At 49.7% G+C, this 279,917-nt stretch overlaps 2 protein-coding genes across 3 annotated transcripts; one reads left to right on the forward strand and one right to left on the reverse strand.

The window, feature by feature from the left end:
- Positions 1-45,911: 45,911 nt before the first annotated feature.
- On the reverse strand, positions 45,912-165,660 carry SGTA (small glutamine rich tetratricopeptide repeat co-chaperone alpha). Its single transcript, XM_078670724.1, has 12 exons — positions 165,522-165,660; positions 138,843-138,951; positions 107,365-107,468; positions 87,196-87,280; positions 86,328-86,427; positions 80,225-80,329; positions 76,450-76,588; positions 75,342-75,404; positions 64,196-64,233; positions 62,592-62,687; positions 61,474-61,597; positions 45,912-47,517 (listed from the first exon to the last, which is right to left on the reverse strand). Exons 2-11 carry the CDS (start codon positions 138,940-138,942, stop codon positions 61,486-61,488), a joined length of 942 nt encoding a protein of 313 aa, XP_078526850.1. The 5' UTR covers positions 138,943-138,951; positions 165,522-165,660; the 3' UTR covers positions 45,912-47,517; positions 61,474-61,485.
- THOP1 (thimet oligopeptidase 1) lies at positions 165,619-239,401 on the forward strand. Of its 2 annotated transcripts, none has more exons than XM_078670723.1 (13): positions 165,619-165,760; positions 172,768-172,971; positions 195,416-195,564; positions 206,033-206,140; positions 213,043-213,145; positions 214,272-214,432; positions 214,754-214,889; positions 219,178-219,544; positions 221,237-221,438; positions 234,744-234,930; positions 235,710-235,838; positions 236,554-236,690; positions 238,508-239,401. In XM_078670723.1, the coding sequence occupies exons 2-13, from the start codon at positions 172,776-172,778 to the stop codon at positions 238,664-238,666; spliced, it is 2,034 nt and encodes a 677-aa protein (XP_078526849.1). In that variant the 5' UTR covers positions 165,619-165,760; positions 172,768-172,775; the 3' UTR covers positions 238,667-239,401. The 2 variants fall into 2 exon arrangements, with proteins under 2 accessions (XP_078526849.1, XP_078526848.1); XM_078670722.1 differs by lacking the exon at positions 165,619-165,760 and adding an exon at positions 166,392-167,690.
- The last annotated feature ends 40,516 nt before the right edge of the window (positions 239,402-279,917 follow it).

A 279,917-nucleotide genomic window follows, 5' to 3' on the forward strand; every position in this document is an offset into this window, starting at 1 on the left:
AAAATCGGTTCAGTCAGAGCCTCAGTGAATGGCAGAGTCGGCTCTATGACCGAAGAAGGCGAATGTAAGACCTCCGTAAGGATATTAGACTTGAACTCCATTGTAGTCAAAGTCAAGTTCAGCACCTCAGCAGCCTTTCTGATTACCATATGGTATGGCACCACATCCTTAGAGGGCGCATCCGAAACCACAGGCAACCCCCATTCTGGAGAAAGTTCAAGACTGCTTGCACTATGCAGATCCTCAAAGCAATCCTCATGCTCCTGAAGCTTGCCTTCCTCCACTTCTAGTTCCCCATACTCCTTCTCTTCCAAGAGACGCTGGGCTCTACGCCTCGACCACTCCAGACGAATTGAAGTCGACGGATCCGGTAACGACTCCGACGGAGTCGGAGCCGGCGTCGAACGAGGAGCTGGAACAACAGGAGGTTGAGAAACAGGAACCGGCGTCGAGCCCCGATCCAAACTTCGAGGCCGCTCCGGAGCCGGCGAAGCCGTGTGCGGAGTCGATGACCTCGGCGGCGCCGTACCAAGCCAAGAAGGATATGGAGTCGGCATAAAAGGTAGAAAGGACGCCGGTGCATAAGCTTGGGGGACACCCAAGTTAAAAGACAAAGGACCCATGGGACCCGCAGGTGCTCCAGTGGGGTACATTGCCCTCGCATATACTCCAAACATAGCATTTAGGAAATGCAAAGGGTCCTGACCAAGAAAGGAAGGGTATGAACCCATTGACGGCTCTGTAGGAGGCTGCTCCGGATTTGGCTCCTCCTGACCCTTAAGACCTTCCAGGTCATCCTCCGGAGTCGGTGACTGTGGAACCTCCACAACCTCCTCATGCTCCGAAGACTAGCCCGAAGCCGGATTCGGAACCAACTCTGGCTCCGGTGTATGCTCTCGAGACCGTATCGGCGTGGCACCACCAGCAGGAGACGGAGACACAAAGTCCTTGTGATGTTTCCAAGAAGACCTCTTCTTCGAGTCCGATGACCCCGAATGATGGTGAGAACTATGCTTCTTCCTCTTATGTTTTCTCCTCGAGGAACCCGAAGCATGCCCAGATGCTGACTTCGACGCCGACTCCGATCTGGCCCTCGACCTCGATCGTGACTTCGATCGCGACCTCGATCGCGACTAAGACCTTGACTTCGGCCTCGATCTGGAGCGTCTTGTTCTTGATCTCGAAGATCTATTGGCTTCTTTACCTTTAATCTTGGCTATCAGAAGTTTAGCCTCCTGCTCTCGCAGAGCCTTCGGATTCATCTTAGAGCAGGATCGACAGCCCTTGACGTCCTGATCCGAACCTAAAAACCACAAGCAATCATTATGTGGATCGGTAATCGACATCAACCGGGCACACGAGCCACACTGCTTGAAACCCGTCTTCTTCGACGACATCCTTGACGAAGAACAGGAACAGTAACAGACAAAAAGCAACAAAGTCACTATCTGTAACAACTGAAGATCCCAGAAACCGTTAGCGTCGATGACGCGGAAAAAAGGGAACTGATGTCATCACGTCGACGTGGGCCTAATAAGGAGTCGGTGATGTCAGACAGAGTCGCGCGCGATGCCGCGTTCCTATGACGTTGTTCATGCCGGCGTGCTACGAAGAATTTTCCGAACGTTGCTGACGCAAGGGGGATATTCACAAGGTGAGGAATCCACAAGGCAGATGTATCTATCAGAACAATGAGATAAGGATGAGAGGATGGGACGGAGGCTGGTGAAGTGAAGGGCATGGAGGGCGGGAGCAGGGTGAGGGAGCGAGCATAGGAAGAAGGAGGGAAAAAGCTTCTGAGGGAATAGTGGAGGGGAGAAGAGAAAGGAGAAGCAGTGGGAAGAGAGAAAACAAGCATTTACAATGCAACGGTTTCGCCTTTGGAAAAGTTAGAGCTATTGGCAATGTAAAGGACAATGCCATTTATTTATCTGTTTTCAAAACCAACACATAAATACAATTTTTTTCATTTACAATGCCAATAGCTCAAACATTTCCAAAGGCGAAACCGTTGCATTGTAAATGCTTGTTTGTTCTTGTAGTTACATCTTAGTACTATTACACAAAGTATATTTCCTGAACGGCTAACATCCTATAATGGAATTTGGTCAAGCACGTTAAATGGGCAGGTGTACGGGAGGAGGGGGCATCTTCGCGGTCTTGTGCTCGGTTTGGAGTTCAGGGATCTCTGTCTTCCAAGAAGGGGGGGAAAAGGGGGGGGCAGATCAATTAACAACTCAAAAGTGAAAGTGAAAGGCGGCAGAAATCTCCAGCTGGAAAGCACTTATCTGAGAGACATTGGGACTCAGGGGAAAAGAGACACTCGGAGACAGGACGGAAAGAGAAGCCCAGGAAGGGGCGGGGCCACGGGGTGGAAGAGACCCCTGTTGTTGTACGAGACAGAGAAACAGACATCCGCCTTAAAGGAAATGCAGTTCAAGTGGGCATAAGACCTGAGAAACAGGAAGGGACAGCCATGCTGGGGATGAGTCGGCCACCAAGGGACTGAGAGATTCATTTTTATGTAGAGACACCGGGGTAGGCAAACAGACACCCCATGAGGCAAGGAGACATGCAGCCAGGGTACAGACAGCAAAGCGGCTTTGAAAACGACCATTAGGGAGAGATACTCACACCCAGAAATTAAGTCCCCCCCAGTGCAGAGACTCACCCGCAGCAGCACTCAGCAGCAGAGACAGTTTGTAGATCGTGGACAGCTGCGCCATCTCGAGAATGCTGAAGAAAGGACGCAGGAGACATGTGATCCTCTGCTTCCAAGTCAAGCTGCCTCCGACGCTTGGCGTGTCAACACTGGCGATGCGTCCTGCGCTGGTGTCTGTCTTCCGTGTGCCCCGACTGTACTGTTGTCGCTGCTGCAGTGCCCGCCCACTCAGGTACGCAAGCACTGCCACGAGGCGTATCTTGTTGCTGTGCAAGTAATGCCGGAGAACTCAAGGCGGCGCATGGTGTGCTGCAGGCTCAGAAACTGCATCATCTAATCTCGATGGCTGATGTGCCTCGAAAGTGGGAAGGAGGCGTGGAAATACCTTGACAGCAACAATTTACTGTGATTGTATTGAAGAGGGTGTGACACTGATGTAATGAAGTTAGCAGTCCAGTAGTTGGGGTGGGCGGAGCTAGGTGGGCAGAGGGGAAGAGGAGGGGACAGTACAGGAAAGGGGCAGTCAGAGTAGGGACAGGGACGAGAGTGGTTGTAAGAGAATAAAGGTCTAGTGATAATACTATATAGCGTCTGTGGTCATTGTGGCAGGATGCTACAGCTGGCGACGAGGGTGGGATCAGCTTAAACCCAACCCACAGAACATTGTAAGAGAGCCCTGTCCCCCGGCAGCGTCGAGGAGAAGAAGACGCTGGCCAGAAAGACGAAACTACGACCGGCCACGAGAGGCCAGCAACCGGTGACCCTGTCCCCCCCCCCAGCAGTTGAGAGGGACCCAGGAGGGAGCCGAAGCGCCGAGCGCTTGGACGCTCAAGGTAAAGGAGACCCTTTGCGCCAAAACGCGACTTGCGCAAGAAGTGCGCAGTGACCAGCCAGCGCTGCAGGAACAGAAGCCAGGAGCCTACCCTGACTCTGTCAGGCCCCAGCAGGGAAGAGAAAGTGCCCCAACGCGGAGGACAGCGCCCCGCGGAAACCGCCTGCTGAGCGGTGCTGAATGTGCGCTGTCCGCGCCAAAAACGGAAGAAAACTCACCCCCGATGCGTGAGCATTCGCCTGCAAGCCCCGCAGTGAACCGGAGTCTGCCCGGATTGCGTCTGAACTGCTCCGGTGCCTGAGGAGCGTCTGAAGAGGTGCGGAGGGTGAGCTGCCTGAAGAAGCCGGCTGCCGGTGAGTGCCGAGTGGAGAATGGAGGCTTGAGTGAGATCTCGTGTGACACGAGATTCCCCTAGCGGCGGCCATCTTTAAGTCAGGCGATTCCTGGGACACCCTCCCTGAGCAAAATAGAGGCGGCCATTTTGGAGTCAGGCATCCAGAAAAGAAGGTGGAAAAGAGACAAACAAGCATTGCTAGCTGTAAGGGACAAACAAGCACTGCTATTCACAAGGGAACAGGCATTGGCCAAAGAAAAGAAAGTGGAAAAAAGACAAACAAGCACTGCCAGCCACAAGAGAACAGACCGTGGAAACGCACGCCAGTCGCTGACGCAAGAAGTGGACGAGGGCACCAAAACACACCGCCAAGATGTCTAACCCTCCCACGCAGAAAGACGTCAAAGGGGGCACCCACCTGCGAGCCCCGGAGCCACTGTCAGTCACAACAGGAAGCAGCATGGGATTAAAGTGGCAAGAATGGCTAGAGGACTTTGAGGATTATATTGAAGGGTCCAAAATTGAACCAGACAAAGACAAGATCATAGCACTTCGCAATTTGGGGGGACGTGAATTAAGCAAAATTATACGAGAGATCCCAGCCACAGATGGTGACACCTATGACAAAGTAAGAACTGTTCTAAATAACCGTTTCCTGCATAAGAGAAACGTTGACTATGAGAGACATAAATTCCACCAGCAGCGCCAAGGAAAAGAAGAACCACTGAGTTCTTTCATACATCGGCTGCGGCGGCAGTCCCAGCATTGCGATTTTACCAACTTCTCGCCGGATGCAGCGATCAAATCTCAAATAATCACGGGGTGTCACTCGGAGTCGCTGAGGCGGCGACTGCTGAGGAAGCCACAGGAACTAGCGGAGATTGAAGAAAACTCCCGACTGTACGACCAAGCCGAGGAAAATGCGGCAGAAATTGAAACAGGACCCAGTACCAGCCACGAACACGCCAACCGCATCATTGAGAGGCGGCAAGGACGTCAGGATCGGCGCGACAGTGGAAGACGTCACCCGCGAGACAGATTGCGGCGCTCCAAGTACTCGCCCAGGCGACGCCCGGACTACAGAAGGAAGGTATCCGGGAGGAGAGATCGCAGACCTGAACGCACGAGGCGCTGTTTTAGGTGCGGATACGACTACCCTCACATCGACTCTTGCCCTGCCATGGGCCAACGGTGCAGAAAATGTGGACGATCCAACCACTTTGAGGCCATGTGTGGGGATTACCACAAGGAAAAACGCAATGATGGTGACAGGCGGGATGAGTCGCAGCGGCCCTCACGAGTAGAAACCAAGCGTCATCACATCAGATCAGTTCAGCAAGAGCCTCCCAGATCTCCCACGTCCTCCCACTCCAGTCACGACTCTCGGCGCTCCCGATGGGACCGTCGTTCCCCCTCAAGGGACTCCAGATCGTCCTCATCCAGGCACTCCTCCTACACCACCGAATATGTCAACTTTGCTGACCATGATCAGTTCCAACGTTATCCACGCCTCGACATCAAAGTGGGCTACCATGCTGCCAAGTTCATGATGGACAGCGGAGCATCGCTCAACTACATTTCTGTTGCCGAACACGACCGCATGGATCCCAAACCACGTTTACATTTCGCGCCTGTCCGCGTCTACACCTGGATGGCGAAGAAACCTCTCCAGTGCTTGGGCAAATTTGACACCACCCTCACGCATGGCAAGCTCTCCATCCCGGCAGTTATCCACGTTATTAAAGGGCCTGAGGCTGACTGTCTGCTGAGCCTCCCCACGGCGGAACGTCTTCAGTTGGTGCACATCCTTTTCAACGTCCATGACATCTCGGACTGCGCTGGGAAATTCCCTTCCCTCTTCCGAGGTTTAGGAAAACTGAAGGGCCGTCAAATCCACCTGCATATCAACGAGCAAATCAGGCCAGTGGCTCAACACCCGCGTAGGGTGCCTTTTCACTTGCAATCCGCGGTTGAATGTGAACTGCAGGAACTTCTGGACGCCGACATCATTGAGCGCACTGCGGGACCCACTCCATGGGTGTCCCCGGTGGTCATCGTCCCCAAGAAAGGATCCCAAAACAAAGTCCGTCTCTGCGTGGACATGCGTCTGCCGAATACAGCTATCGAGAGGGAGAGACACCCAGGCCCACTCCTGAGCGACATGATCACGGCCCTCAATGGGGCAACTGTGTTCTCCAAACTGGACCTGAACAAGGGCTACCACCAGCTCGAGCTAGACGCCAGCTCTCGCCCCATCACGACGTTTGCCACCCATCTTGGCCTCTTCCGCTACAAACGTCTCAGTTTTGGCGTCTCATCGGCCGCCGAGATCTTCCAGGAGGCCATACGTCTTGTCATCCACCACATACCTAACGCCCTTAATTACAGCGATGATATCCTGGTCTACGGTTCAGACACGCAAGAGCATGACACCGCCCTTGATCGTGTCTGCCTCGCTCTGATGGACGCTGGGTTGACCCTCAACAAGGACAAATGTGAATTTCATCAGTCGACCCTGAAATTTTTCGGGCACATCTTCTCAGCGAGTGGCATGAAACCAGACCCGGACAAAATCGCCACGCTCAACAACACCAAGAGCCCGGCTGATGTCAACGACCTGCGTTCCTTTCTTGGGATGGCAAGCTACTGCGCCCGCTACATTCGTGACTACGCCACCGTGAGTCACCCTCTGCGGCTCCTCACGAAAGCTGGCGCGCAATTTGTATGGACTCCAGAGTGTGAGCGTGCCTTCAAAGACATTAAACACGCCGTGGAATCAGCCAAGTGCCTCTCCTATTTCAATCCCAAGAGGAAAACGGAAATCACCGTGGACGCAAGCCCCGTGGGCTTAGGGGCCATCCTGGCACAATACGACCACGAGTCGGATCAAAGGAGAATCATCGCTTATGCCAGTCGGAGCCTAACGGACCCTGAGAAACGATATTCCCAGCCGGAGAAGGAGAGCCTGGCTGTCGTGTGGGCGTGCGAACACTTCCACATCTTCATATTCGGGAAACACTTCACGCTCATAACTGACCATCAGGCACTTGTCACGATCTATGGGAATCCCAAGTGCAAGATGCCCCCCAGGATCGAGAGATGGGGCTTGCGGCTGCAAGAGTACACGTTCTCGATTATTCACAAACCGGGGAAGGATGAGAATCCAGCTGATTATATGTCTCGCCACCCCCGAGACTCATCAGAGACTGCACCCTCCATTGCGGAGGAATACATTCACTTCGTGACTAATCATGCTCGTCCACCAGCCATCCCCATGCATGCCATTCGGGAAGCGACCAACCAAGACAGCATCCTACAAGAAGTGATAAAGCGCACCCGAACCAACAGATGGAGATACCACCCACAGGAGGAAGAAGAAAACCCTGCTGTCAAGAAAGAACTACAAGCCTTCCGGCATGTCTCCGACGAACTCTCTGTAACCAGTGACGACCTCCTCCTCAGAGATCACAGACTAGTTATACCAGCGACACTGAGACAAGGAGTGATCGATTTGGCCCACGAAGGTCATCGAGGAGTCGTCTCCACCAAAAGAGCACTGAGAGAACGTGTTTGGTTCCCAGCTCTCGACCAGATGGTCGAGGACACATTGAAAGAATGCCACCCATGTCAACTGACCAGCCACAGTAATCCACCTGCTCCTCTACAGATGACCCCGTTGCCTGATGGGGTATGGCAAGAAGTTGCCATGGACTTTTATGGCCCCTTGCAGTCCGGGAAGTATGTAGTCGTCATCCTGGATGAATACTCCAGGTTCCCCGTGGCCCAGTTCATATCGTCCACCAGTGCCGCCTGCACCCTCAAGGTGCTTGAGGAAGTCTTCGCTACTTGGGGTGTCCCCAGGGTCATCAAGACGGACAACGGGCCCCCATTCAATAGTCATGAGTTCAGCGACTTCGCGAAACACATGGACTTCCAACATCGCAAAGTCACGCCCCTCTGGCCTCAGGCCAACGGCACTGTAGAAAGATTCATGTCCACCATTAAGAGAACATTCCAGCAAGCCATGGCCGAAAAGATAGATCTTCAATCAGCACTGAACGAGGTCCTCAGTGCCTACAGGACCACTCCTCACTCTACGACGGGCCAATGCCCTGCGACTCTCATGCTTGGGAGGACAATGAGGAATCGGATCCCCACATGGGACGAAGCCCTGAAAAGACCTCCGTCGGATCAACAACACAGAGACATGGCCATCACAGATCGGCACCGCAAGGACAAGATGAAAGAGTATGCGGACCGCAAGCGAAGGGCCCGGTCCCCTTCCCTGAAAGAAGGCGACAGAGTCGTTGTCAAGCAGGAACAACGCCAAAAGACTGATTGTCGTTTCAAAGATGAGCCCCTGACGATCACCCAACAAAAGGGCACCATGGTGACAGCAGAATCAGAGACACGAAGAGTCACCCGCAACGCCTCTCACTTTAAGAAGTGCTCTCCTGAAGTCCATGCCAGTGCACCCATGGTCCCCACACCTGTGTGCAGGGACAGCCCTGAGACTGTTGCACCCGAGATCGGACCCTCACCTACAGAAGAGCCCTCACCTGAAGATGTCGTGTCTATACCGGCGAGACCCCGCCGTCAAGTGCGGCCTCCAAAGAGACTGATCACAGAGATGGACTGATCTCTATTTCTTTCAGTTGTTACTTTATTAAGAAAGGGGGAGATGTAATGAAGTTAGCAGTCCAGTAGTTGGGGTGGGCGGAGCTAGGTGGGCAGAGGGGAAGAGGAGGGGACAGTACAGGAAAGGGGCAGTCAGAGTAGGGACAGGGACGAGAGTGGTTGTAAGAGAATAAAGGTCTAGTGATAATACTATATAGCGTCTGTGGTCATTGTAGCAGGATGCTACAACTGACTGCAGCCCTCATTTACTGAAGTTAGTCTTCTGGCCAGCGCCATCTGAGAGGACACGGACGGCGGGAGGGGGCGGGAGAGGACACGGACGGCGGGAGGGGGCGGGAGAGGACACGGACGGCGGGAGGGGGCGGGAGAGGACACGGACGGCGGGAGGGGGCGGGAGAGGACACGGACGGCGGGAAACGTGCACAGGACAGCGAGGGGGGGGCGGAAAGGCACACGGAGGGGGCGGGAATGGACAGACTTTCAGTGAAAGGGAAGGGAACGGGAAAAAACGTAACTCCGCCCTGGGAAAAAATCTCGGGAACGCCCCCGAATCTGGTCCGGCCTTGACGGACAGATCTCTGTTCCAATGGCTAGCCTCCATTTATGGAGCTAGCCAATGGGACAGGGGGGCGTATTCCAGAGTCCTTACTGAAATCAAGAGATTTCTCTGGAGGCGGAGCTAAGAGCTCCGCCCTCCAGCGAAACCTAAAAATGAAATGTGGATGCGTAAGAAGGGAAGGAAAGAAAGAGTGATGGATGAGGACTCGGGTGGAATATTGTAAGAAATGGGAGGCAAAGAGAAGTGATGTGAAGAAAGTGGATGAGAGAACATTATAAAAGAGAGTACTGCTCTAGAGGGTACACGAGGAGAGGGAGGGCAGGGCATGAAAAGGGTGTGTGGACACTTGAGAGTGCACCTGAAGATGCTTAAAGGTGGTGAGAGGGAGCAAAGGGAGGGCTGGGGAAGTAATGATGTTGAAGAAGTGAGACGTAGCCAGAGATGGGGGCGGGGGGTAGAGGAGTAGGTGCAATGGAATGGTATAGTGAGGGGGAGTGGCGTAGCAGAAGGAGAGAAGGAGCACGAGAGACTGCGCAGAGAGGTCAAGAGAGTGACGTGTGTGGTGGTGTGCATCAGGAGACACTGGGACAAAGGCAGTCAGAAAACGAGTGAAAAGAGACAGGCCGCGTGGAGTAAGAGACAGCGAAGTGGAGAGGGTGGTTACAGGATTAGAGACGGCCCAGGTAGAAATGTGGGGAAAGAAGTGAGCCGCGGAAGGACTGCATGGTGCACGCAGGAAGGAGGGGAGGAACAAGGGAGGGGAAGGACACCTTCGGGTAATGTTTGCGCTATATAAAAGCGCATTAAATAAATAAGTAAATAAATGGAAGAACACGAGGTGGGAAGGGGGCAGGAGATATAACGAAAAAATGGAGGAACAAGAACGGAGGTTGGAGGGGCCAAGGATGGCGTAGCGGAAGTGGAGAAGGAGCACAAGAGACTGCGCAGAGAGGTCAAGAGAGTGACGTGTGTGGTGGTGTGCATCAGGAGGCACTGGGACAAAGGCAGTCAGAGAACAAGTGAAAAGAGACAGGCCACGTGGAGTAAGAGACAGCGAAGTGGAGAGGGTGGTTACAGGATTCATGGTGCACGCGGGAAGGAGGGGAGGAACAAGGGAGGGGAAGGAAACCTTCGGGTAATGTTCGCGCTATATAAAAGAGCATTAAATAAATAAGTAAATAAATGCAAGAACACGAGGTGGAAAGGGGGCAGGTGATATAACGAAAAAGGAGGAACAAGAACGGAGGTTGGAGGGGCAAAGGAAGAAAAAAGAGAATCAAAAACTGGAAGAAATAAAACTGAAAAGGAGGAAACTGGAGGAAACAAGCTCTCGGCATTGCTGTGGCGGGGGTTAGGGCAGGGGAGCGGCAGCCTTTGAAGTCTGATGCGAGGCACAGACAAATGGGGCAGAGCATGTCGGGGAAAGCACTCCGACGTGAACTCGAGCGACCATATGGAGAGGGAGGGGGTGTGCTGCCTGGTGAGTTTAATGCGTGTGGCAACAGAGGGAGAGCGTGGCACGCGCGCACGAAGTGTCTGGGAGCAAATGGAAGCTCTTAAAAAAATGCACGTGGTTGTGGCAGCTGTTGACAATGCGCGTGATTGCGTCCACATGAACTGTACATGATCCGCAGTTGGTAGAGATTTTGAACTGCCTACTATATACTCGCCTATCTATCCCTGCGGGATAGAATAGTCGAGACCTAAACAGTCTACCCAACAACTCCCACTCCGCTTTCCACTCCAACCACAGCACTGAGATCGCACTGATAGCCACAACCAACATCTGATCCCTTCTCGACCCGGGTGAAACAGCAGTGCTCATCCTCCTACACCTCTAAGCAGCCTTCAATACCGTATCCCACCACACCCTTATCACCTGACTCCACCACACCCGTATCTGGGGAAACAAGTGAATTACCTCCTTCCTCACAGGATGCGTGCAGAGAATCCACCTACTGCCCTTCACCTCTGAGCCCAAGAGCATCATCTGCAGCGTTCTAGTCTCCTCCCTTAGACCCACTATCTTAAATGCCTTTATGATTCAGTTGCCCGACATCGTGTGTACCCATGGACTCAATGCACAAGTTACTTACCTTGGGTAACGATATATCTGTAAGAAACAGTAGTTAGTGTTAGATTCCTTACCGTAGAATATCCCCAGGCGTCAGGCTGGATCCGGAAAGTTTTCGTCAGCAGTACCCTTGCCCGTCGGTAGGCGTCGTCTACGGCTCCGCGTCCGTCGTCGTCGTCATGATCGCCAGGAAGACGTCGGAGTACTTAGACGCCGCCCTCGCGTGCTGACGTCAATTCTATACATAGCTTTCCGCGCCAGGAACGCAGAGCCATGATAGAAACATACATTGGTGCCATGAAACTAGGGCCCGGAAAGGGATGTCCTTAATCCTAGATATCGGTTCGCAGAACAGGGAGGATGGGTGGGGCGGTAAGGGATCGAACACTAACTACTGTTTCTTACAGATATATCATTACCGAAGGTTGGTTTTAAAGAAAATTCTAGAACGAAAGACGGGTCACTCTAAGGTGAGGGCATTATAACAAATGATTACATCAACCACTAAAACAAATATATGTTATGGAAGTGTGAGTTAAAAGAACAGAGTTTTGGTTTTAATAGTAAGAGTGGGAGGAGAAAATGGAACAATTGTATGAATGAAGACTGTGCCATATATACACAGGGGGTAGTTATGAGGATAGGGAATCCTAGGGAGCATGGCCCTATTGTAATGTTGCCGATGCATGTAATTGTTTTTTTTAAAAAAAAGGTTTTGTTAAAAAGTACTCAGGCAACTAAGGTAGCTTTTTCCAATTATGTTATAATGAGACAAGATCTATAGGAAACCCAGGCCATGATTACTGGGAGTTTTATATATCATGTATTGCATTTAGGCCATTAGTAGGTAGATGCAAATAGCGATTTGGAGTAATACCTTGAGAAACGCACAAAAAGATACTGTGAAAACCGAATCTTAGTTACCTACTACACATTATATGTAATAGAGTACTGTTTTTAACTTTGTCAAGATTAGTTTTAACAGTGTTTGTTTTTTTTTTTTTTTTAATCTTTTTATTGAAAACAAACAAATTCAAACAGTGACCGAAATGCAGAGATAGATCAGAAAGTACAACAATGACTTTTGACGTGCAGCGATACATTGCAGATTATAGAAAAACGGGCCTAAGAACTCTCAAGATCCGCAGGTATCGACTCCAAGGTAGGTGGTTCACAGATGTCTCCACGATAGGCATTCCAGGCACTCCATATCTTGACCCATTTACGGGGCCGCCCTCTGGACACATAGACAAACTTCTCGCGAAACATACACCAGTCAAGATCTTCCATCCACTTCTCAACCCTGGGAGCACGGGCCGCCCCCCAAAGCTGCGCGATGTTACGCTTGGCAATCGCACACGCCAGGGTCACCCACACCCTGCCATGAACCGGCAGGTCCGTGGGTTCCCACACATTTAACAAACATCGCCGTGCCTCAGGATCAACTCGCATCTCCCACACGTCACTCATCTCCGTATGTATTCTGTCCCAGAACTTGCGCACCTCAGGGCACTCCCAAAGAATATGCATGAACGATCCCGGCAACCCACATCCCCTGCGACAGTCAGGCGAATCAGCCAATCCCATTCTATGCAAGCCCAGGCCCGTCACATAGGAGCGGTGAAGGATCCGGAGTTGAATCAAGCGCAGTCTCATTGGGACCGCCACCTCCCTAGGCGACGCCACCGCCTCCCTGCAATCTTCGTCATCTAAAACTAGACCATCAGCGACCCACTGATCACGAATGCGCGCCAGCGGGTCCTCCGAGTGGTTAACCAGTTTACTATATGTGAGGGAAATCGCTTTTGTAGGTAAAAGGCCATCGAGCAGGCGATCCTCCAAGGGGGAGGACTCCGGTAACTCCTCATCGCCAGACACCGCTGCGTGCAGTGCATGTCTGATCTGTAGATAACGAAACCGCTCGGTGTCGTTCAGCTGGTACTGGGCCTGCAACTCCTCAAATGTCAAGATTCTACCCTTGCCCCAAATATCTCGAATCCGCGAGATGCCGATTAGGTCCCACCGATCAAACCCCTTCGATCTCCAGAGCATCCCCAATCTCTCAGAGCTCCAAAGCGGAGTAGACAAAGTCAGGCGTCCTGCCCAGTGAAGGGCGCTGTTGGCCTCGTGCCAAACCCTAGTGGAGCACAGGGTAGGCCCCGTCAACGGAAACCGCCCCCGGCGAGCATACAGGACACGGGTGAAATCACCCCCCGGCAACTGGCTACGATCCATCTCGTAACCAGGATCATTCGGAGTGCCATAGATCGCCTGGTTGACAGGGGCCAACTGCGAAGCCCAGTAGTATTTACGGACATTTGGCAATCCAATCCCGCTATCATACCAGGGTAACATCAGCTTAGAAAGAGCGATGCGCGGACGTCCCTCCCACAGCAGGCCGCGCTGAAGGGACTCCACCTCGCGGAAATACGAAGGGGGAATCGGATCAAAGGATTCTGGAGAGCATATAAAAAGCGCGGGAGCGCCATCATCTTGAATAGGGTGGCGCGACCCAGCAAGGAGAGAGGCAGCGCCTTCCACCGCACCGTGTCCGCACGTAATCTAACCAAAGGGGGCAACACGTTCAATCTGTGGCGCACCGCTGGGTCCAGGGAGACATGGATCCCTAAATAACGGAAACTAATCGGCTCCACCCTCACGGGACAATTTGCAGGAATACTGGGGGGATCCCCACTCAATACAAACAACACCGACTTAGTCCAGTTTATCAAGAATCCTGAATACCTACTGAAAATGGCGAGGACGTCCATAAAAACAATCAAGGAGGACCGGGGGGAGGACAGATACAAAAGAATGTCGTCCGCATAAAGCGAGATCTTATCTTCCCATTCCGGGGTCCAGCGCAACCCCTTGATGGAGCGATCCCAGCGCACCCAGGCCGCCAGGGGCTCCAGAGCAAGAGCGAACAGCAACGGTGAAAGGGGGCAGCCCTGACGAGTGCCACGGCCGAGGGAAAAGTCGCTCGACCTGTGGTTGTTGACAACGACTCGGGACAAAGGTGCAGAGTATAGGAGACGGACCCAGCCGATAAAGCCGGGGCCGAAGCCGAGTTTGGTTAGCACTGCGAAAAGATAGGGCCATTCCACCCGGTCGAACGCCATGGTGGCATCCAGAGATAGTAAAATGGCGGGCTCATAGATATAGGCAGCATTGGCCAGAACACCGTGGAGGCGCCTGAGGTTTAGAGCAGTGTTCCGCCGAGGCATATAGCCAGACTGAATGGGGTGCACCAGGGTTGATATAACTTTAACAAGACGCGTGGCGAGTAGTTTCGCCAAGACCTTAGGTTCCACGTTTAAGAGCGAAATAGGGCGATACGACGAGCATTCCAGACGCGGTTTGCCGTCCTTGTGAATGACAACGATGTTGGCCACACGCTGGTCATACGGCAGTTGACCATACTCCAGGCTCTCAAGAAACATGCCCCTCATATAGGGGGCCAACCGATCAGCGTAAGGCTTTAACAATTCAATTGGAAGGCCGTTGGGACCGGAGGCCTTACCAGAGCGTACCCCCTAATCGCCATCGCCACTTCGTCATTGGTGAGAGCAGAGTCCATGTATTCCCTATCGTCGTCTGACAAAACTGGCAATGCGATGTCTCGTATCATGTCCGAGTTATCCGCCTCCGTGAACACGCCAGCGGAGGTATAAATCTCGGAGTAATAGCGAGCAAACTCCTCTGCAATTAACAGGGGGTCCGACGTGACCCCAGAGTCCGCAGTCAGCAGCTCCGGGACCAGTCTAGACCCCCAGTCACCTTTCTCCAACCATGCGATCAGTTTGCCAGCCTTATCTCCATGTTCGTATATTCTGTCTTGAGTGGTATCAAGTTGCGCCCTAGCTGTGTCACGCGTCAGAGACTTGTATTCGTCCCTGAGCAGCCCCAGGCGATGATCCGCCCACGGGTCGCCCCCAGAGGAAACAGCATTCTCAAGAGTCAATAGCTCCGCCTCCACCCTATCCAGCTCAGCCCTTCTCTTCTGTTTCTGGTCAGCAACAAGTGATAAGACCTCCCCCCGGACAACCGGCTTGTAGGCCTCCCAAAGAGAGCAGCTAGAGGCGACCGAACCCACGTTTTCACCAAAATAACTCTCAGTCACACGTCCCACTTCCCTCCTCACCAACGGTTCGCGCAAGCGCCAGGCGGGGATGGGAGCAATCCTACCCACATCATCCCGACCCACACACACACGCAACCACACTGGCGAGTGATCGGAAACTCCCCTCACCAAGTGCTTCACTTCACCAACCGCGGCCGCGTGGGCCGTGGGCAACAGGATGTAGTCTATTCTAGAGAGGGAATAGTGCGCCGCGGATGCATGCGTATATTCCGTCGCCCCCGGGTGGCGCGTACGCCAGCCATCTATCAAGCCCGAAACCGAGAGGAAGTCGGGCAACCACTTCTGAGAGGGCAACAATGCACGAGCAGGGAGCCTATCAAGTCCACCATCTGCCACTGTGTTAAAATCACCCCCGATCACCATGAGTCCCATAGGCAAAGCTAGAAACACCCGACCCAGGTCACAAAAGGTATCATTCTGCAGCGAGGGGGGCACATACACAGACATAAACGACACAGTTCTACCCTCCCAGGCACTGGAGATGGCAACATACCGTCCACGATTGTCGGACCATGTGGAATGAATGGTGAACGAATTCTTGACAAGAATACCCACACCCCTGGATCCCGAAGTGAAACCAGCATGCGCCACTAGCATGTAACCACCCCTGTGCAGGGCCATACAACGCTTCCCCAACAAATGGGTCTCCTGTAACAGGACAACGTCCGGAGACCTCCGTCTAATGAATTGACTAACAGCTGTACGCTTAATCTTATCACCCAAGCCATTAACGTTCCAACTGAGGACCGAGAATCCCAGGCCCCGTCTAGATGTTGTCATTGGTACAAAATAATCGAGCACATTTCAAAGGATTCCCCAGCATACATCGGTCACGAACTGCAAACACAACAACCCCCCAACCCCCCAGCCCATAATACGAACTCCCCCCACCCTGCACCCCTGCATGTAACGTGTACACATCCCCAACTCGCAGTGTGCCTGTCGCCCCCAAAAACTAAGATCTAAACGTAGAATGGAGGAGGACCTTACAACAGGTCACCGGCCCCCACCACCCCAGACCGCCCAGATTCCTCCCTAATACCTAAAGTAACAATAATGATACCATTAACAATTACAGAGGGAAGGAGTTAAGGTTCGATAAATCCCCGTTAGGCCCCGTAAAGTGAATAAGGCACAAATGTGAAGTCATTGTCAAGCGGGGTATCATTCCTCGTCACCAACTTGGAAATTGTCCTCGGGACCCGGGTCCCCAAGGTGGTCAAGCCAGTCCGCCGCCATCTCAGGAGAGTCAAAAAACCAAGACTTGCCAGCATGTTCGATCCGTAGGCGGGCTGGGTACATCATCGAGTACTTCATGTCCCGATCCCGAAGCCTCCGTTTGATTGGCACGAAACCCTGCCGTTGCCTCTGCACCATCCAGATTAAGTCTGGAAAGAACAGCAGGGAAGCATTTTCGTAGGCCAGCGGGCCCGATGATCTCACCGATTGCAAAATGGCATCCCTGTCCCGAAAATTCAGGACACGGGCGATGATGGGTCGGGGAAGTGTCCCAGTTTTCGGGCGACCACCGGGCACTCGATGGGCCCTCTCCACCGTAAAAAAGTTACTCAACCCCTTGGGTTTCAGGTGTTGAAGGATAAGTGTCTCTACAAAGAGGTCCGGGGAAGCCCCCTCCGCTCGCTCCGGGACCCCAAGGATGCGGACGTTATTCCGTCGTGCCCGACCTTCGTACTCATCGAGCTTGCGATCGAACTGATTACGGGCCATCTTAAGGTCCGACACCACTCTCTGCAGTTCAGACACATCTTCAATAAGGCTCCCCGTTTTAATCTCCAAGTCCTTCACCTTCTCCGAAGTTTTGTTGAGGTCAGCCCTGACAAGTCCCACCTCAACAGTAACAGCGTCCAGTTTTGAATCGATTGTCCCCAAGGAGGATTGAATCCCCTTAATGGCTGCCATCATTTCCTTCATTGTCGGTTCCTCACCAGTCGGTCCCTTCTCAGGGCCCCGGATCGGGGAACTCTTCAACTCCAACGAGGTGTCCTTGGAGACGGCATATTTGTCAATCCGGTTCGACTGGACCAGACGATTCGGTCGCTGAGTCTTCGGCTTGTCAGGGTCGCGAGCTGCCATCGCGATCGCGAAAGAAGGCGAAACCCACCACTCCTCAATCGTGCAGAAAAGGGTTTTACGAGAGAATACTGCAGAGTGTCTCAGAGAGGACGGGGGCACCTCAATCCTCGCCCGGGTACAATGTAAGATGGTCCGACCGGCCACTTCCGGTCTCGGCGACCGATGTTGTCGCACTGTGCCCCGGGCAATGGCACACTCAGGGTCCCGGTCTCCAACTACAAAGGCCCCAATACTTCCGACGACGATAATCGGGCGCTGAAGCCGGCATTCGATCCCAAATTTCACCTAGTGACTCAGGTGACGGTCCCCCACCGAACTGCGGGGACGGGGTGCAGGATATTATGCCAAAAAGGGCAGTCAGGATGTGGCGGCCGGCGGAGCCGATGCTCAAGCGGCCATCTTGGTCGCAGGCGCGGCTCCTCCCTCCGTGTTTATGTTTTTTAGGTGTTGGCTTGCAAATAATTTTCACATCAAATAGAGAGGTTTATGATATGGTCTTGAAAAAGATGGAAACATTTTAAAGAACCATCGAAACGCGTCGACGCTCTATGAACTGACACAATCTACGAACTCAACACTGTGGGAATATTGCGCATAAAGGAGTTTATCCCTCAGTGCGAGTACATTTGTATTATTGTAGAGGTGTCACTGGTTAAAGACTGAATATATTAGTCTGTTTGTATAACTCTCTATGAGCGATATTTTTTATCTTTCTGATTTATGTGCACTGTATGATGTCCCCTCCCCACTTTTGTTTTTAACTTTTGACAACAGACTTGACGTGTTGGGTACTTGTATTTGCATATGAAATACTTTTTACTATGTGTAACAAATAAACTTGTTAAATTTTTAGATTTTATGGTAATTTTTCTAACATATATGGCACATTCTACTGGGATGTATGATAAGTGAGTTGGTTGAGTGGAGTGAAAGTGGAGGCATATTGATGCTTAGCACCTAGTGTGCTTTTGAAGTTTACCCTCTGGGATTTTCTACATTTCACTGTGTAAGTGCCCTAGTCCCACGGGGTTAGTAAGGGGCCCCTCTTACCTTTGAACACCATGATAGAAACATACATTGGTGCCATGAAACTAGGGCCCGGAAAGGGATGTCCTTAATCCTAGATATCGGTTCGCAGAACAGGGAGGATGGGTGGGGCGGTAAGGAATCGAATACTAACTACTGTTTCTTACAGATATATCATTACCGAAGGTTTATTTTATTTATTTGCAAAGTTTTATATAGCGCTGGCTAGACCCGGAGGTATCAGAGCTCTTTACAAGAAGATCAGCGAGTTACAGGTTACATAGTTATATCAGTTGGATCAGCGAGTTACCTGTTACAAAGTTACAACAGTTTGAATCAAAGAAACAGAGGGAGGGGGAGGGAAGGAGACACAAACGGGGAGACGAGGAAGACAATGCCAGATGACCGGCTGGGTAGGTGGCAGCCAAGGGGCCAGACTCCTCTATAGCTGCATGGGACAGCTCCACAGGGCATCGGCCAAGGTTGCTCAGGCTCTGCAGTAGGTATCTAACATCAGTTCAATCAGTGAGTTACAGGATACATAGATACATCAGTTAGAATCCAAACAATCGCAGAGGAGGGAGGAGGGGGAGGGAAGGAGACACAAACGGGGAGACGCGGAAAACAATGTCAAATGTCCGACTGGGTAGGTGCCGGCCGAGGGGCCAGACTCCTCTATAGCTGCATAGGACAGCTCCATCGGGCATCCGCCAAGGTTGTTCAGGCTCCGCAGAAGGTATCCACATCCGTTAAATCCGCAGGTAAGTACAAAACAGTATACCTTTCTTCCCATGGGGCATCGTCAAAGATCAGACTCATTAGATGACACAAGGAGAGATCGAAGGGGGAGGAAAAGGAAATAGCTACCTGGAGGAGGGTGATGTAGAATTGTCTTGCTCAGGGGGGGTTATGTGCAACCACAAGGCACCAGGCACACAGGAGGCAGATGGGACGCTGTGCAAGCTGTATGGGATCCTGCTGACACATTGCATCAAATGCTGCTAGAGAAGGTAAATAACTTGTGCATCTGAAAGAAACAGGTTAGTGTTAGATTCCTTACCTTAGAATAGATACCCCAGCAATACCAACCCCGGAGGTGGGTCTGCGAACCAAGATCACACAAGAAAGTCTTGGAGAACGGAACGGCCAAAGAAGCCATGTCTTCGGACTTGGCTGTCCAGGCAGTAGTGCCTAGCAAACATGTGCAGCGAAGCCCATGCAGTTGCCTGACAGATGTCCTGCAAGGGGACTCCCCGACCCAGGGCAGTAGTAGCCGCCGTGGCCCGAGTGGAATGGGCGCACAGCCCCACAGGAGGCTCCTTCTTCGCCAAGGAGTAGCAAACCTTGATGCATAAGACGACCCATCGAGAGATGGTCCACTTGTGCACAGCCCGCCCCTTCTTAGCGCCCACGTAACCAGCGAAGAGCTGGTCGTCCACCCGGATCTGGCGTGTGCAGTCTAGATAGGAGAGCCCACGTTTTGGGTCCAGATGGTGGAGCCTCGCTTCCTCTTTCGAGGGATGCGGAGGTGGAAAGAAGGTGGGCAAGGTGATGGACTGCCCGATGTGAAAGGCTGTAACCACCTTGGGCAGGAAAGAAGGACGAGTCCTCAAAACAACTTTGTCCGGATGGACAGAGAGAAAAGGAGGTTTAGAAGATTGAGCTTGGAGCTCACTCACTCTCCTGGCAGAGGTGATGGCAACCAAGAATGCAGTTTAAAGAGTCAGAAGACGAAGAGGACAGTTATGAGTGGCTCAAAGGGAGCGCACATCAGATTAGTCAGTACAAGGTTCAAGTCCCACTGAGCCATCACAAAGGGAACAGGAGGAAACGTGTGTGATGCTTTTCAAGAATCTATTTACAACAGGGGACTTGAAAAGAGAAGGTTGATCAGGAAACCTTAAGATGGCTGAAATTGCCGAGAGGTAGCCTTTGATAGTGCCCAGAGCAGAGCCCTGCTGGGCAAGAGAAAGAAGGAAGAGGAGAACCTCTAAAAGGGGAGCGGAAAGTGGATCCACAGCCTTTGCTGTGCACCATGCCACAAATTTGTTCCACCTGCAGGCGCATACCGATTTTGTGGAGGGACGCCTGGCTGCCAGAATCACATCACAGACTTCAGGGGGCAAGTCAAATGGCCTCAACTGCCGCCGCTCAATCTCCACGCATGTAGGTGGAAACTGGACAGGTTCGGGTGGAGGACCGTCCCCTGCTGCTGCGCCAGAAGGTCCTCCTGTAGAGGCAGATGAATCGGGGGATTGACTGACAAGCTGAGTAGCTCGTGATACCAGTATCTTCGTGCTCAGTCCGGAGCCACAAGGATGACTTGGGCCCGGTCTCGCCTGGTCTTCGTCAGCACTCTGGGCAGAAGTGGTATAGGCGGAAAGGCGTACAACCGACCGCAGCTCCACTCGCGACGAAAAGCGTCTCCAAGCGAGTGCCGCCTTGGAAATTCCAACACGCAGAACTGATGACATTGCACGTTCTCTTCGGTGACGAATAGATCTAACCAAGGCTCTCCCCACTGCCAAAAGAGACCTTGCGCCACGTCAGAGTTCAGACGCCATTCGTGATCCATCATGCACCGGCGGCTGAGTTCGTCCGCCCTGGAGTTTAGGGAACCTGCTAGGTGTTGAACCACCAGGGTGACGCCCTGGTGTTCCAGCCATGTCCAGAGGCACAGAGCCTCCTGACAAAGGGTCCACGACCTCACCCCGCCCTGTTTGTTGCAGTACCACATGGCGGTGGTGTTGTCCGTGAACACCTGCACTACACTTCCCCGGACAGAAGGAAGGAATGCCTTCAGTGCAAGTCGGATCTCCAGAAGGTTGATATGGAGCCGGGACTCCGCCGGAGACCAGAGGCCTCTGATCTCCGCCTCTCCCATGTGGCCTCCCCATCCCAGGAGGGATGCATCCGTCACTACTACGTGGTCCGGTTGGGGTAGGGAGAGGGATCTGCCGCTGATCCAATCGCGGTTTGTGAGCCACCACTGCAACTGACTCGCAGTGCCCTCCGAGATCAGGACGTGGTCGGACAGGTTGCCCTGATGCTGTGCCCACTGAGACTTCAGGTCCCACTGCAGAGCCCGCATCCGCCACCAGGCGTGATGCACCAGAGGGATGCAGGAGGCCATTAGCCCCAGGAGCCGTAGCGTCAACCTCACGAAACCCGGGATAAAGGCTGAAAGATCGGAATCAGAGCCTGAATATCCCGAACCCGCTGTTCGGGAAATGCGCCGAGTCCAGAACCGCTCCGATGAAGAGGAGCTTCTGAGAGGGACTCAGGTGTGACTTCGGCACGTTGATGGAGAACCCCAGCGAGTGCAGGAGGTCGGCCGTAGTCTGGAGGAGGGAGACGACTGTTTGGGGCGAGCCCACCTTTAACAACCAGTCGTCGAGATAGGGGAAGACTGAAACCCCTGATCTGCGCAGATGAGCTGCGACCACCGCCATCACTTTTGTGAACACCCGAGGGGCGCTGGTAAGGCCGAAGGGGAGCACGGTAAACTGAAAGTGCTCGTGGCCTACCGTGAACCGCAGGTAGCGCCGGCAAGACGGGGATGTGGAAATATGCGTCCTGCAAGTCCAACTCTACCATCCAGTCTCCAGGATCCAGGGCAGCTAGGACCTGAGCTAAAGTCAGCATCTTGCTCTTCTCCTTCCGGAGGAAGCCGTTGATGCTCTGGAGGTCCACGATAGGGTGTAGGCCTCCTTTGCCCTTCTTGAGTACCAGAAAGTAGTGGGAATAGCAACCACGTCCTACTTCTGGCCCAGGAATGCGCTCGATGGCCCCCTTGGCCAAGAGGGCCATAACTTCCTCCTGCAGAAGTTGCAAGTGATCCCCCGACATGTCGTGGTACTGCGGTGGCATGGCTGGAGGGGTCGCCTCGAAGGGGAGGGAGTAGCCCCTTCGGGCGATTTGCAGCACCCACCTCTCCGATGTGATGGAGCGCCAGTAGAGGAGGTGATGGCGAACCCTGCCCCCCCCTGGCGTCAAATGGGCCTGAAAGTTCAGACTAGGAAGGCTTTGAGGCAGATGCTGCGGGACCGGATGTGGACTGGCCTTGCCGTTGTCCCCCGGCACCGCCACGGTGGTTACCACGTCTGCGGCCACGTTGAGGCTGGTTCTGCATTCTGTGGCTGGCAGGACGTGTGGGGGAGCCCCTTCCTTGGCCACGAAAGGGGCGAAAAGCTGAAGTTTGCTGGCGCTGGCCAGACAGGCCCAACGACTTGGCCGTAGCCCTGGAGTCCTTGAAACGCTCAAGCGCATTGTCTGCTTTGTCGCCAAAGAGGCGACAGCCATCCTAGGGCATGTCCATGAGCGTGGCCTGGACATCGCCTGAGAAATTGGCGGACCTCAGCCAGGCGTGGCGGCGAACCGCCACCGTCGTGGAAATCACCCTTCCCAGCGAGTCCGTGGTATCCAGTCCACACCTGATAGAGTAACGTGCCGCATCCCGCCACTCCGCAAGGGCTTGGGCAAGCCGGGACCGGGCCTCCTTCGGGCACTGGGGCAGCACATCCGCAACTATGTCCCACAAGGAGTGGGTATAACGGCTCAAAAGGCAAGTAGTGTTGATAGACCGCAACCCCAAACTCAGTGAGGAGAACAGTTTCTTGCCAAACTGATCAAACTTTTTGGATTCCCGATCCGGGGGAGCGGTCGGGAATGCGGTCTGTGACGTAGATGCCTAGATCACCAGGCTCTCGGGGGTGGGGTGTATGGACAGAAAGCTAGGGTCTCCCGGAGCCAGGTGTTGGCATCGCCCCATCTCCCGATCCACAGGGGGCACTGTGGAGGGCTTGGACCAGGTGCCCATCAGAACGTCCGTGAGGGCTTCATTGAACGGCAGCAGAGGCTCCGAGGAGCTTAGTGGCGGCTGAAGCACCTCAGTGAGGAGGTTAGTCCTCACGGCTGCAGCAGGGAGCTCAAGAGCCAAGGCCTTGGCCGCTCTGCGCAACACAACACCCTGGGTAGCAGCCTCCTCCGTAGCCACGGAAGGAGGAGAGATGAATCCAGTGTCGGGTGAAGTGTCCAAACCACTGGCCTCCCCTAGCTCATCTGCCCAGTCCTGGCTCATCCGGCACTGCTGTGCCAGAGGGTCCTCGGACCCCTCCCAGTCCTCCCCTTCATACGTGTCCTGGATTACAGGCTGGAATGACGGAGCCGGGTCGTAGGTAAAGGCCTCACCCATCGACGCCGGAGACGGTGCCGGTCCGATGCCGTATCTGGACTAAAACCGGGGTCGACGTCGTCCGAGGACGGCGCCGGGAGCAACACCAATGGGGTCTGCGCCAGCGGAGGAGTCGTAAGGTCAACTGGCGTCGACCGGGATCCGGGCCCGGATCCCACGGGGGCCGACGGCATCGGGACCGAAGTCGCTGACGGTGCCGGGGCCGAAGCACCCAACAGCGCTGGGGCCGGAGCCACGGGCCAGCCGAGGCACCCAGTCAGGTCAGCGGGGCCCGAAGGCGCACTAGCAGGCCTCAACGGAGGGAAGTGAGTCCTCATGGCAATGAGGAAGTCACGAATCTCCTCCGGGGTCGCTCGCAGGCGAGGGACAGCAGGGTAAGGGCCTGGAGGCGGTGTCGCGCGAGGGGAGTCAGAAGAGCGATGACGCCTCTTCAACTTCTTCTTGGAGTGCCTCGACTTACCGGAGGACTTGGAGCCCTACGAGTGATGAAGATGACTCGTCGAGCGACGACTGCGCCTCCGCGACCAGTCCCTCGATTTCCTCCTCGACCGGGACCTTGAGCGGCGCGGAGCCTACTGCCGGATCTCAAGTAGCTTGCGGGACAGCTCCAGCCTAGCTTTCGACGTCAAGGCCCGGCAGTCGGGGCACAACTTGTCGCCATGGTCGGCCCGAGGCAGTAGAGACACTGAAGGTGGGGGTCGGTCACCGACATCAGGCGGTGATAGGCGTCGCACGGCTTGAAGCCAGGCATCCCTACGGCACCAGGAGTCGAAGTCGACTCGAAGAAAGAGATCCAAAATAGATCAAAAAAGTCCGTCAAAAAATGACTACGAGTACTGCTCTTCCCGGATCTGTGTTTGCTGGCATGGAAAATAGAAGAACTGACGTCAGCGTGCGATGGCTGCGTCTAAGTTCTCCGACGACAGACGCGGAGCCGCAGACGATGCATAGCGACGCGCAAGGGTACTGCTGACGAAAACTTTCCGGATCCAGCCTGATGCCTGGGGATATTCTAAGGTAAGGAATCTAACACTAACGTGTTTCTTTCAGATATCCTCTCATATAGTGACAACACTCAACTCATCCTCTCTCTCACAGAAGACCCCGCCACCACCAGATCCAACTTTCAAAACGCCATGACTAACGTCGCTGACTGGATGAGGTCCAACTGCCTGAAGCTCCACACAGACAAGGCGGAGGCGCTCATCTTTGGATGGAAAACCTCACCATGGAGTGACACGTGGTGGCTCACCACACTCTGACCCTAACCCCCCCCCCCCCCCCCCCACTGACCACACCTGCAACCGTTCCTGATTAACTCAGGCTGTGCCGAATGACTGGTCTATAATGTGATTTGTGGAAATTGATTTCTACACTTCACCCAGTGTTGGGGTTGTGGTTTCAGCTTTTTCCAACACACCATCCATGTGCTAGCAGATGACTGGCAGCACCCACCTGGATACTCTCCCCCAGCATGTAGAGCATCTCTTCAAGACTCCTAAATAAAGTTCTTAGTAACTCCACCCTTGCAGGGGTTACCCGTTGGATCAGTATACTCTGTGGGTTGGAGCCCTCCCTAATCATCCCTATCTGGACATCCATATCAGTGTGGGCGTGAACCAGTGCCTCCTGTGCCACATGCTGGATTCTGAGGCCTTGCCAGACTACTTAAGCAGTGATCACCCAAAGTTGTGTTGTTTATGGTCTGATGATGACCTCCCGTCATGAAGATAATAAACGCCTTTGATTCGCGCAAGCTAAATTTGAATTTTGAATTATATCATGATTTTACAAAAGTATCTCATTATCATATTAATTTGTGTATAATCCGTTTTTTTCCGCTCGTTGATTCCTGTTGAGACATTGTATGTTGCCACAACCGTGGCATTATACTGGACAGCGAACGGTCTATGAAGCGCCAGGTCAACACAGTATCCTCCTTCTGCTTCCGCACCCTTCACATGCTTTGGAAGACCTTCAGAAGGATCCCCATCAACACCAGGAAAACAGGAACTCAAGCCCTCGTCACCAGCTGACTACGGAAGCACACTCTACGCCCCAAACCACAACCCAACTCCAGAAACAACTCCAGCCCATATAGAACACCGCAGCCAGACTCATCCTCAACCTCTCAAAACAGACCAACACCCCACCTCTGAAGCGTTCACAGGCTCCCTGTCCAGGAGAGATGCCAGTTCAAGCTGCTACCCAACCTACAAAGACCTCCACACACCGGACCGTCCTACGTCTTCCAACGCCAGACCTTCCACCAACCTGCCAGACAACTCCGCTCCGCCTCCCTCACCCTGCCGGAACAACAGTGAAGGTCGTTCTTTCTTCTACCTCACCGCCAAGACTTACTCCCCCTTCGAATCTCACCTTCACTCGCTAACTTCAGCAAGGGACTCAAGACCTGCCTCTTCGACAAAGGTCCACAGAACTTCAGAGCCTAGATACCCCACCCTGGGGTGATAAGCTTCACTATACAAATATGGATTGATAATGTGTAGCTGCACATGTATTTGAAGATAAATATGGGATGGCAGTCAGAGCATATTGATCGCTGCATTAAGCTCCCACTGGCTGGACCCATGGCGATCATCATTAATTAACATACCCCATGATGTGACCTGAAGTTTTTTTATTAACTTGCGTCTGTCATGAGTAGTTTACTCTTGTCTGGGAAACGCACCCAGTTGAGCTGATGTGGTTATTTTGGCATATTGCCCGGGAGGCTTCTTTGTCTCAGACTCTGAATTATATTTTCACGTGGTGCAAGCCCAATTTGTTTACTTTTGGAGTCATAAGACCTTCAAGGAGAGAACACTAGAATATAGTAATGGAATAAGAATACATATGCACAGTAGAGAAAATATCATCCACGTGATTACATTTAAGGCGCACATCAGCTATGTAGATCACACACAAAGAAAAGGACAAAAAAAGATATAGCAAAAATCACTCTGAAGTGGCCTAGGAAGGCGCAGCAGCTGTAAAGAATCATTCAACAGGGTTTTGCATTATCATATATCCTCTGAGGAGGGACCAACATGTGTCTGGGCCTAGAAGTGTGTGGTAGGTGAGTGGAGTAAGTGTTTGATGCATTGTTGCAGAATTTCAAATCCTTAACCTATTCCCCTACCTTTAGTAGTAGGCCACTACCAAACATATTGCAAACCTCCGATTGGCCAGTAAAAGAGCCAGGGCAGAAGTCTGTCTCCCATGTTTTGGGATATCCTTTAAAAGCCCCAGGTAATGCCAGTAAAGGGAAGGGGTCAATATTACAAAATGTAATTTTCCTGATCTTAACAAAAATACCACTTAAGAAAGACTGATGATTCTCAGGGCTTTAAAGAGCCAAATTAATAAAAACTGGCTCCATTGTGGGAACATCAAGCACATATAGCCGCCTAAATGCCAGCAGTCTGGCAGGTGTGTAGTAAAATTGATGAATAAACTTTAAGGGCAGAGTTTTGTCATTAGAGACTGATTGTATAAATGCACAGCAAGAGTCCACAGCTCATACCTTAGCATCAGACCCAGATCTCTGTCTCAAGTGTGTCTAGTACTGTGTAGGCAATGAGCAGGTGCAACAAGGCCCCCCCTATATATTCAGAGAGAAAAGCTTTCAAAATTGGAGCGTCAATCACTAATGTTCCCGCAAAGCAAGGATTTTCCGGGTGCAGCTTTTATTTAGAGCACTGGAAATCTTGTAATACACAAACATGTCTACGTGGCTCGAGGCACACCATGTAATCCAGCTATTTGAATACACCTTTTGTAAATATATCTCACTTGCACAGAACTTAATGTATAGACAACTACCAGGACTCTATCACGTCTGAAGACCGGGGAATCCAGCAATTGCTTACACGTGATACTCCAGGGGAATAAGGACGCTTGGGTTGCTGTCAATGGGAACAGCCGGCTCCAGGTGAATGCAATACATTGCACTGGATCCGAACCTCACCCGGGTCTTCTAGTAAGGAGCCGCATTGCCACATTCAGATGGAAGGGAGAAACCGCTCGCCAGCCAGCGGTGAGGTAGCGCCAGGAGACAATATGAGACAATGTAGGGAAAACAAATCCAGTCATTTTATAAATATCACGTGGCTCTTCATCACCAAATTCTACACGTACCTGCAAGATATTTTCATAGATGTTGCTTCCCTCTACTCACAGAATTGTGTAGCAGTAATTGTTTTCTTAAGGGTAAGAAGTTGTGTCCACCTATGGCTATAAACAAGGTGCCAACATCTTAATTTGTTTCCAAATGTGTGGTGGCTTAATACAAATCCCCGTGTAGGATGAAAAACTGTCCACACAGTACCAGCAGTGTTTGGTGCTACCAGCTATCTTCTGGCTCAGCCCAGGCGTCTGTGATACTTCAATCAACCCTGCGGACCACTGGTTGAACCATGCGGTGTCTGGTCCGCAATAATGTACGAGACTGCCAACTTTAACTGATAAAGGAGTAACACAATACCACAGGGAGGTATAGGATCGAGAAGGGAAATATTCAGTATTAAGTCAATGTGGTAATTGTTAGAGCGCCACGGCTGTAAAAAAAGACTTTGGTGCCTCTCTCCTGTTGCCTAGATCGTCCTTTACTGTAAGTGTCCACGGTCCTTATTCACACATTTGGCTGAGTCGACCACAGCTTGTGTCTGTTGAGCAGACCAAAAGCTGATTTAAGGTCCACAAAGTTCATATAACAGGCATGTTTTCTTACTTGAACATATATAGTGCAAGTAATAAACAGTCCCATTGCCTGGTCTTTGGTACAGGTTCGTTGTCTGAAGTTGGCTTGCATGTCTGTGAGTGCTGCTCCTCCATCCACCCATCTCTGAGCAGCCCTCGGTCCTAGATCTTGCCAGTTCCATCAAATAAGGAGACATGTCTGTAATCACCAGGTTTGATTTAACTACCCTTTCTATGTGGTGGAATGATTGCAGCCGACTCCAATGACAATGGGGTTGAACCTGTGCATGAAAACTTCATTTAGCACTTGGCACCATCTTTGTCTTCCACCTGGAGTAAGTCCACCAGGACTGCATGTTAAGCTTTTAGCTCCAGGTTGGATTGTCTACCACTGGTGAAAGAACTGTTAGTATAGAATTCATTTTTTTGAACTACCTCTTATCATTCCAGTCACCAGAAAGGTCCCTTCATTTTAGAGACCATAACAAAACTGGTGTACACCAGTCTTCAAGACCAGTTTGTGGCATAGTGCAGTACCCAACAAAGTTGACGGATTACAAGCCAAGTTGTCTGAAGTTTTGTTTGTTTTGTCCCTGGTCAAGTAAGGACCTACTTTGGAAACTGTTAAGGCTATTTATCGTCTCTTTCAGCTTTTCTAAAGTTGGCGGATCAGAATTCTTTATTTAAATCACCTGTTGCGATGAGGTTTCTGAAAGGTTTGTATTATTTCCACCAAAACCATTTGTGATGCCTCAATGTCCATTGCAACTTTTTACATTGAAAATGTAATCTCTCATTGCCATTGCATCAAGCTAGGTGTGTGACTGAGCTGCAAGCTTTCTGTCAACCAACCGTACACAACATTGTTTCTAGATAAGTTAGTGTTGAGGACCCAAGCTTCCTGCCCACTGGAAGTGTCACTGCATTTTATGTTGCACATTCTCTCTCCGTTCTAGTATTCTTTGTTGCATTTCATCCCTCCAAGGAGGAAGAGAGACTCCATCGTTTGGAACCTAAGAGGGCACTACGCTGGTATACTGATCGCACTAAAGAATACCGGGTGATGATCAACTCTTGAATTCTCCTTGCGGTTCTAAGAATTTGTGTACAACTTTCAGAGAAAAAATTTAATCTGATTTGGGTTCAGCGATTTTGTGTGAATCTGTTAAAGGAGGGTGCCAGGGAGGGGTTTAAAAAAAGTGACCATTGTCATTTCAATTACTGCAGGAATAGTTGCCTTCAAAACAGGAAAAAATGCTGAATGGAATTACACTAAACTTGGCATGAAAGTAGAACTTTACTCAAGGAAGCACCTTTGTTTGGGTTTTCATGAAATTACAAGGTAAAAACTGTTTCAGGTTATGCTTTAAAGAGTTTAACATTTAGAAATATTTGAACAATTAATCATAGGACAATTATTGAACACAGGCCACATTTCAACAGTCTGCAGTCTCGGGATGAGATCGTAGACTATGGTTAACAACTGCAGGTCACCTGTTCTTATCAGGGACCAAGGCCTAGTTATCAAGTCCGCAGACTATGGGAGCCCTTTTAGGTCTGTCGAATTTCTTAAAAAGTAGCACAGTGACTACTGACATGTTTGGAGGTTGTTGAGAACAATTACGTTCTTAAAAATGAAACTTAGGTGTTGACTGCCATCAGACTCAATTTAGAAGGAGTCAAGGGAAACAATTACATTGCACTCAACTTGTGTTTTTTCAAGCCCACGAATTCTATCAAGAGAGCAGAGCCTCAATGGGCCTAGCAACAAGGGCAGGACTTCCTGTCTAGTCCACAGATTATTTTACATTTTAGAAACATTTATAAAGAGCAATTTGAGCTTCTGATTGGTTGAAAATGCAGGTATTCTTTAACCTCATGAAGGTGATTTATTCTCCTTGGCAACAGGAAGTACATTCACAATTTTGTGAGAATCAGGAGCAATAACCCAATACTGTTTCAATTGAGAAAGCCATGGTTGGGCGAGACCAAGATGATGTTCCTGCACTATTCTCTACGTCTCCAGAGTAGGAGGAAGAGGAACTCTAGTGCCTTTGGGAGCAGGAAAAGGTGGAGAAGCAGTCGCCATCTGGGAATTCTTCATCCAGCAGGGGAGAAGACAAAAGCAATAGAGAAAGCCTGGATCTGGTCAGAATGGAAGTCAAGAAATGTGAAAAATTTAAAACCTTAAGGCAAGTCTTCTTCAGCGATGCACAGAGAATTTGGAACCAGATTCTGCTTCCCGTAATGAGTATCAGAAAGTTTCACAACCATTTTTTCTAGAATCAGCTGATCCATAAGACGCTTCCTTAACTCCTACTGTCGGACACACTGATTGAATGACTTGGCTTTTATGAGCCAATCATCTAGATAAGGGAAAACATATATTTGTTGTCTTCTGAGATGTGCTGCTACTACTGCTAGGCACTTTGTGAACACTCTTGGTGCTGTTGTAACTCCGAATGGAAGGACTTTAAATTGATAATGCTGTCCTTATACTACAAACCTTAGATACTTTCTGTGAGCAGGATGTATAGGAATGTGAAAGTAGGTGTCCTTTAGGTCTAGTGTTGTAAGGAAATCTCCTTGTTGCAGCAGTGGGAGCACTTGTTGTACAGTGATAATATGAAAATGATCTGATTGTATGTAATGATTTAGGGGCCTGAGGTCGAGAATTGGTCCTAGTGTCCCGTCCTTCTTGGGAATTGGAAAGTACAGCGCGTAAACCCCTGTTCCTTGTTCTTGTAAAGGAACGATTTGCATTGCGTCCCTTTGTAGAAGTGACGGAACTTCTTGTTTAAGCAGAGTAAGGTGTTCTGTAGACATTGGATGCTGTCTGGGTGGTATGTGTGGAGGGGTTGCTGTAAATTCTAGGCAGTAGCCTTGCTGGATAATCTGTCTTACCCACCTGTCTGTTGTGATGGAGTTCCAGACAGGCAGGAATTGCGTTAATCTGCCCTCCACAGGAGTGGAATGCTGTTGGGGGAGCAGAGGGAAGTCACTGTTTTGTGGTGGAAGAGGTTTTATTATTGTTGTTACCCCGACCTCTTCCTTTGTTGTTATTCCCTCTATATCCTCCTCTAAAATATCCCTTGTTAGAAGATGTTTGTGTGTTAGATTTGAAGGATGTTGTATTGTCTGCACCAGTTTGTTTGGAGCCCCCTCTATAGAAGGAGCGACGAAAGGAACCTCTAGTTTGTGTGGACTGTAAAGCCCCCATAGATGTGGCGGTGTCTGTATCCTTCTTCATTTTTTCAAGTGCTGTGTCTACTTCTGGTCCAAACAATTGGTTTTGATTAAATGGTTGATTTAAAATGGTAGTTTGCACTCCTGTTTAAACCCTGAAATGCGTAACCACGCATGTCTTCTAAGTACGACACTAGTATTTACAGCTCTAGAAGCAGTGTCTGCTACATCTAGTGCGCACTTGAGGCATTAGAAATAAGCTTGCCTTCTTGTATAAGATCATTTGCCTGCGCCTTATATTGGTCAGGTAGATGTTCTAGCAGTTTCTCTAACTGATCAGAATGAGCCCTATCATCTCTGGAAAGGAGGGCTTGTGTATTAGCTATACACCATATGTTGGTAGCTTGCGCAGCTATTCATTTGCCTGAGGCATCTATGACCTTGGATTCTTTGTCAGGTGGGGGTGCCTCACCTGAAGTTTGTGAGTTTGCTCTCTTTCTAGCATTTGACACAACTAGTGAATCTAATGGTAGTTGTCCTTTAATGTAGACTGGATCTGCAGGTGCAGGCCTATATTTTTTCTCAATTCTAGGGTTTAAAATACTAGTACGTACAGGGTCTTTAAAAATTTCTGGAGCATGTTTGATGACCCCTTTGCTCATAGGAAGAATTTGAATAGATCTTTGCGATTGTTCAAATGTGTCTAATGAACAAGTTACTTACCTTCGGTAACGCTTTTTCTGGTAGATACAATATCTGCCTGTGGATTCCTCACTTTGTGAATATCCCCTTGCGTCAGCAACATTCGGAAATTCTTTTTGTAGCTTCGCGCCGACGTGGACTTGGACGTCACAGAGGCACGGCATCGCTCGCGACTCCGCTGACGTCACAGACGCCTATAATAGGCCCACGCCGGCGTGATGACATCAGTTCCGCCCTTTTTTACGTGCCTTCGAGGCACACGGAGGGACCAATGACAGTAGACATATACGCAGTACAAATATCAAGGCAAAACACACACAGTGTGAAACAAATGCAATAAAACATTTGAAATAAACAACCCCTTGACAACAAAATAAATACATTACAGAAACTCTGGTATAGAAGAGTGGACAACGGGGAAGCGGGTGGGTCAGTGAGGAATCCACAGGCAGATATTGTATCTACCAGAAAAAGCGTTACCGAAGGTAAGTAACTTGTTCTTCTGATAGATACATCTGCCGTGTGGATTCCTCACCTTGTGAATAGAGTCCCACAGTAGTCCCCACTCCCGGAGGAGGGTGTCCACACTTCTAAACCAGGAAATCCTGGAGGACAGAGCGCGCAAAGTGACCGTCCCTCCTCACTTCGGAATCCAAGCAGTAATGCTTCGCGAAAGTGTGGAGGGAAGACCAAGTCGCAGCTCTACAAATATCCTCTACAGGCACACCTCTAGCCAATGCAGAGGTCGAAGACTTAGCCCTTGTAGAATGAGCCCTTATACCCTCTGGTGGTTCCTTACCGGCCAAAGAGTAGCAGATCTTTATACAGAGGACGATCCATCTTGATAAAGTTCTTTTTTGGACCGCTCTTCCTTTCTTGCAACCAGCGAACCCAATGAAGAGCTGGTCTTCCAAACGAAAGTCCTTCGATCTGTCCAAGTAAAAAGACACTGCCCTTTTGGGGTCCAGACGGTGCAGTCTCTCTTCCTCCTTAGAAGGGTGAGGGGGAGGATAAAAGGTAGGAAAGGTAATGGATTGACCAAGGTGGAAAGGAGTCACCACCTTAGGCAGAAAAGCAGCCCTGGTCCTAAGAACCATTCGATCAGCATGAATGGTCAAGAAAGGGGGCTTGTAACTAAGAGCTTGAAGCTCACTTACCCTCCTTGCCGAGGTTATTGCAACGAGGAAGACTTGTCTTAAGAGTCAGAAGCCTCAAGGGACATTTGTGAAGAGGCTCGAAGGGAGCACCCATCAAAAAGGTCAATACAAGATTTAAGTCCCACTGAGGCACAATAAAAGGAGTAGGAGGGAACTTATTTGTGAGACCCTTTAAAAACCATAAAACTACAAGAGATTTGAAAAGAGATGGCTGGTCAGGCAAACAGAGAAATGCCGACAGCGCTGAAAGATAACCCTTCACTGTGGCAACAGCAAGCCCTTGCTGCGCCAGAGAGAGGGCAAACTGGAGAACATCAGACAAATGGGCTCTCAAAGGGTCAATAGACTTATCCCCACACCACGTGACTAATTTTGACCATCTATATGAATAAATGGACTTAGTGGAGTCACGCCTGGCTGACAAGATGACATCCACAACGTCAGGCGGGAGGGAAAAGGAATTCAGGTTGCCCCGTTCAATCTCCAGGCATGAAGGTGTAATGTCTGGAGGTGGGGGTGTAGAACCTGCCCCTCCATCTGAGAGAGGAGGTCTGCCCTGAGAGGGAGACGGAGCGGCGGAGGAGAGGTGGAGAAGATCTGTATACCACACCCTTCTTGGCCAGTCCGGGGCGACCAATATGACTTGGGCCCGGTCCTGGCGAATCTTCCTCAGAACCAGAGGAATCAAAGGTATGGGAGGAAACGCGTAAAGGAGTTGATTGCCCCAACTCAACTGAAACGCGTCCCCCAAAGCTCCTTGCATCGGATACTGGAGACTGCAGAATGACAGGCAGTGAGCATTCTCGCGAGTGGCGAACAGGTCCACCCGAGGAGTCCCCCACATCTGAAAGATGTCGTGAACCACCTCCGGGTGAAGCCTCCACTCGTGGTCGGCAGAGAACTGCCGACTGAGACTGCACGAACGTTCAGAACTCCGGCTAGATGATTTGCCATCAGACAAATCTGATGGTCCTGAACCCAGGACCAGAGACGCAGAGCCTCTCTGCAGAGACACTGAGACCCCACTCCTCCCCGTTTGTTGATGTACCACATCGCGGTCGTGTTGTCCGTCAGGACCTGGACCGAACGATCGCGAAGGGAAGGAACGGAAAGCCTCGAGCGCCAAACGTATCGCCCGCAATTCTAGAAGGTTGATGTGAAGCAACCTTTCCTCTGGAGACCTTTGACCTCCAGATCCCCCAGATGAGCACCCCACCCTAGAGTGGATGCATCCGTTATCACTGTGGCCACCGGAGGCAACTGAAAAGGCTTCCCCCGAGACAGGTTGCCTTCCACGCCCCACCAAGACAGATCTGCCGCAGCTTCTCTGGAGATCCTCACTGACTCCCTGAGATCTCCGTTGTGCTGATACCACTGCCTGTGGAGGCACCACTGGAGTGCCCTCATGTGCCAGCGTGCATGGTTGACCAACAGAATGCATGAAGCCATGTAAATGTAGTTGAGCTTATATAGCGCACAGCTACCCGCAGTGGGTTTCCCGGCGCTTGCTTAGGGAACCCTTCCTGGTATTCCCCTGTGAGATAGCAGGGTATCCACAAGGTGAAAGTCAGGCATCCCGCCGCGAGGGGCCGTTGTGGAGATTAAGCAAGCTATTGCCCAGAGTCGCAGAGTGTGAACCCGTGAGTCGAGGAGGCACCGGGGCGAGAATTATCGAGTCCGTGGAATTTTTAGCCCAAGACCCGCCGAGGCGGGGAATTGAATCCTGGTCCAGGACCGATCTCAGCTTCCGGGTCTGCTGCCTCTAACCCCTGAGCCACACTTCTCCTGAGCCATCAGACCGAGCAGGCGAAGGACTTTCAGGACTGGAACGACCGCTCCATTGTAAAATAAAGGAATCATTTCCTGTATGTCGCGAATCCTTTGAGGAGGAGGGAATGCACGACATACAGTTGTGTCCAGTACAGCACCTATGAACAGGTTGCGCTGGGAGGGCACCAGGTTAGACTTGGGTACATTTATCGAAAATCCCAACCTGTACAACAACTGGGTTGTCTCTCGCAGATGATGGAGCACTCTCTCTGACGACTCTGCTTTGATCAGCCAGTCGTCCAAATAAGGGAATACAGGAATCCCTGACCTTCTGAGATGGACCTTTGCCTTCGATCTGGGTGCTCTGTGTGGTGCAGGGGCAGTATTTCTCAAGCGCTGAACCGATGGTATGGAGTCATCTGAGTCGTCTGCCTCTGATACGATTTAGAGATCATCGGAATCTTCTTCGGGAACAAGCGGAACCTCCTCGTCGAAGATATCCACCGGTTCCGTAGCTGATCTCTGCATGTCGTGTTGACGGGCCCTCCGATCTCTGATGGTTTTCTAGGATCGAAAGGACGCGCAGGCTGTACAGCTGGATTCGTCGTGTTCTGGTGATAAGCACAGGTTGCAGAGCTTGTGGGGGTCACTGCGTGGAAACTTTGCTCCACACCCGGGGCATCTCTTGAATGGTGTCCTTTCCATGAGGTGTAGGCCTCACGGCGTGGATAGGCCTAACGGCCCGCATCGACGACCGGAATCGAGCTGATGGAGTCGAAACGATGTTAGTAAGTATCGAAATTAGTTTGGAGAGTTTTGGGAAGTTTTTTGCGTTTTGAAGTGCTTGAAAAGTCTATTTCTAGCCGGAGCGGAAAACTTTCATCCGAACCCAGTGGTGGAAAAAATAATCTACGGATGGAGCCGATGCCCATGTGCACTATCGTCCAAGGGAGGAGTCACCTATCTCGTGACTACAAAGACTTCTTCCAAGACGACAACAACAAGCAATCATCTGAGCCCAACACCAGGTGGCGATCTAATGCTAAGTGTACAATCTGCAGCTCATATGCCTCAAACAGTTTGTTTTTGCTTTGTTGTTTACAGTTTATAAAATATTCACTTGTTTAGCCACTTCTCCCAGGCGGTAATTGGCATTTACTTTCGGTGTGAATAGGTGTGAAATGCCTCCCAGGAGCAAACAATAGACGGACCTCAATGGGCAAAGATGACCCCTCTAAACATGAAAGAATGTCGCGTGGGACCGTCAGCATCCTTTGCCATTACAGTGTCAAATCCTGTTTCAATGTCAAGTCCTGCTTGCGAGATCGGATATGGTATTCCAAATAACACTTGGGGCGCACCTCAAAGAGGCCACCCCTGTCACAGGCAAATGTTAGATGACGAATGGGCTGGCCCTTCCTGTGTCCCACCCAGCCTGGCAGGCTCCAATCACAGTGTGCCTCTTTTTACCTTACAGTGTCAAATAAACTGGAGTTTTACATATGACACTTAGGGTGCAATTCAAAGGGCGAAGACAGGATTCCAAAACAATTCTTGCATATATACTGTCTGGTTGTTGAAAACCCCTGGTTTTATTCTACCAAACTTCTGTCTGTGGGTCGATTGGGGGTACCGTGGTTGCTTCAAATTGGATATTAGTGTTAGATGGAGGATGCAATGATTACCACAGAACATTCCCCCACACCCTCCCAGCCCTTAGAGCCCAAGTTTAGTGTGGGCGAAGACTTCGGTCATCGTGAAAATGCCTAAAGTGGGTATGGTTGGCCCCAGGAACATTTATCCCATCGGTGTGGGCATGTCCAGGACTCCTTCCCATCCACTATCTCCAGGCACCTACTTTATAACTCTCCTGGACCTGAGGAAGATCAGAATAGGACTGGTCCTGCTGTGTGTGACCTGGGAGTGGTCCCCGAAACAAAGAAGTGGACACATTAGCTGAACTCCTGTTCAAGCTACAGCAACATATCAAGCTACAAGAGAACTTTCCTGCAGCTGATCAGTGGAAACTGGACTTCGACTGCCCCTGCTGTTGGCCTTTGCCGGGACACCCTGTGAGTCTCTAAGTGCCCCTCCCTCCCACAAAGACTTAAAGGATATAACCACTAATTCGCCTAGTCCATGTGGCTTGTGACCACTGATTTATATATCCTCCTTAAGTGGGTCTCTATGTAGGGGAACACAGACCACCAAGTAAAACATACCCCAAAATATCAAAAAACTTATCACTATCAGGGACTGAGAGGTCTGAAGTGCCAGATGTCTGTTCACCGTAGGAAGTTATTGCACCTTTTCAGAGTTTGCATCTGCCTGCAACAATTTCAGAATTTTAGAAGTCTGAACATAGACTGTGGAGCCTACGAGAGAAAGGAGTTAAATGATCCTGTTCACGTTGTTCTGGCATTGCTTAAGCATTTTCTCTTTCACCAAAAAATCATGCAAGTTTGGCCACACAAGTATATCTTCAAGCCGTAAATAGCTGCCACCATCAACATACATTTTGTGGACACTTGTGGTGTTCACTTTTGCCCAAACGGTAGTTCTAAAAACAGGCTATTTTCTAGCCTGCCCAAAGTTGAAGGTATTTCTTGCAGTGTTTGAAAATGTAGGGAAAGGTATCTTAGAGGTCTAACATTGTCAGTCACCTTAGAGCAGAAGCACACAGTCCTGCAGGGTGCATCACCTTAAATCTAGATGTGGGTATAATACAGTTTAATGAACGCTAATCAAAAATTGATCCATACATCGTGTCCTGTGTTTCATTTGATAAAGTACACTCCTGGCTGTCTCTCCTGTACGAGGACTTAGATGAACAACTTCAACAAGCATCTGAACCTCCAGCAAGTGCCTGATGTGGACTGGTCATGCCATAGTTTGACATGGTGGGTTAGTCTTGGTTTTTCTGGTGAGCTTGATGCAGCAAACAACTGAACCACATAAAGCACCTGTAGGTATGGGGTTACGTTGCAGCACTGGACATTAAAGGATTGGTTGGGAAAGCAAATGGAATATGCTACTTACCAGTATGCATTTGTTCTTGGCATGTAGGGCTGCTGATATTCACATCTTATGCATAGATCGCCGCCTAGTGTTGGGTCCGGATGATTGCACATTGTTGTCCTGGAAGAGTCTTCGAAGTATCACGAGATAGGTGGCTCCTCCCCTGGACTACAGTGCGCATGGGCATCCTTTCCATCCTCAGATTGTTTTTCGCCATTGTGGCAGGGATGGAGTATGATACAGTAAGTGATGTCCGTGCTGGAGATTAATTCTGAGTGCTACAGCTGCGACAGGCACCGGGGAGGAGGGAGGGCGATGTGAATATCAGCAGCCCTACATGCCAAGAACAGATGCATACTGGTAAGTAGCATATTCCGTTTGAGGCATGTGGGCTGCTGAATTCACATCTTATGCATAGAATGTATAGCAGTTTCCTCCTAGCGGTGGTTGCTCGTGCCAGCTGCAGCTGTCTGAAAAAGAGTTTTGAGTACAGCCTGCCCTACAGCTGCTTGGAGTGTACATCTACGCAGTAGTGTTTGGTAAATGTATGTATGGTAGTCCATGTGGCTGCCTTACATATGTCTTCTAGAGGAATGTTTCCTAGGAAAGCCATGGATGCCCCTAACTTGCGTGTTGAATGTGCTCTTGGGGAAACTGTTAATATGCGTTTAGCCTTCTGATAACAGATTTGTATGCACTTAACAATCCATCTGGCTTTACCTGATTTAGAAATGGGGTTGCCTTTGTGCTGTGGTGAAAAGGCAACAAACAGTTGCTTAGTTTTTCTGAAAACTTTTGTTCTGTCTATATAGTACAGGAGAGCTCTTTTAACGTCTAGGGTATGTAGAGCTCTTTCTGCCACAGAATCTGGATTAGGGAAGAATACTGGGAGTTCTATAGCTTGTTTGATGTGAAACTGGGACACCACCTTTGGCATAAATTTAGGGTTAGTTCGCAGCACTACCCTATTAGCGTGAATTTGTATGAATGGCTCCTGAATAGTTAGGGCTTGCAGCTCACTAACTCTTCTGAGTGATGTAATAGCCACTAGAAAAGCCACCTTCCACGTTAGGAATTGTATCTCACAGGAATGTAGAGGTTCAAAAGGTGGTCCCATTAGTCTGGTTAGAACCACGTTGAGGTTCCAGACAGGTGAAGGTGGGTGTCTTGGAAGAATGATTCGTTTAAGTCCCTCCAGGAAAGCTTTAATAGCAGGCACTCTGAAGAGTGAAAGGTGCTGCCTGTTCTGAAGATAAGCTGCCACCGCAGCAAAATGTATCCGTATGGAACTGTAAGTTATATTGCATCTGTGTAAATGTAAGAGGTAACATATGATGATTTGAGTAGATGCATCCAGCGGATTTATGTCATTATTGTTACAATACATGAAAAATCGTTTGCACTTCGCCGCATAGCATGCTCTGGTTGTAGGCCTCCTTGCCAATATTCATACAGTCGGGAGGCAAGTTTAGGTAACCAAACTCTATGACCTCAGGAGCCAGATCGCAAGGTTCAACTGTTGCGGATCTGGGTGCTGAATGTCGCCATGGCTCTGCGTTAAAAGACTGGGTGTTAATCGCAGCCTTTGATGAGGAACCACGGAAAGTGCTAGGAACGTGGTGTACCATGGTTGTCGCGCCCATGTTGGAGCAACTAGGATCAGTGTCATTGAGTGTTGTCACAGTTTGCGTGCCACTAGTGGTATGAGCGGGGCTGGGGGAAAAGCGTACGCAAACTTGCCTGACCAGTTCATCCATATCGCATTGCCCTGAGACTGCGGATGTGGAAACCTGGCGGCGAAGCTTTGGCATTTTGCGTTTTCCCTTGTGGCGGACAGGTCTATTTCTGGGTGACCCCACCGCTGGACGTACGGTTGCAGCACTGAGGGATGTATCTCCCACTCGTGCATTTGGTGGCTGTGTCTGCTGAGCAGGTCCGCCATCTGGTTGTCCTTGCCTGGGAGGTGTTCCGCCATGAGGAAGAGGTTTCTCTGAATGGCCCACTTCCGCATGCTTTGCGCTAGATGGGACAACTGTGGAGAGTGTGTCCCCCCCTGCTTCTGTATGTAGTACATGGCAGTCATGTTGTCCGTCCGGATTAACACGACTTTGTTGCACAAATGTACCTTGAACGCCTTCATTGCCATAAAGGTTGCCATCATTTCCAGCAGGTTGATGTGCATCCTTTTTTGCTGTGTCGTCCATAGTCCTTGCACTGTGTAATGGAGGACATGCGCTCCCCATCCTAGGAGAGATGCGTCCGTCGTTAGCACTATTTGTGGTACAGGCTCCTGGAACGGTCGTCCCCTGCAAAGGTTTTGTGGTATCCACCAATGCAGAGAGCTGTATGCGCGACCGGTCACCAACACTAGGTCTTTCAAATGTCCCTGAGCCTGGTTCCACTGCCGTGCTAAGCACTCCTGAAGCGGATGCATGTGTAGTCTTGCGTGAGGGACTATGAAGATGCAGGAGGCCATCATGCCTATCAACTGCATAAACACTCTTGCTGGGAGCGAGTGTTGGGGTCTGAATTTTTGAATGAGTAACAGAATGCTGTTGATGCTTGCTGAGTTTGGCTGCACCTTTGCCGCCAAAGTGTCTATTGTTACTCCCAGGTACTGTTGTACATGGGCGGGCTGAAGATGAGACTTTGGGTAGTTTAATGAGAATCCGAGGCTGTGTAGGAGGTGAATAGTGCGGGACACGTGACTGGCACATTGCTGGGTTGACTTCGCTTGGATGAGTCAGTCGTCCAGATAGGGGTAGACGTGAACATGGTTTCTCCGTATGTGCGCAGCTACTGTCGCTAAGCACTTGGTAAACACCCTGGGGGCTGTTGTCACCCCGAAAGGCAGTACCTTGAACTGGTAGTGCTGATTTTGGATGGTAAACCTGAGATACTTCCTGTGTGCTGGATGTATTGGTATGTGGAAATACGCATCCTTTAGGTCTAGTGTTGCGAGGAAATCTCCCTGACTGAGTAATGGTAGAACTTGCTGTAAAGTAAGCATGGGAAAGTGTTCTGACAAGATGTATTGGTTTAGGGGCCTGAGGTCTAGTATTGGCCTGAGAGACCCGTCCTTTTTGGGGATTAAGAAGTACAGAGAGTACACCCCTGTACCCTGTTCCTGTATAGGGACGAGTTCTATGGCCCCTTTTTGCAGCATGCTGATAACTTCTTGCTGCAATAAGTCTATGTGCTCTGCGGACATAGGACGGTGTTTTGGGGGTATGTTGGGTGGAGTTGAGGTTAGCTCTAGACAATAACCGTACTGAATAAGTTGTCTCACCCACCTGTCTGTGGTAATGCCTTCCCAGACTGGCAGGAACTATTGTAATCTGCCCCCGACCGGTGTTACATGTTCCGGGGGCAGAAACAAGGCGTCGCTGTTTAGTATTGGTGGAGGATCTGGTGGTGTTATTCCCTCGTCCTCTGCCTTTCCTGCTGTTGCCACGGTATCCACCTCTGCTTGTTTTATTATAGGTGGTTTGCTTGTTCCCTTTATTGTATTGAGTTTGCTGGGACGCCTGGCCTCTTGTAGCCCCTCTGTTACTGGAGCGACGAAAGGAACCTCCTCTGAATTGTTGGGACTGCAAGGCCCCCATAGATTTGGCTGTCTCAGTGTCTTTTTTAATCTTTTCTAAGATTGTGTCCACATCAGGACCAAATAAAAAAATCAGGGTTTACAGGCTGATTTAATAATGTGGTTTGAATCTCTTGTTTGAACCCGGAGATGCGCAACCAAGCATGCCTTCTGAGCATGACACTTGTGATGATGGCCCTGGCTGTAGTGTCTGCTACATCTAGCGCACATTTAATGGATGCGTTGGATATTAGTTTCCCTTCTTGTATTAGTGTTTCTGCTCCTTCCTTGTAGACATCAGGCAAATGTTGTAGCAGTTGCTCTAATGTGTCATAATGTGCCCTATCGTATCTGGCTAATAGGGCCTGTGTGTTGGAAATTCTCCAGAAGTTTGCTGCTTGAGCAGCCACCCTTTTTCCAGAAGCTTCTAATACTTTAGACTCTTTGTCTGGAGGAGGAGCATCACCAGTAGTTTGGGAGTTGGCACGTTTACGAGCATTGGATACCACCAAAGAGTCCAACGGCAACTGTCCCCGAATGTATGTAGGGTCCACAGGCGCCGGTCTGTATTTTCTTTCAATTCTAGGGTTAACAACCCTTGCTCTTGTGGTTTCCTTAAAAATGTCTCCTGCGTGTTTTAGGACACCCTTTAACATTGGCAATGTTTTAACTGATTTCTCTGAAGTGGAGAAAGTGTCAAACAAGAAATCCTCCTCAATTGGGTCAGCATGCATGCCCACATCATGATTATGTGCTGCCCTTTCTATTAATGCGTTAAACGCTGCTGTATCCTCTGTTGGCGAAGTTTTTACAGGATAAGGAGTATCAGGGATAGTTTGTGACTCCCCCTGGTCGATAGTGTCTGTCCAGGCTTGAGTCTGGTCATCTTGATCATCTCCTGCAGGGTAACTATATTGTTCATCATAGTCATACCCTATATCATCATTAGAGCGTGTGCGTGAGCCTGCAGAAGTGTCCTGGCCATGGTACCTTACAGGTTCAAAATGGACAGGCGATGTTGAAGAATCCCTTTTCTTCTTTAGAGGGATTTTATAGGATTCCAGAGGATTTTCTGACCTGACCTTTCTGTGATAAACAGTAAGTTTGCCTGTGTTGGTGTCGATGTGGAGCTTTGACTGATCATCATAGGAGGGCTCCTGGTACATAACGTCCTCTTCTAGAGGATGACTCCTTTTTCTAAGTGACACAGTTTTGGGTGGTTCGATCCTTGTTGTTGGATCGATTGCCTTAGGCCGTGCAGTCGGGGGCAGCCCGAATTTTATCGGCGGCTTTGGGGTCGGCATCGATATCGGACCGACGGACTTCGCCCTGTCGTCGTGCTTTTGGCCTTGCGTCGACTTCGGTGCTTGTTGCGGTGGAGGCGCGCTCTTTTTGTTCGACTTGACTTGCTCCTTCGAGGCGCCTTTTGGTTTTGGCTCGAGGGCTTTGACGAGCTGTTTTTTGACTAGGTGCCTCGGTTCGAGGGCCTTCCGAGACTCGAGTCCTTTGTTTGTGTCTTTGTCCGTCGACGCCGACCTCGTCGGTTCGACGTACTTGGCTTTAGCTATGGCCTTTAGCGCACCAATATTTGGCTCGACCCCTTTGTGGTCGACCCCGCAGGGTCGTCGACACTTTTCTTCGACGTCGAATCGGATGTGGTCGCACTCTTCGATCCGAGGACTGTCTTCAGCAGTTTCGGTTTCGTTTTTGCCTCGATAGCTTTCGGTTTCGCTCTCTGTATGGCGACCGATGGCTCGTGTGATGTATTCTTAGCCGGGCCGAGACGCGGGGCTATAGAATGTTTGTTAAGATCTTGGCTAAGGCCTTTTGGCGATGCCTCGACCTGAGCCTTTGAAAGTTTTTGAGTGTCTTTTTGGGGCCCAGTACCCACTTTTGGGCCTGGTTCATCACTCGAGTCGTCATCGACGGCTCCGATGGGGGACACGTCGTCCCTTACCTCTTTGACGTTTTCTTCTTCTTCGACGCGTTCTTCGTCGTCTTCATAGTAGTTGGAGTCGTGCTCCGAACCTGGATCCGACGTCTGTTCCGGATCCTCAGTCTCGACGACCTCATCGTAGTCTTCATCGAAGTTAATCACCGGGTCGGGCACTGGCTTCGTCATTGTTTGTCTTGCTGCATGTCGGAGCCTAAGCGTCTTCTTCGACCGGAATCTAGCACAAGCTAGACAGTTGTCCTCGTTGTGGTCTGGTGATAAGCACTTGTTGCACACCGGGTGTACATCGATGTGCGGGTATTTAGAGTTACAAAGGGGGTATCGCTTGAACGGGCTCCGTTCCATCGACGATCGGGCCTCTGGTGTCGAAAAGGCCACGCGGCTCTCTTCGACGTCCTGCTTCGAAAAGAACTGGAACAAGAACTCGGCACCGATCGAAATAACAATACAGACGACCCCGAAGGCCTTTTGGCCTTGTAGAAAAGTTTCCGAACTTGAGTAAAGAAAAGTACATCCGAACCCAATGGCGGAAAAAAACAATCTGAGGATGGAAAGGATGCCCATGAGCACTGTAGTCCAGGGGAGGAGCCACCTATCTCGTGATACTTCGAAGACTCTTCCAGGACAACAATGTGCAATCATTCGGACCCAACACTAGGTGGCGATCTATGCATAAGATGTGAATTCAGCAGCCCACATGCCTCGAACAGATTGTTACTTAGACTACCATGGTGCTGAAGGCTGTGGCTCCCACACAACGAGATATCTGCCGATAGCCGTGATTGGCAAGTGCTCATCGACCTTGGGGCTTGTGCTGACCTATCTATGAAAAGGTGAATTTTACTACAGGGCCTCCATAGGCTCGTGCAGTGACCTCATCTTTTTGTGTGCCCTGGTGCTTTATCTACAAACCAGGCAAAAATGGTGCTCCTGTCAAATAACAAGTTAAGTGACTTAGACTGGGAAGGCAGAATTGTGCAGTCATCAATGGAAAATCAGGATGAGTCCAGAAGGGATCTGTCATCAATCATGGAATGGAATAGAGGGAGTCCAAAAACTTTCTTGCAACCAGCTTTTCCCCATGACTGATAACTGTTTCAGGCTTTTTATATAAATGCTGTGAGAGTTTTTCAGTATCTTTCCACAGTTGAGGGGTGACACTGTTCAAGAGGTCTGTGGTGTTTGCTATACGCCGTTCAGAACCACAAAGGATTCCACAGCATTTAGCTTTTTGCTATCCCTAACAGCGCAGGGCCAACCATCAGATCTGGATGAACTCATCTTGAGCGCGCTGTGGATGCAGAAAGTGACTTCAGAACATCATTCAATGTCCTGTTGGGTCCTGTGGCGCAGGACAAAACTATCTCTTTACTAGATAAGTAGAACTTAGTGGCTGGACTGCACTTGGCAAAACCAGAGGGTTTCACCAGAATGTTTCCAACTGCTCTGGAAAATGTCTGAGGTAAATGTTGCAGAATCTGCAAGATTGTGTGGAAACAGACTCTGTATTTCCAGGTCAGTCGCGATTCCCCAATCCAGGGTCATTCAAATGATGACATCAGGAGTTGGGAGTGGACATATCAGCAGTGCGAGCTATCTCTGATGCCAGTATCCCCAGCTATTAATTTTGAGCATCTAAGACAGATGGCCTCAGTGTCGGTCATGGGAAACATTCAAATGACGCCCAAGGTGAGAATCCACCCATCGTTACCTACAATATGGAGACAGAAATTATACAAGCCCTGTCAGTAAATGAAGCGAAAAACACAAGGCGGATGCAATCTTTGAAGTCATTCTATATGAATTTCTAATTGCATTGATTATTTGAAGATCAGATATACAGCACACGGAAGTTACAGATAGTATAGAATTACACAACACAGTTTTCCTGCTTGGATGACCTGTAGGCAAGTGTCAGTGAGCATCAGCGTCCTCTTCTTCAGTCTAGTTCCCAAGGAGCTTTTACTGCATGTAAATACAGCACTTTCTATCACTTGATTACTCCGTCTGCACATTTGCTCATGAACTCAATGGTGGAAACTATAAACTGATGATCGCGTCAACATTGACTTGCAACTGGCCCAATGCCTTCATGCGTCATATTAGCTCCAACTACTTTCTAGCCCCAAAACACCTTGTGCATGTAAAGAAGACGCACTTCCAAATCAAAATGCCAGATGGGGGATGAGATGGCGGGATGATGGAAGACATATGAATCTAGAACAGGATCATGTTGCAAAATTACTATCAAGAAAAGACCAATGTATCCAGCAGAAACTGATCAAAGCTTGGCATTTATAGACATTTATTACGTTTTTATTTTATATTTGTAACAAATTATATCAGAAAGAACAACCGCAGGTCGTCTATTTGTCAGTGCCTTAAATCACCCGGGCTCTCAACTGGCTTCAGTATCATGTCCGAGCGATGTCTTCCTCTTCATCAGAGTTACATTAGGACCAGGAGGAAACAGACTGTTGAATTTCATACTCCGTGATCCAGAGGGCTCTACAGACAAGAGACAAATCAAAGGGTGCAAAGTCGCGCTCTTTCCTAGGCTGAAATAGATTTAGCCTTAATGGGATTTATGTCTCTGACCATCAGACTGCAAGTTTCATGTACCTGGTACAGTACAGCCTTCTCCACAACACAGTACATTTACTCAGACAGAGAGGTGTGTGCAGCCACAGAAAGACTGGTGTTACCTCATGATTAGAAAAGTGCACAATGAAGATGGTTTTCAGCTGAGTGCATAAAGGGATGTCCGATACTTTAGTCCTTCAAAATCCTTCGCATCTCAGCAAACTCAGTTTTACAACTTACAAGAAGCTTTGGCCTCAATGACTTCATCAATATCATGGTTCAGAAGTTAGCACCACCTCCCATACTACCTCTGCATTTCATCACCCCCCCTACCCACAAAACAATGTACCTTTGTGTAAGGTATCTCATCTCAGTTTGTTCTACAACCCTTCAGGGGCATCAAGGGCATGATTTGGAAATGAGACTACACAGAGAGCCAAATGTGCTGTGCCCCTGGTTGAAGGACTGGCAGGTCATGATCTTTACTTAGAAGAATGATCCTGCAGCATTGTCTTCAATCTGTATCACTGACTGATGCTCCAGAGCTGTTCTATGTGCAGTTCAGTAAAAGACAGTGTGTCCAGACTTGACATACTCACCAGAAAAGACTGTCAGACAATTGCGAGCAAGCATATCAACCAGTCGATGCATTACTAGAGCGGCAAACTGCCCATCAAATAACAGCACAGCACAAGATGTCTGTAACCCCCCAAAAACATTTATTTGAACCACGCCGCTTGCACACAGCTGTAGCTCATTCCAAGACTGCTGACAGCAATGATGATAGGTCAATGTCGAAGATTTGAAGGCATAAGATATCTGGGTGCAGACTCCTCGCACACAGTGCCTCACACTGCAAAAACAGCATGCTGAGACCGTTGGCAAGCTTGGTTTATAAGTCAAGGCTAAACACAGCGGGGTGCAGATTCTGTGCAGCGTCTGTCAATGGCGAGACATCATAATCTTGCGTGTGGAACACTTTCAATTGCCAAATGGTTTATCTGAGCAGAAGGAGCTCAGTGCGTGGACTTTAAAAACAGGGTGAGGTAAGGAGAGGAAGAGAGGTGATCGTAGAAAATAATCGACATTACCCTCAAAAACTTAGTCGAAAGAGAATGAGCTGCTGGTTTGTACAGTTTGCTGGCTCTTCAAAAAAGGAGTGACTGTTGAGGGCTGGGAAGAACAGTCTTCAACATGCGGCTCCTGGCGATAGAATGTCCTTTCCCTCGCTTGGACGTCCGGCAGGGGCAATGGCAACAGAAATGGCTTCCAGTTCACATCATGAGGACGCCTCCCACGAATATCGCTGTTGAACAGAAACAATAGGAATGTAAATACTTGACAGTTTTTATCCACAAGATATTTCAAGCAGTCAAGGCCCAGAGTCCTTCCCATTCCTTCGATCAAGCCCAGTCCTTCCCTCTGACGCTCAACACGTTTCTTACAACACTCACATCTTGACAGATGGCTCCAACAGACACGGCAGAAGAACAGAAACATTGTGAATGCAAGCAATTGCGTGTTCTTCCCCAGTGGCTGTATGAACCAATCAAGGTTCAGTCATACGAGTCGCTGCGCCCCTGGCTAGACTCTTCTTCAGAATCTAAATAAATGCCCTCCCTATGGCACCCACAGCAAGAGGATCACTTGAATGGCAGCACTTTGTACAGATTTAGACCATTTCCTTTCAAATGCTTCAAGGGCCTGCTCTGCTGCAGTAGAAGACCCGGGGCCCCAACACGAGCTGCCTAGAGTGGTTCTACACAGGTGGTGTATACGGCAGCAGCAAACTCCATGGAATCGGGCAAAACCAGTATACAGGCTTTACAACAGCCATTACTATGCACATAAGTATCACAAGTCATTACAACACAGCCAAATACCACCGTTTTTTGGTAGGTTTACAATACAAATCTTTATCACAGAAATTCTGAATTATTTAAAATGGGCATAAAGTTTTTTTTTAGGGCGTTGGGATGGGTAATTTTAAGGCGGAGTAAGTGAATTTAAGAAGTAATAAGAAAAATGCTATTTACGAGTATGCATCTGTTCTTGGCATGTAGAGCTGCAGACCCACACACTGTGCATAGATCGCCATCTGGTGTTGGTCCCTGATGTTTGCACTTGTTTTTGTCTTGGAAAAGTCTTTGGAAGTCACAAGATAGGGGACTTCTCTTCTGGACAATAGTGCGCATGGGCATCGGCTCCTTCTTCAGATTGTTTTTCGCCAGCAGGGAAATTATGGAGTTTTGTGAGAAACAGAAAAGATGCCCATATAAGCTGTATCTAAATAACATAATACTGGAACAGGTAAAGGCAGCCAGGGAGGCGGGTGGGCGTGTGTGAATCTGCAGCTCTACATGCCAAGAACAGATGCATACTGGTAAGTAGCATTTTCTGTTCGAGGCATATGAGCTGCAGATCACACACAATGCATAGATTGCATAGCAGTACTGTCCCTTTAGCAGCGACCACCAGTATCTGTTGCAGTAGTTTGAAATAGTGTTTTGAGTACAGCTTGGCCCACAGTACCTTGTTGTTTTGCGTGCACGTCTACACAATAGTTCTTTGTGAATGTGTGCGGTGTAGACCATGTAGCTGCCTTGCAGATGTCATCTAAGGGAATGTTCCCTAAAAAGGCCATTGAAACCCATATTTTTCTTGTAGAGTGGGCTGTAGGATGAACTGATATGGTACGTTTTGCTTTGTGATACCACATTTGTATACATTTAACAATCTACCTCGCTATCCCAGATTTTGATATGGGGTCGCCTTTATGTGGTGATGAGAAAGTTACAAAAATGGTTTGGTCTTGCGAAACGGTTGTGTTCTCTCAATGTAATAATGTAATGCTCTTTTCACATCTAAAGTATGAAGAGTTCTTTCTAAGACTGTCTGTGGCTGCGAGAAGAACACTGGCAACTCCACAGACTGATTGAGGTGGAAAGGGGAAATAAATTTAGGGAGGAATTTAGGATTAGTTTGGAGAACAACCTTATTATGATGCATTTGTAAGAAAGGTTCCTGAATAGTTAGTGCTTGTAGCTCACTAACTCTTCTAAGAGAAGTGATGACCACCAGGAAAGCAACCTTCCATGTTAAAAACTGTAGCTCACATTTATGTAAAGGTTCAAAGGGAGGACCCATTAGTCTTGTGAGAACTATGTTTAAATTCCACACAGGTGAGGGTGGTACTCTGGGAGGAATTATTCTTTTGAGGCCTTCCATAAATGCTTTGATGACAGGGACTCTGAAAAGTAATAAGTGTTGTCTGTTTTGTAAATAGGCTGCCATAGAAGCGAGGTGTAATCTAATAGAAGTATAGGCTAAGTTACACCTTTGGAGATGTAGTAGGTAACCTATGATGTGTTGGATAGACACATCTAGGGGATTGATGGTGGTGTTATGACAATATATGACAAATCTTTTCCACTTAGCTCCATAGCAGGCTCTGGTGGTGGGCCATCTAGCCTCCTTAATAATGTTCATACAGTCATGGGGCAAGGTAAACAAATTCCAGGACCTCAGGAGCCAGATCGCAAGGTTGAGCTGAGCTGGGTCCGGGTGTCTGATGTCTCCACGGTTCTGGGCTAAGAGGCGTGGGGAGAGGTGCAGTTTTTGGTGCGGAACTACTGACAGTTCCAGTAATGTGGTGTACCACGGTGTCTGGCAATAGTTGGAGTAACTAGAATGAGAGAGTGTTGCTGTAGTCTGCGCACCACTAGTGGGAGAGGTCAAAAAGCATATGCAAATTTGCCTTTCCAATTCATCCATATTGCATTGCCTTTGGACAATGGGTGTGGATATCTGGCGGCAAAGCTTGGGCATTTGGCGTTTTCGTGTGTGGTCAAGAGATCTATGTGTGGTTGGCCCCACATTTGAAAAAATGGTTGAAGGACTTGGGGATGAAGTTCCCACTGGTGAATCTGTTGTGCTTCATGGCTTAACAGATTGGCTATGTTGTTCTGGACTCCCGGGACTTGTTGGGCTACGAGAAAAATGTTGCGTGGTATAGCCCATCTCCATATGCTTTATGCTAGTTGAGAGAGCTGCAGAGAATGTGTCCCGCCTTGTTTTTGTATGTAGTACCTGGCTGTCATGTTGTCTGTGCGGACTAGGACAGCCTTGCCTGATATATGCTTCTGGAATGCCTCTGGAGTGCATAGACTTTGCACGGTTTGTTATGTTTGTGGCGGCTGGGTGGAAGATGAACGTTGGTTGTTGAATATATGTGAAAGCACCTTCTGTCCTACTTGTGCTTTCTTGTTCATTTGTATATCCACATAGTAGTGCTTAGTGAACGTGTGCACTGAAACCCATGTTGCCGCAGGCATATGTCTTGTATGGGTGTGTTAGCCAGGAAGGCTATTGTTGCTCCCTTTTACCTAGTAGAGTGGGCTTGTGCCCCCTCTGTTAGTTCTTGACCTGCCTGCTTGTGGCAGAATTGTATTGTTTGTGCGATCCATCGTGCAATGGTGCCCTTTGTTACTGGTCTACCCAGGAAACTGCTTGTGAAGGACACAAAGAATTGTGTTGTTTTCCTGTGTTCTTTAGTTCTTTCCATGTAATGCATTACTGCTCTTCTAGCGTCCAGAGTGTGCAGTGCTTTCTCCGCGCTTGTGGATGGTTTCTGAAAGAAGCTTGGTATTTGTATTGTTTAGTTCATGTGGAACCTTGACACCACCTTTGGCATAAAGTGTGGGTCCGTTCTCATTACCACCCTGTCACTGAGTATTTGGATGTAGGGTTCTTGTAGTGTTAGCGCTTGCAGCTCGCTTACCCTGCGTAGCGAGGTGATTGCCAGTAGAAAGGCTGTCTTCATTGTGAGCATTTGTAGTGAGGTCTTATGGATGGGTTCGAAAGGCGCCTTCATAAGTTCTGTTAGGACTACATTTAGGTTCCATGCCGGTGGCGGCATCCTCTTTGGTGGGGCGATACTTTTAGCCCCTTCCATGAATTTCTTTACTACTTGTGATGTAAAGAAGCTCTTTCCCGTCTCTCCTCTTGTGTAGGCTAATATCGCTGCTATGTGCACCCTCAGCAAGGTAGAGGTTAGGCCCGCTTTTAGCAGGTGTGTTAAATATTTTAGCACCGTTGATTCCTTGGTCATTTTCTTGAGTAGCTTTTTCCTGATGCACCATTGTGTGAATCTTTTCCATTTCGCCACATAGCACCTCCGTGTGGTAGGTCTACTTGCCTCCCGTAGCACCAGCAGCGTGCTCTCTGGGAGTTTCAGGTGTCAAAACTCTACGTCTTCAGGAGCCATGCCACCAGGCAGAGGCTCTCTGGCTCTGGGTGGAGTACCTCCCCGTTTTGTATGGTGAGCAAGTCTTTTCTTTTTGCGAACATGTGAGGTGGTTCCTGCGCCATCTCCACTATTTGTGAGAGCCAGGACTGTCTGGCCCACTGTGGTGCCACCAGAATCAGTGTGATGTTGCTGGTTCTGCATTTGCTGAGTACCCTGTGTATCAGTGGTATCGGGGGAAAAGCGTAGGCAAATGTTTTCGACCAGCTTATCCATAGGGCATTCCCCTTGGACTGTTTCCCTGGTAGCCTGGATGCGAAGTATTGGCATTTTGCATTCTGGTGTGTTGCAAATAGGTCTATTTTCGGTGTTCCCCACTTTTTGAATAGCTTTTGCACTTCCTGTGGATTGAGCTCCCACTCGTGGGATGCTGATGTCTGTCTGCTGAGTCTGTCTGCCTCCACGTTGTACTTTCCTGGTAGGTGTATAGCCAAGAGGTTTATTTCTAGTGGGATGGACCATCTCCAGATCTCCTGCGCTAGGTTGGATAGTGCAACTGATTTGTTGATGTAGACATTGTTGTCGGTTTGTATCAACACTCTCTGGTTGTACAGTTGTTTCTGGAAGGCTTTTAGGACAAGGAACACGGTCTTTAGTTCCAGGTAGTTGATGTGCTTGATCGCATCTGTTGGAGTCCACAGACCCCGCACCTTGAGCTGGATCATGTGCGTTCCCCATCCCCTCTGAGATGCGTCTGTGGTGATGGTCACTGTTGAGTTTGGTGGTGTTAAAGGCTCCCCCTTGGTTACGTTCTCCTTGTTCCACCACGCTATCTCCTCTTGCACTGCGGGCGTTACAACCACTAGATCTTCCCAACTCCCTATAGCTTGTGACCATTGCTGTTGGAGCCATTTCTGGAATGGTCTCATGTGGAGTCGTATATTGGGAATTAGGTGTATGAAGACGCCATCATCCCCATGATCTTGCTCGCTGTCCTCACTGTCAGAGCTCGCCCCTTCAGGTATAGACGTGTCTCCTTCAGCAGGGCAAGTGTTCTCTTGTCGCTGGGGAACACCTTGCTCTGTATGGTGTTGATCTGTGTGCCTAGGAAGATCTTCACTTGTTCTGGTTGCATTGACGATTTGAGGATTGAGGTGTATAGAGAATACTAGTTGTCAGCGTCTGTGTGACCCACAGTGCATGTCTTTAGCATTGTTTGTAGGAACTTGCTTTCATTAGCCAGTCGTCGAGGTAGGGGTATACATGAATCCCTTCCCTTTGTAGGTGCGCTCCTACTGCTGCGAGGCACTTGAAGACCCCTGGTGCGGATTTCAGTCCGAAGGCCAGAGATGTGGAGTGGTAGTGCGCTTCGTCTATGGCAAATCTCAGTAGATGTTTGTGTTGTCTGTTCATGGGTATGTGTAGGTAGACATCTTCGAGGTCTACGGTGGACATAAAGTCTCCGTCCCTTATCTGAGGGATGACTTCTTGTAGGGATGTCATTTTTAAGTTTTGAGTTTTTATGTATTGGTTTAGGAACCATAAATCCAGGATGGGTCTTAATATTTCGTCCACTTTTGGCACGAGGAAGTAGTTGGAGTACACTCCCTTGTTTCTTTCTTTGAATGGTACTGTTTCTATTGCATCCTTGTGGAGAAATTCTTGCGCTACTTTCTTTTTAGTTTCCTGTTTGGAGGCCTCTTTTCCAGTTCTATGCAATTTCCGAACTGTATGATGTTCAGTATCCATTTGTCTGTTATTTTCTTACACTCCTGGAAGACGTGTTTTAGTCTGCCTCCTACTGGTGTTACATGTTGGTTGATCCCTGATTTTTGTACGTGTAAGGCTTTTTTGCTTATTTTGTTGTGCGCACCCCCCCCCCCCCCTTCGAGATGTTTTGTGGGTGGGCACGTTTGGTGGAGCTGAGTCACTTTGAGGTGGGTTGCTGGCCCCCTCTTCTTGTTTGTCCTCGTACATACGCTCTCCCGCGAAAGGACTGGCCCCAGGACTGGTAGTGCCTGTTTTGCTGCTGCTGGCCCTGCTGCGCTTGGGTGTTACGCTGGTAGTTCTGCTGGAATGTCTGATGTCATGTTCCTGGCTGGTTTCCCCCCTTCCATTTGGTCTCCATGTCGGGGTGCCCCTCCTCATTCCTCTGAATTAAAAGGCCCCCATGGACCTTGCAGTTTCTTTTTCCTTTTTAAGTGGCATCAGTTTCTCATCCACTGGTGCGCCGAACAGGGTTTCTCCATTGAAGGGGGTGTTCAGAATGTTGTTCTGGACTTCCGGCTTGAAGCCTGAGATTCTCAGCCAGGCATGTCTTCTTTCTGTGACCCCAATCATCATGAGTCTGCTGGATGTGTCTGCTGCATCCAGGGCTGATTTTAGGCATGAGTTTGCTATGTTCTTGCCTTCCTCGACCAGGTGTGTTGCTCTCAGTTGGTATTGCTCAGGGAGGTGTTTGAGTAGCTGTCCGACCTCCTCCCAATGCTGGCACGTATGCCTGTTGAGTAGGGCATTAGAGTTGGCAATGCGCCAGTGGACTGTTGCATTCCTCTCTATCTTCCTCCCAGTGGGGTCTATCCTCTTACTCTCCTTGTCTGGTGGTGGGCCAGAGTTTGTGGGAACGTTGGCCCGCTTTCTGGCTGTTGCTGCAATGATGGAGTCAGTTGTGACGGATCCCTGTATGTATGGTGGATCCTTAGAGGAGTGTTTGTTCTTCTCTGCCCTAGGTGTGGCAGACCTGCAGATTGAGGGCTCCTTGAATGCTTCCCTTCCCTGGTCCAGGACACTTGGGAGCATGGGGAGGAATGGACTCCTAGTTTGTGTTGGGAGCAGTCTCTCTAAGAGGAAGCAGGCTTTTGGTTTTTCCTCCAGTTTCACCCCATATGCTGTTGCCGCGTTTCTGAGGACCATATTGTAGATGCCAATGTCATCTGGCGGCGAAGGCCTTGAAGGATATGTATCTACGGCCTCATCCGGGCTATGGACGTCGAGGTCCTGCCAAACCAGGTCCTGCGCCACCGAGGATGCCGAGCCCAAACTTGTTTGCCGGTCGTCCTCGCCTTCTCCCTCGTAATAATACAGGCCCTCTTCCTCTTGGTGTTCTTGGGGCTCCGGAGTTTTCGGCGGCTCTTCAGCGTTGAACTCCTCCTTGTCCTGGACCTCGACAATTGTCGTCGGCTTCGATGGGATGGTGAATCTTTTCATCCGTTCGTCTAACTCCTTTTTCCTTAGCAGGATGTTGCCCATTTCGGCCTCCAGCCTTCTCTTCTTCTTCTCCATCTCGGCGGCCTGTTCGGCGTCAAGGGTTTCGGAAGATTTCTTCGATGTGGACGTCACCTTCAGGTCTTTTTTCTTCGGCGTTGAGCACGCCTTTTCAGGGACGTGCTTTGACGACCTAGGTTTGTCTTGGGTTTTCGCCAACTGGGAGTCCTTTTCGAAGGATCCGCTGGGCTGTTTATCCCTGGATGCAGCTGCGTCCGTCGAATGTTTCGGCGCCAGTGCTCCTTTCGAGGGCTTACGACTCTGTTTTTCGAGAGTCTGACGGGGTCTTAGGGGTCGGCGTCTCTCTTACCTCCTTTGTTGTTTTCGCATCGGTCTCTACGACCGTGTAGTCATCTGGTCCCTCTGCAATGTTGTCCTCTTCCCCACTGGAAAGGCCCGTCCCAGAGAAACGGAGGTTGACCGTGGCCTTGCAATGTTGTAGTTGGCTTTCCTCTGTCTCTCTCTTACCCTGAGTGTCTTCGGGGTAAAAACTGAGCAGGCATTGCAATCTTTGCTCTCGTGGTCGACCGGCAGGCAGAGCTTGCAAACGGGATGCTGGTCCTTCTGCGCGTACTTGTGGTGGCAAATGCTGCAGAATTAGAAAGGTGTTTTGTCCATTCCTGCGCTCAGGGGGGCACCCTGCCTGCGCATTCTCCGTTGGACGTCGAAGTGTTCGATGTTCTCCTTCCTCTTCGTAGTCCCGGTTCAGTGGTCTTGCTTGGAGAAGTATTCTCCAATCCTTTTTGTGGTATTCGTCTTTTTCCTCTTCTTTCTCCCAAACACTCTGGAACCTCATGGTGATGATCCAGACCCAACGGCGAAAAAAAGAATCTGAAGATGGCACCCAAGGGTGGGAGCTTCCGCAGTAAGCGTGCCTTCACAGGAAGGACACCAAATGGTGGGACGTTGACGCCCACCTGGGCTACGAAAAAAAAAAAAAAGAGAAAATACTACGATTCCAGACCCAAGCACTAGACGCGGAATAATGCACAGCATAGTGAATCCAGAAAGAATCACGCTGCAAAACTAGTTCTATTGCACTCTTTTGTAGGAGGGAGATGACTTCCTGCTGAGCAGTGATAAATGTTCTAACGGCATTGGGCGCTGTTTGGGTGGTATGTTTGGGGGGGTTGAGGTAAGTTCCAGACAGTAACCTGATTGAGCGATTTGTCTCACCCACCGGTCTCTGGTGATGTTGCTCCAGACAGGAAGGAAATGTTGTATTCTTCCCCCGACCAGAGTGGAATGGTCCGGGGGAAGCGGAGGGAAGTTATTGGGATGGGGTGGAGGCAGATCGGGTATTTGGTCTTGCCTCTACCTTTGTTATTTTTGCTTCTGTCATCTCCTATTTGATAACCTCTGGTAAATGTGGTCTGGATGGGAGCCTTGTAAGAGGTGTAAGGGTTGTCAGAGGAGTAGCCTCTTGAGGTGCCCTTGTAAGAGAGACGACGAAAAGAATGTCTGGGAACTTGCGATTGGAAGTCTCCCATTGATTTAGCTGTGTCCATGTCTTTCTTCATATTTTCAAGGAATGAATCTAAATAAGTGTTCCTGATTGAATGGCTGGTTTAAGATGGAACTTTGTACTTAAGGTTTAAAACCTGAAATGCGCAGCTAAGCATGTCTACGCAGGAGAACACTTGTGTTGACGGCTCTAGAGGCAGTATCTGCTATTTCCAGAGCGCAACAAATGGAGGTGTTAGTGAAGGGTTTTCCCTCCTGTATGTGGACATTGGCCTCGTTTTTCAATTTGTCTGGGAGGTGTTGCAATAGGGTCTCTAGTTCGTCTTAATATCCCTGTTGGACTTGGCCCTTCTGGCAGGTTCACCCCTAAACTTTTTGCTTTGGTATGTGACTTGGTGTTAGTTATTTCTGGCTTTTGCACACTTTAACACTGTGTCCCAGTGTAAAGTGCGTGCGTGTGGTGAGATTGGCCTGCCCTCCCATAGGAATGCATGGGGAATGGGTGTGTCCATGGTAGTTCTTGATGCGTGGGGAGTGCAGGGTCGAGTGTGGTATGTGCGAACTCGTGAGAGTAAATGGTGCGCGATGATGTGTGCGGCGTTAATGTGTCTAGTGTGGAAGTGCCACTTCTAGAAGTTGGCATGTCTGTGTAATAAAGGTGAAATTACTGTCTGGCTTGTGATTGGCTGGAGCTGGCTGGTGTGCCTGGTTCCAGGAGTCAGGATAGGTCTGCCCCGGTGGTGAATAGAGATTGACAGCCAGATGGGTGGAAGGAGTGCACCTGGGACCTGAATAGGGCTGGGCTTTCCCCCCACAATGCTGGCTCCGCCCCCTGTGGTGCGTCTGATCTCCCTAGCCTGTCCTGTGAATGGGGAGAGGGGCTGAGCACAACAGAGTTCTCCAAAACCAGTTGCGACTAGTCTTCCCCCACCCTACACCCTAGACAAAAGATTTATGTGTATAAAAAGGGGCTGTGACCCCTTGCAAAATGTTCTCTTGCTGATCCTAACTTGGAGGGGGCCTGCTGCTGCTGGGGGCCAGGAGCAACTGCCACTGGGGACTGCCTCTCTGCCTGAAGGACCCCGTGAGCTGGCCCCTGAGCCCATCCTTTGCCCCCCCCCCCCACCCCCCTGCCATCATTCCCTTTTAGAACTTTGTCCCTGGACCATTGGGACTTTGGTGGCCTCCCCCTTCTGAGAATAGCGCATTTGCGCCGCTGGAGCAGTGATCCCGGCCCTGAGGGATTCCCCAGCATGGGGATCCCCCTTTGCTGATTTCCGGCGCGGGAGCCTACCCTGATTTTTTGCCGATTTATTATGTCCCGAGCGGGTGCCCACCCCGCCAGGAACCTTGCCGTGTTATTATTCATCACGGGTGGCCACTCCGCGTGATATCACAATTTCTGAGGGTGCCTACCCCTCGGTTGCCCCAAGAAATTCACCGCCGCGGCTCGGGTGCCGGAGAGTGCCGAAACCGGAAGTCAGGCTGAGTATTGCCTGAGGTGGGGCGGGACTTCGGTTTGTCCAAAGGAAGCCCCGCGCCCAAGTGACGACCCGGAAACAAAGAGGAGTGAGCCGCCGTCTATCCACGGGGCTCCGGAGAGCGAGAGAGAGCCCCGGGTGCTGCCCACGCCGCAAAACCCACAGAGGAGTACTGCGGTGGCTGGCGGGGCCCCGTGTGGTGGGAGAGCCCGCCGATGCCGCACAACAGCCGCCGCCACCGCGTGACGAGGCAAGAGGAGATATCCGACGACAGGAAGCTGGTGAGTGAACGCTGGCTAGGGGAAGTGCGAGGTGGCGCACCCCGCCGGTGCCCCTACTCGAGCGGCCCCACTTGGCAGCGGGCCGCTCCAACAGTGGGCATTGTTGTTGTTTAGAGCATGAGAGGCTACACCTGCACGGGGACATTTTGTTTATTTAGAGCCTGTCGAGGCTCCACCAACCCCGGGGGCATTTCTATTGGTAGAGCAGCCTGTCGAGGCTCCAACAACCCCGGGGGCATTTCTATTGGCAGAGCGGCCCCAGCTGGCAGCGGGCCGCTCCCAAAGTGGTGGCAGCCTTTTCTTGGCAATACAGAGCCCAGAGGCTCCAATCTGTGGGCATTTGTTTATTTAGAGTCTGCGAGGCTCCCACGTGTTTGCGGCACTATTGTTTGTTGAGAGCCCCTGAGGAGAGCCAGGAGGCACGCTGGTGCCAGGCTCAGTTTCCCAGCTGCCCAGCACTTAGTGGGCAGCTGCTACGTTTAGGCCTGTTCCCCTTGCGCATCTCCTTCCTTGGCTGCCTGCGCAGCCTGCCCTGACATTGTGGACACAGGGCGTTCCAGCCCCCGAGAGGCCAAGTTGGCCTGGGACAGTTTCATGTGTTGTGCCTTTGCGAGGGGTACATGTTTTTGACTCAGGTGATTTTTGCGCAAATGTGATACTTACCTACTGTGATTTATGCATAATCTGCAAATGCCTTTATGCTTTTGATGCCTCTAAATGTGTCCTACACTTGAGATTGTTTTACCTAGTATAGTTATACTAGTGAGTTCATGGTGCCCTGCGCGATATATGCCTAAGGTCTTTAGGATTGTGTAGGGTGTACTTACCTTTTACCAGTAGTTACTGGTTGTGTGCTACATTTGCTATTTGGTGCTACAATTATTCTATGTGCTAAGTGTTATTCCTACAAAGTGTTATTTCTACCAAGTGCTATTCCTGACAGTGGCCCCTGTCCCATGTACATAATCCCCTGTAAATTCCGCCCGTGCCTGTGGCACAGTGTAAATTGTGTGTCTATTATCTAATGTGGCTGGCATAATACAAAGGCTATTTTTTATATATAACCTTGTGTGGAGTTCCTTTTGTGGGGGGCCTGGGATGTTGTTGCTGGTGGGTGCGTGCGCAAATACTTAACTTACATTGCCTCAGGGATAAGCCTTACTGCTCGTGTCACGTTACCTAGAGGGTGAGCAGTGGTAATCTTTGGCGTGTAACTCTCTTGCCCGGACTAGAGTGGTGGTTTCTGCCTGGCTTTGGCGCAAGCCTTAGCCAACCGGAAATCCCCATTTCTAACAGTGCCCTATCATACCTAGTTAACAGAGCTTGAGTGTTGGCGATACGCCATAAGTTAGCTGCTTGTGACGTGGTTCCTTTGCCAGACGCGCCTAAGAGTTTGGACTCTTTATCGGGGGTGGAGCTTCCCCTGATGTCTGAGAGTTGGCCCTTTTCCTAGCATTGAAGACTACTAGGGAATCTAATGGTACAGGGCCCTTAATGTAAGCTGGGTCCGCAGGGGCAGCTTTGTACTTTTTCTCATTTTTGGGGTTAATAACTCTAGCCCTCAAAGGTTCTTTAAACACTTCAGGTGCATGCTTGGTGACCCTTTTTAGCATAGGTAAGATAGATTTGGTCCTTTGTGAGGTATCAAAAGTGTCCATTAGGAAATCCTCTTCCACAGGGTCTGTATGTAAGTAAACCCCGTGGTATTGGGCAGCTCTATGGTGTAGTGGATTAAACCCCATTGTGTCCTCTGGAGGGGAAGGCCTATATGTCATCCTGTGGGACCTTAGGGACATCTGGCGTGTTGTAATCGTCCCATGGATCAGGAGAAGGTGGACTAGGATTCCCCTAGTGGCTCATGGTCTGCACCCCCGTGTCATCAGAGGTGTCCTCATCGTCCATAGGTGGAGGAGATGGTGTAGGAGAATGATGTGGTAGGGGAGGTGGTGGAGGAGGTGGTGGTGGAGAAGGGACCCTGAGGGGAGATGTGGCAATGTTCCTCTTTTTAGGTGGTTGAGCCGGTGCAGGCGTATCCAATGGTCTCTTCTTTGTACTTAGAATGAGTTGACCAGTTTAAGTGTATTTCAGAAGTGTTTTTTGTCTAGGGTCTGCTTTAAAGAAATCTTCTGATGGAGGCTGGTATTTCGGCGCCGACTGTTTTGGTTCGGTAGACTTGCGTGGCACCGATTCCGGAACGGTTATGTGGTCTTTTGGCTTGGAGCCATGATGTTTTACAGTATCTGTGGCTGCCTGTGGAACCAGTTGTTTTTTCCGTTTTCTTCTGCTCTGAAGGGTGTGAATCAGAACCTTTAGGAAGCGGCTTTTTGCTCAGTTCCGAGTGTTTTTTCGGAGTCAATGGGTCAGTGCTTGTAGGTTTCAGTGCAGAGTTTTTGGATGTGGAGGCAGCAATCGGCACAGAGGAGGAGGGCGGTTTCTTTTTTGGTGCCGGTGACCGGGTGTCGGTACCAATGGCTGACTCGAGCCCAAGTCGCCTGAAGTCTTAATAGGCTTCTCTGCCTAGCCCGAGGACGGGGCATGGGAAGCAGTCTCTCGGTGTGCACCTGAGCCCGAAGGTGTGACCGAAGCCTTTTTCGATGGTGTATAGAGGGGGTCAGGGTCGACGTCTTTACGTATGACAAGCTGCGCCGGAGTGAGTTCTTCGATGTCAGAGTCCTCGACTTCGGAGGCGCTGTGTTCTTCGACCCGCTCTTGTTCTGGTATGTCGACGCCCTCTTGGAAGATATCATCAGGAATGGATGTCGATGATCGAGCCATTGTTCTTAGAGCTCGACGATCCCGAAAGTCTTTTTGCAGCGGAAGGAGGCACAAGCTGCACAGTCTCTGGCCTCGTGCTCTGGTGAAAGGCAGAGGTTACACACCTCATGCAGAGCATTGTGGGGAAACTTCGACTCACATTGAGGACAATTCTTGAATGGAGTCCTTGCCAAGGCAGGCCCGAAGGTCCTCATCGACAATCGAGGACTTAGAAGTTGGAGAGCTGTGCGATGACTAGGGTTTGCGATCAAAACAATACAGTTGAAACAGGTGAAGGATAGCGTGTCAAAAGTGGAATCAGTGACGGTTCCGAACTGGAGCGCGAGAAAAACATCCGAGCCCGATGGCGGAAAAAAAACAATCTGAAGATGGGGCCGATGCCCATGCGCACTATAGTCCAAATGAGGAGTCACCTATCTCGTGACTTCCAAAGACTTCATCAAGACAAAAACAACTGCAAACATCGGGGCCCAACACCAGATGGCGATCTATGCATAGTGTGTGATCTGCAGCTCATATGCCTCGAACAGAACAGTTATTCCTTTCACATCATGTTATTACCTGTTATCATGAGTGTAACTAGATATTTCCATTAACCAATGGAGAGATGCAGGTCAGAACCATTATTCGATTCCTGGTATCTACCCAATTAAGTTATTGAGAAACTTAAATTGGGGCCTCAAATGTCTTCCTCGGAGCCCTCCACTGGAGCTCAGCAGAGTTGTAAAGTGTGGCCCAAGGTGGGAACTCACCGGGCATCTGCACTACTGCTGCTCCTCATTGCTTGCGCTGGGCGTGCGACTCCGCATCTGGCTCCGCAGTTGTTCAATCAATTCTGGATTTTGCTGCTGCATCTGCTGAGCAAACTGCTGACCCCTAAAAAGGATGACCAAACACATCTTCACAGGAGTCAAACAGAGCCAGGAGTTCAAGCTTTAAACCGTCGGGATACCACCCAGCACAGATTGTGTGTGTGTTCATAGCAGCAGAAGAAGCTTGAACTAAGGAAGACCCAACACACAGTAGTTCACTCCCACCAGTTCAGACCGTAACAATAACTTGTATAAGACACGAGTGCGTGAGGATCTCAAAGAAATTCTCTGGGACAAAATAAAAGATGTCCAAATACTTGCAATAATCGATGTGGTGATGAGTGATGCACTACAAATGGTGTATACCAATTGAAAGTGGACTTGACAGTTGGTAGGTGCACTAGTGGGTAGTGTTTCCGTCAAAACACAAAGTAAAATGAGACTCAGTCGTGTACGCATAAACTATGCTGATACATCCCCACATAAGGCACTCAGAGTGAAACAAAGGGTTTTCAAATTGTAAATCCAATGCGTTTATTATTGATTCAATAAAGTTGTAGTTCAAATCAGGTTTGATATTCAATTCATATCAAAGCAATCCTTAGATTTTTAAATGAGGAACGAACAAATTAGAAACTCCAATGCATTTCGGGCGGAGCCCTTTCTCAAGGAGTTTTCAAGGTCCAATGTAACGCGTCGCGTCACAAAACAGGTTCGAGGGCATTCGAAGGAACGCTGCAGCGTCGCGTTACATTGGACCTTGAAAACTCCTTGAGAAAGGGCTCCGCCCGAAATGCATTGGAGTTTCTAATTTGTTCGTTCCTCATTTAAAAATCTAAGGATTGCTTTGATATGAATTGAATATCAAACCTGATTTGAACTACAACTTTATTGAATCAATAATAAACGCATTGGATTTACAATTTGAAAACCCTTTGTTTCACTCTGAGTGCCTTATGTGGGGATGTATCAGCATAGTTTATGCGTACACGACTGAGTCTCAAATACTTGCAATACTCACACTGCAGGCACACTACAATGTAAAGGTCAACACTCACGCTTGGATGAGGCTGGAGAGGTCATTGGAGGATGGGTTAGCACCTGCCGCAGCTCCACCTAAGGGATTCTGGTTTCCCGAGATCATGCCCGTCATCCTGCAAAGACCAACATTCACAATTTAAAAAACCACAAAAAAAAACACAAAAAAAACCTCCTTTTATTTCAACCACCAACTAAATATGAGTGAGACCTAACAAACAGACTTCTACAGCTACATTTGAGCACGGCACGCTTGTAGATTACATCAACAAGAGTATTAAACACAAGGAAGCTTGGATAAAGCTGTGCCTGCTGAGATGAAGAAACAGACCCGTCTTTCCAAACAACTCTTCGGTTTAGTGATGCTGTGAGTGGTTTTCATCTGGCCTGCTTGTGCTGGTATCCTGAACGATAATGTGTCAAATGAGGAGAAAGCGTGAAAGGCTGCGGTACTGAGGAGGAAAGACGCACTACAGGAGGTGAGAGGATGCGGCGGAGAGGGCAATGTTTTTGGAGGAAGACCAGGCAATAAATGTTGTTCCTAGTTTAATCTCAGACACCTAATGGAAGAAAATCCATTTGTACGATTGATTTCTCTGCAGAAACCAGGCTCTGGGTACTTTAGTCAACATAACAAGGACTTTTTTAAATGATTTTGATCCTTCTGGAAACACCCTGATCACTAGCACCTTGAACAATAATCAACTATTCTGTTTCCGTGTAGGCTAAGACAGTAAAAGGCATCACTGTGAGGTTTAACGCGGCCTCCTGTCAGCCCAATAAAGCAGACACTACAGCACTGCTCCTGCTTTTCTCTCCTATGGTGACAGACATCTATGTAAAGGCGGTAGGACACATTTCTACTACTTTTTCTTATAAGATAACATACTCATGCAGCGGCTAATTACAAATGACTAAGCAATATGTTTGGACACCATTCTGATGAGGTGAGGAATCTAGATCAGCACAGATGGTCAGGAGTTCAATTGTAAACTTTTGGGTGTAAACTCGATCTCTTGTAAGGAACCCTGAAATTGTTGCACAAAGCGACCACCATCTCCGAGGAAAAAGTAATACCACAACAGTCTATCCTGTGAGGGCGCCTTCAGTAGTTGTGTTGCTGTTAATTTCCTCATCACCTGTTTAGCAGTGGACTGGAAGAAACGGGTACGCTAATGTGCTGCTCCGCTAAATCCACAGGCTTTGCCACAAGGCCACTACACTTGGGAGTCTACGGTTGAAACAAGGGTGTTCGTCACCCAACAACATCTCTGCCACCGACTTCTTCTCTGTATCTCATTCATATACCCTTTGTTTTGAGCATCCATGTGTTCCTAACATCTTTTTATACTTTTGGCCTATATTCTGTTAGTGGGATGCAGAGACAGATGGTGCCTTGTGTGTTGGACTTCTTTGATACCTGGAGAGACGATGACCCTCTGTGTTTCCGTATGCAACATTATTTGGTCTGTTTCATTAACGTCAGAGACTTTTCAATGTAGACACACTCATGGCAGAGCTATTACAGAAAAACAACTGAATTTTCCAGATACAATCACCCGAGTTCAGAATCATGAAGATAATGTGAATCTACAGCAGTTGTAAAAGGCAAGACACAACTTACAGTTGCTGAACTTGAGGATTGTTCATTAAGTTGGAGGCCTGCAAAGAAAAGTAGGTTCAATGATCACTAATATCTGTCATTTTCCACACCACATTCATGGTAAATAGAAGTTACACCTTAGTGCAAAACACACAGTAAAGAGCACGCACGTAAGCACATATATTCCCGACTAAACACACACCAGGAACTGATAGTAAAAAGAAAAGTGTAGAAACAACAAAGCTTTACACACACAAATCCTTAAATGGAAGCTATCAAAACACACTGAGACAGCAAACAGCAGAAGGCATCCAGAGTAGAATAAATAACCACACCAGCACACTCTAAAGAACCTCCTCGAGTAATGACTGATGCAATCTGTATCCGCCACAGGACCATGCAGTACGGCCTTTTAAAAGAACCAACAAGTTCAATTTACAAATAAACATGCACACCAGAGAGACATTAGCCACTAGGAAACACATATAAAGTAATATTAACAAACCAAAAAGCAACAACAGCAGTAAACATTCTTCAGAACTAATAGAACTATCAGGACTACAAACGCTTCAAATACTCTGCAAAAAATAATCACAACAAATGAAGAACATAAAATAAGCCATAGAAATAGCTTGACACAATGGAACCGAGACGATGTGCAAGGCACTGCACTCAGAGAGCTGAAAAGTGTTACACCAGACATTCAGGGAAGAGCACAGTGCCACAAAGAACAGCAACATGTTACATGCAAGCAGTTACATAGAAGAGCATACTGTTATGAAATACACCCAGGGAACCAGCAGGCATGTATTAACCAATGCACCCAAAGAAAAGCAAACTGTTACGCAACACGCCCATGGAGTCAACAATGTCCCGAGGAACAGAAAACTCTCGCATGATGCACTCAGAGGGGGAGCAAACTTACAGAAGGAACCCACGAACAATGGACCAGAGGAACAGCAAACTCTTGCATGATGCACTCAGAGGGGAGCAAACTTACAGAAGGAACCCACGAACACTGGACCAGAGGAACAGCAAACTCTTGCACGATGCACTCAGAGGGGAGCAAACTTACAGAAGGAACCCACGAACAATGGACCAGAGGAACAGCAAACTCTCGCATGATGCACTCAGAGGGGGAGCAAACTTACAGAAGGAACCCACGAACAATGGACCAGAGGAACAGCAAACTCTCGCATGATGCACTCAGAGGGGAGCAAACTTACAGAAGGAACCCACGAACAATGGACGAGAGGAACAGCAAACTCTCGCATGATGCACTCCGAGGGGAGCAAACTTACAGAAGGAACCCACGAACAATGGACCAGAGGAACAGCAAACTCTTGCATGATGCACTCAGAGGGGGAGCAAACTTACAGAAGGAACCCACAAACAAAGGACCGGAGGAACGGCAAACTCTCGCTTGATGCACTCAGAAGGAGCAAACTTACAGAAGGAACCCACGAACAATGGACGAGAGGAACAGCAAACTCTTGCATGATGCACTCAGAGGGGAGCAAACTTACAGAAGGAACCCACGAACAATGGACGAGAGGAACAGCAAACTCTCGCATGATGCACTCAGAGGGGAGCAAACTTATAGAAGGAACCCACGAACAATGGACCAGAGGAACAGCAAACTCTCGCATGATGGACTCAGAGGGGAGCAAACTTATAGAAGGAACCCACGAACAATGGACGAGAGGAACAGCAAACTCTCGCATGATGCACTCAGAGGGGAGCAAACTTACAGAAGGAACCCACGAACAATGGACCAGAGGAACAGCAAACTCTTGCATGATGCACTCAGAGGGGAGCAAACTTACAGAAGGAACCCACGAACAATGGACCAGAGGAACAGCAAACTCTCGCATGATGCACTCAGAGGGGAGCAAACTTACAGAAGGAACCCACGAACAATGGACCAGAGGAACAGCAAACTCTCGCATGATGGACTCAGAGGGGAGCAAACTTACAGAAGGAACCCACGAACAATGGACGAGAGGAACAGCAAACTCTCGCATGATGCACTCAGAGGGGAGCAAACTTACAGAAGGAACCCACGAACAATGGAGCAGAGGAACAGCAAACTCTTGCATGATGCACTCAGAGGGGAGCAAACTTACAGAAGGAACCCACGAACAATGGACCAGAGGAACAGCAAACTCTCGCATGATGCACTCAGAGGGGAGCAAACTTACAGAAGGAACCCACGAACAATGGACCAGAGGAACAGCAAACTCTCGCATGATGCACTCCGAGGGGAGCAAACTTACAGAAGGAACCCACGAACAATGGACGAGAGGAACAGCAAACTCTCGCATGATGCACTCAGAGGGGAGCAAACTTATAGAAGGAACCCACGAACAATGGACCAGAGGAACAGCAAACTCTCGCATGATGCACTCCGAGGGGAGCAAACTTACAGAAGGAACCCACGAACAATGGACGAGAGGAACAGCAAACTCTCGCATGATGCACTCAGAGGGGAGCAAACTTATAGAAGGAACCCACGAACAATGGACCAGAGGAACAGCAAACTCTCGCATGATGGACTCAGAGGGGAGCAAACTTATAGAAGGAACCCACGAACAATGGCCCGAGGAACAGCAAACTCTAGCACGATGCACTCAGAGGGGGAGCAATCTTACAGATGGAACCCACGAACAATGGACCAGAGGAACAGCAAACTCTTGCATGATGCACTCCGAGGGGAGCAAACTTACAGAAGGAACTCACGAACAATGGACCAGAGGAACAGCAAACTCTCGCATGATGCACTCCGAGGGGAGCAAACTTATAGAAGGAACCCACGAACAATGGCCCGAGGAACGGCAAACTCTTGCATGATGTACTCAGAGGGGAGCAAACTTACAGAAGGAACCCGCGAACAAAGGACCGGAGGAACAGCAAACTCTAGCATGATGGACTCAGAGGGGAGCAATCTTACAGATGGAACCCACGAACAATGGACCAGAGGAACAGCAAACTCTTGCATGATGCACTCAGAGGGGGAGCAATCTTACAGATGGAACCCACGAACAATGGAGCAGAGGAACAGCAAACTCTCGCATGATGCACTCCGAGGGGAGCAAACTTACAGAAGGAACCCACGAACAACGGACCAGAGGAACAGCAAACTCTTGCATGATGCACTCAGAGGGGGAGCAATCTTACAGATGGAACCCACGAACAATGGAGCAGAGGAACAGCAAACTCTCGCTTGATGTACTCCGAGGGGAACAAACTTACAGAAGGAACCCACGAACAATGGAGCAGAGGAACAGCAAACTCTAGCATGATGCACTCCGAGGGGAGCAAACTTACAGCAGCAACCCACGAACAATGGACCAGAGGAACAGCAAACTCTAGCATGATGCACTCAGAGGGGAGCAAACTCACAGAAGGAACCCACGAACAATGGACCAGAGGAACAGCAAACTCTCGCATGATGCACTCAGAGGGGAGCAAACTCACAGAAAGAACCCACGAACAAAGGACCGGAGGAACGGCAAACTCTTGCATGATGCACTCCGAGGGGAGCAAACTTACACGAACATTGGACCAGAGGAACAGCAAACTCTAGCATGATGCACTCAGAGGGGAGCAAACTTACAGATGGAACCCCGAACAATGGACTTGAGGAACAGCAAACTCTAGCACGATGCACTCAGAGGGGAGCAAACTTACAGAAGGAACCCACGAACAATGGACCAGAGGAACAGCAAACTCTAGCACGATGCACTCAGAGGGGAGCAAACTTACAGAAGGAACCCACGAACAATGGACCAGAGGAACAGCAAACTCTAGCACGATGCACTCAGAGGGGAGCAAACTTACAGAAGGAACCCACGAACAATGGACCAGAGGAACAGCAAACTCTTGCATGATGCACTCAGAGGGGAGCAAACTTACAGAAGGAACCCACAAACATTGGACCGAGGAACAGCAAACTCTCGCATGATGCACTCAGAGGGGGAGCAAACTTACAGAAGGAACCCACGAACAATGGACTTGAGGAACAGAAAACTCCAGCATGATGCACTCAGAGGGGATAAATATGCTACTTACCAGTATGCATCTGTTCTTGGCATGTAGGGCTGCTGACATTCATATCTATAGCATAGATCGCCGCCTAGTGTTGGGTCCGGATGATTGCACATTGTTGTCCTGGAAGAGTCTTCGAAGTATCACGAGATAGGTGGCTCCTCCCCTGGACTACAGTGCGCATGGGCATCGACTCCATCCCCAGATTGTTTTTAGCCATTGTGGCAAAGATGGAGTGTAATAGTGTAAGCGATGGCCATGCTAAGAGTAAGTGTTAAAAAGTCTGCAGCTGCTACAGGTGCCGGGGAGGAGGGCGGGCTATATGAATGTCAGCAGCCCTACATGCCAAGAACAGATGCATATTGGTAAGTAGCATATTCAGTTCATGGCATGTGGGCTGCTGAATTCATATCTATAGCATAGAATACATAGCAGTCCCTCCATTAACGGCGGCCGCCTGTGCCAGCTGCAGAAGTCTGAAAAAGTGTTTTAAGAACAGCCTGCCCTACAGCTGCCTGCTGCTTGGAGTGCACATCTACACAGTAATGTTTAGTAAATGTGTGTGGTGTAGACCATGTGGCTGCTCTACAAATATCTTCCAAAGGGATATTACCAAGGAAAGCCATAGAGGCCCCCAACTTGCGGGTGGAGTGGGCTCTAGGGGGGACCGTTAAAGTGCGCTTAGCCTTGTGATAGCAAATCTGAATACACTAAACGATCCACCTGGCTATACCTGCTTTGGAAATGGGGTTGCCTTTGTGCTGGGCTGAGAAGGCAACAAAGAGTTGTTGTGTCTTCCTAAAGTCTTTGGTCCTATCGATGTAGTACATCAAGGCTCGTTTGACATCAAGAGTGTTGAGCATTCTTTCGGCTACCGTTTCTGGGTTTTGAAAGAATGCGGGCAGTTCAATGGTCTGATTGACATGGAACTGCGAAACCACTTTAGGAAGAAATTTAGGGTTAGTGCGCAGCACCACCCTGTTGGAGTGAATTTGAATGAATGGCTCTTGTACAGTGAGCGCCTGTAGCTCACTAACACGTCGCAGAGACGTAATGGCAATGAGAAAAGCCACTTTCCATGTTAAGAACTGAATCTCACATGAATGTAGAGACTCAAAAGGTGGGCCCATCAACCTGGTGAGGACCACATTGAGGTTCCATACAGGAGCTGGCGGGGTCCTGGGAGGAATGACCCGCTTCAGGCCTTCTAGGAAGGCTTTAATGGCAGGCACTCTGAAAACGGAGAGATGCTGCCTGTTCTGGAGATAAGCCGCTATGGCGGATAAGTGTATCCTGATGGAAGCGTATGCTAGATTGCATCTGTAAAGATGTAACAAATAGCAGATGATGTTGGGAGTGGATGCATCTAGCGGGTTGATGTTGTGTTTAGCACAGTAAATGACAAACCGCTTCCATTTTGCTGCATAGCAAGCTCTGGTAGTGGGCTTCTTTGCCTCCCGTATGATATCCATGCATTCAGGAGGCAAGTTAAGGTAGCCAAACTCGAAGACTTCAGGAGCCAGATCGCTGGGTTGAGCTGTTGCGGATCTGGATGCTGAATGTCGCCATGGCTCTGCGTCAAAAGCGTGAGGTGTAGCCTTTGATGCGGTACCACGGAGAGTTCTAGAAACGTGGTGTACCATGGCTGGCGTGCCCACGTTGGAGCAACCAGGATGAGTGTCATCGAGTGTTGCATTAGCTTTCTTGCCACCAGCGGTATGAGAGGTGCTGGGGGAAAAGCGTACGCAAATCTGCCTGACCAGTTCATCCATATCGCACTGCCTTGCGACTGTGGGTGAGGGAACCTGGCGGCAAAGCTTTGGCATTTTGCGTTTTCCCTTGTGGCGAACAGGTCTATCTGTGGATGACCCCACTGCTGGAAGTACGGGCGGAGTACTGATGGATGTATCTCCCACTCGTGCATTTGGTGGCTGTACCTGCTGAGCAGGTTCGCCATCTGATTGTCCTTGCCCGGGAGGTGTTCCGCCATGAGGAAGATGTTCCTCTGAATGGCCCACTTCCACATGCTCTGAGCCAGATGAGACAACTGTGGAGAGTGTGTACCTCCCTGCTTCTGGATGTAGTACATGGCCGTCATGTTGTCCGTCCGGATCAACACGACCTTGTTGCATAGATGTACTTTGAAGGACTTGAGCGCCATGAAGATCGCCATCAACTCCAGGTAGTTGATGTGCATCTTTTGTTGCTGCGTTGACCACAGTCCCTGCACCGTGTACTGGAGCACATGAGCTCCCCATCCCTGGAGAGATGCGTCCGTTGTTAGGATAATCTGTGGCACAGGCTCTTGGAACGGTCGGCCCTTGCAAAGGTTGTGTGGATTCCACCAATGCAGAGAGTTGTATGCCCGACCGGTCACCAACACTAGGTCTTTCAACTGCCCCTGAGCCTGATTCCACTGATGCGCCAAGCATTCCTGGAGCGGACGCATATGTAACCTCGCGTGCGGGACTATGAAGATGCAGGAGGCCATCATGCCTATCAACTGCATGAACACTCTCGCAGGAAGCGAGTGTTGCGGTCTGAACTGTTGGATTAGCGACTGGATGTTGTTGATCCGCGCCGAAGTTGGCTGAGCCGTGGCTGCCAGAGTATTGATTGTAGCACCTAGATATTGACGCACATGGGCTGGCTGAAGGTGCGACTTTGGATAGTTTAGGGAGAAGCCCAGACCGTGAAGAAGGTGAATGGTGTGGGACATGTCGGCGGCGCACTGCTGGGTCGACTTTGCCTGAACCAGCCAGTCGTCCAGATAAGGGTAGACATGTATGTTTTGTCTCCTGAGGTGCGCCGCCACTGTCGCTAGACATTTGGTGAACACTCTGGGGGCCGTGGTCACTCCGAAAGGAAGGACCTTGAATTGATAATGCCGATTTTGAATGGTGAATCTGAGGTATTTTTTGTGTGATGGATGGAGTGGAATGTGGAAGTAAGCATCCTTGAGGTCCAAGGTTGCGAGGAAGTCCCCCTGAGTGAGTAACGGAAGAACTTGCTGCAGCGTTAGCATGTGGAAGTGTTCTGAGAGAATGTATTGGTTTAGGGGCCGGAGGTCGAGAATAGGCCTGAGGGACCCGTCCTTCTTCGGGATTAAGAAGTACAGGGAGTACACTCCTGTGCCTTCTTCCTCCACCGGCACGAGCTCTATAGCGCCCTTTTGCAGCATGACAAGAACCTCCTGCTGCAATAAGTGAAAATGCTCTGTGGACATAGGACGGTGTTTTGGTGGTATGTTGGGTGGAGTGGATGTGAGCTCCAAACAATAACCGAACTGGATACGTTTCCTGACCCACCTGTCTGTGGTGATGGATTTCCAGACTGGCAGGAACTGCTGGAGTCTCCCCCCGACAGGTGTGGAATGGTCGGGGGGCAGTGACAGGGCGTCACTGTTTGTTGGAGGCGGAGGAACGGGAGTTGTTGTTGCCCCTGCCTCTGCCCCTGCCGTTGTTGCCTCGATAACATCCTCTATTTTGTTTGGGGTAAGAGGATTGCGCCCCACCTTTATTGAATTGTGTTTGCTGGGACATTTGGCCTCTGGAAACACCCCTATTGCCTGAGCGACGAAAAGTGCTCCCCCGAAACTGTTGGGATTGGAGAGCTCCCATGGACTTCGCAGTCTCGGTATCCTTTTTTATTTTTTCCAAGGTGGTATCCACCTCAGGACCAAATAATCTGTCAGGGTTAACTGGCTGGTTGAGGATGGTAGTTTGGATCTCAGGCTTAAATCCGGAGATTCTGAGCCATACCGGACGTCTTAACATCACACTGGTGTTAATCGCCCTGGCTGCAGTGTCCGCAACGTCTAGTGCACACTTAATTGAAGCGTTGGAGATGAGCTTCCCTTCCTGGATAAGCATCTCCGCAGCCTCCTTATATTGGTCTGGGAGATGTTGCAACAGGGTCTCTAGTATGTTGTAGTGTGCCCTGTCGTACCGAGCCAAGAGTGCCTGCGTATTAGAGATACGCCAGATATTGGCCGCCTGAGCTGCTACTCTCTTTCCCGATGCTTCCAGCACTTTGGACTCTTTGTCCGGGGGAGGAGCTTCACCAGTGGTCTGTGAATTCGCCCTTTTGCGGGCATTAGAAACAACCAGGGAGTCCAATGGCAACTGGCCCTTGATGTAGGTGGGATCGCCAGGTGCCGGTCGGTATTTTTTCTCAATTCTAGGGTTGACCACCCTTCCCCGTGTGGGCTCTTTGAAGATGTCCGCAGCATGTTTGAGGACCCCTTTTAGCATTGGGAGGGTTTTCACAGTCTTTTCAGCTGTTGAAAAAGTGTCAAAGAGGAAGTCCACCTCCACAGGGTCAGCATGCAGTTCAACGTCGTGGTTCTTTGCCGCCCTCTCAATCAAGGCATTGAATGCCGCAGAATCCTCAGTGGGAGAGGTCTTGACATTGTATATCTGAGGATCAAGGGCGGGTTGCTGATCCCCCTGGTCTCCTGTGTCCACCCATGCGTCCTGTTGTTCATCAGGATATGTGTGGGCCGGGAAGCTGTATTCCTCGTCCTGATCCCCAGCATCCTCGGCATCCGAATAAGTTGGCGAGGGCGTGGCAACTCTCTGAGTCCGAGGAGCCAGTGGTTCGACCAAGACCGGTGAATCCGAAGCAGGCTTTTTGCGCTTTAGAGGAATGGTGTATGACTCCAAAGGCGTCGTCGCAGTAATTTTCCGTTTGTAAAGCGTAAGCTTCCCTGTGTCGGCATCGATGAAACGCTCCGACTGTTCCTCCATCAATGGTGGTCGATGCTTCAAGCCCCCAGCCGGGAGAGTAGGCTTCGACCCTGCAGCACTCTGCAAGTTCGCTTTGGGCGCCGCCCGTGGTGCGAAGGCCTTCGGTGCCACCTTCGGCGGCAACGTGAAGAGGATTGGCGTCGATGACTTGGAGGTGGGGACCGACTGCTTCGGTGCGGATGGTGCTTTGGGGTCTTCCGCTGAAGCCTTGTCCCTGATACGCTTCAGGGAGTCCGAGACCTGCTTCGTGAAGGAAGCGGACGGCTTCGTCGACACGACAGACGATCTTGGTCCACCACCGTGTGAAGACTCGAGCGTCGATGACTTGGGCTGTTCGGGCTGAGGCTTGATCGTGTCGGCGTCCTGGGTAACTGCTTTTGGAGCACCAGTCTTTGGCTCGATGCCCTTGCTGGTCTTCGGTTCGACGCCTTTTGTGGCCCTCGGCTCTACGCCTTTGCCTGGCTCCGGCTCGACGCCTGTTCTGGACTTCGCCTCGACGCCCTTGCTCGACTGTGGCTCGACGCCCTTCTTGGACTTCTGCTCGACGCCCTTGGTCTGCTTTGGCTGGACGGATTTCACCGGGTCGACAGGCTTCTTCGGCCTGGGTTGTTCCGACACCTCGGAAGACGAGGGTGTCGACGGTGGAGCAGAAGGTTTCGGTTTCGAAGGCGCTTGAACCACTTTTGGTAGTGTGGACACCGAAGGTTTCACTTTCGGTTTTGTTTTTGGTAATGGCGGCTCCGTCTAAGTGTCCGTAGCCGGGCCGGGAGGCGGGGCCGTGGATTTTGGTAGAAGGTCTTGGGTAAGGCCGATAGGCGATCCCTCGACCTGAGCCTTCGTAAGTGTTCGAACAGGGCATAGCGCTTCCTCTGAGCTATCTTCCATGGCCCCATGGGCCTCATCGTCGTCTCCTACCTCGTCGACGACTTCTTGTACGGGTAGGCCTTCGACATCCACATGATAGTCGTAGTCGATTTCTTCCGCTGGAGGTGAAATCTGCAGCTGAACATCGTGTTCGTCTGCTTCTCCGCTGTCGAAGATGTCCACTGGTGCCGGGGCGACTGCCGGGCCTCCATGCGCGCCACGCGCTGAAGCCGAATCGTCTTCTTCGAACGAAACCGTGAACAAGCCATACAGTTGGCTTTATCGTGGTCCGACGACAGGCACTTGTTGCACACCGGGTGGACGTCGATGTGTGGGTACTTCGATCCGCACACGGGACACTTCTTGAACGGGCTCCGTTCCATGTCGCGTCGTCGAGGGTCTTGCTGCGCCGACTGGGCCTCGAGCACCAAAGAGTCACGCGACTCCCTGGATGTCAAACTCGGGAGGCGAGTCTGAACAGAACCGGGCACCGAACGCAAACAATACCGTCGATACGAGAAAAAGGCCTTTTGGCCTCGAGAAAGTGTATTGTCGATTCCGAACTGGAGAGAACGAAAGTACATCCGAACCCAATGGCGGAAAATAACAATCTGGGGATGGAGTTGATGCCCATGCGCACTGTAGTCCAGGGGAGGAGCCACCTATCTCGTGATACTTCGAAGACTCTTCCAGGACAACAATGTGCAATCATCCGGACCCAACACTAGGCGGCGATCTATGCTATAGATATGAATTCAGCAGCCCACATGCTTCGAACGCAAACTTACAGAAGGAACCCACGAACAATGGACCAGAGGAACAGCAAACTCTAGCATGATGCACTCAGAGGGGAGCAAACTTACAGAAGGAACCCTCGAACAATGGACCAGAGGAACGGCAAACTCTAGCATGATGCACTCCGAGGGGAGCAAACTTACAGAAGGAACCCACGAACAATGGACTTGAGGAACAGCAAACTCTAGCACGATGCACTCAGAGGGGAGCAAACTTACAGAAGCAACCCACGAACAATGGACTTGAGGAACAGCAAACTCTAGCATGGCGCACTATGAGGGGAGCAAACTTTCAGAAGGAACCCACGAACAATGGACTCAAGGAACAGCAAACTCTAGCACGATGCACTCAGTGGGAGGAAACTTACAGAAGGATCCCAATAGACAGCTGCAAGAGCTGGCTCAACTTTTATACAGTGCCCTCAAGGAAACACCGGACAGCAAGATTTACCCTAACATAACAAACCTTCTAAAAAATTATATGGTTGCAAAAGAAGCAGCAGCAATAGAAGCAGGGATAATTCTTGGGAGCTCAAGTCAGAGAAGGCATTCCACAAAAATTTCCTAGATGTATATTGTGTCATAGACCTGAGTTTTATATCTCGGACAATGGAACGTATGTCACACCATCAGCACCATCATTGTAAGGGTGGAACACGTTTAACAACAGAGCAAGTAAGTGTAAAAGGGGGGTGGGGTGACAAACACACTCACCATACTCATAAAACCGGGGTTATTCAGCCAGCTGGCCAGGTCGAAGCTTGGTGGGGCAGCACCCTATGACAACAAAAGTCGCAAAACTCCATGAGACTGATAGAAAGTGCATGTGAAATAACTAGGGTAGAGGCAATGGTTAGTCACTGAAAATTAGTGTAGCTAGAAGAGTAAGGACAGAAAACAGAGAACAAAAGCTTGAAAAGAGAATGCAAAAGTCTCAAGTTCATGAGAGAGGACAGATACTTCAATGCATAGAGCTCAGAGGCAGGATGTGTGCATCAGAGAGACATAAAAGAGCAGAAAGAGAAAAGGGGAGAGAATGTAAGCACACACATAACGGAGGAAGTAGATAGTAATGTGACCAGAAGAAAGCTCACCGACAAAGGAAGTAAAGCCAGGGTAAATGGCCTAGATCTGCAAAGATGGAGTTTTGGGCAAAACCCAAGACAGAAAAAGAGGTCTGAATCAGACACAGCAAAGTGGTGGCACAGATACAGGCAGAAGGAAGAGCCCTAGAGCAGGTATAAGAGACAGGAATAGGGCTCAGACACTGGGCAGAGAAACGGAGACAAGGGGTCGCTTGCAGAGGGGGGCAGAGAGCAGAGCGGCCTGTAAAAGTTACAGGACCCTGCAGCAGTGCATAATTTGAGCCAGTTGTTTCTGGTGCTCGACAACCGCACTTAAATGTCAACACCGGTGCTTATGACAGTCTGCAACATGGTAACGCTGTCTGTCTAATTTAGAGATAAGCACAAAACAGTTGTTTATTAATTCAGTGTACATTAAAAATGACGACTACCTGCTTCCCAAGCCTTTCTAATAGGTTTAGGAGCGTGGAATAGTCTGATTGTCCCACTTGTCGGAGTGTGATGGTTAGTCGTCGTGCTGGTACTGTCACTGGCAGTGAATGCAGGGGCCTTGGGTGGAGCAAGCCGCAGAGGCCTCCACAACTAGGGCCCGGGTACTTCTTTAGTTACAAATTAAGCACTGCCCTGCAGGAAAGCTCAGAAGCAGATCACAGTAAATATGGAGTGGAATTTATGGGGATGCAGACGGATCCAGGACAGAGGAATGGTAGGAATTTACAAAGGCAAAGACCACTTACGGGGCTTGGCAGCTCTTTCATCTTCATCTCCGCTATCTTCAAGTTGGACTTATAGGTGTCATTGTCGGGATCCAACTCCAGGGCTCGTGTATAATAAGTCACCGCCTCTGTGTATTTATTCAAACTAGACAGAGCCAACCTGAATGAAAACAAATACAGGCAAAGGCTTAGAGGCCGCTACAGTCTAACAGATGCAGAAGAGCAACCAAAACTAGATAAATACAACCATGTGATAGTGACCAGGGTGAGTAAATATGAGGGTCTGACTGGCTATGAGCAGGGAAACACACAGGGAAACTCAGGACATGCACCAGTGACCAGACTGAGCAACCATGAGGGTCTGACTGGCTATGAGCAGCAACAGGGCACGGAAACACACCGGGAAACTCAGGACATTCACCAGTGACCAGACTGAGCAACCATGAGGGTCTGACTGGCTATGTGCAGCAACAGGGCACAGAACCCTACAGGGAAACTCAGGACATGCACCAGTGATCAGACTGAGCAACCATGAGGGTTTGACTGGCTATGAGCAGCAACAGGGCACGGAAACACACCGGGAAACTCAGGACATGCACCAGTGACCAGACTGAGCAACCATGAGGGTCTGACTGGCTATGAGCAGCAACAGGGCACGGAAACACACATGGAAACTCAGGACATGCACCAGTGACCAGACTGAGCAACCATGAGGGTCAGGGAGGTTACACACACATATTATACGCAGAAGCAGTCTGTGTAGGACATACAACTATGCAAGGCCACACAGCTGTCAGGGTGAAAAAGGTTAATAGACCCCACCAGAAGGATTAAGGGGAGGAGCGGCATGAATCAGGGAGGGGACTGCCCACCAGTAGGACAACTAAATCTAGGGCCCACCAAAATGATGTCTTGGAAGTTTAAGTTTGGGTTGCATGCAGTTGTTGGGTAGTAGTAATTGTTTTAAGTGTGTTCTGCCAACATCCAGCTCTAGCTGGTCAGCTGTGCGTTAGAATGCACTCTCATTACTGCTGTGTTCACTGTTTCAGAAGCTGAAGAGGGCTGCGCTGGTGCGTATGAGAACCATGCACATGAGGATTCGCAGGTACACGATACATCGATTTATCCTGACCGTCAGGGCACCATGTAAGTTTATTAAGATAAGGGAAGGCTGAAAAGGTGACCTAGTGATGTACACTTGGAGTTGTTGTGAACAGGATTGAGTGTTTCAAGGGTGGCTTTGGGTGTGATGACAGAGGCTTTTAGCCTGTAACAGTTCCTTGTCTCTAAATATTAGTTTTTGCTGAGGTGCTGTGGCTTCCTCCTGACAGGGAGAGGAAATTAAAGTGCAACGTTCTGTATGCATTCCAAGAAAAAGAATAGCCGACACTGAGTTTCTTGCATATTACGTTGGCTGCCCTGACTCTATATTTGTAACATGTAGTGTGTGTTTCCGCCATTGTAAGTGCCAGACTTTCATTTTAACCCGTCTTTTCACAACTTATTGAGATTTAAGGTGTAAAACACGCTCCAGATTGTATTGCTGCCCCTGGCTCTCCCCGCATGAAGCTTTAAAGCGCTTAGAAGAGATTAGTGCCAGTGCAAATGATTGTGAACGCTCTCCTCTGTGTGATGCTTTGGAAGAGAGAGACAGCTCTGAAATGAAGACAGCGCAAGGCAGACTGCATGAGAGGGCGCAAGGCAGACTGCATGAGAGGGCGCAAGGCAGACTGCATGAGAGGGCGCAAGGCAGACTGCATGAGAGGGCCCAAGGCAGACTGCATGAGAGGGCGCAAGGCAGACTGCATGAGAGGGCGCAAGGCAGACTGCATGAGAGGGCCCGAGGCAGACTGCATGAGAGGGCCCGAGGCAGACTGCATGAGAGGGCGCGAGGCAGACTGCATGAGAGGGCCCGAGGCAGACTGCATGAGAGGGCCCGAGGCAGACTGCATGAGAGGGCGCAAGGCAGACTGCATGAGAGGGCGCAAGGCAGACTGCATGAGAGGGCGCAAGGCAGACTGCATGAGAGGGCGCAAGGCAGACTGCATGAGAGGGCCCGAGGCAGACTGCATGAGAGGGGGCGAGGCAGACTGCATGAGAGGGGGCGAGGCAGACTGCATGAGAGGGCGCGAGGCAGACTGCATGAGAGGGCGCGAGGCAGACTGCATGAGAGGGCCCGAGGCAGACTGCATGAGAGGGGGCGAGGCAGACTGCATGAGAGGGGGCGAGGCAGACTGCATGAGAGGGGGCGAGGCAGACTGCATGAGAGGGGGCGAGGCAGACTGCATGAGAGGGGGCGAGGCAGACTGCATGAGAGGGGGCGAGGCAGACTGCATGAGAGGGGGCGAGGCAGACTGCATGAGAGGGGGCGAGGCAGACTGCATGAGAGGGGGCGAGGCAGACTGCATGAGAGGGCGCAAGGCAGACTGCATGAGAGGGCGCAAGGCAGACTGCATGAGAGGGCCCAAGGCAGACTGCATGAGAGGGCCCAAGGCAGACTGCATGAGAGGGCCCAAGGCAGACTGCATGAGAGGGCCCAAGGCAGACTGCATGAGAGGGCGCAAGGCAGACTGCATGAGAGGGCGCAAGGCAGACTGCATGAGAGGGCGCAAGGCAGACTGCATGAGAGGGCGCAAGGCAGACTGCATGAGAGGGCGCAAGGCAGACTGCATGAGAGGGCGCAAGGCAGACTGCATGAGAGGGCGCAAGGCAGACTGCATGAGAGGGCCCAAGGCAGACTGCATGAGAGGGCCCAAGGCAGACTGCATGAGAGGGCGCAAGGCAGACTGCATGAGAGGGCCCAAGGCAGACTGCATGAGAGGGCCCAAGGCAGACTGCATGAGAGGGCCCAAGGCAGACTGCATGAGAGGGCCCAAGGCAGACTGCATGAGAGGGCCCAAGGCAGACTGCATGAGAGGGCCCAAGGCAGACTGCATGAGAGGGCGCAAGGCAGACTGCATGAGAGGGCGCAAGGCAGACTGCATGAGAGGGCGCAAGGCAGACTGCATGAGAGGGCCCAAGGCAGACTGCATGAGAGGTGAGAGGTCGCAAGGCAGACTGCATGAGAGGGCGCAAGGCAGACTGCATGAGAGGGCGCAAGGCAGACTGCATGAGAGGGCCCAAGGCAGACTGCATGAGAGGGCCCAAGGCAGACTGCATGAGAGGGCCCAAGGCAGACTGCATGAGAGGTGAGAGGGCGCAAGGCAGACTGCATGAGAGGGCGCAAGGCAGACTGCATGAGAGGGCGCAAGGCAGACTGCATGAGAGGGCGCAAGGCAGACTGCATGAGAGGGCGCAAGGCAGACTTCATGAGAGGGCGCAAGGCAGACTGCATGAGAGGGCGCAAGGCAGACTGCATGAGAGGGCGCAAGGCAGACTGCATGAGAGGGCGCAAGGCAGACTGCATGAGAGGGCGCAAGGCAGACTGCATGAGAGGTGAGAGGGCGCAAGGCAGACTGCATGAGAGGGCGCAAGGCAGACTGCATGAGAGGGCGCAGGTTATACATTCAGTGTTACAAGTATGTCCACAGACTCAGTGGATGGTCACTGTAGAATATTCAGAATCTATGGATTGTGGGGCAAGAATGCATACATGTATCTAGATTGATAAGGCTATGCACCAATGCCCGGTGTTAGAAAGGTGCCCACGCACATGGGGGCATCTATCCCAATTGTAGGTGTGGGTGCGCAGTGTTGATTGTGTGTGCGCCATGGAGACCTGTGCTTGGTCTTTACGTGCAATGTACATGTATGTATGCATGTGTATTTGGGCACGAACATCACACCGCAGACTTACCCCATCCTTCCGTAGGCTTTGCTGTACCCAGGGTCGATTGCAATGGCTCGCTCACAGTCCCGCACTGCCCCCACATAGTTGCCCAGCTTGCTGTAGGCCGCGGCCCTGTTGAAAGAGATTCAAGGCTTTGAAAAGCAGTCCAGATAGGTGGAGGGAAACACCGGGTTTGTTCTGTGTTGCAATTATGGGAGAATGCTGGAAGTGCACAGCTGGGCATGGGGTCTGAGTAGGAACAGCAGACTGTCCTGGAAGAGTGGGATAAAGAATCAAAGTTGCAGGAAGTGGTGAGAGCTGGGTTTGTGGCAAGAGGGCTGCAGTGAACAATTAAAGACAGGACCCTAGGCAGTAGCTGACCGAGTGAGAGTGAATGACCTCAGTTTCACGCGTCATGGGCTTACATGCTAAGGAAGGAGTGTGGGATGGAAAGATCAGCCCTGCGGGGTGGTTTAGGAACACACAAACCAGCTTCAGAACGCTAATGCTTGACTGAGTCATTACAGACGGTCACTCGCTCCTAAACATTCTGCTTCCACAGAGCCCAGCAGCAACCAGAGTCCCACAATGGCCTCTCAGTGGCCATCGTCTCAGCAACGTACAGGGTAAAAATACAAGTTTCATAAGAGACATAGCAAACAACACGTTTTCAGCAGAAATAGGTCCTTCAGTGACCAGGGTTGCGGCAATAACCAGCATAAACAGGTCTAACCTGTAAGCTGTGAAATGACTGGGCCTCCAAGTACCATCCTTCTCAGACGCAATCAACATCAAGGGACAAAATAAATCAGCTGACAGCAATACAAGGAACACGAGCACAGCAGACAATGAACTCCGTCTCTGGCGACGGAATACACATCATCAAGATACACACCGCCAATCGACCCTCATAACCCAGCTAGAGAGACTTCTTATAAAGGGACAATCTGAAGGGACACCTGGGCCTAATGGCCTCCACAGGCTCTGTTTAAACAGGACACCTCATTCAGGGCAGAGCGGTTTGCTACACTGTTTGAATATTGCCAGACCACGTCACTGATTCCACATTCATGGCGAGAATCCAATCTCCAAAGGTGGCTCAAGATCAAAACCAAAAAACTGCAGGTTCATAGCCCTCCTTGACATCGATGCCAAATATCACGCCAGGTCGCTACTGGAAGACCTCAAGGCATGGGCAGAACAAAAGCAGCTACTACCGTTTAATCAAGCAGGGTTTGTGGCTAAATCTGGGACGTTTACCAACTTAAATGCAATATTAGTATTGATGGACAAAGCAGCAGTCTCAAAGTCTTTAATCCACTGCTGTTTGTAGACTCGAAAGCAGCGTTTGAACGAGTTCCAAGGAACCTATTGTGGGCCAAGATGCAGAAATGGGCTGTGCCGCGGCCTCTGTGGGATGCCAGTATTCAGCTCCACACCGATACATGGATCAACCTTAAATTGGGGGAAGGAGCGCGTATCTCCAGGAAAATAATGACACCACGAGGAGTAAAACAGGGCTGCGTGCTGCCCCCTTGCTTTTTTAACTTATTTATCACAGTCAATGGAAGCCATCAACAGACACCCACTAAAATCGGTAGTACCCGGAACAGTAACCTGCTATAGGCAGATGACTTGGCGCTATTTAGTAACACAGGGGTTGGTCTTCAACGACTACCCCACCAACTATGCATCTATACCACGGCTAACAACTTGGAGGTGAATTTAGCCAAAACCAAAATCATAACCTATGGGCCAAGAAAGTATCAAGGAGGAGGCAGGACTTACGGTGGAACAAGCATCTCATGACCCAAAGTACGATAATTAAAACAGACCACAATACCTCGAGGGTTCTTAAAGGCACCTCGCAAACAGCAGCATTTTATTTGGTTGCACCCTTTAAATGTGCTTGGATGCACTAGTAAGGCCTTTAACGTGGAGGACAGGCACGCAATGAAAGCAGAATACTATTAAACGCATCTTTATTCTGACCCTCTGTGTTCTCCCAACATTGTAATGTACATGCAGTACTTATAACGGGGGCACATTTCAAAGCTGCCATGGCTATTAATGTCAGTCCTCCTGGTCTTTTCTATACATTTCTCAGGACGCCTGGTATAGTTCGCTTTTTTCTTATGCGTAGCAGGTATTGAGAACACTCCTGACATGGATATGCCAGTGTTTCTTGCTCCTCCTATAATTGACATGATCAATACATCGTATTATTTGTGCATAAATCAGGAAGGATTCCGATACTCTGTGCGAAAACATTCACAAACCATTTATTATGTTCAATCTACCAAAACACGTTAATACAGGGAAGGCTACAGTGAAAGAAATGCAGAAGATCAGGCTAGCTCAAGCTTTGAGAACACAGCAGTTTTACTCCCCATCTAAATGTTCCACTCCCTTGTAAATTGATACAGACCACTAAGCCACTAGAAAGGAATGTGTGCCGGTTACGTAAGCTCATCACAACAAGACGGAGGTCATTGCTGTGGGGAGGAAGGAGGAGAAATGCGACACGGCCGCAGCAGGGGGCAGAGTGGGGAGAGCGGCGATGAGGGAGGGACGTGAATAGTGTGAAGCAGCAGGGGCCTTTGAAGTGAAGCTAAGCTTCACTTCAAAGGTGTGGGAGGAGTGCAGCTGAGGCAGAGCGCACGCTGGGGGAAGCTTATGGGGCGGAGCGGGAAGAGCTGCTGGGGAACAGATGGCTGGCGATTTGATGCTGTGCACGCACATTTTAACTCATTGCGCTTGCGCATTGAGCTAAAAGCGCACATGCACTTCATCAAATCGCCAGACTGGTTAAACTCTGTGTAAGCCCCTATAGTCTCGCTCCGCTCAATGCGCATGCGCATTGACAGGCGAGACCTAAAAAGGGGGACTGAACAGGGGTGGAAAGGGAATGGGGGATAGGGGGATAGGTGGATGAGGGGAGAGGACACTGAAAAGAAGGGCGAGGGGAGAGGAAAGAGAGGACAGAGTGAAAGGAAGGACGAGCGGAGGGGACTGACCGTGAAAGGAATGACTAAGGGGGATGAGCAGAGAGGAAAGACAGTGAAAGGCAGGACGGGGGGAGAGGAACGAGTGATAGGAAGGACAAGGGGAGAGGAAAGAGTGAAAGGCAGGACGAAGGAAGAGGAAAGAGTGATAGGAAGCAGTGGCGGCTGGTGACATTTGAAAGTGGTAGGGCCTAAAAGTTTGGGATGAGTGCCCTGTGGTGAGCGAGCGAGGCCAACTGTAACAAGGAGGGCACGTGGGGGGTTCCCCCCGGGAAATTTTGAAAAAACAGTGTGTGTGTGTGTATACAAAGCAATCTTCAAACCTCCACACCGACAGTGTGGCGAAAGAAGGAAACGGACCCCACGACTTCAGGCAAGATGTTAAATTTTATTCAGGACCTTTCACTTTCAGACGACGCGTTTCGAGTACCATGTACTCTTGTTCACACACCGGTTCGTAAGTCAGCCTATTATTTTTAAATGCTCAGTTTCCCTGACCCATCCTATGGGCCACACCTCCTAACGTGCGTCACATGACAGTGAACATAGACATAGAAAAGGTGCAAATTTTGTAAATGGGAAAGACAGACGACTTTTCATATTATAATTAACTGGTCAAAAACTCAGCCTGAAAAATATATATATATATATATATGTGCAGCCTGTAACGACAACACAACACACAATCAACATTATATTATTCTAAGTTTGTGTTCACGCCTTTACTAGAAGAATTCACCCATGACTGTAGCAGTGCCAGCACAATATTCTGTTCTGCGCTATGGTATGCACAATACAGTCCTGCACCCACGCACTTCCAATCTACCTTACATTATTTCACTTTATCACAATAATTGGTTTTCATGTAAAAACCAAACAATCCCACCGAACATTTGATTTCAGGTGATAACAATGTGGGGTAAAGTGATAGTGTAGTATGGAGTGAAATAGTACGCAAAAATATATTTGAAGTTGTACACTTCAACTCCACTGGCTTATAGCTTACTTGTAGTGCGTAACTTGCAGTATAAATAAAACGTTTCTCGTTTCAGGAGCAAGACCACTGCTAAATATTTTCCTGACAGGCCTGGCTTCAGCCTGGATTTCTGACGGGCCGGCATCACTCAGAAGGAGCTGCCAGCCCTCAAGTTCACAGCACATTGCTAAGGGGAGGGACGGGGAGCCCTGCTCTCTCCCATAGGCCCTGTATGTAAACATACAGGCTCTGTGTACTCCAGCTCGCTGCTGCTGCGTGAGGGGATTATTCAGGGGAATGTTAGAGCACAGCACTACAGTGACTTCAGGGTTTTTAGAACCCCGAAGTGGGTAGAACACATCCCTGATCCTCACAGCCCGCCAATGACATGCAGATTGCAGAATATGATTTAAGACCCAGTCACGGACATGTCACTTACCAGTGTGGAGTGTAACACTGCAGCCTTTGCTGGGTGCTGCAAAGACGAGCCGCCTCCTCTCCCAAGTTGCGACCTCACTGCTGGCAACGCTGCATGTCCCCTGCTGCCTCAGCTCAGTGAGTGCCATCCTTAGTTAGTAATTCTCCTCAACTCTCCTCTGGCCCGTCCCACCAGCCCGGTTCTCCTATTCTGGTCCGAGCTCCACTCTTCTTTCAAACTCTCCCGCTCGCAGCCCGCCTCTCTCCTTCCCACTGCCTCGGGCACTGTGCAGAGGTCGGCGGGCTCTTTCGCAATCCACAGCCCACCCCCTCACCTCCCACTGTCCAATCCAGAAGTCTGGGACTAGCGCAAAGGCAAGGGGGTGCTCCGGTTGTTGCCACCCACTGCCCTGCCCCTTGCCACTGATTTCAGTGGTGCTCTGCTGAAGTCGCCTGGGGCGCAGCTTAGGCGCCCCATTCGAAACCAGTCATTCTGCGCTTTCTCTGGCCACTCCCTTCAGGATGACCTCACTCCTCTCGCATGTACTTCGAGGGCGAGCAATAGTCCTCGCCCCTGCCAGCACCTGCGGAGGAGGCGTCTCTGAGCGGCTGTGACCTCATCCCGACTCTCTTCCTAGGAAAAAAAACCCCACAAGAAAACAGAATAATGTTGATTTGTGTTCGGAATCGAGACTCGAGTCCGACAAGGGGGAGTGAGCAGTGAGCACTTCATTAGAGGCTGCTCCCTCGTCCCGAGACTAGTGGGGCAACGCCCCTTTCGCCCCTATGCACCAGCCGCCACTGATAGGAAGGATGAGGGGGGATGAGCAGAGAGGACAGACAGTGAAAGGAAAGATGAGGGGAGAGGAAAGAGAGTGATAAGAAGGATGATGGGAGAGGACACTAGCTGAAACTTAGCTGACTAGAGAGGAAATTAAGTAAGATGGGTCTGAAAGGAAGGGATGAGAAAGGAACCACGCTAAGCAGAGGAGAGGACAGAGTGCAGACAAGGAGGGCTGATAAGAGCGTGAGAAGGCAAACAACTGGCTGGAAGACTACATTAAAGAAAAAACAAAGGTTGAGACTGGATTATGGAGCAGGACGGGGCAGTTCAGAGAACAATGGGTGAGAAAGGGACAAATGGTGAAACCAAAAATGAATGATAGAGGCTTCGATAAGAAAGAGCTGAGGGTAATTGCCTCTTGTTCTACCCAGTGCTTTAAATGGGCAGGTACTGTCCGGTACGGAGTACCTGCACTTCTTTCATCTGAAACAGAGTACCTGCACTTCACGTCACTGCTGCAATATATGAGTACCAGCACTTCTCAGGAGCAAACAGGTACTCTGAATATTTCCACTTAAAGGCTGGTTATACCTAAAGAAGTGCCAACTCGCTGTTGTTTCATGTGCAGTGCCAAGAGACATTACAGGCATATAAACATCTAAACAATTATATTGACACCGAAAAATGAGAGGAGAGCACAGAAAATGGAGGAGAAAGGACAGATGTGCAGACGGACGAGGGCATGAGACAGAAGGCAATGCGAGGGCTGAAAGGACAGTTTGAGACGGGCTGGATTAGTTGTGACAGAGGGTGAAGTGTGGCTCAGGAGATGGGAAAGAGGGAGAGTCCGAACTAAAAGATGCAAGAGGATGAGATGCAGGTCAAAGAGATTGGTTAAAGGTGGACTGAAAAGGAGGGGAGAGGCTCATAGGAAGGAAGCAGCAGTACCTGTTACAGAAGTACACTGCGTTGATGGGATTCACTTCCAACGCTTTTGTGTAGCACGAAACAGCAGCTTCAAAATTTTCAGTTTTCATATGTTCATTTCCTAAAGAGAAAATAAGAAAATATCTGAAATTACACCATTAAGAGTGAAAAAAGATGAATGACAATGCATGGTTAAAAGAAAAGGCACCAAGTGGGGAGATGCTGCTCACATTTGTTGAATGAGCTCACAGGAACCACTGTGAGGCAAGGCAGAAGAAAAGCTTGGCAATGACGAGTGGGTGAGGCACGGACCACCATGCCGTGTGTGGTACACAACCACGCACAGAGGGGTTCCTCGGCAACACTCGAACAAAGGGGCCAAAGCTGAACTGGAAGGGAAGCTCACTGTCACTTTAACAGGGGCAACCACCAACAAAAGCCAAATAGGGCTGAGGCAGGGGTGGACTCCCCGTTGACACTGGAACAGAGCAGGACTCTGCAGACTTCTAACCAGAGAGCGCCCAGAGCCACCATTTACAGGCGGCAAGGCACTCTCCCATCTTCAGAGGGACAGGCACCAAATGAGGAACAGAGGTAGGAAGCTAAAAGGCAGCGGTGAAATCCGTTAACCCTTAACTCACAGGTTCAGCAACAGAGCAAGAGTCCACTCCATGTGACATGGTTTGGGGACAACAACCAGCATGTCCCTGCAAACGTCTCGGAAACGGTCTCAAAAACAGGAGTCTACTGCAGAAATCTCACATATAACCACAGAGCATTGTTTGATCTGATGCACATTAAGATCTACCAGCTGTAAGTCTCTTATCTCATACCAGTGCAGCAACGCACTGCGCAACACTCCAGAGAATTGTGTGCATTTGTCTCCTACCTTCTGATTTTAATCGCTCGGCTTCAACTGCATCGTCTTCTGAAGGTGAAGCGGGCTCTGAAGAGACTTGGACAAAAGGTGCTTCCTGAAAGAAGAGATTTGCATGAAAACAAAGAACAATGTTCAAAAGATAGTTATATCAATGTTTTGGGTTTCTGTGGTGCAGGAATGTTGGATCTATCGGTGAGGTGTTGGTAAAATGACTGGTCTTCTTTGCCTTGGACAGTGCCTGAGCATACCAAACTATGAGGAGCACTCCTTACGTATACATTGAATATACTGGACTCACGGGCACTCGATCCATGAGGAGCACTCCTTACGTATGTATAGAATACACTGGACTCACGGGTACTCGATCCATGAGGAGCACTCCTTACGTATGTATAGAATACACTGGACTCACGGGTACTCGATCTATGAGGAGCAATGCTTACGTATACATGGAATATACTGGACTCACAGTCACTCGATCTATGAGGAGCACTCCTTACGTATACATGGAACATACTGGACTCACAGGCACTCGATCCATGAGGAGCACTCCTTACGTATACATGGAACATACTGGACTCCCGAGCACTCGATCCATGAGGAGCACTCCTTACGTATACTTGGAACATACTGGACTCAAGGGCACTTGATCCATGAGGAGCACCGCTTACGTATACATGGAACATACTGAACTCACGGCAACTCTATCTATGAGGAGCACCACTTACGTATTGAATATGCTACTTACCAGTATGCATCTGTTCTTGGCATGTAGGGCTGCTGACATTCATATCTATGATTCAGAAAAGGGGGTGGTGATGAACAGTCGGCTTGCTTATATATATATATATCTATACTCACGGATGCCCGAAACGCGTCAGATTTGGTAACTCAACTTAAATTTCTGCTATCGTGTCGACGGTGTGGTGGGAGACTGCAGCTGGTGTGAGTGTGTGTGTGTATATTATATATATATATATATATATATATATATATATATATATATATATATATATATTCGAGGCATGTGGGCTGCTGAATTCATATCTATAGCATAGATCGCCGCCTAGTGTTGGGTCCGGATGATTGCACATTGTTGTCCTGGAAGAGTCTTCGAAGTATCACGAGGTAGGTGGCTCCTCCCCAGGACTACAGTGCGCATGGGCATCGACTCCATCCCCAGATTGTTTTTAGCCATTGTGGCGAAGATGGAGTGTAACAGTGTGAGCGATGACCATGCTAAGAATAAGTGTAAATTCGGCAGCCGCTACAGGCGCCGGGGAGGAGGGCGGGCAATATGAATGTCAGCAGCCCTACATGCCAAGAACAGATGCATACTGGTAAGTAGCATATTCAGTTCGAGGCATGTGGGCTGCTGAATTCATATCTATAGCAGAGAATAAATAGCAGTCCCTCCATTAACGGCGGCCGCCTGTGCCAGCTGCAGATGTCTGAAAAAATGTCTTTAGAACAGCCTGCCCTACAGCTGCTTGGAGTGCACATCTACACAGTAGTGTTTAGTAAATGTGTGTGGGGTAGACCATGTGGCTGCTCTACAAATGTCTTCCAAAGGGATATTACCAAGGAAAGCCATGAAGGCCCCCAACTTGCAGGTGGAGTGGGCTCTAGGGGGGACCGTTAAAGTGCGCTTAGCCTTGTGATAGCAAATCTGAATACACTTAACGATCCACCTGGCTATACCTGCTTTGGAAATGGGGTTGCCTTTGTGCTGGGCTGAAAAGGCAACAAAGAGTTGTTGTGTCTTCCTAAAATCATTTGTCCTATCGATGTAGTACATCAAAGCTCGTTTGACATCAAGAGTGTGGAGCATTCTTTCTGCCACTGTCTCTGGGTTTTGAAAGAACGCGTCAGCTCAATGGTCTGATTGACATGGAACTGCGAAACCACTTTAGGAAGAAATCTAGGGTTAGTGCGCAGCACCACCCTGTTGGAGTGAATTTGTATGAATGGCTCTTGTACAGTGAGCGCCTGTAGCTCACTAACACGTCACAGAGACGTAATGGCAATGAGAAACGCCACTTTCCATGTTAAGAACTGAATCTCACAGGAATGTAGAGGCTCAAAAGGTGGGCCCATCAACCTGGTGAGGACCACATTGAGGTTCCATACAGGAGCTGAAGGAGTTGTGGGAGGGATGACCCGTTTAAGTCCTTCCAGGAAGGCTTTAATGGCAGGCACTCTGAAAACGGAGAGATGCTGCCTGTTTTGGAGATAAGCCGCTATGGCGGATAAGTGTATCCTGATGGAAGCGTACGCTAGATTGCATTTGTAAAGATGTAACAAATAGCAGATGATGTTGGGAGTGGATGCATCTAGCGGGTTGATGTTGTGTTCAGTACAGTAAATGACAAACCGCTTCCATTTCGCTGCATAGCAGGCCCTGGTGGTGGGCTTTCTAGCCTCCCGTATGATATCCATGCATTCAGGAGGCAAGTCAAGGTAGCCAAACTCTAAGACTTCAGGAGCCAGATCGCCAGGTTGAGCTGTTGCGGGTCTGGATGCTGAATATCGCCACGGCTCTGCGTCAAAAGCCTGGGTGTGAGGTGCAGCCTTTGATGCGGTACCACGGAGAGTTCTAGAAACGTGGTGTACCATGGTTGGGATGCCCACGTTGGAGCAACCAGGATGAGTGGCATCGAGTGTTGCTTTAGCTTTCGTGCCACCAGCGGTATGAGAGGTGCTGGGGGAAAAGCGTACGCAAATCTGCCTGACCAGTTCATCCATATCGCATTGCCCTGCGACTGTGGGTGAGGGAACCTGGCGGCAAAGCTTTGGCATTTTGCGTTTTCCCTTGTGGCAAACAGGTCTATCTCTGGAGGACCCCACTGCTGGAAGTACGGGTGGAGTACTGATGGATGTATCTCCCACTCGTGCATCTGGTGGCTGTACCTGCTGAGCAGATCCGCCATCTGATTGTCCTTGCCCGGGAGGTGTTCCGCCATGAGGAAGACGTTCCTCTGAATGGCCCACTTCCACATGCTCTGAGCCAGATGAGACAACTGCGGAGAGTGTGTACCTCCCTGCTTTTGAATGTAGTACATGGCCGTCATGTTGTCCGTCCGGATGAACACGACTTTGTTGCACAGATGTACTTTGAATGCCTTCAATGCCATGAAGATTGCCATCAGTTCTAGGTAGTTGATGTGCATCTTCTTCTGCTGCGTTTGGTCCCTGCACCGTGTAGTGGAGTACATGAGCTCCCCATCCCTGGAGAGATGCGTCTGTCGTCAGGATAATCTGTGGCACAGGCTCCTGGAAGGGTCGGCCCTTGCAAAGGTTGTGTGGATTCCACCAATGCAGAGAGCTGTATGCCCGACCGGTCACCAACACTAGGTCGTTACACTGTCCCTGAGCCTGAGTCCACTGATGAGCCAAGCATTCTTGGAGCGGACGCATATGTAGCCTAGCGTGTGGGATTATGAAGATGAAGGAGGCCATCATGCCTATCAACTGCATGAACACTCTTGCAGGAAGCGAGTGTTGCGGTCTGAACTTTTGGATCAGTGACTGAATGCTGTCGATCCTCACAGAATTCGGCTGAGCTGTGGCTGCCAGAGTATCGATCGTCGCACCCAGATATTGCCGCACATGGGCCGGCTGACTTGGGATAATTCAGTGAGAATCCCAGATCGTGAAGGAGGTGAATTGTGTGGGACATGTTGGCGGCGCACTGCTGGGACGACTTTGCCTGGACAAGCCAGTCATCCAGATAAGGGTAAACATGAACGTTCTGCCTCCTGAGGTGCGCAGCTACTGTCGCCAGACATTTTGTGAACACCCTGGGCGCTGTGGTCACCCCGAAAGGCAGGACCTTGAACTGATAATGCCGACCCTGAATAGTGAACCTGAGGTATTTCCTGTGTGATGGATGCAGTGGAATGTGGAAATAGGCATCCTTGAGATCCAAGGTTGCGAGGAAGTCTCCCTGATTGAGCAACGGGAGAACCTGCTGCAGTGTGAGCATATGAAAGTGTTCTGATAGAATGTACTGATTTAGGGGTCTGAGGTCCAGTATGGGTCTGAGGGATCCGTCCTTTTTTGGGATTAAGAAGTACAGGGAGTACACCCCCGTGCCTTCTTCCTCCACCGGCACGAGCTCGATTGCCCCTTTTTGCAGCATGACTAGTACCTCCTGCTGCAATAAGTGCAAATGCTCTGTGGACATAGGACGGTGTTTTGGTGGCATGTTGGGTGGAGTGGATGTTAACTCCAGACAATAACCGAACTGGATACGTTTCCTGACCCACCTGTCCGTGGTGATGGATTTCCAGACGGGCAGGAACTGCTGGAGTCTCCCCCCGACAGGTGTAGTATGGTCGGGGGACAGTGGCAGGGCGTCACTGTTTACTGGTGGCGGAGGAGCGGGAGTTGTTGTTTCCACGACCTCTGCCCTTGGTGCTGTTGCCCCGATAGCCGCCTCTACTTTGCTTGGTGTAAGAGGACTGCGCCCCACCTTTATTGTATTGCGTTTGCTGGGACATCTGGCCTCTGGAAACACCTCTATTGCTTGAGCGACGAAAAAAACTTCCCCGAAACTGCTGGGACTGGAGAGCCTCCATGGTTTTTGCAGTTTCTGTATCCTTTTTTATCTTTTCCAAGGTGGTATCCACCTCAGGACCAAATAACCTGTCTGGGTTTACTGGCTGATTGAGGATGGTAGTTTGTATCTCCGGCTTGAAACCGGAGATTCTGAGCCAGGCCTGACGTCTCAACATGACACTGGTGTTAATGGCTCTGGCTGCGGTGTCCGCCACGTCCAGTGCACACTTAATTGAAGCGTTGGAGATAAGCTTCCCTTCCTGAATAAGCATCTCAGCTGCCTCTTTATACTGATCTGGTAGATGTTGTAACAGGGTCTCTAGTGTGTCATAGTGCGCCCTGTGATATCTGGCCAGGAGCGCCTGAGTGTTAGAGATGCGCCAGATATTGGCCGCTTGAGCCGCCACCCTCTTCTCGATGCCTCCAGCACTTTAGATTCCTTGTCTGGGGGAGGAGCATCACCAGTGGTTTGCGAGTTCGCCCTCTTCCTGCATTAGAAACAACCAGAGAGTCCAATGGCAACTGGCCTCTGATGTAGGTGGGGTCGCCAGGCGCCGGCCTATATTTTTTCTCAATCCTAGGGTTGACCACCCTGGCCGTGTGGGTTCCTTAAAATTGTCTGCAGCATGTTTGAGAACCCCTTTCAGCATGGGGAAAGTCTTGACAGTCTTTTCTGCAGTGGAAAAGGTATCAAAAAGGAAGTCCACTTCGATAGGGTCAGTGTGGAGGTCCACGTCGTGGTTTTTAGCCGCCCTCTCAATTAGAGCATTAAATGCAGCGAATCCCCAGTAGGAGAGGTCTTGACAGCGTAAACCGGAGGGTCCTGGGCAGTTTGCTGATCCCCTGGGTCACCTGCATCTGCCCATGAGTCGTGGCGATCCTCAGGATCAGTGTTGGCAGGAAAGCCATACTCCTCGTAATCACCATCTCCACCCTCCACATCCGAATAAGTGGGTGAGGGTGTAGCCACTCGTGGAGTCCGTGGAGCAAGAGGCTCCACCAGAACTGGGGATTCCGCAGCAGGCTTCTTGCGCTTCAAAGGAATCGTGTAGGACTCCAAAGGCTGGGTTGCCGTGATCTTCCTCTTGTAGAGAGTGAGTTTCCCCGGGGTCGGCGTCGATATAGTGTTCCGACTGCTCCTCCACCGAGGGTTGTCGAGGTTTCAAGCTCCCAAGCGGCTGAGAAGGCTTCGGCGCCGTAGACACAGGTACGGGCGCTTCGGTGACCGACCGTGGTGCGAAGGCCTTTGGTGCTACCTTCGGCGGCAACGTAAACAGGAGTGGCGTCGAAGACTTTGGCGTTGTGGCAGCTGGCTTCGCGGTGGAAGCACCCTTCGGTGCGGACGCGGAAGCCTTGTTCTTGATGCGTTGAAGAGAATCCGACACCTGCTTCGTAAAGGAAGCGGACGGTTTTGCCGATCCGACAGACGTCTTCGGTCCACCAGCGAGTGAAGACTCGAGCGTCAATGCCTTAGTTTTATCCGGTACAGGATCAGCTTTTTTCGGCGCGCTGTGTCCTCCTTCCGTGCCGACGGCCTTCTGCGTCGACGGTTTCGTGCCGGTGGCCTTGACTACGGGGTGCGGGGCCCCAGTCTTCGGTTCGACGCCCTTTGCCGATTTTGGGTCGACGGCCTTGACCGACATTGACTCGGCGCCCTTGACCGACTTTGGATCGGCGCCCTTTATCGACTTCCCCGGGTCGACAGCCTTCTTCGGCTGCCCCGACGTGTCCGAAGACGAGGAGGCGGCCGGAGGGACAGACGTCTTCTGTTTCGACGGCGTCTCAATTACTTTCACTTTCGTCGACACCGAAGGTTTTGGTTTCGTTTTGACTAACGTCGGCTCCGCAGAAGTGTCTGTAGCCGGGCCCGTAGGCGAGGCCATGGATCTGGGTGGAAGGTCTTGGGTAAGGCCGCGTGGCGATCCCTCGACATGAGCCGTAGTAATTGTTCGTTCGGGGCTTAGCTCTTCACACGAGCTATCTTCCGTGGCCCCGTAGGCCTCATTGTCGTCTCCTACCTCGTCGACGACTTCTCCTGCCTCGACCACCTCGACGTCCGCGTCGTATCCGTAGTCGATCTCCTCCGCCGGAGGGGAAACTTGCAGATGAACTTCTTGCTCGCCTGCTTCTTCTCTGTCGAAGATGTCCACCGGTGCCGAGGCCGACTGCCGGGCCTCCTGGCGCGCCACGCGCCGAAGTCGAATCGTCTTCTTCGATCAAAACCTGGAACAAGCCATACAGTTGGCTTCATCGTGGTCCGGCGGCAGGCACTTGTTGCACACAGGGTGGACGTCGATGTGTGGGTACTTAGATCCGCACACGGGACATTTCTTGAACGGACTCCATTCCATGATGTCGTCGAATGTTTTGCTGCGTCGACTGGGCCCCGAGTACCGAAGAGCCACACGACTCCTCTGGACGTCAGACTCGGGAACTGAGCTGGGACCGAACGCAAACAATACCGACGGTATAGGATAAGGCCTTCGGGCCTCAAGAAAAGTCTATATTGATTCCGAACTGGAGATGTTGAATATACATCCGAACCCAATGGCGGAAAAAAACAATCTGGGGATGGAGTCGATGCCCATGCGCACTGTAGTCCAGGGGAGGAGCCACCTATCTCGTGATACTTCGAAGACTCTTCCAGGACAACAATGTGCAATCATCCGGACCCAACACTAGGCGGCGATCTATGCTATAGATATGAATTCAGCAGCCCACATGCCTCGAACACATGGAATATACTGGACTCACGGGCACTCCATCTAGGAGGAGCACCGCTTACGTATACATGGAATATACTGGACTCACAGGCACTCCATCTAGGAGGAGCACTACTTACGTATACATGGAATATACTGGACTCACAGACACTCCATCTTTGAGGAGCACTGCTTATGTATACATGGAATATACTGGACTCACGGGCTCTCAATCTATGAGGAGCACTGCTAACGTATACATGGAATATACTGGACTCACGGGCACTCTGAGGAGCACTGCTTACGTTTACATGGAATATACTGGACTCACGGGCACTTGATCTATGAGGAGCACTCCTTACGCATACATGGAATATTCTGGACTCACTGGCACTCGATCAATGTTATGTTATGTTAAAATCATTTATATAGCGCACTTACACCAAGTAGTTTCATGGAAGTGTGCACGGGGTGCAGCAGTGGAATAGTGACAAAAGCTTACTCATATGCCTGGGAGAACAGATGGGTTTTTAGAAGAGTTCTGAACTGGGTGTAGGAAGTTGCTGATCTGAATTCCATAGGGAGGGATGCCAAAATTGAGGAGCCAGAAAAGAGAATCTCAGACTGCCACGCTTCTTTCTTTTGACAAAGGGGATGATAGGCAAGTTCAAATGAGTGTATCAAGGAAGAAATAAATGCCAGTCCATGGCCGGCCAGGGCTTTGACGATGGTACATACCAATTTGAATACACAACGTTTAGCCACCGGGAGCCAGTGAAGGCTCTTCATCAAAGGGCGAACATGTTGACGTCTGGGTTGATGGAGAATGAGCCTGGCTGCTTGGTTTTGAACCACTTGTAAGCGGTGGAGCCGATAGGCAGGAATGCCAACATAAAGTGAGTTGGCATAATCAATGTGGGAGATGACCAGAGCAAGAAGGACCAGAGTTAAAGCTTCAGTGGTTAAAAATCTACAGATTTTCCGCACTCGCCGTAGATAAAAAAAGCAGGATGATACTACTGCGCCAATCTGGGATTTCATAGAGAGATATTTGCTTATTATAACCCCGAGACTTTTTACAGATTCAGTTGGGCGAGGGAGGTTACCTAAACGAGGAGGCCAAAAGTTTGAGTTCCAAGGATTGGAAGTTGTAGGAGAGTAGGGTCTGCAATCCTATGATCACCCAGATTTTTGCTTTTTGCTGCACTGGTTTACGACTTTCCCTGGCTGTGGGCCTGCTAATCAGACCCACAGCCTAGCTGTTCTCTCTATCCAAATTGTACTCAGGTACTGAATTGGCACTGGGCCCTCTCCAAGTCCCTGTACCCAGGGCTGAGGTGTACCCAGAAGTCTCCCAGGGGCTGAAGCATGTATTATGCCACCCCTGGGCTGGCTAACTAAACTGACACAACTGGCTGCACGACAGCTGGGGCAAGGTGGTGTACTCACCCTTTGCTTTAGATATAGTATACCTATATCTAACCCTAAAATGGACACACAGATCTCCTATCAGTCACTCCTATGGCAGGCCTTAACAATCCTGAAGGCAGAGTGCTTGGAATCGTGTGAGATGGTGCTCTGGCATGAGCTGAGCCTGTCTGCGGCTTTCGGGATCCATCCCTTAGCCGTTTCCATGATATCGCATACCATATACTCTTAAGTGCATTATAATCCTCGCGGTTATATGCCAACTCTGGTATCGCTTTATCAAAACATGTCGAGTAAGGTGTCATACGAATTGGAATACTAACCCCTCGCCAATTCTGGCGACGGGGTTAGCATTCCACCCTTCTAGAGGGACACGACATGTATGTAACCCCTAACCCCGGTTAAAGTCAAACAGAGCCTCAGCTCCACAAAATGGATGCTGCCACCGAGACACAAGTCTGCCCTCCTGCTGCTGGGAGTCCTCCCAGAGCAGGAGATAAGGACAAAGGGTTTCCTGCCAGGGGCGGTGCCAGCACCGTCCCAGACAGGGTTTTGTGTATTGTAGGTAGGCAGGGCTTTAGAGGAAGGTGACTGCACGTGGCACCCCGGTGCTCACTGTGCATAGGCTGGCTGGAACCAGTTCCAGGGTCACTCCAGACCCTGTGCTGGGGAAAAGCCCGCCAAGGAAGTGGGTGTAACCACCCCCCTCCTAGTCCCACCCCTAGGGCAGGACTTAGTCGCGTGCCAGCCCCTTTTTACAGGATAAAGGTAGGAACTGGCCCCCTTCCAAAACAGATCATCTTTGAATCCTGAAACTACTTTCCACGAAAGGAACTCAAGACTTCTTCCTAAGATTTCTCCCTTGTGACTAAGGAGTAGTCACCCTGCATCCGCAGGCACCATCTTAAGAACACTGCGGTCTGCTGCAAGTCTCTCCTCCGGATCAAGACTGCCCAGCTCGACGAGAACCGGCTTCCCTGGCACCTCTGACCTCTACCTGCATCATCAGTCACGCTGAGATTCGTGGGTGTGACGAGACCTCGAGGGACCGGCCATCTTCAAGACTGCACGACTTCTTTCCAGCAAGCCCGCCGAGTAATTTCCTGGTGAGTGCTTTGGGGTCCGAGAAGCCCCGACCCTGAGCAGCTCCAGCACCGAAGTGCAGCCTCCCAGCATCTCCACGATCTGCGTGGGGCCCTTCTGCTTTTTGCTGCTCACCGCGTTGTTTGGCTACTAGCCCGCTGGCTTGTGGCCTTCTGAACGACGCCCGACGACATTTCTGCTGCTGGTCTGGTTGCTCCAGGCTGGCCCTTGCTCCCTTCCAAAAGAGGAGCACCCCGGACCCTCCTGGTCCACTCAAGACGCCATTTTGAGTCCACCGCGTGGGCTTGAATTAGCCAAGGCTTGTTGCCCAATCCTGGGTAACTTCGACGCCGACAGCGTCATCCATCGTGGGACAGCTCGCCTCTCCATCCTGGTCGCCGACAACGCCTCCTGGTCCGTGAGATCTGCAGAGCCAGCGTCGCCCACTCACCTAGTCGAGGTGACTTCGCCCGGTGCCATCCTGGTGCCCACTTAATCACTGGCTAGTGATTCAAGAACTTGGTCCCCTCTGCTTTCAGGTTTCTTCTTCCTCGATCCAGGCTTGGATCCAACGAACTTTCCTTCACTGGTCGCCTGCCAGCAACTTCCTTCTTCCAGGCTCCTGGTCCGGCAACGAGATCCCTGACGTCTTTTCAGACCTATGCAGCTGCAGCCCCTGGGCTAGGTAACTTCGGCACTTCGGTGTCCCAGCATAGCCTCACTATCCTAGGGTCAGGATCCACTGTCGTTTTCTTCCTACCAGGTCGGGTTCGCCCGTGAACACTAACTTTGCCTTTACTAGCTTCCATAGACTTTGTCCCGCATCCCGCGTGAGAGTGCACACTCTGCACCCGAGTCCCCTAGGCCTCCTAGAAGTAATCTAACGATTCTATAGTCAAGTCCTAGCGAGTCCAAAGCCTATTAGTACTGTACTTACCTGCTAGTAATTTCGCATTCCACTTTTAAAGTATATGGTTTTTCGTGCCCCTCGGGCATTTGTGTATAACGTGCTAACTTAAGTATTTTCGTAAGAGTTTTGTTGTGTGCCTAGCACCCTGTCCTCATAAAGAGTACAGGGTTGTTGTGATTCTAATAAATACACTGTTTATTTTCATAACACTTGTGTGGTGTCCTTTCACTGGGTGTTCAAGGGGTAATGTGATGGTGAAACAGCTGGCTTAACACGCCCTCTAGAGTCTTAGCCTTAGACTGCTCGTATCCATGCTACTAGGATAGCTGGTCTATAAGGTTGACTTACAACCAATCATCAATAAGGGTTGTTTGGACTGATATATAGTGATCACTAGAATAGTGAACACTGCACATCAGGCCAACTTCTCACAGAAGTGCTTCCGGTCAGAATCAGCTCAGTCTTATCAGAGTTGAGCTTAAGTTGGCAGGCATACATCCAGTCACTAATGAGGTTCATGGTGGATTGAAAGTTAGGCACTGAAGTGGTTGAAGAATCAATATCAAACACCAACTGAAGATCATCAGCATAGTTGAAGGTGGCAACTTTACTGATGCGAAGAGACCGGTTCAGAGGTGGCATATACAAATTAAAAAGGAGGGGTGAAAGAGAAGACCCCTGGGGAACTCCGCATGTCAACCTAACCTTCTCAGCCGAAAAATTGCCAAGACGAACTGCCTGAAAACAATTGTCCAAGAAGGAGAACCACCTCAGGGCCAGTCCCTGGATGCCAGCATTATTGACTCGGTCGATCAGGAGATCACGATCGACCGTGTCAAAGGCGGCAGACAAATCCAGGAGTACCAGTGCCTGGGTGGTGTTTTGATCAGCCCACTTCCCAAGTTCATCCATGACTGCTAGGATGACCAGTTCCTTAGAATATGCTGGTCTAAATCCTGCTTGCTGAGATTCAAGGAATTGTGAATGTTCAATAAAAGAGCTGAGGCAGTTGGCTACATGGGCTTCTAAGATCTTACTGAGGTAGGGAAGTAACGAAATGGGGCGAAAGTTGCTCAATATCAGAGGATCGGCGTTAGGTTTCTTCAAGATGGGAACGATTTCAGCGAGTTTGAAGATATCAGAGACAATGCTTTGTCTAAGAGAATTATTGAGAAGTGCAAGAGGGGGGTCTGGGCAAGTGGAGAAAACTTCTCGTAAAATATGGACTAGGAACTCCTCTCTGGAGATCAAAGGTATTTGATCCAGCATCTGAGAATTTTTAAACAAAGAGGGAGAGGTTGTTGGCAAGACCGGGGAAGAGCTCTCATTACGTATACATGGAATATACTGGACTCGCGGGCACTCGTTCTATGAGGAACTCTCATTACGTATACATGGAATATACTGGACACGAGGGCACTCGATCTATGAGGAGCACTGCTTACGTATACATGGAATTATACTGGACTCGTGGGCACTCGATCTATGAGGAGCACTGCTTATGTATCCATGGAATATACTGGACTCATGGGCTCTTGATCTATGAGGAGCACTGCTTATGTATCCATGGAATACACTGGACTCACGGGTACTCGATCTAAAAGGAGCACTGCTTACGTACACATGGGATATACTGGACTCATGGGCTCTCGATCTAAAAGGAGCACTGCTTACGTACACATGGAATATACTGGACTCATGGGCTTTCAATCTATGAGGAGCACTGCTTACGTATACATGGAATATACTGCACTCACGGGCTTTCAATCTATGAGGAGCACTGCTTACGTATACATGGAATATACTGGACTCACGGGCACTCGATCTAAAAGTAACAAGCATTTGCAATGCAATAGGTCTCGCATTAGGAAAGTTTGAGCTATTGGTATTGTAAATGGCAAAGTTTTTATTTATGTTTTTTTTTAAATAGCTAACTTAATAGGTATGTCATTTACAATGCTAATAGTTATAACTTTCGCAAATGTGATACCTATATCATTTGTAATGCAATATGTTTTGCATTTAAATGACTTAGATGTATTGATATTACAAATAATGGGAGCAGATTTGTCCCCGGGATTGGAATTTGTAACCTGAAATTCCAGGGACAAAAACTCATAGTTGCACAGGGCAGAGGCGTAAGTAGCAACTGCATTAGTGACCGCAGACGCTGTAAATTTGGTACCTCTGCACCAAGCAATTCGCAATCGGGGCCAAAGCGCATATCAGCATTGTGAAACCTCAGCGAGCATGTGCTACATTAACAATTCCTTATTTGGGTTTTGAGAAATGGGGCCATTGGTCTGTGCAGAGGGGTTGCTCCCATGCTGGACGAATGCCAATAGAATTTTTCTGCAGCATTCAAGGTCAGCACAACCCAATAAGGTCCCAGGAACAGCTTCCATAGCAAGGAAACATCATTATGCCAAAAAAGTACTCTTGTGAACATAACAATTCGAATGAAAGTAGATTACCTCATTGAAAATTGGTCAGTATTTTACAGTTAAATGAAGATTGAAAATGAAATGGAAGATGCAAGTACTACATCTACCATTATGCAATAAGGACTTCTTGAATGCAAAAACCTGGAAAAAGTAAAGGCAAATATAGCATGCAGCACCACCACGAGACTGGTGAGTTCATAAATTGATCACCAAGTAATAATATATCAACATAACATGTATTTGTGAAGCGCATGTTCACCCCCAAAGGTACTTATTTTGTCGACCTCAGAAAGGATGAGAGGCTGAGTGGACATGCCGGGATTTGAACCTGTGACCACAGTTCTTAGCCTTCACCTCACAGTTGCTTGCTGCAGGAAGTTGTAGCAGGTTGTTGCTCAATGAGATATGGGCAATAGCTTTGTGAATTCAGTGAATTTCAGAAATCATGAAGAACGAAGCGTACTGCATTTGCCTCGAGTGGAGTAGTTAATATTCACCCATTTCTCCTCATCAGATGTCCCTTGTAACATAGACGGGACATCCAGCAGCAGGATTTTGATGTAGTTCCGATAGATATCTTCTCTGTTTCAAGATCCTGAAGTGCCAGTACAGGGCACTTGGAATGCAGCCGTGGTTAACTGTAACAGTTTTTGTATCACAAAATATCACCATCGGCTGCAGGACGAGACAAGGATGCCCACTGTCAACACAACTCTTTATATTGGCCCTGGAACCACTCGAGATTGCAATACGCTGCTCAGACAAAATACAAGGCATTGACATTCCAGCCCGCAACCTCAAGATAATACTTTATTCAAATGACATACTTCTTACAATAGTCTCATCATGGAGCTCCATGCATCCGCCTTCTCTGGGGCTTCTGGTTACAAAATTAACGCGAGAGCTGCAGTCCGTCGAAAGCTCGCGCCGCCGGCCTGCGACCAGGAAGTCAGGCAGGCCGGCCGGGACAACCGGAAACAGGAAGTAGGAGGGCGGGAGCCTACCCCGCCTCCCACGGAAGAGCCGCGATTGTTTGGAGCATCGGAGCAGGCAGGAGCCTACCCTGCGCCCCGGTGCCGAAGAAGGGAGGAAGAGTCCTGCTGCTGGTGAGAGCCGCTGCACCAAGGAAGCCGGTGAGTGGGGCTTCGCCTTGTTAGGTTGGGCTGCGAGGGCGGGGGGCATGTGTGTGTGTGCGTGCGCGAGGCGGCGGGCTGTGTATGTGTGTGAGCGTGCGTGTGTGTATGTGTCTTGGAGTCTCTGTGTATGCGTGTGTGTGTGTGACTGTGGGGGGTTGCCTGTCTGGGTGCCTGCGTGTCTGTGTAAGTGTAAGTGCGTGTGCGCGCGTGTGTGTGTCTGTGTGCAGCTGACTTGCTGGGAGTATGGGAGGGAAGTGCACGGCGCGGCGCAGGACGGAACGTGCGCGTTTGCGCACACAAATCCAGGGAAAAAGCTCGTAACACCCTCTTGTCCTCCTTTCCTCGTGACAGGCAACATTAGGTCTCCAGCTGGACACCTGCATCCTTCGGATGCAGTTTACCAGCTCGACCTAAAAACTAAAGAAGTACTGCACTGGTCCAAAGAGAAGTGCAGCAAGATGTTTTGCCGGTAAAACCTGAAAAGGCAGGGAGGTAATAATGCCAGCATTCCAATAAAGGTCCATCTCCTTATGAAAGCGACCAGGTGGCTGAAAGGTCCCCCTGGAAGCCTGCACACAAAAGAAACTTTACATGTCGTCCTTTTTAAGAAGGGGTCACAGAGCATCAGAGGGCTTTGAGAACGGTAGAAGATGCTAGGGCTGGTAACTTGTTCTTAGGGTTCTGAGAACAATCCTGAGCAGCAAGCTAAGGAGACTGCACACGGGTATGCCTCGTCCAGTGCCCCACTGTACTGGTCTCTTCGGCATATGCACAACACTGCTGGTTTAATCATGAATCCCATTTATATGGCGCTAGCTTGTGAGAAACGACAACCTTTTTCATGTCGCAGCTGGAGTGCATGTATAAAGTATATAAAAAGCTTATTTTCCTTCTGTCACACAGCCTTTATGTACGAAATTTAAAACTACAATTATAACATAAAACATACGAACGAATATGAACACTGTTCAATTACTGCCACACACAAAGTGTGAGAGAACTGCAACTAATGCGCTTTCTGTTGGGTGAGGGGTGGCAAATGGAATCACAGCATGGCGGTGAGGACATTTTAGGTAGAGGTGCTTTGGGTAAGGGATGAAACATCGGGTGGTGACGGCAACCAACACGTCTCATTTTCCTCCCCTTCCTTTTCCAATATTCATGGCCCGCGTTTTTACTGTTGCCTGTGTGTCGCTGCTCTTTCACTGGCAGATGCGCCTGTTTTCTTGTTTCACCATATTCTTTAGATAGACTCTGATCGCTTTCATAAGAGGTGTTCTCTTCACTACACCAATAGTACGACAAGGACTCTGGCAGGGGAGTTTGTGGCTCGCTCTGTAAGAGTTTAGTTCAAATAGTCTTCTACTAACGAACATAAATACATTCAACAATAAACATAAAGACAAAAGACATGTGTATAGGCCAAAGCTTGAAATTTATCAACATTTTTTTTCCCTAAGGGTTATAAAATACAAATATATATATATAAACAGGTATACAGGAAAAATATAATAAATTAGAATTGATTCCTCTGTGAAACCTGTAGACACCTATCCAAAGAATCAATATTATAAATTATTGTTGGATAAGGATAACTGTCGACGTTTCAGTTTCTTATGGGTGACTCCTTGAGACCATCATCAGGACTGGTCAATGGATATTTGCAATACCCTATTGTAAAATGAAATAAAAATATTTACTATGCAATTGAGACTAAATCATTAGTAGTTTCTTGGAACATTATACACAAAAGAATTTTCAATAAGCCTAACTAGACTTATTTACACAAGACATAAGAAAAATATTGACGATAAAGAAAACAATACGAAACAGTTGTATCTTGAAAATAGACATCGCATGTACTAGTAAAGTAGGCCATACGTAGAAATCTAATGCAATAGTTGCTTTTAAACTAACCGGAAGTACACAGTTGTATTCATGTCCTCAAATCGATGTTTTTAGTAACAGAAGTTGAATTATTATTTATAGATATCACCATTTATCAAAAGGACAAAGCGTATTATCTGTAACAACAAGGTCTGTATGTCTGTTTATTTTGACAATTCAAATAAAGAATTTTAGGATCTACAATCATTCGAGGAGGCAATGGTGATTGCTACTGAACGGGTTTTAGAACATTTAAAAAAAATAATAAAATAATAATAGTTGAGACTGTCCTGTGACGGCCCTATATACTAGTGTATCTTTAGATACATTACTACCTTATTGTGTTGGTCCGCCAAAAGATGAGCAAATTGTCGAGTGGTAGATGACTCGATTGAAACGAAACAGTCTGTAAAGATAGAATAGTAGCTAAGTCTCTAACATAAGAGTCAGATTGAAACTAATTATTGAAAAATATAAAAGGTAAAATACCTATATATAAATTTGAATCTCGCAGAGGATGAGGTAGATTGTACAGTTTGCTCCACAACTCTAACTGTTAAGAACTGTGACGTTAACGGCATAACATTTACTGCAAAAAGCTTTTCCAACTGTAACACCACGAACGTTATATATTGCATTGAATGTCCTTGCTTATTACACTATATTGGCAAAACAATTCAACCTGTCAAAAAAAGAATCTTACAGCACCAATCATGAATTAGGTGTAAAAAAGAGAATGCTCCATTAGTAGAACATTATCTACACATGGGACATAAAGAAACAGAAATGACATGGTGGGTTTTAGAAGTTGTCAAACCGAGTAAAAGACAGAACAATCTGGATAAAATTCTGTCCCTCAGGGAAGAGAAACTTATCTGCCTAACAGATACAGTCAACCGAGGATTAAATTCCTCTACTGAATGGCATGCGTTGGCCTGCCTGACATAAAATCCTGATGATGTTACTCCATTGCTGTTCCTTATCTATTTAGATATACATTATCAATAAACATTAAGTTTGGAAGTTCTGCATAAATTAGAGATCTTTATGTTACCACTGTAAGATATTTCTTAAAGCTGTTGATCATAATGTTTATGTTAAAAGACAATCTACCTGACTAAAATGTTAATGTATATTTTGATGTCTGAATTATTTGGTACTGATGTTGTGTACAATTGGAAATAGTTTTGTATATAGGCAGGATTCAAAGTGTCTTTTTGTTTTTTGTTTTCTGATTTGTGATGACACTGGCTAATAACATTTCATAATTCTTTATGTACAATTCGATTTGTAGTAATTAGAGATTACCAGTTACCCCTAACTTAAATGCATTAAAATATGAGTAAATAAAATCTTTGGATTAATTAACTTCTGTTTAACTCATAACGCTAAATTTCTCAATAGAATTTGGCCTTTGACATTTTGTCCTAATGCATCGTTAATGATTTAGAAACTCATACATTTTCAAAACGTGTGCACTTTAGGCAGTATACATCCGGGCTTCTAAGATTTCTACTTGCATTCTAATGCATATCGGTAACCGTTCCAATATGGCGCCCATTCACTTGTAAACTCAGTCCTCTTTTGATATCCAAACAACCCCCATTTAGACACTCGCGATTGCTCGGCACTTCCTCTCCCCGCTTTGCAGTGGTGTGTGGTTTCTGAATCGAGCAAGTCCTTTCAGCAGGTAAGAAACCCGTCGCCTACTAGTAGTCTGATACAGAGCGTTTACTTAATTTAACTGGCTCTGCATTGACTCTCTGATGCCTACTCCCCAGATCGATCTACAGACGATCCTGACAGCCAAAGATTACGTATATTGCCGCGTGCCCTTATCTCTGATTATACTTGTATAGCGAGTTTTCCATATATCGTCAGTGCTTTGGATCTAATCAAGGTAACTTTTACCACAAGCTCCCTTATTTGTATTAAAATTTGCCGTCTATATTTGGAAAATATACTAATAAAATAATTGATAACCTATGTTTACAGATTCCTGTTTAAACTCTCGAGAGAAGTTTTAATCTACCTCATCCTCTGCGATATTCAAATTTATATATAGGTATTTTACCTTTTATATTTTTCAATAATTTGTTTCAATCTGACTCTTATGTTAGAGACTTAGCTACTATTCTATCTTTACAGACTGTTTCGTTTCAATCGAGTCATCTACCACTCAACAATTTGCTCATCTTTTGGCGGACCAACACAATAAGGTAGTAATGTATCTAAAGATACACTAGTATATAGGGCCGTCACAGGACAGTCTCAACTATTATTATTATTTTTTTTTTTTTAAATGTTCTAAAACCCGTTCAGTAGCAATCACCATTGCCTCCTCGAATGATTGTAGATCCTAAAATTCTTTATTTGAATTGTCAAAATAAACAGACATACAGACCTTGTTGTTACAGATAATACGCTTTGTCCTTTTGATAAATGGTGATATCTATAAATAATAATTCAACTTCTGTTACTAAAAACATCGATTTGAGGACATGAATACAACTGTGTACTTCCGGTTAGTTTAAAAGCAACTATTGCATTAGATTTCTACGTATGGCCTACTTTACTAGTACATGCGATGTCTATTTTCAAGATACAACTGTTTCGTATTGTTTTCTTTATCGTCAATATGTTTCTTATGTCTTGTGTAAATAAGTCTAGTTAGGCTTATTGAAAATTATTTTGTGTATAATGTTCCAAGAAACTACTAATGATTTAGTCTCAATTGTATAGTAAATATTTTTATTTCATTTTACAATAGGGTATTGCAAATATCCATTGACCAGTCCTGATGATGGTCTCAAGGAGTCACCCATAAGAGACCGAAACGTCAACAGTTATCCTTATCCAACAATAATTTATAATATTGATTCTTTGGATAGGTGTCTACAGGTTTCACAGAGGAATCAATTCAAATTTATTATATTTTCCTGTATACCTGTTTATATATATATTTGTATTTTATAACCCTTTGGAAAAAATTTGTTTGATAAAATTCAAGCTTTGGCCTATACACGTCTTTTGTCTTTATGTTTATTGTTGAATGTATTTATGTTCGTTAGTAGAAGACTATTTGAACTAAACTCAATTTAGGATTATTAAGTACCCTACCAAATTAACATTCCAATAACCAAACACTTTTGTTTAAAAAACTCCCTTGGAGGCATTTTCTACCCATTTTTTTACGTTACACCCAAGCCCCCAAGGGTATATTGGGTTGCTCACTGTTTTGAATATATCGCTCTGTAAGAGCCATCACTTTTCCTTATCCTTTTCAGAGAGGACTGGTCCATGCCCTGCACCCCAAGCTCGCACTCGGAGTGTTATGCTGTAGAGTTACAAGGATACTGTTCTGCTACTTGTTGGTCACAGAGTGTATCTTAACTTTACATTACTCCAGAGTGAGTTGGCTCGGAGGTAACATGGGTCATTGTGCCTTTACATTACTGCTGAGAGAGGTCTCGAGTTTCAGCAGAATGCTTACTAGAGCATGAGTGGTCTCTTGGTTCAAGAGCCCTTCCCACCTCAACAATAATGTATACTGGAAGTCCTCAGGGGTCACAGGACTATCACACATCTACATCAGTGCCATCAAAGTGCTCAGACGTCATCAAACCCTTTTATTCCTGCAGATTGAGGGGGCTCAGGAGTTACATTGGGGCGTCACACCTTTACAATGCTATGGAGTGGGAGGTCACTGGGTTCAGTACCATGTCCACTATAGATAGAGTGGTCTCCGGAGTCTAAGAGCCATCATTCTTTCTCATCACTGCGGCGAGTTAATACTGAGAGCATCATACCTTTATATTACGGTAGACCGAGTGGTCTCAGAGCTCAGATGGCACCTCATCTTAATACTGCTGCAGACTGAAAGCTCACATGGGCCACCATACCTTAATATTACAGCAGCCCATGCAGTCTCAGGGGTCACATAGAGACTTCACATCATTCTATCACTGCAGCAGTCTCGGGAATCGCATAAACTTTTTACATAAGCGCTGAGCACAGACTCCTCGTACCGTCAATGTCGCTGCAGCAAATATCTCTGGCAGTGTCTGTGCGACCGCTAGTTCTTTTTCCTCCATGGAGACGCCAAAAGCCGTTTCTAAACACTGGATCGCAACTGTGGAAAGAGAGAAAGTGTGTGGTGAATAAAGTATTTTATAAATAGGTGACAGTTCTTCCAATAACATAAAAAAGACTTTCAGCTAAAGTCCCTGCATGCTTCTCTTTTATAAATCCCATCAATGCAAATAACCAGGAGGGCTTGTCCACATTATGCAGTTGCTGGTCAGGAACACAGGGCCATGTCTGGTACTGTGAATCCCTGCTGCTACCTCCGTGACTGCAGGAACGCCCAGGACATGTGCAATAACAGAGTACTGTCTGCTAAGGCTAAACGGTTGCTGCTAGATTTGAGATATGTATACAACAAACGTCACAGCAGTCTCTGGGCTCACAGTACCGAGCAGTGCATTTCTACATCTATTGTTAAGTCCAACTGGAGGCCATGATCATGTGAGGCATTACGAGGCAACCCTCCCCAGAGACTGTGAACTCTACCTGTGAGGGGGAAGAAGATTACAATGAATCAAGTGTAATTTTCAACAAGGATGCCCAAATTGGCACACAGCAGTTTGCATACGGGAAATGCTACAGTTCTACATATCCACAACCACTACGGCAAAATCATGATCTGTCTTTAGAACTCCATTTGACCTCCCCATTGAATGTTTTAGTTTGTGGTACTTCTGCACAACTAAGGGAAAAATGCATGGCTCTTACAAGATAGTAAAGACTGGTGCAGGAAATTACTTGACGCTTCATGTGTTACCTCTATGGGTGCTGATCAAACCAGTGATTAAGCAGAAACACTTTGCTCTGTCACTTCTAAAGAACAGATTGTGCATGCATATTAACTGCATGCATCACCAATGCAGACAAGCAGAGCCGACTGATCATCTTTGGGATGCAGGCCCCAAAAAAGATGACTGTTTGCTGAACAGTTCTGAAAGCTGAGTGACTTAGTCCTGAAAACATTTTATAGGACAAGGTCTAGATGGGCAAGAATATACTAAAACCTTAATAATGATGAAAATAAACGACAAGTCAAAAACCATAAAGTGTAAGCACTTTTATGCATTACAGAACAAGATACTTAACTTCGGAAACGATACATCTTCAAGAGACATATATTAGTTATAGAATCCTTACCTTAAAATAACCCCCAGGCATGAGACTGGAACCGTAGAATTTTCTTTTAGCAGTACCCCTGCACATCAGTAGGTGGTGTCGGTTTACTCCGCTTTCGTCGCCGGCGTCGTGATCGCCGCGATGATGTCGCTGTATCTACTTAGATGCCACCCCTGCGCACTGACGTAAATTCTTTACACGACATTCCACGCCAGAAGTGCAGAGCCATTCAAGACACTGACCACTGGTGCACAAAACTAGGGCCCTGAAAGGGAGTCCTTTACACCAGAAGTCAATTCGCAGAACGGTGAGGATGGGTGGGACGGTAAGGAATCTACAACTAATAGGTATCTCTTACAGATATATCGTTACAGAAGGTAAGTAACTTGTTTATCTGGAAGAGACTATTAGTTATAGATTCCTTGCCTTATGATATATACCCCAGCAATAACAACCACGGAGGTGGGTCTGTGAACTGAGTTAACACCAGAAAACCCCGGAGAATAGAACGGCTAAAGAAGCCGTCTCTCCAGACTTGGCTGTCCAGGCAGCAATGCTTAGTGAATGTGTGCAGTGATGCCCACGTGGCTACCTGGCAGATGTCACCGAAGGAGACGCCACGTCCCAAAGCAGTAGTGGCTGCTGTCTCCCTGGTGGAACGGGTGTGCAGTCCTACCAGAGGCTCCTTTTTCGCCAAGGAGTAGCAGCTCTTAATGCACAGGACGACCCTCCTGGAGATGATCGTTTTTTGCAGGGCTCTACCTTCCTTGGCACCCACATAGCCAACAAAGAGTTAATCGTCCACCCTGAACTGTTTTGTGTGATCTAAATAAAAGGATACCACATGTTTTGGATCCAGACGGTGGAGTCTCTCCTCCTCTTTGGACGGGTGCAGGGCGGGAAGAAGGTGGGCAAAGTGATGGTCTGCCCTATGTGGAAAGAGGTAACCACTTTGGAAAGAAAAGAAGGTTGAGTTCGAAGGACACATCAAATGGCGAACTTTGCTGTGTCTCTACCCGCTGCGACCGCACGGCAGAGTAAGGCCCGGGCCTCCTCCGGTCACTGTGGCAACACTTACACAAACCGTGTCCCACACAGAGTGGGTGTAACGGCCCAAGAGACGTTCAGTGTTCACCAACCGCAGTAGTAAGCTGGTGGAAGAAATGAATATGCTACTTACAAGTATGCATCTGTTCTTGGCATGTAGGGCTGCTAACATTCATATCTTTTGCATTAGATCGCCGCCTAGTGTTGGGTCCGGATGATCGCACATTGTTGTCCTGGAAGAGTCTTCGAAGTATCCTGAGATAGGTGGCTCCTCCCCTGGACTACAGTGCGCATGGGCATCGGCTCCATCCCCAGATTGTTTTTAGCCATTGTGGCAGAGATGGAGTGTAAAGTGTAAAGGATGTCCATGCTAATGATTGAATGCAAGAGTATGTCTGCAGCTGCGACAGGCACCGGGGAGGAGGGTGGGCGATATGAATGTTAGCAGCCCTACATGCCAAGAACAGATGCATACTGGTAAGTAGCATATTCAGTTCGAGGCATGTGGGCTGCTAAATTCATATCTTTTGCATAGAATATATAGCAGTCCCTCCATTAGCGGCGGTTGCCCGTGCCAGCTGCAGAAACCTGAAAAAGTGTTTTGAGAACAGCCTGCCCAACAGCTGCCTGCTGTTTGGAATGCACATCAACACAGTAGTGTTTTGTAAAGGTATGTGGTGTAACCCATGTGGCTGCTCTACAAATGTCCTCTAAAGGAATGTTCCCCAGGAAAGCCATGGATGCCCCCAATTTGCGTGTGGAGTGCGCCCTTGGGGGTATTGTTAAGGTGCGTTTAGCCTTTTGATAGCAGATCTGGATGCACTTAACAATCCATCTGGCTATTCCTGCTTTGGAAATAGGGTTGCCCTTGTGCTGTGGCGAGAAGGCAACAAAAAGTTGTTTTGTCTTCCTAAAGTGTTGTGTCCTGTCAATATAGTACATCAACGCCCTCCTAACATCCAAAGTATGAAGCATTCATTCCGCCACCGTTTGTGGGTTTTGGAAGAATGCAGGCAAGTCAATAGTTTGGTTGAGATGAAACTGTGACACCACCTTCGGAAGGAATTTGGGGTTAGTACGTAGTACCACCCTATTTGGATGAATTTGTATGAATGGCTCTTGGATTGTGAGCGCTTGCAGCTCACTGACACGTCTCAGTGACGTAATAGCAATAAGGAAAGCTACTTTCCACGTTAGGAACTGGAGTTCACACGAGTGTAGTGGCTCAAAAGGTGGTCCCATCAGCCTGGTGAGGACCACATTGAGGTTCCACACCGGAGCTGGCGGTGTTCTTGGGGGAATGACTCGTTTCAGACCTTCAAGGAAGGCCTTAATGGCAGGCACTCTGAAGACAGAGAGATGTTGCCTGTTCTGAAGATAAGCTGCTATGGCGGATAGATGTATCCGAATGGAAGTGTAGGCTAGATTGCACTTGTAAAGATGTAACAGATAGCAAATGATGTTAGGGATAGATGCATCTAGCGGGTTTATGTTATTGGCTGTACAGTGAAGGACGAAACGCTTCCATTTAGCAGCATAGCATGCTCTGGTAGTCGGCTTTCTTGCCTCCTTGATGATGTCCATGCATTCTGGAGGTAGGTGAAGGTAGCCAAACTCTAGGACTTCAGGAGCCAGATCGCCAGGTTGAGCTGTTGCGGATCTGGATGCTGAATGTCTCCATGGTTCTGCGTCAAAAGCCTGGGCGTGAGGCGCAGCCTTTGATGCGGCACCACCGAGAGTTCCAGAAACGTGGTGTACCATGCTTGGCGTGCCCACGTTGGAGCAACTAGGATGAGTGTCATCGAATGCTGCCTTAGTTTTCTTGCCACTAGCGGTATCAGAGGTGCTGGTGGAAAAGCGTACGCAAATTTGCCTGACCAGTTCATCCATATCGCATTCCCCTGCGACTGTGGGTGAGGGAACCTGGCGGCAAAGTGTTGGCATTTTGCGTTTTCGTTTGTGGCAAACAGGTCTATCTCCGGATGACTCCACTGCTGGAAGTACGGGCGGAGTACTGATGGGTGTAACTCCCACTCGTGCATTTGATGGCTGTATCTGCTGAGGAGATCCGCCATCTGATTGTCCTTGCCCGGGAGGTGTTCTGCCATGAGGAAAATGTTCCTCTGAATGGCCCACTTCCACATGCTCTGAGCCAGATGAGACAGCTGTGGCGAGTGGGTGCCTCCCTGCTTTTGAATGTAGTACATCGCTGTCATGTTGTCCGTCCGGACTAACACTACCCTGTTGCACAGATGTACATTGAAGGACTTGAGCGCCATGAAGATTGCCATCAGTTCCAGATAGTTGATGTGCATCTTCTGTTGCTGCGTCGTCCATAGTCCCTGCACTGTGTAAGTGAGCAGATGAGCTCCCCATCCCTGGAGAGATGCGTCCGTTGTCAGGATAATCTGTGGCACTGGCTCTTGGAACAGTCGGCCCTTGCAAAGGTTGTGTGGATTCCACCAATGCAGAGAGTTGTACGCCCGACTGGTAACCAACACTAGGTCTGTCAATTGTCCCTGAGCCTGTGTCCACTGATTTGCTAAGCACTCCTGGAGCGGACGCATATGTAAACGTGCGTGAGGGACTATGAAGATGCAGGAGGCCATCATGCCAATCAACTGCATGAACACTCTCGCTGGAAGCGAGTGTTGTGGTCTGAACCTTTGGATTAGAGACTGCATGCTGTCTATCCTGACCTGGTTTGGCTGAGCCATGGCCGTCAGGGTATTGATCGTCGCGCCCAGAAACTGCCGGACATGTGCCGGCTGAAGGTGCGACTTTGGGTAGTTCAGCGAGAAGCCCAGATTGTGAAGGAGGTGAATGGTAGTTGACATGTCCGCGGCGCACTGTTGTTCCGACTTGGCTTGAACGAGCCAGTCGTCTAGGTAGGGGTAGACATGTATGTTCTGCCTCCTGAGGTGCGCCGCTACCGTCGCCAGACACTTGGTAAACACTCTTGGGGCTGTGGTCACTCCGAAGGGTAGGACTTTGAACTGATAATGCCTGCCTTGGATAGTGAACCTGAGGTATTTTCTGTGGGACGGGTGTAGTGGTATGTGGAAATAAGCATCCTTGAGGTCTAAGGTTGCTAAGAAGTCCCCTTGGTTTAACAAGGGAAGAATCTGTTGCAGTGTAAGCATATGGAAATGTTCTGACAGTATATACAGGTTGAGGGGACGCAGATCCAGAATGGGTCTGAGAGATCCGTCCTTCTTTGGAATAAGGAAGTACAGGGAATATACCCCTGTGCCTTCCTCCTCCACTGGCACGAGCTCGATTGCGCCTTTTTGCAGCATCACCCCTACTTCTTGCTGCAATAAGTGCAAGTTCTCTGCGGACATAGGCCGTTGCCTTGGTGGAATGTTGGGTGGAGTGGACTTTAACTCTAGACAATAACCGTACTGGACAAGTTGTCGTACCCACCTGTCTGTGGTGATGTTTGTCCAGACTGGCAGGAACTGCTGAAGTCTCCCCCCGAAAGGTGTTAAATGGTCGGGGGGCAGTGACAGAGAGTCACTGTTTGTTTGGGGCAGAGGAACGGGAGTTGTTGTTTCCTCTGCCACGTCCTCTGGTGCGGTTTCCTCGATAACCCCCCTTATTCTGCTTGGGGTACGAGGACTGTGCTCCACCTCTAGAGAACTGTGACTGTTGACCCATCTGTCCTCTGGTGACTCCACGTGCACCTGAGCGACGAAAAGTGTTGCCCCGAAATTGTTGGGATTGAAGAGCCCCCATAGACTTAGCTGTTTCGTTGTCTTTCTTAATTTTTTCGAGGGTGGTGTCAACATCAGGACCAAACAGTCTATCAGGATTGACGGGCTGATTGAGTATGGTTGTTTGAATGTCTGGTTTAAACCCTGATATGCGTAGCCACGCTTGTCGTCTCAGCATGACGCTAGTGTTAATAGCCCTAGCTGCTGTGTCTGCGGCATCAAGTGCACACTTTATGGCTGCGTTGGAGATGAGTTTGCCCTCCTCTATAAGCAGTTTGGTACCCTCTTGAAACTGCGAAGGCAGGTGTTGTAAAACTTGCTCTAGGGTGTCGTAATGCGCCCTATCATAACGTGCCAAGAGCGCCTGTGTATTCGTAATACGCCAGAAATTGGCAGCCTGCGCAGCTACCCTTTTGCCTTTAGACTCTTTGTCTGGGGGAGGAGCTTCACCCGTCGTCTGGGAGTTTGCCCTTTTGCGGGCATTTGCGACCACAAGAGAGTCTAGTGGCAACTGTCCCCGAATGTATGCAGGGTCCGCAGGTGCTGGTCTGTATTTCTTCTCGATGCGTGGATTGACCACCCTCGCCCTGGTAGGCTCTTTAAAGATGTCCGCAGCATGCTTAAGGACACCTTTGAGCATAGGCAGTGTCTTTACTGTCTTTTCAGAGACTGAAAAAGTGTCAAATAGAAAGTCTTCCTCCACTGGGTCAGCATGCATGTCCACATCATGATTAGCAGCTGCCCGTTCAATGAGTGCATGAAAACCTGCAGAGTCTTCTGTTGGGGATGCACGTGCACTGAAAGGCTGTGGGTCCTGCCCCACATTCTGGGTGCCTTGGTCACCTATGTCGTCATAGGAATCTTGCTGTGCATCGGGTTCATTGATGGGGAAAGTGTACTGGTCATCTTCTCCATAGTCCTCTCCCTCAGAGTGTTCTGGGGAAGGTGTTGGGCTCCTTCTAGGAGGAGGCTGGATAGGTTCAATCAGGGCTGGAGCGTCCTGGGCAAGCCTTTTCTTCTTGCGTGGGATAACATAGGAGTCCACTGGTTGGGAAGTGATCTTCCTCTTGTAAAGGGTCAATTTGCCCGTGTCTGCGTCGATAAAACGCTCAGAATCTTCTCCTGAGTCGAGTTGTTGACCTGAAAGTGCTGCAGACGTGGACGATTCCGATGTCTTTGGCGCCGTCTTTGGCGCAAAGGCCTTTGGTACCTCCTTTGGCGGCAGAAGGAAGAGAAGTTTACCAGCAGGCTTTGCCGGCATGTCCATCGGCTTCTGGTGCGACGGCGCCGGAGCCGACGTCGCAGAGGCCTGATCCCGAATTCTCTGGAGTGAAGAGACGATGAGAGATGCGTCACTCGCAGCGGCATTTGGCGCCGACGAGGAGGCCTTCACCTTGCCTTCGGATCCGACGTCTTGTGGGCCCTTCGGAGTCTTAGACGTCGATGCTGCAGCCGTAGACACAGAGTCCTTGGACCGATGTGTTGAGCTTCCGCCCTTCGATCCGTGTGATTTTGCAGGCTCCATCTCAACCACGCGTCCGACTAACGACGTCCCAGTCGGTACCGGAGTTTTGCCGCTGGCTTTGGCGGACTTTGACGGCGTCGTACCGGTCGACCCGTGCCGGACGACCTTCTTAGAGGACGCCTCTTCTGCTGACGACTTCGGCACTGTCGAATCGACAGTTTTCTTCGACTTCTGTGGACCGGAGGCCGACGGAGTCGATGAGGTAGCAGGTTTTGGTGTTTTAGTTGGAACGGCCGCCATCTTAGGTACGCTCGAATCCGTTAGTTTCGGTTCGGCCATTTTAGGTGTAGTCGATACCGTTGGTTTCAGTTTCGGTTTCGATACGGGCTGCGTAGCAAGTATGTCCGTGGCCGGGCCTGAAGGCGGGGCCGTGGCTTGCGGTACGGGGTCTTGGGTAAGGCCGAGTGGCGATCCCGTGACCCGAGCCTGATCCGCGTAACCTTCGGGGCATAGCTCATCCCCTGAGCTATCTTCCGCGGCCCCATAAACTTCTTCGACGTCCCCTACCTCGTCGACGTATTCAAGGCCTTGACCCACGACTCCGTCGTCGTCTTCCGGATCCGCCTCGACCTCCGTCGCGGGCGGTGAGATTTGAAGATGATGGCTTAGGCCCTCTTCTTCTTGGTCGCCGAAGATGTTCTCTGGATCTGGGGCCGCTTGTCTGGCCTCAAGGCGCACCGCGCGCCGAAGCTTGAGCGTCTTCTTCGACCTGAATCTGGAGCAGGCCATGCAGCTGTCCTCGTTATGGTCTGGCGAGAGGCATTTGTTACAGACCGGGTGCACGTCGATGTGTGGGTATTTGGACCCACAGACGGGACAGTATTTAAACGGGCTCCGTTCCATGTTGAAAAGTCGTGGTCTTGCTGCGATGAGAAGGCCTCGACGTCCGAAGAGTGATACGACTCCGTAGATTCCGACTCAAAGAGAAGGAAGAACTCGAGACCGTACGCAAACAATACCGACGTAATGAAAGTAAGGCCTTTTGGCCGTAAAAAAGCTAGTTTTCTCGGTTCCGACAGAGAGACGTCGAGACCGCATCCGAACCCAATGGCGGAAAAAAACAATCTGGGGATGGAGCCGATGCCCATGCGCACTGTAGTCCAGGGGAGGAGCCACCTATCTCAGGATACTTCGAAGACTCTTCCAGGACAACAATGTGCGATCATCCGGACCCAACACTAGGCGGCGATCTAATGCAAAAGATATGAATTTAGCAGCCCACATGCCTCGAACACATCTTTCCCAAGATGATCCAGCTTCTTGGATTCCCCATCTGGGGGAGCAGTAGTGAAAGCACCTTTGGACGTTGAGGCTTGGACCACCTAGCTCTCGGGGGTAGGGTGTTGGGAGAGGAAAACTGGGTCACCTGGGGCCGGGCGGTGGCATCGGCAATCATCCTATCCACAGGAGCCCCTGTGCTGGGCTTGGACCAAGTGCCCAGAAGGATGTCTGTGAGGGCCTCATTGAAAGGCAGTAGGGGCTCTGAAGAGGCTGCTGCTGGCTGAAGTACCTCAGTCAGGACGTTAGTCCTCACTGCAGGAAGCTCGAGGCCCAGGTCCTCAGTCGCCCTACGCAACACCACAGCACAGGAGGCTCCCTCCCCCTCTGCCACGGTAAGGGGAGAAAGCATACCAAGGTCTGGAGAGGTATCCAGATCACTGGCCTCACTTAACTCCTCTCTCCAGTCCGACTCTTCAAACTGGTCTGCAAGAGGTCCAACAGACCCCTTGTAGTCCTCCTCACCCTCCTCTGGCTGCCACTCAGGGTGATAAGGAACACCAGGTTAGAACAGTGGTACAAAAGTACTGGTCGGCCCCGGTACCGGAGTCGGTCAGCGCTGGTCCGGCTCCGTGTCCAAGTCGAGGGGGAGGCCGGGGTCAACATCGGCTGGGGCAATAACTGGATCCCTGGGGGTCCTTCGGCCAGAGCCGCCGACATCGAAGGCCTAGAGCACCCAGCCCAGTCCGCAGGTCCCGAAGGCGCGTTGGCGGAGTCGGGCTGCTTAAAGATGGATTGGATGGCTTCGTAAAATGCACGAAGCTGGGCAGAGGACGCTTCGGCTCCTGGTAAGGGAGGGAAGCTCGAAGCCATCCCAATAGGCTCTGCGGGCAGAGTCGAAGGACGACTACCTTCCGCGTCCCGTCAGCCGAAGGACCGGGCGAAGGCGAAGATCAAGTTGCTTCTTCTTTTTTTGTACTTCGACTTACCTGATGACTTCGAGCAGGAATGATGGTGGTGACTCTGCGACCGGTCCCGCGACCACCCTCTCGACTGGGACCTCGAGCGGCGCAGAGCTGCCTGCCGGGCCTCCAGTAGCTTTCGAAACTGCTCCCGCAAAGACATCGGGATCGTGGCCTGACAGTCAGGGCACGACTTCGGGTCGTGGTCAGGCTCCAGGCACCAGAGGTACACGAGGTGCAGGTCATCAACGTTTGACAGGAGTCACAAGGCTTGAAACCAGTCCGATGATGTGACATTCCTACGGGCACCAGGAGTCGAAAGACTGGAAAAAAATATATTGCCAAAAGTAAAAAAAGTACTAGTAAAACAAGCATTTACAATGCAATAGGTCTCGCATTATTAAAGTTTGAGCTATTGGTGTTGCATTTTTTAGCAACCAATAGCTCAAACTTTATTAATGCGAGACCCATTGCATTGCAAATGCTTGTTCTTATTTGCTAGGAAATCTGATATTGCATTGTATTTGTACCCTCATTTGCACTACCTAAAATGCGGACTAAAAAGTACATTAACAAAAGTTCCTAAACAGCCACAAGGGCAATAATACAATAATAATATTATTACACCTGATTGTTCAGTTCCAAGCCCACCACCTGCAGTAATTATGCTTTGTGAGAGCTTCAGCTGAAGTTATAGACTGTACTTCCAGCAACGTCATTGTCTGCCTCACTCGCCACATTCCGTTGAGAGTGCTAACATGGGCTCCATCCATGGGAAGACTACCACACGCACAGCAGGAACTCAGTGATGGAAGGATGAGCACTTCCTGACATTTGTGGAACCTTAGCAGCTACAATGGCTCATAAAGGGCACAGACAATGCGGGACTCAATTCGAAGGCATCCATGCTCTCATCACATTGTCAGAAGCACTTAACATCGTGGGTGCAGAAAGATATGGCCAAGCAATTAGCGAATTCTCCGTTCCAGTGAATGCACCTCAGCTTTAATTATGCAATTTCCCATAGGTATGTTTGATGCTAGGGCGAGGGGAGCAGTAGGGGAACGGGAAAGGCATGCATAGTCTAATGGAAATGAGACACATTGCATACACTTCAGAGGGGTAGCTGCTGCTTGGTAATAAGAGAACTTCAATCGTGATCCTCTACCTCTTAACTTTCATTCAACATAATGTTATAATGCGCGACAGCCACCCCCTCACTTCTCCCTCCACACTTAGGCTGATTCAGCAGGTGAGAGGTCATCAGAGAAGATGAACGAGCACTGGCAAAGCCGGTAGGTCACGTCCTTGGGATCAACTGGTTTACCAATGGTTTTTAGCGATGCTGGTCGCAGCCGATCTGGGTCACAGTGCAGAGCTGAGCCAAGGGCTAATGAGACCGTAGCCATCAGCCATCTGCTCAGCAACATTTCATCCAGTCACACCGCGTGCTATATTCACTTGTGGTAGCAAATGCAGCATGAAAACTCGCCAGAGCCAGCCTTCCCGCAGTAGAGGTTTTCTGCGATTCCAGAGAGTAATAACAAGTACATAGCTCTAGAATAGGACTGGGGACGGTGGGGACATTTGAAAAATCAACGGAAAAGAACAGATTGGAGTTGATTCATCGGATTATGTAATCACTTGCACATGCCAGATGGTAACATGCTGAGCCTGAAAGCAATATGGCATTTAAACGCAGAAGAAGAGAATGCCTCAGCGCTGCCACATGGAAGAGGCATAATGACCAGCTACTGAGCCGTCCGCAAATATACACTGATTTGCATCATGGGACCTGAATACTACTGCTGAAGCATCCCCTTTAAACACCAATGTTTTCAATGAAACTGTTCTTATTTGTACCCACAAAATGACTGTGCAAGCAGCGATCCGTGATTCATTGGCGGGATCGGCCTCGCAATCTTGCTTTAGAGTTCGATCAGCACACATCTCAGACGCTGAGCACTGAAAGAGGTCTGTGTCCTGCTTCTTTATTTAGAGTTTAGAAAGGGGTTACTCCGTCAGAAACGTGACGGATTTCCCACCCAAGGCGGACGGGGTATCCGTCACATTTGTCCAAACATCTGCCAAACTCTAAAACAAGCTTTTCGGTTTGGGCTTTGGGTTGGAGCTCAAGCCCCGACCCAATTTCAACTAAGCACACCCCACAGTGTAGCATGCCACCAGTCCAACAATGTGCTTCAGAGCCCCATAAGGAGTATGGGCGCTATACATATACAATCACAATTATAATCACCTAGCAAAACAATTCAACATCTGTGACCACCTTGCAGGCCCAGTTCGACAAAGAAGGAAGAAGCTTTATGGGTGTTTGTTCATTCAGAGATTAATCATATGCAGGTTCAAACAGTTTGAAAAAGACACGAGTCACACGGGTCTACGCTTTGGTTTTCAAAACACACAGCTGATGAACGTACATTCGCCTCTGGCAACAGCTTCTCAGGTGGGTCTGTGAACTGAGTTAACACCAGAAAACCCCGGAGAATAGAACGGCCAAAGAAGCCGTCTCTCCGGACTTGGCTGTCCAGGCAGCAATGCTTAGTGAATGTGTGCAGTGATGCCCACATGGCTGCCTGGCAGATGTCACCGAAAGGGACGCCACGTCCCAAAGCAGTAGTGGCTGCTGTCTCCCTGGTGGAATGGGTGTGCAGCCCTACCAGAGGCTCCTTTTTCGCCAAGGAGTAGCAGCTCTTAATGCACAGGACGACCCTCATGGAGATGATCGTTTTTTGCACGGCTCTACCTTCCTTGGCACCCACATAGCCAACAAAGAGTTAATCGTCCACCCTGAATTGTTTTGTGCGATCTAAATAAAAGGATACCACATGTTTTGAATCCAGACGGTGGAGTCTCTCCTCCTCTTTGGAAGGGTGCAGGGCGGGAAGAAGGTGGGCAAAGTGATGGTCTATCCTATGTGGAAAGAGGTAACCACTTTGGAAAGAAATTAAGGTTGAGTTCGAAGGACAACCTTGTCCGGATGGACAGCAAGGAAAGTAGGTTTAGAAGAAAGAGCCTGAAGCTCAATCACCCTGCGAACAGAGGTGATGGCAACCAGAAGAAGAGTCTTTAAGGTCAAGAGTCTGAGAGGACAATATGTAGTAGCTCGAAGGGAGCACACATAAGTTAAGACCAGATTCAAGACCCACTGGGGCATTACGAAAGGAATAGAAGGAAAGAAGTGAGTAATGCCCCTAGGGAACCAATTTACAATAGGGGACTTGAAAAGAGAACGCTGATCAGGAAGGCGAAGAAAGGTCGAAATATACCCTTTAAGAGTGCCCAAAGCAGAGCCCTGCTAAGCCAAAGAAAGAATGAAGAGGATAACCTCTGAAATGAGACAGAAAGGGGATCCAAAGACTTTGCTGTACACCATGCCACAAATTTGTTCCATCTACAGGCATATACCTTTTTGGTGGAGGGACGCCTGGCTGCCAAGTTTACGTTACAGACTTTGGGGAAAAAGGTCAAAAGTTGTCAACTGTTGCCGCTCGATCTCCAAGCAAGGAGGTGGAGGCTGGACAGATTTGAGTGGAGGACCATCCCCTGCTGCTGCAACAGAAGATCCTCCCGAAGGGGCAGTCTGATTGTAGGATCGATGGCCATGTTCAAGAGCTCGGGATATTAGACTCTTCGTTCCCAGTCTGGAGCCATAAGAATGACTTGGGCCCGGTCGTGCTTGATCTTCTTCAGCACTCTGGGTAGAAGTGGTAGAGGCGGAAAGATATATAGAAGACCGCAATTCCACTCGCAATGAAAAGCATTGCCGAGCGATTGGAGCCTTTGAAGTTCCACCGCACAGAACTGCTGACATTGCGCTTCTCTTTGGTGGCAAACAGATCTAACCAAGGCTCTCCCCACTGCTGAAAGAGACCTTGTACCACCTTTGAGTAAAGACGCCATTCATCATGCACCGGCGGCTGATTTCGTCCGCTCTGGTGTTCAGAGAACCTGCCAGGTGTTGAACCACCAGGGACATGCCCTGATGTTCCAGCCACGTCCAAAGGCGAAGAGCCTCTTGACAAAGGGTCCAGGACCCCACCCCGCCCTGTTTGTTGCAGTACCACATGGCGGTGGTTTTGTCCGTGAACACCTACACTACCCTTCCTTTGACAGAAGGAAGGAATGCCTTTATTGCTAGACGAATCGCCCAGAGCTCAGGAAGATTGATGAGGAGACGGACTCTGCCGGAGCCACCACTGCAGCAGACGTGCAGTCCCCTCAGAGATCTGTATGACATCGGAAAGATTCCCCTGGTGTTGCGCCCACTGGAACTTTAGGTCCCACTGCAGAGCCTGCATATGCCACCTGGCATGATCCGCAAGCAGGATGCAGGAGGCCATGAGGCCTAACAGCCTCAAAGTCAATCTCACTGAAATCCAGGATAGAGGCTGAAACATCAGTATCATAGCCCGAATATCTCAGACTCGCTGCTCGGGAGGATAGGCCTGAAACTGCGCTGTATACAGACTGCTCTGATGAAAAGGAGCTCCTGAGAGGCAGTCAGGTGTGACTTTGGCACGTTGATAGTGAACCCCAGTGAATGCAGGAGGTCCACCGTAGTCTGGAGGTGGGAGACGACAGCCTGGGGCGAGCCCGCCTTCAACACCCAGTTGTCAAGATAAGGGAAGACTGGAATCCCTGATCTTTTCAGATGAGCTACGACCACCACCATCACTTTCGTAAACACCCGAGGGGCACAGGTAAGGCCGAAGGGGAGTACTGTAAACTGAAAATGCTCGTGGCCTACTGTGAACCGTACGTAGCTCCGGTGGGCCGGCAGGACGGGGATGTGAAAATAAACGTCCTGCAAGTCCATCACCAGCATCCAGTCTCTATTGTCAAGGGCAGACGGGACCTGAGCTAATGTCAACGTTTTGAACTTCTCCTTCCAGAGGAAGTGGTTGATGTCCCTGAGTTCCAAGATAGGACGCAGGTCTTGGTCCTTCTTGAGTACCAGGTAGCAGCAACCACAACCTACTTTTGGCTCAGGGGCTCACTCGATAGCACCCTTGGCCAAGAGAGCCGTAACGTCTTGATGGAGAAGGGCCAAATCATACTCCGATAGGCGATGGAGTGTGGGTGGCATGGAAGGTGGGGTAGTCTCCAAGTGGAGGGAGTTGCCCCTTCGGACTATCTAAATAACCCACCTGTCTGACGTGATGTTGGGCCAGTGGGGGAGGTGATGACGGATCCTGCTGCCCACTGGCAATTGGTGGCCCTGAAAGGCCGGACTAGGAAGGTTTGGAGGCTACTGCAGGGGGGCCCGCAGGCCCCCAGACCCACGGTGCTGGGTCTCATGTCCCTGGCTGCGCAGAGGCTGGGAAGCTTGCGCTGGCCGGTGGACCGTAGTGGGGCACCCCTTCCGTAGCCACGAAAGGGGCGAAGGGCAGACTGAACGGGGCGAGAGGTGGCAGCGAGGCCCAAGTATCTGGCCGTAGCTCTAGAGTCCTTGAAACGCTCGATCGCATTGTCCGCCTTGTCACCAAACAGGCAACGGCCATCATAGGGCATGTCCAAAAGGGTCGATTGGATAACCCCGAAAAAAACAGTGGACTTCAGCCAAACATAGCATCTCAAGGCTACTGGCGTAGAAATCGTTCTACCCAGCGAGTTGGAGGTATCCAGCCCACATCAAATGGCGAACTTTGCTGCGTCTCTTCCCGCTGCGACCGCACCGTAGAGTAAGGCCTCCTCCGGGCACTGTGGCAACACTTACGCAAACCGTGTCCCACACAGAGTGGGTGTAATGGCCCAAGAGACATGCAGTGTTCACCAACCGCAGTAGTAAGCTGGTGGGTGGAAGAAAACATCTTCCCCAAGATGATCCAGTTTCTTGGATTCCCCATCTGGGGGAGCAGTAGTGAAAGCACCTTTGGACGTTGAGGCTTGGACCACCAAGCTCTCGGGGGTAGGGTGTTGGGAGAGGAAAACTGGGTCACCTGGGGCCGGGCGGTGGCATCGGCAATCATCCTATCCACAGGAGCCCCTGTGCTGGGCTTGGACCAAGTGCCCAAAAGGATGTCTGTGATGGCCTCATTGAAAGGCAGTAGGGGCTCTGAAGAGGCTGCTGCTGGCTGAAGTACCTCAGTCAGGACGTTAGTCCTCACTGCAGGAATCTCGAGGCCCAGGTCCTCAGTCGCCCTACGCAACACCATAGCATAGGAGGCTCCCTCCCCCTCTGCCACGGTAAGGGGAGAAAGCATTCCAAGGTCTGGAGAGGTATCCAGATCACTGGCCTCACTTAACTCCTCTCTCCAGTCCGACTCTTCAAACTGGTCTGCAAGAGGTTCAACAGACCCCTTGCAGTCCTCCTCACCCTCCTCTGGCTGCCACTCAGGGTGATAAGGATCACCAGGTTAGAACAGTGGTACAAAAGTACTGGTTGGCACCGGTACCGGAGTCGGTCAGCGCTGGTCCGGCTCCGTGTCCAAGTGGAGGGGGAGGCCGGAGTCAACATCGGCTGGGGCAATAACTGGATCCCTGGGGGTCCTTCGGCCAGAGCCGCCGACATCGAAGGCCTAGAGCACCCAGACGAGTCCGCAGGTCCTGAAGGCGCGATGGCGGAGTCGGGCTGCTTACAGATGGATTGGAAGGCTTCGTAAAATGCACGAAGCTAGGCAGAGGACGCTTCGGCTCCAGGTATGGGAGGGAAGCTCGAAGCCATCCCAATAGGCTCTGCAGGCAGAGTCGAAGGACGACTACCTTCCGCGTCCCGTCGGCCGAAGGACCGGGCGAAGGCGAAGATCAAGTTGCTTCTTCTTTTTTTGTACTTCGACTTACCTGATGACTTCGAGCAGGAATGATGGTGGTGACTCTGCGACCGGTCCCGCGACCACCCTCTCGACTGTGACCTCGAGCGGCGCGGAGCTGCCTGCCGGGCCTCCAGTAGCTTTCAAAACTGCTCCCGCAAAGACATCGGGGTCGTGGCCCGACAGTCAGGGCACGACTTCGGGTCGTGGTCAGGCTCCAGGCACCAGAGGTACACGAGGTGGAGGTCATCAACGTTTGACAGGAGTCACAAGGCTTGAAACCAGTCCGATGATGTGACATTCCTACGTGCACCAGGAGTCGAAAAACTGGAAAAAAATATATTGCCAAAAGTAAAAAAAGTACTAGTAAAACAAGCACTTACAATGCAATAGGTCTCGCATTATTAAAGTTTGAGCTATTGGTGTTGCATTTTTTAGCAACCAATAGCTCAAACTTTATTAATGCGAGACCCATTGCATTGCAAATGCTTGTTCTTATTTGCTAGGAAATCTGAGATTGCATTGTATTTGTACCCTCATTTGCACTACCTAAAATGCGGACTAAAAAGTACATTAACAAAAGTTCCTAAACAGCCACAAGGGCAATAATACAATAATAATATTATTACACCTGATTGTTCAGTTCCAAGCCCACCACCTGCAGTAATTATGCTTTGTGAGAGCTTCAGCTGAAGTTATAGACTGTACTTCCAGCAACGTCATTGTCTGCCTCACTCGCCACATTCCGTTGAGAGTGCTAACATGGGCTCCATCCATGGGAAGACTACCACACGCACAGCAGGAACTCAGTGATGGAAGGATGAGCACTTCCTGACATTTGTGGAACCTTAGCAGCTACAATGGCTCATAAAGGGCACAGACAATGCGGGACTCAATTCGAAGGCATCCATGCTCTCATCACATTGTCAGAAGCACTTAACATCGTGGGTGCAGAAAGATATGGCCAAGCAATTAGCGAATTCTCCGTTCCAGTGAATGCACCTCAGCTTTAATTATGCAATTTCCCATAGGTATGTTTGATGCTAGGGCGAGGGGAGCAGTAGGGGAACGGGAAAGGCATGCATAGTCTAATGGAAATGAGACACATTGCATACACTTCAGAGGGGTAGCTGCTGCTTGGTAATAAGAGAACTTCAATCGTGATCCTCTACCTCTTAACTTTCATTCAACATAATGTTATAATGCGCGACAGCCACCCCCTCACTTCTCCCTCCACACTTAGGCTGATTCAGCAGGTGAGAGGTCATCAGAGAAGATGAACGAGCACTGGCAAAGCCGGTAGGTCACGTCCTTGGGATCAACTGGTTTACCAATGGTTTTTAGCGATGCTGGTCGCAGCCGATCTGGGTCACAGTGCAGAGCTGAGCCAAGGGCTAATGAGACCGTAGCCATCAGCCATCTGCTCAGCAACATTTCATCCAGTCACACCGCGTGCTATATTCACTTGTGGTAGCAAATGCAGCATGAAAACTCGCCAGAGCCAGCCTTCCCGCAGTAGAGGTTTTCTGCGTTTCCAGAGAGTAAAAACAAATACATAGCTCTAGAATAGGACTGGGGACAGTGGGGACATTTGAAAAATCAACGGAAAAGAACAGATTGGAGTTGATTCATCGGATTATGTAATCACTTGCACATGCCAGATGGTAACATGCTGAGCCTGAAAGCAATATGGCATTTAAACGCAGAAGAAGAGAATGCCTCAGCGCTGCCACATGGAAGAGGCATAATGACCAGCTACTGAGCCGTCCGCAAATATACACTGATTTGCATCATGGGACCTGAATACTACTGCTGAAGCATCCCCTTTAAACACCAATGTTTTCAATGAAACTGTTCTTATTTGTACCCACAAAATGACTGTGCAAGCAGCGATCCGTGATTCATTGGCGGGATCGGCCTCGCAATCTTGCTTTAGAGTTCGATCAGCACACATCTCAGACGCTGAGCACTGAAAGAGGTCTGTGTCCTGCTTCTTTATTTAGAGTTTGGAAAGGGGTTACTCCGTCAGAAACGTGACGGATTTCCCACCCAAGGCGGACGGGGTATCCGTCACATTTGTCCAAACATCTGCCAAACTCTAAAACAAGCTTTTCGGTTTGGGCTTTGGGTTGGAGCTCAAGCCCCGACCCAATTTCAACTAAGCACACCCCACAGTGTAGCATGCCACCAGTCCAACAATGTGCTTCAGAGCCCCATAAGGAGTATGGGCGCTATACATATACAATCACAATTATAATCACCTAGCAAAACAATTCAACATCTGTGACCACCTTGCAGGCCCAGTTCGACAAAGAAGGAAGAAGCTTTATGGGTGTTTGTTCATTCAGAGATTAATCATATGCAGGTTCAAACAGTTTGAAAAAGACACGAGTCACACGGGTCTAACGCTTTTAAAAACACACAGCTGATGAACGTACATTCGCCTCTGGCAACAGCTTCTTAAATACTTCCAAACTAAAAACCTGGGAACCGGCGCGTTCTCATGAATACAGAGGTCACAAGGCGCCTCAGGACGCCTGTGTTCCCTTTGTTATATGCTCACCCCTTACAAGTGAAGTATGCCGATGCATGCACACTAAAAAACAAGCACGGAATAGAAACCTGTGGTGCGCGCGCACCACAGAGGAGCCGACGCGGGAATCGAAACCAGTGGTGCGCGCGCACCAGAGGAGCGGGGGGCAAGGGAGCGCGAAGACACGCCGAGACGAGGTAGGGGATGTGTGTGTGTAAGCGCCGGGGGTTCTGTGTGTATGTGTGTGTGTGGCAGGGGGGAGGAGGTTCTCTATGTGTGTGTATGCGCGGCAGCGGCGGCGGGGTCTCTGTGTGTGCGTGCGTGTATGCTCGGCGGGGGGGGGGGTTCCTGTATGTGTGTGTGTGTGTGTGAGTGTGCGTATGCACGGCGGGGGGTCTGTATGTGTGTTGTGCATGTGTTGTGAAGAGCCTGCCGGAATCGGAGCGCGTGTTCACGCGCGCGACCTGATCCGATTCCGGCAGGCTGCGTGCCCGTGCCAGTCTCTTGTCTCCAAGTCTCGCTACTCCTTGAAAGCTGAAACGATCGCAATAATCTTGCTTTGCGACAGCAGGGGCGAGACCTAAAATAACGGAGGTTACCGCTCTCTCCAGACCTGCACTGGAGAACCGACATAAAGAACCGACTTAAGATCACGGGGGCGGCGTCTAAGTAGATACCGCAACGTCATTCTGGCGATCACAACACCAACGACGAACGCGGAGTTGACTGACGCCAATTACCGACGAGCAAGGGTACTGCTCCCCAAAAAATTCTCCGGAACCAGTCTGACACCTGGGGGTAATTCTAAAGTAAGGAACCTATAACTAATAGTCTCTTTCAGATAAGTAAGTCTTTTAAATTTAAGTTTTAAAAGTATCTCATCATCAGCAAGAGGTCAGAAGACCATTTGTACAACAGATCGTGGTGACGACTTATGCTGAACTGTATACGGATTGCTATCTGTGCATTGCCTCAACGGACGCGGAGCCTAGTTCATATCTTTTATGCAACAACAAACTGTGCATTTCTTTTCTGCACTTAAAAGGCAAGAAATGTCTGGAGTGCAAAGCTGACGTGCTCCATCACACATTCTCCTTACCCCTCCCCCATTCCTGGTTTTTGCAAAAAATGTAATAGAAACTTGAAGAGCCACAAAGGTAAGGTACATGAAGAGCACAAGCACTGATATCAATGGAATATGATGGATTAACTCCCAGAGATGGAGTGATCTTTCTTAACTTGACTCAGCAACAATGCGTAGTACCTCGCACCCGGCTGCAAAAGGAATATGTTACTTACCCTGTAAGCATCTGTTCATGGCATATACTGCTACAGATTCATGTGCGCTGCATACTCTTGCCATCTAGTGTTGGATCCGAAGTTGTGAAAGTAGTTTTTCTTTGAACAAGTCTTTCGAGTCATGAGGTTGAGTAACTCCTCATTTTGGTGATATTGTGCATGTGCATCAACTCTACTGTCAGACTAATTTCCCGAAGGCGGGTGAGAAAGGAGAGTAAAGTATGTGTAAGAAATGCGATGACCATGCTAAACGTAAATATACAATGTAACTAATGGCCACAGGCATTCAGGGAGGGTGCATGTGAATTGAAAGCATTATATACCGCGAATGGAAAAAGTTACTTACCATTGATAATGCATTATCAGGTAGAGACAATATTTAGCTGCAGATTCCTTACCTTTGAGTTTCCCAGGTGTCAGACCGCATCCGGAAACGTTTGCGTGAGCAGTACCCCTGCGCCCCATTGGGTTGCTCTGTTCGGTTCCGCGTAGCGTTGTCAGTGCCAGATGTGATGTTGCGTGTAGGAGAGTAGGATCAGCTTCTTATAGTTACCCTCACTTTTTGCAGCTGTTTCACTGTTCTAGACTTAGTCTGGCTGGGATGCTGCTATCTAGCTGCTTTCTCCTCTAACTTGATTGCATGCACTTTAGGTACACAACACATTGGATGTGGGGGTACCTTTACAAGTCCCTAGTATATGATATACTATGCACCTAGGGCATAGGTACCCCAGAGGCCTCCCAGGGGCTGCAGCATGTATTGTGCCACCCCCGAGAGACCACTCAAACTGACACCACAGGTCTGCTACTGCAATTTGTGTAAGGTGGTGCATGCACCCCTTACTTAGTTATAGGTTCATTATATCTACCTTATATCACTGCACATATAAACCTATCAGTCACCCCTATGGCAGGCCTTGACAATTCTGAAGGTAGGGTGCTAGAGCAGAGGAAGCATGACAATAGGTTTCCTGTCACACAGAGGTGTAACCACCTCCCATACAGGCTTTAGTGTATTGGAGCTGGGTGGGTGCACTCAGAGTGCTACGATGTCTGCCCCTGCACATTTGGTGTCCCTGTGCATAGTCCAGTTCAAACCGGTTGCAGGAGCCATTAGCTCCTGTCTGGCGCGAAACTTGACAAAGGACATGGGTGTAACCACCCCTCTGTTCTGACCCTCCCATAGGTGGGTCCCCATAGTTTGTCCCACCCCTTCCTTGGGTATAAAGTAGAAACCCCTGACTACAAGACTTTAGATTTACCTGGACAAAACTTTGCTACAGAAACCAAGTACTTCGACTATCCACACTACGCTGGATTACTGAAGAATCTCCCTCGGAGTAAAGGAGTTATTCCCCTGCTAAGCAGGCACCTAAACGCATTTGACCGGTTTGCATCTCCGAAGCTCCTGAGGACTCCGAAGATTTCTGCAACACAGGAGGTGGGTTCTCAAGTGTCCCCGAGGTAGACTAGTGCTCTCAGCAAACCTGAGACCTGCATCCCTCGTGGAGACTGTGCAACCCGTACCCCTGGACATTGTGTCCATTTGCAGCAGCATATGCTTTTCGATCCCGGAGGCTGTGCTTTGGGCTACTTGCAGTCCAAACCCCGAGCAGTGTTTCCACTGACAATTAATCGGCCTACACTTCACGAGTGTTCCGTGGGCTGGTACTTTGTGATTCCTGTCGAGGTCCCTTCGCGATCTCTGGTCCGTAGGCCTGTGGGTCCCTGTAAAGGCACCTTTAACTCCCCGTGGCTGCAGAGTCAAGCATCCTATTTTCACACCTGAAGCACCCGACATCGGTGGGCATTTGTCTACAGAGCCCCTGGTCACCCTGAAGTGACCCAGACTCTGTCCCCTCTGCTTTCAGGTTCTTCTCAGCTCCAATCCAGGCTAGGACCTCCCCGGACACTTTTCATCTTCCCGGCAGCAGCACTTCTTTGCATCACGCCATTGAAATCGATGAGCGTTTCCGACACCACTTGACCCCTATGCACCGGCTCTCCTGGGGTAGGTAACACGGGTACCTCGGTACTCACAAGGGTGCTGGCCTTAGAACCTTCTATGTTCCAAAGGGTTTGCTTGAAGTCCTCTCCGAAGTGTCCGTAATCTTTAATTTTCCAACCACGATGTTCCCGTAGAGTTGTAAGGAGCTCGCAACTGTGTTCTCACACTGCACGCGTCCCCCGTGGGTCTCCTGTGTCACTACCTTGGGTGGTTCCTTGGGGTCCCAGCGATTCTACGTCCTCTAGGCACTGTGTCTAGTCAAGTCGTAGTAGTTATACGACTTTATGGTTTGGTCTCCCCCTGGAGCCCACTGTGTATTGTGCTATTTACTGTTGTTCTAGTGATTTAATATTGTGTACTTTGTGCTCTAATCTCAAAGAGATTAGTAGAGTGTTTAGTGTTAAATACATATTTTTATATTAAAACTTGTGTAGTTCTCCTTTCATTTGGTCATTCAGGAGGTTATAGACTGGAAAAACAAGCTGCTTTACATTCCTTCAAGATTTAGCCTGAAGGCTGCTCTCCATAGCTACCTATAGGATAGCTTTCAATAAAAGGTTGTCTTTAACCTAATCATCAATAAAGGTCGTTTGGAATGGTGTAAGGTGCCCACAATAACTAGTGGACAGCATATACCAGGCCAACTACTCACATTGCAGTCACGTATATAGGCGCCACCCAGACTTGTTACTTTTCACGACTTTCAACGCCAGAAGCACAGAGCCATGAAGGGAACTGACTAATGTGTGTACAAACTAGGGCCCTGAAAGGGGAACAACCCTAGCCATATGAATGTGTCTGTCGAGTGGGGAAGCATGGGTGGGTCTGTTCGGAATCTGCAGCTTGATTTGGTCTCTACCAGATAATAGGTTACCGAAAGATATAGAAATATAGATACCCAAGCCACAACATCTAGGTAGTGGGCTGCGGAGACACAGACTATACTAAGAAGTCCAGCAGGACTGAACGGGAGAAGTGCCCATCCTTGCAGACTTGACTTTTCAGGCAGTAGTGCTTAGCAAACGTTTGCAGGTACGCCAAAGTTACTGACAGGCAGATGCCCAGGACTGGAACACCACAAGCTAACACGGTGGTCTCAGCTTTTCCTCCAGTGGAAAGAACCTATAAGCTCTCAGGAGGCAGCTTTTTAGCCAGGGAATAGCAGATCTTGATACAGAGCTACCAAGCACGAAATGGTCAGTTTCTGAGCCACCCAACCTTTTTTGGCTCTTACAAAGCCCTTGAAGAGTTGGTGGTCCACCCAGAACTCTTATGTGAGGTCAAAGTAGAACGACAATGCTTTTTTTGGCTCCAGACGATGGAGTTGTTCCTCCTCTTTAGAAGGATGTGGAGGAGCATAAAAGGAGAGTAGGGTGATAGATTGTCCCAAATGGAATGGGGACACCACTTTAGGTAGGAAAGAGGACCTGGTGAGAAGAACCACCTTGTCAGGGAATACCATCAGATAGGGAGGCTTGTGTGAAAAAGCCTTCAACTCGCTCACCTTCCTAGCAGATGTCACTTCCACTAGAAGGGCTTTCTTGATGGTTAGCAGCTGGAGGGGACAATTGCGAAGAAGGTCAAAGGGAGCAAACATGAGGCAAGTGAGAACCAGGTTCAGATCCCACTGACTGGAGAAGTACGAAGGTGGAAACGTATGTACAAGTCCTTTCAGAAACCCATTTACAATAGGAGACTTAAATAAAGAGGGTTGGTCAGACAGCCACGGGAAAGCGGACAGAGCTGATAGAAAACCCTTGAGCGTGCCCAGAGCCCTGCTGGACAAGGGTAAGAAAAAAAGAGTAGAATATCAGAAAGAGAGGCAGTAAGAGCATCAATAGACTTTTCTGTAAATACTGTACACATTTTTGCCAATGCAGGCATACATCGTTTTGGGTGGAGGAACGGCGGGCTGCAAAGATAACTTCACAAAGTTCAGGAGGAAGGTCAAAAGCCATCAAATGCCACCGCTCAATCTCCACGCAGGGAAGCAGAGAGTTGACAGGTTCGGGTGGAGGACCCTCCCCTGCAGGTGCGACAGAAGATCCTCCAGAAGGGGCAGCCAGATCGGAGGATCGTTGCTCATTTTCAGAAGCTCTGGATATCAGACTCTCCTTGCCCAGTCTGGAGATACAATTATAACGTAGGCCCGGTTGTTCCTGATCTTCCCGAGACTCTGGGTTGAAGTGGTATGGACAGAAAGGTGCAGAGGTGGCTTGAGCTCCACTCACGCAATACTGCTGACATTGCTCTTTCTGTTCAGGGCGAACAGATCTAACCAAGGCTCTCACCACTGCTGGAAGAGACCTTGCGCCACTTCTGAGTGGAGACGCCATTCGTGATCCGCTAGACATCGACGGCTGAGTTTGTCCGCCTTGGTATGCAGAGAACCTGCCAGGTGTTGAACAATCAGGGTTATGCCCTGCTGTCCTAGCCATATCCAGAGACACAGGGCCTCTTGACAAAGGGTCCAAAACTCCACCAGCCTTGCTTGTTACAGTACCACATGGTGCTGGTGTTGTCTGTGAACCCTTGTATCAACTTCCCCTTTCCAAGGGAAGAAAAGCTTTCAATGCTAGTCGGATTGCTCGGCGCTCCAACAGGTTGCTGTGGAGTTCAGAGTCCTTGATATCCATCTCTCCCAGATGACCGCCCGAACCCAGGAGTGATGCCATCTGTCACTACTGTAAGATGTGGTTGGCTAAGGGAGAGGGGTCTTCCTCTGACTCAATCGCGATTTGTAAGCCACCACTGCAGGTCCTTTCCATTCCCTCCGAGATCTGGGCCACCTAGGAGAGATTCCTCTTATGCTACACCCACGGGAACTTCAGGTCACACTGCAGAGTGCACATATGCCATCTGGCATGATTCACCAAAGGGATGCAGAAGGCCATGAGGCCTAGCAGCCTCAGTGTGCCATCTCACCAAAATCCAACAACGGCTGAAACATCGGTATCATGGCCTGAATATCGTGGACTCGCTGCTCAGGAGGATAGGCCCGAAACTGCACTGTGTCCAGGAGAGCTCAGATGAAAGGGAGCATCTGAGAAGGAGTCAGGTGTGACTTTGGCACATTAAAAGTGAACCTCAGTGAATGCAGGACGTCCGCCGTAGTCTGGAGGAGGGAGACGTCTGCCTGGGGCGAGGGCGCCTTCAACAGCTAGTCGTCGAGGTAGGGGGAGACTGAACTCCCCACCCTGAGCAGATGAGCTGCTACCACCATCTCCTTAATGAAAACCCGAGGGGCGCTGGTAAGGCCAAAGAGCAGTACAGTGAACTGAAAGTGGTTATGGCCTACCTTGAATTGCAGGTAATGCCTTTGGGCTGGCAGGATGCGGATATGAAAATAGGCATCCTGCAAGTCCAACACTACCAGCCAGTCTCCTTAGTCTAAGGCAGACAATATGGTATCAGAAAGTAGCAGGAATAACAACCCCTGCCTACTTCTGATATCGGACCCCTTTCTATAGCCACCTTGGCCAAAAGAGCGGTTACTTTCTCTCGGAGCAAGATAAGATCCGTTATTGAAATGGCAGTAAAGGGGGAGGGAAAGATTGAAAAGGGAGGGACTAACCCCCCCCCCCCCCACCGAATGATCAGCAAGACCCATTAGTCCGATGTTATGGACTGCCAGTGGAGGAGATGGTGTTGGATTCTCCCTCCAACCGGGAACCCATTGTCTTGCAGAACCAAACTAGGAAGGCTTTGAGGATGCAGCTGCCGAGAAGTTTGTGGCAGAAGACTTCTGGCTACCATTTCGATGGCATCGGAATGCACCGCGTCCATATCCTCACACAACTTGGGACGCTTGCGCAGGAGGGTGGCTGAGGTATGGCTGGTGCAGTTGAAAGCCCCTTCCATAGCAATGAAAGGCAGACTGGGAGCGAGGTGTCACTGGGAGGCACAAAGACTTGGCCGTAGCCCGCGAGTCCTTGAAGCACTCCAGTGCTGTTTCTGTCTTCTCTCCGAAGGTACGAGTCCCATCGAATGGCCATGTCCAAGAGGTTGTCCTGAACATCCTCCTAATAGCCAGATGTTCTCAGCCAGACGTGGCGCTTGAAGGCCATTGTCGACGAAAGCGCTCTACCCAGCGAGTCAGTGATATCTAGATCATACCTAATGGTGAACCTAGCAGCATCTCTTCCAACGTTCACAGCTTGGAAGAGGATGGCCTTGGCCTCATCTGGGACCCATGGCAGTGCTTGTGCAACCGTTTCCCAGAGGGTATGGGAGTAACAGCCCAAAAGGCATGTGGTGTTCACCAACTGCAATGCTAGGCTGGTGGAAGAAGACATCATCTTCCCAAGGGTATCCAGACACTTGGATACCCTGTCCGGGGGATCGTCACGGAACGTGACACAGGAAGTAGAGGCTTGGACTACCAAGCTCTCATGCATAGGGTGTTGGCAGTGGGCCCCTGTGCTAGGCTTCAACAAAGTTCCTAGAAGGACATCAGTCAGTGCTTCATTAAAGGGCAAAAGAGGTTCTGATGAGGAAGCCCCAGGCTGAAGCACTTCAGTCAAGAGGTTAGACTTAACCGCCACCAGTTCAAGGTCAAGGACCTCCGCTGCCCTCTTCACCACCACAGCTTAACATGCTCCCTCTTTCGTAGCCACGGTAGGTGGAAAGAGCAAACCAGAGCCTGGAGAGGTGCACAGTCCACTGACCTCTGCTAGTGCCTCATACCATTTCAAATTCTCACCAGGGGTGTATAGCTGGTGCTCTAAAGGGTCCAGAGAGCCCCCCCCACTTGTCCCCCGTGCTTGTCTGCTCATTAAAAGGCTCAGGCAACGACCTAGGACCACCCAGGCCGGTCGGTGGCAGAATCAGCATGGGGCTGGCATCACCAGTGTACTTATGAGACGCGGGGACCATCGACGGCAGGACCGGGGCCGAAGAAGGTAGCTTTGGCATGACGGATGCAGATCTGGAATCAGATTCATGAGACCTCACCAGAGCCATTGGAGCAGAACCGAATGGGGCCTCCTCTGACCCCGCGGGGCCCGAAAGTGCTCCGGAGTGGTCAGCCTGCTCAAATACACGGCGCATGGGCTCATAAAACTCCTTTCTTTGAGCGGGGTCGCTTTGCCTCCCCTAAAGTTGGGGAGGCGCGGAGTCAGACCTGGCAATGGCTTCGCCAAAACATGCCTGGGACATTGATGTTCCCCACTCGTCTCACCAGCCGACAGATGAAGTGAAGTCAAAGTCCATCTAGACTTCGTCTTTTTGTGCTTCTTTCCCGAGTGACCAGAGGACCTCGAGTACAACGAAGATTTGGTGCTCCTGGAGCAGTCCCATGACCTTCTTTGCCTCAATTGGGACCAAGACCTACTAGGAGTCTCGCTAGATGTCGTTGATTGCTGGGCTGCTAGCAGCTTTAGGAACTGCTCCCTCAAAGCCTTCGGAGCCAATGCCTGCCAATCTGAGCACGACTTTGGGTCGGAATCTCACTCAACACCATAAGCACACATGGTGCATTTCGGTGACAGACATGGTGTGGTGATAGGTGCCTAACGGCTTAAAACCTACCTATCTAGATGAAATTCTCAACATAAAAGAAAAATCTTTGACAAAATGACGAAAAAATAGTCTGTCAAAAAGAGACAGAGGAGTAGCTCACTCCGGCTCAGTGCTTACTGGCGCGGAAAGAAAAGAATCGATGTCCGTGCGCCTGGGTGGTACTTGTATAGGTGACTGCATTGTCACATCCAACGCTAACAATGCTGACAACACCGCGCAAAGCCAAACTGAGCCAGCGTGCAGGGGTACTGCTCACACAAAAGTTTCCCGATCAAGTCCGACGCCTGGGAAATTCAAAGGTAAGAAATCTGCAGCTAGAAGTCGCTATCAGAAAGATGCTTATAGGGTAAGTAACATATTCCATTCAATGGCATGTTTGGCTGTAGATACACATGCTCTGCATAGTCTGTAAAGTAGTCCCTCCTTAGAAGCGGTAGCTAGTTTGTGAAATTTGCAGTAGTCTGAATAAGGGTACTAGCACAGTCTGTCCTACACTGGCTTGTTGGCGTGTTATAATATCCACACAGTAGAGCTTGGTGGAGGTGTGTAGCATGCACCATGTAGCTGCCTTACAAATGTCAACTGTGGGGATGTTTTCAAGAAAACCATAGTTGCTCCCTTTTTGCGAGTGGAGTGTGCTTTGGGAGAAACAGGTAAAGGTATTTTTGGTCTTAAGGTAGCAAGACTGAATATATTTGACTATCCATCTGGCTATGCCTGATTTGGATATGGAATTGCCTTCATGAGGTGGAGAAAAGGCAACAAAGAGTTGTTTTGTTTTTCTGAAAGTTTTAGCTCTATGTAGAACATGAGGACCCTTTTGACAAATATGGTATGAAGAGCTCTTTCCACAAAAGAATTTGGTTGAGGGGAAAAAAACTCTGAGCTCAATTGTTTGATTTACGGTTAGTGCAAAGAACCACTTTGTCTTTAATGTATTTAGAAAAAAGGATCTTCTGAGGTAAAGCTTGGAGCTCACTAACACGCATGTGTGAGGTAATGGCAACTAAGAATGCCACGCTGCACAAAAGAAATTGAAGGGGGCTTGAGTGTGGGCGTGAGAAGTATGGGCACAAATAGGGGACCCATAAGTCTAATTAGAACAATGTAAAGGTTCCAGGAGGGAGCTGAAGGAACCCATGGTGGAATAACTCGTTTGAGTCCTTCCATTAATGTTTTGAAGACTGCAATTTTGAAAAGTAAGAAATGCTGTCTATTTTGGAGATATGCAGCCATTGCAGTGAGGTGTAATCGTATGGAAGTTTGGACTAAATTTGCTTTCTATTAGTGAAGCAGGTAGCACAGAATGTCTAGCACTGTGGCTTCCATAGGATTAATTTGTTTGGATTGACAGTAGCAAACAAAGCACTTCCATTTTACTGCATAACAGGCTCCAGTGGTGGGTCCATATGCCTCTGAGAATGTCCATACATTCTGGAGGTAAGTCAAGGTACGAACCTCTATAACCTAAGGAACCAAATTACTAGATTGAGAGTTTTCAGGTCTGGGTGTCTGATTTGTCCTTGATTTTGAGTGAGCAGGTCTGGCCAGTAGGGGGGCTTCTAGCGTGGAACTACATAGAGGTCCAGAAGTGTTGACAACCAAGGTTTATGAGCCGATGTGGGAGTTATCTAGATCACTGTAAGAGAAGTTTGACTGAGCTTCTGAACCAGGAAGGGAAGACGTGGGAGGCGGAAAAGCATTGGCAAACATCCCTCACCAACTCATCCATAGTGCGTTGCCCTTGGATAGTGTGTGGGTGGATACCTGGAGCTGAAGTTTGGGCATTTGGGGTTTTCTGCTCTGGTGAAAAGGTCAATGTAAGGGAACCCCCACTTTTGGAAGGAGGACTTATGGGTGGAGGTCCCATTCATGGACTTGTTGCTGCATCCTGCTGAGCAGGTCTGCAAAGTCGCTGTCTTTGCCCAGAAGGTATACCACCAACAGGGGTATTTTGTGGAAGTTTCTGAGAGTTAAAGATATATACTAAGCTACTGCATAAGTTAAATTACTATTCCTTTTGTAGTAGTGAGTGATACTGTTTCTATTATATGTAATCTGAGTGGCACTGTGACTGTACCATTGTGGGAGTGGATGTCTGAGCGGCTGTATGGGGGAATAAGTGAGTCTGTGAGTAACTGTATGGGTGAGTGACTGTATGGGAGGGTGAGTGTGTGAGAAAGTGCCCTCTTTCTGCATGGTTGACCCCACTTTTTGCTGAATGGATGATGTGATTTGACTGAGTGTGCCCTGGGCTCCTGCCAATCAGGTATCCAGGGCCTATGTTCTTTCCCTAAAACTGCATTGAAGCCTAAAACCAATAGGCATCTCTGGCCACAGGTAAGCCCCTGTTAAATGGTACCCTAGGTACCCAGGGCACTGTGACCAGAGAAGGCCTCTAAGGGCTGCAGCACTTATTGTGCCACCCTTAGAGGTCCTGTGCCCGGACACGCTGCCTTTGCAGGCTGAGTGTCTTGGTGCAGAAAAAAGCCGAGTCGACATGGAACACATCCCTGTGTGCCATGCCCACAAACACACTGACCTGGCATAGATCAGTCACCCATCTAGCTGGGTGCACTATACCAGTGGTGAGAGTACAGGTGCATCAGCCTGTACCCTTATAGTGTCTAAACCAATTCTTAGACATTGTAAGTGCAGTGCTACCATTAAGAGTATATGGTGCTGGGAGTTTGTCATTACGAACTCCACCGTACCCTAATGGCTACACTGATTTGTATCAAACTGTTTGGTATCAAACCTCTCAGCACATTAAACCTACACTGATGCCAGAGTGGGATTTTTATATATATGTTTTTATGAATAGAAGAAAAACAAGAGGAAATAGTACACATATCGGGTATCATACAAAAGAGTACATTACAACGGTGAGTAGGCGATTAAACCAATGTGGTAAAATCAATGCACGGGGTACGAGACGTCAACATTAGCAGGTATGTGAAAGAAGAAAAACAGTACGATCAACAACCCCGTTGAGCTGATGTCTTCAAGGCCTGTCCACCCACGAATCAGGATAATTAAGACCAGAGTAGACACCCAGATATGTGAAAAAGATCGACTCAGGATAAGCAACCCACCCCTCGTATAAAAAGGGAAAGGAAAGAAAAAGGTCATAGAACTAAACAAAGACAAAAAAAACCCCCCAAAAAAAAACCCATTCCCCCCACCCTGCACCCCTGCAATGGCTACGGCCTGACCCCACTAGCAGCGTGCCTGTCGCTCAACAACTAAGACCTAAAAGAAGGAAAAGAGTGGAGGAGGAGATTTCATACAGGCTCCCGGTCTCCCCTACCCCCCGCCAGAAGCAAACCACCCCTAAATATAGTCAAAACATTGTAAAAGCAGCAATTACAAGCCAAACAACCGGGGAAGTTTATAAAAACCGCCCGACTCCGATCTTTCATGCAAGCTCTCTTGGCTCGAACCACCATCTCGACAGGAGAATCAAAACATTTGAGAAAGTCAAAACCAGTACTGTAGAATCGAATCCAAAGTTTTAATACTCGAACTCCACGCCAGAGTGGGATTTAATTAAAAATGCACTCAGAGGTCATCTTAGAGATGCCCCCTGAAAAACGACCTACCACTAATGTCCAGGCTGAGAGGCTGCTGCTTCAGGGGCCTGAACAATGCCAAAAGGGGTAATTTCCTACACAGACAGAGAGAAAAAAAAGATTATTGTACCTACCCTCCAAGCTCTCCTGGGCATCGGAGGAGAGACTACCATTTTGTAGCTGGTCATGGAGAAACTGGATGATGGAATATGCCAGGCGCTTCTTGTCCTCCATGGCTTCGGTCTGACATGAGACGAGAAACAAACGCATCAGCAGCAAGAAAACTACAATTCAGTGTTACTTTAAATCCAAATATGAGTCAGCATCTAACATTCTTCACAATTTAGAAGAAGCAAAAAATTAAGCAAATCAAAAAAAAATGTATGCATCCAACAACTGTTCTCCACCCAAACTTGGAGTTCTCCCTTCCAGTCTGGGAACCCCTGCAGCCTCAATGTATTCCATGCACTGGATGTATAGGACTCTGCTGCTTCCAAGCACCATGTAAGGGGAAGATACACAAGGCATGTAAAGGTTACTTTGGTTTGGTCAGCAGACAGAAGCAGCTACCTGAAGTTCAGATCACATGCCTCTCAGCCGCGATTGTAACTATAGGCCTTCTTTAGATCAGCTATGGGCACCTGTTGACCCAGCATCAACAGCAGGCCCATCAATCTTTCAGGATTCCACCCCCTCTTGTATGTAATAACCCCAGGACACTTGATATCTGCAGCTGGGTCAGAACTCTCTCTTCACTCACAGTAGAGCCACAACCTCCTCCCCATTTGCCACAAATCCTGATTAACTGTCGAATGTTATTCCTTGTTTTGTGTCAGTGAACGAGAGGCAAGTGATCCAAGATGTCCCTGAGCCATTCTTATTCACAGAGGCAGAAGCCTCCGCTTTGGTATCACAGACTGTCGGCAGGCTGCAATTCAGTGCTCTATGTATGCTCTATTCAACTGTTTCCTAATCTGTGGTCCGGGGACCCCTCGCGGCCTGCGAAGCCTTCTCAAGAGGGCTGTGACTACTTAGAAAATTAAATAAATTTAACAGATTAATAAAGTGTATATCAATAAAGAAGCTAAATGTACGACTGAAAGTTTTAAAATGTACTGTAAATGTGAAGGAATTCGAAATTGGAGACTTAAAATTAAATTAGTATCCTACTTTGATTGGTGAGAGCACAACAAGTGCATCAAACAGGATACAGTATGGACCATGCATGGACTCAACTGAATTTAGAAAAGCTCCAACCTTCAGATTAAAATGAAACATTTAGCTTTTTTTTTTTACATTTATGTGCGTTTGCAAATTGAAATTAAATGTGTCATCATTTGTGTATTTGTCAATGGTTCTGCATTTTTTGTATATTGTTTTGCAGTTAAAATCATTGACAATGCTTAGGCTGCGGCCCTTAGCTAGCAGTCATGACTCAGCAGGGGGCCCCAGGATTTTAATAATGATTAATTGGGGGTCCCCAGAAGTCAAAAGGTTAATAACTTCAGCTCTACCGAATACCCAGCGAGACTAGACCCAAGAAAAAGATGTAATTTCCCAAGCACAGTAGAACTGCAGCATCCCGAGCAATTCAAAACCGTTTTCCCCAGAGCGACATTTCACCCAACCACAAATCCCAGGAACACTTTTTGAATCGACTGGTGCTTGCATTCACGGCTGACTTTGATAAGTCACAGAAAGCAATCATGGAGAACTAGGTCTACCATGGTTTCCTCCATCTTTATTCTTGGTTTTTAAAAAACAGCCATCTTAGAGTATAACAGACCCTAGAAAGGCTATGTTGTCCTCTCTAGTTAGGAGGCAAGAAAAGAAGTTCCCAGATTCCTTAGGAAGGGGAAACCCAACACACCATTTGTTGGAGCTCAGTGTGTGGTGATATACCAGGCTTGCACATAGTAGCATCTCAGCCCGCCACATGCACCAGAACCTAGACCACATTAATGACCAGTCAAACAGCATCTACACTTCGTTACGCCTAAAACCAGTTGCACAAACACCACACAGCCTCCATTACACATCTGTAGCCAGTGGCACGTGTACAGTGGACAGACAAGTCACTTGCACCATCTAGAACCTACACCGCAGAGCGGGGGTTACATCGTCTGCCATATCACAACCATACCCAGTGGCACAATTGCCATGCCTACCCTTTGTGGTGCCTAAACCAATGCCCCTTGTATCTTCACAGTGCAAACACGCATGACAGCCTAGACCCAGTGGTAGCTGCGCCATCGATCACTCAAAACACGCTCCTTTACAGAGGCACCTGACTCGGGGAAAGATGCCCAGTCGCCAACATTCAAGGCACCTTTACCAATTGCAAGTGGCACACCACCATCAAGTGGTACCTGCAGCAACTCTCAGCCACAACACACTAGCACACACTATGGTACGGTAAAGTACAGGTAGTTTATCGGACATGGCCTTCTCAGGGGGATTTCCCCAAAACCTTTTTGCTTTTTGTCCTCCTGGTTTTTGCCAACTCTCTTTTCATGACTATACGGCTCAGGCACACTCCCACTGTAATACAGGTGGAAAGGGCACACGCCTATTCTACATATGCCAGAACAGGGTACTTACTTGATTGGGTTAGGTGTTGTAACTGTGAGTGCCCAGTGAAAGGCTAAACCACATACCCAGGGACGACACAGGCTGATGGGTGCGGGAGCGGGGACGCAGCACTGATTGTGCCATCCCCCAGAAGAGCCTATCAAAAATGCCTCATGCTCAGGTTGGCTTGGCTCACTCCTTGGCCAACCATGAGGGGGCTGCTCCCTACCACAATGGGGTATGTGAGATGCAGGGAAGGTACACCTGCATGTGCACTACCCAGGTAGGGACGAAACCCCATGTGGGTTTTCCCTACCTAGGATGCGGCACACCCTATGGGGGACACCTCCAGGGTGTGGCTGATGCCCTTAGTATAGCCACAGGTCCTAGGGCACTTTCTCACTGTCAAGGAAGTGTAAAAGTGCAAGCGCCCTTCCTACTAAGAGGGTTCTGAACCTACAACAGGTCTACCAGTGCAGACCGCTGTTGGTGTGCACTCACAACTAGGGTGGTGGTAACCTGGTGCCCGGCCTGCCAGTGCAAGCCAGTGTGCGCACTGGCACATGTGGTGTTGCAGAACTTGGGTCCAGCCTGTCAACGCAGGCTGAGGGGGCGCAATTGCACCAATGGTGTACCTGATTAGGAGGCCCGCCTGCCAATGTAGGCCGGGGTGTGCACCTGCACTGATGGTGTTGCTAGATGAGCGTCCAGCCTGCTGTTGCAGGCTGATGTGTGCATTTGCACTGCTGGTGTTCCAAACGGATGTGCGACCCGCCACTGCTGGCTGGGGGTGCGCATTAGGACCGATGATGCTTATTGCATGTGTGACAGGCCTGCCATTGCAGACTAGTGCGCACATTGCCCCGCTAGTGTTTTGGCATGTGACCGGGGTGCGTGTTGCATCGCTGGTATTTTCCAAACACGTGACCCGCCTGCCATTGCAGATTGGGGTGCATGGTGCACCGCTGGTATTTTATAAACACGTGACCCGCCTGCCATTGCAGACTGAAGTGTGTGGTGCACCGCTGGTATTTTCCAAACACGTGACCCACCTGCCATTGCAGACTGAGGTGCGTGGTGCACCACTGGTATTTCCCAAATATGTTCCCAGCCTGCCATTGCAGATTGGGGTGCGTGGAGCACAGCTGGTATGTCCAAATAAGTAACCGGCCAGCCAGTGCAGACTTGTGTGAGTGTTACACGGATGGTGTGCCTGAACCTGTGTCCAGCTTGCCATTGGAGCTGGTGGGCGCACTGGCACCAATGGTGTTGCCGAGTATGTGTCCAGCCTGGGAAAACCAAAGGGGATGATGAACGGAGTGTTGAACATTGCAAGCACTCACCCCCAGTCAACAGATCTGGGTTTAATCCATCATCATTCTTTAGCTCACTCCGCCACCCCAGTTCAGACATGGCCATATGCAAATCAGTCTGACCCTGTGCCTCCTGGGAACAGTCCAGCCCGAACTGCCAAGCCATGTCTTCCCTGACCAGAAACGAGCATCCTGGGACCGGTTTCTGGCTAATCAGCTGTCATCTCATTGTGCACCAGACGTTGTGCCTGGATGGTCTACTGCGAACAATATCACTGTGCACCAGACATTGTGCCTCCTTCAAAGCTGATTTTGCAACTCTTCTTTGTGCGACCAAGACGGTCTGGTGTGACTCGTATCATCGCGCTCCAGGCGCTGTGCCCAGATTTCCTCTTGGAGATACTTTAAATGATCCTCCGCCAGCCGTTCCTGACTTGGCAGACACACGATGTTATAGATATCCAGCAGGGAAGATGGTGACAAATTCTCCCACCCACTGGAGTAGTGTGGTCTTGCAGAATCAGCCTAGGAGTGCTTGGAGGCTGTGGCTGCTGGGGCAGTGTGGAAGATGACTTCTGGCCTCCATTCCGAGGATGAAATGTACTGCGTCCACGTCTGTGCACGGCTTGGGTAATCTGAGCAGGACAGTGGCTAGGATAGGGCTGACTCAGCTGGACACCCCTTCCCCGTTGGCATGAAAGGGGCGAAAGGAAGACTGGCCATGAGGTGTGGAGGAGAGGCCCAAGGATCTGGCCGTAGCTCGAGAGTTCTTGAACTTTACCAGGGTAGAGTCTGCTTTTCCCCCAAAAAGGCTGGTTCCATCAAAGTGCATGTCCATCAAATTGGCATGGAGATGCCCCGAGAAGCCAATTGTATGAAGTCAGGCGTGGCGTCGCAAGGTCACCGTCATTGAAATCGACCTGCCCAACGAATCGGTCGTATCTAATCCACACCATATGTTGAATTTTGCTGCATCTCTCCCGTCCTTGACAGCGTGGGAGAGCACAGCCCGGGCCTCCGCCTGGACTTGTAGCAGCACCTGCGCAATCATCTCCCAAAGAGAGTGGGGGAAAAAAACGCCCAATAAGCACGCGGTATTCAGACCACAATGCCAGACTGGAGGAAGCAAACATCTTCTTCCCAAATCAGTCCAGTCTCTTGGATTCCCTATCCGGAGGGGCGGAAGGGAATGCGCCTTGGGACGTAGAAGCCTGCACCACCGAACGTTCTGGGGTGAGGTGTTGGCTGAGGAACTTTGGGTCACCCTGACGATGTGCAAATGTCCTTTTCACAGGAGTCCTTGTGCTAGGCTTAGACCATGTACCTAGAAGGACGTCCGTAAGTGCCTCATTAAAGGGAAAATAGGGTTCAGAAGTGGAAGCCCCAGGCCTAAGCACTTAGGTAAGGAGATTAGTCCTGACCTGCACTGAGGGCAGCTCCAGTCCTATGACCTCAGCTGCCCTCTTATCCACCATGGCATAGGACTTCCCCACCTCCTTAGCCACTGTAGGCGGAGAAAGCATGCCGGTATCTGGGGAAGTATCCAGACCACTGGCTTCCCCAAGTTCCCCATATCAGACCATTGTCTCTTCAGAGACATCCTGGTTCTCAAAAGCATCTCCAGACTCCTCCCATTCCTCTTCAGATCCCAGCACGTCCACAAAGTGCTCTGGCGACAACATAGAACCTCTGGATTCTGTTGGAATCGGCGTTGCTCGATGCCGTTCCAGCTCTGTGTCGTCGGGGATGAGGATGGGGCTTGTGCCACCGACAGGCATTGGAGACGTAAGCACCGACTTCAGATTCAATGCCGGGGAAGGTCGTGTCGGCACGACCAGCATCTGGGATCGGATCTCTGAGGCCCCACCTGCATTGAGGCCGGAGCCGGCAGCGTCGAACCCGATGAGGCCCCATCTGACCCCGCGGGATCAGAGGGCTCACCAAAGGGGTCGTTCCACCCAAAATAGCCTCGTAAAACTTTTTAATTTGAGCGGGAGTCACTCCAGCTCCTGGAAAGGGTGGAAGGCACGAAGTCACCTCAGGCTCCAGCTCTGAAGAACCGTGTCTAGAGCGTTGGTGCTCCTTACCTCTCTCAATGAAAGACGTTAGATGAGGCATAGACGTCAGTTGAGGCATAGACGACATCCGCTTGGCCACCTTCTTCTTCTTGTGCCTCTTTCCCGTGAGTCCAGAAGACCTTGAATAGGAAGGAGAGGTCTTAGGGCTCCACGAGTGGTCCCGCGACCTCCTCATCTTTGAACGGACCTATGACCTCCTCGGAGTCTCGCTTGGCGGTGTTGACTGCCGGGCTGCAAGCAACTTCATCGCTCACTCCCTTAAGGTCTTCGGGGCCATCACCCGACAGTCTGAACACGACTTTGAATCGTGGTCGCGTTGAAGACACCACAGACATTCGCGGTGAGGATCGGTGATCGACATCATGCAGGAACAAGCCCCACATGGTTTGAAACCTGTCTCTCTCTAAATTATCCCTCACACATGAAGTCAAATCCACAAATATCGACAAAAGTCGATGTTAGAAAGGCGACCCCGGGGGAGGCAGAAGATGTCTGACTGACCACCCCTAGGTCCACCTCTCCGTCAAGAAGTAGCCGAGCGTTACTGAGAGGCCTCCTGGGTGAGGGCCCTCTCCTAGGATCGCACAGCAGAGTAACCACACACCACAAATGGACACCACACCAGAAGTCGAGTTCGTAAGCTTTATCAGGAAATAAAGGCTGCTGGTTCTCAGCGATATGTACAAGTAGACCAAGGGGTCTGTAAAGTCTCGCAAGAGGGGATCAGGGTAGCGGGACAGTCTCGGTTGGGGTGTAGGAAGGGATACCCTGCGCACAGCTCTCAATCCTCGAGCCGGGGTTTCCCAGAGGTTGAGCCGCGGCAGCGCCAACAGGCTCTCAAGATGGTTCGGCAAAGGTGGGCCGCGGCAGCGCCAGCAGGCTCTCAGGATGGTTCGGCCAAGGTGGGCCGCGGCAGCGCCAGCAGGCTCTCAAGATGGTTCGGCAACGGTGGGCCGCGGCAGCGCCAGCAGGCTCAAGATGGTTCGGCAAAGGTGGGCCGCGGCAGCGCCAGCAGGCTCTCACGATGGTTCGGCAAAGGTGGGCCGCGGCAGCGCCAGCAGGCTCTCACGATGGTTCGGCAAAGGTGGGCCGCGGCAGCGCCAGCAGGCTCTCACGATGGTTCGGCAAAGGTGGGCCGCGGCAGCGCCAGCAGGCTCTCAAGGTGGTTCGGCAAAGGTGGGCCGCGGCAGCGCCAGCAGGCTCTCAAGTTCTCGTAAGGTTCCAGGAAAATGGGTTCTTCTGGGGTCGGCCGTGACAGCGTCAGCAGGGCTTTCCAGTCCAGGATACAACTGACGTCCTAATCCAGGGCTGGCCAAGATATAGGACTGGAGTCTTTTGATGTCCGGACCCTCGCGCCTGGGGGTCAGAGGGGCCGGGATGATGGTGTCCAGACACCCAGCAGGGGGGTGGAGCCAGCGCTCAGGGAGGCCGGGGGCGATCGAAACCAGGCGTCCGGGGACGGCTGGAGGGCCATCGAAACACCCTTCTCTCCGGGATCTGTCGAGTGGCCACTCGACCACCTGGGTGGATCTTGGTGCCTCGATGTCTGGGCTGTGCTGAGGCCTGGGCCGGGGCCGAGGCCACGTGGTCGTGACGTGGTGGGCCCAAGATGGAGTCGGGCGCAGCCTCGTGCTTAGGTCGTGAGGGGCCCACGCTGGAGCCCGGTCGGTAGTGGGGGTCCGGGATGGTGGCCGGACCAGCAATGTTGGGGCGTGCAGTGTCGGGCAAAAGCGCTGCCCGATGCTGGGTGGAGGGCCGATGTCGTCCTGGGCCCACCATGCGGGAGGGGTAGGACCACGCCATGAGGCCGGGTCCAACACGCGTCCCCCCCAGCTGAAGGCAAGGGAGAGTCACCCATCTTCTTGGGGATTCTCCTCGCCGAGGCGGAAGAATCTGGAGAGGCCGTCAGCATTGGCGTGGTCGTTGCCGGGGCGATGCTCCACAGTGAAGTCCATCCCTTGCAGGGAGATGGACCATCGCAACAGTTTCGGGTTCTCGCCCCGCATCTGCATCAACCACCGCAGTGGCCGGTGGTCGGTCTGGACCCGGAAGTGGGTGCCGAAGAGGTAGGGCCAGAGCTTCTTTAGGGCCCACACGACGGCGAAGGCTTCCCTCTCGATGGTGCTCCAGCGCTGTTCTCTGGCTAGCAGCCGCCGGCTGATGAAGGCAACGGGGAGGTCGATTCCCTCAGAGTTCACTTGGGAGAGGACCGCCCCAATGCCGTGCTCCGAGGCGTCGGTTTGGACCACAAACTCTCGGCTGTAGTCGGGGGCCTGGAGCACAGGGGCGGTGCACATGGCAGTCTTTAGAGTCTCGAAGGCTGCTTGGCACTCTGGGGTCCAGCACACCTTCTGGGGTAGCTTCTTGGAGGTCAGACCTGTGAGGGGCCCCACAATGCTTCCATAGTCTTTGATGAAGCGCCGATAGTATCCGGTGAGCCCCAGGAAGGCTCGGACGGCTGTTTGGGTGATTGGGGGCTCCCAGGCCCGGGTGGCGTCAATCTTTGGCTGGAGGGGAGCCACCCGGCCGCTTCCCACCTGGTGTCCCAGATACGTCACGGACCCTTGGCCGATCTGGCACTTGCTGGCCTTTATTGTTAGTCCGACCCGTCGGAGGGCCGTCAGGACCTCCCGGAGGTGGGTCAGGTGTGTATCCCAGCGGAGGCTGTACACTGCAATGTCGTCTAGGTAGGCGGCGCTGAACTCTTCTAGCCCTGCCAGCACTCTATTCATGAGTCTCTGGAAGGTGGCCGGGGCGTTTTTCATGCCGAAGGGCATCACCTTGAAATGGTAGTGGCCATCCGGGGTCGAAAAGGCTGATCGCTCTTGTGCTCCAGGGGTGAGGCCGATCTGCCAATACCCGGCCGTGAGATCGAAGGTGCTGAGATACGTCGCAGCCCCCAGGCGATCGATCAGTTCATCCGCCCGGGGGATGGGATGGGCGTCGGTCCTGGTGACGGCATTTAGCCCCCGGTAGTCAACACAGAACCGAAGCTCCGGGGGCGTGCCAGGGGCGGCGGCTTTAGGGACCAGGACAACCGGGCTGGCCCACGGACTGTCGGAGGGTTCGACTACCCCCAGCGCTAGCATCTTGGCCACCTCGGACTGGATGCAGGCCCGAACTCGATCGGGCACTCGGAAAGCTCGGTGTCTTACAGGCGGGCTGTCTCCGGTGTCTACATCGTGGACACACCACCGGGTGACTCCAGGGGTGAGGGAAAACAGATCTGCAAACTGCCCCAGCAGCTGCCGGCAGTCATGGTGCTGCTCCGGGGTCAGGGGGGAGGAGAGCATGACCCCTTTGATGGAGCTGTCCTTCTCAGTGGTGCTCAGGAGATCTGGCAGTGGTTCGGAGTCGTCTTCAGCTCCTTCATCGGTCGCTAACAGCAGGCTTAGTTCAGTGCGGGCAAAGTGCGGCTTGAGCCGGTTAGCGTGTAGAACCCGGAGGGGGTTCCTGGGGGACTCCATGTCCACCAAGTAAGTGACGGGGCTCTTGCGCTCCACCACTTTGAAGGGCCCCGTCCACTTGTCCTGGAGGGCACAAGGTTCAACCGGGGACATGACCCAGACCTGCTGGCCCGGTTTGAATTCGATGGACGAGGCGTTCTGGTCATACCAGCGTTTCATCTCCTCCTGACTGGCTTCAAGGTTGGCTTCGGCCAGTTCCCGGAACTTCCGAGTCTGGTTGCGGAGGGTCAGGAGGTACTGGTAGACACCTGGTGGAGCACCTCGGGCAGCCGTCTCCCAGCCTTCTTTGACCAGGCTGAGGGGGCCCCGGACCGGATGCCCATACAATAGTTCGAAGGGGCTGAACCCCAGGGACTTCTGGGGTACTTCGCGGTACGCAAACAGGAGGCAAGGCAGCAGAACATCCCATTTGCGTCGTAGTGGCTCCTCGAGGCCCTTGATCATTCCCTTCAGTGTTCGGTTAAACCGCTCCACAAGTCCATTTCCTTGGGGGTGATACGGGGTGGTGAACTTATATGTGACCCCGCACTGTTGCCACAGGGATCACATATACTTGGAAATAAAGTTTGTGCCCCGATCACTCACGACTTCTCGGGGGAAGCCGACTCTGGAGAAGATCCCCATTAGGGCCCGGCCTACTACTGGGGCCGTGATGGTTCGGAGGGGGATGGCTTCCGGATATCGGGTGGCATTGTCCACCAGCACGAGGATGAAGCGGTGCCCTTGAGGGGTGCGGGGGTCCAGGGGCCCCACGATGTCTATCCCCACTCGCTTGAAGGGGGTGGTGACCACGGGAAACGGCTGGAGCAGGGCTTTGACTTTCCCCCCGCTCTTCCCGCTGGCTTGACAGGTCGGGCAGGATCTGCAGTGATTGTGCACATCGTTGCGCATTTTCGGCCAGTAGAAATGAGTCACCAGGCGGCTGTAAGTTTTGTCCTGCCCCAGGTGCCCGGCGAGGGGCACATCATGTGCTAAGTTCAAGAGGAAGTCTCGAAATCGGAGGGGAACGACCAGCACCCGGCTGGCCCCTAGTTCGGCAATCTTCTGTTCACTGTAGAGAAGGTCGTTGTCCCAATAGACCCAGTGGGACCCCGTAGGGTCTCCAGCGGCTTGAGCGGCGGCTTGTCGTTGAATTCCCTCGAGGGAGGGACAGGTGCTCTGTTCTTGTCGGAATTGTTCGCGGGTGGGGCCACCTTCTTGGCGCCACTGAGCTAGTTCCGGCAGGTGGCCGAGCTCGGTGATTTCCTCATGGCTGGGCCCCGGGGGGCCGGGTTCAGGGTCGGTATCCTCAGGGACAGCGGGCGGTGGAGGTGCGGGCCACTCCGGCTCCTTGATCGGGGCTTCCTCCGTTGGGGGGGGGGGGGGAGGCCCGGGCGGGCATGGAGCGGGTGGTCGCACAAACCCACTCGGGAAGGCCTAGCATCCCCAGATGCTCTCTCCTCTCTACGCCGGCCCAGAGGGAACTTTCCAGGTCGTTCCCGAGGAGGCAGTCCACGGGGGCATCGTCTCGGACAGTCACTTTCAGCATGCCCGACACCCCTCCCCACTCGAAGGGGATGCGGGCCATCTGGCACAAACTTTCAGAGTTGTCAGCCGACCGTACTGGGCACAAGACGTTGGGAAGAATTTGTTCTGGGGTCACCAAGTGGCAGCGGACTGCCGTCACGCTGGCTCCAGTATCCCGGAGGGCTTCGGCCCGGCGTCCATTGATGGTGACCCATTGGCGGTATTTCTGGGTGTTACCTGGGATCGGGTCTCGGGGGATCATGTCTCGATCATCCAGGCATGCTAAGATCATGGCTGCGGGCTCCCACTCGGCCTGCTCGGTGTCGTCGCCCTCTTCTTCGCCTCCCTCGGCACTCAGGGCGGCGGCCGCGATCTGGCGGCTCGGGGGACCGGTGGTGCCGGGTCGCTGGTTCATCGGGCAGAGAGGGTCGTTCGCATAATGGCCCTGTCGCTGGCATCTGTGGCACGTAACATTCGGGCGGGGCCCGGCCTGGCTGGGGGGCCTCCCCTCCAACCCAGGGATGGCGACGGGGAGGTAGGGGATGACCCCGCGGGGGTGTCTCGGCCCCTGCTCTGGCCTCCTCCGCCGCCTCGGGTCGGTGGTTCCCCGGGGATCCCCGGCCGTAGTCTCCCATCGGACTTCGGGGAACTCGGTTGCTCACCCATCTATCCGCCTCGACAGCGAGTTTTCGTGGCTCTGTCAATTTGCTGTCGAGGAGGTGCTGCCGGAGTTCGACGAAGCAATTATTGGAAAGATGCTCCCATAGGATGAGGTCGACCAACTGCTGGTAGGTGGTGACCTGGCAGCCTCTGATCCACCCTTCGAAGGCTCTGCTGTAAAAGTTCACGTACTCCACCCAAGTGGTACCGGGGATTTTCTTACAGTCTCGAAATCGCTGCCGGTACATTTCGGGGGTGAGTCCGTAGCGAGTGAGGAGGGCGGTCTTCATGTGTTCGTACGAGGTCATCTCGGCGTCGGGGAGCTCTAGCAGGGCGTCTCTCCCCTCGTTGATGAACTTCCCCCATAACCCGAAGCCCCAGTCTTTGAGGGGTACTCGATGGGCGGTCATGGCGACCTCGTAGGCCTTGAACCACTGTTGGATGTCGTCGTTCTTATAGTATTCTTTGACGACCTCCTTGGGTATATGCACCTTCGTGTCCCCCGGCGGGGGTGAGGCCTTACCCCCGGCGGTGCCGGTTTCTGTTGTCTTGGCCTTGATTTCCAGTTCTTTGAGGCCGCGCTCATGCTCGAGCACGAGTTTCTTTTCTTCTAGGTCTCGTTGTCTTCGCCTTTCCTCTAGGTCTCCTTCTAGCCGTAGTTGCTCGAGGGCTAATTTCCTTTCTGCCAGCTGTATCTCGCCTTCTTGTCGGAGTCGGGCGAGCTCCAACTCGTGGAGCCGGTTCCTCTCTCGTTCTCGGGCGTCTCCATGGGGGAGGCCCGTGTCCAGGTCTGCGGTTCTTTCCCTCGCTGGGTTCGCGTCGGTCTCCGGGCGTCCATTCGGGCCCGGGTTATCTTCATTCTGGGGCGGCGCGTTATCGGCGTCCGCCCAGGCTTGCAGGGCTGATTTAAAATCCTCTTTGGTGTTGAGGCCCGTGGTAGCGATGCCTAGGTCCTTGCAAAATTGTTTTAACTCCTTGTGGCTGTAATCTTCCATTTTTTCTTTCTGGAATTCCGCGGTCGGTCTGGTTTCCTGAGTAGTCATGGTCGCGGTGTGTTTTTCTCGGTAGTGAGTGAATTACTCTCCTGTACGATCTGTGTCGGCTCGGATCCCGCCGCTTGCCACCAATGTTAGAAAGGCGACCCCGGGGGAGGCAGAAGATGTCTGACTGACCACCCCTAGGTCCACCTCTCCGTCAAGAAGTAGCCGAGCGTTACTGAGAGGCCTCCTGGGTGAGGGCCCTCTCCTAGGATCGCACAGCAGAGTAACCACACACCACAAATGGACACCACACCAGAAGTCGAGTTCGTAAGCTTTATCAGGAAATAAAGGCTGCTGGTTCTCAGCGATATGTACAAGTAGACCGAGGGGTCTGTAAAGTCTCGCAAGAGGGGATCAGGGTAGCGGGACAGTCTCGGTTGGGGTGTAGGAAGGGATACCCTGCGCACAGCTCTCAATCCTCGAGCCGGGGGTTCCGAGAGGTTGAGCCGCGGCAGCGCCAGCAGGCTCTCAAGATGGTTCGGCAAAGGTGGGCTGCGGCAGCGCCAGCAGGCTCTCAGGATGGTTCGGCCAAGGTGGGCCGCAGCAGCGCCAGCAGGCTCTCAAGATGGTTCGGCAAAGGTGGGCCGCGGCAGCGCCAGCAGGCTCTCAAGATGGTTCGGCAAAGGTGGGCCGCGGCAGCGCCAGCAGGCTCTCAAGATGGTTCGGCAAAGGTGGGCCGCGGCAGCGCCAGAAGGCTCTCACGATGGTTCGGCAAAGGTGGGCCGCGGCAGCGCCAGCAGGCTCTCAAGGTGGTTCGGCAAAGGTGGGCCGCGGCAGCGCCAGCAGGCTCTCAAGTTCTCGTAAGGTTCCAGGAAAATGGGTTCTTCTGGGGTCGGCCGTGACAGCGTCAGCAGGGCTTTCCAGTCCAGGATACAACTGACGTCCTAATCCAGGGCTGGCCCAGATATAGGACTGGAGTCCTTTGATGTTCGGACCCTCGCGCCTGGGGGTCAGAGGGGCCGGGATGATGGTGTCCAGACACCCAGCAGGGGGGTGGAGCCAGCGCCCAGGGAGGCCGGGGGCGATCGAAACCAGGCGTCCGGGGACGGCTGGAGGGCCATCGAAACACCCTTCTCTCCGGGATCTGTCGAGTGGCCACTCGACCACCTGGGTGGATCTTGGTGCCTCGATGTCTGGGCTGTGCTGAGGCCTGGGCCGGGGCCGAGGCCACGTGGTCGTGACGTGGTGGGCCCAAGATGGAGTCGGGCGCAGCCTCGTGCTTAGGTCGTGAGGGGCCCACGCTGGAGCCCGGTCGGTAGTGGGGGTCCGGGATGGTGGCCGGACCAGCAATGTTGGGGCGTGCAGTGTCGGGCAAAAGGGCTGCCCGATGCTGGGTGGAGGGCCGATGTCGTCCTGGGCCCACCATGCGGGAGGGGTAGGACCACGCCATGAGGCCGGGTCCAACAGTCGAGAAAAAGCCTGCCAAAAAGTGGGAGAAGTAGCTCTTCCCAGATCAGCACTTAGCTGGTGCGGAAAGAAAATAACTGACATCCGGGCGCCTGGTGGCGCCTATATAGGCACTGCGATGTCATAAACGATGTTACAGACGACGTCTGGCGGAGCCGAATCGAGCCACCTGACGTCGCTCGCAAGGGGTATCGCTCAGCAAAAGTTTCTGGATCCAGCCTGACGCCTGGGGAATTCAAAGGTGAGGAATCTGCAGCTGAAAGTCTCCATCAGATACACCTCCTACAACATACGGCACTCGTTTCATGTCCAGGATCAGGTCCAGAATCACTTTCCCCTCACGGCGTGGCTGGTCCTGAAAAAAGTCCTTGATACCCTCCTGTGAGCCTACCTTCTGTAGGTCATACAACGGATGGGAGTGGGACTCCGCCTGCTCGCATACCCTAAGCTCATATACGTCAAGCCGACTTCCAGAATGAAACTCCGACACCATATGTCGCCATCATTTCCAATACTCAGGGGCACGCGCTAGGGTTGTCCGCTCTCCCCTCTGCTCTTCGCTACGGCGATAGAGCCACTTAAGGAAGGAGAGAGCTGGGGCATCCCAATCGCAGAAACGATCCACACGGTATCATTATAAACAGAGGACGTGCTTATTTACATCCACAACATCACATCGGATCTCACCCCAATACCTAATGCACTTTGGGACTTCGAGGCGGTGGCGGGCTTAAGGGTAAATTGGGCTAAGTCCACAATATATAAACTCTCAGACAATCTCCGCCCCCCCCACCCCCAGAAAATACAATTGGGAGGCTTAGACATACCTCGGAGCGCCCAAGCAGTACGGTACCTAGGAATACGGTTGTGTCGCATGATATGTATGAGGGAAACCACCGCAGGGCACTGGCCAGGATCCGACAATCTGTACATTTCTTGAAGTATCTCCCCCTGGCTCCCACTGGGAAAATCGCAGTGGCCAAGATGATATTGGTGCCGCGATTACTATATTATTTCACTAACCTCCCAGTGGTCCCCCCCAACTCCTTCTGGGAACTAGATACCCTCCTCGGTACCCTTATCTGGGAAACAGGACGCAGGCGTATTGCCATCGTCAAACTGCAGCTACCTGTGGACCGAGGAGGTCTGGGTGCATCCTTCTTTGAGGCATTCTTACTCGTGGCCCAGTTACAATGGCTGTCTCGTTGGGCAGCAGGCCGCGCATTAGGGGATACTCACACGAATGCAGGACCAATTCCAACCCCTACAATACGCTGCATGCTGCTACTGGGAGCTGAACCAATACAGGAGTGCCTGCTCCAGGTGATAGTGGCGCGTGCATGTTTGACAAGGGTGCATAAGATGAAACAGGTGGCCCCCATGTACTCCCCTATACAACCACTGGTGCGCTTCCCTAAAAGCTGTGCTCACTACACAGAGCGCATGCTGCACACATGGACCGAGCACTCCATCATGGAGGCGGGCTCCCTCTATGTGAACGGGCAACTGCAGACATTTGGAGAACTTGCAGCGGACACAGACCTCCCCGGGGCACAATTCCTCTTACACAGACAGCAATTAGAAGATTGCCACCATGTGTGGCACACAACAGACACAGAACCACCCATGCACCCAGTTCAACATGCAATCCTCCAGATGGGCCCCGGACGACACCAAGTGACGTGGCTATACAAGGCGGTGCGAGAACTGGACACATTCACTCTCAAACCACTCCGTGAGAAATGGGAAGCAGAGATCCAAAGACCACTCCATTACAAAGAATGCGAACGAGCACCCAAGTTCCCCAAAAAAGTGTCCCGCAACTACTGCTTCAAAAACATAAAATTTCACTATTGCACCGCGCCTACCTGACACCCGAAAAGCTCCAACACTACTACCCAAACACATGCTTCACCTGCCCCAGAACACAACGCGTCCTTTCTCAACATGTTCTGGGATTGTCCAACCCTACGGGCTTACTGGACCACGATACACGCCACCAGTAACAGGGCTCACAGACATTAATACGTGGGTGGCAGGGGCGCTAGGCATTACCAAGCGTCGAAAACACAAAAAAGTGTAGACTCGCTTCGCATCCCTAGCGGTCCTACTAGCCAAGAGAAGTATAGCGATGCACTGGAGAGCACCGGGGGATCTCCGCTGGCCTCGGAGGAGGAAGCGCTAAAGTCAGAACAAATTAAAGGAATTTGTAAACACCTCATATCCATGCAATGGGCGACAATACTCCACTCCTTTAAGTAGGAAGCGGCAGACAACCCACCGGCGCAAGTCACCCAGCCATCTGCGGGAGAGATACGTCACAGAGAGACCCAGCTTCCCCCCACTTTAGAAATTGACATACAATAAGGTGCAGCCTTAATCCGAGCACGAACAGCAACCAGTACTCTCAGCCACGACCCCCCCCTATCAAGATCCACAGAGGTCTAAGATCAAAGTCGACAAATCAGCCTACTGGTCCCCATCATAATGTGGTACCTCATACACAGTGAATCTCAGTTATAGTTACCCTAGTTGAAGAGTTATGTTCCTCACTAAAAGCACAATAAGAGTACCTCAACACCAGCACCGCAGATCAACACAGAGCCCACGGTACATCATACAGACAATGCCCCGTGTCCTCATGCGTAGTGTTAGCAAGTCCTTCTCTATTAGCAGAGACATCAGGTTAAACAATCTATGTCACCACTGACTACTGAGACAACTGTATATCAAATGAAACGCTGTAAATTTGTACTGTGCTCATTTAATGATCATATGCAATGCCAATAAAAAAGAATTTACAAAATAAATCTTTCACTTGCCTGGGAGAGCACGGCCTGGGCCTCCTCTGGGACCTGTGGCAGCACCTGCACAACCATTTCCAAAAGGGTGTGTGAGAAACATTCCAATAATCTTTTGGTGTTCACCAACCACTACACAAGGCTGGTGGAAGAAAACATCTTCTTCCCAAGTGCATTCAGCCTCTTGGATTCCCTCTCCGGGGGAACGAAAGGGTAAGCGCCACAGACATGGAAGCCTGAACTACCAAGCTCTCAGGAGTGGGGTGTTGGCTGAGGAAACTTGGATTACCCGGAGCCAAGCAACGGCAGCGTGCAATTGTCCTGGTCACAGAAGCCCCTGTGCTTAAATCTTGGACCATGTGTCTAGAAAGACATCTGTCAGTGCTTCATTAAAAGAGGAGGAAGCACCAGGTTGAAGCACTTCGGTCAAGGGATTAGTCTTGACCTGCACTGAGGGAAACTCCAGGTCAAGGTCCTCCGCTGCCCTCCTCACTACTATGGCATAAGTTGCTTCCTCCTCCATAGACACATTAGGTGGAGAGAGCATACCAGTATCTGGAGAGGTGTCCAGTCCACTGGCCTCTCCAATCTCCTCATACCAGTACTATTACTCACAAGGAGCGTCAAACTGGTGTTCTAAAGAATCCACAGACCCCTCCCATTCTTCTTCCATACCGGAACCCTCTATAAAATGAACAGCGAATGACGTAGAACCTCCAGGCTCCATCAGCACAAGAGTCCACGTTGATCAGACTCAGAGTCCTAAGGTATCCGAATGGGGTGGGCACAGGGAGCATTGACTTCAGGGCCAGGGAATGTAGCATTGGCATGATTGGCGCCGACCTGGTTTCATAATCGGATCCATGAGATCCACTGGCGCAGAGGCCAGACCCATCGGTGTGGAGCCTGGTGGGGTCGCCTCAGACCCTGCGGGCCTGAAGGAGCACCGGATCGATCAGCCCGTTCAAATACACAGTGCATGGCCTTGTAAAACTCTTTAATCTGAGCGGGGGGTCACTCCAGCGCCTGAAAATGGAGATTGCGCGGAATCAGACCCGGTAATGATTCTGCTGAACCGTGCCTAGAGCATCGATGTTCTCCACCTGTCTCGTCAGCAGACGAGGAAAAGTCGAAGCCCGTTTGGACTTCTTATTCTAATGCCTCTTCCCCGAGTGTCCCAAGGACCTTGAGTGCAAAGAAGAGGAGTTGGGGCTCCTGGAGCCGTCCAGCGACCTTCTCTTCCTCAACTGGGACCGGAACAACAGAGGAGTCGAGCTCAATGGTGTCAACTGGCAAGGAGCTTCTCCCTCAAGGGCTTCAGCTCCATAGCCCTGCAGTCCGAGCATAACTTTGAGTCATGGTCGCACTCGAGACACCACAAGCAAACAAGATAGGGGACGGTTATTGAAATGGCGCGAGGACAGACGCCACACGCTTGAAACCTACCCGTCTAAAGGTCATTCCTTGGCACAGAAGAAAAAAATATCTCTCGATAAATTGTCAAAAAGAGACAGAGGATAACTCTTCTTGCAGGAATCTGCAGCTAGAAGTCTGTGACGGGGTGGCTGCGCACGGGGTCACGAGAAGCATTGACCCTATGCCTTTCTTCAAACAGCACCCCGAGAACTGGAAGATCGACGACGTGATCACACCCGGACTCGAGTATAGTCTCCCTGAGGAGCACTGTTTCTTTAATTGGGCGTATCCCGGGGCTGGCCTCACCCCCGACAAGCAGGTAAAAGACCACGCACTTCCCACACAGGTGTGTTCATCACCCGGAGGCGAAGGAGGCGTTTGGAGTAGAGAGGAGAGCGAAGGCAAGGAGTGGAGGTTTGGAGACGGCGAGGAGTGGAAGGGCGGAGGACGGAAAGCGGAGAGGACGAGGAGCGGAGAGGAGAACATCGGAGGAGCGGCGGGAGACAAGGCCAGAGGAGAAAGACCGGAGGAAGAGACGAGCAGTGCCAGTAGCGTCAGGAACATCGAGACGAAGGAGGAGAGGAACGGAGGAGAGAACGGAGGGAGAGCAGACGACTGCAGCGACAAGCCAGGAGGCCAACGAGAAGGCGCTTCGCCCAGCCACATTTCAACCAGGGAAGTGTGGCTCTCGCAGGTACGGTCACGCTTTGCGGGCTGGGCGGGACATAAGTGGGCTAAACCTCCGTGAGGGATTCACAAGAGCATCCTCGGCACTACCCAACCCCGTCACGGCATTGCCATCCACGTTATACTACCTGTTTGTTGAGCACGTGTGAATCTCTCACAACTCCCCCCCCCGAGACACTAAGAGAGGAGCAGGACGCCACACTGAGTCTTTTTTATTTCTTTCCCTCATATGTTTCAATCTGGACTCCGACCTGGAAGACGACGTGCCTAGTCTCTGGACTACAAGCCCCAGAAGACACCGGGAGAAACGAACCACCGGAACAGAGGCGGATCGGGAGCTGCCCTTACCGTTCTACCGGAAGTTTATACAGCGGAAAAGAGTGTTAAAAACAATAAAACCCTCCTTACCCACAGTTCCTGCGTCCGTAAGTCTGTTCCCTTCCCCACAAAGTCTCTATCAGATATTGGTTTTACCTGTGCAGCCTCGGCCCGTGCTGCTGCTAAAAAGTGGTATAATTTGGTATATGTAGATAATTTTGATACTGCTGTGATCCGGGTGACTGTCTGGGTGGTGTTGACTTACAATAATTGTTGGGGTGGGCCTGGGGTGGAGAATGTATTACACCTCATAACTTTGCTTCTAATTCAGCATATCCAATGCACTACCCTATTTCTCACCCTGTACCTCTATTAATATATCCTCTACCTCCACTGTCTCATTAATCTCAAACCCCATACCAGTACTATCATCCCCAAAATAACCCTTTCTAGACTCTTCACTCCTCTACACCTTCCATGTATCATCTCATACCTCTTACTATTCAGATCTCCCCAACAGCCTCTCTAAACCATTCTCTCTAACTCTTCCCCCTTCCACCTCCCCTTTACTCACCGCAAAGCCCTTCCAACTTGTATGAACTCCCCCAAAAAACTTTGAGACGCTCCCCACTTTTATCCCTCCACTATTATATTCCTTTTCAATCTAAATAACATACTAGCACGACCACCACTCAAATTGATTGCATATTTCCCTATACTAATTACCACTAATGGTGTTTGGGTTCCGGAGCAGCATGCTACTTATCGAAAAGCGATTCAACACCTCATCAGGGGTAGCAAGCGCTATACAAATAAAAAGGATTTTCCTCTTCTATCCCTCCACTATCCTTTTCAATTCAAATAACAGACTAACATAGCCATGCGGAGGGGCGCAACAGTGTCTGCCCCCCCCCATCGTGCGGGAGGACGCAACAGTGTCTGCCTCCCGCGCAGGAGGGGCGCAACAGTGGCTGCCCCCCCACCGTGCGGGAGGGTGCAACAGTGCCTGCCTCCCGTGCAGGGGGGGGGGCGCTTAACAGTGCCTGACCCACTCCTCCATGCGCGCGCGGAGGGGGGGTGCGCAATAGTGCCTGACCCCCCCCCCCCCAACAGTACCTGACCCTACCCCCCAACAGTACCTGACACCCCCTCCCCCGGCACGGGCGCAACAGTGCCTTATTCCCCCGCACAAGCGCAACATTTCCTTATTCCCCACGTGCAACAGTGCCTGACCCCTGGGAGAGGGCGTAACAATGCCTGACCCTGGGAGGGGACGCAACGTGCCTGACCCTGGGAGGGGACGCAACAGTGCCTGACCCCGCCGGGGGGGACGCAACAGTGCCTGACCCCGCCGGGGGGGGACGCAACAGTGCCTGACCCCGCCGGGGGGGGACGCAACAGTGCCTGACCCCGCCGGGGGGGGACGCAACAGTGCCTGACTCCGCCGGGGGGGGACGCAACAGTGCCTGACCCCGCCGGGGGGGGACGCAACAGTGCCTGACCCCGCCGGGGGGGGACGCAACAGTGCCTGACCCCGCCGGGGGGGGACGCAACAGTGCCTGACCCCGCCGGGGGGGACGCAACAGTGCCTGACCCCGCCGGGGGGGGAACGCAACAGTGCCTGACCCCGCCGGGGGGGGACGCAACAGTGCCTGACCCCGCCGAGGGGGGGGAGGAGACGCAACAGTGCCTGACCCCGCCGGGGGGGGGACGCAACAGTGCCTGACCCCGCCGGGGGGGGGGGGGGACGCAACAGTGCCTGACCCCGCCGGGGGGGGGGGACGCAACAGTGCCTGACCCCGCCGGGGGGGGGGGGGGGACGCAACAGTGCCTGACCCCGCCGGGGGGGGGGACGCAACAGTGCCTGACCCCGCCGGGGGGGGGGGGACGCAACAGTGCCTGACCCCGCCGGGGGGGGGGGACGCAACAGTGCCTGACCCCGCCGGGGGGGGGGGGGGACGCAACAGTGCCTGACCCCGCCGGGGGGGGGGACGCAACAGTGCCTGACCCCGCCGGGGGGGGGGGGGACGCAACAGTGCCTGACCCCGCCGGGGGGGGGGGGACGCAACAGTGCCTGACCCCGCCGGGGGGGGGGCAACAGTGCCTGACCCCGCCGGGGGGGGGGCAACAGTGTCTGACCCCAGCAGGGAGGGAGGGGTTTGGGTGCAACAGTGTCTGACCCGGCCGGAGGGGGGGGGGGGGCAACAGTGTCCGACCCGGGCGGGGTGGGCAAACAGTGTCCGACCCCGCGGGGTGGGCAAACAGTGTCCGAACCCGCGGGGTGGGCAAACAGTGTCCGAACCCGCGGGGTGGGCAAACAGTGTCCGAACCCGCGGGGTGGGCAAACAGTGTCCGAACCCGCGGGGTGGGCAAACAGTGTCCGAACCCGCGGGGTGGGCAAACAGTGTCCGAACCCGCGGGGTGGGCAAACAGTGTCCGAACCCGCGGGGTGGGCAAACAGTGTCCGAACCCGCGGGGTGGGCAAACAGTGTCCGACACCGCGGGGTGGGCAAACAGTGTCCGACACCGCGGGGTGGGCAAACAGTGTCCGACACCGCGGGGTGGGCAAACAGTGTCCGACACCGCGGGGTGGGCAAACAGTGTCCGACACCGCGGGGTGGGCAAACAGTGTCCGACACCGCGGGGTGGGCAAACAGTGTCCGACACCGCGGGGTGGGCAAACAGTGTCCGACCCCACGAGGGGGGGGGGGCAGGAACTGTCTCTGACTCCACGAGGGGGGGCAGGAACTGTCTCTGACTCCACGAGCAGGAACTGTGTCTGACTCTGCAAGGGGGGGCAGGAACTGTGTTTTACCACGTGAGGGGGGGCAGGAACTGTGTCTGACCACATGAGGGGGAGCAGGAACTGTGTCTGACCACATGAGGGGGGGCAGGAACTGTGTCTGAAAACGTGAGGGGGGCAGGAACTGTGTCTGAACACGGGAGGGGGCAGGAACTGTGTCTGAACACGGGAGGGGGCAGGAACTGTGTCTGAACACGGGAGGGGGGCAGGAACTGTGTCTGAACACGGGAGGGGGGCAGGAACTGTGTCTGAACACGGGAGGGGGGCAGGAACTGTGTCTGAACACGGGAGGGGGGCAGGAACTGTGTCTGAACACGGGAGGGGGGCAGGAACTGTGTCTGAACACGGGAGGGGGGCAGGAACTGTGTCTGAACACGGGAGGGGGGCAGGAACTGTGTCTGAACACGGGAGGGGGGCAGGAACTGTGTCTGAACACGGGAGGGGGGCAGGAACTGTGTCTGAACACGGGAGGGGGGCAGGAACTGTGTCTGACTCTGCGAGGGGGGGGGCAGGTACTGTGTCTGACTCTGCGAGGGGGGGGCAGGTACTGTGTCTGACCACGTGAGGGGGGGCTGGAACTGTGTCTGACCACGTGAGGGGGGCAGGAACTGTGTCTGACCACGTGAGGGGGGCAGGATCTGTGTCTGACCACGTGAGGGGGGCAGGAACTGTGTCTGACCTCGTGAGGGGGGGCAGGAACTGTGTCTGACGCCGCGAGGGGGGGGCAGGAACTGTGTCTGACCATGTGAGGGGGGCAGGAACTGTGTCTCTATAAGGAAAGGTTGCAACCGTCATATATACTGGAAGGACATCTAAGCTCTGTTAACCTGAAACGTATAAATTGGTCTAACACAAATGAAAACGAGTGGTTTATTATAATGAAGGATACACTGAATGAGATTGGAAATGCTGCAACAAATGTGATCCAAGCATGGTCTCTTTTCTTGCTAAAACTAAAAATGAAGCTGCCTGTTATGAAAGCGAGCACTGATGGAACACAGAAAAAACACTCGAAAAAGCTACAAGATTTACGAAGATTACTTCGAAAAACTCAAAAGAATCTACAGTATGCTGACCATGGTGTATGTCAATGGGCCACTTTTCGTGCGCAAAGAAAAGAATATAAAAATAAAGTCTGGGAATTTAAAAGGATAACTAATGAGAGATTTTGGTCCAAATTAATTTTCAGTTCAAAACTCCGGAACACTAATACATTTTGGCAAACCATAAATCAGCTAACAAGACCCTGTAACGTTCTTACATCGAATGTGCAGGAATCGGAGTGGGCAACGTTTCTTGCGACAAAGTTTACAGATACCTCGGCAAATACACTAAGTAGTGATCCTTGCCCAAAAAGTGAAAACAAAAAGTGCCCCGTATATGAACAGGGGAGTCAACTTTTGGCTAGCAACCACAGTAACATACTAAGCACCGACCGACAGAATAATTCATATACGGCGGAAGAAATAATTAAAATAATCAAAAAAGCTAAATCTAATGGGGCACCAGGCCCGAATGGTATTCCGCAAGCGGCGTATAAATACGCACCAGAATTTTGGGGAGCATGTCTGGCTGAACTGTTTGCTGATGTGCAAAACCTGCACCGAGTACCTGAAAGCTGGCAAGGATCCATATTCATGCCAATCTATAAAGGTGGTGAAAGATCAAATCCGAATAACTATCGTCTAATAGCGTTGCAGGATGTTGAGGCAAAATATTTTGCATCGCTTCTCTTAAACGATTTGGTCACTTGGTCAGCTGAAAAAGAGCCGATTCCCATTAATCAAACGGGGTTCAGGAAGGGGATTGGAACAACAGCAAATATCCTATCCATCATTATGATTGCGGAGTAGTGCACGAGTAGTAAACAGGACTTGAACTTGTGTTTTATTGATCTTCAGGCCGCCTTCGATAGCGTAGACCGTAATTTATTGTGGTCGAAACTGAAAGCATGGGCCATACCGGAGAGTATTCTAAGGGGTCTGCTGCTATTTTACTCAGATACCTGGTCGCAAGTAAAAATAGGGGATGGCACACGGCTGTCGAGAAAAGTTTTTACATCTATTGGACTCAAACAGGGGTGTGTCCTTGCGCCTCATTTATTTAATCTCTTCATCTCAGATCTTTCTGGGAAACTGAATAATTGTAATGCCCATCCACCAAAACTAGGTGATCTACAGCTCAGCCATCTGGCTTACGCCGATGATATAGTATTAATGAGCTTAACAAAGGTGGGTTTAACCAGATTAGTATCGGAACTCTCAGATTTCCTGTCGGCAAACAAGTTGGCTTTAAATGTCTCAAAAACCAAAACTATGTTGATAACTAACCGCCGTGGATCTCGTCAAGATATTTGGCTAAAAGGAAAAACACTAGAGAAAGTCTCAGCATACAAATATTTGGGCTTTTTTCTAGATAACCTTAACTTAAAAGATCAAACAAAATATCTGACGCATAGAGCCGGAGCCCTGACATTTGGATTAAGTACTTTGACAAAGAAATTGGAAGGCCCATCACTTAAACCTTTATTAATCGTGATGGCCAACAAAATCCTTCCAACTTTGACGTATGCAAGTGTGGCTATGCATGGAAAGGATGCGGTCCTACTAAACAGTTTAATAACTAAAACTTACAAGAAGGTTCTTCGATTACCCAGCATGTCATCACCAGCACAAATACGTCTCGAATTTGGCTTGAAACACTGGGCAGATTATATTCGTACATCAAGGTGTGGTACCAGATCAAGGAAAAAGCAATCAACAATAATCTTAATACCCATCTATGGCAGGAGCTTAATTCACAAAAAAAAATCAAAAGCAAATCAATTCCTTACACATGCTTTGGAGGCTACTTGCACAAAAACCCTCTGGGATAAAAATCTGTCATTTGAAGTATTAAAACAGGCTTTAAACAAAGTGGCCAAACCTCATTCATTGATTTTGGATAAAGAAATTTTTTCACATCGTTCCCACTCTTGGTTAGTGATAAACGGCTATAAAACATTAACCCCAGCATTGTACCTGGAAACAACTTATTCCATTTTTATTAAGAGAAAGTTGATGGCATTGAGGCTAGGCAAATTCCCAACTTTAGCTGAGGAGCCGGGCTGGAAACAGCATGTAGCTGTCACATGTCGACTGTGTGGTAGCCCCAAAGAAGATCTAATACATATAATTTGTCATTGTAAGATGTTGTCCAAGGAACGTACATATTTTTTAAAGCCTAGTTTTCGGATTAAGAGGCTACGAACATGTAGATCTGCCATTATTGGAAGCCTGGACACAACTGCTCCTCGTTTACATTGCAACCTGGTGAAGTTCTTGCAGGCATTTGAAAAACATCTTAAACAACATGGAGATTCGAATTGTTAATGATTTGACTTTTTGCTACTGTGATTTTCTATAATGATATGAATAACTTCAGGAATATAATTGAGTTTTATTACCTGTTTTTATAATATGTTTTTTAATTCATTCTTCTATTTTTATGAAAAGCTTATACATTTTTACAATGGTTGTTCAATATACAAATATTGTTATTGTTTTAATTAACTAAACAATAAAGATAAAATTCCAAAAATTTCAAATTTCTGTGTCTGAACACGTGAGGGGGGGCAGGAACTGTGTCTGAACACGTGAGGGGGGCAGGAACTGTGTCTGACTCTGCGGGGGGGGCAGGTACTGTGTCTGACTCTGCAAGGGGGGGCAGGAACTGTGTCTGACCACGTGAGGGGGGGCTGGAACTGTGTCTGACCACGTGAGGGGGGGCAGGAACTGTGTCTGACCACGTCAGGGGGGGCAGGAACTGTGTCTTACCACGTCAGGGGGGGCAGGAACTGTGTCTTACCACGTGAGGGGGGGCAGGAACTGTGTCTGACCCCGCGAGGGGGGGGACAGGAATTGTGTCTGACCCCGCGAGCGGGGGAAACAGTGTCCTACCCCGCAAAGGAGGGGGGAGACAGTGTGTGAGCCTGCGAGTGGGGGGGGGGGGCGGGGGGTGGAGAGACAGTGTCTGACCCCACATGGGTAGGGAAGAAACAGTTTTGGACCCCACAGACGCGGGCAAAAGTGCCTGACCCTGCTGGCGAATGGCGGACGGTGTCTTACATTCCTGGGGTGGTGTCTGACCCTGCTGTGTGCTGTGAATGACACTACAGGGGGCGGTGTCTGACTCTGGTGTGGTGTCTGACCCTGCTGGGGGGGGCGGTGTCTGACCCTGCTTGGGGGGGGGTCTGACCCTGCTTGGGGGGGGGGGGGTCTGACCCTGCTTGGGGGGGGGGTCTGACCCTGCTTGGGGGGGGGGGGGTCTGACCCTGCTGGGGGGGGGGGGGGTCTGACCCTGCTGGGGGGGGGGGGTCTGACCCTGCTGGGGGGGGGTCTGACCCTGCTTGGGGGGGGGTCTGACCCTGCTTGGGGGGGGGGGGGTCTGACCCTGCTGGGGGGGGGGGTCTGACCCTGCTTGGAGGGGTGGGGGTCTGACCCTGCTTTGGGGGGGGCGGGGTCTGACCCTGCTGGGGGGGGGGGGTCTGACCCTGCTTGGGGGGGGCAGTGTCTGACCCTGCTGGGGGGGGGGGCGGTGTCTGACCCTGCTGGGGATCAGTGAGGGTCTGTTGTGGGCTCTGCCTGAAACTACAGGGAGGGCTCACGTGTCTTGGGGGGTGCTGTACACCACATGGGTATCTTCATTAAGGCGCTAGAGGGGCTCAGACCGGCCCACATACCCTCCCCCCAGCCCCCGGCCCCTCACCAGAGTCCTCCGCACGGTCCACGCTCCTTCTGATGTGCGCCTGCGCACAACCAACCGACGTGCTGCATCACCGGAAGGGTGCGTCAGCGGCCTGGACAGTCACGTGATCCTCACGACACAGAGCAGAGGTCAGCAGGACACTGACGAAGAACTACTCGACTGCGGCAGCCATTGAACAGTGGAGGACCCCGCGTGAAATTGGAGCTGGAAAATACTTATTTTTATTTACTAAAAATACGGTAGGTCGATGGCGAAGACGCGCGGATTCAGAGCAGTTTGGTCCCAGTGCGTCAACAGTTCTTACAGTTAAAAGAAAAGAACTGAGAGCTAAAAGATGCGAACTGACACCTTGCGGCGGCCATGATGCATCGGGTTCCCATGGTGCGCATGCGCGCCTGTGGGTCCTGCGGCGGCCATGATGGATCGGGTTCCCCATAGTGTGCAGGGGCGCCTGTGGGTCCTGCTGCGGCGGCCATGATGGGATTGGTTCTTATAGTGTGCAGGAGCGCCTGTGGGTCCGGCGCGGCCATCTTAGAGCGGGAACGCGGTAGGGCAAAGTGTTCCTGTTTATCTGTGATTGCACTCAAACCGTAACTTGCCACGTTAGGAAACCACCCCCAGCGTCTGCCATACGAAGAACTGCCCCGGGGGCCTGGGAGTGGGGTTAGATCGAGGCAGTGCAATAAACACTGTAACTGTCAGCAGAGCACAGCTCCACTATCCCAGCGTGCCCCGCGCGGGGAGAGCCGGTGTTCATTGTTTTCATTCCGGCAGAGGGAGCGTGCGGGGCCGAGCAGAGAGAGGGAGGAGAGGGACAGATCCAGAGGAGAGAGAGAGAGAGACACAGGGGAGGAGAGGAGGAGGGGGCAGAGGGGAGAGAGAGGGGGACAGATCCAGAGGAGAGAGAGGGACAGAAGAGAGAGAGAGGGACAGGGGAGGAGAGGGGGAGGGGGCAGAGGGGAGAGAGAGAGGGGGACAGATCCAGAGGGGAGAGAGAGAGAGAGAGAGAGAGACAGGGGAGGAGCGGGACATATCCAGGGAAGGAGGCACAGAGGAGAGGGGACTAGGGAGAGACAGATTTACAGGCACCGGGGAGAGAGATCTAGAGGAAGAGGGACTTAGGAGAGAGAGAGCCAGGGGGAGGAGAGGGACAGATCCAGAGGAGAGAGAGATACTGGGTGACTGAGGAGACAGATCTAGGGGGACAGAGGGGAGAGAGGGAGAGAGTAAAAGAGGGACAGGAAAGAGAGATCTAGAGGGACAGAGGGGAGAGAGATCTAGAGGGACAGAGTGGAGAGAGGGAGAGATCTACGGGAAGAGAGGGACTGAGGAGAGAGAGGGAGAGATCTAGGGGAAGAAAGGGACTGAGGAGAGAGTAAAAGAGGGACAGAGGAAAGAGAGTAAAAGAGGGACAGGAAAGAGAGATCTAGAGGGACAGAGGGGAGAGAGATCTAGAGGGACAGAGTGGAGAGAGGGAGAGATCTACGGGAAGAGAGGGACTGAGGAGAGAGAGGGAGAGATCTAGGGGAAGAAAGGGACTGAGGAGAGAGTAAAAGAGGGACAGAGGAAAGAGAGTAAAAGAGGGACAGGAAAGAGAGATCTAGAGGGACAGAGGGGAGAGAGATCTAGAGGGACAGAGTGGAGAGAGGGAGAGATCTACGGGAAGAGAGGGACTGAGGAGAGAGAGGGAGAGATCTAGGGGAAGAAAGGGACTGAGGAGAGAGTAAAAGAGGGACAGAGGAAAGAGAGTAAAAGAGGGACAGGAAAGAGAGATCTAGAGGGACAGAGGGGAGAGAGATCTAGAGGGACAGAGTGGAGAGAGGGAGAGATCTACGGGAAGAGAGGGACTGAGGAGAGAGAGGGAGAGATCTAGGGGAAGAAAGGGACTGAGGAGAGAGTAAAAGAGGGACAGAGGAAAGAGAGTAATAGAGGGACAGGAAAGAGAGATCTAGAGGAAGAGAGGGACAGAGGAGAGGGGAGCGAGAGGCAGGCGTCCACCCGGCTGTGCTGCTGAGATCAGGGGAGAGTGACCGCAGAAGGACAGGACCAAGAGAGACACCCGTGGAAAGGATCGGGCAGAGGGAGACTGATCCATAGTGACCCTGGCTGCAGCACGGACACTGGACGTGACCGAGTGCAGGAGCTCCAGGCAGCAGATGGCACCCACAGGTACCCGGGGAGGCATGCCAGCTGGGAGGAATGGTGGTGGGCGAGAGACTACATTTGGGCTTGCGAGTCAGAAGCATAGTGGAGATTGGCGATGGTGCGAGGGGCCAGGGATTCCTTGCTTGCCAAGCTCCTGGTCCTGCTCACTGATGCAGCCTACAAATGAACTCCAAGTAAAAGAGGAGAGTCTTTGAAGACTGCAGGGCTTCAGCTTTCACCTTAAACATAAATACCCCTGTCCACCCACAGGGCTCTGAAAGCATGAGAGGGGCATGCTGGATGTGCAGTGCTATATGAAACGAATACATATATGCTTGGTCTAGTCAGGGTGATTATTACTCGACGTAGACTCTCAAAGCATTGGGCCACGAAGCGTGTGGGGTATTTCTATGAGGAGCTGTCTTCAAATCCGCGACTGATCTCTCGAGCATTCAGGCCTTGCTCTGAGCATTGTGCTGAGATGGAAAGCTCACCCTGGCACAGGAGACCAATGGTCGTAAGTGTCAGATTGGCCCGTGACTCCTTTCCCAGACACCTCTGCAGTTGTCGAGGTTGAAAGGATCTAGTCCAGTTGGTTGTTGAAATATTAGCCACGCCGTGGTCCTGTCCATTTGTCCTCCCTACCAAGAGTTCACCTCTGCCATATGTTTCCTCTGTGTATCTATAGTAGTCTTAAGTATAATATTATATCTCCTTCAATGCACTTACGGGTCTGTTAAAATGTATACTATAGTATTCCGTGCTGGTGTGTTTCCAAATGTTACCGCCTGTCTGTGGGCTGGATTTGTAGAATATATATTCACTTAAAGTGGCCGAAAAGTGCACACCAACTTTTATTAAATCCATTCTGTTTTTGAGAACCAACATAAATAGGTTGATTTGCAAAAACCCAATTTGTAGTTGGTGAAAATGTTACATTCCTCGTGAAAATTAATGCGGTAGGTTGCCAAATGTGACCCAACGTGAATCATATTTTTTTTTTTTAGTATGGGTTGCACACCATAATTGCATCGGGCACACCTTTAGTACTTCAAAGAAGGCTCCAAATAGAAACGTTTGTTCGTGATTAAAATTGATTTATTTCTCAATTTTTTTCACCCGAAAAGTTATACCGAGAGCCAGAAACCCGTTCGGAGTGAACCTCTCACACCATGAGCAACCGGTGAACTGACCGAAAACTTAGCCCGAAATGCATCGGAGTGATGATAATAAGTTCATGGAGAAAGCATAATACAGATGAATGTATGATAAAGATATCTGATCTGAACAAACAATATTGAATGAAATCAAAAACTGGAAAAAATTGAGAAATAAATCAATTTTAATCACGAACAAACGTTTCTATTTGGAGCCTTCTTTGAAGTACTAAAGGTGTGCCCGATGCAGGGATGCACTCACGGTTGATGTGTGCACTTTTCAGTGGAATTTCATAAACGTACACGGATGGAGACGTTACCTGCTGGAGCACCCAAACATCCCTAAAAACTCAAGTTACACTCGCTTACCTTTTCTTAAAGTCGTTTAATCAGCGGTGCACCTAGCCTATCTTTTTGACTGATCTTGCACACCATAATCACATCAAAATTATCCTTTTGGTTTTCATCCTTCTGAACGTAGCGTGCTCACTGGTAACGTGCCCTAGCCCCAATGGCACGAGGTACTTAAAAGTTCAACGTAGGGACACCAGTGAAGTGCCCCTGATGGTTTCAATCATGTAGAAGAAGGTGGAAGTGATTGTGTTGATTTGCCCTCGAAGGACATCTTAATGTCAAAGTAGACTCCAAGGTTTTTCACCTTAGAGATGGGAGTTGGGCGTTCTCCTATTTCCTGTGGCCACCAGCTTGGTTGCCAGAAAGGTGTCACGTCTGAATAGAGGCACCTTTGTATTCCGTGTGTTTAGCTACAGGCAGTTTCGGAACATTCAATGTCCAATTTCATGCAAGAAATCATGGAATCTCAGTGCAGTGTCCGTTGAGTCCCCATAAAAGGACGCCATGATTTGCGTGTCGTCGGCATATGACACTGTCTTGAAGCCGCGAAGGACTTTATGAGAGAGCAGAGGGGGTGACATAAAGGTTGAAAAGTGTTGGGTGTTGCTTGAAGAAAAATCTTTCGGATCCAGTTTGTTTTCATTCTGCACTAGTGTCTGTCTATTGGTTGGTTGGTTGTGTGGGTCGGTGGTGGATGAGTGGGTGGGATAGATAGATGGGCTGCTGAGTGAATGCACCGGTGAGAGGGTTGGGCAAGTGAAAGTTGAGATGGTTGGATGGGCTAACTCCTGGCTTATGCCAAGCCGCAGTCTTAATTTGGCATCAATTAATTTGGTATTATTTATGTAATTTGGTATTTGGATAGCGTACCGTTGGCCGTTGTATTGCTTCCAGGAGATAAGCGCTTTCGATGTTTTCTCGCGTGCTTCACTCTGACTTGCATGAACGGAGTTTGTAGGTTTGCATTGGGAATTAAGGGCTTCAGCTTCCCCATAACCAACCCCCAGCCCGGGCTGGGGTAGGTTCCCGGGCACATACCCAGACCGTTTTTGAGCTGCTGTGGGCTGGTGCCCGTCTTATTGCAGCCGCACCCAAGTACTTCACAGGTCTTTAAAAGACCATTTACTTGTTTGAGGCTTAGTTGTTTTTTCACCCCTTCTTAGAGCCCCTGCAGCTCCACTCTGCCTATTGCTGGAAGAATTATCCCTCTCCGCCATGGGCGTTAACAAGTACATTAAAGTGATATTTAAGGGGGGTAATTGGGCAAAGGACCGGTGTTTTCTCTTTCCAGGAAGTCCTGTTCCCTTATCTTACCCATAACCCTCAGACCTGGGCCTTCCAGTAAAATGATGTTTATCTTATTCCAGTTAATAATTCGTACTGTGTTTTATGTAGGCTTTGGTGCCACACCTCTGCTATTTCGAAGTGCTGTAACTGGCAGTTGTTACTTAATGAACAGACCTCAGAAGGATGAAAGGCTGACTTAACGCTGTCAGGATTAAAACTCGTGTCGTGCAGTTGTGAGATTCAGATGTTGAAACGGTGATGGTATTGACACCTTAAGATTTTTCCCCATTTTTTTATTCGTTTCGTGTAAATATACCCACAGAAAAGTCCATTTATACAGAATTTTTTTTTGCTGTACGAAAGTACACGAAAATGCCCGTGCACTGTCGCAGAAGATCTGAACAGCGTCTCCCCCCCCTCTCCCCCCCATTCTCCCAAGAGGGAAATTTTTGCCGGACTGGACAGATGTCAAGGAGGCAGGCTGTAGCCACAAAAGCTGTTCCCATAGCCTAATGTCGGAAATATGTTAAGAAAGCAGAAGGATTTACATGCTAAATAATGGCTGCCGTGCGCAATGAGACACACAGCTCTTCCAACTCAAAAGAAGCATTTGCAATGCAATATGTCTCGGGTTTACGCAAGTTTAAGCTATTGGCATTGTAAATGTCCATGCTTTTTATTTATGTTTTGGTTTTTAAAATTTAAATAAAAAGTATGGACATTTACAATGCCAATAGCTTAAACTCGCGTAAATGCTAGACCTATTGCATTGCAAATGCTTGTTGAGTCTGGATTTGCTGTGAAAGAAAATAACCTTTACTTTGCCCCAGCCATCATTTTCTAAATGAACAATAAATAAATGAATTCAGTGGCAGCATGTTTGATAAGGAGGGGTCTTGTGGTACTCTCTATCTCCTTTTTGAGGGGCAGGAGTCGATGTTGAAGGGTCCGACTGTGATGGTAGTTCTGGAAAGAAAGGCCTTAACCCATGTTATTGCTGGGACCCCAGCACTTGCTACTGACTTCAGATGTTCCAGTGGAAGGGGACGGTCGTTCGTGCCAAATGCTTCCATGGTGGCTAGTAGGACAAACATGACCACACCACTATTACGTTGGTCATTTCCAGCAGGGCCGCTTGCACCGCCTGAAGGCGTCTGTTGGAAACCCAGATGATGAGTGCTGTGCAGGTGACCCTGCAACTGGCTCACTACCTTTTATGTCTTTTTACGTGCAGCTGGAAGTTGAGAGCTAGACTGGTAGCTGTTCTGCTTCTATGGGTAGGAGCTGTTGTTTCCCCCCGGAGGGGGGTGATGTCTGAGGAAGGGAGGACCTAATCATTATTTTGTGGAAGTTTTGATGAAGGTCTGAAAACTGTAAGTGAATTAAGTGGCAGGAGACAGCAAGTGTGTGGTAGCAGTACACATCATCCCTAGTTTTATAGTACATTGTTGTATGACTGCGTGTTCACGGCGCCCATGGTCACTGGTTGAGTGGATGAGTGTGTTGCATGGGTCGCTTCAGCATATACATTCCATGCTCGCTTGCTGGGGATAGAATGTTAAGACCATGTGCCTAATACTCACAAAGAGGCTCAAAGCCATACTTCGGGTGTTTCTAAATTGAGTCAATATTGTCATCTGTGTTAGGTAGGGAGATTCTCACACCAGCCATACCCTGTGATGGTTACTGGACACCTACATCCATCAGAGAGCCCGGGGGGGGCCGGCCCACAGTGTGTGAGTGATGTGCACACGCCACTGCCATCCTCATTCTACTGTTGCTGATCACCCAAGGAAGAGGCTAGACAGGAGGGACTTGGAAATGCAAAGAACAAATGTATGGAATAGGTCAATGTTAATGTTAGAATGTTTTGAAAAAATTAAACTATTGAAAAGTTGACATTTCAGCAGGTGTTCTTTTTAAGTTTGCTGAACTCCAACCTGCTGTTTGTTTTTCAGGCCTTTAAAATAACATACTAATTTGGTGTTTTTTTTCTTGTACATGTACTTTGCCTAACCCTGATGTATGATTTGTGGCAAATATGATCATTATCTCTAGGGCGCAGAGGCCACTTTAAGGGGTTAGCGAGTGGAGAAGAGGACATTGCAAGTCCCAAGCACTCAGGCCGTTGCCACGAGAAGAAGGAGTATTTTGACATGATCTTTGTCACTTCAGTCCTTACCTTTGACCCACTGAATATGGGAGCTAGCACTTGAAACATGTGTTCAGTGTTTCTTGGGTTTCAACTTCAGTGGTCTATAACCTTCTTGTTTGCAGCCTCCTCATGTATTTGTTGTTCACAGGTGACGCCATGAATAACCAGGCTGCTAAGGGTCAAGTGAATCGCCTGCGCTGGGACTTGACGACCGAGCAGATCACCTCTATGACTGCTGACCTTATTGAGAAAACAAAGAGCGTCTACGACACAGTGGGTTCACAGGATCTGGAGGCCGTCTCGGTGGAGAGCACACTGAAGGTGCTGGCTGACGTGGAGGCGGAGTACACAGGTAGGATTCTGACAGCTTCTGGTTCAAGCTTCAGACCTTGTGGGGTATGTGTTGGGTTTAACAGAGGACAGTGGTGGTTGTGTGGCATTTTAAGGTGCTGGCTGATGCAGTGGTGTAGTAAGAGCGTAGTGTTCTGCTAGGGCCCTGGTCAAGCTTCGGAAAGCTTAGGGCATGCGTTTTACACAAGAGGATGGCATTTGTGTGTGGCAACTTAAGGTGATGTCGAACATGAAATTTGATTACTCTAGTAGCATTCTCCTTGGCTTACAACCTCACTACAGAAGATTTTCAGAGGTCCAGGGCTTGCGTGTTGCAGCTTTGACACGGGTGACATTGAAGGGGAGTAAACAGGTAGGGTTCTTCAAAGCACTGGTTCAAGCTTCGGAATGCCGTGTGTGTATTTTAAAGGGACGATGGCATGAGCACTTGTATGTATGTGTCAGCGGAAGGTGCTGGAACTCCATGTTATACTTGCATCCTTTCCAAGGCTGCTGTTTCGGGTAGGACCTCATTTGATTGCAAGGGAAGGGTCCTTTATGAAACTTACATTGACATCTTTATTAACTTTTGGAAAACAATTAAAATTAACTTTAAAAAAAACTTGCTGTGTCTACTGTATGGGCTTTCAGCACGCCCATTCGTTTTGATTAGTTCTTTTAGGTGCCTTTCGGAATTCCTTTGTTTTCGTTGGTGGATAGTGTACATTGTCTATCCTTTTGCTGTTTTGGTCGCGCCCTGGAGAGTGGCCCGGTTACATGCATCACTTCACTATCGGCCATATAAGTTAGTTTAGGTGCCCTACTTTTTGTCTTTCCCTGGGCTCGAGGACTGCAAATCATGTACTTATCTTGTTTTCCACTGCCTTTTCTTTCACAAGCCTTTTTTCAGCAGGGGGGATGTTGTTTTTCATCCTATAACATTTTTTGTTTCATTAGCTCAAATGTCCAAACCTTTAATAATATATTTACTTAATGGAGTTTAGTTTAATAAGACGGCAGAGAGTAAGATCAACCTATTTACATTGTGCACAGCACCACTTGAGCACCAGCGCAGCACCACCATGTCATCACTCGGCATCAGTGCAGCAAGCACCACCTCTGCATCAGCACAGCACCACCAGTGCAGCATCAGCGCAGTAGCACCTCAGCACCAGCGCACCACCACCTCACCACCTCAGCACCAGCGCAACACCACCTCAGCACCAGCGCAACACCACCTCAGCACCAGCGCAACACCACAGCACCAATGCAGCAACACCTCAACATCAGCACAGCACCATCTGAGCATCAGCATAGCACCACCTCTGCATCAGACACCACCACTAGTGCAGCCCCATTTCAGCACCAGAGCAGCCTAACCTCAGCAGCAACTCGGCACCAACGCAGCACTATTTTAGCATCAGTGTGGCATCACCTCAGCACAGCACCAACTCAGAATCACTCGGCACACCTGAGCTCCAGTGCAACACTACAACCTCAGCATGACTTGGCACCAGCACAGCATCACTTCGCACAGCATCACTCAGCACAGCATCACTCAGCGCCACCTCAGCATCACTCCGCATCAGCTCAGGATCACTCTGCATCAGCTGAGCACCACCACAGCATCAACACAGTACCAGCTGCTCATCAGACCAGCACAGCACAACCTCAACATCAGCACAGCACCGACTCCGCATCAGTGCACCTCAGCAGAAATTCAGCACTAACGCAGCACCAGTTCCTCATTAGCGCACCACCACCTCTGCATCAGAGCAGCATCACCTCAGCACAGCTCCACCTGAGCATCACTTGGCATTTTTCAGTCATCTTCTCAGGAATCTCTGATGTTTCATTCATATGACAAACCAGAAGGCCCTTTCATCTGAGACCAAGATGTCTATAGAATGAGGAGAAACCGACCGAAACCTCAGCAGACTTCCATCACCTGCTAAGTTGTCATCACACCAAGTTTCTGGGTTTAGTCAAGTGCGGTCTGCGGGCCCGAGGTGGCAGTACCCATGTGCTGTAAATGCACCAGCCCGAGTTGCTGTGCGAACCGCTGTGCCTCCGGATCGCTTGCTCACTAGGTTAGTTAAAAGTGCACCCTGGACAGCCGCGTATGATTCACATTCACCCTGGCGCCCGTTCTCAGAGTATAATGATGTGCGGTTCTAAGTGAAGACTTTCCATCAAGCCAGTTGCCACCTGTTTTTCCCTTTCGATGGCATTCACCCGGCTAATGAACCGATCCTGATGAAATCTCTTCATGCTGAAAAATGTTGTGCATCAAGTTTGTTTTTATCCGATTTCTGCCTACTGTATAATTTTGTTTTTGTTGTCTGGTGGCAACCTCTTCACCACCTTAATTGCCCTTCTTTTTTTATTTGCCCCTTTTGTTTTGTGTCCTTTTCCTTCTTTTTATTTTTTAGGGTAGTTTCCTCCTTAGCCCCTTTTTTATTTTTCACCCCTTCATACTCCTTCTGGGGCCCGCTTTCCCGTTGTGATTTTTTACCCTGATCCCTCCTCAATAACATTTTTGCACCCCTGTACCCGTCACTAACTACCTTAATGCTTCTACGACGTCATTTGTGTTTTATTACCATTTCCTTCTTTTTGTTGCACATTATCCTTGCCAGGCAATACCTGGTGCTCCTTCAATCAATCAATCTGGATTGGTAAAGCGCAACTACTCTCCCGTGAGGGTCTCAAGGCACTTGCGGGGGAGGGTGGGCGGTTCCTTTGATTGCTAGGGTCATCCGAAAAGCCAGGTCTTGAGGTCCTTCCTGAACTGGGGCATTGTGGGAGCTTGTTGGATGTGGAGGGGGGGCAGGGGGTTCGTTCCAGGGCTTCTCTGCGAGGTAGGAGAAGGACTTTCCTCCTATTCTGGTCTTGTAGATGTGTGGGACGGTGGCCAGAGAGGTTGGCTGATCGGAGGTGTTTTTGGGTACGTGGAAGGAGAGGTGGTTGTTCAGATATGTGTGTCCGGTGTTGTGATGGGCCTTGTACGATCCGTTCCAGATCTTGGTGGATGTAGAAAGCAGACTCCTTTCGATTTGATCACATTTGGCATGGAAATGCAATGTCTACGTTTTAATTTCTAGCTGGAGTTCTCTGTTTTGTATTTTCATGGAAGGGAGGCACAGCAGACTCGCTGTTAGTCCTCTGCGCTCGGAAGGACCTGTCACGGGCAGAGACCGTCCTGGGGCCAGTTCTCTGCCCTGAGAATCATGATGGCTGTGAGGGGGATCTCTGTGTGAAGTTGTGTCTGCTGGCGCTGCTAGACTGAAGTCTGCCTTGTGTTATGTCAAGGCTCCTAAGGTACTCGGTGTGCAGTGTTCTTCACACAAGAGCACCAAAATTGTGCATTGCGTGAAAGAAGACCTCACTGAAGTAACTGTTGTATAAAAAACATGCTCGGTTTCTACTGGGTTCTTAATCATGGGATGCTTCCAGACTTTGTACTTCAGTGCCCACATTTGAGTGTAGCATGTGTCCCTTTCTAACTCTTTCTTAAGCGTGATCATAGTCTTTCTACTTTGGGTCCTGACGCTGCCGGTAAGCTCACATGATGTTTATTGGTGGCATGTCCTCAAAGGCTCCTGTTTATCTATGGTAATAATGGTGCTGGAGGGAGAGGGTTTGTTGTCTGCCGTGCAGGGGGGAGTATTCTTTCATTACTACAGAATCAAACCGGTGACACAGGAAAAAAAATTATTTATTTTATCCGAGCTCTGAAAGAAGCCTGAGTAAGCAGAACTCATTGTCAACGATGAGCTGGCTTCAGCACTTTCTTGTTGTTTGCATAGCCTGATGCGCGTGCACCTACAAAGCACCGTGTTTGAGCTGCTCTTGCATGAGAGCACCCTAGTGCTTGTGCAAGCTATGCCGGGTTAGAGAGTTCAATGTTTCTTATGGGTGGTGCTCGTGCATCCTGCTTTAGAGTATGCGTGGGATGAGAACATCCATGCACACCTTGTGCGTGGGGTGAGAGCTCTCCAAAGTAGCGTGTGTGGTTGCAAGTATGCTCTAGTAAGGCCATGTTAGAGTGAATGCCACTTTCTATGGTATAAGGTTGAGAAGTTCTTACTGTGTGGAGGGACTGAGCTGGTGGACGAGCACTCCCAAACAGATCAATGGGCTGAGTCATTAGAAGAGGGAGAGCTATGTCCAAAAGGTATTTTCAGAGCGAGTTAAGAGCTGCGCTGTGTAAGGTATTCAGGTGGTGAACATGCCAAAGGGTAGGATAAGGTGTAGAGTGTGTGGTTTGCGACAGTGTCTGAATGTATGATTTGTGGAGGAAGGTGGTAAAAGATCCCTGTTCTATATGTTATCTTGTGGATGAGAAGCTTTCGGTGTATGTTCTGTAGGAGAGCAAAAGAGTGTCTGCCTAAGCCATGTATAGAGTGCGAGAGCATCAGAGGGTAGGATAAGGGAGTGACCGGGGTTACTAGTGTAGAGCGTGTGGGAATGAGCGCAGTCTCTAGTTTTGATAGGGCGAACATGCTACACCACATGACATGTGAGAGTTGAGCATGACAGAGTGTAGAGAAGGCAAACGTGCCAGAGCACCGGGTATGTAGAAAGGGAGTGAACACACTGGTTTGTAGGGTACGTGGACCTGTGAGTGCGCTACAGACAGTGTTTCAAGGGAGAGAGTGTCTTGCACAGGTAGCACTGGTCTCAGCACCAACCACATAAAGCAGCATGATTATCAAAGTGGAGTGCTGGAGATGTGAGGGTGACAACAGTGACATAATACACATAATATGGGAATGCCAACGGCTTCAAAGTTATTGGAATGCAGTGTGGTCGGAAATATGATTTGATATAAAAAACATTTTTTTAGTACTATAAGCGAATAGCGGTCCCAGACAACGTCTGATGTGCTATATATGCTAATATACAGTTGTATGCGGTTGGCTGTGGCACCAGCCGGAATGAATATGCTACTTACCAGTATGCATCTGTTCTTGGCATGTAGGGCTGCTGACATTCATATCTATAGCATAGATCGCCGCCTAGTGTTGGGTCCGGATGATTGCACATTGTTGTCCTGGAAGAGTCTTCGAAGTATCACAAGATAGGTGGCTCCTCCCCTGGACTACAGTGCGCATGGGCATCGACTCCATCCTCAGATTGTTTTTAGCCATTGTGGCAAAGATGGAGTGTAACAGTGTAAGCGATGGCCATGCTAAGAGTAAGTGTAAAAAGTCTGCAACCGCTACAGGCGCCGGGGAGGAGGGCGGGCGATATGAATGTTAGCAGCCCTACATGCCAAGAATAGATGCATACTGGTAAGTAGCATATTCAGTTCGAGGCATGTGGGCTGCTGAATTCATATCTATAGCATAGAATACATAGCAGTCCCTCCATTAACGGCGGCCGCCTGTGCCAGCTGCAGAAGTCTGAAAAAGTGTTTTAAGAACAGCCTGCCCTACAGCTGCCTGCTGCTTGGAGTGCACATCTACACAGTAGTGTTTAGTAAATGTGTGTGGTGTAGACCATGTGGCTGCTCTACAAATATCTTCCAAAGGGATATTACCAAGGAAAGCCATAGAGGCCCCCAACTTGCGGGTGGAGTGGGCTCTGGGAGGGACCGTTAAAGTGTGCTTAGCCTTGTGATAGCAAATCTGAATGCACTTAACGATCCACCTGGCTATACCTGCTTTGGAAATGGGGTTGCCTTTGTGCTGGGCTGAAAAGGCAACAAAGAGTTGTTGTGTCTTCCTAAATTCTTTGGTCCTATCGATGTAGTACATCAAAGCTCGTTTGACATCACGAGTGTGGAGCATCCTTTCGGCTACTGTCTCTGGGTTTTGAAAGAACGCGGGCAGTTCAATGGTTTGATTGACATGGATCTGCGAAACCACCTTAGGAAGAAATTTAGGGTTAGTGCGCAGCACCACCCTGTTTGAGTGAATCTGTATGAATGGCTCTTGTACAGTGAACGCCTGCAGCTCACTAACACGTCGTAGAGACGTAATGGCAATGAGAAAAGCCACTTTCCACGTTAAGAACTGAATCTCACATGAATGTAGAGGCTCAAAAGGTGGGCCAATCAGCCTGGTGAGGACCACATTGAGGTTCCATACAGGAGCTGGCGGGGTCCTTGGAGGGATGACCCGCTTAAGTCCTTCCAGGAAGGCTTTAATGGCAGGCACTCTGTTAGACGGGGACCCTGAGGGTCGGCCGGATACTGGGGGGAGAGATCCCCGAGTGGGACCGTCTCCGGCGATCGTACAGACAAGTTACCTCCCTCCCCACAAACAGGCACCACACCAAGTCGAGTTCAATGCTTTATGTAAGGTTCTTAAGGCAAGGATATCAGCGATACAGGATATCTCGGACCCGGGGGTCCTCTCACTTCTAGTCTCTGTAGGGAAAAGGGGGTAGCGGGACAGTCTTGGTACCGGATCGGTACAGGTGGCGTTAAGAGGCGAGCTCACAATCCTCGAGCTGGAGTGTCTGTGGATCGGGCCGCGGCGGCGCCAGCAGGCCAAGATGATAGTCTCACAAAGCAGAGGGCCGCGGCAGCGCCAGCCGGCCAAGTCGATGGATTCACGAGGCAGAGGGCCGCGGCCGCGCCAGCAGGCCAAGACGATGGTTTCACGAGGCAGAGGGCCGCGGCAGCGCCAGCAGGCCAAGACGAAGGTTTCACGAGGCAGAGGGCCGCGGCAGCGCCAGCAGGCCAAGACGATGGTTTCACGAGGCAGAGGGCCGCGGCAGCGCCAGCAGGCCAAGACGATGGTTTCACGAGGCAGAGGGCCGCGGCAGCGCCAGCAGGCCAAGACGAAGGTTTCACGAGGCAGAGGGCCGCGGCAGCGCCAGCAGGCCAGTTACGGATGAGTTCTTCTTGGGTCTCTCGACTCCAGGATACAACTGCCTTCCTGTCCTGGGGCTCCCTCAGTTATAGGTCTGGCACTCTTTGATGTCCGGGCCCTCGCTCTTGGAGGTCGGGAGGTCTGGGATGAGGGAGTCCAGACACCCAGCAGGGGGGTGGAGCCAGCGCCCGAGGAGGCTGGGGGTGCTCGGCACCTGGTGGGGGAGAGCCATCGACACTTCGTACTCCCATTGACCTGCCAAGTGGGCCGTTCACCTCCTGGGTGGAGGGTGTTGCCGGGATGTCGGGGCCTGGTCAGGCCCAGGGTTGGGGTCGGGCTGAGGCCGCACGGCCGCGTGGTGCCGTGTCCAAGATGGCGGCTGGGCCGGGCAATGGTGCTGACGGTGGCCCGGGCCCTGTCCTGCGGGGAGGGAGCGAGCCCTTCATGTGGCCTGTCCAACATGCGTCCCCCCCAGCTGAAGACGGGGAGAGTCACCCATCTTCTTGGGGACTTTCTTCGTCGAGGCGGAAAAAGCGGGACAGGCCATCCGCGTTGGCGTGGTCTTGGCCGGGTCGATGTTCCACAGTGAAGTCCATCCCCTGCAGGGAGATGGACCAACGTAGCAGCTTCGGGTTCTCCCCCCGCATTTGCATCAGCCATTGCAGGGGTCGGTGGTCTGTTTGTACCCGGAAGTGGGTGCCGAAGAGGTAGGGCCGGAGCTTCTTGAGTGCCCAGACAACGGCGAAGGCCTCTCTCTCAATGGTGCTCCAGCGCTGTTCTCGGGGCAAGAGGCGTCGGCTGATGAAGACCACCGGATGGTCGACCCCTTCGGCGTTGAGTTGGGAGAGGACGGCCCCCACACCATGATCGGAGGCGTCCGTCTGCACAATGAACTCCCGGCTGTAGTCGGGAGCCTGGAGCACGGGGGCCGTGCACATGGCGGTCTTTAGCTTTTCGAAGGCCGATTGGCAGGCCGGGGTCCAGTTGACGGTTTTGGGGCTCTTTTTGGAGGTGAGCTCCGTGAGGGGCCCCACGATGCTGCCATAGTCCTTCACGAACCGCCGGTAGTATCCGGTGAGCCCCAGGAAGGCTCGGACCTCCGTTTGGATCGTAGGGGGTTGCCAGGCCTGGATGGCAGCGATCTTGAGTTGGAGAGGGGCCACCAGCCCGTTTCCCACTTGGTGTCCTAGGTAGGTCACGGACCCTTGGCCAACCTGGCACTTGCTGGCTTTGAGGGTGAGCCCGGCTTGCTGGAGGGCGTGTAGAACCTCCCGCAGGTGGCGGAGGTGGTCGGTCCACTGGTGGCTGTACACAGCAATGTCGTCCAGGTAGGCGGCGCTGAAGCCTTCCAGGCCCGCCAGTACCTGGTTTACCAGCCGTTGGAACGTTGCCGGGGCGTTTTTCATGCCGAAGGGCATGACTTTAAAGTGGTAGTGCCCGTCTGGGGTAGAGAAGGCGGATCGTTCTTGGGCCCTAGGGGTGAGGCCGATCTGCCAGTAGCCCGCTGTTAGGTCGAAGATGCTCAGGTAGCGGGCGGCCCCCATCCGGTCAATTAGCTCGTCTGCCCGGGGGATGGGATGAGCGTCGGTCCGGGTAACTGCATTCAGCCCCCGATAGTCCACGCAGAACCGGAGCTCAGGGGCAACGCCCGGGGCAGCTGCCTTGGGAACCAGGACGACTGGGCTCGCCCAGGGACTGTCTGAGGGTTCGATCACTCCTAGGGTCAGCATTTTGGACACCTCCGTCTGGATGCAGGCTCGTACCCGGTCTGGTACGCGGTACGCTCGGTGTCGAATAGGAGGGCTGTCCCCGGTGTCCACATCGTGGAGGCACCAGGGGGTGACTCCGGGGGTGAGGGAGAACAGGGAGGCGAACTGCCTCAGGAGCGTTTGGCAGTCTTGGCGTTGCTCCGGGGACAGGGCCTCGGAGAGCTGGACCCCTTCCACTGAGCCATCCTGCTCGAGGGCCCTCAGTAAGTCCGGAAGGGGTTCGGAGTCTTCTTCTGTCCCAGTATCGGTAGCCATCAGGAGGCTGAGTTCGGATCGCACAAAATGGGGTTTGAGCCTGTTGGCATGGAGGACCCGTAGGGGGTTCCGGGCAGTCTCCATGTCGATTAAATAGGTGACGGGCCCCTTGCGCTCGATTACCTTGAAGGGCCCGGACCATCTGTCTTGGAGTGCACAGGGCTCAACCGGGGACATCACCCAGACCTGTTGTCCAGGTTCGAACTCAATGGAGGACGTGTGCTGATCGTACCACCTCTTCATGTCCTCCTGACTGGCCTCGAGGTTGGCTTTGGCGGCGTCTCGGAACCGCCGGGTCTGGTTGCGGAGAGCCAGGAGATACCTGTAGATGTCCGGGGGAGTTTTCTGGGGAGGCTGCTCCCAACCTTCCTTGACTAGGCTGAGGGGGCCCCGGACGGGGTGCCCGTACAGGAGTTCAAATGGGCTGAAGCCGAGGGACTTCTGCGGGACCTCCCGATAGGCAAACAGGAGGCATGGAAGTAGCACGTCCCACTGGCGTCGAAGGGGTTCTTCTAGACCCCTAATCATCCCCTTGAGGGTGCCGTTGAATCTCTCGACCAGTCCGTTTCCTTGCGGGTGATAGGGGGTCGTGAACTTGTAGGTGACCCCGCATTGCTGCCAGAGGGACTTCATATATCTGGAGATAAAGTTCGTGCCCCTGTCACTGACGACCTCCCGGGGGAACCCCACCCGGGAGAAGATCCCCATCAGGGCCCGGGCCACCACGGGGGCCGTCACAGTCCGAAGAGGGATGGCCTCGGGATAGCGGGTGGCGTGGTCTACAAGGACCAGGATGAACCGATGTCCTTGGGCTGTTCGCGGGTCGAGGGGCCCCACAATGTCTATTCCCACTCGTTCAAACGGGGTGGTGACGACAGGAAAGGGTTGTAACGGTGCTTTGATTTTTCGGCCACTTTTTCCGCTGGCCTGGCAGGTGGGGCAGGCCTTGCAGTGGTTGGTGACATCCTTCCGCATGTGGGGCCAGAAAAAATGGGTCACCAGGCGGTCGTAGGTTTTATCCTGCCCCAGGTGTCCGGCAAGGGGGACATCGTGGGCTAAGTTCAGGAGGAAGTCTCGGAAGCGAAGGGGCACCACCAGCACCCGACCGGCCCCTAGTTCTGCAACTTTCTGCTCGCTGTAGAGCAGGTCTTGGTCCCAGTAGATCCAGTGGGCCCCCGAGGTATCCCCGGTGCTCTGGGCCAGGGCTTGCTGCCGGAGTCCTTCGAGAGAGGGACAAGTTTTCTGTTCGGCCCGGAATTGTTCCTGCGTGGGGCCTCCCTCCTGCCGCCAGTGTGCCAGGTCAGGGACGTCCCGAAGCTGGTCGGATCCTTCTTCGGTTTGGGTCAATGGACTGGCTTCTGGGGCGGCCTCCTCTGGGATGAGCGCGGGAGGAGGTTCTGGCCACTCTGGCTCTTCCGGGCTGGGGACCGCGCGGGCGGTCATGGACCGGGTCGTGACGCAGACCCATTCGGGGAGGCCAAGCATCCCCAGGTGCTCCCTCCGCTCGACAGCTGCCCAGGGAGAGCTTTCAAGATCGTTTCCTAGGAGGCAGTCCACGGGGGCATCATCGCGGACAGTTACTTTTAACATCCCTGTTACTCCCCCCCACTCGAAGGGGACGCAGGCCATGTGGCATAGGCTTTCAGAGTTGTCGGCTGATCGGACAGGGCAAAGAATGTTCGGCAAGATTTGGTCTGGAGTGACGAGGTGGCGTCGGACCGCCGTTACACTGGCCCCGGTGTCGCGGAGGGCTTCCGCCCGGCGGCCATTAATGTTGACCCATTGACCGTACTTCTGTGTGTTGGCGGGAAGGGGGGCCCGCGGAATCATGTCTCTCTCCCCTAAGCAGACCAGTGCCATGGCGGCGGGTGCCCATTCAGAGGGATCGGCCTCGTACTCTTCTTGGTCCTCCGGGATTAGTTCTTCCCCTAGGGCCGCCGCTGCAACTTGGCGGGGGGTAGTGTTCGGATTCTTTGGGCAGTTGGGATCACTGGCGTAGTGGCCGGGTCGCTGGCACCTGTGGCACGTAATGTTGGCCCGGAAACCGGCCCGGACGGCAGGGCTTCCTCGGCCAACCGGGGTCGAGGGGTTTCTGGGGGGTGACGAGGGGCCGGGGTCTCTCCCCCGACCCTGACTCCCTCCTCCCCCTCGGGGGCGATACGATCTGGATAATTCGCTGGGTGCGTTCCGGCCAACTCGGGTGCTTTCCCACCGGTCGGCTTCGACGGCGAGTTGTCGAGGGTCGGTTAGCTTACTGTCCAGGAGGTGTTGCCGGAGCTCCACGAAGCAGTTGTTCGACAGGTGTTCCCATACGATAAGGTCAAAGAGTTGTTCGTAGGTGGTTACCTTGTTGCCCTTGATCCACCCCTCGAAGGCTCGGCTAAAAAAGTTCACGTACTCCACCCAAGTTGTACCCGGAATCCGTTTGCAGTCGCGGAACCGTTGGCGGTACATCTCAGGTGTGAGCCCGTATCGAGTGAGGAGGGCGGCCTTCATGTGGTCGTAGGAGGTCATCAGCTGGTCCGGGAGTTGCAGCAGGGCGTCCCGCCCTTCGTTGACAAACCTCCCCCATAATCCGGCTCCCCAATCGCTTCGGGGAATCCGGTGGGAGGTCATTGCCACCTCATAGGCTTTAAACCACTGCTGTATATCATCGTTCTTGTGGTATTCCCGGATGACATCTTTGGGGATGTGAACCTTGGGTTCGGTCGAGGCAGACAGGGTCGGTCGTTCGGGGAGCCCGAGGTCTTTATCCTGTTTCTGGATCTCCAGTGCTTTGAGATTGCGCTCATGTTCGTACTCTAGTTTCTTTTCCTCTAGCTCCCTCTGTCTTTGCTTGTCTTCTCGCTCTTCCCTGAGCCGTAAGTGTTCCAGGGTTATTTTTTGTTCTGCCAGCTTGAGTTCTCCATCCAAGCGAAGTCGGGCTAGTTCTAATTCGTGGAGTCTGGTTTTTTCTCTTTCTCGGATCTCTTCCAGGGAGAGACCCGCTCTTTCTTTAGTTGGTGCGGGGCTCGTTTCGGTTGTTTGTGTTCGGGGTACGGCCGTACCCGTTTCCGCCCAGGCTTCTAGGGCTCGTTTGAAGTCTTCCTTCGTACTCAGACCCGTGGTTGGGAGACCAAGTTCCATGCAATATTGCTTCAGTTCTCGGTGGTTGTAGTCTTCCAATTTTTCCATCTGGAATTTCTCCGTTGTTCCGCTTTCTGTTGTCATGGTGGTCGTGTGTCGTGGGTCGGGTGACTTTCTGTACGATTATGCGTAGGTTCGGATCCCGTCGCTGGCCACCAATGTTAGACGGGGACCCTGAGGGTCGGCCGGATACTGGGGGGAGAGATCCCCGAGTGGGACCGTCTCCGGCGATCGTACAGACAAGTTACCTCCCTCCCCACAAACAGGCACCACACCAAGTCGAGTTCAATGCTTTATGTAAGGTTCTTAAGGCAAGGATATCAGCGATACAGGATATCTCGGACCCGGGGGTCCTCTCACTTCTAGTCTCTGTAGGGAAAAGGGGGTAGCGGGACAGTCTTGGTACCGGATCGGTACAGGTGGCGTTAAGAGGCGAGCTCACAATCCTCGAGCTGGAGTGTCTGTGGATCGGGCCGCGGCGGCGCCAGCAGGCCAAGATGATAGTCTCACAAAGCAGAGGGCCGCGGCAGCGCCAGCCGGCCAAGTCGATGGATTCACGAGGCAGAGGGCCGCGGCCGCGCCAGCAGGCCAAGACGATGGTTTCACGAGGCAGAGGGCCGCGGCAGCGCCAGCAGGCCAAGACGAAGGTTTCACGAGGCAGAGGGCCGCGGCAGCGCCAGCAGGCCAAGACGATGGTTTCACGAGGCAGAGGGCCGCGGCAGCGCCAGCAGGCCAAGACGATGGTTTCACGAGGCAGAGGGCCGCGGCAGCGCCAGCAGGCCAAGACGAAGGTTTCACGAGGCAGAGGGCCGCGGCAGCGCCAGCAGGCCAGTTACGGATGAGTTCTTCTTGGGTCTCTCGACTCCAGGATACAACTGCCTTCCTGTCCTGGGGCTCCCTCAGTTATAGGTCTGGCACTCTTTGATGTCCGGGCCCTCGCTCTTGGAGGTCGGGAGGTCTGGGATGAGGGAGTCCAGACACCCAGCAGGGGGGTGGAGCCAGCGCCCGAGGAGGCTGGGGGTGCTCGGCACCTGGCGGGGGAGAGCCATCGACACTTCGTACTCCCATTGACCTGCCAAGTGGGCCGTTCACCTCCTGGGTGGAGGGTGGTGCCGGGATGTCGGGGCCTGGTCAGGCCCAGGGTTGGGGTCGGGCTGAGGCCGCACGGCCGCGTGGTGCCGTGTCCAAGATGGCGGCTGGGCCGGGCAATGGTGCTGACGGTGGCCCGGGCCCTGTCCTGCGGGGAGGGAGCGAGCCCTTCATGTGGCCTGTCCAACACACTCTGAAAACGGAGAGATGCTGCCTGTTTTGGAGATAAGCCGCTATGGCGGATAAGTGTATCCGAATGGAAGCATATGCAAGATTGCATTTGTAAAGATGTAACAAATAACATCAATCAATCAACCAATCAATCAAAGCATTTATATAGCGCACTACTCACCCGGAGGGTCTCAAGGCGCTGGGGGGAGGGGGTCCGCTACTGCTCGAACAGCCAGGTCTTGAGCTGCTTCCTGAAGGCGAGGTGGTCCACGGTCAGGCGGAGGTGGGTCGGAAGGGAGTTCCAGGTCTTGGCGGCCAGGTAGGAGAAGGACCTTCCTCCTGTGGTGGCTCTTCGGATGCGGGGGACGGCGGCGAGTGCGTGGCTGGTCGATCGAAGCTGGCGTTTGGGAGCGTAGAAGTTGAGGCGGCTGTTGAGGTATCCTGGGCCTTGGTTGTGTAGGGCTTTGTGTGCGTGGGTGAGGAGCCGGAAGGTGATTCTCTTGTTGACCGGGAGCCAGTGTAGGTCTCTCAGGTGTCCGGAGATGTGGCTGCGGCGGGGGATGTCCAGGATGAGTCGCGCTGAGGTGTTCTGGATCCGTTGGAGTCTCTTCTGGAGTTTGGCGGTGGTTCCGGCGTAGAGGGAGTTGCCGTAGTCCAGACGGCTGGTGACGAGGGCCTGGGTGACCGTCTTCCTGGTCTCGGTGGGGATCCATCGGAAGATCTTACGTAGCATGCGCAGGATGTTGAAGCACGACGAGGAGACGGCGTTGACTTGTCTGGTCATGGAGAGGGAGGAGTCCAGGATGAAGCCCAGGTTGCGTGCGTGGTCTGTGGGTTTGGGTGCGCTGCCCAGGGCGGGGGGCCACCAGGAGTCGTCCCAGGCGGAGGGTGATGATCCCAGGATGAGGACTTCCGTCTTGTCCGAGTTCAGTTTCAGGCGGCTGTTCGACATCCATTTGGCTACTTCTGTCATCCCTTCGTGCAGGTTGGCTCTGGCGGTGGCGGGGTCGTTGGTGAGGGAGAGGATCAGCTGGGTGTCGTCGGCATAGGAGATGATGTTGAGGTTGTGCTGGCGTGCGATGGCTGCGAGGGGGCTCATGTAGACGTTGAAGAGTGTTGGGCTGAGCGAGGAGCCTTGAGGAACGCCGCAGATGACTTCGGTGGCCTCTGATCTGAACGGGGGGAGGCGGACTCTCTGTGTTCTTCCGGCGAGGAAGGAGATGATCCACTCCAGTGCCTTCTCCTGGATTCCGACGTTGCTGAGGCGCTGTACTAGGGTACGGTGGCAGACCGTGTCGAAGGCCGCGGAGAGGTCCAGGAGGATGAGGGCCGCTGTTTCTCCGTTGTCGAGCATGGCTCGGATGTCATCGGTAGCTGCGATCAGGGCGGTCTCGGTGCTGTGGTTGGCCCGGAAGCCAGACTGCGAGAGGTCAAGGGAGCCGTTCGTCTCGAGGCGGCCAGTTGCTTGTTGGCGGTCTTCTCGATGACTTTTGCCGGTTGGAGAGCTCTTTCACGATGTTGAAGAGTTCCTTGCTGTTGTGTGCGTTGTTGTCCAGTCGTTCCTTGAATGCGGTTTTCTTGGTGGCGTGGATCAGTTGGTGGTGTTTTCGGGTGGCGAGCTTGAGGGCAGTCATGTTGTCCGGTGTTGGGTCTCTGCGCCAGGTTTTCTCGAGTGCTCTGCAGTTCTTCTTGGAGCTCTTGAGTTCGTCGTTAAACCATGGGGCTTTCTTGCTGCTGGGTCTGCTCGGCGGGGTCTTCAGAGGGGTGAGGTCGTCTGCGCATTCGCTGATCCATTTCGTGAGGTTGGTGGCCGCTTGGCTGGGGTTCGTTGTGCTGGTGGGAGGGTTCTTGCACAGGGAAGTAGCGAGCTGGTCTGCAGTGATCTTGTTCCAGCTTCTGCGGGGGACCTGTTGCTGGTGATGGTGGAGCGTGGTCCTTCTGAAGCTGAAGTGGACGCAGCTGTGGTCCGTCCAGTGGAGTCCCGTGGCGTGGCTGAAGGCGATGTCCTTGCTGGAAGAGAAGACCGGGTCGAGTGTGTGTCCGGCGTAGTGGGTGGGGGTGGTCACCAGTTGCTTGAGTCCGAGGTTGGCGAGGTTGTCCAGCAGGGTGGTGGTGTTGCGGTCGTTATTGTTCTCCAGGTGGAAGTTGAGGTCCCCGAGGAGGATGTAGTCGGCGGAGAGGAGGTTGTGCGGGCTGATGAAGTCGGCGATGTCTTCGCTGAATTGTGTGCGTGGTCCCGGGGGTCTGTAGATGAGGATGCCTCTGAGGGTGGTCTTGGGGTTGACGTGGATCTGGAAGTGCAGGTGTTCGGCGGGTGCGAGGGTGTCGTCGGTGATGCGGATGGTGTTCCTGTGGATGATGGCGATGCCTCCTCCTGTCTGGTTGATGCGGTCCCTCCGGATGATCTTGTAGCCGTCCGGTATGGCGATGGCGATGTCAGGCGCTGAGGAGGCGTTCATCCAGGTTTCCGTGAGGAAGGCGACGTCTGGGGCTGTGTTGTCGAGCAGGTTCCAGAGCTCGACGGCGTGTCTGTGGACGGAGCGGGTGTTGAGCAGGATGCACTTCAGGTGGGTGTGGCTGGAGTTCGGCTTGGTGGGTGCTGGTGTGGCGTGGGTCCGGTTGCAGGTGAACTTGCAGGAGTGGCAGCTGAAGGGTCCGTGGGTGCGTTTCGGTGTGGCTCGGTAGCAGCCCGGGGTTCGGCCGGTGTTGAGTGCGTTGAGTTTGGTGGCGTCGTAGGTCCGTCGGGTCGGCTTCCGTCGGTGGGGGCCAGGGGTCCTGGCACTGGGCGCGGTCCAGGCACGGCGGGCGCAGACGGGCTTACCTTTGGCGCGCCTTCGGCGCACAATCGGCGCGCCGGCTGCGCGTACGCGTGGACTCCGCCATAAGTGGCGTAGTGGGGGGGTGGAGCGAGGGAGGGGCAGCTGGGAGGCGGGAGCGGGGAGGCGAATGAGGGTCGGGCAAAGGAGGGGGGCGTGCCGCAGGGGGGCATCGGCGGGGAGGGAGGGAATTGAGCGGCGAGAAGAGGAGGAGGGGTGGCGGGAAAAAGAGAAAAAGAGGCGGGAAAAGCGGCGGAGCGGCGAGGCCTGAGGGCTGACCCTAGCAGGCGGCGGTCAGGAGGCAGGGGCAGGGGATAGACCGGCAGCAGGGTGACCTGGCCTCCGGGGACCGTGCAAAGGCGGGTCGGGGGTCAGGCCGCCGGCAGCAAGGGGGCCTGGCACGCGGGAGCGTGCGAGGCAGGGGCTGGAGGCAGGCAGCGGGAGGACCTGGCAGGCAGGCGGCAGGCAGCGGGAGGACCTGGCACACGGGGACCGTGCGGCAGGGGAGTGACATATGATGTTGGGAATGGATGCATCAAGCGGGTTGATGTGGTGTTCAGTACAGTAAACGACAAACCGCTTCCATTTTGCTGCATAGCAGGCTCTAGTGGTGGGCTTTCTCGCCTCCCGAATGATATCCATGCATTCTGGAGGCAAGTCAAGGTAGCCAAACTCTAAGACCTCAGGAGCCAGATCGCCAGATTGAGCTGTTGCGGATCTGGATGCTGAATGTCGCCATGGTTCTGGGTCAAAAGCCTGGGTGTGAGGTGCAGCCGTTGTACCATGGCTGGCGTGCCCACGTTGGAGCAACCAGGATGAGTGTCATCGAGTGTTGCTTTAGCTTTCTTGCCACCAGCGGTATGAGAGGTGCTGGGGGAAAAGCGTACGCAAATCTGCCTGACCAGTTCATCCATATCGCATTGCCCTGCGACTGTGGGTGAGGGAACCTGGCGGCAAAGCTTTGGCATTTTGCGTTTTCCCTTGTGGCGAACAGGTCTATCTCTGGATGACCCCACTGCCGGAAGTACGGGCGGAGTACTGATGGATGTATCGCCCACTCGTGCATTTGGTGGCTGTACCTGCTGAGCAGGTCCGCCATCTGATTGTCCTTGCCCGGGAGGTGTTCCGCCATGAGGAAGACGTTCCTCTGAATGGCCCACTTCCACATGCTCTGAGCCAGATGAGACAACTGTGGAGAGTGTGTACCTCCCTGCTTCTGGATGTAGTACATGGCCGTCATGTTGTCCGTCCGGATCAACACAACCTTGTTGCACAGATGTACTTTGAATGCCTTCAGCACCATGAAGATTGCCATCAGTTCTAGGTAGTTGATGTGCATCTTCCTTTGCTGCGTTGTCCATAGTCCTTGCACCGTGTAGTGGAGTACATGAGCTCCCCATCCCTGGAGAGATGCGTCCGTCGTCAGGATAATCTGTGGCACAGGCTCCTGGAACGGTCGGCCCTTGCAAAAGTTGTGTGGATTCCACCAATGCAGAGAGTTGTATGCCCGACCGGTCACCAACACTAGGTCGTTCAACTGTCCCTGAGCCTGAGTCCACTGATGCGCCAAGCATTCTTGGAGCGGACGCATATGTAACCTCGCGTGCGGGACTATGAAAATGCAGGAGGCCATCATGCCTATCAACTGCATGAACACTCTCACAGGAAGCGAGTGTTGCAGTCTGAACTTTTGGATTAGCGACTGGATGTTGTTGATCCTCACTGAATTTGGCTGAGCCGTGGCCGCCAGGGTATCTATCGTCGCGCCCAGATACTGCCGCACATGGGCCGGCTGAAGGTGCGACTTCGGATAGTTTAGTGAGAAGCCCAGACCGTGAGGAAGGTGAATGGTGTGGGACATGTTGGCGGCGCACTGCTGGGCTGACTTTGCCTGAACCAGCCAGTCGTCCAGATAAGAGTAGACATGTACGTTCTGTCTCCTGAGGTGTGCCGCCACTGTCGCCAGACATTTGGTGAACACTCTGAGGGCCGTGGTCACTCCGAAAGGAAGGACCCTGAATTGATAATGCCGATTTTGAATGGTGAATCTGAGGTATTTCCTGTGTGATGGATGGAGTGGAATGTGGAAGTAAGCATCCTTGAGGTCCAAGGTTGCGAGGAAGTCTCCCTGATTGAGCAACGGAAGAACTTGCTGCAGCGTTAGCATGTGGAAGTGTTCTGAGAGAATGTACTGGTTTAGGGGCCTGAGGTCCAGAATAGGTCTGAGGGACCCGTCCTTCTTCGGGATTAAGAAGTACAGGGAGTACACTCCTGTGCCTTCTTCCTCCACTGGCACGAGCTCTATAGCGCCTTTTTGCAGCATGACAAGAACCTCCTGCTGCAATAAGTGCAAATGCTCTGTGGACATAGGACGGTGTTTTGGTGGTATGTTGGGTGGAGTGGGTGTGAGCTCCAAACAATAACCGAACTGGATAAGTTTCCTGACCCACCTGTCTGTGGTGATGGATTTCCAGACTGGCAGGAACTGCTGGAGTCTCCCCTTGACAGGTGTGGAATGGTCGGGGGGCAGTGACAGGGCGTCACTGTTTGTTGGAGGCGGAGGAACGGGAGTTGTTGTTGCCCCTGCCTCTGCCCTTGGTGCTGTTGCCCCGGTAACTTCCTCTACTTTGCTTGGTGTAAGAGGATTGCGCCCCACCTTTATTGAATTGTGTTTGCTGGGACATCTGGCCTCTGGAAACACCTCTACTGCCTGAGCGACGAAAAGTGCTCCCTCTAAACTGTTGGGACTGGAGAGCTCCCATGGACTTAGCAGTCTCGGTATCCTTCTTTATTTTTTCCAGGGTGGTATCCACCTCAGGACCAAATAATCTGTCAGGGTTTACCGGCTGGTTGAGGATGGTAGTTTGTATCTCCGGCTTAAACCCGGAGATTCTGAGCCATGCCTGACGTCTCAACATCACACTGGTGTTAATTGCCCTGGCTGCAGTGTCCGCAACGTCTAGTGCACACTTAATGGAAGCGTTGGAGATGAGCTTCCCTTCCTGGATAAGCATCTCCGCTGCCTCTTTATATTGGTCTGGTAGATGTTGCAACAGGGTCTCTAGTGTGTCGTAGTGTGCCCTGTCCTATCTAGCCAAGAGTGCCTGCGTGTTAGAAATACACCAGATATTGGCCGCCTGAGCTGCTACTCTCTTTCCTGATGCCTCCAGCACTTTGGAATCTTTGTCCGGGGGAGGAGCTTCACCAGTGGTCTGCGAATTCGCCCTTTTGCGGGCATTAGAAACCACCAGAGAGTCCGATGGCAACGGGCCCTTGATGTAGGTTGGATCGCCAGGTGCCGGTCTGTATTTTTTTTCAATTCTAGGGTTGACTACCCTTGACCGCGTGGGTTCCTTAAAGATGCCGCAGCATGTTTCAGGACCCCCTTTAGCGTCGGGAGAGTCTTCACAGTCTTTTCAGCTGTTGAAAAAGTGTCAAAGAGGAAGTCCACCTCAACAGGGTCAGCATGCAGCTCAACGTCGTGGTTTTTTGCCGCCCTATCAATCAAGGCATTGAATGCCGCAGAATCCTCAGTGGGAGAGGTCTTGACGTTGTAGACCTGAGGGTCATGGACGGGTTGCTGATCCCCTTGGTCTCCTGCCTCTACCCATGAGTCCTGTTGTTCATCAGGATCTGTGTTGGCAGGAAAGTTGTATTCCTCGTCCTCATCCCCAGCATCCTCCACATCCGAATAAGTTGGTGAGGGTGTGGCAAGTCTTGGAGTCCGAGGAGCCAGTGGCTCGACCAAGACTGGTGAATCCGAAGCAGGCTTTTTGCGCTTTAGAGGAATCGTGTATGACTCCAAAGGCTTCGTCGCCGTAATCTTCCTTTTGTAAAGCGTAAGCTTCCCGGTGTCGGCATCGATGAAATGCTCCGACTGCTCCTCTACCAATGGTGGTCGATGCTTCAGGCCCCCAGCCGGGTGAGTAGGCTTCGACCCCGCAGAACCCTGCAAGTTCGCTTCGGGCACCGACCGTGGTGCGAAGGCCTTCGGTGCCACCTTCGGCGGCAACGTGAAGAGGATTGGCGTCTATGACTTTGGCGTCGGGACAGATTGCTTCGGGGCGGAGGGTGTCTTGGGGTCTTCCGCCGAAGCCTTGTCCCTGATACGTTTCAGGGAGTCCGAGACCTGCTTCGTAAAGGAAGCGGACGGCTTCGTCGACACGACAGACGATCTCGGTCCACCAACGTGTGAAGACTCGAGCGTCGATGACTTGGGCTGTTCCGGCCGAGGCTTAGGAGCATCCTTCTTAGGCGTGCTACGCCCCCCTTCCGCGACAGCAGACGTCGACGCCGACTGTGTCGGGTCGGCGGCCTGGGTAACCGTTTTCGGGGCCCCAGTCTTCGGCTCGACGCCCTTGCTGGTCTTCGGCTCGACGCCCTTCTTGGACTTCGGCTCGACGCCCTTGCTTGACTCCGGCTCGACGCCCTTCTTGGACTTCGGCTCGACGCCCTTGGTCAACTTTGGCTCAAGGCTTTTGCCCGACTTCACCGGGTCGACAGCTTTCTTCGGCCTGGGTCGTCCCGACACCTCGGAAGACGAGGGTGTCGACAGGGGAGAAGACGTCTTCGGTTTCGATGGCGTTTCAACCACTTTCGGTTGTGTCGACACCGAAGGTTTCACTTTCGGTTTCGTTTTCGACAATGGTGGCTTCGCCGAAGTGTCCGGAGGCGGGGCCGTGGATCCTGGTAGAAGGTCTTGGGTAAGGCCGAGTGGCGATGCCTCAACCTGAGCCTTTGTAATTGTTCGAACGGGGCATAGCTCTTCCTCTGAGCTATCTTCCATGGCCCCATAATAATAATAATAATAATAATAATAATAATAAGGCATTTATTGAGCGCCTGGCTACACAAACTGTGTGTCCCCGCGCTAACTGCAAATGCAAACTTGTCCGAGGGATAATTTGAAGGGATGACAGGGGTTAATGTTTAGGGAATAGGTGAGTTTTCAGTTTTGCTCTGAATCTCGTTTCGGAGGGTTCCATCCGCAAGTAGATTGGTAGAGCATTCCATGACTTAGTGGCCAGGTAGCGGAAGGATTTTCCACCCATTTTGGCTTTTGTGATGCGAGGTATTTTGAATAGCATCATGCCCGATGATCTCAGATCTCTGATCGGGCGGTGAATAGTGATGAGGTTTTTCAGATAGCTAGGGCCTTTGTTATGGGCAATGCGATGAGCATAGCAGAGAGTCTTGAATATAATTCTCTCTCTAATTGGGAGCCAGTGAAGTTTGGCAAGGGCATTCTTAGTGGATGTTTTCCGAGGAAGACCGAGCACCAGTCGGGCTGCAGAATTCTGTATACACTGCAGTTGGTGCAATCCCTTCTGATTTAGGCCTAACAGGAGAACATTTCCATAGTCCAAGTGGGGGGATATCAAAGCGTGAACTATGGTTTTTCTCGCTTCGGTTGGCAAGAGATCTAGTACTTTGCGAAGAATTTTTAAAGTGCTAAAGCATTTGCTTGTCACTTTATTCACGTGAGCTTTGCCTGAGAGGTCGGCGTCCAGCATGATGCCTAGATTTTTCACTTTCTCCACTGGCATAGGTAATTCTCCTAGTTCACTAGGCCACCAAGCCTGGGACCATGCAGATATAGCTTTGCCTACTATTAATACCTCTGTTTTGTCTCCGTTTAAGCGGAGGCAATTGTTGTTCATCCAAGTCGCTATCGCTGACATACAGTTGTTAGCTAAGTCTCTGCTGTCTGGAGTAAGTTTGAAAATCAACTGAGTGTCGTCAGCGTAGCTGACAATGCCCACTCCAAAATCCTCCGCGATGCATGCCAGGGGTTCCATGTAGATGTTAAATAAAGTAGGGCTCAAGCTAGAGCCCTGTGGAACCCCATGGCAGACACCGCGGGGCGAAGACTTAAAGGGTGGTTTGAGGACAGTAGAAAGGTACATGATCCGGATGAAAAGTGGGAAGTATGCACAATCGGTGGAGAATGGACCAGTACACATGATCGGAATGGAGCATGGGACAGGAAGAATACTGGGATGGAGAGTGGGACAGTACGCTGAACGGAAGAGAAAAAGTACACGTCAGGATGGAGCGTAGTAGATATGCATGATTGGAGTAGAGTCGAACAGAATACATGTTCGTTTGGAGAGTGGGATTTACACACGATTGGCGGAGAGTGGAAAAGTACATGGTAAGCATGGCATGGTCAGGGAGAGTAGAACTGTACACATGGCGGAGGGCTGAAGAGCTGTACTAGAACCACTGATCAGTGCAGACGTGTGGACCTTCAGTTTTACTGCTGAATCCTGTGTGAATCTACTTCCTAGAAGCTTGTCGGTGGTAGGGGTGTTGGGGTGTTGGTGGTTTTCATTGGTGCACAGAAGGGATCTGCTAAGTGTTTGAGGCTTGAAAAAGAGCCTGTGAATAACTTGGACCTCTGGCATTTTTTGCAGTTCAGAGGAATATGTTGGATTTCCCTCAGCATGTCTCGCCAAATAAAGACGTGCGTGCGGCGAGTACAGAGGCCGACAAAAGGCTCTCAGAGTTTGATGTGGAGATGAGTATGAGACCAGACGTATTCCAGCGGCTTGAGCGACTGCAAGTGAGTATAAACCATTCAAAGATCAAGAATAGGGAATGCAGAAGCCATAAGGCCTACAGCAGGTGAGCACAGGGAACACATCATACCCGAACGTTCATGCGGGAGATCACTCCCTGCAGGGATCATGCACATGGCATAGAGCAACCAGAGGGCCTGCTGCAGATAAGCATAGGATCTTCGCCAAGCCTGCAGAGAAGGAGCATAGAACCTATCCTTGCATAATGCCTACAAACTGCACACACTGCCTAGCGTATAGGCCAATCAAGTAAGTCTTGCACAGTGAACATATGACCGTAACATGATGACAGGGCTTGTAAGGAATACTGGGCCTGCTGCAGCCACAAGGGAGCAAACACAAGGAGATGATGGACGGAGCGCTGAAACTTTTCAGACACTCACCCCAGTCACAGATCTGGGTTGAATCCATCATCGTTCTTTAGCTCACTTCGCCACCCCAGTTCAGACACAGCTGTATGTAAATCAGTCTGACCCTGTGCCTCATGGGAACAGTCCCGTCCGAACTGCCAAGCCAGGTCTTCCCTGGACCGGAAAACCACAAAGGATACAGATTTTTCTGAGGTTGCTGATCACAGGATTTGCAGATGGTGAGCTAAAGTGTACAGATGAAATAACCTGTAAGGGTGAGTGCTGTAGAAAAGGCTGAAACTGGCCTGGGGTTGTCTGTTCTCTTTCGGAGGGGAATTTGCCTCACAGTTCAGAACTAACTATTCTATGAGAAACTATTTATAACTGATTAACGTAAAGGGGTGGGGGAGGCGCTTTCTAGAATCGTGTACTGGGCGTAAAATAATTGTTTGGAATGCTACAAAAAGTGATTGCCAGTAGTTTTGATTAGTTGCAAGTATTTTTCTTATCACCCTTTGTGTGTTTGCTGTCACACCCAAATGTGCCCCTGGACTGTCCAGGTGTGGGCTCTTTGCTTGCTGTGCTGCAGCATTCAGACTATGCCCATCGGATGAAACCTAACAAGGTCAGAAAAGGTTCCTTTCTTCAGTGGGACTTCCTCCCAGTTCGGGGTGAGCTGTTACCAACTGGTACAGTCAAGTACCGATTTCCTTAGGTGGGTCCCTGTCCAGAGTGGCAGAGGATGAAAAATACTGAATTCAAATCCTCCACCGAGCGATTGCCAGTGGTTTAGACTGTCTGCGAGCATTCTTCCCATTACCTTCTGTGTGCTTAAGAGAACAGATGAACACGTGCTGCAGCAGGTGTGGGACCTCTACCAAGTGAGCATAGAGCAGGCTGGAGCTGAGCATAGGGCATGTAGACCAATACAGGAGGTAAGTAAGAAGTATGGCCTACAGGAGGTAAGCATTGGGCTGGCAGAGGGCACAGCTGCTGCAGATGGTGAGAGGAGAGCCAGCATGGGGCAGAGAGACTGCAGTAGACAGGTGGAGGGTTGACAGGCGGCAGTCCGCGTACAGGAGGTGAGCGGAGGGCTGCCATGGGGCAGAGACTCTGCAGTAGACAGGTGGAGGGTTGACAGGCTGCAGTCCGCGTACAGGAGGTGAGCGGAGGGCTGCCATGGGGCAGAGACTCTGCAGTAGACAGGCGGAGGGTTGACAGGCGGCAGTACGCGTACAGGAGGTGAGCGGAGGGCTGCCATGGGGCAGAGACTCTGCAGTAGACAGGTGGAGGGTTGACAGGCTGCAGTCCGCGTACAGGAGGTGAGCGGAGGGCTGCTATGGGGCAGAGACTCTGCAGTAGACAGGCGGAGGGTTGACAGGCGGCAGTACGCGTACAGGAGGTGAGCGGAGGGCTGCCAGGGGGCAGAGACTCTGCAGTAGACAGGCGGAGGGTTGACAGGCGGCAGTCCGCGTACAGGAGGTGAGCGGAGGGCTGCCATGGGGCAGAGACTCTGCAGTAGACAGGTGGAGGGTTGACAGGCTGCAGTCCGCGTACAGGAGGTGAGCGGAGGGCTGCCATGGGGCAGAGACTCTGCAGTAGACAGGCGGAGGGTTGACAGGCGGCAGTACGCGTACAGGAGGTGAGCGGAGGGCTGCCATGGGGCAGAGACTCTGCAGTAGACAGGTGGAGGGTTGACAGGCTGCAGTCCGCGTACAGGAGGTGAGCGGAGGGCTGCTATGGGGCAGAGACTCTGCAGTAGACAGGCGGAGGGTTGACAGGCGGCAGTACGCGTACAGGAGGTGAGCGGAGGGCTGCCAGGGGGCAGAGACTCTGCAGTAGACAGGCGGAGGGTTGACAGGCGGCAGTCCGCGTACAGGAGGTGAGCGGAGGGCTGCCAGGGGGCAGAGAGACTGCAGTAGACAGGCGGAGGGTTGACAGGCGGCGTCAGCCCTACAGGATGTGAGCGGAGGGCTGGCAGAGGGCAGAGACTCTGCAGTAGACAGGCGGAGGGTTGACAGGAGGCAGTACGCGTACAGGAGGTGAGCGGAGGGCTACCATGGGGTAGAGACTCTGCAGTAGACAGGCGGAGGGTTGACAGGCGGCAGTCCGCGTGCAGGAGGTGAGCATTGGGCTGGCAAAGGGCACAGCTGCTGCAGATGGTGAGAGGAGAGCCAGCATGGGGCAGAGAGACTGCAGTAGACAGACGGAGGGTTGACAGGCGGCGTCAGCCCTACAGGATGTGAGCGGAGGGCTGCCAGGGGGCAGAGACCCTGCAGTAGACAGGCGGAGGGTTGACAGGCGGCAGTCCGCGTACAGGAGGTGAGCGGAGGGCTGGCAGAGGGCAGAGACTCTGCAGTAGACAGGTGGAGGGTTGACAGGCGGCAGTCCGCGTACAGGAGGTGAGCGGAGGGCTGCCATGGGGCAGAGACTCTGCAGTAGACAGGTGGAGGGTTGACAGGCGGCAGTCCGCGTACAGGAGGTGAGCGGAGGGCTGCCATGGGGCAGAGACTCTGCAGTAGACAGGCGGAGGGTTGACAGGCGGCAGTCCGCGTACAGGAGGTGAGCGGAGGGCTGCCATGGGGCAGAGACTCTGCAGTAGACAGGCGGAGGGTTGACAGGCGGCAGTCCGCGTACAGGAGGTGAGCGGAGGGCTGCCATGGGGCAGAGACTCTGCAGTAGACAGGTGGAGGGTTGACAGGCGGCAGTCCGCGTACAGGAGGTGAGCGGAGGGCTGCCATGGGGCAGAGACTCTGCAGTAGACAGGCGGAGGGTTGACAGGCGGCAGTCCGCGTACAGGAGGTGAGCGGAGGGCTGCCATGGGGCAGAGACTCTGCAGTAGACAGGCGGAGGGTTGACAGGCGGCAGTCCGCGTACAGGAGGTGAGCGGAGGGCTGCCAGGGGGCAGAGAGACTGCAGTAGACAGGCGGAGGGTTGACAGGCGGCGTCAGCCCTACAGGATGTGAGCGGAGGGCTGGCAGAGGGCAGAGACTCTGCAGTAGACAGGCGGAGGGTTGACAGGAGGCAGTACGCGTACAGGAGGTGAGCGGAGGGCTACCATGGGGTAGAGACTCTGCAGTAGACAGGCGGAGGGTTGGCAGGCGGCAGTCCGCGTGCAGGAGGTGAGCATTGGGCTGGCAGAGGGCACAGCTGCTGCAGATGGTGAGAGGAGAGCCAGCATGGGGCAGAGAGACTGCAGTAGACAGACGGAGGGTTGACAGGCGGCGTCAGCCCTACAGGATGTGAGCGGAGGGCTGCCAGGGGGCAGAGACCCTGCAGTAGACAGGCGGAGGGTTGACAGGCGGCAGTCCGCGTACAGGAGGTGAGCGGAGGGCTGCCATGGGGCAGAGACTCTGCAGTAGACAGGTGGAGGGTTGACAGGCGGCAGTCCGCGTACAGGAGGTGAGCGGAGGGCTGGCAGAGGGCAGAGACTCTGCAGTAGACAGGTGGAGGGTTGACAGGCGGCAGTCCGCGTACAGGAGGTGAGCGGAGGGCTGCCATGGGGCAGAGACTCTGCAGTAGACAGGTGGAGGGTTGACAGGCGGCAGTCCGCGTACAGGAGGTGAGCGGAGGGCTGCCATGGGGCAGAGACTCTGCAGTAGACAGGCGGAGGGTTGACAGGCGGCAGTCCGCGTACAGGAGGTGAGCGGAGGGCTGCCAGGGGGCAGAGAGACTGCAGTAGACAGGCGGAGGGTTGACAGGAGGCAGTACGCGTACAGGAGGTGAGCGGAGGGCTACCATGGGGTAGAGACTCTGCAGTAGACAGGCGGAGGGTTGACAGGCGGCAGTCCGCGTGCAGGAGGTGAGCATTGGGCTGGCAGAGGGCACAGCTGCTGCAGATGGTGAGAGGAGAGCCAGCATGGGGCAGAGAGACTGCAGTAGACAGACGGAGGGTTGACAGGCGGCGTCAGCCCTACAGGATGTGAGCGGAGGGCTGCCAGGGGGCAGAGACCCTGCAGTAGACAGGCGGAGGGTTGACAGGCGGCAGTCCGCGTACAGGAGGTGAGCGGAGGGCTGCCATGGGGCAGAGACTCTGCAGTAGACAGGTGGAGGGTTGACAGGCGGCAGTCCGCGTACAGGAGGTGAGCGGAGGGCTGGCAGAGGGCAGAGACTCTGCAGTAGACAGGTGGAGGGTTGACAGGCGGCAGTCCGCGTACAGGAGGTGAGCGGAGGGCTGCCATGGGGCAGAGACTCTGCAGTAGACAGGTGGAGGGTTGACAGGCGGCAGTCCGCGTACAGGAGGTGAGCGGAGGGCTGCCATGGGGCAGAGACTCTGCAGTAGACAGGCGGAGGGTTGACAGGCGGCAGTCCGCATACAGGAGGTGAGCGGAGGGCTGCCATGGGGCAGAGACTCTGCAGTAGACAGGTGGAGGGTTGACAGGCGGCAGTCCGCGTACAGGAGGTGAGCGGAGGGCTGCCATGGGGCAGAGACTCTGCAGTAGACAGGCGGAGGGTTGACAGGAGGCAGTCCGCGTACAGGAGGTGAGCGGAGGGCTGCCATGGGGCAGAGACTCTGCAGTAGACAGGCGGAGGGTTGACAGGAGGCAGTCCTACAGGATGCGAGTATAGTGCTAGCAGGAGTCAAGGGTTAGAGATTGTTAGACAACTGCCTGAACTGGGTTCTTACATTAATCAAGATAGAAAATGGTGCCCTCTTATTATCCATACAATGCTCCTACTGGTGTATATAACCACTGAAGCTGCACCCAGCTTATTCAAACCTACAAAATGTAACTCCAACGCAGTTACAAATCTCTCAAGCTTTGAATCACCTAAAGAGTAATAAGCGCCTTTGGTGTATGCTGTCATTGGTTAATCTCTACAGTTCCTAAATGATGTACTGGGAACCTTTACAATGTAGGATTATTTCCAGCTTGCTAAGAGAGTTTAGTGAGAGCTTAGTGTTTCATGTGGACCCAAGAATGCAAAGTTTAAAGGGGGTGAGGAATCGAAAGAATGGACTTCGAGTCAGCTGCTCAGCTCAAATCTGCTTTTCTCGAGGCACGTCATGTTTTAGGACGCACTTTAAAAATAAATTTGCTAGCGGGTGGGTGAATTAAGGAAAATCATATGGTGGGGACAGTAATGTGTATCCCCTCCGTGACAGCGGAATGAGATCACATTTGGAGCAGTCCCAGCGATTCTAGATGAGATGAGTCTGTCACTCATTCGAGCGGCGAGAGCCGACCCGTAATATCACCTGTAAATTAAGGCTTCCATCGTGTTTTAAGAAGGGAGTTCACTAATGACTGTCTCCGCGGGCAAAACAACAAAGGTGTGGAAGGGGACAGCGATGGACATTTTTAAAACTAGACCGGACCTACCATCTTGGAGTAGTGTCTTCATGAACTAGCTCTGCCCCCGTGGAGGTCAGCCTATATATCCTGTCTCCTGCTGCAATGAAGCTCTGTCTCCATAAATAGGTATCCTACCCGATTTAGGTCTGTCTACAAAAGCAGTATATCCCACCTCCTTGGAGGTCTATCTCCACAAACCAGCCTCCGGCCCCCATGTAGCCTTAAAGATCTGTCTCCATAAACCAGCACTGCTCTCTTCAAGTCTGCCTTCATAAACCAGTCCTTCCGCCTTGGGGGGCGGTTTCCCTACACTAGTCCTGTTAGGCTAAGCCATATGTACAGTGCGACAATATTGCTGTGATTTAAAATAATGCTGTGATCAAAGCAGCGTTAAATTCTCTTCCAGATTCTCAGCCCAGTGGGCGTTACCATGCCAGGTAAGCTGTGGACTGGCTTGAGACCACCTGGACCGATGGGCGAGCGGGGGTGGGGATTATCTATTCTACTGATATCTTAATGCAGCGAATGATTCCAAATTTCAGCTGAAGCAAAATGCTCCTCAGAAGTGACAGATGGAAAAGAAAGGTACCCAGAGGGGGAACTCCGACCTCTTTGAGAGGGGCAAGCACTGAAGACGCTGGGGGCTGGTAGCACAGTGTGCTTATCCGCAGTGCTCACGAGGCAGACAGACACACATGTTCCACATTACACAACTCTGCAAGCGCTGGACTGCGAGCAGTTTGGACAGCCTCTAAAAAACAACAAGCATTTGCAATGCAACGGTCTCGGCTTTAGTTAAGCTTAAGCAATTCTGTTTGTAATTGGGTCGCTTTTAGCTTTGCTTTTATTATTGTTTTTTTAAACGTTTATGTACATACCATGCATATGTATGTATATGTATGCATGCATGAACATTGGTATTTATATAGATATGCAGTTATGTGCCGTAACCTGGCATGAAGCAAAACACGCGCCTTCAAAACTATTGCATAGGTTTTACTCGTGGCACTGTATCCGCCGCCTACCCAGCGCACACTACAGACAGTGCCCCACCGCCCCTGGGGGATTTACTCGTACTTTGAGAAAGAGATGTTCACAAGTTCCTTGCATGGCGCGGTTATGCACACCTGGCTATTGCCACAGAGCAACAATGTAAGTAGAAAGACTACAAAGTGACGATCACCCGAGCAAGTGCCAGATTCAAGGTGGTAGTGAAACCGGGCCTCCCTCCCCACACCCTCATGATTCATGCTACTGCGTCAAAGTAACTCCGGTGACTAACTTCTTTCCTTAAAAAACAAAAGAGAAGAGAAATGTTCTCTTCTTGCTGGGGCAGCACAGGTGCACAGGAGTGCACGAGAGGCCTGCCCTGGGTCTTCACATACCGGCTCCAAGCCCCGTGACCGAGAATAAAACTGATGACCCCAGGGACACAATAGCCACCAAAGTGGAGGGAGATTCCGGCCTCCTCAACCCGCTCCGTGATCTGGTGGAGCCCTGCGCACTTCTAACAGTTATCCGGCTGACCCGGGCGGACCCTACGGAAGCGGTGCAAACATGTTATCGTTTTAGTGCGGGTGAACACAACCTCGCGTGTGCAGTGGGAAGGGACATTGAATGGTTAACACGGCAACGAGTGTGACTTGGGCCACATCAACCTGTCACGGTTGTAAATCCCCCCCACACGTGTTAGTCCCACCTCAAGTCAAGCTTAAATGCACGGGAGCAGAGCACTGGGCGCAGCAGGAAAACAAGATATTCACCAAATTGAGGGGTGGCAAAAATATGGATTTTTGTTCTATTCAAGGGGCGCAGCGTGCACTGTGTAACCAGGGGAGACGAGAGCGACCATTCAGAAACTGTAGTGCTCGGCAGCGCACTATGGGTAAGTCAAGCCCTGGTGGCCTACAAACGGGGTACGTCCAGTTTCATTTAGGGTGGAGTGTTTAAAAAATGCAGCACGCTGAGACAGCATGTGAAAGAAGTGTGGCTCACTGGTTAGAGGAGGCAGACCTGGAAGCAGAGGTCAGCCCGGGACCAGGGTTCAATTCCCGGCTCGGCGGGGTCTTGAGTCCTAAAATGTCCATGGACTCGACAATTCTCGCTCCGGTGCCTACTCGATTCACGGGTTCACACTCGCGGCGGGATGCCTGGATTTCACCTTGCGGATACCCTGCCGGGGTTGTCTCACAGGGGAATACCAGGACGGGTTCCCTAAGCAAGCGCTTAGAAACCGCTTGGTGATTTGCGCTATATAAATTCCTGTACATTTACATTTACACAAAGGGGTGGTCCGAAAGTAAGGCACCACCAGACCGAGGCGCCTCCTGCAGCTTGTGGGTGGTCCCGGAGAGGGAAGCTGCCACCGCCCCCTCTCAGGCCTCTGAAAATGACTGTTTCTAGGAAATTCCAGAGAATCTGTGGAATTCCCTAAAGAAGCAGGAAGGGGCCAGTAAGCATTCAGGCGTCGTAAAGGGGCCTCTGTTTAGTTTAAGGGCTGTAGGCAGGCCTGTGTCTGTACAAGAAACACAGTCAACTTATGAACGATCCAAGGCCCCAGTACACAAAACATTAAGCCCAGAGCAATCGTAAAGGCGTAGACCAAGCACGGTCTGCCTACCAAGACCAACAGGGAAACAGACCATCAGACGCCAATCTGTCCCAGTAGGGTCACATCACACATAACACCGCCAACTTCACAGAGAAAGAGCGCGGTATTCACCTGACGAGCGCCAAAGCCCGCACAAAGAGGGGCATTAATCCCCCACTGAGAGACAGACTCCTCCACTCCTCTGGGTCTCTTTCAAAAGATGCCAGCGGCTAAAGCCAGCACCCACCAACCAGTGACCCGCTTACCGTGACAATGCCATTGCAAGGTATTCATTCAACCTCCGCACAAAATCACACGCCCATCAGATTCACCCCACGGAAAGACTCACCCCTCATTGAATGCTACTCCACAACATAACTGAAGTGTCATCCCCCGTCATTCAGACTCACTCGTCACACCCTAACATCTGGTCATTTTGCCCCACAAGCCTACTGTTACTCCCACCTCACAAATGTGTAACAGCACTTGTATTAATAACTTCACCCCACTAACAAACCACGACTCCCAAAATATGAGAGAGCCACCCCAACATGACAGAGGCCCTCCCACAAGACGGTCGCCTCAAACTCGCCTGTAATCATCCCAAAGTATTCACCATTACACCCAAGGGCTTAAAGCTACACGTTCAAGTAACTACATGTAGCCGAAATAAAATTACTAATACATCACCCACGATACTACAAAAATAAGCCAGGGATTAGACCATCCGTAAGGAGGAAGGTAAGCAAAGGAAACGCTACAGTCAATTCAAAATGTATTATTACTCAAAGGTTTTAAAGCACCCCTCCCCCATCCAATTATCTACGTCGGTGCCCACTGGACTCTTACCTTACTCCCTGCCCGTGGCAAGCCGCCCTCTGATGCCCCGTGCTGTACGCCTCTACTAGGGCTCGGAATAGAGCTGATGCTGCTCTCCTGGTGCTTGCGCTGCCGGCCATTTGGATCGTTCAAGTGCCTAAAAGTGCGGAGAGGAAACCATGTCCACGCGCTGCGCTCTCAGCTCAAGCTCTAATGTGGCGGCCGGCTCGCCCTGCTGCCTTACAAGGGATCCGGCCAGCGCTACGTGACGTCAAAATGGGGCCGAGCCTCCTTAACCAGCATTTCTTTGGCTGCAAGACCGGCAAAAGTTACCCACTGTTAGGGTAGGGAGCCACGCAGTTGACAGACGATAGGTGGAGGCGCAGTAGAAACTGTCATAGTCCCGAGCACGGTGGGTGATGTAACAGGAGCAGGGAAGGAAAGAAAAACTGCAAACAGGGGAGGGGACACGAGGGAGAGGAGGAGGAGGAGCAGCGACGTAGACTTTTCTCTTCCCCCGACTTCCTTCTGCTGTAAAAGGTTTCTAATCTTTATGGGGCAGGCCCCATAAAGATAACAAATCTTTTACAGCAGAAGGAAGTCAAGGAACCACATCTGAAAAGGACAGGGCTAAAGAGAAAGAAGAACGTCACTAGGACCTCTTCTCCAATGGCTGGCCACCATTTAGCATGAGCGGTGGCGCCAGCCAATGGAAAAGAGGGGCGGGGCTTAACCTCGCTAGAGAGAAATACTCTGTCATTATTCATGTGTGCATTCTTTCGCAGGCCGAGACCTAAAAAGTGTTACAAATGCAAAGTTCAACAAACAGATGAAACCATAAAAATCAAGGTTAATTCTCAGAGCCTCGTAGCACCCAGGGAGTAGTGGTTCAGAAAGTGGAAGAATTATAGCAAAATAAGAATGAAGACTAGAGGGGGATTTGGAAGTGTCACTCATCTGTTTAAGGTTGCATTAATATATGGAGTTAAACATGGAAGTGCAAAAGCTTAAATGACCGCTGTGGGTGAGATAAAGTACACAACTAGAATGGAATCTGGTCAAAACCTACTTCCTGCTGCCCCTTTTCGGTCTCCGCTCTTCCCTTCTCCATGCCCATGAGATGTCTGTCCTGGGTGTCCCTCGGCAGGTAGATATTGCCGCTCCATGTCTAGTGAGCTGAGACAGCTGTCTGAATGATGTTGAGGCGGTTGTTCCGCTGCCACTGAGATTATTCCCTGGCTGCAAGGGTTAAGGTTTCGGTTGAGCCCTGGAGGGGGCAGGATGTTACGAGTTGGATATAGCGAGGAATGATTACATTGCTCAAATATTTTAGAAAAACAAATTTTGAAAACCTACTATGCACTCATGCAAGTTCCTTGGTTGTGGTCACTTACAGGAAAAGGTGTCTGCTGAGTCCCTGCAGCCAGAGATGAAGCGCTACTTGGAGCGGCTGATCAAACTGGGTAGGAGGAATGGTCTAAACCTCCCGCCTGAGACACAGCAGGTAAGACCAGATGATATGTGAACACTTCAGCTGATGCCCTCACGCCAGTCCGAGGCCGGTTCACAGACCAGCTGCCTCCTTTGTCTATTCCAGCCGAAGCTACCTGTTCAGTCACACACCCTTTTTTAGGTCGAGCTTGGGCAGCGCATGCGCAGCTCTGTGAGGCATGCTGTATTCAGATAGGGACTTGAAGCTCCGCCCACATTTTTCATTTGCTTATGTCATTGTCCTTTGTAAACTGTGGCTTTTCATTGGGCTATAGGCTTGTAGTCCCTCGTAAGTACTGCCTTGTCTCATCTTGTAACCTCCCATAAGGACTGTCCCTCTTACTTGTGTTGTTACTCGGTAGGCTTTAATTATAGCCTCTGAGAACTATTTCTTTAAATGGTTTTCACCTGCCTGCTGTTGCAGGCAAGACACCCCTTTCCCAACACACATATATGTACATATATATATATATATATATATATATATATATATATATATATATATTGCCACAGCTTCTTCTCTCCACTTCTTACGGATCAAAGGACACGGCACAGCAGCAGTAGTTTTTTAGCGTTTTATTATTTACACACCAGTGCAAACATAACGTGCAACAAAAAAGGACGGTCTACGCGTTTCGGCTCCTGCCTTCAACTGGACCATAGAGTCCCTAGGTCTAGACCTTATTTAAGTAGTGTGTTGTAAGTGTAAGTACCCTCTACCATTTCCATGGTCATCTTGACCAACCCGCCCAGCAGTATATACATGGCTATTACATGTTAAAAGTATATACACAAACCTATGTACAATCAATGTAAAGTACTCTACTACATGTACTGTTCTAGTCACTTTTTAGAAAATAAAGTATTTACAATATCTCTCTTTTGTACATGTGTTACACAATTAAAAGATTAACGTAAAGTACCCCTAAAAAATAAAGTATTTACCATTTCTCTCTTTTGTACATATTTGTGTAACAAAATTAACGTAAAGTACCACTGAAAGTGAAGAAAGAGTTGAACCGGTAATTTAGATGAAGTATTGACAGTTATTTACAATATGGTCCTTCTAGTGACATGTAGTATTTATCCAAACACTACGCAATATCAATAGGGAGAGTGAGGGCTATTTAACCTAATGGGTAGGGCTGAGGTTGTACGGTGATGGCATAACAGGATGATAATGTGGGAATCTAAGAGAAGTTTGGGTGAATTTCTATATTAAATAAAATTAGGATTCTAAAGTCCTCTTTTAACCCAATCAACTTCAAAATTATTCTTGTGAACTTTTTGGCAGATTCCTATGGTAAAGTACCAAAATCATTACATCTCATTCCAATAGTACCCTACAATCTCAATTTTTTTTAAACAAAGCAGCCACAATGTCTCTCTCCTCAGTGGGAACGTTCTGTGTGGTGGACCATCAATTTTAACCAGTTCAATATCTATATAGGTTATAGCATGTACATTTTCCAGCATTCATTAAGTAAAGGATATCCTTCCTAGGAGTTCAATCTACTCATATGACTTCAATAACATCGGTTCATCAGGAAGTTACAAATGTACATGAAGTTCAGCGTCCAAATTATGGCCGAACGGTGCCTCCGTTCCCATACTCAATATCATTCGGGATTCTAGACGCCTTAGAAGTTGTAGTTGATCTCCACCTCGTTCTGGTGTTTTACATAGTCTGATTCCCGAATATTTCAAAAGAGTGGTGTCACTTTGATGGTGTTTAGTGAAGTGGGAGGCCATTGGGTAGCTAGGGTCTTTGTTTTTGATCGCCCTTAGGTGTTGTAGTATCCTCAGTTTCAATTTATTTATAGTGCTCCCAATGTAATACTTTTCACAAGGACATTTGAGTCGATAGACAACACATTTGGATTCACATGTAATGTGGTCATAGATGGTTTCTTTTCTTCCATTCTGAAGTCCATAGTGCTTGATGTTCTCCCCATGTTCACAGGCCTTACATTTATGACATTTCCAAAAGCCAGGTGTTGTCAGCCATACCTGTTTCTTCTCCTTGCATAATCCCAAATGACTCTGTGTTAATATGTCTCTTAGGGATGAGGTCTTTCTATATGTTATGCTCGGGTTGGCTGGCAGGCTTTCATTCAAAGTTTTGTCCATGCGCAAGACTGCCCAGTGTTTTTTATAGGCTTTCTTCAATTGTGTGCTCTGATTGTCATATTCCACAATGATTCTAGTTGTTGTGCTACTCGAATCATTGTCATGTTCCTGGTTTCTGCGCAATCTCTTATCTTTTGGTGTTAGTAATTCTTCTCTCTTCTTTAAATGCATCCGATTTCTAGCAGAGATGATGACTTCCTTAGGGTATCCCCTCTCGAGGAATCTGAGACTCATGTTGTTCACCTCTTCCTCTAAATCATCTACTTCAGAGCAATTCCTTTTTGCCCTCAGCATTTGTCCGTATGGGATGCTCCATTTTAACCTAGTTGGATGTCCACTGTTAGCATGCAGGATGCTGTTGCATGCAGTTGGCTTTCTGTGGATTTTGGAGCATAGTTTGTTATCCTTAATGAATACTTCCACATCTAGGAATATCAATGATTGGGAGCTTATAGTTGATGTAAATTTTAGAGTGAATCGATTGTTGTTCAGGGTTTCGGTGAATTTTGTTATCGATTCCTCATCTCCATCCCAGATGACGAACAGGTCGTCAATAAAACGACACCATAGTTTGATTCTGGGTCCATCCGGATCTTCTTGGTCTTTCCTGACCACCTCAGTTTCCCATGCCCCCATCAAGATATTCGCATATGTGGGCGCAAAAGATGTCCCCATCGCGGTCCCCTGCTTTTGGAGATATGTGTCTCCCAGGAAGAGGAAGGCGTTGTGTGTTAAGCAATATTGGAGCATGTCCAATAACATTATTGAATGTTCCAGGAAATTGACAGACCGTGTCTTGAGGATTTCTTTTACAGCCTCAATGCCATCCTCGTGGCGAATTGAGGTGTACAATGATGTCACATCAATTGTTGTCATTTGGTAAGTTGATTTCCATTCACAGGTGGATATTCTCTGCAAAAAATCCATTGTGTCCCTTAGAAAGGAGGGCTGGGTAGTCACATAGTGCATCAAAAAGATGTCGATGAATCTCGAAGTTGATTCTAATAGAGACCCTATTGAACTCACAATAGGTCTCCCTGGTGGTTTTACTAGTGACTTATGAATTTTTGGTAGAAAATATATGGTGGCCATAATCGGGTTGTTTGTTTTCAGATAGTTGTATTCATCGAAGTCCAGCAGACCCCTATCTTTCCAGTTTAGTAATTTTGCATGATATTCATCTGTCCAATTTTCTAGTGGATTAGTGTTTAGTTTCTCATAGTGTTCCTGGTTGAGGAGTTGCCGATTGGCTTCTTCAATATAATCTACAACGTTCTGAATAACAAGATTGCCCCCTTTATCAGAGGATTTGATGATTATAGAAGTGTCTTCTTTTAGGTCCATCATCGCTCTCCGCTCATCCAACGAAAGATTTTGTTTTTCACTTTGTCCTCGTTTCATGGATCTATTTGAGATCTTCATTATTTCCTCCACCATAAGTTCTTGGAATAAGTCAACCTTATTCCCAGGGGGCAGTTGAGGACAGAATTTGGAAGTTCTTTTGAGTCCACTATTTCCACCTATGTTGGTGGGTAGACCAATATTTTCACAGAAATCTTTTTCCATTTCCGGAGTGATGGTATTGTCACTTTGGCTTTCAGAAGGGATCTCTTTAATTGTTGTCAAGGTAATCATAGCAGTTAGATCTTTCTGTGTAACTGTTGAAATTTTATGACTCTCCAGGGCACATGTTTTTTTGTTTATATTGGTTTGAGTTCTCTCAGCAAAGTGTTTTTTAAGTTTCACCTTCCTGCAAAATTTGTAGAGGTCGATACGAGCATTTGGTGTGTTCATTGTCTTCGTTGGGCAAAAGGAAAGGCCTTTATTCAAAAGTTTTAGGTGACTGTCCGATAATTCTTTCTTTGATAAATTCACTACTATGTCAGGCATGGACTTTTGCTTCTTAATCTTCAATTGTTCTTTCCTTTGCCTCGTTTTGGTTTTACTACTTTTTCTGCCCCTTCTGGTTTTTGGCTTACCGGTGGTTTCTTCGGGGGACGTTGTTCTTTTCCCCAAGTGCTGGCTCTGCCCCTTCCTCTTTGTCGCGTTATCATGTGCGCTAATTTTATCTCCCCCTGAAAATCCAAAGGGGTTACATTAAGATCTCCTTCAACTGAACTTACTTCCGAACTTTCTACCTCCTCTGTTGGGTCATTAGGTTTATCCACGGTCTTATCCATGCTAACGCGGCTCCTTAGTGTATCGTATTTTCGGGCGAAGGTATAGATTCGACCATTCATGTAATCAAGTCTATCTCTCATAAATTTGTTGGCCTTCCTTGTTTCCACCTCCATTTCATGTTTGGCTATCTTTTTCTCCATAGCCTCCAATGCTTCTTTGCTTTCTTCTGATGTGGGCATGTCTTCGAGTTCTGCTTCCAAGGCCACTATTGTACTTAAAATCTTTTCAAGTTTCCTCTCTGCATGGATAATCAGGGTTCTCATTAACTTATAAGAACATTCGTTTGTATCTGTTTGCCAAAGTTTAATAAGGTCGGTGTCCAGATCGTTTAAGGTGGGCATTATTAGGATCCTCAATCCTCAATCCTCGCGGTACTCTTTTATATTCGATATATTTCTCCAATTATATTTATATATATATATAAAAATTCTTCTTATTTTGTATATATGTATAGCCTATGAAGGCTTGTACAAAATTATCTTTATTGCACCCAGCGCCATATATAACAATGTAAAAAGGATTCAGGGATTCCAATATGTCTGCCAAAATGAATTGAGTTAGTAACACACTTTTAGTCCCACATTTATGTTGTTGGCTATGAACCGCAAGTCCTCTCTCATGCTTTATGATTTGACCTACATTTTTTTGTATAAAGTTACATCACTGATTGATATTGAGGAAGGCGTAGCCGAAACGCGTCTGTCTATTGATTTGTGTAACCTAATAAACCTTTAAAAACGGACTTTGTCAGTGTGTGCCTCGATACGTGACTTTTCACATGCTGGGAATATATATATATATATATATATCGAAATGAATACTCCAACCACTTCCACCAAGGCCTCGGCGGCGAAGAAGGAGAAGCGAACCACTTGTAGGCAAGATGTTTTTATTTAACCATATCCACAGCAATTGACAGATGACGCGTTTCGAGCTCCAAAAAGCCCTTGATCACATAAAGGCTGTTATCGGTTGTAGATCACATAAAGGCTGTTATCGGTTGTAGCCATTTTAAATGTTATGCCCTTCCCATTCAGGTCACGTGGTCCGCAAGTTTTACCAAAGAAAATAGTAAACAGACTATTCAAGTTTTACACGATCTCAAGTTTACCCGGTATTAAAACATGAGTAATATTAAAACTTGATCCCACAAGCAATATATTTTTTAATAGCATGGCACCTTTGTGTAATGTGAGGCGCTAAGTGCTGCTGCATGTTTTTTTCTTCCCTATTTATTCAATTTTTTGTTTGTTTTGTTTAGAAGCGTCCAATGCCGTGCTTTTGTGTTAATGGAGGCCACAACCCTTTCTTTAGACGAGCCGTGTCTAAAGAAAGGTCTGCAGCAGCTATTAAAGTGAAACCGCGGCATGGGGCACTTTTGCAAAAAAAATGCATTTGTCAGCTGCTTTTTTTTGTAAAAGTGCGTCATATCGTGCTTTCACTTTAACGGTAGCCGCAGACCTTTCTTTAGACGTGACTCCTCTAAAGAAAGGGGCGTGGCCGCCATTAAAGTGAGTGTGTCAGGGTGTGCTTTTACTAAATAAGTATTTGCAATGCAATAGGTCTCGCATTGTGAGAGTTTAAGCTATTGTCATTTACAATGCCAATAGCTCAAATTCTCGTAAATGTGAGACCTATTGCATTGCAAATGCTTGTTGAATTTGCCTATTGACTAAAGGAGTCCAAGGAGTTGAACATTCTTCATTAATAAATAAAGAGACTTGCAATCTATCAATGAGCAATTGTTTCGGAAGTTCTTTAAGCAAATCATAAAAAATGCTAGCTTGTTCGCAGTTACAAACATGAGATTGTGCAGCAGAACACCGTGAATGGGTTTCAGAGGAAGAGTTTTGGCACTAAGTAAAGAACTGACTTTGTTGTAGAATTTTATGGGGTAGAGCTGCCATGGGGTCCTGTCCAGGTCCATTTGCCACTGGGCTGTTGCAGGAAAAGGCCTCCTGTATCTTGTTATGTCCATGTAGTTTTAACAGGCGGTCAGCCTTTTGACCCGACCCTTGGAGTCCAGTTCTTTTCCCTGGGTCAGTACTGTAGGACTCCTCTCAGATCACATACAGCATGTTCAGTCCTCTTCTGTTCTTCCTGAGGTTCAGGAGTGTTTTGAAGTGGGTGCCTGAAAAAAAACACATTTAATGCCTGTCCCTACCTTGTGTGTGTGTGTGTGTGTGTGTTGGGGGGGGGGGGGGATTTCTGGCAGGCCCTAACCAATGTGGTAAAAGATCCCCAATTTGGAGCAGCCACGGTATCCCCCAGTATACCCAGAGACTGATGTGCGATAGAATAAAATGGGGGTTTCCAATCAATAGACAGTGGATACTCACCTCACTTGGCCGATCATGGAGAACGGCTTTTACAGCACTCCCTTTCTATCAAGCATGTTGGTCATGTCACGGCTCTCAGGACGAGGGACACCACAACCATCCCTCTATAGATGGTAACCCCTCATCCCACTATAGAAGAGGGTTGCCTCGACTCCCACCCATATGGATGAGTGATATAGTTTCTCCTCCCCAATCACAGATGACATCTCTCGCCTCACCTGGCCTACGATGAATGTGTGAAAGTTCTCTCCTTTATTTGTTTCAGAAAATTAAAGTGATCAAGAAAAAGCTCAGCAACCTCTGCATTGACTTCAACAAGAATCTCAATGAAGACATCACCTTCCTGCCCTTCACCAGGGAGGAGCTGGGTATGAAACTGTGAGAGGGGGATGTCTGTATGTGGGCATCGGAGCAGACTGACCAGTGTCACTGGGGGGGAGAGGTAGACTGAGACCGCAGAACAGACTGCAGAGTACAGCTACCCGTTGAAGGTGTGGTGCGAAGCACCACAGACTGCAGAGTACGGCTACCCATGGAAAGTGTGTTGGGCTGCACCACAGACTGCAGAGTACCGCTACCCGTGGAAGGTGTGGCGGGCAGCACCACAGATTGCAGAGTACGGCTACCCGTGGAAGGTGTGGTGGGCAGCACCACAGGTTGCAGAGTACGGCTACACGTCTGTTTAGTCATTGGAGTGTAATGAAGTTCAGGGCCCTGGGCCACTTGTAAATGAGTACTGGGCAGTAATTATTGACTCTGTCATGATCCAGGAAGAAAGCCTCGCATTGTAGCAGCGCCCGAAGTCCCTCTAGTTGAATTTGTGTGACTTAGACTCGTGAGTGACCTGCCTTCCTCACATGAGAGCTAGTGTGCCCCTTATGGAAAGTCCCAGCGCTCCTGTAGCAGAGTCCTGTGCTACTGGATCAGAGCGCCCTCCTTAGTTAATGTAAACGTGTCACCGGTCTCTGTTCTTTCTGTTGCAGGTTCAGGCATTTGTGACTAGCCGTCGGGTATTTACTTAACGGGGAGTAATATAGCTGATATACAGTGAACCCTGTGCCTTAAAATCCGAAGTCGTCCTAGGTTTTGATCGGCCACCCATCTGTCCATCGCTATCTTCAGAAGGGCCTTTTGTGGCGCTGGAGGTTCTCCGCACCTAAGCTGTCGGTGAAACCCTTAGATGCCCTCTTGTAACCCTCATGCTGCCAGAAAAATGCAGAACTCCAAGAAATACTATTTCTGCCCAGATCCTTACTCATTTCTTGTGGCTCTTTGGTTCATGCAGGATAAAGTTATTGTTTACTCCCAGACGCTTTACCTTGGGCTGTGATGGTGCTTTAGAACCAGTAAAGAATGTCGATTGAGAGAACTCTACTACTGCAAAGAATGCGTTACTGACTCACGTTTTATTTTTTATCCTTTCACCTGCCCTCCCACCATTCTTCCTCCTCCTAACCCTGCACCCCCCCACCCCCCAACATGCTACACCTAAAGGAGGGCTCCCGGAGGACTTCCTGAACTCATTGGAGAAGACTGAGGACAACCGGTTGAAAGTCACTCTTAAATATCCCCACTATTTCCCACTAATGAAAAAGTGCAGTGTGCCAGAGACGCGGCGGAAAGTGGAGCTGGCCTTCAACTCAAGGTGCAAAGAGGTGAGTGGGGAGTGCTGCTTTAGGCACTGAAGGTCATTTTCGACGGCCAGGGAGTGCTGCTTTAGGCACTGAAGGTCACATTCGAAGGCCAGGGAGTACTGCTTTAGGCACCGAAGGTCACCTTCATCAGGCTTCGGCCTGGCTTTTACCTTTGTTCTGAAGCCATCTTGTGAACGATGTTCTGTAAATCCATGTTTTTTCTTCTTCTGACCTCTCATTTTCATGCAACTGTCTTTTGGAAATAGCTTCTGCTCTGACTATGGCCTAAGCTCGTTTTTTTCTTACACTTTATTTTCCCTTCTGCCGACGATCTCGTTTCAGGGAAACTGTTCCATTCTGAAGGAGCTTGTGGCCCTGAGGGCTCAGAAGTCCAGTCTGCTTGGTTTTGACACACATGCAGATTTCGTCCTCGAAATGAACATGGCGAAGTCCAGCAAAAACGTAGCCAACTTCCTATGTGGGTAACTACTAATACAAGCACAATCAGTGTATTTCTTCACTTATTCTTCCTCCCGCGCAGGTTAGCAGTGTGCAGAGCATTTCTGGCCTGATAAGTGTGTATAGGGAAGGTTTCAAGATACAATGGTATGTTAATGGGTGCCAAGGTACTTAGGGGCCAGCATCTTCTTCTTGTAGTTGGAAATACCCTTTATTAAGGCGGGAGTGCACTGCAATCGGATTTAGATCCTTGATACCCCAATTTTGCGTTAGTTGAAGGTGAGGTAGGAGTGTTTTCCCATTTCATAATAAATCATAGTCGCATGCCGTATTATATTTGACATTCACTTTTTATTTGAAGGTAAGTAACTTGATGAGTGATATCGGATTTGACAAATGGCCAACACGTAAGTAACTTGATGAGTGATAACGGATTTGACAAATGGCCAACATGTGTTTCGCCCCCTAGGGCTGATGTGCCTGGGGCTTTCTCAAGGCTTTGAGAAAACAATAGTGAATTCCTTCACATCTTCAATCAAGTTGTGGTTTCAGTTCAACTTGTATCTGGCAGTGCCCGCTGGTACACCACCGCCCTTAAGTGACTGTTTTATTTACCCATTTAAGGAGAAGATTGTCAAAGGGTGGAAACTCCTACCCGTAGTTGTTTAATTCCTGCTTTCTTAATCCTTGTTTGAGCTGCTTTCACAGTCCGAAAAGCATGCCCCAGTTAAGATCCTTGCCTGGAGGAGGTAAAGTCTGGCCAAGCCCATGCACATCTTCATCCAATGAACCATCCTCTCCGCAGGCATTTCCTCTGCATGTTATGAAGGAGGGTTTAGTTGTTTCAATTTTGAGCACATTCTAGAATTTGAACAACTCAACTTCTTTCCATGACAATCCATACAAACACTACAACACCGAAGAGAAGTCTTAATACATCAGTAAGCAGTAAGACAAGGAGGCCGCAAACAGAACCCTGGGTAACTAGGAGGAACTAAAGGGAAAGACTAACTTTCCTACTGGTTACACCAAAACTTGGTAGAAAGTAGCAGCAAGGATACCTTACTTGGTCACAAACTAGAACATATTTGGTCATGTAGCTGTGCATACCAGTGTGCAGAGGTGCCGCAAAACAAACTGCTGATGAGGCATCAAGAAAATATTTACTTTAGAATCAAAGCAGGATGTCCTTTGTGTCACGCTGCCTTTCGTAGACATGTAGTTGCCCTATTCACAGGAGCCCCTGTGTTGGGGTTGGACCATGCCCCAAAGAAGCCATCCGTGCGGGCTTCATTACATGGGAGAAGCGGTTTTGAGGGGGTGACTCCTGACTGAAGCACCTCCGTCAAGACGTTAGCCTGGACTGCCACTGAGGACAGGTTAAGGTCCAGGACTTCGGCCGCCCTTCTCACCACCATAACAAATGAGGCACCCTCCTCCATAGCCACAGTAGGAGGGCAGACCAAGCCAGTATCTGGGGAGCCTCACACCATGTGTCCTCATTGGGGTCAAGGGACTGGTATTGGTAAGGATCCAATGGCCCCCCCAATATTCCCCAAGGGCCAGCCCATAAGAATCAGGCTCGGGCTCCAGCCTAGAGGGAAGGGCTCCAGTCGCTGCCGGTATTGGGGGTTGGACGATGCCTATCCGGTCTGGGTCGGGGATGAAAATTAAGGTGGTGCCATGAGTGTTGACAGCAGGGTTGGTGCCAGGGAAGGTAGAGGTGTTTCGACTGGCCCCAGTTGGAGTCCATCTGTAGATCCATGAGCCCGACTGGTGCTGAGTTAAACCTGACAGCAGAAGAACAGTAGGGGCCCCTTCCAAACCCATCGGGCCCGAAGTTGCTTCGGCGGGGACGGGCCACCCAAATATAATGGGCATGGTCTCATAAAATTCACAGAGTTGGGAGGGTGCCTCTGACTCCTGGAAACATAGGGAGGTGCGGAGACAGCCCAGGGGCAGGCTCAACCACGGAGCCAGGCCTCGAGTGTCGACGCTCCTAGCTCTTTTTCTTTTTGTGGGAATTACCAGAATGTGATGACTTCAACTGTGACAAAGATCGATGACTCTGCGATCGATCCCTGGACCTTCCTATTGACCGGGCTCGAGACCATCGAAGAGCCGCATGCTGAGTGGCAAGGAGCTTGAGGGATTGCTCCCTAAGGCCTTGGGATGAATGGCACAACAGTTGACGCAGGTCTTGGCATTGTGGTCGTGCTCAAGACATCAGAGGGAGTTGAGGGGCGGATTCGTCACTGATATTTTTCAGTGCCAGGCGTCACAGGGCTTGAATCCAGCCTTCCTCACTGACATTCCTGGCACACCAAGAGACAATGCCTCAAAATATTTTCACTAAAGGGTTAAAAAAAGATCAGTCAAAAAGTGATAGGGGTAGATCTTTTCCAGGTTTGCGCTGACTGGCGTGAAAATAAAAGAGCTGATGTCAGCGTGCCGGGGAGGGGGTGCCTATACCGCGTACATCACTTCGGGCACGAACAACGCCACCTACCGGCACACAGGGATACTGCTCATGAAACATTTCTGGATCCAGTGTGACTCCTGGGGATAATTCTAAGGTAAGGAATCTGCGGCTGGAAATCACTAACAGATTGTTAGCATTCTAACAGTTTTAAAGTTTTTTAAAAGGAACAAAAGTTTTAATCTTAGCATTGTAACAGGAAACATCACCTACACTGGACCTTCACATCTGTGGTGCGTCTCTGCAGTAGAACCAAGTAGGAGTGAGTTAAAGTGTCTATGACTTCCTTGGTTTATAAGTTTGCATCTCAAGGGTGTGCTCCTCTCAAGTCCTAAATGGAGCCAGGTGTATAGAGATCCACTAGTGACAGGACTAGTAGAGCAGGTAGTAATACCAGATGATAGAAATAGGACGGATACAAGCTCTCCACTTTACAAAACTAAGGCTTGATATGAAAGGTCTGCTTCATTAGAGGTGCCAGGCTCTTCACACTAATGCGGCCCATTTGTTGACTCAGTGCCTAAAGCGGAAGAGCACCGAAAATATTAAATCTGCTTACTTTCCTGCCATAATTTCTGAACAAATAACTTGCTAAGCTGCGTTTGTAACTAAACAGTTACTACTCAGCAGTAGGACGTTCACAAATGTCAGCTGAGGATTCATTTGTGGAAATGTAATCCCGTTCCCTCCTGAGAGACTTTTTTTCCGCATCACAGACACAGGAGACTTGTTGAAAAATAAGTGCGATTCATGGATGAAGATTTGGGAGAAATGGATTATTCATTTCTCTTCCTCTATCTTTAGTGGCTCACAATATCGTTTACAAGATTATTATATTGTTAGAAAATGATCTCCTGTATTGCTTTACTCATTTAGCAATATATGGTTGATTTACCTTTTGGATGTTGGGAAGCCTTCAGCATTTGTTTCTGTATTGATATCCAAGGTTATTTCTTATTCATTCAGACTGATTTGTTTCATAATGATGTGTTCAACGTTAATATGTTTGTGTTTTTATGTTTTTGGTTTAATCAAAGCTTATAATCTGAAAAAGAAGCGCATTACAAGTGCAGCGTCTTATGAGCCTCCACTGTAGAACCAGAGAGGGCGCGAACACTGGCCAATGAGTCACAGACACAGGACAAGAAGAGCAGCAGCGAGTCCTAGAAAGCACGCTAGAAATGAACCGGGCGAGCTGCCTTGGACATGGGCACAGAGCTCCAAGACTTCTCCCAAGAAGCCTACTCAAAATAGTAGGAGGGTCAGCTATAGAAAAGGGACTAGAAGTGACTTTCCCTAGGAGCCTTCGGCGTAACCAGAGCAGTACTGACCGCCAGGGCGCCACCGCCATAGACATGACTAGAAGCCAAGCTCTCCAGAGCCTGAAACAGAGCGACTGGAAGTGAGCTCTGTGAGGTTCAGGCTTAAAATGGGTCAAGAAGGGCCTCACATAGGAACAGAATTACAGCTCAAGGTCTCTCAGATCTAAGATGTTGAAATCGAACAGTAATACGTTCATTAGAAGCCTATGACACAGGAGTAGGCGGAAATGGCCAATCAAGTGGGCATTGGTCATAGGAAAAAGTACTGGAAAAGCCACTCCTTGTTAAATGGGCAACCAAGAGACCCCAGTCATACATGAAAGACTGTATGTACTGGCTGGTGCCCAGAACATGTCTGAGTAGTGACACTGGCTGGCACTGATATTGTTTAAGCATGTAGTAATAATGCTGCCTCACATGTTTCCGCCTGGCAGTCTCCTGGCTGGTGGCTAGTAACTGCCCGCGCAAACACATTGTTTTACCGTCTGGTGCATTTACCTTTGCAGGTGAACTGTCGCAGAAGCTGAAGCCCTTGGGCGAGCAGGAGCGGGCGGTCATCCTGGATCTGAAAAGGAAGGAGTGTGAAAAGCACGGCCTTGATTTTGACGGACAGATCTATGCCTGGGACATGCGCTACTACATGAACCAGGTGGAGGAGACCATGTACAGTGTGGACCAGAACGTGCTGAAGGAGTACTTCCCCCTGGAGGTGGTCACCTCTGGCCTGCTCAGCATCTACCAGGAGCTGCTGGGGTTGACTTTTCAGCTGGAGGAGAGCGTCCCTGTCTGGCACGAGGATGTAACACGCTACTCTGTGCGTGACGCTACACAGGGGCAACTCATTGGGAACTTCTACCTAGATTTACATCCAAGGTGAGTATCCAGGCAATGTCTGCCTGATGCAGTACCACCACGACCCTGCAGTCAGTGTTAGAGATACTGCAATCAGAGTTAGTGATACTGCAATCAGAGTTAGTGATTCTGCAATCAGAGTTAGTGATACTGCAATCAGAGTTAGAGATGCTGCAGTCAGTGTTAGAGATACTGCAATCAGAGTTAGTGATACTGCAATCGGAGTTAGTGATACTGCAATCGGAGTTAGTGATACTGCAATCGGAGTTAGTGATACTGCAATCAGAGTTAGTGATACTGCAATCAGAGTTAGTGATACTGCAATCAGAGTTAGTGATACTGCAATCAGAGTTAGTGATACTGCAATCAGAGTTAGTGATACTGCAATCAGAGTTAGTGATACTGCAATCAGAGTTAGTGATACTGCAATCAGAGTTAGTGATACTGCAATCAGAGTTAGTGATACTGCAATCAGAGTTAGTGATACTGCAATCAGAGTTAGTGATACTGAAGTGGGTGTTTGTGATACTGAAGTGGGTGTTTGTGATACTGAAGTGGGTGTTTGTGATACTGAAGTGGGTGTTTGTGATACTGAAGTGGGTGTTTGTGATACTGAAGTGGGTGTTTACTGGGTTACTTATTACTGGAGAATCACAAGTGGAACCCACTCTAGAAAGGGGTGTAACATGCAGGATTTTGTTGCCACTGCACTGATTTCCACACATGAATTGCAGGACTTATAATGCAAGAGGGGGAGGAAATTTATGGTTCAGCCCAAAGTAGATGAAGCTTGTTATTGAGGCTTTTTTTTTGTTTACTACCTTTATTATCAGTTTTAAAGAAACAATCAACCAAAACCAATTAATTCCCATAGCAATCCAACAAATTAAAAGCTGTCATTCACAGAAGGTAAAAGCAAAAACAGTCTCTGCATTTCTGCAAACACATTACAACTACAAGCTATAAAAACATGAAGGCTGTCACTTAGTCTTCTGTTTAATGTTACGTGACTGGGACATTGTCATCTTAGTACTTAATCGCAAATGCTGTTGATTCTTTCTAATGTACCCTTTCTACCACACACTGTTGTGTGTGCCACTCCTGCAGGGCGACGGACAATGCATGTTTACCTGATGGTAAGTGTCAGTCATGGTACAGTACTTCTGAAGAGTTTCAGACCCTGACATAAGAACAGTCTGTGTATCTACTTTCCAGTCTGCTGATAACATCACCAGCCCCTTAATTCGGGTCTGGCATACATTATATTCCCAAAACTCTTGAACTCCTGCTTTGCGCTGTGAAACACTAAAAACTTTGTCTGTCTCATTGCAACTGAGTGGCCTGCCCTTCGGGATTCTTTTAGGGATGTTGGACCTGTTCCTATTGTTCCTTGTTCGGAGTTGGAGAGTGTCGCACTCCATTCAATTTTGCTAGTAGCAAACATTAAGATTTCTGGGCTCAACAAACCTATTGCAGTTTAAGAACAAGGGGCAGATGATATGCGGTTCATTGCTGGTTATGATGAAAACATGAGAAGCTTTTTAAGGGAAGGACTGTAGCCCAGAGGTGAGAGAGGAATGAAAAGTAAGAGTTTAGGACCTCAGGCACTTTAGATTCTGGAAGACCAGATGGAGGTAATGATGAAATATGTTCTTGCATGTCTGTCAGACGTAACGTAGCCCCATTGAACTCCTCTGTCGTTCTTTTGTGCAGGGAAGGAAAATATGGACACGCCGCCTGCTTCGGCCTGCAGCCAGGGTGCTTGTTGCCAGACGGCACAAGACAAATGTCAGTAGCTGCCATGGTCGCCAACTTCACCAAACCAACACCGGATGCGCCTTCCCTTCTTCAGCACGACGAGGTGGAGACTTATTTCCATGAGTTCGGCCATGTGATGCACCAGCTGTGCTCCCAGGTAATGACAGGCCGTGCATGCACGAAATGGGCTCTGACACCATAGAGTGCTTGGAAGCCCATGCTCAGCATGACGGGCTGCAGGAGGGAGCTGCATAGCTCCCCCCATCCACGTGTGGCCATGCTCGCTCCTGCCCTGGAGCGTGGATAATAACTACAACTGGGGCTGCATGTTAAACTGATATCAAATAGCAAAGGACCATAAAGTGCTTGTTATAGTTGCAAGGAGACCCATGCTCTTGCGCAATGCTGAAGAATGTTCAAAAGAGGCAGAGATGAGTCTAGAAGAGGTGGGCAAAGCATGGCAGGGAGTATGGGCGATATTGGTTGACTCACAGACACATGAACGTTTACTGCTCTCTGTGCAGAGGCCATTCAAAGCACCGCAAGTGCAATTACGAATTGACAAATTGAACCTAGATAATGCAAACAAAACATTATTCACTCGTCCAAGAGCATGTTCCACCTCAACGAGAGAGGCATCTTTACCTTTTATATTTAATGTCTCACTTGCAGGCATCTGTAAGGTAGCAGCTTGTTCCCTGGTTCACACTTTTCACTGTAACCCTCTATGCTAATATTCTTACAAACCAACAGACAAGAGTGTTACAATTTTTTTTATTTTTAAAGCACCCGATACCACCCATCTTTTGTGCTTTAGTGTGACAGGGTAAGGAATGCATTCATGCTGCAAAAGGAAAACTTTACTTTTACCTGTTAAAATATATATGTGCTGCTTGAGAATATTCTAGAATACCCATGCTCCCATCCCAGCACTGCACTGAAGAGAAGTGCTAACCCTCGCATTGTAAAGGTGTAACTCAACGGCATCGGCGTTGTGTGTAGTGTGCGCTTCAGGTTTGCCTTATCGTGCGTTGTATGGAGTCAGCCTATTATTTATCATTGACGGACCAAAATCTGTATTCAAGTAAACACGGATTGTTCAATGTTCAACCATTAATTACACGCTCACCATGGAATCTAGAATAGCCTCCAGCTGAAATAAGAAAAATGCTACTTACCCAGTAAGCATCTGTTCTTGGCATGTAGAGCTGTAGATTCACAGGTGCCCACCTGCCTTCACGGGTACCTTTATCTGTTGCAGTAACATCTCACTTAGATACATGCTTTCATGCACATCTCTTTTTACTACTCTTACTAACCAGACCCTCCTGGATTTTGCGATTTCGCGGTTTGCCGCGAAATCGGCACTTTTGATAAAATGCCGCGATTTTTACAAAAGTACCCGCGAAATCGGCACTTTTGTAAAAATGCCGCGATTTTTATCAAAAGTGCCCGCGAAATCCAGACATGCTCAGTCAGACTGACTGATATTTGCAGGCTCTGCTCGAGGTTCAGGTTCAGTGGACTATCATCATAAAGGCCAGTTGTGCTCAGTTTTATGGCCACTAGCTACCACAGGTCTGTTTCAGTGCAGTCACAAACAGTATACAGATTGATTAACAAACTCTGGTCAACTTAAAGAGTAGAAATCTGCAGGCTTTAAAACTTCTAGGCGACCTTGCACAGTTCAGTGTGCTGCCACTTGTCTTCAGTTCAGCAAACAGCATCAGTCAGAAGTGTGACCAATGTGTGCGTCACCAACACACTGAAGGAAACTTTTATTTTTTATTTTAAGGAAAACGTACCATCTAATGATATGTAGCAGCCATTTTCAGGCGAGGAAGGCTTTATGGCTCAATACTGAAATGATATCACAGAGTTGACTTTATACACAAAATAGGATCCATCCCCAGCCTTTAATACAAAACATAAAATATTCAAACATACACAAAATGATGAAGAGGTGAGTGGAGACAGGAAGACTGTAATTGAGCAATTCTGTAGATTCAAGTTCAGCGGCATAGGTGTTCCTTGCCTGGCTATCTCAAGAGCCAATAACTCTGTCATAAAGGGATTCATTGTAGTAATCTGAGGTTGCATAACTCTGCCATAAAGGGATTCACTGTATTAATCTGAGGTTGCACTTGGTCCACGTCCTATAGAGAACAATGCAAGATGAAAGACTTAGAAGCTTAGTTCTGATTGAGCGAAATAAAATGCCGCAAAATTACCGCTAAATTTCCATATTTGTGCCGCTAAATTTCCATTTTTATGCCGCTAAATCTGCTAATCCATGCCGCTATATCCTGGGGGGTCTGACTAACCCTCTGCGGGAAAACAATCTAACAATGGAGTTGATGCCCATGCGCACTATCACCGAAAGGAGGAGTCACTGTACCTTGTGACTGGAAAGACTTCTTCAAAGAAAAACAAAGTGCAAACATCCTAACCCAACACTAGATGGCGATCTATGCGCAGCATATGATCTACAGCTCATATGCCTCAAACATATTGCTACAGATAAGTAACTTCTCTTCCAGGGAATTCTCATCTACAGTCATAAGCATTGAATCTATATTAAAAACAAAGCGCTAATTGTAACATCAAATAATAACAGGAATATTAAGTGGTTATTAAGTGGTTGGTTTTCGTATATGACACTGGGGTCCAGACTCAACTATACGAGCTGTTTGTATAAAATCTAAGGCAGATCGAATCCCCCGCAGTGACTAGGATCAACTTTTTGTCCCTCCACTGTCAGCTAATGGACCACTGAAACACTTTTTTTTATGAAAAAAGAGCGAAGGGACTTATTTATAAACCACTGCTACCTTTGCTCTGTAAAAAGTGCCATCTGGCAAAAAACATTTTAGTGGGAGTTGTAAAAAGGGGCATTCGGCTCGAAATTGCTTTGGCAAGAAAGCATTCTAAAATAAAACTGAGAGAAGGAAAAATAAGGTGGGAATCAGACCAAGGGGCACAACTAACAGACATAATCCAGAATGGTGATATCAAGGCCTTCTGGAAATTGGTGGTGGAGGGTTCCCGTTCTATTGATTACCATCTTGAGGCTGTGGTACCACAAGAAAGGCGGGTAGAAAATTTTAGTAGTCTCTATAAAGAGTGGATGCAGGAAAATGTTCACAATTCGGAGCAGGCCAGGCATCCTACAGTAGAAGCTTTAAGCTTAAATGGCACGCTGGAGACTGACATTGGCTAAGAAGCACAGGAGTTCACTGGTTTCATTATGGATGAAACTGCCTTAGTCTTATTAAGAAAGAAAGGCCTCAGGGTTGTATGGCATCCTTGGCGACCTGTATTTATCGCAGCCAGGAGTATGGGTGCCCTATTTAAACACCCCAAGTAATGCTTTCATGAGGGGGGAGGCAATTTCCTGTACTTGTAAGGGGGCGACTACAGTTCCGCTATACAAAAAGGGAAGTAGGGATGGACCTGCCAATTATAGGCCCATAAGATTAATAAATAACAGCTAGAAAATATTCTGTAGGCAGATATTGGCGAGATTGCAACATTGGATATATGACAACAACATCCTTGAAGACACACAGGCGGGCTTTCAGAGCAAGGTCAGTTCCCCCAGGCAGGTCCTTCGTTCCAAGATGTTGTCCTGGAAATTTGTCACTCTGAAAAATGACCATCTTTGCATAGCATTTATAGACCTGAGAGCGGCTTTTGACCTTGTTCCGAGGGACAATCTGTGGAGAGTTCTAGAAGCCTTTAAAATCCCCAGTGACCTACTCTGGATTCTGAGAGTGTAACATGCCGAATCCTTTGCAGGGTGAGCACACCAAGGGTTTAGTCCCCCACTAAGGGCAGTAGCCCATTGGCTACTGACTCCGAGACCCCTAAACCAGCCCCTTAGTTCAGTATTTAGGGGGCAGCCCTGAAACAAGAAACGACTACAAGAAAAGAAGAAGAACCGAACAGCCGTGCCGAAGCTAAGTAGGGGAGTACGTCCACTGACTTGGACCCAGCCCTACCGGCCTGTCCCCACCTCAAACCTGCAGAAGCGAAACTCCGATGTGTCCTGCAGCCACTAGCCTCAAGAACCCCAAGAACCTGCCCTGCCTTCAAAAGAAAAGACTCTGTCTCCCTTGAACACCAGATTTGTTGACCAACAGACTCCACTCCGGCCAAATCCACAAGTCTGCACCACTAAGAACCCAAGGCCTACCGCCCGAGTTCGACAGGCCCAACACTACGAGGAGGTCTCCCCGGCGATCCAGACCCGAGATCTAGTGATCCCTGACCTGCTTCAAGCCTCCAGCCAACGCCTGCAGCCTAAATCCGGAAGGCTGCCCCAACCGCGACCAGGAGCTGGTAAGAAGATCCGACCCTAAAAGGCACCCCTGCACCCGACGCTCCACGGCCTTGGGTGGCCCAACCCACGGTTCCTAACCAACCCTCAGCATCCCAACTTACCTCTTCAAGTGGTGGTGGCACCCAGAAGACCTTCGTCCCCGAGCCTGCAGTGTATTTGCAAACCAGAGACTCCCCATTGAAAGCTACAGGATGCCGACTCCAAAACAGCACTTTGCACCCGGCCACCCCAGTGCCGCTCAGGGTGCATCTTTTGTGCTGACCTAAACCCCCATTTGCCCTGAGTTTAAGTCCAGGAGCTTTACTACCACAACCTTTTGGCGTGCTCACCAGCAGCCACCAACCAGAGGCCCCCTATCCCCCTTTGGATAACATTGGTGTGCAGCACTCTGCACCCGGCTGCCCTAGTGCCTCTGAGGGTGCAACAAGAGTGCATCACTGACCCTGGGGGACCCCTGAGTCTACCCCCAGAATACCAACTCCCACAACCGAATACTTACCCATGAACCGATAACCCTATTTTCCTCCATAGGATAACATTGACTGTTTTTTGTGAAAAGTTTCTAAGTGTGGAGTTGGAAAATCTATGAAACCCTTTAAAACTGTAACTAGATAACCAAAACACTTTTACTTACCTGTTTACAGGAAATGTCCTAGTGTAGTATCCAGGTATACTACACTGTAAGAAAAGTAATCTGTAAAGTAATCTTGACATCCTATTGAAAAGTCATTACAAAGTATATGTACAATATTTCAAGCATTGCATTACCAGTAATTCTACTGTAACCAAACCAAAGTATATATACAACTGCAATGTAACACTGTTATATTACTGCAAAGTATTTCACTTGCCTGTGCCAGGCTTGCTTGGTTCTAGGAAATAAAATAACTAAAATAATATTTTTATACAAACCAATTGTTCGGAAGTTCAATCTGCGTGTGTGGATTCATTTGCTATACTAAACTCTGATAAAGCCTCACTGATCGACCACTCTACCACAAATCGAGAATGAGGTTCTATCTAACTTTAACCTCTGCCTACCTTTGGGGTTCCACTGGACTGTTTATACAGAGCCAGCTTCCTACAGACACCGAAAGCCCAGAAGAGGAAATGTGCTGCTATCCCTCAAAGGCATCACCATCAGATGATATCACTTCTACAACTGACTGGTTAAAAGGGCAGCAAACACCTTCGGAGATCCCCTCGAAGAGGAAAAAGGCGACAAATATTTCCTTCTGGAAACATTAGCCCCAGCCAATAAGGGGACTCAACACTTGCCAATGCTGCCAAGCATTTTAGATCAAGGCAAGGAGGACTTTAAAAAACCAGCCCCAAGGTAAGGAATTACACCCAGGGTCGAGAAGAAGTACAAAGCCTCCTCCAGGGACCCAACATATATACTGTGAAACACTGTACCTGACTCCACCATCAATGCCACAGCCAGGAGAAGGGCAAATGCCATCTCTAACAGTGGGCCACCACCAGAAAATGAAAGCAAACAAATGGACATGGTGGGCAGGAAGATGGAGAAGGAGGCAGCGACACAGTGGCTCTTCGTACTAAACAGATACGTGTGGTAAATAAATAATTAATTACCGGTACTATTTTTGAATACAGTGAATAAAACAGATAGCTCAATAAATAAGAGACAGGATTCGAGGTATCTGAGTCTATCAGGCTTTAATCAGGCATAAGGGAAGGGACAGGAACGGGATAGCCTGCACGGAAATAGAATGGATGGCAGCTGCCAGGGAATGGGAATGGCATGGGGGGGCTTTCAGTAACAGTACACAGTATATATATACTAAAACAATTACATTACATTCAATACAGTAGGCGTAGCAGTAGGCGTAACTCGTAGCAGTCGCGAAAGATAAGGACAAGATGGGTGTAACAAGAAGGCGTGTACAGGGCGTATACATAGACATGTGGTATGAAACGTCACAGAAATGTCATGAGTGGGCGGAAACATGGAGGGGGCTGCCTGAGAGCAGCTGGGACCTTTAACCTAGTGGTGCGCGCAAACGGACAATGACGTGTTACCAGGGAGAACTGGGGGCTATGACTTCTGCACTAGAAGAGGAGACTAAAGTCTACGGTGTCAGGACGACATGTACCTATGGCATATCTGGTATCTTGTGTTTGGAGTACATGTTGATAGAAACTAAAAGCTATCAGGGCAGAGGCTACTTGACACTAAGACTGGTGCATGCATTTATTCTTTGTGTTATGCGTGTGCTAGGAATATTCTACGAATATTAATACAGTATTTCTCTTACATGGAGACAGAAAGACTAGACCATGGCTGGAACTGTTGATGCGGTTCAGTAGCTTAAGAATGCAAAGACGAGAGGCTGGACTGATAACTAGAAGCATAACATACTCTTGGCAGACAGGCAGGCAGAGCCAGGCCGGGCCGGGCACCGTGCGGCAGAAAGTAAGTGAAGGGTCAGGGATGCAGGTGGGGGCTGCATCGCTCCTCGGAGCGGGTTCAGAAGACTGGAGCTTGAATCTGGCGTCCGGGCCCTTTTGAGGCCTAGAAACAGGGACAATTCAATGAATAATCGTGCACACTGTAAACGTGGCAACATAGACCTAATACTTGTTGCTTTCACGAGAACTGGAAACTGGCATACTAGAGTTGGACACAACTATAATTGCGTCTTTAATCGATCATAGGGGGATATATGCATATCTAATCATGCACATATAACATAGGATGGGGAACACGTAGGCACATATAACATGGCAAAATTTACTTTTCCACATACGGACAGCAGCAATGGGGTGAGATCGAAGAACTCATCAACAAACTCCCTGAGGAGGACAAAAAGAGAGGTAAATCTATTGTCCAAGAAGGCAGAAACATTGCTAACACATGCCTTTAATCTGCACTGGAAGCACCAGACAAATGTGTGCAGGTACAACCTTGAGAAGACATGCCTGGCTAAGAATTTCTGGATCTAAGCAGGAGGTTTAAACCTCCATCATTAACAGACCTTTCGCAGGGAAGGCACTGTTTGGAAAGGAGGTGGACGAACCACTCCAACAAATTAATAAGCATTTACAATGCAACGGTCTCGGCATTGCAAAAGTTAGAGCTAATAGCATTGTAAATGAACGCCAAAACATAAATAAAAGTCATTGTCATTTACAATGCCAATAGCTCAAAGTCCCGTAATGTGTATGGCAAACTACAGTAGCCTCCTGACGAGTGCCCTTTCACTTAATTTTTTACAAATGAAAGCCCTGGCACTTTTTTTTTTACAAATTAAGCACGGGTGGTGTCCGTGTGTGCATGGCAGTGGTGGTGTCCGTGTGTGCATGGGAGTGGTGGTGTCCGTGTGTGCATGGGAGTGGTGGTGTCCGTGTGTGCATGGGAGTGGTGGTGTCCGTGTGTGCATGGGAGTGGTGGTGTCCGTGTGTGCATGGGAGTGGTGGTGTCCGTGTGTGCATGGCAGTGGTGGTGTCCGTGTGTGCATGGCAGTGGTGGTGTCCGTGTGTGCATGGCAGTGGTGGTGTCCGTGTGTGCATGGGAGTGGTGGTGTCTGTGTGTGCATGGGAGTGATGGTGTCTGTGTGTGCATGGGAGTGGTGGTGTCCGTGTGTGCATGGGAGTGGTGGTGTCCGTGTGTGCATGGCAGTGGTGGTGTCCGTGTGTGCATGGCAGTGGTGGTGTCTGTGTGTGCACGGCAGTGGTGGTGTCAGTGTGTGTACGGCAGTGGTGGCGTCTGTGTGTGCATGGCAGTGGTGGTGTCCGTGTGTGCATGGGAGTGGGGGGTGTCTGTGTGTGCATGGCAGTGGTGGTGTCCGTGTGTGTATGGCAGTGGTGGTGTCCGTGTGTGTATGGCAGTGGTGGTGTCTGTGTGCGCATGGCATTGGTGGTATCTGTGTGTGTATGGCAGTGGTGGTATCCGTGTGTGTATGGCAGTGGTGGTGTCTGTGTGTGCACTTGTCTGGTAGTTTTTGGTGCAATCGTTTTTAAATATACGACCCGTGTCCCTCTGTTCAAAGCACATCACCATAAAGAAATGACATGAACTTTTAAAGGTTTTTTAAAGTAAGAGCTTTTCATCTTATTGTTGTCCAGGAAGCAAAAAAAGGGAAAGATAACAGCAAAAGAAACAAGTGGACAGACCGGCCAGTAGATAGTTAATGCACAAACAACAGAGATGTTTCAGTTCATACACTTCTTTGTGGAAGCAAGGGAACTGTTAACAGTGTGAGCCCACAGGGGGAAACGACTATGGCCTTGTACCGCAGGTGCAAGCCTGTGGGGTGCCGGCCCTTCACCATTCTGACACAAATAATTTTCTAATCCCACCGCTCTGATTCATAATCTGAAACAGAATTTAGTAAAAGGAAGGCTGTGGTTAGGTCTACAGGGAAATTAGTGCGATCTTAACTTACATACAGTGAAGTAAGCTCTAATGAAGCAGAGTTCGATTCATACTGATCTTTAATAATGAGAATCCATGTGAACTATTCAGACACCAACATTAAACTACCTGTGAACTAGCATTCCACGTCTGATACGTAAACCTACAAGCCTCAGCCAGGTGTGGATTCTGGTTGAGACACTGAACAGATCCCTCCTCCCCTGCAGTAGACAACCTTGAAAGATATACGCAAACATGCTAACCACCAGCTTTAAGACTATTCGTATCTCCCAACAAAATGAATTGATATGGCATACAAAAGGGCAAGCACTTGACGAGACAGTGATTTATGAAATGATAATCTTGAAGAGATTGACAAATTGGTTCTCTGATAATACAACTTTCAAAACAGTGTTCAACGTAGAAAAGCTTGAGCCCAGAGCTCTATAAATTAGAAATGTTTCCAAGTTGAAGGTTTTGGGGTCGATATGATATGATACTTCATTAGCGATTTTGGTTATGAAATGGCTTCCCTTATAAAGACCGCAACGCACCCATAACAAGACTCCCTGCAGGTAAAAAGGCTTCTTAACGATAACTAGGTATAGGGAGCTAGGGACAAATTCACGTTGTGTACATATTAATGCCATCTGGTGGTTGCCTGTGTAATGGAACTCTAGTCGATATTTTGCCGCTTGAATGTAGCTCGTATTTAAATATTCTACAAAGAAAACCGGCCTGTATCTTCGGACTGTTGCCGTGGGGAGTGCGGAATAGACAAATTATATATGCATGTGCTTTATATGATTTCATTATTGTGGCTGAAAGGGTGCGAGTTAAGTAATAAGCGCGGCCTGTGTAAAGGGCAGTGGAAGGTACTCCTCGATTTGCAGCGCTCATGCTTTGAGTGAAATGTCGCAGCTAGTCTTAGAGACGGCACGGAAAAAAAAGCATGGCTGATTATCAGCGCCGCACGCCTCTCTGCAGACTCCCCCTGCATTCCAGAGAGGCGCGCGACGCGATCCGCTCTGCATGCGATGCTGTAGAGACAAGACCTGGCCGCGCGCACAACGTTATCCTATGGTGAAACGCTGCGCGCGGCCAGGTCTTGTCTCACTCCGGTGTTCTCAGACTGCTGAGACGCCGACAATAGTTCTCTGGCGAGAACGCGCTTTTCAGCGCGTTATAGCCGAGACCTAAAAAGGATACTGAGACTGCAAGAGTAATGGGAGCTCTACAGCAAAGAGGAACGTTCAAAAGAGGTGGGTTTAACAAAAGAAAATCCACAGGAAGAGGAACATTCGCACAGGGTCTGCAAATGTCATACCAACAACAAGGCCAGGGAAGTGGCCAGCAAACAAGCCAGCAAACAGGATATCAAGGGTGGCAGCAACAGCCCAAGCAGCCCTTTTGAGGTAGAGACAGAGGCCAGACCTCAAGAGAAAGGAAGGGGAAATTGCTCTAATTGACTCTGTCACAGACAAGGACCCACACACAACACCAGTGGGAGGACGGATTGCACAATACCAGCCTCACTGGAGAAAAATCACCACAGATAAATGGATTTTAAATTTGGTAAAATACGGATATTGCATAGAACTAACAAAAACACCACCTGCAAACCCACCAAGGAAGAAGTAGTTCCTCAAATCAGAACTCTAACAGTTAAATGCAGAAATCAAAGACCTTCTTAAAAAAAGCAATTGAATTGGTTCCAAGAGAAGAACTCTTCAAAGGAAATTACTCACTGTATTTCCTAGTTCCAAAACAGGATTTATCACTAAAATCAATCCTAGACCTAGGGTTCATAAATAAATTCATTTTGACACACTTCAAAATGACTACTCTACAAGAAATAATCCCACAACTTCAAAAAGGGGATTACGTGGCAACAACAGACCTCAAAGACGCCTATTTGCACATACCGATGAACAAAAAAAACACTGGAAATATCTTATGCTTCTGCACAACGGAACACACTACCAGTTCAAGGTACAACCATTCGGGATAAAGTTGGCACCATGTGTTTTTACCAAGTGCCTAACTGCAGCCGCAGCCTACCTTAGAATGGAGGGAACGTACGTCTACCCCTACCTTGAGGACTGGCTCATAAAGGCAAGCACAAAGCAAAGATGTCTCAGCCACGTTCAGACATGAATCCACACGCTGCAAGAGCTAGGATTCTCCATAAATCACAACAGATCCCCAACAATACAAGAAAAAGAAAAGATTTTCCTAGGTGCAAGACTAAAATCAAGTAATGCATGTGCATACCCACCGCAAAACAGGATACAAGCTATCAAACAGGAAACCGCCCTCTACCAGAAGGGTCAATCTCGAACAGTGGGCAGAGTCATTAAACACATGCGCATGATGGCATCATACATCCCGCTCATCCCTCATGCCGTCTATATAGCGCCCTTTCCAACAATGGCTCACCAGCAACTGGTTCCAAGCCATTGGGAGGAGCTAGTGGTTGTTACGCACAAGCTTCAAGCAGAAACACAATGGTGGGCATCCAACAACATAGCACAGGGGAGACCTCTACCCAACTCCTTCTGTGACGATAACAGGCGCATCCCTCAATGGATGGGGAGCACACTTCAAAAAACTGAAAGTAAGAGGCCAATGGAACAAACAAGATTCCTTAAAACTCGTCAATTACTTGGAAATAAAAAAAGTTTTCCTAGCATTGAAGGCGTTCCCGAAACACATTCAAAAGAGAACTGTCTAGATTCAAACGGACAACACCACCACAATGTTCTACCTCAACAAACAAGGAGGTACAAGATCATTTCCGCTAAGCAAATTAGTACAAGAGATCTGGTATTGGGCAATACCTCAAGGTATCAATCTGCAAACAATACACCTACCAGGAGTATACAACACAACAGCAGACCGGAGCAGACAGAACAGCTGCTCCCACAAGTGGGAATTGAAGGACAAGACTGTACAATACATCTTCAAAATATGGGGAACACCAGTGATAGACCTGTTTGCAACCGTAGAGAACAAGAAATGTTGGTCCTTTGCTTCGAGGTTTCCTCACCACCTGTCAAAAGGGAATGCCCTGTCACTAAATTGGTCAGGGACATTTGCATACGCTTTTTTTCCAATACCCATAATCCAAAGAGTAATAGAAAAAGCAAAGCAACCAGGATCAAACCTAATTCTCATTGTTCCTCAATGGCCGAGACAGATATGGTACTCGACATTGCTAGAAATGTCCAAGTGACAATTAATAAGGATAAGATCAGACAAGGACATGTTGACAGTGCAACAAGGCCAAATCTTTCGTCCGGAACCAACGACGCTACACCTAGCGGCTTGGCACCTGAATAGGTAGAATTTGGTCACCTCAACCTGCCTCAGCGAACAATGGAAATTCTAGAAGAGGCAAGAAAGCAAACAACAAGAAGATGCTACGCAGCCAAATGGAAACGTTACACCCCTTGGTGCACAGCCAACAATTAAATGAACTATCACATCACAGGAAATGGTAATCCTATATCTAACACCTCTTAGACAGCCACGTCAACTGCTCAAGCATAAAAGTACACTTTGCTGCCATCGAGGCGTACACAATGGGAGAAATATGCACAAGTTTCTTCAAAAAACCCGTCTTGAAAAGATTCCTAGAAGGATCCAAACAAATTGCTCCACCTAGAACAGCCCCAGTCCCCATGTGGAGTCTGAATACAGTGTCACACAACACATGACAAAACCACTTGAACCAATGCACAAAGCGGAACTCAAACACATCACCTTCAAGGCGCCTTCCTCATTGCCATTACATCTTTACGAAGAGTGAGTGAGTTACAGACATTAACTATACAGTTTTTAATAAGTCAAAAACTACTGAACAGATTTACACCAATTAACAAAAAGGTGCTTTCTGGTCCAAGAGCTGCCTTTCTGCCAAATGTGGTGTAATTGTGTTCAGCGGCTCGGGCTGCAGTCGTGTCTAAAATCTCTCTGGAAATCAACACGGGAAAACCACTTTTTTTACCCCCCTCCTTTTTCATTGCCCCCGTTTACTGGATTGCCCCGAAACTTCCCATGCACAATAAGAATTACCATGTCCCTATTTTGGAAATATTTCGAGAAGATTTGTTAAATGGCCCAAAGATATAGGCAATTCAGAAAACGCTTTTCCCATGGAAACAAGGTCTTAACTATAACTACCTACTAAGAAGTGCTCTGGGATCCCCGCACGTAGCTGGGACTCTTCAATGCTTGTGATGAGGATTCCACTGGAAGAGAACTAGGGTTACAGGGATGCAATTTATCCTTTTTCCTTTCAAGCAAGTAATTTCAACTTCTTCCAGTTGTTTTTTGCCAATGGTTTGGTTTTGTAAAATGGACTGGCAGTGCCGCCACCGAGGGTCTTTACATTAAACTTCTCTGTCCCATTGGGTCCGTTACACGTCAGAATGTCCTTCTTCTACATTGATTATTTGTCTCTGCAGTAATACTATTTCCTCTGGTTTGTGCATTAACCTTCCATGCTAGTAATTCAACTACCTAAAGGTCTGTGCATTGATATGGTCCGTCCCACTCCCTCCTCTCTTCTCGGATGTCTGTGCAGTAAACCGTTTGGCGCCACTTGCTTTGACGCCGGTGCTGTAACACTGTCTGTGGGAGTTGCTTTCTCTACTTTCTTCCTGCATCCTTGTAGTGGTGTTTCCTATAACCTTGTGTCCTAGAGTCTATGCATTAACTGTGTTTACCTCCCTCCCCAGACTGACTTTGCCATGTTTAGTGGCACACACGTGGAACGAGATTTTGTGGAAGCCCCATCTCAGATGCTTGAAAACTGGGTTTGGGAGAAGGAGCCTCTGCAGAAAATGTCAAAACACTACAAGACTGGTGCCGCCATCCCTGAGGACCTACTAAGCAAAGTGATTACATCTCGGCTCGCCAACACAGGTACCCTGTTTCTAACCTCACAAAATCTGTCCCACTAATACTGCTCTTCTGTGCAGACCAACCCGAGTCATTACTATAGCCTACCACATAGACCCTCCCACTCACGACAGCCATCTCTCCCCATCTGTCCAGCCCTCCAATGGCAATCAACCTTTTGATTAAACCCTCTAACCAGGTCATATTTCACCCCTCTAGCGGCATCTCTTGCCTCATTCTATCCTGCCCCGTAGACAGTCTCTCTGATCCGTGTCAGACTGCACTCCTAGAGAGGCATCTCTTGCCTCATTCTCTCCTCCACCGTGGAGACGGTTTCTCTCCTCTGTGTCAGATCGCACCTCTCTAGAGGCATCTCTTGCCTCATTCTCTCCTCCACGATGAAGAAGGTCTCTCTCTGATCTGTCAGATTGCACCCCTACAGGGGCAGCTCTAGCCTCAGCCTCTCTCCCACCATGGAGTAGGCCTCTTTAACCTCTGGCGCATTGCACCCATTGATGCCATGGTTGCTGCTCTGTATCTCCTCCACCGTTCTGAGGCTTTGTCTAACCACTGTTAGACGGCACTTCATTAATAGCGTCTATTGATCTCTTTCTCCCATCTCTTGCCCTTTTCCTTCCCCCTCGCGACGTGTGGAGCAGGTGTCTTTGACCTGCAGCAGGAAACCGCACCCCTTTCATGGCATCTCTTGGCCCGTCTGTCCTCCTCCTTGGTTCTGATGTCTTTCACTTGTGCCAGACTGCTCCCACCAATGGCTTTTCTTTCACCCACTCTCAATGGGGCAGGACTCTTCAACCTGCGGCAGATCGTGCTCTCAACAGTGGACCAGGTGCTGCACACACAGACTAATGTTGATCCCGCAGAGGAGTACGCCCGCATCTGCCAGGAGGTCCTGGGCATTCCAGCATCACCAGGTAAGACATTTATTGAGCTGGCGATGCTGGTGGTGGGGCTTGTGGTGCCTGGGAGTCTTACACTACCATAGGTTGTATTTTAGATCAGGTGTAATAATGGTATTTTCCGAGTCCTAAGATGCTGATGATGTGATTTGTACCACTTGCTGGCGTTGGTTTAGCCTCAAGCAAAGGATGGTGGTGGATTTTTATTAAACTGAGACATGCGATGTCTGGCACGAGGAGCTTTTGCTAGACAACTAGGTCGTTGGTCTTTTTTTGAACAGCCAGTGGCTCCTCTATCTCTCTGGTTGAGATATGTTCCACAGACTGGTGTTGCTACAGAGAAGGCCATGGACCTTGGGGTCTTTAACAGAGAAGGCCGGTTAAGGTTAGTAGTGCCTTGAAGTCCATCTGCTTTGTACCTGGTAACTGGTAAGCAGTGGGTAATCTTGGCCTGTTATAATGTCCTCTGTGACTTGCTGCCGTAGTTGTGCAGCAACGTCTAGTAGCTCCTTTACTCAGTAACCCAGGTGTGGGAGGACATCCCTTTCTGCCTGTGCTCTGAACATGAAGGCCATGGGTGGCAAGACTTGTAAAAAGACTGAGGAGAGCAGTAACTTCAGTGATTGATATGTGGACCAGCTGACACATACTCCTTCCTTGTACTGCATACACAATTGAGCCAACAAGCTTACCCAGTTTGGCCTCACATCCCACTCTCTCTTCTTTACAGGTACCAACATGCCAGCCACTTTTGGCCATCTGGCAGGAGGCTACGACGCACAGTATTATGGCTACCTCTGGAGTGAAGTGTATTCCATGGACATGTTTTACACTCGGTTCAAGCAGGAGGGCATCATGAACAGCAAGGTACGTAGTGCTGAGCGTGAGCAATGTATGACGATGCAAGAGAGTGTTGGGTGTGAGCACTGCAAAGGAAGGCCAAGAGAAGGTAGCACCACGCGTGGCTACAACACGAAAACAAGTAAATCAGTCTTGCGTGCCAGCGTAGCATGGGTGTAGGTAATGTAGTCCTGGGTGTGAGTACAACATGGGAAGCAGTAAGGCAGTGCTGGGTGTGAGTACAGCATAGGACGCGGCAAGGCAGTGCTGGGTGTGAGTACAGCATAGGACGCGGCAAGGCAGTGCTGGGTGTGAGTACAGCATAGGAAGCGGCAAGGCAGTGCTGGGTGTGAGTACAGCATAGGAAGCGGCAAGGCAGTGCTGGGTGTGAGTACAGCATAGGACGCGGCAAGGCAGTGCTGGGTGTGAGTACAGCATAGGACGCGGCAAGGCAGTGCTGGGTGTGAGTACAGCATGGGAAGCGGCAAGGCAGTGCTGGGTGTGAGTACAGCATAGGACGCGGCAAGGCAGTGCTGGGTGTGAGTACAGCATAGGACGCGGCAAGGCAGTGCTGGGTGTGAGTACAGCATGGGAAGCGGCAAGGCAGTGCTGGGTGTGAGTACAGCATAGGAAGCGGCAAGGCAGTGCTGGGTGTGAGTACAGCATAGGAAGCGGCAAGGCAGTGCTGGGTGTGAGTACAGCATAGGAAGCGGCAAGGCAGTGCTGGGTGTGAGTACAGCATAGGAAGCGGCAAGGCAGTGCTGGGTGTATACTGAATACCTATTTTTTCCATGCTTCTCTGTGGCACAGAACAGACCTTGAGCTCTTTAGAGCACTCTACAGTACACCATTTTTTTCAACCGGCTAAACCAGTTAGAAACTGAGTTATAGTTTTGGCTCAAACCTGACAAACCCCAGAGTTCCAACCCTTACACCGCGTATGACATCACACAAGCCGCTCCCAATGAAATGTTTGGGTACCGAAGTATGACGTCATCCCTGACATCACTGATGGCATGACTCCCTGTTGGTTCTGTATTCAGCGAGTGTTTCAGGGGTTCATTTATTCCCGTTTTACCAAGTCGTGGTGATCAGTGGACACAACAGACCCCCATAGCGCCCATCTGCAATGTGTTTCTCTAGGAGCTCCTTTTTGTTTGAAAAACCTTGGTAAATTGGTCTTTTGAGCTAGACGTGACGCAAGTTACTGTGTGTGCAGGTAGCGTAAGTGGCAAATGTCAGTATTGTTCCACGACTAGGGTTTCTGATTTCAGTTAAGAACGATTATAACCAATAAAACCTGAGTGAAACAAATATTTGCTTTTCCGTTAAAACCAAAACACACTGCGTTTTGAAGCACTTGTACTGCTCTGGCAGCCTGTGTTGAAGCTGTGTGAGTGCAGTTCTGATCTCCTGGGCACTTTTCTATGAGTAATGCCACGCTCCCAGCTGCCATCTTCAGATGGTAAAGGAAAATGCCAGCCCTGGAGTGACGCACACATTGATTGTGTTCATCATGAACTTAGGCTGAAGTAGCGTCATGACACATACATGTGCTCTGAATGATGACACGTGCATAGATGCCATTACATTTTTTCTTCTTTTTGCCAATGCTGCTTAGCATCAACAAAAAGCATTTATAAAGGCAATATGTCTGCAAGCCAAGAGCGAGACATCGTTTTGTGATATGAATGTTCTGTAGTCACATGCTGTGTGTCATGTTTGCCATCAGCAATTTTTGATGTTCTTTTCATGGTTTCATTTTTAATGAATTGTTGTAACCAGCACTATCAGCGTATTACTGCTCTGTTTCACAGACGCTCATGTGTTCCTCTGATTTCTAGGTTGGTGCCGATTACAGGACCTGCATCCTGAAACCAGGGGGTTCCTTGGATGCGGCAGACATGCTGCGCAATTTCCTGGGGCGTGACCCGAAGCAGGAGGCTTTCCTTCAGAGCAAAGGACTGAATGTTCCATCCAACACCAAGCCATCTGCCTGCTGAGGGCCACCCGTCCTCTGGCCCAGCCTTCCCTCTGCACCACTATAGTGTGTCCCACTCAAGTACCCCAAATCCTGAACACTTACCTGTAAACTGTCTTAGAGCCAACCGCACAACCTCAGCAGCACTAGAACCAAGAAAAGCCTGAAGGAGGAAACAAGATACACGTCAGGTGAAGTCTCCATTCCCTCCAGTGGAACAAGAATAGCACCAGCTGAAGTCCCAAAACCCACCAATGAAATTCGAACTGCACAAGCAAACATCCCAAAAACTACCACTGAAACCCGAGACGAACCAGCTGAAAACCGTGATACCACCAGTTACACAGGGCTGAACTGGGCGACTCTATACTCTGCCATGTAAACACAGTGCGGAGCTATACGGCGAGCAGAAGATTACCAGTTAAAGCACCACTGCGTGGTACTCAATGTGTGGCCCATGCTACTGACCCTCAACCACGTGCAGGTTTCACATGTTGGATGATACCCTGAACATGTGGCCATCTTCATGAGGCGTCGCACACAGTCTCCCCTTCATTGCACCCACATGTTCATATCATACATCCATCATGATCTGTGTGATCATTAAGCGCTATGAGTTTTTGAAACTGCTTTGTGACAATTTGTTTTCTTGTTCGAATCAGAATCCTCATGTTTTAGGAATATAATATTTTAAATATTACTTGAAAAGGCCTGGCAAGAGGAAGTAAAATATGCAAATAAAGGTTTACATCCGCAATGATGCTTCTTGTGTTCCTTGGAGGTTGAAGAGTTGGTTGACTGCATATTCAGAGTCTAGCATTGCAACACGTTCTGGTTTTCCCTCTTTGTGCAGGATGTGCAGTTCTCCACCAGGAGTCGTCGTACACAGTTGCAGCGCATGCTGTGTTCACCAGGTGGCAGCGTGTGCAGTTCTCCACCAGGAGTCGTCGTACACAGTTGCGGCGCATTCTGTGTTCACCAGGTGCAGTGTGTGCAGTTCTCCACTAGGAAACAGCGTACACAGTTGCAGTGCATGCTGTGTTCACCAGATGACAGTGTGTGCAGTTCTCCACCAGGAGCCGTCGTACACAGTTGCAGTGCATGCTGTGTTCACCAGGTGGCAGTGTGTGCAGTTCTCCACCAGGAGTCGTCGTACACAGTTGCAGCGCATGCTGCGTTCACCAGGTGCAAAGTGTGCAGGTCTCCAGAAGGAGACAGCATACACAGTTGCAGCACATGCTGTGTTCACCAGGTGGCAGTGTGTGCAATTCTCCACCAAGAGTCGTCGTACACAGTTGCAGTGCATGCTGTGTTCACTAGGTGGCCGTGTGTGCAGTTGCCCCACTCTCCTTATTTCATGGCATGAAGTTCTCCTCTGGGTGCTTGGGGCTGTATGTGATTTCACACAGTGAGTGGTGTTGTGCTCCAGTTACAGTGGCTGGAGTTCTCCAAGTGATACTGTTTGCAGTTCATTAGCAGGCGGAGGCGTTGCCCGTTTTCCTCCAGTAGAGAGTGAGTGGAGTTTTGTGGTTGAACCTGTTAGATTCACATCCTTTGTGTAACTATGCCGTTCAAGGCATATGAGCTGTAGATCATATGCTTTAGCATTGATCGCCATCTGGTGTTGGGCTCGGATGTTTGCACTTTGTTTTTCTTGAAAGAAGTCTTTGTAGTCACAAGGTTGGTGACCACTCCTTCCGGTAATAGTGCACATGGGCATCGACTCCATCCCCAGATTGTTTTCTTCCGCCATCAGGTTTGGATGTGTATTGCGGTGCTCCGGTTTAGGACCGTCTTCAAACCTTTTCCACGCATAATCCTTACCACTCTACGGTACTGTTTTCGATCGCGGTTTCCCTTTCGATGCACATCGTAAAATCCAACAATTTCGATCAGAGCGGCCCGTGAGGCCTACCCGTGCCGACCACGCCAGCAGTCCATGGAACGGACTCCATTTAAACAATGCCCCGGGTGTGGTGCTAAGTTCCCGCACACGGACTTGCATGAGGTCTGTAACCTCTGCCTATACCCGCAGCACGAAGAAATCAACTGCGAGGCCTGTCGATCATTCCGATCGAAGAAAAAGATTTGTGACTGTCGGGCTAGACGTCACAAGATGAGACTCAACACTAGTCAGGTGCCATACATCTACGGAGAAGAGTCTGAATTCCAACCAGGTACCGAAGAAGAAGAAGAACACATTTCGGTGTCTGAAGCTGACGAAACCAACATGGAAGAGGACTCGAACATCACTCCAGCTCAACGAACAGTGAGTAACTAGCCCCAACTGCCCACAAAAACACCAAATATTCCAGTTACACCTTCGCCCTCAGGCTCAGGTCGACACTGTGATAACATTTCAGAAGCCCCGCCCTTGGGCTCAGCTATGAAACATAAGTACAAGTCTTCCGGCTCGGGATCGAGCCGACCCCCCCTTAGGTGCCGAACCCACATCTTCGGCACGGAAACCGAAGACCAAGCCTGACTCTGTGCTGCCGGCACCGAAGACATCTTTCGCACCATAAGAATCGGGGCCGAAACTACATAAAAACAAGGTTTCAGAGCCGACACCAGCCAAACTAAAAGCTTTGGAACCAACACCAGCTAAACCAACACCGGCTAAACAGAAAGCTTCGGAGCCGAAACAACCTCAAGAGAAACCTTCGGATCCCAAACCATGGAAAGTTAAAGCTTCGGAGTCGAAACATCCCGCACCTAAGAGTGCAGAGCCCAAAAAGCATGGAACTCCTCTTAAACCCTCTGAATATAAACAAAGGGACAAAGATACTCCGTCCAAAGAACTTTCTCCACAAGATTATTTTGATCCAAAACAAAAACAGTTACATATTGACCCTGAAACTGGAAAACTTTGAGAAACATCTACCTAAAAACGGAAGCTGGACCTCCCTGAAGCCTACCATATACCTCTTAAGAAAAATATTAACATCTTTTTGTGACATTTGTAATAAAGCTTGAAACATTGAGAGGACATATTTGAACCAGTTGTTGAATGGTTGCACAGATTGATGCTGTGGTGGCACTGAGTGATGTGGTGGCGACGAGTGATGCTTTGGCGTTCAGTGATGCTTTGGTAGCGCATAGTGATGTTGTGGTGCCCCTGAGTGGTGATGCTGTGGTGGGGCTGAGTGATGCTCTGGTGATGCGATAGATTGACAGAGTGAGTGCGATAGATAGATAGAGGGAGGGCGATAGATAGATAGAATGAGTGCGATAGATAGATAGATAGAGTGAGGACGATAGATAGATAGATAGATAGAGTGAGGGCGATAGATAGATAGACAGATAGATAGAGTGAGGGTGATCGATAGATAGATAGCTAGAGTGAGTGCGATAGAGTGAGGGTGATAGATAGAGTGAGGGCGATAGATAGAGTGAGGGCGATAGATAGAGTGAGGGCGATAGATAGAGTGAGGGCGATAGATAGATAAAGGACGATAGATAGATTGAGTAGGGGCGATATATAGATAGAAAGATAGAGTGAGGGAGGTAGATAGATAGTTGATAGAGTGAGGGCGATAGATAGAGTGAGGCCAATAGATAGAGTGAGGGCGATAGATAGAGAGAGTGAGGGTGATAGAGTGAGGGCGATAGATAGATAGATAGATAGATAGATAGATAGATAGATAGATAGAGGGCGACAGTAAACATCCCATATTCGAGGAATTTACTGTGTGCAATTTTAATTTTGATTCAACGTTTCAATGCGTCCCCTCGAGCACCTGTGTTATGCTACTAATATAAATGAATTCGCAGATGTTAATCACTGTAACCAAACAAAAGGAGGCGGACATGTGGCCTCTGGCTTCAAAGGCACAAAACCTGAGTTCAGGTCTTAGTTCCTGCACATAGGCAAAGCATCTTATCTGACGGTTTTGTGCTTTCTGAGCGGGCGGGCACAGTGAGTGCTGAGAAGCCGGACTACCAGTGTGCTCATTGTTTTGACTGCCTCCTTACAGTTTTTTTTCTATCCAGCCATGAAGTGAAGGCACCTCAGCAAGTTAACTACACCACATATTTCTGCGTGCAACAAGAAGTATCTGGGGTCTGAATCCAGTCGGGCGAGTTAGACGTTTATCCTTTTTTGACCAACAAAGTCAGTTTGAAATGGACAGTAAAATAAATAAAACACACTGCACGCCTTCTGCTGTGGGCTCAGAGACGAGAATGGACAGGGAAGGAAGGCCCGGCAGAAGAGCTGTTATGTCTGATGCTTGTGGATGACTGACGCTTGTGGATGGCTGACGCTTGTGGATGTCTGATGCCTAAAGTTTGTGGATGTCTGACGCTTGTGGATGCCTGAAGCTTGTGCATGCCAGACCCTTTTTGGATGCCTGACGCTTGTGGATGTCTGATGGGTGATGCTTGTGGATGTCTGATGCTTGTGGATGTCTGATGCGTGATGCTTGTGGATGTCTGATGCTTGTGGATGTCTGTTGCTTGTGGATGTCTGTTGCTTGTGGATGCCTGATGCTTCTGGATGTCTGATGCTTGTGGATGTCTGTTGCTTGTGGATGCCTGATGCTTGTGGATGCCTGATGCTTGTGGATGTCTGATGATTCTGGATGCCTGATGCTTCTGGATGTCTGTTGCTTGTGGATGTCTGTTGCTTGTGGATGTCTGATGCTTCTGGATGCTTTAAAAAAATTTTAAAAAATTAAAAAACGTATCTCTTTCCCAAGTAAATAGTAGCCTGGTACATTCTAGGATTTTAGTTTGACCTGGTTTCAGCTTCATCTGGGAGTAGTAGCATTTCAGCGCGGGGACACACCGTCATAGGTGTAACCAGGCGCTTTAAAAATGGTTTTATTATTATTATTATTATTGATGTCTGTTGCTTGTGGATGTCTGATGCTTCTGGATGCCTGATGCTTGTGTATGCCTGTTGCTTGTGGATGCCTGATGCCTTTGGATGTCTGACGCTTGTGGATGCCTGACGCTTGTGGATGTCTGACGCTTGTGGATGTCTGTTGCTTGTGGATGTCTGTTGCTTGTGGATGTCTGTTGCTTGTGGATGCCTGATGCCTGATGCTTGTGGATGTCTGATGCTTGTGGATGTCTGATGCTTGTGGATGTCTGTTGCTTGTGGATGTCTGTTGCTTGTGGATGCCTGATGCTTGTGGATGCCTGATGCTTGTGGATGTCTGACGCTTGTGGATGTCTGACGCTTGTGGATGTCTGACGCTTGTGGATGTCTGACGCTTGTGGGTGTCTGACGCTTGTGGATGTCTGACGCTTGTGGATGTCTGATGTTTGTGAATGCTTGAAGCTTGTGCATGCCTGCCGCTTGTGCATGCCTTACGCTTGTGGATGCCTGACGCTTGTGGATGTCTGATGCGTGATGCTTGTGGATGTCTGATGCTTGTGGATGTCTGTTGCTTGTGGATGTCTGTTGCTTGTGGATGCCTGATGCTTCTGGATGTCGGATGCTTGTGGATGTCTGTTGCTTGTGGATGCCTGATGCTTGTGGATGCCTGATACTTGTGGATGTCTGATGATTCTGGATGCCTGATGCTTCTGGATGTCTGTTGCTTGTGGATGTCTGTTGCTTGTGGATGTCTGATGCTTGTGGATGCTTTTAAAATTTTTTAAAAATTTAAAAACTAATCTCTTTCCCAAGTAAATAGTAGCCTGGTACATTCTAGGATTTTAGTTTGACCTGGTTTCAGCTTCATCTGGGAGTAGTAGCATTTCAGCGCGGGGACACACCGTCATAGGTGTAACCAGGCGCTTTAAAAATGGTTTTATTATTATTATTATTATTGATGTCTGTTGCTTGTGGATGTCTGATGCTTCTGGATGCCTGATGCTTGTGTATGTCTGTTGCTTGTGGATGCTTGATGCCTTTGGATGTCTGACGCTTGTGGATGCCTGACGCTTGTGGATGTCTGTTGCTTGTGGATGTCTGTTGCTTGTGGATGTCTGTTGCTTGTGGATGTCTGTTGCTTGTGGATGTCTGTTGCTTGTGGATGCCTGATGCCTGATGCTTGTGGATGTCTGATGCTTGTGGATGTCTGTTGCTTGTGGATGTCTGTTGCTTGTGGATGCCTGATGCTTGTGGATGCCTGATGCTTGTGGATGTCTGACGCTTGTGGATGTCTGACGCTTGTGGATGTCTGACGCTTGTGGATGTCTGACGCTTGTGGATGTCTGACGCTTGTGGATGTCTGACGCTTGTGGATGTCTGACGCTTGTGGATGTCTGATGTTTGTGAATGCTTGAAGCTTGTGCATGCCTGCCGCTTGTGCATGCCTTACGCTTGTGGATGCCTGACGCTTGTGGATGCCTGACGCTTGTGGATGCCTGACGCTTGTGGATGCCTGACGCTTGTGGATGCCTGATGCCTTTGGATGCCTGATGCCTTTGGATGTCTGACGCTTGTGGATGCCTGACGCTTGTGGATGCCTGACGCTTGTGGATGTCTGACGCTTGTGGATGTCTGATGCTTGTGGTTGCCTGACGCTTGTGGATGTCTGACGCTTGTGGATGTCTGATGTTTGTGAATGCTTGAAGCTTGTGCATGCCTGCCGCTTGTGCATGCCTTACGCTTGTGGATGCCTGACGCTTGTGGATGCCTGACGCTTGTGGATGCCTGACGCTTGTGGATGCCTGACGCTTGTGGATGCCTGACGCTTGTGGATGCCTGATGCCTTTGGATGTCTGACGCTTGTGGATGCCTGACGCTTGTAGATGTCTGACGCTTGTGGATGTCTGTTGCTTGTGGATGTCTGTTGCTTGTGGATGTCTGTTGCTTGTGGATGCCTGATGCTTGTGGATGTCTGATGCTTGTGGATGTCTGATGCTTGTGGATGTCTGTTGCTTGTGGATGTCTGTTGCTTGTGGATGCCTGATGCTTGTGGATGTCTGACACTTGTGGATGTCTGACGCTTGTGGATGTCTGACGCTTGTGGATGTCTGACGCTTGTGGATGTCTGACGCTTGTGGATGTCTGACGCTTGTGGATGTCTGACGCTTGTGGATGTCTGATGTTTGTGAATGCTTGAAGCTTGTGCATGCCTGCCGCTTGTGCATGCCTTACGCTTGTGGATGCCTGACGCTTGTGGATGCCTGACGCTTGTGGATGCCTGACGCTTGTGGATGCCTGACGCTTGTGGATGCCTGACGCTTGTGGATGCCTGACGCTTTTGGATGTCTGACGCTTTTGGATGCCTGACGCTTGTGGATGCCTGACGCTTGTGGATGCCTGACGCTTGTGGATGCCTGACGCTTGTGGATGTCTGACGCTTGTGGATGTCTGACGCTTGTGGATGTCTGACGCTTGTGGATGTCTGACGCTTGTGGATGTCTGATGCTTGTGGATGCCTGACGCTTGTGGATGTCTGACGCTTGTGGATGTCTGATGTTTGTGAATGCTTGAAGCTTGTGCATGCCTGCCGCTTGTGCATGCCTTACGCGTGTGGATGCCTGACGCTTGTGGATGCCTGACGCTTGTGGATGCCTGATGCCTTTGGATGCCTGATGCTTGTGGATGGCTGACGCTTGTGGATGTCTGATGCCTGATGTTTGTGGATGTCTGAAGCTTGTGGATGCCTGACGCTTGTGGATGCCTGACGCTTGTGGATGGCTGACGCTTGTGGATGCCTGAAGCTTGTGAATGCCTGATGCTTGTGGATGTCTGATGGGTGATGCTTGTGGATACCTAGTCCTTGGACACTACTATGCTGTGTTACAGTAGCCAATGTTTAGTGAACTCTGTCATTATGCCACCTTTTACACTTCCTTTAGCTGAAAATAATGCAAAATCTTTGAAAGCTTGAAATTCATTAAGTTGTAAAGGTTTCCTGCAAACAAATTAAATTGCAAAAGCTAAGAAGTGAGACAGCTACCACCTTTGCCTCTGCTTCCCAGCAATGTTCCACAAGAGCAATTTTTACCACAGTAGTTTTAGGTCTGTAAACCGCAGTACAAGTACAAGTGCTGATCCTGGAACCTTACTCTTAGGATAGTCTTTTCACTGTTCAGTTAGTCAATAAAATACAGTGCAGATAATGTTTCTGCCAAATATGGCGCAATTGGTTTTACGGTCATCTTAGGCTACTGCCGAGCACAGGCTAGGGGGTACAGGAGAGTAAAATGAATTGCCCAAACGTGGCACGTCAGTTAATTTAATGATCCAGAAAAATACAATGAACTTGTTAAAGCTGCAGAGTATCTTAAGTGTTCAGCAAAAAATGCCTCATCCCAGGCCCAATCAGAAAGGCAGACACTGCTAACAAGGACTGGCAAAGACAATAGGTCTGCCTGTTTTAATTTACGCATATGTTTTAGTTATGTGAAACGTCTCGATACAACAGACAGCTCAAAGGAGCATTCAAATACAGCGCAAGTGGCACGTTTGATGCACAAGATTTTAGTTAACAGGTTTAAAGCTATGCCCCAAATTACATAGCAGCAGCCTGTGGTGTGAGAGACAAATGTTGGGGTGAGGAGGAGGGAGGGGGGAGAGAGTGCACTGCAGAGGAAGAGGCTGAAGGTGGGAGGGTGGGGGAGATAGCGAAAGGGTGAGAGAAGAGGCATTGCACAGAGGGGGGCGGGGGAGAGCATTCCTTTGAAGTGTGAAGCTCTCATTGCTGTGGCAGCAAGCGCGTGCAAGGGCACATGCCCTCGACGTAATCCTGCATGGTTCAGCTTTCCTGTTTCACCTCTATATGTCTCGACCGCGGCAATGCCAGAGGCATTGGCAGAGGTCGAGACCTAAAAAGGACATGGGTACTAACCCCTCTCCCCTTACATACCTCCCTCTCCTTCACCCTTCAACCCAAATGTACTGATTTCACCAGCAAACTCACCACCACCACGTTTCTCACCTGAGCCACAGGGTGATAATGATGGGGATGACAACGGGGATGGGGATGATAATGAGGACAGCATTCCACACGACACAGACCCCTGGGATGATTATGAGAAAGACCCGGATCATACTAATGACCCCGATCTATATCCCTCCAGACCATCACCACCCGATGACAATATTGGTTTTGCACAGCTTATTAATAGAGCTGCTCAGTACCACAGGGTTGAACTTCATACTGATCCCTTAAAGGAGGATTTCTTAGTGGAAACTTTCGCTCCCTCCCAAAAAAACACTAATACTTTGCCCATGCTCAAAGGTATGATAAAACACGACAGCGACGTATTCAAAGACCCTGTGAGAGCTAGAATACTTACGCCAAGGGTAGACAAGAAATATAAAGCCGCTCATACAGACCCAATTTACATATGGGATCAGTTACCATTAGATTCTCTTGCCGTTTCAAATGCACGAAAAAGAGAACATTCTCAAACTACAGGTGACGCCTCTCCTCTTGACAAGGAGTTAAAGCTTATAGATGCATCAGGGAAAAGAATCACATCACAAGCTGCAAATCATTGGCGTATTGCCAATGCACAAGCTCGCTTGGCGCGGTGTGATAGAGCTAACTATGACGAGCTAGAAAACCTAACGCAGCATGTACCAGACCAATACAAGGCTAAAGCTCACAACCTCATTCAAGATGGTAAGCTCATTACAAACACTTCTATCACATGCGCCCTCGATGCGGCTGATATAGCCTCGCGTGCCATTAACACCAGCGTTTTGCTACGCCGACACGCTTGGCTTTGAATCTCAGGATTCAAGCAGGAAGCACAATCAGCACTACTTAATCAGCCGTTTGATCAGGAACATCTTTTTGGTCCCACAGTTGATTCACCATTAGAAAAGATGAAAAAAGACACTGAAACAGCTATGTCTATGGGGGCCTTACGACTACCTTCTATGTTATGTTATGTTAGTTAGTTTATAAAGCGCTCAACTCGCCCTGGGGCATCTCGGCGCTACCTAGAAGAATAGGATCCTGCGAGGGGAGTGTAGGAGAGTAGGGTCTGCTTCCTATGGTCACCCCCACTTTTTGCTGTGATTGTCTGGTTTTTCGACTTTAGTGTGGCTGTGGGCCTGCTAATCAGACCACCAGCCCAGCTAATCTCTCTCTAAATTGATACCATGTATTTTAGGTACATACCTAATTGGGAATTGGGCCACCTTTGTGAGCCCCTGTATAGTGTACCATAGGTACTCGGGGCATAGGTGCATCCAAGGCCTACCAGGGGCTGCAGCATGTATTATGCCACCCCTGACTGGCCATCTAAACTGACACCACATGCTGATCACTCAGCTTAGGCAAGGTGGTGTAATCACCCCTTGCTTAGATATAGTATACCTATATCTACCCTTATATATAGACGCATGTATACCTATAAGTCACTCCTATGACAGACCTTGACAATCCTGAAGGCAGAGTGCTTGGTTTTATGTGAGAGGGTGCCCTAGCATGAGCTGAGCCTGTCTGCAGCTTTCGGAACCATGTCCTTATAGCTGTTCTATGATATAACCATACCATATACTCTTAAGTGTATTATAATCCTCTCGGTTAATGCTAACTTTGGTTTGGCTTTATCAAAACATGTCCTGTAAAGTGTCAAACACTTTGGAATACTACCCCCTCGCCAGTTCTGGTGGCGGGGGTAGCATTCCACCCTTCTAGAGGGAGAAGACATGTAGTTACTGCTTTACCCGGTTAAAGTTAAACAGAGCCTCAGCATCACAAAATGGATGCTGCTGCCACAGAAACGAGTCTGACCTCCTGCTGCTGGACGAAACTCCGGCAGGGGAGGCCTTGACAATAGGTTTCCTGCCTTGGGAGGTGCTAGCACATCCCCAGACAGGCTTTTAGTGTATTGGGGCAGGGAGGGCTGCAAAATGAGACACTGCCTGGGGCACACAAGGTGCTCCATGCATAGCCCGGTTCAAACCAGTTGCTGGGGCACTCAGGCCCACTCTGGCGCAAAACTGGACAAAGAGAAAGGGGTGTAACCACCCCTTTCTAAGGGCCCACCCATAGGAGGGACCTAGCAGGTAATCCAGCCCCTTAGATTAGTATGATGATAGGAGCTGTGTCTAGAGACATTAGATTATCCTTTACTGAAACTCTGAAACGGAACTCTTGGACCTTCGACGTTCTATACCGACTAGAAGACTGAAGACATCTCCCTTGTGGTCAAGGAGTGACCACCCTGTGCAATCAGGCACCACCAGTAACTTGCCGGTTTGCTTTGTCGACGCTCCTGCCGGAACCCGAAGACTCAGCGACTCAGGAACTGGACTTCCAGACTTCTCCGACTCCGACCCTGATCCACAGCAAAGCTGAGACCTGTAGCGGACACGAGAGATGTGGGACCGGACACCCTGGACTACCTGCTCTTTGCTAAACCGTGCAGCTTCTGAGGCACCCTCGAAGTTGTGCATTGGGGTTTGAGAAGCCCCAGACCCGAGCGCCATTTGCACCGAAGCTCAGCCCTCCACACTCCACGAGTGCCGCGTGGGGCCTGCTCCTGCATTTTAGATCGACGCGTCTTCCCGGTTGCTAGCCCGTTGGCTAGTTAGCCCTCCGAAGACTTTCTTGTGAAACTACACTGCTTGCCTAGTTGCTCCGGGTTTGCTCCAGCTTCCCTGTGAAGGAGAAGCTCCCCAGACCTTGCTGGTCTGACCTGAAGCCAATCTTCCCTTCCTGCGTGGATTGCGTTTGCCAAGGCTTGTTGGGTCCAATCCGGATACCGACACCGCAGTCAGCTAGATCCTTCGTGGGACAGCTCAAATCCAGCTCCTGGTCGTCGTCGACAACTCCTGGTCCTCGTGGCTGCAGAGACAAGCTTCACCTCTTCACCTGATTGCATCTCGACATCGCCTGGTTCCTTCCTGGTTCCTTCCTGGTCAATGGCTAGTGACCCAGACTCTGTCACCTCGGCTTTCAGGTTCTGCTCATCTTCGATCCACCCGGACACTTTTCTCCTGGTCGCCTGCAGCACTTCTTTTCAGCTCTCCATAGGAAACAGCGACGAAACCCGACACGAAAAGACACCTATGCACCCGGCTTCCCTGGGTGAGGTAACTCGAGAACTCCTGTGCTCCCGTGGGTGTTGACTCTCGAAGTGTCCTAGTTTAAAAGGGTTTTACCGTAGTCCATCCGGAAGTGTCTTTAATCTACTACTTTGTAACTTTTACCTTCCCATTATAACTCTATGGTAACTCGCGACTGTGTTCTTACACTGCACGTGTCTCCCGTGGGTCTCCTACTCCCTAACCCTTGGTTCTGTAGTGTAGCCGCAGCGATTCCCTAGGCCTATTCACTATTCCTGATGTGGTCCTTATACCACTTACTTAGTATATGGTTCATGAGGCCCCTAGGGCAGAATTGTATTAGTGCAACTTATAGTATGCTTAATGACTAACTTGTAATGTATCTCAAACTCTGACCTCATAAAGAGGGCAGAGGGGTTGTGTTAGTAATAAATACATATATATTTGATATATACCTTGTGTGGTGTCCTTTCATTTGGTATTCAATGGATTATATATGGTAAAACAGCTGGCTACAAATGCTTTCTTAAGTTTTAGCCTAAGACTGCTGGTCCTTGCTACCACTAGGGTAGCTGGTCTATAAGGTTGACTTTACAACCACCATCATAAGGGTCGTTTAGACTGGTGCAAGGTGCCCACTAGAATAGTGGACAACATATGCCAAGCTAACTTCTCACATTGGTGTGCAGCGGTTGGGATAAGAGCTTGCTGTTGTTTTACCATATAATCTTAAGATATCATTTGAAAGATCACATTAAGGTACCTAGAGGTACATATAAATGAAGTCTTATAATACTTAAGTTCTACTGAACTTAGTTGTTGTAGAGAAAAGGGCCTAACACACCCTGACTACAACTCCTAGAGAGGTTCTAGTAGATAACACTTAGTGTAGGTAGGTGCACACACCACACCACACCACACTAGAAAATGTCCTTAAGAGGAGAGCCTAGTGTGTCTCTCCCAGCAGAAGTTGACCCTCCCAGGGCACCTTCTCACTATGATACATTTACTTTTAATGAACTTAGAAGTTTATTTTCACTCAGGAAACTGAGACAAGGACAGAGTCCAACCCTAAGGCACCTGATAGATCTATTAGTGGAGTATGATACCGAAAAGGCAGCAACCCCAGATCAGACAGGTTGTGGAGTGGGGCCATCCCTCAACAAAGGATTGCCATGATAACCATCAAGAGGGTACTGATGATGAAGAGGATGATGATCAGGTCCAAGTTGGAAACCTGAACCAGGTCAAACTAAGACTACATGGGGCTGGAGGGGAGAGAATCCAAACCAGGCCCCCAAGTAGGCTGAACACTGAGCACAGAAGGGGGAGATCACTTTCCAGTGAATCCAACCACTCTGGTGACTCAATAGGGTCAGACACCTCAGCAATGGGGAGCATGACTTCTGTGGTAAATAAATAAATAATACCCTATTTTTGACTAGACTTATAGCATAACAGATAGCTCAATAAAATAAGAGTCAAGATTCGAGGTAGTAGGAGTTTCTGCAGGTTTATTACAGCATAAGGACAGGATCAGGACAACCTGCATAGGAACAGAGGTGACAGGGCCCAGCAGGACAACTGGGGCCCAGCAGGGGAAAAGAGGCCCAGCAGCTGCTGGGGCTAGGTCTGGGATGAGCGCGCTAATCTTTTAATAACAAGACATCAACTTATATACATAGCGCAAACACATAGCATTACATTGCAGTAGGCGTAGCAGTGGGTGGAGCAGAAGGCGTGACGCGTAGCAGTCGCGAAAGATAACAGTAAAAAGAGGTGTAACTGGGCGTATACATAGACATGTGGTGCAAACGTAACAGAATATGTCATGAATGGGCGGAAACATAGGAGGGGGCTACCTAAGGAGCCGGGACCTCTAACCTAATGGTGCGCGAAAACTAGCAATGACGTGTTACTAGGAGAAGCTGGGGGCTACGAACTCTGTGCTAGGAGCAGAGACTAGAGTCTGGAGGGTCGGAGCGACATGTACCTAAACCCTATCTGGTATCTGATGTTTAGGGAACATGTTGATATAAACTAGAAGTCATGAGGGGAAAAGCTAACTCGATTCTAAGACTGGACCATACATTATTCTACATGTAGTGCGTGATGAAGAATATTAAATGACCATTAATACAGTATTTCTCTAACATGGAGCCGAGAAGGCTAGACAATGACGGAAACTATTGATGTAGTTCAGTAGCTTAGGAATGCAGAGGAGGAGGACTGAACTGATAGCTGGAATCATAACATACTTTTGGCAGACTCAGAGGCAGAACCGGGCTGCACCGGGCACTGCGAGGCAGGAAGTAAGTGAAGGGTCGAGGATACAGGTGGGGGCTGTATCGCTCCTCAGCGAGGCTTTCAGGAGACAGGAGCTGAATCTGTGGTCCGGGCACTTTTGAGGCCTGGAAACGGGGACTTTATAATGGAATAACGTGCACACTGGGAAACGTGGCAACATTATTTTACATAGGCCTGATATTCGTAGTATTCACGAGGACTGGAAACTGACATATCAGAGGTGGACACAACTGTAATTGCGTCATTAATCAGGCATGGGGAATAACATATGCATATTGGTCATGCACACATAACATATGATGGATGAGGCGTAGGGACACAGAACATGGCAAAATTTACTTTTCCACATTCCCTCCTTGTCACTACGTTTCCATCAGGAAACATCAATTTTCATGATACCATCTATCATTTCATACAGTACCATTTGCTCGTCTCGAATTGTCTTGGAACGGGATTTAGAACGGGGCTTGGGACTAGGAATACAAGAGGTAGCACACATGCTGCAAATCGCAGGGCCACATTGTATACAGAGGCAGCAGCTGAATATGATCGCTACTGCAATACCTAGAAAGGACAGGACTTTCCATCCCCATGCGGAAATTATATTCCAGAACCAACCGGACCATGTCCAGGTGCCTGGATCTTGATGTAACAGATGGGCAATTTTATGGAGTCTGGTTATAGCTGAATAAACAGACGGCGCGTTATTTGGAATGAAAATGCAGCAACTAGATCCGATGACTCTACAGGCCCCGCCTCTATCGGCCAGTATGACGTCAAGGACGAGACGATTTTGCAAAACGACAAATCTCATAGCAGATTGTTCTTCGGTTAGGTTACCTAGAGCAGAGGCAGTCTCATTAACTACAGCTTCAAGGGTTCTTGTTAACCTACGGATCAGTTTACTATTCTGGACAGGTCCTACGAAGAAGAAGAAACCTTTATTGAAATCTGTATACTGTTCTAGAGTAGTTTCAGTATAATCGACAATTGGGGACTCCCTTCTATGTCTAATGTGTACTAGATGTGTGTTTCTGTGATAATCAGATGGGGCTAGGAAAACAGGTGGCAGTAGGAAAGCAATGTAACAGGTTCCCTCCCAATCGAGGGGCAGACGGACATATGCAGTTTGACCACAAATAAAATAAGAATGACGTGAAGCTTTAAAAATAGATTTCCTACTGTTACTATACTTGATAACAGTAGTACATTCACTATGACCTACGTGTACAGAACCATAACTACGGACACATAATTCGCCTTTGACTGGTAGTACTGAAATAGCAGGTAAGTCTGGAGTAGTATCAGACTGAACATTCAGGACCATGAAATTCGACGAATAATTTCCTAAATTATATACTTCATTTTCTAGATCTAAACCTGTTCTGTGGGGAAGACCTTTCTTGTCTGGAAAACATGTACTGTTAAGAAAAGACATATCTGTTGAGGATGACGTTAACGTGGACCATGCTCCACACGAACCATTATGTGAGAATGGATAAGGAAAAAGTGGCAGAACTCCCTTCGGTGTCTGGAAAGGGGGGAGTCGACCACACACCCAACAATTAGTGGCATTGCTGGTATGGTGTGAATAATGTAACATACGGATGAATGTGTTGTTGCGCATAGCGAGGCGGTAAGAATATTCGTGAGGAGGCAGATCACTAAACGTGTGCTCTACTGTAGCATTAGCAGACATATTTACATGAGGAACTGGTAAATACAGGAAAAATGCGTAGCTGGTGCAGGAAATCATTATGCTGAGAAACAATATGAAACTTAGAAAAACGATACATTGAAGTGAACTTCGACTGACTCTCTCACTATGGGGGTCTATTTTATACATGTCAGAAACAGTCTAACCGTTTCACCTAGGGGAGGACTTATACAATCAAACTGACTGACTTATTTTACTAGACCTTAATTTGAGCTTATACTCCTGCTGCGGAGTTTTCTCTAACAAGGGAGGGGTTGTAATAATGTCTTGTGCGGGACAGTCCTTTAAGACAATGTTTTGGCAGTCCTTCGAATCCTGGAAATCCTTGGAAATGTTTTTGGAGACTGATTTCAATCCATTGAAAAGTTTTACATGAGAAAGGTGGACCCACCCCTTCCTGCCTTCCAACTTGACGGCAGTTCGGGTGGTCAAGAGGACCTGACGTGGCTCCTTCCAACGTGGTTCCAGCGGACTTGATCTGTCGAAATTTCGGACCATCACAAGGGAGCCTGGAACGACCTCATGCGGTGCCACCTCGGTATTGTCTGGAAATGCGGCGGCAACCTGTGAACGACATGAGTTGAGGGCAGACATCAAGGAAGCTAGGTAATCTGTCAGCATATTACATGAAACATCGGTAATACTTCGGGGTCTAGGAGTGCCCCACATGTTAGGGGGGCGGCCGAATACGACCTCATACGGGGACAGACCTGATCTGGAATGTGCGACCATGCGCATATAAAACAAAGCGACTGGCAGAGCTATTAACCAGTCTACACCTTTGTCCTTGCAGACTTTTGCAATGCGGATTTTCAGAGTCTGATTATGTCTCTCTACGAGACCGGCTGCTTCAGGATGGCGTACACAATGGAACTTCCACTGGTACCCTAACAAAAGGGAAACGTGTTTCATGAGTTCAGATGAGAATGGCTGGCCGTTATCAGAATATACGACTCTAGGGAGTCCATATCTAGGGAAGAATTCACGAACCAACTGTTTGGCAGTGGTCGCGGCTGTGTAATCTGGGACTGGATATGCTTCTGTCCACCTGGACAAAGCGCATACAACTACAAGGACATACTTGAAACCTCGACATCGCTCCATCTGAATATAATCCATCTGGAGGACCTCAAAAGGGTGGTCAGGGGGCTGGAAACCACCTTGTTCCACCGGGACACTTTTACCTGGATTAAACTGACAACATATCATACAGGTACGGACTTTCTGCTTGGCTGCAGCTCGTAAATGCTTGTTGAACCAAATGTTCTGGATACTGTCTAACATAGCTTTTTCTCCTAAATGTGCTGGACTATGTGCGGTATTGATAATGACTTGAACCATAGAGTCGGGGAGAAACCATGTGGCTCTACCCTTCGTTAACCATCCTTGATCTGTCTGGACCCCTCCTTGTTCAGACCATTTCTTGATTTCATCGGGAGTAGCATGTAACTGGATATCTATGACATCTTGTGTAGGGTCCTTAACTGTCATGCATATAATCGGATCTGAAGTATGTGTCATGTTAACTGGAATGTCTGGAGTCTGTGCTGTAAGCTTGGCTGTGCGGTCTGCTAGATCATTACCCTGGGAAATAATGTCTGTAACTTTCGTATGTGCTTTGCATTTCATGATAGCAATGGATGTCGGTAAATGTATGGCATCTAACAGGGCTTGAATAAGGAGACCATGCTGAATCTTGGTTCCATGAGAAGTCATGAAACCTCTCTCCTGCCAAAGCACTCCGAAGTCGTGTACAACTCCGAATGCGTAACGTGAATCTGTGTAAACATTAACTTTCAGGTTCTTGGCATGTATACAGGCTTGTGTCAGAGCGACTAGCTCTGCTGCTTGAGCGGACAGGGTGTCAATACGGTGTGTTTCAATAACTTCAGTGTCAGTAGTCACTGCATACGCGGCGACTAGTTCTCCTGTACTAGTTCTCATACATGAACCATCTACATAAAGTGTCAGGTCAGGATCTGGTAACGGAATATCTGTCAGGTCTTGTCTTGGCTTAGTCGTAATGTTAACTACTTCCACACAGTCATGTGTGTCTGGATTTGAATTAACTGATGGTAACAGTGTAGCAGGATTCAGAACGTTGCAGCGTCTGATGTCTATGTGTGGCTGGAACAGTGTCAATTCATAACCTGTTAAACGTGCAATTGTCAAGTGCTGAGTTTGTGTTCGGTTTAAAAGAACTTCCACGGAATGTGGAACTTGTACTGTCAGGGAATGTCCTAAAACTATGGAATCACTTTGTCTGATAGCTAGTGCTGTGGCTGCAACTGACTTGAGGCACGCAGGCAACGCCTGGGCGACTGGATCTAATGTGCTCGAGAAATAAGCACAGGGCTTGTATTGTCCTGCTTGATCTTGTGTGAGAACAGACAATGCTGTACCTTCGCGTTCAGTAACAAAAAGTGTAAAAGGCTTACTGTAGTTCGGTGTAGCTAGAACTGGAGCTTGACATAGGGCTTTCTTTAACTCGTTAAAACTAAGTGTATGTTCAGATGTCCAAGGGAGGACAGTCGATACGGCTGCCTCCTGTGTCGTTAACTGTATCAGTGGCTTGGCTAGAAATGCATACTGGGGAATCCATTGTCTACAATAAGAAGTAAGGCCGATAAAAGCACGTACCTCCTTCTGGGTTCTGGGCTGGGGAAGACTCGCTATTAACTGGATACGGTCGGGTGTCAACTGCCTACCCCACTTGGACAGCAAGTGTCCTAAGTATACCACTTGCTGGACACAGAATTGAAGCTTCGAAGGGGACACTTTGTGCCCCATCTCGGCTAGAAAATACAGAACTGTAAGTGATGCTCGCTCACAGGCACATTCAGAACGGGCTGTGATCAGTAGATCATCGACATACTGGAGCAGGGCAGTGTCAGTTGGCATGTGAATATTGTCTAGTTGTCTCTTGAGTGCTTGACTGTAAATACTAGGACTTTCTGTGAAACCTTGAGGAGCGCGTGTAAACATATAGCTCCTTCCATTTAAACAGAATCCGAAAAGAAACTGGCTGTCTGGATGAATTGGAACACTGAAAAATGCATTCTTGAGGTCAATGACAGTGAAAAACGTGGCTTCGGAATCAATAGCAGTTAACAGGGAAGAAATATCTGGGACAACTGGGTACTGAGGAATGATACATTTATTAAGCTCTCGTAAATCAATCACTAATCGATATACTGGGGGTGCATTCGGATCAGTACGTTTCATGACTGGAATAATCGGAGAATTACATACATTGGAGTCAGTTTCTACAACTACTCCTTGAGCCATGAGCTCGTCAATAATTTTGGATAAGGCTGCTACAGCCTCAGGTGGCAATCTGTACTGTCTGATTCGGGGTAACACTACACCTGGCTTGAGAGTCACACGATGGGGTGTGATTTGCATGTAACCTACATCAGTTGGACCTTGCGCCCATAAGTGCTGCGGAACATTAGACAATCTTGAATCAAAATCTCGTAATACATAGTGACCCTTAAAGTCACGTAGGAATAGACGTATTCCCTCTGGGGAACAGCAAATAACTGCACCTAATTCTTTCAGTGTCTTAATGCCTAATAGATTTTCTGGACATGACCTAGTAAGTAACAGGTCAGTAGTACGGGACAATGGACCTACTTCTAGAGTAACTGGCTTTGATATCTCGTTAACTATTGGTTTTCCTGAAAATCCAAGGGAAACATTTCTTGAGCCTGAGAGCGGAGCCCCTGGAACTTCGGCATGACTAATTGTGGTCCTACTTGCCCCTGTATCGATCAAAAACTTTCTGTCTTTCCCTAATACTTGACTGTGAACATAGGGACCTTCTTGATCTACAGGTATCTCGATGAGAGGCAAGCCTACCTCCCTCTCTAGGCTGTTTCATGAATATGACTGGTACTCTGGATACTCGGACTGTGCATACTGGTACATCTGTGACGTAACATGCTGTGTTGCAGCTATAGGCTGCGGTGCGGAAACTGTCTGTTGTGCATTCTGTGACTGAGGAATCTGTGAAACTTGTTCTTGTCTTGGCGGACGTGGTCTTTCTTTAGTCTTACCGGTAGCTATGTTGTGTTTCAGAACTGCACACTCGTTTATAAAATGACCTGGCTGTTTACAATAATTGCAGTTCCCTTTAACGGGAGCTGCAGGATGACTGGTTTGATTCGGACCCCTCTTCTGACTGTCTTGAGGAACAGATTGTGCAACTAGCACTTTCATTTTCGTGTCTTTCATACGTTTTCTCTCGTGTTCTTGCTCTTCTCTGATTCTATTCTGGTGGTACTGGAGCATCTGGAGCATCTGGGACGGAGTATTTGCTTGCCAGGTGCTTTCAACTTTCAAAACTCGATTTTTAATTTGCGGACTTGAATTCTCGACTAATTTGGTAACAAAAAGATGAGGGTATGACTCACTACTTGTCTTGAGACCACTGTTAATACTGAAACATTCCTCAAATCTAGAATAAAAATCGCTAATATCCTCGTCTTGTTTCTGTTTACAGGCTGAGATTGCATCCCAGTCTTCTTTTCTCGTTGTCAATAATCTGGGTAAAACTTGAATCAGTAATTCTGGTAATTCTTTACATTTATCTCCAAGACCGGTACCTGGTACTCGTGCCTTGTCTTCAGCTTCTAGAGCTGCCCAATCGATCTTTTTCTCTCCCACCTCCCATTCTTTTTCCTTTAACTTTTCATACACCCCTGCGGGTAACAGGACCTTTAACATTTTAATGATATCTGGGTAAGTGTATTCTCCCATACGGAGCATGTCTTTTAATTCTCTATGGAACCCTGCTGGATCTTTGTCATGACAGGGGATTAATTTCTTCATTTCAAGAAGTTCCATCTTTGAAATTGGAGTGTATACAAACACTCGTTGCATTACGCCACCCGCCCCTTGGACTGGGTGGACTTCTCGTAACGGATTCTGTCTGTCTATGTAGAATGATTTACTTTCTGGGGGTGGGACATGAACAAAATGCGGGTTCAAAAACGTTCTATATTTGTGGCGCTGTTCTAGAATGACACTAATTAAATCGGTACCTAGACCTCTCCATCTATACTGGAGTAACTCGTTCAGGACATCGTGTAACGGACCTGGATCAGAATGTTGACCCTCATACAGAGTGATGAGGTGCTGGATCGTATACATACCCACCAGTCGTTGCTCGGCTGGGGGCAGTTTCAGAAACATTTGTGCCACTATTTCGTCTGGAAAAGTGGTAGAATCAGTAATCCATCGGACTGCTGATCGGGCTAGTTCTTGTTCATGCATGGTACTTAATTCACTGTAACCGATTCGTGATTTCAGAATATGATCGGTAGCTTGAAATACTTGTTCTAGAGAACCTTGTTCTGGTGCTAGATGAAAAATAGACTTGGGTTCTAGACGTAAATGGCGATCTGGAAATCTAGATTTTCCTACATACGCTATTCTGGCGGGATTCTCGTCTTCCTCTTCAGGATCAGAGATACTTTCTTTCTCGCTTACTTGTGCTGCTTTACGCTGGTCGTGTAACCTTATTATTTCTTTACGAATTTTCTTGTACATACTCTCCATGGCACTGACGGTCTTGTGCTTACCCTCGGCTATATTATCACTCCACCTTGTCAGGATTCTCATTTCGGCGGGATCTTTAGACGGGTAATCTTGTTCTCTTATTAGACAATTGATCAGGAACTTTAATATCATGAGCTGGATCTCGGCTTTCCTTTGAGACATAATCTCGCCAATACTTTCTGGATCATCCCCTGTACGGATGAAACGATATATTCTGTCTAGATCTTCTTTCATATTCGGCAAGGTGACTAGATACTCGGTCACTCTCCTTACACGTACGGAATATAAAACCATATTATACTCGCCTGGGACTGCGTCATAGACACATTCGTTAAGGGCTTGTCTGATTTCTGTGACAGACTTATTACTTTTAGGAGTACGCTGTGATGCTTGAGCATGTAATTCGAGTGCTGATAAACGCTTGTGTGGCGGCGGGGTTTGAGGAGTAGCTCCTCCTGCGGCCCCTAGACTGGAGTCGTCTACTGAGGCTCTACGTCCTGGCAGAGTGGGAAATGGAACCGTAGGCTGGACCGGGGGTACCGTAACAGGTACTCCGGTGTCTGGAGGAGCGGGAAGTGCCTGATTTGCAAGGACTGGCGGAGCGCGGACAGGATTTGCATATTCGGGGACTGTGTCGTCCAGATAGGACGAAATAAAAATATCAGCTGCGGTCGGTTTGTGACGTAGCTTGGTCGGAATTAATGGTGGCGGGAAATTACTGGATGCCTCTGGGGTCGCTTTTGGCAAGCCTTCGGCAAGGAGAGGATACATACCCTTAATAAGGGCATGCCTCTGTCTGTCTGACTGTTCGGCTTTGACTTGCTCACCTATCTCGATTAATTCTCTTTCTTGGGCTCGTTCTTGGGATTCTCTACTTAATTCTGACTTTCTGACTTCCTTTTCCGTTCTTCTATGAGCTTCCTTACGCCATAACTCGATGGCATCTTTCTGTGACTGTCTGGCCTTCTTTTTCCATAATGCTTCTTCTACTCGCATGATACATTCGGCATCCCATGTACCCGATACGGGCCATCTATACTTTTCTTCTAACTGTTTGGTATACTCTACCCATAAATCTAGATACAATATGGCGCTTATGCCATGTTTCTGATACATAAAGTGACCTGGACTGTCCCTAGGCGGGACAGGAACTGCTTCCTCTATTAAACCTTTTCTAGTTTTTAACTGACGTAACTTGGAAAATATAGGCATGACTGAACTGTAATCTGGACACAATACAATACACAACAATAAAAACACGAAATCACATCGCACTCATACCACAACAGTAAATTACATGAAGAACATTATAAATAACAGTTCGAACAGAATATTACCTGGAATACTGAGAACAGAAATAGAACAGATTTTCTCGAGAACGGAACAGACTAGAGTTACTGGATGCACTGCTGTAACAGTACGGAACATACCGGTCCCATAAAGGGACACATCAAGACCCGTATCCACCTAGGTGAACACTTCGTTTGTGAGTCTGGGCACCACCAACCCACGGACCAGGAGTCAATTTAGATTGGTCCTGTCTAGATACTACCCCAGCAATGGTACTCACCGGGCAGCACGGAACGGAAGGCCTCGGACTGGACTGGACGACGGACGACGAACTTCGGACTTCGGACTTCAGTTACAGGTGGGCCTCCGGATACCTCGGACCTTGGACTCTCGGCTTGGGCTCTGGTCGGGACTCGCCGCGTTCCTCCACCGTCTCGTTTGGATGCTGGACCGCCTCCTCCGTCTCCTCCGTGGGCCTGAGGGATACTTGGAGCAGAAATATCTGCCAGTGCACGGTATGGTTCCGTCACGACTGCAGAGGGTCAGGGGGTCGGCGTGGCTTCACCGACGCGTGGGGAAAGGGCAAGTCCCTATTCGGGCGCCATTATGTGGTAAATAAATAAGTAATACCCTATTTTTGACTAGACTTATAGCATAACAGATAGCTCAATAAAATAAGAGTCAAGATTCGAGGTAGTAGGAGTTTCTGCAGGTTTATTACAGCATAAGGACAGGATCAGGACAACCTGCATAGGAACAGAGGTGACAGGGCCCAGCAGGACAACTGGGGCCCAGCAGGGGAAAAGAGGCCCAGCAGCTGCTGGGGCTAGGTCTGGGATGAGCGCGCTAATCTTTTAATAACAAGACATCAACTTATATACATAGCGCAAACACATAGCATTACATTGCAGTAGGCGTAGCAGTGGGTGGAGCAGAAGGCGTGACGCGTAGCAGTCGCGAAAGATAACAGTAAAAAGAGGTGTAACTGGGCGTATACATAGACATGTGGTGCAAACGTAACAGAATATGTCATGAATGGGCGGAAACATAGGAGGGGGCTACCTAAGGAGCCGGGACCTCTAACCTAATGGTGCGCGAAAACTAGCAATGACGTGTTACTAGGAGAAGCTGGGGGCTACGAACTCTGTGCTAGGAGCAGAGACTAGAGTCTGGAGGGTCGGAGCGACATGTACCTAAACCCTATCTGGTATCTGATGTTTAGGGAACATGTTGATATAAACTAGAAGTCATGAGGGGAAAAGCTAACTCGATTCTAAGACTGGACCATACATTATTCTACATGTAGTGCGTGATGAAGAATATTAAATGAACATTAATACAGTATTTCTCTAACATGGAGCCGAGAAGGCTAGACAATGACGGAAACTATTGATGTAGTTCAGTAGCTTAGGAATGCAGAGGAGGAGGACTGAACTGATAGCTGGAATCATAACATACTTTTGGCAGACTCAGAGGCAGAACCGGGCTGCACCGGGCACTGCGAGGCAGGAAGTAAGTGAAGGGTCGAGGATACAGGTGGGGGCTGTATCGCTCCTCAGCGAGGCTTTCAGGAGACAGGAGCTGAATCTGTGGTCCGGGCCCTTTTGAGGCCTGGAAACGGGGACTTTATAATGGAATAACGTGCACACTGGGAAACGTGGCAACATTATTTTACATAGGCCTGATATTCGTAGTATTCACGAGGACTGGAAACTGACATATCAGAGGTGGACACAACTGTAATTGCGTCATTAATCAGGCATGGGGAATAACATATGCATATTGGTCATGCACACATAACATATGATGGATGAGGCGTAGGGACACAGAACATGGCAAAATTTACTTTTCCACACTTCCCCTCAGAGAAGAGAGCATAACGCTAGGATGAGGGAAGTCAAGCTTAGGATCAAGAGGCAAGAAATTGCCCTTGCCAAAGAGACCCTGGCTCTGGCTAGAGAGCAAACGTTGAGTGGATTAGATTCCACTGGTGGCAGCAATATCCCTAGGAATAGGGAAGGGTCATATGACCATAGAAACCTAAGTAAGATTGTCCCTCCCTACACGAGTGGGGATGACATCCACAAGAAGATAACTGCTTTGGAAAGGGCCTGTAAAGTACAGCAGGTACCCCAGAGTCACGGGGCAGCTATACTATGGCTCTCCTTTGCAAAGGCAGAGAGAAGCTTCTCACAGTTAGTGATGAGGATGCTGACAAATACACTGTCCTGAAGAGTGCTCTGATAGATGGGTTTGGCTTAACCACTGAGCAGTATAGGCTGCTGTTCAGAGACACCCAGAAGACGCAGACTTAGGACTGGACTGACTTTGTAGATTGTGCCACTAAGGCTCTGGAAGGCTGGTTAATGGGCAGTAAGGTCAAAGGCTATACAGGATTGTATAATTTGATTATGAGACAACAAATTCTTAATAATTGTCAGAACCAGTTATTTCATCAACACCTGATTGACTGATCTGACCTTTCCCCAAGAATTGGGAAAGAAGGCGGACAAATGGGTCAGAACCAGGGTGAAGCAGAAGGTACAGAACCAAGGTGGTGATCATAAGAAGCAAGACCAAAAGCAAAAGGGTGGGGAGAAAGCAAAAGACCAGAAGTCTTCGCTCGGTCCCCAAAAAGCTTCTAATGAGGGGGGTTCCAAGAAATCCAAAAAGAAAGAAGGTCCAAAGAAACCATGGTGTAATTTTTGCAAGTTTAATACTCACTGGACCAGTGAGTGCACCAAGAAGGAGGCAGCTCCAGCCACCATTGCCCCTAAGGCAACTGTTCCCCCTAGTACAGCTAAGTGGTGGTTCTCAACAGAAGGGTGTAGGAGGGTTAACCTTGGGAACTGAGATGGATTCTGGCCTAGTCAGAATACCAACTCAAGCTGTTCTTGTCTGTGATGTGGACATGGCTATGTCCTCTACTGTGAGCCCCAGTAACCTGGGCAAGTACAGACACATTTAATTAATAACAAAGTGTCTCAGGCCTACAGGGACACATATGCCAGTGTCACCATGGTGAAACCTAACTTTGTGGACCCTTGACAGTTTATACTAGGTGAGAATTACCTAGTGACCAATGCAAGCAATGTCACTACCACCCATAGTATGGCAATTGCTAATTTCTCCTGGGGAGGGATAACTGGCCTCAAAAGAGTTGTTAGTTCAGACATCCCTGTAGAATGTCTGCTTGGCAATGATCCGGAATCTTCAGTCTGGTCTGAAGTTGAGTATAGGACTCACGCAGAGATGTTAGGTATATCAGCACATGTCCTTGCTGTGACCAGGTCACAGGCCAAAATGTGCAAAACTGAACAGGCACTGGATCCTGAAACTATGGACCAGCTGCCTACCAAGAGAAAGAGAAGTAGGGTTAAGGCAGTGCCTTCCTCCTTGCCTCAGGATGAGGACCAGTCTTCCAAGGAAACTGTGAGACCCAAGAAGGAACTGTCCTAGAAGAGCTTGAGCCTGATCAGGTTGAGTTTCTTGGGACAGGGGGACCTTCAAGGGCAGACCTGAGGCAGGCGCAATTGGACTGCCCCTCTCTTGAACCCCTCAGACAGCAGGCTGCTGCTGAGGCTGCTGGGAATGCAACAGGTACCCATAAAGTGTATTGGGATGATGGGCTCCTTTATTCAGAGGCTAGAGACCCCAAGCCTGGTGTTTCCAGGAGGTTGGTCATACCTTTGGCATTCAGGGGCTTCCTTCTTACCATAGCCCATTATATTCCTTTAGCAGGACATCTTGGCCAGAACAAGACTCGGGACAGGCTTGTCCCTCACTTTCACTGGCCACACATGTCAGAAGATACCAAGGAGTTTTGTTGCTCCTGTGTCACCTGCCAAGCCAGTGGCAAATGAGGTGGCACCACAAAGGCCCCCCCTAATACCACTATCTGTGGTGGGGGTTCCCTTTGAAAGAGTTGGGATAGACATTGTTGGACCAATGGATCCCCAAACAGCATCTGGGCACAGGTTTATTCTGGTGGTAGTGGATCATGCCACCAGATACCCGGAAGCTATTCCCTTAAGGACCACAACAGCACCTGTTGTGGCAAGAGCCCTCCTGGGAGTTTTCTCAAGAGTGGATTTTCTGAAAGAGGTTGTCTCAGACAGAGGTGTAAACTTTATGTCTGGATATTTGACTGCTATGTGGAAGGAGTGTGGAGTGAACTATAAGTTCACCACACCCTATCACCCACAGTGCAATGGTCTAGTGGAGAGATTCAACAAGACCTTAAAGGGCATGATCAAGGGTTTACCTGAAAAGCTTAGGCGAAGATGGGACTTCCTTATACCCTGCCTTTTATTTGCTTATAGAGAGGTCCCACAGAAGGGGGTTGGCTACAGCCCTTTTGAAAGTCTGTTTGGGCATCCTGTAACAGGACCCCTTTGTCTGGTGAAGGAAGGATGGGAGTTACCTCTCAAAAAGCCTACGCAAGACATTGTGGACTATGTGCTTGGTCTCAGCTCCAGGAAGGCTGAGTACATGAACAAAGCATCCAAAAACCTTGAGGCTAGCCAGGAAATTCAAAAAGCCTGGCATGACCAAAAGGCTGTGCTGACTGTTTACCAGCCAGGACAGAAAGTGTGGGTGTTGGAGCCAGTGGCCCCAGCAGCACTCCAAGACAAATGGTCTGGATCCCATACTATTGTTGAGCAAAAGGGAGAGGTAACCTACTTGGTTGACCTTGGAACTCCCAGGAGCCCCCACAGGGTGCTTCATGTCAACAGATTGAAGGCATATGTTGACAGGGCAGACATGGGCTTGCTCATGACTACAGAAGAGAGACAGGAGGAGGAGAGTGACCCTCTCCCAGACCTGCTTTCTCAGAACCCTGACGATGGGTCAGTTGATGGTGTAGCCTTGGCAGGCAGCCTCACTGATGACAGCAACAGGACTGCAGACAAGTTCTCCAGTCCTATAGACATACGTTTTCACTGACTCCAAGTCAGACAAACTGGTGCACCCATGAGGTGGACACTGGTGACAGTCTGCCTGTGAAGAGGAGTCAAATCTACAGGCAACCTGATCATGTCAGGGACTGTATCAGGACAGAGGTCCAAAAGATGTTGGAGTTGGGAGTTATTGAGCCCTCAGAGAGCCCCTGGGCCAGTCCAGTAGTCTGTGTGCCTAAACCTCACACCCAAGATGGTAAGAGAGAGATGGGGTTTTGTGTGGACTACAGAGGTCTCAATGCTGTCACTAGGACAGATGCCCACCCAATACCAAGGGCAGATGAGCTCATTGACAGATTGGCTTGTGTCAAGTTTTTGAGCACATTTGACTTGACAGCTGGCTACTGGCAGATCAGACTAGCTGATGATGCAAAAGCCAAAACAGCATTTTCAACCCCAGGAGGACATTATCAATTTGTGGTAATGCCCTTTGGTATGAATAATGCACCTGCCACATTCCAAAGGTTGGTGAACCAAGTCCTCTCAGGTCTGGATGACTACTGTGCAGTTTATCTTGATGATATTGCTGTCTTTAGCTCCAGGAAGATCAGCTGATCCACCTAAAGAATGTTTTGGAGGCCCTGCAGAAGGCAGGCCTAACTATCAAGGCTACCAAGTGCCAGATAGGGCAGAGTAAGGTTGTGTACCTGGGCCACCTTGTAGGTGGGGGTCAGGTTCAACCACTGGAGAGCAAGATCCAGACCATAAAGGACTGGACTCCTCCAACCACCCAGACACAGGTCAGAGCTTGCTTGGGCCTGTCTGGTTACTACAGGAAGTTTAAGAACTATGGGTCCATTGTGACTCCTCTTAATGACCTCACCTCAAAGAAAATGCCAAAGAAAGTTCAGTGGAAAGTAAGCTGTCGAAAGGCATTTGATGACCTGAAGCAGGCCATGTGCACTGCACCTATTCTGCAAAGTCCAGATTACTCCACAGAATTCATTGTCCAAACAGATGCTTCTGAGTTGGGTGTGGGAGCTGTTCTTTCACAATTTAATAAAGATGGTCAAGACCAGCCCATTGCTTTTATTAGCAGAAGGCTGACCCCTAGAGAGAAACGTTGGTCAGCTATTGAGAGGGATGCCTTTGCTGTGGTTTGGACACTGAAGAAGCTGAGGCCATACTTGTTTGGTACTCACTTCAAGATTCAGACACACCATAAGCCCCTCTTGTGGCTAAATCAGATGAAGTGTGAAAATCCCAAACTGCTTAGGTGGTCCATTTCCCTACAGGGGATGGACTTTACAGTGGAACATAGACATGGGACTGACCATGCCAATGCAGATGGTCGCTCCAGATATTTCGACTTAGAACATGAAGTCTCAACTGGTCAAGGTTAGTTTAATGTCCCTGCGTTTGGGGGGGGGGGGGGTTGTGTAGGAGAGTAGGGTCTGCTTCATATGGTCACCCCCACTTTTTGCTGTGATTTTCTGGTTTTTCGACTTTAGTGTGGCTGTGGGCCTGCTAATCATACCCACAGCCCAGATGTTCTCTCTCTAAATTGATACCATGTACTTTAGGTACATACCTAATTGGGAATTGGGCCACCTTTGTGGCGCCTGTATAGTGTACCATTGGTACCCAGGGAATTGGTGCATCCAAGGCCTACCAGGGGCTGCAGCATGTATTATACCACCCCTGGCTGGCCATCTAAACTGACACCACAGGCTGATCACTCAGCTTGGGCAAGGTGGTGTAAACACCCCTTGCTTAGATATAGTATACCTATATCTACCCTTATATATAGACACATATATACCTATAAGTCACTCCTATGGCAGGCCTTGACAATCCTGAAGGCAGAGTGCTTGGTTTTATGTGAGAGGGTGCCCTAGCATGAGCTGAGCCCTCTGCAGCTTTCTGAACCATGTCCTTATAGCTATTCTATGATATAGCCATACCATATACTCTTAAGTGTTTTATAATCCTCGCGGTTAATGCTAACTTTGGTTTGGCTTTAGCAAAATATGTCGTGTAAGGTGTCAAACACTTTGGAATACTACCCCCCTGCCAGTTCTGGCGGTGGGTAGCATTCTACCCTTCTAGAGGGAGAAGTCATGTAGTTACTGCTTTACCCGGTTAAAGCTAAACAGAGCCTCAGCATCACAAAATGGATGCTGCTGCCACAGACATGAGTCTGACCTCCTGCTGCTGGACAAAACTCCAGCAGGGGAGGCCTGGACAATAGGTTTCCTGCCTTGGGAGGTGCGAGCACCTGCCCCAGACAGGCTTTTAGTGTATTGGGGCATGGAGGGCTGCAAAATGAGACACTGCCTGGGGCACACAAGGTGCTCCATGCATAGCCCGGTTCAAACCAGTTGCTGGGGCACTCAGGCCCACTCTGGCGCAAAACTGGACAAAGAGAAAGGGGTGTAACCACCCCTTTCTAGGCGCCCACCCATAGGAGGGACCTAGCAGGTAATCCAGCCCCTTAGATTAGTATGATGATAGGAGCTGTGTCTAGAGACATTAGATTATCCTTTACTGAAACTCTGAAACAGAACTCTTGGACCTTCGACGTTCTATACCGACTAGAAGACTGAAGACATCTTTCTTGTGGTCAAGGAGTGAACACCCTGTGCAATCAGTCACCACCAGTAACTTGCCGGTTTGCTTTGTCGACGCTCCTGCCGGAAAACCGAAGACTCAGCGACTCAGGAACTGGACTTCCAGACTCCTCCGACTCCGACCCACATCCACAGCAAAGCTGAGACCCGTGGCGGACACGAGAGACGTGGGACCGGACACCCTGGACTACCTGCTCTTTGCTAAACCGTGCAGCTTCTGAGGCACCCTCGAAGTTGTGCATTGGGGTTTGAGAAGCCCCAGACCCGAGCACCATTTGCACCGAAGCTCAGCCCTCCACACTCCACGAGTGCCGCGTGGGGCCTGCTCCTGCATTTCAGCTCGGCATGTCTTCCCGGTTGCTAGCCCGTTGGCTAGTTAGCCCATCGAAGACTTTCTTGTGAGACTACACTGCTTGCCTGGTTGCTCCGGGCTTGCTCCTTCCTGCGTGGATTGCGTTTGGCAAGGCTTGTTGGGTCTAATCCGGATACCGACACCGCAGTCAGCTAGCTGGCTAGTGACCCAGACTCTGTCCCCTCTGCTTTCAGGTTCTGCTCATCTTCGATCCATCCTTGGATCCACCCGGTCACTTTTCTCCTGGTCGCCTGCAGCACTTCTTTGAAGCTCTCCATAGGAAACAGCGACGAAACCCGACACGAAAAGACACCTATGCACCCGGCTTCCCTGGGTGAGGTAACTCGAGTACTCCGGTGCTCCCGTGGGTGTTGACTCTCGAAGTGTCTTAGTTTAAAAGGGTTTTACCGTAGTCCATCCGGAAGTGTCCTTAATCTACTACTTTGTATCTTTTACGTTCCCATTATAACTCTATGGTAACTCGCGACTGTGTTCCCACACTGCACGCGTCTCCTGTGTGTCTCCTAACCTTTGGTGCTGTAGTGTAGCCCCAGCGATTCCCTAGGCCTATTCACTATTCCTGAAGTGGTCCTTATACCACTTACTTAGTATATGGTTCGTGAGGCCCCTAGGGCAGAATTGTATTTGTGCACCTTATAGTATGCTTAATGAGTAACTTGTAACGTATCTCGAACTCTGACCTCATTGAGAGTGCAGAGGGGTTGTGTTAGTAATAAATACATATATATTTGATATATACCTTGTGTGGTGTCCTTTCATTTGGTATTCAAGGGATTATATATGGTAAAACAGCTGGCTTCACATGCTCTCTGAAGTTTTAGCCTAAGACTGCTGGTCCATGCTACCACTAGGATAGCTGATCTATAAGGTTGACTTTACAACCACCATCATAAGGGTCGTTTAGACTGGTGCAAGGTGCCCACTAGAATAGTGGACAACATATGCCAGGCTAACTTCTCACAGGGAGCACAGAAGAAACTGGAGAGTGGATTAAAACAAAAAGGCTTTCAGCAGTTTTCTAAAAATGCCGTAGCTAGGGATTGTTCGCAGAGCCTGGGGGAGCTGTTCCAATATCTTGGGGCCAGACATGAAAAGGCTCTGTCGTCAGTCCGGGTGAGACGAGTTCGAGGAACCTGAAGAAGACCCAGCGAGCTAGATCTGAGTCTCCTAGAGCGACAGTATTTGAGAAGTCTTCTTTGTAGATATAGAGGACCTCTGTTGTTCAAGGCATTATAGGTTAAGCAACAGATTTTGAAAAAGGATCTCTTTTTCACAGATCGCCAGTGTAGTTCTCTGAGCAGAAGAATCGAATTGGAACCTGCAGGATGGTTTAGGATCATTCTCGCTGCTGTGTTCTGAACCATTTGCAGTTTGGCCAGATGAGTCTCCCCCACTTTTGCCAGCAAAGCATTGCCGTAGTGCAAGCGACTAGTTACCATAGCCTGCACTAATGTCCTACGATGAAGGGTAGGCATGAATGGAAGTGTTTTCCGAGGAGTCGTAGGCTATAATAGCAGGAGCTGGTCGTGGCCGCAATGTGGTCCTTCATGGACAGCGTCAGGTCTACTTTTATACCCACTTTTTTTACTGAGAGTTTGGGAGTGGGAGCAGAGCCCAGTTGGGTGGGCCACCAATCGTCTGACCAGATGTCCGAGGCTTTCCCCATGAACATGATCTCTGTTTTTTCTGGATTTAATTGAAGGCAGTTTCCAGCCATCCAGTCAGAGATCGCCTTCATGCCGATGGCAAAACGGATTTTCTCTTGCTCTGGGGTTTCTCCAATAGTGAACATAAGCTGCATGTCATCTGCGTATGAAATGATCTCGAAGCCCAGCTGTTCGACTATCCTCACCAGGGGGGCCATATATGTATTAAAAAGGGTAGGACTCAGACAGGAGCCTTGCGGGACACCCTTATCCAGAGACATTTTAGCCGAGGAATAGGGGCTTAAGATTACTGTTTGAGTTCTCTCAGACAGAAAATGTTGTAACCACTTCAGGGCTGTCCCTTTGATACCACAAGCAGATAGTCTCTCCGCCAGCTTTATGTGTGAGATGGTATCAAAAGCTGCGGAGAGATCTAGGAGAATCAGTATCGCCGAGCCCCCCGAATCTATTGTCTGTCTGAGAGAATCTGTCACTGCTAGTATGGCGGTTCCGTGCTGAAACCTGGTCGAAAACCCGATTGCGATGGGTCCAGGATTTCATTTAGTTCCAGGTAGGAGCTTAGTTGTCTATTGATAATGCTTTCCAGCAGTTTCCCCAAGAGTGGTAATAGGGAAATAGGCCGGTAGTTGATGGGTCCGCTATAGGTTTCTTTAATATAGGGTGAACAGACTCCTCTTTCTATGCAGGGGGAATGGTACCAGTTGTTATAGAGCAGTTAAAAATATCGCTAATTGCAGGAGCACAGCTCGTATCTAGGAGAGCCATGATTTTTGGAGTACACAAGTCATTCGGAGACCCAGATTTTACATTGGAAAGGCCTTTTAAGACCTCTTCAATAGTGGTCGGTTCAAAGCTCTCCAAGGAGCTGTTAGTTACCTTTCCCCTGTCCTTGAGTTTGGACAGAGTTTCAGATACTGAGGGGGCTATCAATGGAAAGTTATCATAGATTCCGGATATCTTATCCTGAAAATAGGTTGTCAGGGAGTTGCATAGATCTGGAGACTCTGTTGGAGACTGGCTACAAGCTTTAGGGGATGTAAAATCTTTGACTATGCTAAACAGAGTTTTCGAGGAATTGCTGGCTTGTTCTATCTGTTTGATAATGAACGTACGTCACGCTGCTTTTAGGTTCAAATGGAATCTGGCCAGAGACTGTCTATACAGTAATCTGTTTTGATGAACCTTACTTGCCCGCCAGGTTCTTTGCAATCTCCTACATTTGTCTTTTTCCGTCTTAAGCTCCTCAGTAGCCTCGACTCCCTGGTAGGGAGTCGAGATTCGCCGTCGAGCGGAGCCATGTTTTTTGGGTATAGTCTCATCAAAAGCAGATTCTAGTGCAGCGTTGAAGGCCTCCAACTTTTTTGGAGCCTCCATAAAGTTGTTTTCTGGTTCCAGGGAGTAAACCTCATTGAAGCTTCTACGGTAAGATTACGCCATGGCCTGCGCTGTTCTGGTGTTTTCCTGAAATATGGTTCCACATTCCTTTGTCTGATGAATAAAGAAGGTGATCATCGAATGATCAGTCAAAGTTAGGGGGTCAGGGAGATCGCAGCTCAGTTGGTCATAGTTGGTGAACACTAAATCTAATAAGTGACCAGCCCGGTGTGTAGAGCCTTCCACTTTTTGTGTAAGTCCCATTAGTTCCAAGGAGGAACTCCTTTTGTCGCTCCTTTTATAGGGGTCGCTCAAAGACAACTGCGTCAGAAAATACCTCATCCTCTTACAAAAGTGGCAATCAATCTTCCTCATCCAGAAGATATTTTCGGGGAGGATACAGAGGAAATAATAATTGGGGAAGAGGCAGAGGTAACTCCACCCGCACTTCTCCTGCCACCAAACTGTGATTTTCCTTCACTACCCCTCGATCATTCCACCCCCGTCGGGGCACGTCTCTCACAGTTCCTACCTGTGTGGAATTCCACCACAACAGACAAGTGGGTAAGACAAATGATCCAATATGGTTATTGCCTGAAACTTACCTCCACTTCACCCAATATCCCTCCCAAACATTGTGCGATGTCCTCAGAACAACTCACCCTCCTAAAACAAGAAGTTCTCTCCCTGTTACAACAAGCATTTGCAATGCAATAGGTCTCGCATTAGGAAAGTTTGAGCTATTGGTATTGTAAATGACACATTTTGTATTTATGTGTTGGTTTTGAAAATAGCGAAATTAATAGCTTTGTCATTTACAATGCCAATAGTTTTAACTTTCGCAAATGTGACACCTGTAGCATTTGTAATGCAATATGTGTTGTATTTACGTGACTTAGATGTATTGATATTACAAATTACAATGGCTTTTAATTTTATTTAATGATTAATACTTAAATAAAAATTATTGTAATTTATAATGGCAATAGCTTACATTTTTGTAAATAACTTGTGAGAAGATTATGTTCAGTGTATTTTATTGTGACGAAAATCCAAGAACAGAAGGGAAATATTAACATCTTTTTGTGACATTTGTAATAAAGCTTGAAACATTGAGAGAACATATTTGAACCAGTTGTTGTTGAATGGTTGCACAGATTGATGCTGTGGTGGCGCTGAGTGATGTTGTGGTGGCGACAAGTGATGCTGTGGCGTTCAGTGATGCTGTGGTAGGGCATAGTGATGTTGTGGTTCCCCTGAGTGATGCTGTGGTGCTCCTGAGTGATGCTGTTGTTGTGCGATAGATAGATAGAGTGAGGGCGATAGATAGATAGAGGGAGGGGGAAAGATAGATAGAGTGAGGGCGATAGATAGATAGAGTGAGGGCAATAGCTAGATAGAGTGAGGGCGATAGATAGATAGAGTGAGGGCAATAGATAGATAGAGTGAGGGCGATAGATAGATAGAGTGAGGGCGATCAATAGATAGAGTGAGGGCGATAGATAGAGTGAGGGCGATAGATCTATAGAGTGAGGGCGATAGATCTATAGAGTGAGGGTGATAGATAGAGTGAGGGCGATAGATATAGTGAGGGCGATAGATAGAGTGAGGGCGATAGATAGATAGAGTGAGGGCAATAGATAGATAGAGTGAGGGCGATAGATAGATAGAGTGAGGGCGATCAATAGATAGAGTGAGGGCGATAGGTAGATAGAGTGAGGGCGATAGATCTATAGAGTGAGGGCGATAGATCTATAGAGTGAGGGCGATAGATAGAGTGAGGGCGATAGATAGAGTGAGGGCGATAGATATAGTGAGGGCGATAGATAGATAGATTGATAGAGTGAGGGCGATAGATAGAGTGAGGGCGATAGATAGAGTGAGGGCAATAGATGTGTGTGGTTGTGTGTGTGTGGTTGTATGTGTGTTGTACGTGTGTGTGTGCGTGGTTGTATGTATGTGTGTGTGCGGTTACAGAAGGATGTATGTGGAAGAGAGCAGCAGATCAGCATATTATAAGCGAACAGGGAGTTAAATAAGGATGGGTGTTGAAGAGATCAGCAGATCAGCACAGGAGAAGAGAACAGGGATTAGAGAAGTAGGCGGAGGAAGGGAACTGCAGATCAGCACGAGAGAAGAGAACTGGGAGTTAAAGAAGGAGGCGGGTGGAAGAGAGCAGCAGATGAGCACAGGAGAAGAGAAGAGAACAGGGAGTTCAAGAAGGAGGCGGTTGGAAGAGAACAGCAGATTAGCACAGGAGAAAAGAACAGAGTTAAAGAAGGAAGCGGAGTGTTTGAGAGCAGCAGATCAGCTCAGGTGAAGAGAACATGGAGTTAAATAAGGAAGCGGGTGGAAGAGAACAGCAGATCAGCACAGGAGAAATGAACAGGGAGTTAAAGAAGGAGGTGGGTGGAAGAGAACAGCAGATCAGCACAGGAGAAGAGAACAGGGAGTTAAAGAAGTAGGTGGGTGGAAGAGAGGAGCAGATTAGCACAGGAGAAGAGAAAAGGGAGTTAGAGAAGGAGGCAGAGTGGAAGAGAGCAGCATGAGAAGAGAACAGGGAGTTTATAAGGAAGCGGGTGGAAGAGAACAACATATTAGCATAGGAGAAGAGAACAGTGAGTTAGAGAAGGGGGCGGGGTGAAAGAGAACAGCAGTTTAGCACAGGAGAAGAGAAAAGGGAGTTAGAGAAGTAGGCGGATGGAAGAGAACAGCAGATCCGCACAGGAGAAGAGAACAGGGAGTTAGAGAAGTAGGCGGATGGAAGAGAACAGCAGATTAGCACAGGAGAAGAGAACAGAGTTAAAGAAGGAAGCGGAGTGTTTGAGAGCAGCAGATCAGCTCAGGTGAAGAGAACATGGAGTTAAATAAGGAAGCGGGTGGAAGAGAACAGCAGATCAGCACAGGAGAAATGAACAGGGAGTTAAAGAAGGAGGTGGGTGGAAGAGAACAGCAGATCAGCACAGGAGAAGAGAACAGGGAGTTAAAGAAGTAGGTGGGTGGAAGAGAGGAGCAGATTAGCACAGGAGAAGAGAAAAGGGAGTTAGAGAAGGAGGCAGAGTGGAAGAGAGCAGCATGAGAAGAGAACAGGGAGTTTATAAGGAAGCGGGTGGAAGAGAACAACATATTAGCATAGGAGAAGAGAACAGTGAGTTAGAGAAGGGGGCGGGGTGAAAGAGAACAGCAGTTTAGCACAGGAGAAGAGAAAAGGGAGTTAGAGAAGTAGGCGGATGGAAGAGAACAGCAGATCCGCACAGGAGAAGAGAACAGGGAGTTAGAGAAGTAGGCGGATGGAAGAGAACAGCAGATTAGCACAGGAGAAGAGAACAGGGAGTTAAAGAAGGAGGCGGGTGGAAGAGAACAGCAGTTCAGCACATGAGAAATGAACAGGGAAATAAAGAAGGAGGTGGGTTTTAGAGAGCAGCAGATTAGCACAGGAGAAGAGAACAGGGAGTTAGAGAAGGAGGCAGAGTGGAAGAGAGCAACATGAGAAGAGAACAGGGAGTTAAGTAAGGAAGCGGGTGGAAGAGAACAACATATTAGCATAGGAGAAGAGAACAGTGAGTTAGAGAAGGGGGCGGATGGAAGAGATCAGAAGATTAGCACAGGATAAGGTTGCTGGGTGATAGCTTTATTTCGATATGCAGGTATCATAAAAGCATTACAAAATTTATAAAAACAGCACATCGTCAGAAGACTGTACATTTAAGAACAAAACAGATAGAAAATAGCAATAAAATCACAATGTTATTTAAAAGTGTATTACATAGATAAAGACAGTCTTTTTGAACGGATCAACCATACACATTTTAAGAATTTAGATACAGCACAGACGACCCGGGAAGATGTATCAGATAATAAAATCCGTAAAGCCACCAAATGCTGGCGAGTACCCAATTGTCTGCAAAGCGGTTTCAACCAATGGGATCTTGGGCGGGCATAATATGGACATTCAAAAAGGAGATGGATGACAGTTTCGGGCCTATTAGTGCATAAGGCGCAGTAGCACAGGATAAGAGAACAGGGAGTTAAAGAAGGAGGCGGGTTTTAGAGAGCAACAGATCAGCACAGGAGAAGAGAACATGGAATTAAAGAAGGAGGCGGTGTAATAGAGCAGTAGATTAGTATTATTATTATTATTATTATTATTATTTGACATTTATTAAGCGCACAGCTACCCCCAACGGGGGTGTCCCGGCGCTGAGGAATGCAGGATAGAGGGGCAGTTGCTATTTATATTATTGACTTATTGGCCTGAAAATAAAAAGGTTTTCAGTTTGCCCCTGAACTGAGATTCAGTGTCAATAGTCCTAAGACTGATGGGCAAAGAGTTCCACAGTTTGGATACTGCCACTGTGAAGGCTCTGCCACCCTTTCTCGCAAAACAAAATCGGGGGGTTGACAGCAGGTGAAGGTGATTCGATCTGAGATTGAGAGTGGAGTGCACTGGTTTTAGTCTGTGACTCAGGTATTTAGGGCCTTTCCCATTAAGAGCTCTAAAAGCTAGTATCAGGGCCTTAAATTTGACGCGAGCAGTGATCGGTAGCCAGTGCAATTTCTTCAAGTGGGGGGAGATTGAGTGACGATAAGGGACTTTGCAAATTAGCCTGGCAGCGGCATTCTGCACAATTTGCAGTCTGTGAAGCAGGTAGGCAGGTAGTCCTACATATAGACTATTCGCGTAATCTAAGTGTGACGTAATTAGAGCATGTGTCACTATTTTCAGTGCTTCCTTGGGAAGAAAGGGGGAGAATTTCCTTATCATGTGAAGTTTCCCAAAGCATGCTGAGGTGACTTTCTGAATCTGAGTCTTGAAAGATAGGTCGTTATCAAATTGAACTCCAAGATTACGGGCCACCCTCACCGGGGCAGGTGGAGGGTTGAGTTCCACAGGCCACCATGTAGAGGGGGATAAGGGAATCGTCTGATTAAAAAATAACACCTCAGTCTTATCCGTATTCAATTTTAGCGTATTTGAAGTCATCCAAGCCACGATATTGGAAAGACAACTTCTGAAATTGTCAAAACCTGAGGGTGAGTGATCTTTAAAAGAAAAGATAAGCTGAGTGTCGACAGCGTACGATATCACTCTTACCCCCAAAGACTCGATTACCTTTGCTAGGGGTGCAACATAGATGTTGAAAAAGAGGGGGCTCAGAGCAGAACCCTGGGGCACCCCGCAGTCGAGTGGTTTCCTGTCTTTGGACCAGAAAGGGCGGCACCAGACTTGTTGTGTGCGGCCTGTGAGAAAGGAAGTGATCCAGGCCAAAGGGGTGCCGTGGATCCCCATCTCACGGAGTCTCCTCAGGAGGATGGCATGGGAGACCGTGTCGAAGGCTGCAGACAGGTCGAGGAGCACTAACATGGCTACCTCTCCCCCGTCCACAGTCTCCCGCACGGTCTCCGCCACCTCTAGAAGAGCGGTCTCCGTGCTATAACCGGTCCTAAAGCCGGATTGCGAGTCATGTAACAGGTCATGACTTTCAATATAGTCCGCTAGTTGTTCCTGTACTATTTTTTCCAAAATTTTGGCAGGTTTTGGTAGCAGGGATATCGGGCGGTAGTTACTGAGAACAGCAGGGTCCGCATCGGGTTTCTTTAAGAGGGGGATAAGAATTGCCTGCTTCCAAGTGTCCGGAAATTGTCCTGATCTAAGGGAGGAGTTCCATATCGATAGCAGAGGTTGCACAATCGCCGGAGCAACTGTGGAGAAAACTTGAGCAGGCATAGGATCTAAGGGTGAGCCTGATTTACATAGATGGAGTTTGCTCAGTGCAGAATCTAAGGTGATGGGTTTAAATGCCCTGAGTCTCTTATCCTTGGGGCTAACGTCAGTGAGAGGTGTGACATCCGTATCTGGGTTAAGTGCTGTATTAAAGGCAGCATAGATGAGAGAAATTTTCTCATGAAAGAAATTAGATAAATTGTCGCAGAGTTCTTGACAGGGCTCTGTCTTGTGTAGAAGAGCAGAAGGATTGGTGAAGTTTTTTACAACTTGGAAGAGTGCCTTGGCGCTGTTGTCTGCAGATTTGATTTTACTGGCAAAGTATTCCCTCATGGCAGTTTGCTTGAGTTTTTGGAAATTTTTTAGTGCCCCTCTGTACGTTATTTTGGCGCCTGGATCATAGGCACGACGCCAGAGGCGTTCAAGCTTTTTACATTTACTTTTTTCTTCCCGCAGCAGCTGGGAGAACCAGGGAGCAGAGGGCTTGGTTCTGGCTGAAGAAAGAGTAGTGAGGGGGGCGATATTCTCAATGGCCGTGGTGATGTATTGATTTAGATTAGCCACATCCTCATTGATATTAGCGGAGGGTTGCCAATTAAGCTTGGCTAAAGCGGGCTCGAGCTCCTCAAGCGTTACTTTAAACCACTTTCTAACCGTCCTCTCTGACCTACAGACTGAGGTCAGAGTCGTGGCGAGTTTAAGGTTAAAAGGGATAGTGAAGTGGTCCGACCAAGTCACAGGAAGAGGGGTACAGGTAGAGAGGCCAGGCGAGTTGGTGAAAATCAGATCTAACGTGTGCCCAGCAGAGTGTGTGGGGCCAACGACTTTCAGCAGAAGGTTAAAACCCTCCACGGTCTCTACCAAAGAACATGCCTTTGCACAGTTACTGTCATCTACATGTAGATTAAAATCCCCCAAGACAGTAAAGTGCGAATGTTTTAGTGAGAGGTCAGCTAACTTTGACATTAATTCGGTAATATGAGTGGGGGGGGTGTTAGGGGGGTTGTAGATAAGTACCCCAGCACAGATGAGGAGAGTTGCCTCGGAAATACAAAAATACATAGCTTCAATGGGACCCAAGTTGTCTAGTTTCCTAGAGGAGATTGTCCAGTATGGGAGAATAGAAGAGAACAGGGAATTAGAGAAGGAGGTGGGTGGAAGAGAGCATCAGATCAGCACAGCAAAAGAGAACAGGGAGTTAAAGAAGGAGGCGGGTGGAAGAGAGCAACAGGTCAGCACAGGAGAAGAGAAGAGAACAGGGAGTTAGAGAAGGAGGTGAGGTGGAAGAGAGCAGCAGATTAGCACAGCAGAAGAGAACAGTGAGCTAAAGAAGGAGGCGGGTGGAATAGAATAGCAGATCAGCACAGGAGAAGAGAAGAGAACAGGGAGTTACAGAAGGAGGCGGTGTAGAAAAACAGCAGATCAGCACGGGAGAAGAGAAGAGAATAGGGAGTTAGAGAATGAGGTGGGTGGAAGAGAGGGGCAGATCAGCACAGCAGAAGAGAACAGGCAGTTAAAGAAGGAGTTGGGGTGGAAGCGAGCAGCAGATCAGCACAGGATAAGAACAGGGAGTTAAAAAGGATGCTGGTGGAAGAGAACAGCAGATCGGCACAGGAGAATAGAACAGGGAGTTAGAGAAAGAGGTGGTTGGAAGAGAACAGCAGTTTAGCACAGGAGAAGAAAACAGTGAGTTAAAGAAGGAGGCGGTGGAAGAGAGCAGCAGATCAGCACAGGAGAAGAGAAGAGAACAGGGAGTTAGAGAAGGAGGTGGGTGGAAGAGAGGAGCAGATCA

Source organism: Lissotriton helveticus, chromosome 12 (genome assembly GCF_964261635.1).
Source record: "Lissotriton helveticus chromosome 12, aLisHel1.1, whole genome shotgun sequence".
NCBI classification, from domain to species: domain Eukaryota; kingdom Metazoa; phylum Chordata; class Amphibia; order Caudata; family Salamandridae; genus Lissotriton; species Lissotriton helveticus.

Coding starts and splice junctions, on each gene's coding strand:
- SGTA (XM_078670724.1), bottom strand. CDS start 138,942: ATGGAGGACAAGAAGCGCCTGGCATATTCCATCATCCAGTTTCTCCAT. Junction 107,469..138,842: donor TGCCCAGGAGAGCTTGGAGG/GTAGGTACAATA, acceptor CTCTTTCCACAG/TTGCGATCCAGTGTTTAGAA. Junction 64,234..75,341: donor ACCCCGGTTTTATGAGTATG/GTGAGTGTGTTT, acceptor TTTTCTTTGCAG/GCCTCCAACTTAATGAACAA.
- THOP1 (XM_078670722.1), top strand. Junction 172,972..195,415: donor CGTGGAGGCGGAGTACACAG/GTAGGATTCTGA, acceptor CATTTTTTGCAG/TTCAGAGGAATATGTTGGAT. Junction 219,545..221,236: donor TACCTAGATTTACATCCAAG/GTGAGTATCCAG, acceptor TCTTTTGTGCAG/GGAAGGAAAATATGGACACG.